Below are 222385 nucleotides of genomic sequence, written 5' to 3' on the forward strand. Positions count from 1 at the left end.
TTAACCGTGTCATATGTACTACACGGTTTAGTTATCATTTTAGCTGCCTAAATGCCATGCCTTGTATATGGTTTGATGTGGAGTCACCAGCTGTAGAGCTGCTTTATACATGCCTGCCATGCCTTGTACATCGTTTGATGTGGAATCACAGAACTCTGTGGGGTTTCGTGTGACGTATACGCTGTGTTTTGGTGACGTTGGATCGGAAGAGTGGACTGGTTTTCTCGATGCAAGGGACCGGGTCTTCGCGACCATCGGGTCTGTGATGTGAGGGATCCTTCAGCAGACTGAGAGGTGCGGACCATGCGTGGGTGCTTCTCTGGCCATTTACTAGAGCGCGTGGAACCGGAGTTAACATCTTGGTCGTCAAATGGGCGCCACGATAGTTAGTGTTCCATGTTATTTCCGCAATTGCATTTCATAATTTCATTCATTCCTATTGTTATATCGTTATGTGAACGATCGATAGGTTCGTAATTTCATTCATTCCTATTATGTCGTTATATGAACGATCGATAGGTTCATAATTTCATTCATTCATGTCGTTATATGAACGATCGATAGGTTCGTAATTTACATTGCTTTTCAGTATCGTTTTATGAACGATACGTTAAAATTTACCTGCTTTTCTAAATCGTTATTTGAACGATACACTCATAATTACATTCTTTTCTAAATCGTTATTTGAACGATACATTCAAGACTCTTTATACTGGTGTGTAGATCACTTTTATTTTGTTAAGAGTTTTTCTCTCGTTGATGATAGTTCCATGTTAGGAACTTTATAATTTTCCTTATCTTTTTGTTTATAATGGTGTCAGATTTGTTTATATTTAAATTGCGTTCATAAATATCTTGTAAACGCAGTTGCTTTTGGTGTCTTCCCTAATCCAGTCCCAACCCGGCTTCATCCTGTGACAACAGTGGAATTGCGCATCTTTTACGACCATCTTTCAGCATTAATCGATGTGCTGAGAATCCTAAGCTGAATTCTGGATTAAAGTTAAAAATCATATTTTCCACATTTTTCTTTGTCATCTTATATCGTACTGTCTGTTGTCAGGTTGATCAAAATTATCCTTGACAAACATCATTGACGGACCATCTGATCTTGAACAATCATCTGAATATCTTGCTATACCCAATATCGTCGTGGCAGCGTCGATGTCGTTCTCACATATTTCAATATTTCTTCCCTCAAGCATGTATAAGACAGGTTGAATAACGCTATAATGCCATTATAAACAAAACCAACTCTAACATTATCTCCATATTCAGTATCTATTTTCAGAATTTCACCTTCTACTTAAATAAACGCGTCAGCAGGTAAGAAATATCTACTTGTACCCTGAACTTGAAGTTCGATTCATCCACGCTGATTTGGCTCTCGTGCGTCATAAGAATATTATTGATAATCGCGCACAGATTAATCTTTGAGTACTGGCGCATCCATGTCAGATGATGGATCAGATATACGTTTAAACATTTTATTATCATTACTATCGTCTAACACGAAGATCACTTCCTGCTATCAAACCTGTATTTATATCTTTTTCTGATATTTGTACATCAGCCAACTCTGCTAGTTTTTGAAATGCAGCTCGATTTATTATTTTGCTAACATTTACAGGCATAACTTCAGTGCTGAGTAATTTTTACTGGCTGAGGTTTTCGTCGTATTAATCGTGCTAGTCTATCCTTGATTGCAGATATAACATTATTAGCAACATCACCAACACCTTCATCACGAACAACGTCAATAGCTTTCAATTGATCATTCTCTTGCAATCGGCATTGCTTTTGAGGCTATCCTTCTCAATAAACTCTGAACAACATCAGGGTCCGTCTCCGTAGGTAACTTTGTATGTTGGTAATCGTGAATTTTATCACCCTGACCAATACAGGTCCACGTTGAGCATTATATATATCTTTTCTTGTCACTGATCTAATTGTATACCCTCAATCACTGTGATATCGTCAACGATTTCATCAGTGAGAGAACGATAAACATTAATATCCATGATACCTCCTGTAAATCTTTGACAAATATCAGCTGATTCATTAACGATTTCTGGGGAAATATTACCGGCTCATTTTCAGCCAGTCAGAATTTCTAATTGTTCAACATCGGCAAGGATATTATTGGGACATGGAATAATAAGACCACTCCTTCTGGTACCTGAACCAATACCACTACCAGTGGCGCCAGGGGTAGAACTTGCATCCTGCCATTCTTCTTCTTCCTCACTTGTTGTTTGGACTGGTTGCTGTGGTTGGTTTTTGTTGTCGTTGTTTTATTTGTTGTTCTTGTCGTTGTTGCAATACTGGCTGTGGTTGTAATTGTTCTTGTAATTGTGCAAGATATTATCTCAATGATGAACTCAATATATTATGTATATTTGATTTAATTATATCTGATTTAATATATATTTATTTCAATTTAATTGTGGGACCCCGAGTGGTCTAAAGCGCTGTTACGAATCACTGCCATCTCATCTGTCTGCGCCGGTTCGAGTCTCGGATTCAGCCAATGTGGGTATGTGAGAAAGCTTGCCAGTAGCTTCTCGTGGGTCGGTGGTTCTTTCCAAGGTTTTCCCGGGTTCTTCCTCCACCATTAATACTGGCCGCCATGTATAGCCTATCTTGTGCTGAAAAATGGCGTTAAACCTCACAACAACAATTTAATTGTTTGTCAGCTTTTTTTTAAAAAAAAATATTTTTCATTACATGATATTGTAATGTAAATTTATTCGCTAGAGATACTTTTTCAGAAAATAGTTTGACCTTGACTGTTAGTTTATAAACACCAAGCGTTGATCTAAATCCTGACCTTGTTTCAAAATTTGTAGCAACCTTCGTAAACAAGTTCTATTTTATTTTAAAATTAGTTATTTCCAAGGTCATGATGGGACTTTGTCTTTAAGATGTAAACAATTTTTTTTAATTTAAAATGATTGATTTTTCGTCAGGTCACACTGGATAAACATGATCTTTAATACTTGCTAATATAACATTCCAGAAGACGATCATTTGACCCCTTGCTTACGTTTTAGAAAGACCATATAACCCATGTTTTAGAGAATTAATCTCAGTAAAAGCTTGGCTGTTAAACTGTTAGTTGTATGTTGTGCTGTTTGGAGTTAGTTTGAAATTGCTTGGTTTGGAGTTATTTCAAATTACTTGGATTCAAAAGGATTAATTCCGTTATTTTTCTGGAAAATACGTGTTCATGTAATATTGTGGAACAAGCAGTTTTTAAAAAAAAATTATTCAGCTATCAGAAACCGGAATGATAATTCTTGTTTCTACAAGGAACTGTAGACTAACACTACGGATTGAAGCATATGTCATCGTCTTCCATCTTGGATTCTTCGTCGGGATTCGAACGTGAAATCAGTAGAACATTTTGGTATTAGGACTACTAAAATTGTATTGGATTATTTTAGATTTGATTCTATAAAACCGTAAGTTCATATTTTTTCATTTTTACAGAATATTTCCAGAGAAATATTGTATTTTTTCCAAAGCTTGTTGTTTTCACTCTTTCTTGTGTTACTGTTTATTCGAGCCTAAATAAGTCACATAAGAATATCTTGTATCATCGTTTCGAGCCTGATTAACCCTGTAGTGTATGCGAGATATCCATTTGTACCAATCTTCACGATTTATTTTATCATTCTAGCATCATAACTTTTCACAGTACTCAGTTAAATATCTTATGATTTTGGCGTTCCTGATATCAGTATTACTATTTTAGGTAAATTTGTCGATCAGCGCGGTTCTTTCTCTTGCTTGTTCTGGTTCTGATTCTGGGTCTGGTATACGATCTTTTATATCACCTATTTCAGCACCAGCTTGGTAAATACCCTCAAGTATCTTCTTGCATTGGTTGAGCAGCAGCTATTTTACCTGGAAGTTCTCTTAAAATCATTTTTGTTTTCTTAGTTCTTTTTGCTAATTTTCCAGTTGCTTTAGCAGTTTGCTCTAACGTGGGAAGAAGACCTTTGGTGGCCTCTGTAACTCCTTCGCTAGTCTTCTTAACCGGTTTAAATAATTGTTCTGTACCTTCTGCAAATTCCACCCGAGACTCCTGACGTGCTTGAGGTTGCTGCTTGACAGCATCACGATCAGGGATAGATTTCGTAATTGCCTCCTAATAGCTCTCGAGCTAATCTAGTTGTATGAGATTCCATTATTGACATAATAATGATTTAATTACTCACACATTACAGCAGCAAAGAAGGTGCGACCAAAAATGAGTGTCCGACGGGTAAACAAAAACACATATTAAAATTTTTAAAAACACAAACGGCAAAGATTAAGTAACAAAAATGAGCTAACCCAATTAGAGAAACTCTCGGTTTGGGTTAGAGGGATTTTTTTTCTTCTTTTTTTTGTTTTTGGTATTACGCTTATATTTTTTCATATGAGGTTTTATTTTTCATAAATGGACTTCAAAACAAGTGGTCTGCTCACCCTCTCTGCTGCTAAATGGAATGATGAAATCTGTTTCCAAATGACATGGTATTAGATAAAATGATGTATCCTAAACTGAAATTATTTAATCCAGCAAATGAAATGATGAATTTAGATTCCAAATGATTTGGCACTGAATAAAATGGTCTGAAGAACCGAATGGAACAATGCATTCAGTTTCCAAACCACGTGGTATTATATGAAGTGTGTGGAAAGTAAACGGTCTGACTGGGAACAGCCCTACTTTGTAAGGTCAAACTGCAAATCATCTAGCACAAATCCAAACATACACGGGGGTGGGTGGGTGTGGCACTGTTATCCCTGATGTATGGTGTCAGCACGCCCAAATTTATAATTTTAGAGAAGTATGTTCAGCATTCGGTTGAGATTTTTGCAGACGAAACTTGGACAGCCAAGGTGTTTCCGTTCCTATGATATAAACAAGAACTATATTTTCCAATCAGCATCAAGTGATTTGGTCCACATTAACAAATGTGCGTGTGTTCTTGAACATTTCTCCGCCTTGCACTACACGAGCTAACAATTAAGACATCAACAAACATGAACGCGATTAATATATATATATATATATATATATATATATATATATATATATATATATATATATATATATATATATATATATTACTCATGTCTGCCATTTAGTTGCTTTAGTCTTAGCAAGACTGTGATAAATGGATGTATTATTCATACCTGCCATTTAGGTGGTTAAGTCTTAGCAACAAAGACAAAACAGTGTCAAAGACCCAGTATATGAATTTGTAAACCGCTTTAAACTTTACATCAGCATATGGAAACATGTAACTGGGATAAATATTAGGCACTAATAATATTTAGACAGAAATTTAAAACTCTTATCCAGACTAGTGGTGAATAATCATCAGCATTCATTTGTATACGGAAAGATTAATAATTAGTTTACATTTGGAATTCATCAAGTAGGTTGACACTGATCCTTTGTACTAAGTAAAGGATGTTTATAAAAAATTATTCAGTACATGTCCAAGTAGTATTCTTCAAATATTACATATAGAGAACTGAGAAATTTAATGGATCAAGAAGCTGAAATGATAGGCAAGTTACTATCATACAGAAATGGGTTGTGAAATAAAAGTAAGACTAAAGTGAAACAAGTTAGTGGAATCATGTCTACGCTGGCCTCTTATCGTGGTACTACTGTCACGATACAACAATTTCATACATAAAATTCCATGGCCGCATACTTGTTACTGCAATCTACAAGGGCATTATTGATTTTAATCACCGAGTTTTAAACTTAAAGTCAATACATTCTACATACGTTACTGATATTTATAATCACATCTGCTCTCTAAATAAGACTTGGAAATCTAATATAAAACATTCAACCACATTTAAAAGAAAGTAATTTACATCAGTTTGATTTCAATTTTATTTTTGAAAGTTACTTTATATAAAGATTTTTTAAAAACTCTGATTAATATAACTATCAAAAGAAAATACTAAATCCATTGTTTTAAATATCATAACATTGAAACATACCTCTACATGTTGTCTGGATCCTGCTGAAATTATCCCTAGTATCTTGTCTGTCATCAAAACAAAGGTGTTTTCAGAGACAAAAATATTGTCTTATTTTTCTGCTCCATTTCTCCCTTCACTATCGGTTTAATAAGGATGACGTTTCGCCCTTACACAGTCGGTTAAAAAAGAACAATTTTGTCCTATCTATGTATGCTTCCATTGACCAGAGTCCTCAGGTACTATGCACTACCAGACTGGAGGTGAATATTTATCGAAAGCTTGCATACGTTGTGCTGCGTATCTCTGACCTAACTCAAGTTCTTCTATATTGGAGTTTGTGATACCCGACCATAGTTCACATCCATATAGGACCAAGGGTAGAATAATTCTTTTCCAAATTTTCAGACTTGTTAATGGGTTCATTCCTCTGTCTCTGATACCAATAAAATAAAGAGAAGTGTTTGCCTTTATCACATGCTTCTTTTATCGTGTTGGTTGGTTCTGAGTTGTATTTTAGAGGTATACCAGCATACGTCTTACTTTTGACTACCAGAATTGGAGATTGTCGAACAGAAAAGAAGGGATACCAGTCATTCTTTTGTTAGTAAACAAGATGGCGCAACTTTTATCTGCGTTATATTTTAATCTCCACCTTTTCACATAGTTAGAAATTGTATCAAGCAGCTGTTGCATTGAATGATGCGAGTAAGACATTACAGTTGTGTCATCTGCTAATAAGACGCAAGGCAGGTGGAGATCGGCAAGTTTTAGACCTCGCAAAATGTGATCTAATTCCGTGATCAAATCATGTATCATTACAAGAAAGAACCAGGCAGACAAGATATGGCCCTGTCCTATGCCCTGCTTAATATCCAAGCGTTTGGACAGCTTGCCCAAATAGAACTCGTTACTCTCTCAAATGATTCTTACATGATGCGCCTGGTCTTTCCTTTGATGCCAAGTCTGTACAACTTGTAGAATAACCCGTTGTGCCAAACTGTGTTGAAAGCTTTAGCATTATCAAGGAATGTATCATAGACAGGAGTATCTTTATCCATATAGTAGCATATAGATTCTTTAATACAGAACAATGCAGTGATACTACAGCAATTATTTCTAAAACCCTGTTGCAATGGATTTGGAAAAGAAATCTGCTTAGAAAATATAAGTAGTTTATTATATATAATTTGTCCTAGGACTTTCTGAAGCACTGGAACTATAGTTTTATCACAGTAATTATTCATATCTAATTTTTTTCTTTCCCCATCCTATAAATATTAGTATACCAAACCTTGTTTAAAGTGGCACTGGTACTTCTCGGCCTCATACACTTTTGTGAATATAATTTCAAGTAACTGTACACTGCTTGGAGTGTCAGCAAACAGTAAATGCTCAGCTTCAATACCATCGTGACCACATGCCTTATCTTTATTGAGAGAACTAATTGCACTACTGATTTCTTCTCTGGTGGGATTTTTATCAATAACTTCATCAAAGTGGAAATAGATTTCGATACTTTGTTTTCTAACCTCTGCTAAGACCATCTGGTAATGATTCTCATCGTACAGATAAGTATAGTCAGGTAGTGACAAATTGGAAAAATGATTTGCCCTTAACTCTATAATAGAGTTGTGGTCACGTACAATTTTTCTGTTTGATTCACTTTTGTGAGTGTAATCACGTTTGTCTTTTATTCCGTATAAACTTATAGAAAGTGGAAATATCGAGCTCTGCAGCCTTTTCAAGCTCACTGAGCTCTTCTCTATCAGACATTTCTTTAGCTTTCAATAGTTCTTTTGCAAACAGTTTCTTCGCTTTCTTATAGTTCATGTATGACATATATTCCCAGCCTCTTGGCCTACCATTAGAAATCCATACCCTACGTTTCATTCGCATTTCCATGTGAGACTTTTTTACATTTAGTAGTTTCAAATAGGGATTAGCATATGGGCAAAACCTCTTTATGGGAAGAAACCTAGAAGCTACGTCATGTAAAATCTTTACCGTGTCTTGAATAATAATTTCAATATCGGCATTTGTCACTAGTTCTACCTTATGCAGTTGGGCTAAAAATTCACTGTTGCTTCCTTATACCTATTTATTTGTTCTGCCGAGGCTTTCTTCCAATTTATGGAATGAATTATATGCTCATCAGCCATTGTTGTATTATGTACAAAAGGTCTGAAAAACTCAGGATGATGATGTGAAATGTTCAAAGGATGATCATCTATTATTTCGGCCTTAACCACTAAGATGAATTTACCTTTTTGCAATAGTATATGGTCTGTCAGAGATTTAGATTGCCATCAGTTGAGAAAAAAGTAAAATCAGGCCCTTCACAAATGGATTGACTGTTAACAGATACTAAATGCCTATCGCTCAGAAACTTTTCTTTGAAAAGCGCCTCTAGCGTTTGATGTTAGACAGTTTGTTTTGGAACTAAACAGTGAACTTAACTGGCCACTGAAGTCTTCAGTGAGTATGGCAATGCTTTCTTTACAGAATATATCAAACTGATCCTTCAGTTCTTTGATTGTTTTGGAGTAACTTTCAATAGGAAAATTAGTTGATGGCAAAAGTGCCCTGAATATAAAATAGTTAAGTCTATTGCTACATTTTACCTCTACCTCTAAAACTCTATTGCTGCCAATGCTCAACATGGGATTAACGCAGAGTGACTTCCTATACAGCATTGCTATTCCCCCGAACCCTGTATGCCTTAGCCTTTCTTCAAAATTTGCTGTTAGCCTATTGTCACAGCATGAGAAAGATTTAAATCTGGATGTATATTTTTTAGGAAACTGAGCTGCTCCGAGAGAAGCCAGTGCTCAGTATTAGCACTGCAATATCTACCTCATTTAGCAAGAGTACAAGTAAGGTGACCCATACATGACTCCTTTTACGTTCCATGTCATCAGACGAAATGTACGACTAGACATTGGTTGACTTAAAAAAAAGATTTTCAACACAAGTATTGCAATGACTATAAAATAATTGACCATAATATATATATATGAGACTTACTGCTCCTTTATTTAGTTTAGCAAGTGCTGCTTGGTGTCCTTATCACCATAATCGTCATACCATTCTCTTGCCCATCCAAAATTTGGCCATAAACCTTTCTCTAACACCTTCTCAAAGTCTAACTCATGTACCATGACTAAAGCAGTAAATGTGTCCTTTCCTCCTCTTACCCGCCAATGCTTTAAGATCTGAGAGTGTATTACTTCTACCCTTTTTATTTTAGCGTGTTTTTTATGCAAATTCTCATCTCTTCTCTAGTTCTGCAACTGGTATCCTTGACATTAGAACCCGATGTTCATAAGAGTTCCTCACACATTTTTGTGGTATGCAGTTTCTGTTGGTTGTGATGACATCGACTGTTTTGTTTCCTTTATCCATGTACTTCGATGAGGTGCCTGAATTGTTTGCAGATGGTTACCTTCTCTCCCTGTCATTGTTTCTTGTATGTACTCGTTCTGATTGTGGTGATAACCACATACACCATTATCTTTAATTAATGTAGGTTCTTCATTTGCAGTATTGGGTATGGTGGACAGAGTCAGCGCCACTACTTCCCTTGAGCCAGTGGATTTCAAACGACCACCTTTGTTCTTGGCTGTATATTCCGTTTGGTCTGATAAATGACTCCACCATTTGGTACAATCAAGGTCAATAGCATTTATCGCATTCGCCATATTTGCCATTTGTGCTTCAACTGAAGGTCTGCCCATACGCACTATATTAGCTAGTAATGTTTGAGTCTGTGCTGTGCATTTTATTATTACATTTTCTTTATCTTTATTACATACTTTATCTCCGAGCAACTGGTGTAGAAACAGTTGGTGAGCCTTTATACCGTCCAGCCAGTTATTCTTCTACCTGATATTCTCAAGGCCAGGTTGTCTTTGGATAACTTCTTCTCTTCCTCTTTGCATCTTTCTAATTCCGATTAGTCTAGTCGAGTTAACATCTCTACTGTGCAGTTCTTTATATATCTTGTCAAGCTCGGTTTTCAAATCATTTCTAATGTCATCTTTCGTTTGTTGAATACTGCTTTGTATAAAATGTTTTAGGTCTATTATCTTGTATAAGTTCTCTGCTACTATTGAACTGTCATTTTTATCATTTGATAGAGATGGTACTAATTCTGTTCCAAGAACTTTGTCACCTGTTCTGTTTCTGTTTAAGATCATTGTGACTGTTTGTTAGATCCTTTTCGTTTAGATGCTTGGCTCACACATGTACTTCTATCAAGCATACCCGTGCTTGGCTTCTGTCTCGACGCAAGGCTTTTCACTTCAGATAAGTTGTTAACTCCAGCTAAGAAATGGTATAGAATAAATATATCCTCAGCTAATCTCTCCTCGAGGCGCACTATCACATCTTACAGCCCTCTCAACTATACGAGTCACAGGATAATTGGCATCTTCCAATTTAGCCAGGTCGTGCAGTGAAATTCTTATCTTTTACATTCAGCACATCCAATTCCAAACACACCTTCTTAAATTCATCTGTCCAAAGTTCTAAATTTCAGATCGATTTGAAGGTATATATTTTTCTCAGTCTGAGTTGCTATCAAGTCTAAGTTTCTTCTAAGTCAGACTTTTCATCACCACTGTAACGCTCATCTGTTTCTAGCTTGTCATCCATGTCAATGTTTTACAGTGATATCCGTTTAAAGCTGCTAAATGAGTTAAAGCCTGTTATGTATTGCTCGCAATTGCACTAACGAATGGAAGCCCTCTTCTGCTAGGACAGATATGTAACAGTTGTATGTTCTGCTACCTCTCATGCATCACTTAGCTGTAACTGTTCTCACTGTTTTAAGGATACATGATACCTGATGTAACTCAGGATGTAATTCAGAATTACTGCATTGTAACGGTACCAAGGCTAATGCAGGGGACAATTTATCCCAAATTATTTAACAATCAATGAGCTTCTTCGAGCCATAATCAAGCAAAATCAACCATGGGAATGGACTTAAAGACATGAGAAACTGTTTGTAAAACTCAAACAAGATTTAGCAAGTGATGCAATAATAGTGTACATGTATTTTGATTCTAATAAAGAAACATGATTAATTGTAGAAGCAAGTCCTCTTGGTCTAGGTGCACTATTAACTCAGAATGTAAAGGTTACTGCCTATGCCAGTAGAGCACTTTCACATGTGTAAAAGCAGTATTCACAGATGAAACATGAAGCAATAACAATAGTCTGGAGCTGTGAACACTGTCATCTGTACCAGCTGTTCTGTCATATATTTAACTAATCAGTGACCGCAAGCCCCTGGAAGTCATTTTCAACAATCCAAAATCACGACCCCCTGCAAGAAATCGAGAGATGGCGATTGAGATTACAAGCATACAGTTTCAAAGTAGTTCACAAGCCATTTAAAACAAATGCAAAAGATCACATTTCACGACATCACAAGGCTGAAACTGAATGCTGTAAACATTCTGAAGTTGCAGATAAATGCTTATGTTCAATTCATATCCATTAATGCTGTACCCAAAGCTATGACCACTGAAGAACTTCAAATGGCTACTTTAGTGGACCAGGACCTTCAACATTATCAAACTGATAAAATCTGGAAACTGGAAACATACATACAAAGAAAACAAAACCTTGGAAACATTTTCAAGACTCAGACATGAGCTCACGATCATTCTACTTGCATGTCTATTTAATACTTTATGTTAGATAATTAGTAACTGTGTTGCCTTTTGTTGGATGAAAGTCAATACACTATCTTATCTTAATCAAAGTTTGCAAGGTGAGTTAAGTGTTTGTTGCCATTTATGGTTTAAAATTTAACTTTTTGGATTTCAGTGTTGGTGAAGCTTGTAGCCACATTATGCAGCAGTATTATTCAAGATGGAGGTTGCTATAAAACTGGAACTGTATCATCCCTCCCAAAGAAGTGCTGCCTGTGTGTGGAATAGATATTATCATGAGAAGGTCACAGCTGAGCCAATGAGAAACATAACTTTTAACAGACCCAAGCCTGTTGCAATGCTCAAGAGATGAAAAAAATGCATCCATATGATGAATTTGATGAGGATGCAGCATTAATGCAGCTTAAGCAAGTGTGTCCCAATGCAGGTATCCTGACCAAGGACAATTCTGATACAGATACACCTAAGATGATGAAGAAATGCCAATGATGTTGACGATAGTGAATAAGGCTGGTAACTTGTCCCTGTCAAAATTGGAAGGTATTGCCAGGAATTAATAAAAAGATTTTGTGGTAACAACCAGACAGGCAAAATCTTTAGAAAAGATGACTCACTCTCAAACAGAATGTGCACCTTGGAGACAGCAATGAGTTGGTTGAATCACAGCTACGGCAGCTCATGATATAAAGAACATGAGGGTATCAAATGATCCAAATAAGACTGGGGTAAAAATTATAAAGTATGACAATACAGATCTATCATCTACTGAAAGTGTTTCATATCGCATAAGGTTTGAAATAAGTGCAAAAAACTTAAGTATTTTTTGGATGCATCAAAGAAGTATGAAAAATTTCAAATGCGAGATAGTGGACTGTTGTTGAAACTGTTTTCTGGTTTTTGCTGCCACACCTGCTGGAATTAGAATTTGGGAAATTTTATCAGACAGTTCATTGTGATCCAGAGTTTGCCAAGACATTGTAACAAAATGCATCAAATTTTGCATATGATCATGTTTTACCAGAAATTCTTGGCAAAAAAATTAATCCAAACAAGGAAAATAATTAACACAATTTGTAAGACATTTGTCAGACTTTCTCAGATTAAATTAAAATTCAATCTGAATGTAAAAAATCCCAATAAAGTGTTATATTATTTTCTTCCAAGTACAAATTCATAAATGGATGGAATTAAAATAATACTTGTTCGATACAAAAATCTTGTATTTGTTATAGGAATAAAAGCATATAAATGTGTGGAGATTTTTTTAAAAATTGTCTGCTGCTGAAAATGTTATTTCGGTTCACACGAACTCATCTGACCATCTGATTTTGGCATTAGGTTTGTCAGAGCCCCACATATTTCTAGTTTGTCATCTGCATGTTTTATCAGAGATTGGCATAGTGTGATTTAAAATTTAGAATCTTTTTATTCATCCAATGGCTCTTTGAGGCCATCCATTTAGTACTTACACAAAAATCTGACAAAGCTTGACCCCTCCCCCTCCCTGTACACATGCATACTTTTTTACACACACCCCTACCAGTGTACATATGCTTGATGCACCCCCCCCCCAATTCTATATAATGGCTTATATTTAATCCATGCAGAAACCATAAAGGATTAATAATATTAACATGTTTAATAAAACAGATAGTCCACCGACGTTGAATGTCTGGCTGCAGCAAAGAAATAAGATGTGTAAGTTTAAACAGTTTGTCTAGTGTCCACTAAAATTCTAATGCCGACTGAACCCAGTTGAACAGGTTACGTATTAGACAAATTATTATCGAAGTTTCACACCCCACACCCCCGTTTCCTATGCGTACATACATTATTAGTAGCCCCCCACCCCATACACGAGCATATGCATTTGGGTTACTCCCCCTCCATGCGTACATACTAAATGGATGGTGCCTTTCCGCATGATTTCTAGACCTGGATAGTTGCCTTGCAAACTCAACTTCTCTTTGTGAATACTACTTCTTCCCTTTTGCAAGTGAAGGATATTATGACTCTATGGTCTTTAACTTAGTAATAGAAAAGAGCCTAAACCAACAAGTTTTGTTGTTGTTGTTGTAGGGTTTAACGCCATTTTTCAGCACATGATAGGCTATACATGGCGGCCAGTATTAATGGTGGAGGAAGAACCCGGGAAAACCTCGGAAAGAACCACCGACCCATGAGAAGCTACTGACAAGCTTTCTCACATACCCACATTGGCCGAATCCTAGACTCGAACCTACGCAGATAGAGGTGAGATGGCAGTGATCCATAACGGAGAGCGCTCTAGACCACTTGTCCACTCCGGGCCCCCAACAAGTTTTGTAAAATTCAGCATTTAATTTATTTCTCTAAAATACAAAGTGAAAATTTAAAAAGAATTTACAGTATTGCAAACTGAATCCCAAACAATGCAACAAGTTCTATCGCCATAACAATAATACAAATAATATAAATGATTCTGCCTCAAGATCTTACAACATGAATGAATAATTTCTAGATAAACAAGATTATATAAAAAAAAAACAAAGAACCAAAGGAAAAGCCAGGATGTAGGCAGGGCCGTAGAGAGTGATCACAGGCCCTGGGGTAAGAAACACCCTAGCCTATCCTAGTCCTTGTTGACAAAAAAAAATATCTTTCATAAAATTAAAAAGCGTTGTTCAGCCCAGGCCCCCTAATGGGCCTGGGGATATATCACTGGTTGCCCACCCCACCCCACCCCTGTTGGCCCTGGATGTAGGACAAAAGTTAATTTCTAGAAGAATCTGTTACTAAAATTATAAGATAGAATGTGGTAAAACATAAGGTATGTTTGGTATTTTTATGGGGGAATTTCAATATTATAACCATGACCCAGACCCTAATAAAAATGTGTACCTATAATGATAATGATCTGAATTTTAAACCCAATCTTATAAAAATATTAGCTATGTTATTACTTGTTTAATAAAATAAAAACAACTTCAGTGCCTTTAATCAGGAACATGATGAACTTGATTTTGGACAAGGTCACCAAAATACAATGAAAAATAACATCTAATGTTGGAGAAAAAAACCTAACAGATAATACAAATTAAATATGAATAACAAGGAAGAACAAGATGCCCTGTGTATGTCTAATTCCTCTGATATTAAGAATTCCCTGACTGCCAGGACAAGATTGTCATATTAAAGTTTATCATAGAATCCTGATTTTCCTGTGATTTTCTTATCTGAAACCCTTCCACCCCAGCATTTAGACAAGAAACTTACTACACAATATGGTGTAACACCAAATAAAATTTTTTGAGTATTATGGTGCTTATAGTTGGACTAAGTTTTGGCACATGCGTTTAGGTTTGATGGTCTTTTATGAATATTTCACTGCAGTCAATAATCACCCTGTACTGTTTGTATATTCGCCTGAATGATTTAGGCATGTTCTTTTATCCTGTTCCTTTCGATGGCCATTTAATGAGGAAACACAATTTCCTTGCCATTAAAGGAACACAATGTGAAAGAATTTTTGATACCATAGTTGGACAAATACCAAATCATATTGCAAGGTCTTTGCAGGTCAAGTTAAGCCCAAGTTTCATCATTACTAAAGATAACTGGTCTCCTGGGCCCAGAATGATGGGAGCCCCATCAAAGAACACATTGTACAGTCACCAGAGTTTTTATTTGAATGTCTACTTTCTTTGTTCCTGTTTTAAGTTACTGTTTTGATTCAGAAGCCAATGACATAGATACTGTGACAGGTATAAGTGTAATTATTGCTATTATAAGTGGCAAAAAAGCATCATTGGGCATATAAAGTGTAATCTATATATTACATGCCAGAATTACAGCACATAAGAAAAAGATAAATTTACTTTTACTTAGCTGGTTCTGCAGCTGGTCCAAATTTTTGTCAGAAATTTGCAAAATCCATATGGATCAGAACCAAAATACAAACACAAAATATACTGAAAAATTGTTTATCTTCAACACTCACTTTGACTAGTCTACATTTCTAACTTGCACTAAATGATTGTGAACTAGAATTCTGCAATAAGCATGATCATATGCTCAAACTGCTGTATTACATTCCTCTCATATTCTTTCAAAGTTTCTAATGCGGTGTTGATTTTTCCTTTAACAGTTGATACTATTCTTGGAGATTTGCATGCTTCAGATTCTCCAACTTCTCTTCAACTGGATCTGGCAATGGATCTGTTCTTTAAAAATTAAAAGAAAAAAGTTATTTTGACATTGTCAGTAATTGATGTCAATGTATATATCCAATGTAATTTATTTAGTCATCAAACTGAATGTTAGTTTTCATCTTACAAAACAGCAACTGACTGACCATTTTCATAGTATAATCCAAAACAAAACACAACATGAAAATCAAGGTTTTCAGTATGTACATACCTATTTGTTGAAATTTAGGCAGGTAAGACCCTAGGTCAAAAAGGGCATTGGCAACTATATCTCTGTCATCACCTCAGGTTTTCATTCCCACTTGCAATGGGGGCTATGGCCAACCTACGTCTTGAAATCCTTTCATAACAACTCACTTGTTGTGGTTAGTCCTACAATTTAAGGAGCATCACCCAATATTTAAGCTTTTTTGAGGGTGGGGGTGGGTGATGGCGCCAAAACAAAATATCAAGTGATTGACGGACTATTGTTGTGTGATTCTATGCACCGATGTAAAATAAAAAATACTGGGCAAATAAAAGAGTCTGAGTGGTCAGGTTCAGCAGAAGGTTTGCCTATAAGAAAGGAATTTAATCAGCTATAAAAATGTTATTAGTGTATACATTTTTTATATTCTCTAATTTCTGAATGTATGGTAGGTTCCATGATATGGTGGGTTCTTTGGTATCTTGGTATTTGGATTTTCAGCATTTTTTTTTGCATACAGCCATCTATCGTTTACTTATATATACTCTGTCTCACCACTTTATTTTGGAAAATGTTGGGATTGCTGACGATTACATTATTTGAAACATACACCCATAATTATATAACTGTTTCCAAATAATGGTCGCACCTCCATGTTCTCGAACCGAATCTATAAAGAATATCTTCTTAAAATCACCATCATTGTAACAAGCAGTTAACCAGTTTGTCGTCTGATAATGTCCAATGATTTTATACAAGAATTAGATCACATGATTACCGTATTTGTCAGGAAATGAAAGATCGAACCTATGGTAGCAAATAAGAGTCAACAGGTGAAATATGGTCTGTTATTGTTTCCTGGTGGCATTCGCAAAACTTTGTTGTACACGAGTTATTACTTTTCACTGCAACACTGGGAGTTGTTTGAACAGTCTGAGGTCTACATGTACTTTCATGCTTATGTTGGCGGCCCATTCTCAACGGCGATCCCGGCGCTACTCTCCCCGTCCCATGTGGTTACAGATGCATTTTATTTTTCTTTCTCTCTGATACGTTCCTGTTGGACAGCACAGGTGGCAGAATGATTGCCATAGAAGTCGCATCCATTTTTTGCTTTACACTTTGTGCAACAAGTTCCCAACATTAGGACAAGTATATGCCATCGTATAAGTAATTTTGTTCTGGTTTTTCCTTTCTTTCTTTCGCTATTACCACGATATCAGCGTGACACCACTCGCTTTACCTGGGATCTACATGGCGTATGTTTATCAATCGTTTCCCGCAGTCATCTGAGATAAACTGGAAATAAAATGCATTTTAAAATAGAACTATATATATATATATATATATATATACTCAAAGAAGAACAATGCCACATTAAATAAAGATGACAAAAACAACTAAAAAAATATGGACAGATTAACGTTTACACACTGAAATGCATTACAACTTATAAAGAATTATCTTTATTCCCACTTCCAACGGTAAATAACTACACACAGACGATCGTGGTCTAAAACCTGTCACCATCTTTACCTTCGCTTGCAGTCCTTTGGAAATCTATAAAAGTTCACCCCAAATCCCTTCTCAAATCCTGTTTGTACACGCGGGTGCACTACAGCTATCAGGTATGGCGTTATTATATATTATTTACAATTACGATGACTATTAAAAAAAAAAAAAATTTTTTATTTTTTTTTTTGGCCAACCATCACAGGGCGAATGATCGTGCACCTCTGCTAGTGACGTCACTAGTAAGCCTCCGCAAACACCAACATTTGTCTTTCTTGCTGTGTCCTGGGCCCCAAACACTAGGTCACGAGTTTGAAACTCTCGGCAGCATTCAAGTTTTTCCCTCTTTTATATGTTGAAAATTTCCTTTAAACTCGCTCATCCCAATTTGTTTATTTTGTAATTTTTACTTTTTATTTTTAATTTTATGTCGAAACTTTCTTTATCACTCTTGTCCTAGGAGGGACGATTAGTTTACTTTTTATGATAATTAGCATCCCTGCAAAGATCACAGCAATAAATGTAGTGAAAGTTATGATAACGACAACACATTGTAATCGCAGCTCAAAATCAAAAAGTTGCCTAATGTTAATTTGGTTTTGGGTGGATTATTGCATTATGTAATCATATTTTTCCAGTTCAAATGAGCTGATCACTGTAAATGTTTGTAGGAATAAGTAGATTTTAATACTGCTAAATATTTTATATTACCCCTTAAAATCGCTAGCATTTCTTTTACAAAAAGTGATGCAGAAGAAAATTATCACTGACGGTTCAAACTGATCCGCTGCAGAGATCATTTGGTCAACACCTAATTGGCCAAATTATAATGATTAATTTTACGTCTGTGATAATACAATGTTCTTTTTCTTAATTTGGTAGTAAATTGCAAAGAATGTTATAATTTATGTTGTAATTAATTGCAGAAATCGGTTAAATTTTGGCAAGGTAACGTTTTGACTCACGAGGAGTACGTTTAGACACGGGTACGTTTCGGCGTTCATATGTACGTTTTGACTCGAGTACTAAACTGGGTTTAAAAAAAAAAAAAACGAGTGTCAGATCGATGACAAATAACAGGGAAGCACGAGTTTGTTTTGAATAGGCGCTGTTTTCGTTGTGACATATTGACAACGTCCTTCATTTGGACTTTGATAACACGTTTAGGTCGACCTCGTCCAAAACTGCCACGTAATTGAAGTACTTTTTTGGGCGTGTAAATAATGACATTCCAAAGAATGTGGATGTACGAGGATCCTAATAAAGTGAATAACTGCCATCTAAAGGCATGCGTAATCGTTCATCACTGAAATATTCGTTTTTGAAGGCCTTCATGACCAGTATCACATTTTCACTTCAACCTCCACCACAAAACTTCTTAGGTACGAACAGCTTCATCTATACAGGGCCGATAAAGGGGGGGGGGGGGGGCGTACGGGGACCCGGGCCGAACAACACTTTTTAATTTTATAAAAGAATTTTTTTGTTTCAACAAGAGCTAGGAGAGGCCACTGGGTCTCGTATAATTGCTTAGAATTTACCTGTCGTACTTGTACTATATAATAACTATATAGTAGTTATTATATAGTATATGTATGACAGATAAATTGTAAGCAACGATATGAGCCCCTGTGGGAGAGGCCCGGGTGTTTCCTACACCAAAGCCCATGTTCGCTCTCTACGACCCTGCAACTATTCGTATTTTAATGAAATGATACTGTCTTGAAACACATTTATTCCCAGACAATAGCTCCTTAGTTGAACAAACTTGATACGCTCAATGGACGCCGCAGTGTATTTTGTTCACTATTTATACATTCTTCACAGTTGTCGCGACGTGCACATCTCAGCTCCAGCGATTTACTATCCAATTTTTAATATTATTTCTACGCGGATAGCGTGGCGGACACGTATGCATGTTAAGAGTCTAAGAAAATAGTGCCAAACACTTTGGTCCTTTACCTTGCAGTGTTGCCTTGCTAAGGTCAATCTCATGCATGTCTTGATTGCAATTTCAATCAGTTCATTTTCTTTGTTAGAAACGTTCACGTGTGTTTTTGAAAAACGAATAATTTCCGTTGATCATTGGAGCAGTTCCGGTGTTAAATCTTAGTTTCGTTTTTGAAAATACACCGGAACTTGTCAAGTTAGATTATTTACAGCGTCGTGAAGGAGAGTTTCTAGGTTGGAGCTTACAACAAATAACACGGCGAGGTACACTGAGCATAACAACCAGAGTTCAACTGAGATGCCATTTTCTGGTAAAGAATTTATTTCCGAATACAAATAATTTCTTTAAAGTACCAAAGGATAAAGCTGATAGCATCTGATCCGAGAATTTTTTTAATTATTACTCAGAAAACTCTACAAGAAATAGTCTTCGCAATCGTCCGATCGTAGGAAAGATTTAGAAGGAGAAATTGTATCTGTCAGTGTTTATGGTTTCAGCACTCCTTTGTATGATATATTTGATGATAGGTTGCTGGCTGCTTGTTATAAATGACGTATATTAATTACCTCGTCATCAAAACTATGTACAAGAAAGATTGAGATTTTAAAAATACATACATAGGTACTAGCCAGTTGCCGAACGTGTTGTATACACCTGGCGATTGTGCCGTATTTGATACAGCCGACACAAAAGAATAATTGCTGTTGCTTATTGGAGCATTTCCTTTTTAAAATCTTCAAGTTTCGGTTTTGAAAACACACCGGAACCTATGAAGATCGATTATTTATAGTGTCGTGAAGGATAGTTTCTAAGTTGGAGCTAACAACAAATAACATGGCGAGGTACACTGAGCATAGCAACAGAATTCAACTGAGATGTAATTTGCTGGTGATTAATTTATTTTGAATAGGATAATTTCTTTAAAATACTAATGGATGAATATGTTAGCATCTGAGAAGTTTTGTAATTATCACTCAGGAAGCTTTCAATAAATTGTCTTCTCGGTCGCCAGAGATTATTAGGAGAATTGGTTTTTGCCACTATCTATGGTTTCAGCAATCCTATGTATATATTCGATGACAGGTTGCTGGGTGCTTGTTAAAAAGTGACGTATATTACATAATCAGTAAAACTGTTTGCCAAAAAAAAAAAGGTTGAGCGATTTTGGAAAGATGCATGTAGATACTATTCCCTAGAAACCAGTTACCGAAAGTTTTGTATATACCATGCGATTGTGCCGTACTTGACGCAACGAGACGCAAACTTTTTATGGTCTTTGTTCATCTGCGATGAACTCCGAATATTAAAAAGCACAAAAGACTCTAAAGGAAAACAAGCATTCAGCGTAAAATATGTTAAATAATATATTTCACTGGTTTACCACTGCGGATCATTCGACCAACATATCTAAATAAAGCTGATTTTGGAGCTACATGCTGCCGAGAATGTTACAAATGTGTTTGCTAAGAAATGTAGCAAGCTTTGTATTTTCTTTTGACATTGGCATTATCTATACTCTTCGCTCAACTATACGCAGGGTCTTTCTGTGTAATTGAAAATTTAGGGAAGACCCCGGTAGTGGTTGCTACTGGTGGTGTGGTATTATGAGGTTGTACCTTCTTACAAGGTGTCTGCTTTATTTGGCTATCGCTATCTAGAGGCGATCACCCTCGGTATTGTTGCCCAGATCGAGTAAATATTAAAATAAAGTGTGAAATTATAGATGGAATAAATAGGAATCTGAGCAGATATATAGAACAGAATGACACGAGCTCCCGTACATAGAAGAACAAATTTAATTAATTACATAAACAAAATAGCCGATCTGTTTAAATGATAGAATTGGTTCATCTTATAATCGAATGAACGATCGAAGTCATTGCCTTGTACAACTTCATAACCTGCTTATTCCGGTCCAATCCCCTAGGTCCTTTTGCTTTTTCCCTTTTCCAACCTCCCTACTGTCTCGCCTCTTTTCGGCCATCAAACTTTGTGTGGGTAGGTGGACACGTAAGTACGTAGATACTTGGATAAGTAGGTACGTGGATACGTCAGTAGATACTTCAAGAGATACCTCCGTGGATGCGTCAGTGGATACGTCCGTGAAGCTATCTCCCCGTGTGCTTTCAATCTTTGTTCGCGTCTACCGCCAAAATTGTGTCAGTTGACTTTCCAGACATCCGGTCCTTTTGACCAATGTTTTACGAGAGGATTTCTTCAAATTTACTCTCGGAGTCAATTGAATTTTCACTCTTGCAGGAAAATTGCAGACTGACTAGAATTTTTCGATGAGGGAAATTTAACTCCACCATATTTCGTGTGGGAACCACGCCCCTTATTTAGCGTAACCAATCAGGATTAAATATATTTACCGCTTTTTATAACTAGACGCCAAAATTGTGGTCAGCATAACTTATAGAATTCCAAACAACAGATCTGGAAAATTTCAAATCTGACAGTTCCGATATAAAATCGAAGGTAACTGTCCCTTTTCTAGTCGTCTAACGGTTAAGTAAACGAAGGTTTAATTAAGAATCACTTCCTCTCCCGACACTGATATAAAAAATCATTCAGTATAGCGATTTAACAAGCAGCTGTTTCCATAAATCTAATTATTTGTCCTCTGGCCCAAATTAATGTATTCTTCATAGATCGACAGAAATTTGCAGCCTTACATCCCCCTCCCCCATTTGAAAAAAAAAATTGGAGAATGTTCAGGGTATAGGAGGGATTTAGTAAATAAATACACGTTGGGCATGAACATATAATCCACTATTGCCTGATTAATGCACATTGAGTTTGTTTTCTGTCACAGTATTTGAGAAATTAGAAAGAATCCATAATTTAGCATCCATGAATAGACCCTGTATATATTTGATTTTGACCTCAAATCAATGTATGTTAACTTTAACAAAATGAATTACATTCTTTTAAATAATACTGAATTGTTTCAGCCGAAAAAAAAAAACCTTTTCTTACAACATTTCAGCTTTCAAAAATATGTATTAAATGTGCTATTAAATTTGCGTGAAAGCAATAAAGAGCACACCAACAAAATAAGATATTTTTATTTTGAAATGAAGATCGTCAGCTTATATATATATATATATATATATATATATATATATATATATATATATATATATATATATATATATATATATATATATATAATGTTTTGTACACAGAGTGATGAACGCGACATATGAATCGGGCATTGTACTATTTTTGTTCTTCATATTTCATTGGTGATCATAATTATCTCGCATTAGCTCTGCATACATGGTAATGTTCAGCTGCCCTATGTGGACGCTGACTTGGTAATGTATCAATGTTTAAATAGAGTGAGTCGTACCTATGTGATTCTTGGAAAGTTAAGTTAAGAAAGGGATTAACGACTTATAAAACCTCCAGTTAAGGAACTGAGATAATTATACTGTATTTTATTCAGTTAAGTTTAAAAAGTTGGTAACTGCTGATTTTAACAATTAACATATTTTCTATAACTGAGACACGGTGCTATGACATGAACTAATTACGAAAATTTAAGTTACTGTCTTTACTGACTGATGTAAAAAGTAAAGACTCCTCTCCGACAGTTTTCAACTTTGATCAAGAAGCCCGTGGACAGTTTTCAGCGTGTAACAACTGCTCCAAGGCCCCTCGATACTGTTCAGTACATATTAAGATGAAATGCATAGAGCCTAGTCAAATAAATCAACCCCACAAATCTGTGTTGATACTGATGGACGAAAATCAATATCATCACGGGTGAAGGGTAGTCCTACATGTAAGATATAGCACATGTTGATCTTGTTTAGGTGCTATGTCTAACTATCCAAATAACGGCCTTGTATAGCGTGTTCCGATGTCGTTGACATCGGAATGAGTAATCAAAGTTTCAGGAACATTTCACACGCTTGGCAGCCAATATCGACACTCTTGCACTAATTAATGTGTAATTAATATACTTATTGTGCTGTCTTTATCCTGGCGGAATGAAACTATGATACTAGCAAATGGACGCATTTTCACGTTCCGTTGACATACATTTGAATTTGTTGCAATGCGACAGTAGTCGAGGTATGCTGAAGTTCAAGTAGGTACATGTTGGGGATAAGTTTCTTGAACGAAACGAACCGTTACTTACAGTTCCATTAGGCATAATATAGTTTTATTCGTTTCGTTAAAGAATAATATTTCAACTTAACCCGATTTCGGCATTTCCGGCTTTCATCGCTTTCCAGCCAACTGAAATGTAGGCCAACGAAACTTGAAAATAGGTCCATTTCTTTTGTGAGAATTTGAATTTATTAGAGAAAAGACATCAGAGTAAGTAAAGTCTGACTAAAACATCGTGACTTTACTTTGTATAAAAGCGTCGTTATTTTAGTTGTCAGTTGTTTGAAATATTCCTGAAAATTTGACTTTCGAAGCGATGTTAGTCGACATCAAAACACGCTACACAGCGCCGTTAGTTAGGCTGTAAGACCTTGACGCCCACAACATAAATATCAGCGTCAGGTCTTACATTTAGGACTAGGGTGAAGGGCTGATTTATCGACCTACATAGGGCCGTACAACGACTTGAATGTGACGCTAAAGACAATTAGTTATCGATTGCAGGAACGCAACTATACTGCCACAAAAAATACATAATTCCATGCATATTGCCTAAATATGTGGAAATTGTGTAGTTGCCGAAAATCACGTTAGTTGTGAGCCCCCCTCCCCCGAGCAAAATGTGAACGACGGTTCATTCGTAGGAACAATCTCACAAGTACAAGGGACATAATTTCTTTTTGTTTTGGAGTGTGGGGTTTTTGGAGAGTGCTGAGATTTTCTTTTCAACCAGGATATATTTTGTATAAATTTTCTTATACATAGTATGATAGATATAAAAAAAATTTCATCAGATCAGAACAATAATATTTTTTAAGCTATTCAAGGTTCTGAAATTTAAAAAGGCAAATTAAAGGCTTTTTCTTACCCCAAGATTAAATTATCGGCCCCTAAAAGAAAAAGACACAAGTCAAATGCTGATGAACATCAACATTGTTAGGAAAATACTTACACCGCTATTGCACGTTTACATCATGAATTGGAGGGACACATTGCTTTGCGTTGAATGGAATGAAAAGTAGGTGAATAGATTGTTTTTTGATAGCAGTGGAAAGCATAAATACTATTCATATGGAGTAGTGATGAACTGGAGAAAACAATACTTTCAATCAAATCAAGAAGTTATTTGACTGGGTTGCACATAAATGTTGTCTGAAGCTCCCTGTTTTAGAGGAAAGTACAAGTAGCGAATTAGTCAATTGAAAATACACACACACACACACACATTGCCCTGAACCTGTCAGATGTTTGTACACTGCATCTAAACATATAGTGTTTTTTTATATTACATTATCCATTATATATCAGTAGTCGAAGAGAGCACAATTTAAAAAAAAAAAAAAAAAAACAACTGGCCCCATCCGAAGCTGTTCTGATGAACAGAATTACCTGCTCAGTACGTTACAGATTCATTATCTGTCTTGTATATGTTGTTTTGTGTATCAAGATGACTTAATAAGACATAAATAATTTCAACAGATTACCAGTGACTTGATTTGTTTTAGTCGAAAAGACAAAGTGCTGAAATACCAACACAAATAGACAGACACTTGCACAGCTTTCTGTTAGGTATCTTCCAGAGCATTCCAAATAGGACAACCTTATTTTTTTTAATAGAATAGATAGTATGAACAAGAGAAAATAAATAAATAAAAATGGATAAATATTTTGTAATACTTTCTTGAAGTTTTAATAAAAATGATGCCTTTAAAGCTTCATTATATTTATATGCATATGTTACTTGGATTGCCTGTTTTCACTTTTTCAAAAGATGCACGGTAGTGTATTTATAAATTACTAAATAAGTTTGAAGGCACTGTGGTCTTTAATTTCAAAACACGAGTAGACAACTTATATTGGGGAATACAAATTATATTTATACACTGTTTGATCTCCGTTCTCCGTCAGTCCGTCTCACTTCTTCGATATTTGTTTCGAGACTGAAGTCTGTACTCTCATCTTTCTGTCCCATTGTTTGAGCCCGGATCATTTGACTAGCATCAGTAATGTTAATGGAAGTGTTGGGAGACATAATTCCTTGTCCCAAACAGGGTTTGTTTCTGGAATATCCAGCACCAGAAGATTGTCTACTAGCTACTAGACCACCATCTTACAAGGTTTAAACTAGATTTCCTTAATCTAATAAATGAATAAAATTTACATCAATAACAGGAACTTTACTAACAGTATCTTAACATTATGTTCTGAGTGTTTATGTTTAATAAAGGTTAAAAGTGATGTGTCCGCTCCTTGCATTAAAAAAAAAACCCACAGAAAATGTCATTATACGATGTGACAGTTTGGTTCTCTTTATGGTGCTTCATGCAACTTTAAACGATAAAAGATTATCAGTATTAGAAATATCATAAAAAAATATATTAAAATTAAAATAAAGGTATTCGTCTTATGGAAAATAATGACGAAGGTAATGTTGAATTTATCATTTGTAATATGTGACTAAGTCTTAAATTTTATCCGTTTTACCAGAAAGGTTAGTAAGCATTAAAACTTAACACACTTATTAAAAATTAGGTAAAGGTCCCTGAAATGAAATAAATTGTTAATTACAAAATTAGCAATCTTGTTGCAAAAGAAGTTTACAGTTGTCACCCCTTGCAGAATAAAATGTCCCATAATTGCTGATATATTTGACAAAACAAATCATTGTGTATTTAAATAAATGTCCCATAATTGCTGATATATTCGACAAAAGAAATCATTGTGTATTTAAATAAATGTTCGCAACAAGGGATAATTTATATATAATTTGGTTTCCAACCAAGGAATAAAAATTCCCTTGCTCAGCTCAAAATGACAGATGAATTTGTCTGTTCGTCAAGTAGATTTTACATTATCTCCTCGATTTAGGGCGTGAAAGTTTTTCACTTTAATGAAATGAAGGTTTTTCAATCATAATATTTCTGACTTTGAACATTGAAAGTCCATACTTTCTAATGAAAATGTTTTTCGTTAGTTTTGATTAAGTTCAAACAATTCTCTCTCTCTCTCTCTCTTCTCCGGTACTAATACGCGGGGAATCATACTGGGCTCAGTTTGTAAATAAGTACAGCTGGTGTTAGAAGGGCCATGGAACAACTTCCAAGAAGGAACCTTTCACACAATCACATTTAAGTAAATAGCATTGTCAACTTTTATATCTCAAACACATCTGGTTGAATGGGAAGGGGGTCATGGCGGGGCAAGTGAATTTTAGACTTTTTCAACCCATTCCCTACAATGAATAAGATTTATCCCAAGAGAAAAGTTCAGTTTTGATATAATAAATAATTGCATTTTTATTTTTACAAATGTTCAATCTTGAGATAGTACAGCCATTATCTTTATTGTAAACCCATTAAATGCCTATTTCTTAATTTATGCAAGTCTAAGCATACATTTCGAAAGTTATTTCTTGTATAATAGTTATACCATTCTTTGTTTTTGCAGACCAATATTAAAACTGGTTTCTGAGGACCCTTTATGCAGCAAAATCACATTAGTTTCATTACAAATGTCAACCGTCACGGCATATCGGTTCCTTGAAGAGCTGTGCCTTAATGTTCCGTTTGAGTTGGATAGGTTCGCCATTGATGCCTCTTGGATAGCTGGAGCCTCTGTGGGGGGATTGTTTACTGGAGGAGTGATCACAGCAATAATTATAATTTGTTGTGTCAAACAAATAGTGAAGAAAAAGGTAAAGTTCAATAAATGAAGAACATCTACTGCCTTGCCACCCCCATAATTAATTTTTGCATTAGTTTATGGCGACTGAAATACAATATATTATTATTCTTAGTGCAAGTTTATCTGAAAATTGATTGTATTACTTCTATATGGATTTCAGTATGATGCAAAACACTTTCATACAAAGAACTTGAGAAGGAAAAATACATTTTGATCGCCTTTTTAAACGCTGCTTTACCTTGTTATTCTGTCCTGCTAATTGACCTTGAAAATAGGGATCCCGAGTGGCCGAGTGGTCTTAAGCGCTCACCGTTACGGATCATTGCCATCTCTGTCTGCGTGCGTTCGAGCCTCGGTTTTGGCCAATGTGGGTATGTGAGAAAACATGCCAGTAGCTTCTCGTGGGTCGGTGGTTCTTTCAGGGGTTTTCCCGGGTTCATCCTCCACCATGTATACTGTCCGCCATGTATAGCCTATCTTGTGCTGACAAATGGCGTTAAACCCTACAACAACAACAACAACAACCTTGAAAATACTACATTTTGAAATGCACTAACTGAAATGATATGAACTTTACAGTAGTAAAACAATTACATAAATCTATTATTTTAGCTCACCCCTAGGAAACAGAGAGCTCTTGTACTAGCTGCTACCTCAACGTCAGTATTCGCAGAGGTAAAGCAAATACAATTTAGCTCAAAATTACCGTTTTTCAGTTCGAGCAGCATTTAGGTTGTGATATTTCAGCTAGCAAAAATCAGGGTATTTTCAATGTTAACCAGTATATTTCATAATTTTATTACAAAATATCGCTAACGAGAATCTTCAAGTACTTTTTAAAGATTTGCAATTTAATGTCAGATCAGAATTGTAACAAACAAAATGATAGCTGATGGCTTGCTACTTTTTGCGTTAAGCTCATGAACACGTGGAGGGGGGTATGCATATCGAGTATAAACTATTTTATCAGGAATCGTAAAACTTGGTGATATGGTGCATTTTGATGCAATAGTATGTCATTGTATCCCATACTTTATGCTTCACAGGCGTAGTTTCAATGTTGTCTTTGATGTTCAATTCTCAGACGCTGTTAACGCTAGATCGTGACATCCACACCCTTACATCAAACGAGCTCAGTGTGACCTACATACAGTTCATCTTGTACGTGTTTTAGTGAAGTGTTCGTGCTTGGCTCATGACCACACTATATATATATATGCATACTATTCTAACTTGAATCGTGAAACATAATTAGTGTCTGCATGTTAGTAAGTTATACATCCACTCTGCAAAACGAAACATCGATGACCATTACTACACAATCATTGTTAAAATATTTTTCAATTAATTTATTGGGCAATGTTTTGTTCTAATCGTAATGTTTGATTGGGGTATCTCTGTTTTATCCATACAACCAAACAAGATACTGTGGCCTACATTTTATGGTTTACTAATAGGCATTAATTTTTCGTATTTATGACAATAAAGACGGTATTTTCTCAAGGACACGTGAACCCATCCCTAATTCTATACATTTCATTGTTCTAAGTTAAGCATTTTTCTACCAAAAATATCTAATTCCAGTGGTACAAGGCATATTGCCTTGGATGAACCTTTGAATCATTACAGAAACTATTTTGCAGAAAGCGGTTCCACCATGTCCTAAATGATTTGGCATTTTTATGTTAACCGAATATACGATGGGTTCATTTTCTGGTATTTTTAATAGTTAAGTTAACCCCCATACGTTTTTAGGACATTTTGTGGATTCATTTACCTGCATTTTCATGGATACAATTCTTGTGTTGGTGGTGATGGATTTAAAACCATTTTTCATCACACGATAGACTATAGTTGGTGGTGAGTGTAAATGGTGGAGGAAGAACCCGGGACAGGTGAGATAGCAGTGATCGGCAAGGGTGAGCGCTTTATACAAACTGGGTCACCCGGACCACTCATGGATAAAGTTAACATTCAAATGCTCTTTGTATATTCTGCCGATTCATTTACCATTATTTTCGTGGGTATCATTTGTTGTGTTAGTGCAAGATACAATATTCTCATCTGGACAGTGAATTATATAAAAGACAGTCGAGGGACAGTTAAAATGTGTTCTTGATAGACAGGTGTCCACTCTATGAAGGAAGTATTAGATACACTTGGATTTCATGCACATAATTTACCAAGGTTCTGTTGCTCTGACAAACTCCTTCAACTTCTATAACAAGATTTTATGATATAAATACATATTTAATATCATTTAAGTCCCAAATCTACATGTATGCAAATATGATGGATGCTTAATGAAATTATCTATAAAAATTGTAACAAATGCAAGTGTTATCTGTCCATATTAAACATGTGTCCTTTATATACAGGACTCACACAGATGATTTACATGAGGATTCCAGAGTGTTGTTGATACACATGACATATATAGCAAATTTTTTACTGTGGTTTATAGAGCACATATAATTAAAATTGTCCTGTGGATTCAAGAGTGTCCTTGATATCCAGGCCACATATAAAAGTACCCCATGAATTTAAAATGTCTCACAGTACTTCAACATTTCACAGGTGATCATCCTTAAAAGTATTGTTTGTCCCAGCCACAAAATCCACAAAAGTGATAAAATCTTATTACATGGGTCCCGTATGTCAAGGACACTCTGGAATCCTCATTAGAAAAAAAAAAAAAAACACAACTTAATCCTCAATACCTATTTTTTACTTAATGTGGTCTGCATCTTTTGCAGACCACATTATAGTACCAAATAGGTAGACCACTCTGGTGGCCTAGTGGTAAGAGCATCCGCCTCGGAAGTGGGAGGTTGTGGGTTCAAACCCTGGCTGAGTCATATCAAAGACTTACAAAAATGGTACTAACAGCTGCCTCGCTAGGTGCTCAGCATTAAGAAGTTAGTGTTAGGACTGGTTGGCCTGGTGTCAGGATAATGTCACTGGGTGGGACATCATGCTACATGTCTGTGGCATGATGCCCCAGTGCTAGACATCACTATAAACTGTCAGACTGCAGACATCATAGTGATATGATTGAAAAATTGTTAAAGCTACGTTAAAAATCATAATCACACACACACATACACACCAAATTGGTGATAAACTTTTGATATATAAATCTACCTAATGCATTGTGCATATTATCATAATATTTATGTTTCACAAACTACCTTGGAATTGTAACAATGATAAGTGTGGTAGCAGTAAATAGTTTGGTTTGTTCAGCTATGACCATGGTTGAGGATGTACCTTCTCATCAGCCACTGTCAGTATAAAGCTCCGTAACCATCAATATTTATACATTGTCAAACTTCGCAGAAAAATAAAAATGTAATCATTAGAAAGACTGGCATGGCATAGCTGATCCTAATTCTTTGATTACTTCCCCTTAGTCACACAACCACTTATGCTCTCATTACACACGAAAAACACAAAAACTCAAGATTTTCAACCATATTAGAACCTTTACTGAACAAAATTGGAGATGTTGTATACATAAGGTGGTTAATTTTGCATCACAGTTATTATTTTACTGAAGAATGGACCACTACTGATTTCCCACATTAGCACTTGATGTGAAAATTTCAGTAAACAATAACAAAGAGATTTAGTGTATGCACAGCCTCCTGTTCGTTTGCACCCTACCGATAATAAAAACTAAAGGCATCAAGAATATAAAAATACACTAAACTAAGTCATTTGATAGTTTAGAATTTTTAATACTATACATGAAGCCTTAGGTAGAATAAAAATATGAGCATATAATAAAAGGTTACAGCATTTGTATGGGAAAATATGAACTCGTTTTGTCGGAAGGATATACTGCACTCCCAAGGTCGTGCAGTATTCCATCCAGAAAACTAGTTCATATTTTCCCATACAAATGCAGTAACCTATAAATACTGCTTTGTTTCTACTGTCACACACACAAACACATTTGTGTGTATGTGTGTTATTTCCTAGATTAGAAGAATGAGAATTAACATCATACTCAAAGTCAACTTTCTTTTTATATAAGTGGTGACATAGTATCCTTATTTCCATCCTTCTGTCCAACATTCATTTCTGCCCTATAACTTCAAAGTTATTTCAGATTAAGGGATGAATTATAATTGTACAGTATTATAAGGTATACTAACCAACTCATTCGGGACGCTATTTTCGAGATCAAAGCTGCAGGTGAATATTGTCTGTTGCACTTTCCTTTGCACTTTAAATTTTCAAGTAACTAGGGAATGAAACTTAGTATTCCTATACATTATCTTTGATGAGGTGTAGCTTACCACATTTTTTTTAATAGTCAATCATCATGGTAAAGGTAATATTTTAATATCTTAAGTTTCACTCACTTTTATTTTTGCTCTATAGTGTTAAAGCCATTTGAGATTAATGGATGAAACCTGATACATTTCTGCATCATCATTAGTAGGAATATCACAAACCATACATTGGTTTCATCTTCAAGGTCAAGGTCACAGTTTATTTTCTTTCTAGTTTTTCCTTGCAGTTATCGTTTTGCTCTAAAATCTTCAAGCAATTTGTGATTAATGAACTGAACTTGGTATACCTCATCATTGCGAGCCAATGTTCCAATACCTATTAACACCATTGCAGATCGATAAGATAATTCAGTGCTTTGAGTCTGTGAATTTTCATTGGATGAAACAACAAGCTACCCAATCCAATCGAAATCAAGTTGTTCAAATTTGAACATTGTTCCTACATGATCAAGACAAGTATAGATAGGTTAAGATATCAGAACCATGTCTGGCAAAGATGGATATACCTATTCATCATCATTAGAAGATGCGCCCCATAATACTGTACATTAGGAGATGTGAGTCCTGGAGTCTTGAAGGCCATGGTCAAAGCTCAATATTTCACTTTTCCATAACACTATGCTTGTCACTATGTCAAGTCATTCAACATTAAGAGATGAAACAGGGTTTATTTACACATCATCATAAGAATGTCCTGTCTTCAAGATCAAGGTCATCAGTCAATTTTTAATCGCCTGCCAACATTTTTGGGATGTGGGTTGGGGGTAAGGGAGTAACAGATGAAACTTGTTTTATATATATATATATATATAATCGTTAGAAGGTATATCTTGAATCCTATTTACTAGGTTAGTCTTACATGTTAATATTACAATATTATGTTTTCTGTCACACTTTGAGTTCCACTGTGTAATCCTAGAACTTTCTGAGAATAAGTAATTGAACATGATATACTTTTATATCATATCATTTGAAGAAGGTGTGTGTACTGTATTGGAGTTCTTTTTTTCAAGGTCAAGATCACAGGTCAATATTTTAAGTTTTCCATCACTCTTTCCATATATACTGTCCTCATTGAATGGCCTATCACATGCTGAAATAAGGCATTAAACCCCACAAAAATCAATACCCTGAAAGACATCCCAGATAATATATTTACCCACTTTGTAATATTGAATACCCATTTAATTGTATGCACTCCATCAATCTTAGAATATCAGTACCATTTCTTCTACAGAAAGTACTCACAAGAATATTGCATTTTTTATTTTTAAAAGAAAGGTTGCAAATACTTAAACTAATCAAGTATTGATACATCTGGGTATAGGGTTAAAAACTTGTTCAGTTTGTAGTTTTCTTTCTTTGAATAGAACAAAAAGGTTTACAACTCATTTATACCAAATAATTTAGCATATTGATACATAAAAAAGTGATATCTTACTATTTGTGAATAATTTTGACAGACTTTTTGGGGATGTTTCAGCAACAAGATGAGGAGACTGGCACTGTGTTTTGCAGAGGAGTAATTACAGCAATATACCTAAAAGATGGTGATGTAAGTTTCTGTATTAACTACACAATAAATAATTAATATAGTGTCATTAGATTTGTACAAATTTACCATATATATTGCATATAAGTATGATCCAGTTGCAAATTTTATTGACCCAGATCTGATGGTGAATAATGCACCAGCAGAACTAATTCTATGCATCTTATTAGTAGCAATCACTGGAACACATAACAGCTTTTGTAGTGCATTATATGATGGCAGATCAGGGTCTAGGTTGCTTGCAGTTGAAGCAACTCATATGTATTAAAAATTTAGAAACCTTAAATTTGTATAACCCTTAAATTGTCCATTGTTGAGGTTAGAGTAGTTATGTCCTACTCAATTTTTGTCATGTTTGTAAGTTATAAATATGTTGTTTGCTGATATTTGTGCTTATAATGTTCTGGAAATGAACTTATTACCCAAATTCTGTTCATTTTATTGTGTATTAGCTTTTTACATAAGATTATGGTAAACAAAATTATTCATTCCTGTTTGAAGTTCAGTCTGTGAAACCAGTTTTAGCTGTGTTCAGATATAATTTGAAAGGAATCATTTATTTAAATTATTAATTGGAATTACAAAGTGCTCATTGACATTTTGGAATAAAACATTATTTGGGGATTATTATAACTTCATTTAAAGACATTCTAGATTATATCATTATGATGCATGAAGACTGTCAGTACATCAACCTATTCAAGTATATTGGTACATCAGCATATTCAGTATTTGAATTCATTTGAAATACTTTTGGACTTGTGTTAGAACTTTTAGGATTATTCAGGACTTAATTCACAATACTGTTAATTCCTCTTAAATTTTCACTTTGCTTCTTTCTGTTACTTTGATTATGACCATAGAGACATAACAATAAAGTTAATATCAGTTACTATAATTTCACTATTATTTGTGGCATACCAATTTTATAGACTTATTTAATTTAAACTCCCCAGGAAAGGTATTCCACCTTATTAGACAAGGAAACAAGAGGCATATCTTCAAATTTCAGTATCCATAAATGGGTTATTTTACACAAAACAGCAAATCCATGTAAAATCCATTCACAATATGAATCTAACATTGATTCTTAGCGATCATGATGAACAATAGTTACGTGTTTATTTACCAAATCCTGTACCACTGAATATTTACACAAAACAAGTTTTCAGTGACATTTGTTTTACATTGTAGAAACTCCAGAATATAGCCAACTTTCATAATGAAATTGAAATAACTTTTGTGAAATAAAATTTATTTATTTTTCAATTGTGCTAAGTAAATAAATTTTATCATTTATCATCAGTAACACATCCAAATTGTGCAATATATATATATAATATAGTCTTTTTCATGTTGCCAGTTTTAGCATATTTGGCAGCTTTTGAAATTTTCCAAGTTTTGATTCCATGTAATATTCTATGGCTAAATTTTCAAAGGCAACTCTCAAAATGGATGATTCTGTTAACAAAGTTCCAGATTTTCCTTTCTGATACTAGTCAAAGTGATATGATTCTAGAATAAAAAATGTAAAGAAAAATGTGTTACATGTGTCACAATTCAGAGTACATTTTCTTCATGTATAATTCTCATACATTTGGAGATTATTTTGTGAAAGAGGCTGAGATATCTGTAAAACCATTGACGAAATATGTGTAGCATTATTGATTCTAGCCATTTAATTCAGACTCAACAAGTGGAACTTAACTGAGTATGATTAATCTACTGAACTAAAGACCCCGTACCCAAATTATAGCTCTTAATATCACTTTTAGATGGTCATTGCCAGTTGTTTTTCACACAATTTAGATTTATTCAAATTTTTTTTGTATTGTTTTATGTTGCCTCGACAATATATACCATAATTTAAGTGTGAATGTTTCTCTTTTGTTGGTTAAAAATTCCTATATATAGTTTACTTATAAAAATGGTACTAAAAGCTGCTTCACTTGGCATTCACCATTATGAGGTTAGTGTTAGGTCTGGTCGACCTTGTGTCAGGATAATGTGACTGGGTGGGACGTCATGCTACATGTCTGTGGCATGATACCCCAGTGCTAGACATAATTATAAACTGCCACACTGCAGACATCAGTTCTAATACACATGATATAGTGTCAATGCATAATGCAGTTTACAGCCACTGTGCCAATAATTATATTGTCAATGTCATAATGCAGATCACTGACACTGCCAATAATTACAATGTCAATGTCATAATGCAGATCACTGACACTGCCAATAATTGCAATGTTAATGTCATAATGCAGATCACTGACACTACCAATAATTACATTATCAATGCCATAATGCAGATCACGGATAATGCCAATAATTATAGTATTAATATCATAATGAGAGATTACTGTCACACTGAAAATAATGATAACAACCAACTTTAAGTTTTATCTTTATTCATCAAAGCTTATTTATCACATACACACAGCCATTTGAAGATACTATTAGGAGTGTTCCTGGAGCTTAACAAAAACTGAGTATCGATCCGACAACAAAAGGGTGTAGAGAGGGTTAATTTATATTGTGTGTATCAACCACAGTGAACTTGTTGCATAGATTTTTCTATGATTTATGCATTCTAATCTACTCAGAAAACTCTTCCTGACTAGTTCTGTTGGAAATATGAACATGCTATGTATGTTTATTCAAGTTAAACGTACCATATTAATAATTACATATTGTGTATTGTAATAGGTTAATTTTAAGGCAGGTGTGAAGAAAAATGATTTGATTAATTACAATAATAATAATAAAAATAATAATACAAAAGGACATTAAATTCTGGTTTTATCAAATCGTTATATTAGAGAAGAAAGTTGTAATTTTATTGTTTTATACCTTTTATTCTTGTCATAGTAGATAATTTGGTAGATACATGTAGGTGTATTGATGGTTTACTGGTATGTCATCACAATACTGACTACATAGCAGTTACTAAAATAATAAAAAAATTACAATTATAGTGTAATGAGAAACAATCACCAAAAGAAATCAAATTAGAAAAAGATGTCAACATGTTGTCAAGATCATTTTAATCTGCATGATAATTAATGTTTACAGTGCCCACTGGAGATTGCTTCATTGAGGTATTTTATTGAGATGAACTATATAACCACTGATTATACTCTGGTAAAATTATGTATTAATATGTTAATTCCAATGAGAGAAAAAAAATGGTCCAAATGGTCAACATTAAAAAACCTAGAAAAATAATGTTATTATGATATGATTAACTTAAGAAAAATAACTGCAGACATGAATCTGAAATTTTATATCTTAATATTAATCATCATAAAACACTGATCTGCTAAGTTAGTTCTGCAAATTTCATTGTTCCAGTAATAAACATCTGATACATTTGGTACAAGGTATATTACCTTGGCTGTGCCTCTGATTCATTTCTAAAACTAACTCTATTATTTGCAGGAAACTTGTTTACCATCTTTGACATGTTTAGGTAAGGTAAGTTAACCTCTTATGTTCTTAGCACAATAGGTACAGGTAACAAGATGAGAGAAAGTGAGGGTAGCTGAGTGCATGATCCAAAGGGTACTACAGGTTAAATGAAATTATCATCTAACTTAAACATGTTAATTGTTATTGTTCATTTACCCTAAGGACCCCCACCCCCACAAGATGTTTAAAGTATATCATATGACAGAGGCATTGTAATGTAAAAACTCAATTCAATGTGCATGGTAAATCACAAGAATTTATTATGCAAACACATTCAACTGAATATGTTAATTGCATGTAATGAATTTAGTAGCAGTGGGTGGGTGCTTATTCACTGAATGTCAAGTCAGATATGATACATTTCTGATAATATTTCAGGAAGTAGAGTCTCTGCTCTAACCAGCTGTTTTTAATGTTGCAGCTACAGGTACCTTCTCTGAAAAAGAAGCACTAGTGAATGCCATTCTAATATTAGAGCAAAATATCAGCATCAATGTCAGCAGTTTGCATGGTGGATTTTAGCCATCTTGAAATAGTGTCCTTGTTCACTGCCTGAAAAGGGGCCTGGAAACTTAGAAATAGTTTGGTTTCATTATTTCTAATACTGTTTTTCCTATCTATATACATGTATCTACAAGAGTAGTCAGCGTACAAAGTCGTCTGTCTGGTATAGGATAAGTTGCTATATGAATTTCCTGCATGTGATTGCTTAAAAATATCACCTCAAAGTTTAAATTAAGGTAATGCTGTTCTTATTGACATCAAAATTTCTATGATCTAACAAATGAAGGTTTTCCCTCTTTGCCCAGAAAGCAATGCCTGAAGCATAACCCTGAATGTGAATAAGGGAAATTTCAACTTATCAGCCAGTGAAAGTGATTACATTTTTGGATCCATTAGATCTCTTTTTATACACTGGTCTTCAAAAAGCAATGGGTGTTATAATAAATGGAATCACCTGATCAAACTCAAACTATGCTACTAGTGTATTTGGCTGTACTACTGCATTTTATCCTAATCCAATATGAAAAAGCCTAGGCAAGAATTCCAAACCAAAATGTACAGGCGAGCAAAATGGATTGATCTGGTTTTGGCTATAAAAGCATATCCATTGCCGGAGATATGTTTGATATTGTGATTGTGTTTACCATCTCCAAGTGAAGCATAAAATGTTAAAAACTGAGTACATTAATTCTGTTTTCCATAGCCTTCGTGATTAATCAAAAACACTTCTAAGCACAACTTTTTTATTGCTGCATTATAGTGGGATTCTGTGTAAGAAACCGAATCTCAGATGTTCTGTGCTGCATGCACAACTTATCTGACACAAAAGACAGTTGCTTGGGGAACCATGGCTGCAGTAATAATGATTAGTGCTACATGCATATTTCCCCCCCTTCTCCAATTTTTCTGTAGAACTCGAAGAATTACATTAAGGGGGGGGGGGCATATGGTAAGATTGCAGTCAGTTCAAGATACAGAAAATGCATCAACAAGTGAAGTTTGAGTGTATTAAATATTTATTGGCAGGCAATAATATGGTCTTGATGCAGCAATTGAAGCTTGAGTTTTTGGTTTGTGTTCAAATTATACCTTGGCAGCCAACAATATGGTCTTGAGGGAAAATAGGTCAGTAATAACATTTATAAGGATAACAAGCTTCCAGGAAAATATTATATTCAGAATCATGGTTTAATTTGTGCAATTGAAAAAGCAGTTCAGTATTGTGCCTGCAGATGACAAGCACTGAGTGAAATATCTATTGTTCTACACCATTCCTGTATTTAAAAAATTTAGATCATTAAGTTCCTCAACCCAAGACACCCACCACCCATTTTATTAATGTATCAAAGGGTAACATTATTGTCCATAAGTAGCCTTACAAGTTGGTCTTTAGTTCCTGAGCAGATGCATGTGAAATGAAGAAACCTGTTTTTAGTTCATGGAAATTAATCTGCCACAGTCTGTAGAAAAATTCAAAATGGTCACCAACAATTATTCAATTATACTCACCAGTAGTCCTGTTTATGCTATGATGGACCCTCATTAATTATATTAAATAATTAATCCTTGACACTCCATACTACATTGTGCTCTAGACCTAATGACCAGGGACTATATTCATCTTTACTTAAATGGAAATGGCAGTGAAAAAACAAGCATTGTTCAAAGCCAGCTGGAGTATAAATGAAGAACAATTTGCCCTTTCCTTCACTGCAGTTTGAAAAATCAACCATTAATTTGGATAACTTACCCAATTCAAATTTCTCTTTAATCATCAACATTGAAGTATAAGAAACTGCTGCACAATGCATTAATCAACGCTCAATCAGTAGGACCACCAGAAAGGTGCACAGAAATATTTATCAACAGTCAGGATATCAACTTCTTTTTCCCTAACAAATTCATGGCTAAAGAAGATCAAGCGCTGAGCCAAAGTGCACAGATCTAACACCCTCCGGTTACCCATCAAGATATTCCCATGCCACCCCCAAGGAGGTCAAATTGCTGTCATCAATAAGAACTCCATAATCCAATGTATCAGCCAAACTACAACTCTAAATTTTGGCTACACAGTCAAACCTCATTCCATATTTTCTGCCTCTACCACCCTCCTCCTATAGTATTCACACACCTTCCCATTTGTTTATACCTCACTACTGATTTAAAAAACAAAAGGCATCAGGGATGTAAAATATGCACAAAACCTAGTCATTGCAATCAGTGATTTGTAAGTTCTAATCAATCTGACTGAGACCAGGAGGTCCCAAACACTGTCAGCTTGTTAGCATTTTGTATTAACTGTGGGTTTCTTAGTAATATGGTTGCAAGTCTATGTTAAAAAAAACAACAGATGTGATGTAGTTCACCATCTTTGACAATCTCAATAATTCTATAAATTTTATAGTGACATCTCTTTGGATATATATAGAGAGAGAGAGAGAGAGAGGGGGGGGGTTCTACATTTTATTTGCACAGTTTGTTTTAGAAATATTACAATTAAGCATTGCTAATATTGGATGCTGTGGATACAATTTTTTACTGAAATAGCTGTTCTAGAAACCAAAAATTGACAGTGAGCACTCTGTCTGCTTGCTTACAAAGAGAACTTGCTCAGTGAAACGCTAATGAGTTGACAGCATTAGTGATCCCATGACATTTAACAGTCAGGTTAGATAGCTTAAACTAATGAATTAAATGACTAAGTTTTGTGCATTTTTTATATCTTTAATGCTTTTTGTTTTTTAAATAGGTAGGTTGGTACAAACAAATGGGAATTCATTGTGTGAATACTAAAAAACAAGCTGACTAAATAATTGTTTTTGGAGCAGTTTCCTAACCTTCTGAGTATGGAAATTTGATTGGTGGCAATCTGATTATTCCTGGAGGTTTCAGCTTTCACAATGGCTGTCTTGGAAACCCATACACATAAAACCAGCTCCTATAGTTTATCCACATTTTCAACCTCAAACAATGAGTCAGCCATTTTAGACTAGATTTTCATAGACCTGATGATAATATTCTACAGTCTTCATTGGTGTCTCATGAGCTTGCATCAGATCATCTCTGCAGCATATGCCATCTCAAGATATCCATCCTTAAACCTCTGTTTACTACTAAGAGATATCTCTGTTTGATAGAACTCAAATAATGCATGACATTCAGTCAAACCTAAAAACTTTGTTACATATTACAGCAGTTCAACTTGATAAGTGCTTGTTAAATTTTATAGTTTGACAAATATGCCACAGCAACCAACTGCAGAGTATCAATTCAAAAGTGTTCTCCACGATAGTGTAGTGTTAGGGACCAGCTTCAGACTGCTAAAAGAGAACGTCGTAAGGCTGAGAGGTTTTTGGCTTTCCACGAGCCTTACTATTCATGAGCAGATCTTTGAAGCTACTTAAAGAAGAATGTCTCAAAGTATCATACAGCAAAATCAGTGTACTAGTACAGTTCTAAGAACACTAAAAATTCCAGCTGTAAAGAGTTCTTTGAGATTACAAACAACATAATGTCAAGGAATAAATGTACACCATGTCCAATGACCTTCTCTCCGGTTGATCTTCTGGACCTCTTTTGCAAAGTACAATTCATTAGAGATAAGCTTGACAGCACAATTTCAATTCAGTTTTGATACAGAATATCATTGGCAACCTCGTATTACAATATTTGAACTTGTCTCTATGGACAGGTGGTACACACATTATTCATTTCAATTCAATCCAGTTCCAACATCACTATTACCTGAGTGCTTAGATTCAATATATTTGCCTTCGCTAACTGATTCTATAAATACTTTTCTCTCATCAAGGGTATTCCCATCAATTTTCAGAACTGCAGTTGTAAAGCCTCTGTTGAAGAAACCAATGCTTGACCATAAATGATTTAAAGAACTTACTGCCCTGTTTCTATCCTTTCAATCTTAGAAAAGTTGTTCTACCCAACTTGTAGTCATCTGATTCAAGTAGCCTTTTTTGCAATATACAGTCCACATATCACCACAGTACTGAAACTGCCCTTCTGAGAGTAGTTAAGGACTTTTCTCTCTGCTTTGGATAGTGGAAACATTACAGTCTTCACTCATCTTGACTTGACCATGTCATATTACTTCACCATCTCCAGCATGTATTTGGTATATTCACAATACATCCTTAATATGGTTCAAGTCCTACTTAGTCAATGTAATACTATGCTGATGACACTCAAATGTGATATTAGAAGCTTGAGATTTTTGTTACTGATCTACGTCTAAGCCTTGAACTCTCCCCACCCCTATTATTATTATTATCATGATTATGTCCTCATATCACACGCACATGCATGTGAACTCATGCACGAACCGATCAAACAATTTTATCAAAGGCATTTATGCCAAAGGAAAGTCATGTGGTGTAAAAGACATTAACCTAGAACAATAGAAAACAAGCCCCCATTATTACAGTACTTGAATATGAAACCTTATGAGTGAGAATTATGGTTCCAAATGGCAAAACCATATGAGTGTTACTAAGCTCCATAAGTTGTACATCAGTATAGCTGTTGGTATATGCTGGTAGTCATGTAAACATGTTCTCAATTTTCATTGTCTGTATATCAGGGTTGTTAATACCCCAGGTCTGTATCTGTGCATGAAGTTGTCAGTGGTTTTCAATTTCCACCAACACAGGGTCAAGCTCAGTGTAACATTGTGGGGAAAATTTGCTGATGCTTCATGGTTCATGTATACACATGTCTTCTTAGTTAATTCATAGTAAAAGCACCTGTAATAATGTCAATATATATTATGTAAGATCATGACTATAGACCCAATTCTGGACACAAAGAAACTAGCTGTCTTTTGTTTAACCATTATTCAATGACCCGTTTGAGGTTAAATTCAAAGGGAATTCTGGGCCGGGCCACCAGGTAGAGACCCCTGTTTGGTTTCCAGATAGTTAGTGATGTCACAATCAGTTTGGCAGCAATCTCAGGCTCTTGGGAACCAGAAACCTGAGAGAAACAAGTGAGTGCTAATTCATCCCAGGGCACTAGTTTTCAAAGAGACCTGGCTGTATCCAATCAAAACTGAGAGATTCAAATCCAAGGTGTAGTCTCAGTAAGCAGTTTGTTTGGACTGCATCCATTTTCCCGTGAGTACATGTGAGAATGTCGCCATGCCTGAGAAATGGATTGTAGAGAAGTTGGGAGACATTAGACTGTATTCCGAGCAGCCAAAGCTGTGCACTCGTTAAATGGCTGGAAGGGATTAAATGGCCGGAAGGGGTTATAGTGAAGTTCTAAGTTTGGATTTGCGGAAAAAACTTCTTAAGGTAACATATCTTTGCCTGCATTTGTCTCACTGTCATAACTAGGTGTTGTAAGATTGATACATTGTTATGTACATTTTATTTATTGAACTGTAATCTTCCAATGTATAGCTGAATTATCAACATATCATAACATAGCATCATGTAGCAAATTATTAACATGCAAGATTAACGTATGTAGATTGTTGGATTGAGTAATTTACTATGTTGCATCATAATGCATGACTGAATTTATTAGTGAATTGTGTTAGAACTTGTACTTGCTTTATTAGGATATGAATATATAGATTGTGAATTATATGAGTTAGTCATAGTTGGACTTGTGCACATATAGTTAGGTATTTGTATATTTGTAGGTGTCTTTTATAATTTGTAGGGTAGGAAATGTGTATGATTGCTATTGATGATGATAGGTTACTATACTGAGAAGTTAACAATTAGGGATGTGTATGCATGTATTAGACATCGTTGATAAAATTGTTATTGTTATCAAGTGAGCTAACAAAATTGATTACACCATTGGGTCATTACAGATGGGCAAGGTTACCATTTGGACTAAAGGTCTCGAGTGAAATATGTTAAAGAAAACTCACTGAAGCACTTGGAGATTTGGATGGTGTTTTTACAATTGTGAATGATATAATTGTTGCTGGATGTGGAAGCTTTGAACAAGAAGCGAAACTAAACAAGAGAAAATTGCAAAACTTATACAAACAATGCAAATGGAATATCATGTTAATGTTGACAAAAATGAAGTAGGATTGACTGAAATCAATTTTCGTGGTCACAAAATCACTAGTGAAGGAGTCAAAGCAGACAATAGAAAGGTCAAGGCAATACACAAAATGTCCACACCAGCAAATGTTTCTGACATGAAGAGGCTATGTGGCATGGTGCAGCATAAGGCAAAATTTCTTCCAGACCTTGCAGATGAACTGGAACTGATTCTTCAACTCACATGTAAAGATTTACTCTGAAGTTGTCTGAAGAATATGAGGCTGTTTTCCAGGGAATTAAGAAAAGGCTGATTGAAGTACCAGTACCAGTACTGGCATATTTTGACATGAACAAAGAAGTTGTACTACAAGTAGATGGGTGCTATCTTCTAGATGGTAAACCAGTTGAGTTTTCATCGAGGGCAATAAAACTGTCCAAAAGAAAGTGGACGCAAATTGAAAAGGAAGCTCTTTAAATGCTTTATGGTTTAGAATGATTTGACCAATACACATATTGTAGAAAGGTCATAATACAAAATGATCACACACCATTAGCTGACAATGATACTAAATAGCCTTTGAGCAAAGCCTCAAAATGATTGCAAGATATCATGATGAAACTGTTTTGATATGACATCAAACTTCAATTTGTGAAAGGAATATACATTGTTATCGATGATGCCTTAAACCAAGCTTGTCCAGAAACTGCTGACATAGGAACTGAATGACCAAGGATCCTGCACATCATATTCAACAACTTCACAGATGCAAGGCTGCAAGAAATCAAGAAAGCAACTTTGGAAGATGCTAATATATTGCAGTTACTTATGGAACCCATTATTGATGGCTGGCTTGAAGCTAGAGCCAAAGTGCCATACTCAGCATAACCATATTTTGATATGCTTGATGTTCTTAGCATTCAGGATGGATTAATTATCAAAAGAAAGGCAATTATAATTCCCAAACCATTGAGAAGGCATATGAAAAATTGTCGTCACAGTACTCATTTAGGCTATGATAGCATGATGAGGCAAGCTAGAAGAAAGATATTTTGGCCAGGAATGGCAGGAGAAATTAAACAAAATGGTTGAATCTTGTAAAGCATGTGGGGAATGCAAACCTAGAAACCAATGAGAGCCACTTTTTTCAGTACAGTGATGGAGACATACCTTGGAATAAGGTGGCCGTGGATCTCAGTTTGAAACCAACAGTATCTTGTTGTGATCGACTATTTTTCAGATTTCATAGAAATGGACTATTTAAGTATGAGAAGTGGTAGTCTAGTTGTGACTGAACTTAGGAAAAACTTTTCAAGATTTGGAATAACCACCATGATTATATGTGATAATGGACCCCAGTTTGCAGGAAAGGAGTTCACAAAGCTTAAACAGTTCATTAGAAAATGGTCATTAACCACAGAACGTCAGCCCCAAATCATCAGCAAGCAAACAGAAAGGCTGAATCTGCTGTTAAAGTCATCAAGAACATGTTGAAGAGGACACTCATTGAGGGTAGAGATCAATATGAAGCCTTGTTGGAACTTAGAACACCGTGTATCAGGATACTGGACTCAGTCCAGCTCGAATATTTTGAGGAAGAAACACCAGATCAATGATTCTCTCGACAAGTGATATGAATAAGAAACCAAGTATAAACTACCAATCAGAGCAAAAATGCTTGATAAAGTGGTTATAATGATCAGAGATCTTAAACCTTACCACCATTGAGTATTGGAGAGTCAGTATTCTTTGAAAACAATGAGGGAAAAATAATATAAAGCTTGGTAGAATCAAGGAAAGACAGAGTGAACACTTGTACATCGTGGAAAGTCAGGATGAAGAAGCATATAGATGGAATCGTGTGCACATACGACCCACAACGATAAAAGTAGACATCCAGGAGACTTCACCTTCACTTGAATCTGAGAACACTGACCTACTGACACATAGCAATATATCAAACAACTGCAACACCAAGTGAGTCAACAGTTCCAGAAGTTTACTTTCAGAGAATGTTAAAGATGATGTAGTGCCTTGCAAATTCAAATATAACAACAATGACTGTACCAAGAGTCAGACCCAAGAGAAACATCATGGAGCCTGCATATCTGAAAGACTTTGTGAATTAGAAACTCTTATCATGTTGATCCTAGTCATTTAATTTTACACAGTGAAATAATGAACTAATAATTTGATAATTGATTCACTCAGAACCAAGATTTAAAGTTTACTTTCACTACATGCTATATGTCCAGCATATCCCAAGTATTTGTATTAATCATTTAATGAAGTAGAGATAACTAGTTCTTTCAAGAAAAGGGATGTTGAATAAAATTAATGTAGTAGATTTTGAAACAGAGCATAGTAATAATAATAATAATAATAATAATGACTTTATTTAAAGAGAGTAACACAATTAACTAAGAACTACTCTACCTTGAGGCCCTCATACAAAGGAATTTATTTATTTTAGCTGCATCTCTGAAGCAACTGGATATATTGGGTTTGGAAGAAGGAAATAGACTTGGCATTTCTAATCTCAGCTAGAATACTATTCCAGAGCAAAGTTCCAGAGTACTGGAAACTTTTTTAAAATAATTCTTTATTTGGTTTGGAAATTTTGTATTGTTTGGGAATTTTATACTGTTTGATAGACAAATTGGATTTGCAGGTGGGGTGTAATATGCCAGGTAGTTTATACTGGAATAGTGATTGTAAATATTCAGGGTCACTATTATTGGATATCCAGTACATTAATTTGGCTTTTCTCAAATGGATTAATTGGTCTTTAATAGGTAATATTTTTAACCTACCAGCTAAATTTTCCTTGCTTTCTTTCTGGATTGATATTAGCCCTAATGCTCTTTTTTGAAGATGTGCCAGCTTGGCTATGTTTTTATCATTTGAATTACCCTATACTGTATTACATTAGTCTAAATAGGGTTGTATGTAACTGTTATAAAATAGTTTTATGTGCCTTTCAGGAAGAAAATGTCTTATCCTGCTGAGAAACCATAAACCTGAATTGACTTTTTTTACTATGTTTGATATGTTCAGTCCATGATAGGTTATTATCTACCAAAACACAAATAAGTCTATCATGACAGACTGTTTGCAAATTGTTATCCTTTCATGTCAGACATTGTTCATCACTATCAAGATTTGTCCTTTTTTGCAGTGTTGAGATAAGTAATATTTTAGTTTTACCAGTATTTACCACCATTTCATTGCATGTGCACCAATTGTCCAGTTTGTTTAGGGCATTCTGTAAAGACATTTCGAGTTCATGCTTTGTGTTTTGGATGTCTGACAATTTTGTGTCATCTGCATAGAGATCTGTAGATGATACTGAGTCCCTTAGTAAAAGTGGTAGGTCATTAATAAATAAAATAAATAGTATGATGGATCTAGAATTGAGCCTTGTGGTACTGACCATATCTAATTGTTCCAGGTTCAGATAGAACATTATTTATATAAACAATGTATATGTTGTGTTCTCTCACTCAAGTATGAACTAAACCATCTGTTTTCATCATAGTGGTAGATTTTCAGTTTCTTCAATAGTATAGTCATTCAGCACCTGTGTTACAAGTCACATGACAGATGTCTGTTCTTGGACTACGATGGAATGTGTAGTAATGTCCAATTGATGACCTAACAAAGTTGTATTTCTCTGAGAACAGGTCTGATTTTATGTGCCTGTTGAGCTGACCATTATGTCCCCTACTAGTGGACACTTGTCACTCTTCTCTATTTTTGGATAACTTCTACGATCAAAGCATTTCCTTAATGAACTCTCAATTTTTAACTGTTCAAAGATTACGTTACAAATATCAAACATTGGGCCAGTGCCTTATTTAAACTATGTACTTCTGCATGAATCTGTCATGGGCTTCCACTTCTTTTGATGTTCTTCTGTCAGGCTGAACAAAAGACAAAATGTCATCATCCTCACTTCCCATGGAGTAAATAAAGGTATTCACTTGAATTTCTTCCTTTTTTTCACAAAGTCCAAATGCTGAAACCACTTTTCCCAGGTTTGAGGTGTTGAAAAGTCAATTTTGGGGGGTATTTGTAAATTGAATTGAAGCCAATATTCAACTGTAGTATGATAATTATTTGTCACAACAAAAATTGAACATGGCTTCTGTGGATTGCATATATCTATTTATGTAAAATTATTTTTAGGAGAAATGAAAATCAACAGACAAAATGTAATAATTGGAAGTTCTCTGCCAAAATCAGGAGATATGATGAAATTGGGAGGTAGGCATGAATGGACCCCTAAAATCAGGAGTTTGTTTGTCCTGGCATGAGAGCTGACAAGTTGAGGTTTCTTTCATACATTCCTTTCCATTTCAATTGAAAGTACAGAATGAAAGTACCTATATGTGTAATCTGCAATTGAAGTAGTTTTAATAAGATACAGTTTAATGATATGCTTACTGATTGAAAAATATCAATTTATTTAAAACAGTCACAATTTAAAAAACAAAAGTGTACTATTATTACAAACATTATTTACTAGTCCTGACTTGTGTCATATGATGCATCTTTTCATTTGTGGGAACAGACTAGCTCATTGAGTAAAGATGACAAGAGGGGTTCTGCAAAAAAGAAATTGACTTTGAAGACAGTCCAGAAAGATGAGAAACAGATGATAGCCAATAAAAATGTAACGGTGGAGACGCACACACGGAAAGTGGTGAATATTAAAGATAAAGAGACCTCCAGTTCCAGTGGGATGATCAACATTCTCATGAAAAAGAACTAGTATGCATAACATAAATCATGTTTAATGTGGTTTTCTTCCATGCTTCTTGTCCTGTTTAATTATGTTTTGGCTCATATTTCTGTCATGTTTGATGTGGTTAATGTTCATGCTTCTTCTGTATGATGTGTTTTCCATCCATGCTTCCTGTCTTATTAAATGTTGTTTTGGTCCATGCTTCTTGTTCTGTTTAATGTTGTTTTGGTCCATGCTTCTTGTTCTATAGCCAGTAACATAATATGCACAGCTCACATGGGTAAATAGTGTCAAATTTCCTTCAAACTATCCTTCTACATGAGACTACTCCCAAATGAGATTTTCCAGGGTAAGTTTGTATGCCTTTTACATATCTGTTGTGGGGACTATAGTGTTGCCTTTTCCATCCATCCAGTTCTTTCCCACCTAGTCAGATCACAAATTAGGTATGAGGCTTTACATTAAAATATCTAGGTCAAGATTAATTTTCACCATTTTGACAGAATTGACTGGAATTGTGGCATCTATTTAAACACAGAAATTTATATTGATGGAGGCATGCATTTTGTATTGACATATGCTTACCTTTGGAATAACAGCCAGCAGAACACAGAAATAAGACCACTCTGTAAGTAAGAACACTGACAAAACCATCTTTGCATAGTCCTCCCACCCCACCTAAGCTTTTGTCTGTTATGGGAGGTTTACTCAGGGCCAGTCTCAGGCTTAAAAAAATAAAACCCATACACACAAAATGTAGTCACTTATCACTTGAAATTTAACCATCATTTAATTCTAATGCACATTTATTAGATATTATGCATATTTTGAGTAAATAAACACAGACTTACGTTTTGGTGCCCTTTCAAGGAAAGTCAGGGGCCATTTTGAAATTTTTGACTCTCCTCCAACACCTGACCTGAACCAGCCCTTCTACTTACTTGAAAGGAGAGTTAAGAATGTTTTTCAATATAATATAATATAATATAATATAATGACATCAAGTTAATATGGACAAATGTTGTAGTTTGTAGTGTGCTTTACATACATGTTTCTTTATGTTATAATTTTGTGTATGTAACACTTGAAAGGTATTTTAATATTTTTTGATTTTTTCATGACTAATTAGATAATCCTGAGCTCCTGTTACCATTTTTTCTTGATATTATCTTATCGAATCATTATTATCAGTCAATGTTGTATTAACTATATAAGCCAGATCCAACAGCAAACTGCAAATCTTGAATCGCATAATGTGCCAGCAGATCTGGTTCAAAAAAGTTTGTTAGGATTAATCAGTGAAAAAGCAATGTAGATCCTGATCAGATGACATTATATGGTGGCAGACCAGGGTCTGTGGCTGATAGCTGCTGACAGATTACAATGTAAAGAAACTAAAAATTGTGTTAGTACACATTGTTTGTAGCAGACAGCAATTCCAGGTACCGGTAACACAAATTTGTGTAGTTACACATTTTAACAAAATGTGTACTCAGGTTAAAGTTTTTCTTAGTTTTAGTTATAACTGGTCAACTACTGCCAAATAGAAAGTCAAGACAGTTTGTGACTTGTATGCATTTTTTGCATCATTGGAAAGAAGGATTTTAATCTAGAAGCATATACTATATAAGCTTTTATGACTTTTTGTATCATAATAATCCATCCAATGACCATGTTATTTCTGTTATCTGTGTGGAAATGTTCAAGTTAATCCAGAAAAAAGACCCTGAAATAATCTATGGTTTTATATTATAGAAATTTTCTCATGAAAAATTTACTGAACCTTTTAATTGTTGTTCCATCAATAATCTGCCTGCAAAACTGGAGAACAAAAGCAGTGAACAGTTTATATTGGAGGCATAAAAAGTCACGACTTAGATGTTCCGATATAAGCAAAGATTCCAGTTGCTAGGAAACCTGCAACCTTTTTGACCACACAAAGAATGTAGAATATTGGATATTACAAAAGGTTGCAGAAGGTTATGAGTATTAAAGTAAAAAGATTGCATACAATATTGATCATTAATGACAAACTTGCAGTTACTTTACAGCATGTAAGCTAAATGGTACTGTTATCTAATTTTAAACACATATACTGCATGAATCAATTTCATAGCCAGTCGTATTAGCAAAATTCTGTGGTGTATATATAGTATATGAAAAGAGAGAGAGAGATGCATTCATGTTACTGTGCTGTAGGTGTCTTAATTGCTCCAGACCAACATACAAATAACATGAGAAGTTAACTCCTTATCTGAGAGCAGTACTGTTAATTCTAATTAATTATTGTCGATGGAATGCTAATTAGTTACTTTTGGCCATTGTAATATCTACATACCGATAACCTAATGACTAAATAAGAAAATGATGCAAAATGTGCATTGATACATGTGCGTTTCATTCAAATACATGTACAAGAATTTCTTTAATTAGAACCAAAGTTGTCAGCAAACTATAAATACTGGCTCATGCCAACATAAACAGTCATGTTTGAGGCCTGTTTTACTCACATGAGATGGGGCAACACTTCTAAGGGAGATAAATCTTCATGACTAATTTAATTATCTCAAACAATGTGCAAGTAATTTAGCACACCCTCCTGTTTGTATCCCCCTACCCATTTTAAAAATAAAAAGCATCAAGCATATAAAAAAATGCACAAAATGTAGTCATTTCATTCATTGTTTTATAAGTTTTTACTTGATTGTTGCCATGGGGGCACTAACACATTTGACATATCAGCATTTCAATGCAAACAGAAGATCCTGATGTAAGCAAGCAAACAAAACTGCTTGCTGTCCATTTCTGGTTTCTAGCATAATGTTTTTCAGTAAAACATATGTTGTCTGCATGTCTAGTTATAATAAATTGAATAAACAAATAGGAGGAACTATTCTATACATGTGTTCAAAGTGATATCACTTCAAAATTTACAGAATTATTGAAATTATCAAAGCAGTGAAATACTTGATATCTGCTGGGTAAATTCATCTGACGCTTGAAAACAGACTGGCCCAAGCAAATATGGTGACCGTGTTGCTAAAGAAATTCTCTTTTGATTCAAGTTGACAAAGTTTGGGACAGTCTGGTGACAATCAGATTAAAATTTATAAATCAGTGAATGAAATGATTAAGTGTTGTGCATTTTTTTATATCCTTGATGCCTTCAGTTTTTAGATGATTCACTAGTTGGTACAAACAAATGGGAGGGTGCGGGAATACTTGTTTTGTCTGAATTTGAATATAGGAAGAGACAGATATTGTCTGATATAGATATTCTTACTGTGAGTCCTATGTAATAACTAAATATATTAAATGTCTCAATGATATCTCACTTTCCAAATACCCATACCTCTGCATATGTAATGCCTCTATTATATAAGACTTTTCAAATCATCATATCTTAGCTATGAAGTCATAGCCTCACATCCACAAAGTCAGGGTACTAATATTAGTACATATACTACCCATACCTCTGAACATGAAGTATCAGCCCTTAAAATCCCTATATGTAACCTCTCTTCAATAAAGTAATGTTTGAATTATAAGAGTATTAGATATATGTATGGAGATGTTAGTAAACTCAACAATTTAGATTTTCATATAATAAAAACATATCTTCTCTGGCTTGTTAAAAAAGATTGGCTTTTGCTTTTGCAAAGGTGAGATATAAAAAAATACACATTTAATCTGCTGCATTTGATAGAGGCTTGTAAATAAAATTTTGACTTCTGCATCTGTGCAATGTCTGAACGCATACTACATGTACTTTTGATTCACAAAGTCCAGTTCACAAGTTAGTGTTTTTCAAAACCGATTATTTAGCAGCTATGTTGCAGAATGTCCCAAAGTCAACTTGTGGAGGTATTTGGATTCCTTAGACGCCATCAGGGGCTAAACAATCCAAATACAGCCAAGGAAAAAGAGAACTGTTCAAAAGGAATACAACACTTAGGGGAAAATGATAGTTGGGTTACACAATTTTCAGAAAACTGGATGCATTCTAGGACCAAGATAATCCTATTCTAATAGTTACTGCAGCACAGCATCACAAATTATAATAAGTTCTGATGTTTATATCCAGGGTTCATACAAAGTATGGGAAAAAGACTGCCTTTTCCAAACATGGAAATATATTTGGAAATTAAAGACTTTTTTCCCTAAAGGTTTGAAAAAGTATGGAATTATGGATTGCTGTTTTATGTAAATTATTGCATTGGCTGCTGCATATGGATTCAGTGTGTTTGGTGATACATGCATGACCTCGCTATCACCCACTACTATTTTAGATCATGTAAATACCATGTTCTTGTTTATAGTGACAACAGACTTCAAATCCATATGCTAGATGAGTCTGGAAAAGTTGCATACCATTTGGAAAAAGTCTGGAAAAGGTCTGTCTTTTTAAAATAAGGGCTGTATGAACTCATTATATCCAAATGCAGCTCAGTGAATTTAGATAAGACAAGAATTCTTTATTTCAAACTGCATAGTTCATGTAAAAGTTAAGTATTTTAAACATGAAAGATCATAGATATCTTATGTACAAATATAGAGACACATCTACAATAATGGACTGTGTCCGACATTGTTAAGTATGAAATTATGTAAGACATTTAAAGAGTAATTTGCTCCATCCCCATAATACAAAACTTTAAACAAATGTCATATTTCCACAGTGATTTCACTATATAATTCTTACTGTTAGATATTCTTGTCAGAGAACACATATTTTTCATTACTTCTTCAGAGCTGAATGTTACAATTTACAAGATGGTGGCACTGTTCCATACAGGAATGCTAAACAGAAATGAGGACAAATATTATTATAACGAAGGCCTAGTTTTCTTTTCGTATATTCCTAAAGTTTGTCCACGTAGGAGTGCAACACGTTGTGCAGCACTAAGATTTGAATGATCTAATTTTGATAGTTAGTGGACAATTCCTAAATTTATGTAGAAGCATGTTGTTTAAGTACACAAAAATCTGTAATGTCTCATCATATCTTCATCATCTGACTGATTGGATTTTAAAATGTGACCCAAATACGTATAACTGTTGACATACGTAAGAGCACTGCCGTTAAGATGTACAGGGGGAGGAGATGGTAACTTGAAAGAAGTTGAGTGAAAGACCATGCACACTGATATTTGTGTATTATAGATATCATTCTCAAATGCATATTGTTCACATATCCTTAATAATTTTCTTAAAACCTGTGATAGAATGACTTAACAATGATCAATAACATATCATCTACAAAACTAAAATTGTTAAGAAATGACACATTTGGTGTCAAACGTAACCCCACATGACAGTGACCCAGTTTGCAACTTAACTCATCTTTGTATATATTAAATAACAAAAGGGAAAGAATACCTCCCTGCCTCACCCCATTGGTTACATGGAAGGAGCTGGATATTACACTTCCAAAATGCACATAGTACAAGTGTTTGCCATACCAGTGAACTAAAGTATGAATTATGTAATTGGGTATTTGAATATCAATAAACTTTTTAAAGAGTGTCCAATGAATGACTGCATCACAGGCCATACTAGCATCTTAAAATCATGCAAAACACAGGGCTTCCATATTCTCAATAATAGTTAACAGTTTCCTTAAAAACATAGAGACATAGATCTGTTGAATGTTGCTTTTTAAAAACAAACTGATTATCAAATATTGTGACTTCACATCTTTGTAGTATAATGCATTTTACATGTGAGTCTATCTAAAAGTAAATAAAGTTACCAAATTGGTTTTGTGCAAAAATGATCTGAACGCCATTTGTATCAACATACAAATCAACAATACTTGTTTGATATATGATGATAAAGGTTGACCTGTGTACAACTGTAATATCCGTTTTGGCCATGGTGTTCTGGAAAAGTTCATTTTTGACACAGGACGAATTAGTTATGGGAGCTGATGTGTGCGCAGGTAAACCAACGTCTACAAATTTGATAAATTGTATCATAAACATACCTTAATCAAAACTAAATTAGTTTGAAGAAAATTATATGACATTTGAATTAAGTAAATTTATCAACATTCTTAACAATTATGTGAAAATTCGCTGAGCTACATACATGGAAATTATTCCCAATGCTGAGCTGAATGAATTATAACTGTTTAGCTGCTTTTCAATGATGTGGCTGCAGTTGATCCAGCTCTAGGTCCAGCAATTGGTGGAGCTCATCTTTCCGTAGACCTAATTTCATGAGCAGCTGCATGTTAGGTACCATGTTGGAAACTTGGTCTGGTTCTGGCATTGTCATTGATAACAAGTTGTGTCTGAGGATCCTGATTCTTATTCAGACTGTAGTTTAGACTGGTCATCAATGGTTAGAGTATGATGCTCAGCTTCTGGATGAGCTATTGGATCTGGATCAGATGGATAGTATGCATCATTGTCTTGGTCAATAAATAGTGACCATGTTTTGTTCAATTTAATAAATTTGACATGTGATATAAATATCTTATTTTGTGCTTTTCATTATGTTCCATGTTTCATTATATAAAGAACCTGCACTAAGGGCTACTATTCATATCTTCCTGAATTTAACATTAGTCTTCCTGAATTTAACATTAGTCATTGACTACACTTTGTCTTGTATGATGAACTGAAGGACCAGTTGTTTATGGACAGGACCAGTAGCATTTTCAAGTTACTGGTACTGTGGGATTGCAGGAAATTTTTGATGAGTTTCAGAAAGTGCTTTCAATGATGTAAGAACTCTACTTGGGGCCTAGCTTTCCTATTCAGCTAGCATTGGTCTTAATGTCATTGGGGGCCCTGGTGGTCCTATAGTGTAAGATGTCTACCCTGATATAAATGTTGTTTGGGTTAAACCAGAACAGAAAACATATGTAACCTTGAGTATTGACCTCAAATTTGAATTGCTGATGCATGTGTGGAAAGTTTTTGGATTTTTTTTTTACCATGGAGGAAAAAAATTGCTATGGATGGCAGTGAGAAACAGGGATGGTTGGCTGACCAGAAACACATTTTTTTTGCCTAATAAATTGGTAAGATGAACGATCAAGATATTATATTCTATTCCTGTCATATGTGTACGTAATACAAATGCAGAAATTTTGTATCTCAAAACCTTCTCAATACCTTAGTACATAAGGTACATGTAGTAATAATCAGAATGTTGGAAACCTTAAATTTCTATTAGCTAAATTTTGAAATAAATTTATTTCAAATTCATTTTGATTTTGATTAAAAAAACACCATGTTTTGCATATTATTTGGATTACCATTAGAAACACTGAGTAACAGTAGTTCGGGGCAGTGATATGGGATGGGGTGGGTGGGTGCTGTGGTGATCTAAAAGAATTAACATTAAATATGACCCAGTATGAATCTTTGGTTTAATATTATGCATGACCATATGGGCATAAATGGCAATTTAACATTAATTATGACCCTAGGGGAATCTATAGGAATTTAACATTAGATATGACCCTATGCCCTATGATTCTATGTAAGGTGCATCATTAAAAGCGTCTATTGGTAAATAAATAATGTGATCATATAGACCAAACAGACCTGTATGGGGGTGGGGGATAAATTAGGACATATACGTAGTCATGAAAAGTATCACTTGCTCAGACGATAATGTTAGTCCAAAGTGTTTGGCTTTTGACAGGAAGCAAATCCATATTGTCTAAAGAGAAATCTGGATAGGACAAGTCAGTTTGCCTGTTTGCAATTAATAAAATGTCTGATTTTGAAGTCTTAAATATAACAAGTATGTCATTTGACCATGCTTTAAGTTTTATCAAGATCATTGAATCCTTTGTACTTGTGCAGGCCTGTAAAAGAGGTCACAAGGGAAGTATCATCTGCAAATAGCATCACAGCAAGTCATCTACAATAACAAAAACTTAAAGTAATAGTATGTCTTTAATACCAGAATTGCTGAAAATGACATGCATGAATTATGCAACAAGTTTGACTTTAAAACACATTGAAAACCTCCCCATGCAATTTCTCAAGAAAAACTGCAATAATTTGCAGTTTCATACTTTTGTGTGCAATTTCTCAAGAAAAGGTTCATTCAAAGTTGTCATCCAACATAAACGCGAAATCTGAAATGGCCACAGTAAGTAGGGTTGTATTATTCTATATGCATTTACAACTTGTCAAAAATAGGATTTGATTTGGAAATATTCTGTACATATTGCCAAAAGTACCCTTCAACTGACTCTAACTCAAACCCCCCAAAATACTAGTGTAAAAAATGCACACCAACATGTGCATACAAAAGTGGTTCCTTGGACTTCCACATTTTAAATAATAGACAATATCAGCCCCCAAAACATCAATCAGTATCTTTACAGATTTGGGGCTGATTTATAGGACTTCACACCAGGCTACTCATTGACACATACAGGAACAGTACCCCAGCCCACAGCGTAGGTGTACTAATTATAGTACTGGTTTTGTGCCAGTAGTAACATTAAGTTGTATGGGAAATTGGTGATTAGTGATCTGATGCCTTTGCATATGTGGTCATTGACTAAAATGTATAGTAACATGGTCATTTTGGTTCATTTACTCAAATTAAATATTCAGTGTTCTAAAGTTTAATACTAATATAGTTTCTCCAAACCTAATTGCTGCTGAATGCTCTGTACCATAAATTTCATCCTCCACCCAAAGAACATATATCAGGAAATAAGTCTTATCATCAACCCGACATAGTTTGTGCCTTCAACATGAATTTTAGTGCTTATAATAATATAAGAAATTATTTGAATCACCATTGAAAACATTGAGCTATATTTACTTAATTTATTCCTCATTGAATAATGTTTATAAACTCTCCAGTTTCTTTGAAGTCAACTATTTTTCTGAGTGTGTAAAAATTTGTCTATTTTTTGGAAGTACATCCATTGTTGATTCCTCTGAAATAAAGTTCATGGGACAAAAGATTGGTACCAGGAATGTGATAATTAAGCCAAGGTATAGCAATCAATCATTTATGAAGTTTCAGCATTATTAATTATTGGATCTGTAATAATTTTAATTTCTTTTGAAACCTGTTGACTGCAATAAAACACTTATAAACAATGATGACAAAAAAAACAAAGAAACAAAAACAATGATGCATTTTTTTAAATTTCTTTTAAAGCTTTCCAATAAAATCACCATAATTAAAGATTTAGTGGCTGTTTAACTTATGTTTTTTCATGCTATTTGATAAGAAAGATCTCCTTGTATTAAAATATTTCAATGAAGATATTAAAGTAATACCACCAAATGTTTCTTACAATTTTAATGGAATAATGGTGGAAGAAGTGGAAAACAGAATATGAACGTGGTGAAATTTATCAATTTTGTTCTTAGTTAAACACAGGAGGTCAAAATTTTATATAAAATATCAAATAATTACTTTTGGAAATTAATCTGCAAACAGTGACAACCCCAATCTAAATCAAACTGATGGAGGATTCCACTATGATCTTCTCATCCTGCCTATGAAGACTTGACATCCTTCTACCATTTCACCAGCTGTAGTAGCTTGAAAGCAATTGTGTCAAGTCCTCCAAGATAAATAGAGATTTGTAAGTCTCAAGAGTTCTTCCGCACCCTCATTTTCTTATGAGATTATTTTGGGATCCCATTTGGACAATATGCACAATTATCTGGTATGTTTTTCCATTTTATTTTGCTTTCATGTGGTGTATGCAGCCAAAAGTGCTAGCATCAGAATTTATACCTTCGGCTAATGTTACTTCAAAAACCATTGATGTTAGATATTCATCCTTAGCTTCTGGAATGTTTGTGTTATGGAGATTCTTTCTTTTTGTGTATATATTTAGGGTATCATTTCTGTACTGAGCCAGTCTTTTGCCTTGAGTCTGTTGATCATGGTTTATAATCAACACATTAAAGGCAATTTTATGAGCATCTATCATCATGGTTTTTTAACTTTATGCTCATCAATGGTAATAATGATGTTGGCAGACTGCATGTGTGAATCTTTCAAGGAGGAGCATTTGTCAGGTAGGGAAACAAAATTCATTTGATGAGTTCAAGTAACTCACTTTTGTAGCCTTTGACTCTGAGGATACATTTGAATTAAATACCGCTGCTAAATGATAAGAGGATGGTTTTGTTAGTGTTAGAATACTTTTCGTTTCTATGCATAGGGATTATTGGGTAATACAAATAACTATCCTAGAATCATTATGGAGTGTTATAATATAACATGTAGCATTCTTGATGATATACACACTGATGATATGTCTCATTTACATGTATTCTTATTGAATCACTTTGTGTCAGTCACTTCACAAATGACCAGTGGAGTGGACACTAGCTCTCAACATAGACATAAGGGAGTTTGTTCTTCTATATGTGGCTAGGTTCCACTCAACAGTGACAAATTCTACAGCGGCTTGATGTTTTCAATAAAAATAAGTCCCAACAGTGGATTTATTTGATTACATGTTATTGAAAAAATAATCTAGAAATGCTTATATTAATGGCTTGAATTGATTTTATATAACCATTCAAACTATGATGCAGATGTCTTGCTCAGTATAATTACACAACGTTCAGAGTGGAAACTATCACTAAATTTTAGAATTTTGTAAGCCACAGTGAGGGTATTCCATTAAATGCAGTATGTATGTACTCAGCTAGAATTTTGTAAGCCACAGCGAGGGTATTCCATTAAATGCAGTATGTATGTAGTCAGCTAGAATTTTGTAAGTCACAGTGAGGGTATTCCATTAAATGCAGTATGTATGTACTCAGCTAGAATATTGTAAGCCACAGCGAGGGTATTCCATTAAATGCAGTATGTATGTACTCAGCTAGAATTTTGTAAGCCACAACGTGGGTATTCCATCAAATGCAGTATGTACTCAGCTAGAATTTTGTGAGCCACAGTGTGGGTGTTCCATTAAATGCAGTATGTATGTACTCAACTAGAATTTTGTAAGCCACAGTGTGGGTGTTCCATTAAATGCAGTATGTATGTACTCAGCTAGAATTTTGTAAGCCACAGAGTGGGTATTCCATTAAATGCAGTATGTATGTACTCAGCTAGAATTTTGTAAGCCACAGTGTGGGTATTCCATCAAATGCAGTACCATATGTACTTGCATATAAGTTAGATCCAACTGCAAACATCACAGATTGATCTGTCACTGCATAATGAGCCAGCATGTTAGAGTCTTTGTTTGACTAATTGCTGTCAACAAACTGCATAGACCCAGATCTACCAATGCATTATAATATAGTGGATCTGGGTCTATGCAGTTTGCAACAGGACTTTACTTATAAGTGAGTATATATAATACATGTACATAATTGTTCTGTTTGGAGACATTAAGATATTTTGAACCCTTAAATATTCTTTGTTATTAATCCAGAACTTTTATAAGTAAGGACTTTATGCATATTGTTGTAACATTTTCAGTTTTGAAATTGATGCAGAAATGAAAAAACAAGACCTTGATGCAGTCAAGAAAATGGAGCAGGACCAAGAGAAGCTGAGAGATAATGTAAGCACAGATTATTACTGTGAAATCTCTTGTTCAATGTTGCACCTCTGTTGTTTGCAGGATTGCTTGTTTCATAAATTTTTTGTCAGATGTCTCCCAAATCTCGACCCTTGGGTGTACTATTATATCTACAGGGTTCACATAGGCTATGAAAAGTCCAGGAATTTTAGAGGAAGGTTCTGGATAACTCCTGGGATTAGGTTGTTAGGGGTTTTGATTTTGAAAAGTGTCTGAATTTTTTACAGATTATTTTTTCCTAAAACATGCTTGAGCTATTATAACTTAAGATGTAATGTTTTTTTTAAATAGTTTATTTGAAAGAATATGTTATTTATGTTTTAAACAAAATGATCACATTGTAAGTGTATTAGCATTGCCTAATAGAGGAATTTGTCCTTGTTATGTTTCTGGTGCAAATACCTGTTAGACAAAAATAAATGGGAACCATTCAATGAATTTTTCATAGGAATCTATGAATTATTTCCTTTAGGATACCTGTTAGAAAAGTACATATTAATGAAGCAGGAAGAGTGGCAATGTGTAATCAATATCAGGTGGGAGTATGACCCACTTTAAAAAGACTGGGTGATGTTTTTCAAAGAAAATTGGACAAAAGTGGTGTGTATCCCTGAGCACTATTATTGTGATACTTAATGTTGTTATTGGCACTTACTAAACTATTTTGTTATTGCAGCATGGTTATAAATAATAATGTTTCAGTGACTTTCAGTCTGTGTTTTCATTTTTTTTTAAATATCTCAAATGAAGCATGCAAATGTAAATAAAACTTCAAATTGTGGCTGACCGGCAGATTACCATACCATGGGGGGACAAGTTTTTATTAATGGAGAATTTGCCTAACTTAGATATAATATAATGTAAGTATCATATAGAATCATGGGCAAAGAAATGATCCATGCCACCTTACAACTGATCTTTCACAATAAAATGAAAGGTGTGTTCATTGTTGGCAGTTGTCCCATGGTACCTATTTAAAAATCCCAAGATTAACATTACACATGCAGGTGTCTGATGCTTCTAACATAAACAGAAGTTTTAAGATTCTTTCTTAGACACAGGTAAGCAGTCAATGCCCTTAAAATTATTCTCATAAAATCCTCAACAAAATATGCAGACGTACCTGTGTGAGTAGAAGAATAATCAATTCTAATCCTAGGTGATTTCTTCAAAATGTCAGAAGATGTAGTGCAAGATTTCTTTGAAAAACTATGTTTTTCTGACACTTTCATTATCAGCAGTTAAAGACTTAACAGATGATGAAGAGTTTTTAACACTCTTAGAAGTTGCACATGCAGATTTTGGGGGTAAATTTTGTACATTTTTGTCACTTTTAAAAGCTGATGATATTGTTGCATGTGTTGATCATTCTTCTTCTTCAATGAACTTTACCAGTACAGAAAGGTTGATCAAACAATTTTTTTTTAACAATTTGGAAAACTTTTGTTATGGTAACTCTTCTTCACGAAAGCACTTATCACTACTTCTTTCTCTGATGTTTTGGCATTCCTGATCTAGGCAAACTTGTACTTAAACATTATGATCAGTTTTTGTTTTTTTTTGTTGCTTCAATATAATACTAAGACATGGCAATTATCAATGAGCTTTATGTTTTCAGTTTTTGACGTTTGATAATCAGTGGATCAGTTCTTGTATATAAAAATAGGGCTAAGCAGATGATAAACACAGTTCTAGTATATGTAAATGGGGTCAAGCATATCGTAAACTATTGTATAACCTGCATATATAGAGTGAAATATACATGCACGTACACGTTAAACACCACTGTTTCATACAAGCGGTCCAGTTCGGGATCGATTTATATATAAAAAAATCAGTGTGTAATCAGTGAATTGCTCAAATGAGTTGATATTAATATTTTCTATGATCATCTGTTTCATTTACTTCGTCGATTAATTGTTAGCTGGTAATAGTCTACATATTTTGAGTTAGCGAAAATAGGGAATATCAATGTCACCATCTGGCAACCTTGATTGATTAATAATGATATCTAGTTAACCGTTTAAGACTGTACAATACATACTCAATGTGTTTATAGCCCCTATTGTTTAGTTTGTATACAACATGGCATTAGTTAGATTTTCTCTTCATCATTTCTTTGGTACATACACATGTTGACTTCTTTGTTATGGGCTCTACCTCAGTAATATCGCAAGTGTGTATAACACAGTTTCCGAACCATTGCTATGAGCAACAGCATAAGTATGTACCGCGAAATACAAAACTGATTTTATTCTTGGGAAATACAGTCGCAATGTAGTAATGTGTAAAATATCGAGTTAGTATTTTCTATATATAATCGTTGTGAAAATTGACTAAATATACATATGCAATACTAGCTCATGCTTGTTTGAATATTCCAACAAAAATTGTGGGCTCTGTAGTGTTGGTTGTGGGTTTTGTGGGTTTTATTAGAACTCAGGAGTTTTGTGGGCTCTGTTGATCGTGGGTTTTGTCAAGAGTAAATAAGGAGTTGTGGGCTGCTTGTACGGGATCAGTCAGCTTAGCAGCAATCAAATGTGGCACATCACAGTTATTGTGAGTTATTTATTTAATTATTTTAAGTTTTATTTTTTACAGTTAATTTTTGTTTAAAGTTTATTTAAGCACAAAGCAATATTTATTTAAAGAATTTTTGTTTTTAATTCCTTTCTCTCTTCTAAATTATTTGAATTCTATTCATTTTTAATTTATTTGACAAGTACATATTCTTATATCATTTTGTTATAAGAATTCAGTTATATGCTCAAGTAAGTGTTGTTATCACAGATCAAAACTTTTATTTATTTATGCATTAATATTTTTATATTTAATTGGTTCTATGAAACTAAAGGCATACAGAGAAGTTTCTTGACACTACAAATATATAATTCCTTTTCTTGGGGAAATAGATGTCCAAGTCATTATGAGCATTTTTCTCACTGACTTGACATTCTAGATTCATTTCAACAATATTTGATTAATCTAGCCACCAATAAAATATAATTTATTTATGTATCTATTTTATAATTTACTAGTTGTCTAAGTCATTTTGAGTGCTTTTCCTCACTGACTTGACATCCTAAATTCAATTCAACAACACTTGATTAATCTAGCAATCTATATAACATAATTTATTTATGTTTATATTTTATAATTTACTAGTTGTCTACATCATTGTGAGTGTTGTCCTCACCAACTTGACAGCCAATTTAATTCCATTTATATAAATTCAATTAAATTCAAATAAATACGCTTTAGTTGAAGTGTGAAGTCAAGCAAGTGTTCTCTTTGCAGATTTTACATTTCACATATCACAATCAAGTTATATTTTCTCTTCTGTGGTTAACTTTATTGCAACAAAATCCAAATATGGTAAATCTTATATATTCTCATTCAATAAAAGAGGTATTAATACAAAAAATTAATATTATGGTGCTGATATATATATATATATATATATATATATATATATATATATATATATATATATACACACACACACACACACACCCTGACCTTGTGTGAGATTGTCATAATAAAGAATTGTACCTCAAGACAATATTCTGGCCTTGTATACAAACAACAAGACTGACATGGTTATGATATGTAGTTTTATTCAATGTTTCTTGCTAAATTAATCATCTTGTATTATGGTTGAAAAGAAATCAAGAGTTCAAATTTACTCCATAATCTCCTCTTCTTAGTCAGCTGATAAGAAACATACTCAGTGCCATACTCCAATGTAGTATCATCACGACCTAGCTCGGCCCTTACTCAGTACTATTTACTTACTTTGAGAGAGTAAGGTAACAATGGACACTTTTTTGTCATCAACAAATGATCCACCATCAGCCAGTAAAGTTTAGTGACAGGCTTTCAAGGTTTCCTTGTCACTGCTTCCAGTCAGCCCATTTGGCGTATAGTTTTAGTGAGCATTTGGATTAATGAATACTCCCCAAATTTACACTGATGATGAGTAATTTAAGGAGTTGTTTTGGTGACCTGTTTCTGTGAACATGGTTAACCTTTGGATGGATATTGTTTATCAATAAAAGATGTCATTCTTTTCTGACAAAATTGTTATCAGACATTTGCCTCTGTTTGAAATGTAACAAGATATGTACTTGTTCCTGGACATAATCACAAAACATTTTGAAAAACAAAAGTAATTTCATCATTATATAAATTAATCAAATTAATCCCATTGTTTTTTTAACGTAAAAAAATTTAGAATATAAAATCTATAGGAAGTTTATCAAAATATGTTTTGAGTCTGGTTGCAATATTTTTTTGGTTATGGAACTTTTCAGTTTGGTCAGGTTACCAAAATACATTCCTGGTTTTAAAATACAGATGGAGATCAAACTACTGAAGATGCAGCTTAAGAAGCTATGTGGAAAGGGTCGCGTGTCAGAGCCATATCTTGCTGACATAGTGCAGAAAGTCACAGACAAAAAGAAGAGATCTCAAGAACTGCTGGATTTGGAGAGAACTGAAAATGATGAGGCAAGTGTTTATTAAGAGAAGAAGAATGATTTTTTTATAGATTGGGAAAGCCATATTCATGGGCATATGCAAAAGATTAAGCAGCAATACTTTTTCTCCCTCTCTCTTTCTCTCATTTAATGAATCTGATCTATTGGAGTTAATCAAGTGCAGATGGTGTTTATGTGTAGCAGTTTGTATATGAGGCAATTTTGTAATGAACCTAGCTGGTCAGGACCTTTAAGTCTAGTTGAGATACATGAGCCAGGTAAGGTTTCTAACCATAATAGTTAGAATCAGCTTCCCCATCTGTTATATTTTGGGGCTTATTCAACTCTCAGTAGTTGGTGACCATGTTGAAAATGATTTTTGCCACTTAGAGGTTAATCTGTGTGATATTTGATGGGGTAGGTGAGGAGGAATGGAGTAGTCTAGGTATATGAGGCCACTTACAAACCAGCCTAGAAGGTCCAGAAGTTTTAATCTATAGGTATGAGCACACATCTGTCATATAGATTAACTGGGTTCTGTTCTCAACCACGAGAGTCTGATACTAAGCATGACATGTTGGATAAATTCTTTTCTTGCTCTACTGCTCATTGACCAAGAGAGCATATGGGATGACCTCTTCATCAGTATGTCATCCATGAATCCATTAGCATGAGATTGTTATCACAACTCCACCTAAACTAACATATTTATCTCAAGGTTTAGTTGGTCTTCAATGATAATACTGATGCTCAGATATCCAATATGGCTGTCGCAGCAGCCATCTTGAAAATCTTGTTGTCACTACATCTCTTGAATAGGTTGTCACATGAACATTGGGTTTTAACCATGAATAAGACTGCTTGATTTCTAGTTGGTTCTAAATGAAAATGGTGTTGATTAGATGTCTTATATTGCCACTACTGCAGCCATGTGGAATATCTTGCAATTGCTATTTGGGGTTTTCACCACAAGACTTCTAATGATATCTAGATGGTGATAGATAAAAATGGTTCATCTTGGACAGCCACAGTGGCCCTCTTTAAAATCTTGTAACTGCTACTCCTGAATAGATGATCATATCAGCATGGGGTTTCACTAAAAGACTTCTGATGGTATTTAGTTGTTTAGTTTAAACTAAATGAAAATTATATCATTTTTGTCCAGTATGGCCACCATTGCCACCATCTTAAAAAAACTTTTTGTTGGTACTCCACCTGAACATAAAGCCATACCATCATTGGAGTTTTCACCATAAGACGTTTTATTAGTGTCTTGTTGGTCTTAAATAAAATTGTGCCAACCTGATATCCAATATGGCCATTAAAGTGGCCAATGGAAAGTTTATATCAACTATACATTGGATTTTTGCCAGAATATTTCTTATGATCCAGTATGGACACAATAGCAGCCATCTTGAAAATCTTGTTATTGCTACTTCTTCTAAGTGATGAGGTTTGCACTAATTAAGATATGTAGTTGGTTCTGAATGAAAATGGTGCTGATCTGACCTTATATGTGGCTATGTGCGAATATATTGAAAATTTTGTCACTAATTCTCCTGAATGAAGGTCATTTGAAAATGAGGTTTCAACTATAGTCTTGTAATGGTTTTCAGTTGGTCCTAAATGAAATTGGGGCCAATCTTACATCCAATGTGGCTGCCAAAGTGGCAGATTGAAAATCTTTTCAACCAAAAGTTTTGGAATGGTTTCAGTACTGAGCAGTTTAAAAGAATAAATGGTCTTGTCTTGAACTCCTGGAAATTCTGTTCAACTAATGGAGAATCAATTCCTTTGAAGGACTCTTGTATTTCAGAATCATGGAATTGGCACTCAAGTAAGTAATCATGAAACTTGGTTAGGGGATGAATCTTAATATAGAAGACTGAAAAAATCTTTTGTTATAAATAATTTAAATATAAGATCAGTGAAACAAATTTTAGCTAGAAAAGGGGTCAAGATCACTTTAGTCTGATTTTATATTTGGCATGATATGTTTACAGTAACTGCTGAAGACTAGTAAACACAGAGATAAGCTATGTAAGCATTAATTACACCTTTGTTTCCTGCACAAAGGCATTAATTTTGCATCACTAACCTGGAATAAGCATTGTGAATGCTTTGCACTTGGGGTTACAAAGACTGCGTTGATATATCTGTAGGAAGAGCAAACGATGGTCTATACAGGGAAAATCAAATGATGGTATTTACAGGTAAAATCAGTAAAGCAGTTATATATATACAGTGAACACTATGATTAGATAATATAGAAAATTTACCTGTGTATATCTGAATGCAATTGAAATAATAAGGCAATATCACACACCTGACCTACAAAGATCAAATATGCTGATGTGAGAGAATGCCATCACAACCTTTGTAGGTACTGTACCAAGGTTGCCTAAGTATGTGAACTAAAGATAGCAAAGTGGCAACACTGAGAAGTCAGAAACTTTGTTGTCAAAGAAAGAAAGAACAGAAAAGTTGGAATTTTATTGATGGAGTTTTCTTACCTATGAAGATGAAACTCCTCGAACTTGCTCTAAAGTAGAAAACTTGTAACCAGTAACAAAATGCTAGTGTGGATTTTGTGAAGCCTCTTTGTACAGAGTGTGTTACTCAGCATGAGCAGAAGTAATAACAGAGGAATTCAAATGATGTGTTGCCAATCCTAGTATCAAGGGGAGATCACTCTACTGCCACAATGATGGACTGACAGGACATAGAACACAATTCATTTTACTATCTGTTCTCTACATTTGTTTCTCAATACTGACCTTTCCACTGTGCGACAATCAGTACGAATCATATGTAAATTTAAAATACCTTCAAAGATGACTTCACGGTGATGTTCTTGTCAAAGGTTGACCTGCATTTTTTTTTGAGAGGCTGGACTGTCAACAGAGCAGCATTGTAAACAGAACACAGATTTCACTTCCGGCTCATCACCAAGGCCTTATTACTCACTGTGTACTGTCGCCAAAACACACATGGAACACCACACCCTGAGCTCATATTCTCAAGAATAAACAATGACCTATACCTTTAAATCCCTACTAAACATGCATAAATATAGCTCTTCTTTCACCACCAAAATGAGAGAGGAAAAAATGTTCTAAAAATAGACTAGAACTACATTCGTGGGTACTGAACTGGAAGTACTAATTATGACCCGATTCCAGATAGCTTTTTAGCTAATATGTGTTAGTATGGGAGGGCTGGATTTTCAAGGTTGTAGTAGTTCTCTTCAGGTATAATCTTTTAAATATTATTGAAGAAAGTCATATTTTACTATAAAAAAAATGGTTTCAGAGAGCTCCTTCAAATATGTTCCACGATCACATTAATTTTAGGAATATAAGCCCCATGATCCACCCCACCCCCCCGAATACAACTCTCACAAAAGACAAAGAAAATTTGTCCTTCTTGTCTATATTATATAAGCAAAGGGCAATAGCTCTTGCCCATTACCAATCTTTGCCATCACAAGTGGTACTTGTTTTAAGCTTTCACTGTGAACTGACAATCAATCAGATCCAATATCCTTTTCTAAATTTGATCATAATTTCATCCATTTTTGAACATGTGATCTTTGACTGCATGGTCTACATGATGATGTAACAGATGTTGTAGTTCATGTTTGGCACACTATTGCCTTTTTTATCCCTTGTGTCAGTGTGAGGAGTTTCTTAAGTTTGTTAACACAGACAAATGTTAATTTATTTTTTCCTTTATTTTACTTTGTTTTCTTTTCATAATAAACATGATGACAGAAAGTGTTAACTGCAAGAAGTTTTAAGACCAGCAAGGACTCTCATGACTTGTGTCTTCCCTGTAAATAGTGCATGTGTACAAGTTGTTCAGTGGATACATGATCTATATATAGTACAGTCACTAAGAACAGGAAGAGATGTGAGACATCAAAGATCATGTAATATGGTGTCACTAGCTTGCCTGGTGGGGAATGCCACTACTCCCCTTTTACAAACATATGACGTATTTTACCTGCAGTAACATCTGGGGAAATGGTCAAAACTGACTTTTCCACAACTGTCCATGCTATCTTTGGAGTTACATGTGCATCACTTAATGGAACAAGTGACAACACAGTTGATTAGTTCAGGCCAAATTTTTCCAGTTCATCCATCTTCTTCTGTTTCAGTTGATAATTTTCTAGGCAGCCCAGTGGGCCTTGGAGCCTGTAAGTTCAGATGTGTGGGGTTTATACATGACTTACGTGTGTTGTGACATCTTGCCACACCACACTATGATGCTGCATTGGCTGTTGAACCTTACTAGAGCCATAGTGGTTCAGCAGTTAGGGTACAGGTTTGAATACTACAGCTGGATCAGACTGGGTCAACTTTTATGGTGTTTCCTTGGGCAAGGCACTTTACTAAATAACCTATATGTGCTGCTGTGCAATAAAATACCAAACCAAACCAAAGCCAACCTTTTCATCAAGCAATGTGGTATTACGAGTAGATTTATATTGTTCACTGACTTTGAAGCTTCTGTATGATATCGTTATATGCTTCAGCCAGTAGAGCTGTGGAATGTTAATTTCACAGTGGAGCTTAGTGACAGATAGATTAGAATGAGTACAGCTTTAAGGTTGCAATAGAGGAAATATATTAGGTGCTACCAGTCTCAGAATGCCCTCCACTGCCTCTTCTACACCAGTCTACAGAGTCAACACCTTGGTTAATCTCAATGATGAGGAAGCCAACCCTTCATTTTGTCATCTCCTGCAATCTGGGCAAATCAAGCAAGTTGTTGAGTGGTTATCTGCCAAGATCAGCAACCTAAGCAATTGTAGAGTCTTATTTTCTGAGAATCACTTACCAGCATATTTCCCATCCTGCTGGTATAAGACCCATTTCAATGCCTTTTCTACTGATCTCCCAGCACTAGACAAAAACTATGCTGCTGTCAGTTTGACTGCCTGTTTTTATAAGGCAGATAAAGGTGTTTTTCATGCTGCACAGCCACCATCACCTTATGAACCCTTGCCAACCCTTCCTCAAAGATGTGATGAGATGAAGGGATAAAGGATCATGTGCTGCACACATTCCCAAACAATCTGCATTCTTGACCCAATATACAGAGACAACCTGCTAATCAGTCTCAGAGGCAGGGTGGGTGCCAGACACTTACACTTCAAAAAGTATTGGATGAGCCTTCTTCTGCAAGGTGAGTGTCAAACCCAAAAATTTGTGAGGGGTTTCAAATCTTGTTTAACCAGCCTCTCCCTCTTTCCTGATGGACATACCATCACACTATGTTAAAGATGCACTCTTACTGCAAGAGATTATTATGCTCATCAAGAAGGAAGCAGTGGAGATTGTTTAGAATCCACAATCTCCTGGTTCTACACTAGGTTTTTCTTGTCAGGAAGGTCATTGGCAAACTCAGGCAACTCATAAACATGAGTTGACTAGATCAGTTTATACTTCCTCTGAAATTTAAAACTAAGACGGCAAATCAGTCCACATCTACATCCATCCAAATGAGTTTGCTTTTCATCCTGACCTGACCAATGCATATTTTCACATTAACATTTATCCATCCTGATGGACATTCTTCTCATTTGCATACCAAGGAAGTTTTCATCAGTTTCTTGCTCTCCCTTTCAGCTTTGGTCATCATAATGCTAATCAACTGTGTCATCTCCCTGTTCTTGGTGACTTCATCTTCATTGATATCGGTGCACCTGGATGATAGACTCTGGAAATGTATAGTAAGTTTGATTCTTGATAAAGAGGAAGGAAGAATAATCAATCTCTTTTAAATCATCTCTGTTTGTTTTATCAATTGGGAAAAGTATGATTTTTGTCCAGCTGAGTATGGAATTTCTCATCCACCATAATCTTGTAATCTTCCCCAACTTCTAGTGGTTAGAAACTTTAAACTTGCAGAGTCCATTTCTGACAAGAATGAAAATCAGAGCTATAGAGTTTCTGCATCTCCTTGGATTGTTCAATGCAGCAGCAGACATAATCCCACTGGGTTGCCTCAACATGCACCTTTGCAGTTGGTCTTGCTGCTCTATAACAAGATCAGCATAACAAACAAGATAGTATTATTCCAAGATCATTGGTGCAAGCAAGGTTGTCACATGACAAGAATACCTCTTGAACAACACTAACCAGACTTGACCATGTGTATAGCTGAAAGTACATGTGCTTGGGGAGCCAATCTATTGCCAGACTTTGACATTGTCAGTGGCCAATGTTATCGAGAGGACACAGTTCTTCAGATCAGTTTCTTAAAGATTAAAGGTTCATTGTGACCTTTCATTTCTGGAGAGACTGTCTTCATGGCAAGAATCTCTTCATAACGTTCAAGAACTCAGTAGTCTTGACAAACCTCCTTAAAAACAGGGAGGTACCAAATGATCTCAACTCTGCTTTCTGATCTGGGAGTTCCATATCACAACATCATGATCCAGATCAGTCATATTCATGGCAGACTAAATATCTTGGTTGATACTTTGTCCTGGAAGGGCCAAATACTCCATGCAGAATGGTGTATCTATCCACTCATCTTTCATCAATTTGCCTACAGTAGAGACATCTGACGATCAATCTTTTTGTGACCTGATGAAATCACAAACTGTCACATTCACCTCTCCAGCACTGAATCCTGAGACTTGGAACATCAAAGCCCTTTCTGTCAGTTGGGAGGGTTTGTGGGCTTTTGTATACACTCCCCCCTCATGTTCTGGTACCAAACCTTTATACAGAAATTTAGGTGCGAGAAGTACCTTTGGACAAACCGTGGATCAATTAATGATCTCCTCTATCTATTGATCTGCCACAGAATATCCTGGCCAAGCCGAATCTTCTCATACAAACATACAAACAAGTGTTATCCTTGTCTGGACCAACTTCTTCACACATGACTTTTGCCAGAAGAGCCTTGGAGCATAAAAATTTAACCCATCAATTATGGAAAGAATCACATGAGCAAGAAGGTCCTCCGTTTGAAAGGCTTATGAGGGAAAGTGACGTGTTCAGGGACTGGTGCAAAATCAATAACATTGTCTGTTTGAGTGCCTCAGTCCTGCTGACTGTTTTTTTTAAGCTGTTTGAGAAGAAAATGTTGTCCCCAATTACCGTTAAGGGTTACTGCTCCATAATATCCTACAGTTTCTGCCATCATGGAAGAGAGGAGTCATTCATGACAAAGACCTCTCAGACTTCTTGATCAGCATCAGGTTCAAATTACTCACACCATTTCTTAAGTGGAGCCTCCTGGGTTCCAACCAGACTGAATTTAAACAAATTTGAGCCATTTGCTATGATCTCACTGAAACTCCTTTAATAAATAATCTGTTTACTGATATTGTTGGCTTTGGCATGCATAGTCTGTAAATTACATGTCCTCTCTATTTGCCCAGTCTGTCTTGACCTGGTCAGATTGCTCAGACATTCTTATGATGCAACCTAGTTTGTCACCAAGAATCAGCTGCTGTCAGTGGTCAGTCAGAAGTTATGGTATGACATCTGCTTTACTGACACATCTTAAGAGACATTCAGACGGGATCCAGTGTATGCTCTGAAGTTTTATCTGGAGTGAAATGAGTTGATTCACAAGCATTTCCAGTCAAGGCTGGGAAAGTGGATATAACTTCTCAAACTGTCATCTTGGCTCATATGGGTAATACACATGACATACTTTGACATCTCACCAGAAAAGAGTTGCCTCAAATTCTCTGCTCATGAAAACAGCAGTGTCTGCAAGACTAACTTTTGACACCAATGTTTCTATACTAGATTATCATTGAGGCCATTTAGCTGGCATTCAGTGAGTCAACCTTCTCAAGTTGTTACCTACAAGAAGTTTCTTCGCAGCAACAAACTCTGGATCTGGTAGGTTTGGTCTCAGTCACATCATCAAGGCCATGGTGGAAATCAATGGATCAGATCGTAAATCTTCCATATTGCTAAATTTTGGTTAACATATACATACTTACCAATGGGCAAGAGCTCTGACAGCTAATGGCCTATTTGGGGAAGTAGTGCGATTGCACTAACAGTTAAATCCAGGAATATCTGTGTGTTTAATTCATCATCCATGAAATATCTTTGACCAAAAAGGCTACATAATGGTTCTTTTCATGGATCTTTGACATTATTTTTCTGTTTCAGTATAATGCAAGAACTATTTTGTGATGTTAAAATTTGCTCAGCCAGCAGCCAGATTCAACATGGCAGATAATTGGTCCTTTGTTCTATAGATATTCAAGAGATCAGGTTTATTCATCAATGGTGGTGTATTCATTCCAAATTTCAAGGAGTAAAGGAGTAATAATAACTTCCATGTCTCTAATACTTGGATTCATTATTTTTTTTTTGTTGTAATTAAATATCAGGCATAATATCTTTGACTATAATTACAGCTCAACATTCAAGGGATTTGGTGTAATAACTGGTGTAGAATAAGCTAATACCTATTGCCATAATTAATACAGTAGATTTAAGAAAATATGAAGTTAGTGTAAGTGAAATTTAATGTGCACATTATCAGTTATGCAAGAGAATTTTGGAAACCTGCTGAAAACAAAGGATTTTAGGTAATCCAAGATGGTTACCCAAGTGGACTAAGTTGAACTACAGTGGCAGCTCTAAACTTCAGATCATATTTTGCACTGGCACAGAATAGAAGAAATCCATCAATGATAACATCAGGATATGACCATCTGGATTCAGAATGGAAGATCTCTGTTCTTGTGTTTGATTACATTCAGCCCAACTCTGTTTGAAATATGATAACAGATCCTAAAGAAATAACACTTTGTTTATTATTTTTTACCATGGAAGACTCTATCAATCTGTTGTATTGTACTGTATTATATTTGATTCAAGATACCTCACTAGAAGGCAGCAGCAGTCTCAGGATTCTCTAAAAGTGAAATTTACATTACTCCCACATAACAACCGTCAAATATTGATAATGACAATTCTAGTCAAGTGAATGATTCAGAAGGCAATTAAAACATATTATTCCACTGAATATCAGATAGTATTACAAAAAGGAATCCTAGAAAACTTTGGAAAACCTTCAATGACTTGAGAGGCGAATCTGTCAGTAACCTGCCATTTATATGTATTAGTGATGCAAATGGTGATATTAAGCAAGAACCTCCTGAAATTGAAAATGCACTCAATGATTACTTTGTGAATATAAATGGAAACTTGTGGATTTCACAACTCTTAGAAGATTCTCCAGTGATGAATTAAATGAACATAATTTCTTCAAAACTTTGCAAAGAAGAGTGCTTCAAAATCCCTAAAATAAGCCTTGAATTCATTTTAATTGAATTAGACCAACTTGATGTCAAAACAGCAACAGGTCTAGATAATATAAGTGTTAAATTCCTAAAACTCTCATTTCAAGTGATTGCACCTTCACTTACTTATATCTTTAATCTAAGTATTTCCACAGGTATTTTTCCAAACAGGCAAAAACTTTCAAAAGTAAGTCCAATACATAAGAAGGGATATCTTTCTGGTATGAATATCTATATACCGATATCAGTTTTATCATCACGTTCAAAGATATTAGAAAGACATGTTGTTAATGAATTTAGAAACTACCTGGAATCATTTAATTTGCTACATTCATGACAATCAGGCTTCTGTGAAGGACATTCATGCCAGATAACACTAACTAGAATGGTAGATGATTGGTTAACAGCAATAGATCAAGGCAACCTTGTAGGCACAGTGTTTCTTGACCTTTCAAAGGCTTTTGACCTTGTAAATCACAAAATCTTGTTGGAAAAGCTCAGCATATATCAGGTTGACCATGAAAGTTTAACTTCGTTTCGATCCTATCTTGAAGGCAGGCAACAAGTTTCTATTTTAAATAAACTTCAGATAATAAACTGATTAAGTCAGATGTTCCACAAGGATCAGTTTTTGGACCATTACTCTTTCTGCTGTACATCAATGATTTACCATATCACATTGAGCTATCTACCACCAACATGTTTGCAGATGATACGACATTATATAACATTGGATCAACAGGCCATGAGATTAGCACTAAATTAAATAAAGATTTGGTAAAAACAACTGGTGTGAAAACAGTGGTATGAAGATAAATGCAGCCAGATCAAAGCCATGATCATAGGTAGTTGAGCAAGAGTAACAGCTGAGAAAAAAATTATTTCAAAGTAATGGTTAAAGGAATGGATATACAACAGTCTGAAAATGAAAAACTACTTGGCATTATGATAGACCAGATCTTGTGCTGGAAACTACAAGTTGATAAGGTCATTATAAAAGTTAATTCACTGCTTTATCTCTTGAACAGAATAAAATCTTATCTCCCTCAAGAACAGAGAAAGATATTCTACAATGCATATATATCAGCCACATCTTGAATATTGTTGTTCTATCTGGGGTAATAGTGGTATAGAAAATCAGGAAATATTACTGAAATTTTAAAAAAGAGCAGCTAGAGTTATTCTTGATGTTAATTTAGATACAGCATCAACTAACCCTAAAGTGGCTTCCATTTCAGCAGTGAACTCAGTATTTCAGAAGGGTTTACTAGTCTATTAATCCTTACATAGCTTGGCTTCTGATTATCTTAAATGTAATTTTAAATTTGTTAAAAGCGTATATATGTTGAACTTAGATCCATGTCAAACTACAATTATTTACCTAAACCAAATTCAGTTTTATAAGAAGAATTTTGCTTTTTCTAGAGCCAAGCTATGGAATTCTATACCATGTTATATAAAGTCAGCTGACACATGCCAAGCTTTTAAAAAGCTTCTTAGTCAACATCTACAGAAACAATCACCTATAATGTTTTACATATGTTCGCTACTACTGTTTGTATGAATCCTGTATGTACTCATCCTTAAAGCCTTGTACATACATTATTGCAGCAGTAGATCAATTGTGGAGTTTTTAACACCATTTTTTGTCTAAAGACACCTTATCTTGTAAAAACTGTGCATTACATGTATATGGTACAGATAGATATACAGAAAAGAGTATGGTACAGACAGAAACGCTAACAGACATATAAAAATGTCTACAATGTCTTTTGGTGTTTCTGTCTGTCCCATACTCTTTTCATTATGTCTATTAGTGTTTGTCTGTCCCATACTCTTTTCTGTATGTCTATTAGTGTTTCTGTCTGTGTCATACAATTTTCTGTATATCTATTTGGCTAATGGTGTATTTGTCCATACTATACTCTTATTTTTGTGTGCAGTAACAGTTACCTGACTCACATGCACATCAAGAAATAATCCAGGGTGCTTAAGTGTCTTTAACTCTTGTATTTTGCCACAATGATCACATAAATAAACATGTTTACATACAAAGTACTAACTCATTTTTAAATCTTATTAAATTAAAGTGTGTTTATTTTTACAGCCATTTTGAATTTTGTATCCTTATTTCAGGAGATTAAGAAGAAATATGCCAAAAATGAAAAAGAGCTTCAAGAGGCACTGGAGAGTTCAGAAACTGAATATAATCATAAATTGGTAATGCAATAATAGCAAAAAATTGAGAGACTGAAGTACAATATAATAGACATATGTCAAAACTATACATCTTTATTCACTCTGGAAAGGTTGACCCTGTGTTTAAGCCTACTTGGCCCTGCCATAAAGTGCCTCAATGTATTGCAGTCTCGTATAAAACAAGAGCTTGGTCATGGATCCCATTTTTGTATGAACATAGTTTTTATACCAAACATACCTCAGTATAAGCAAGCCCTAATGTAGGACACACCATTGAGAGATTTATGCTAACTTTTTTCTTAATAGTTGGTTTGAAAAGTCAATGAAATGCAGTAAAATCACACATTGTATTTTTGAGACAATTTTTCCTCTTTTCATAAAATGGAGGGAAATTTCCATTTTAAATTTTCAAATCAAAAAGAGACCCTTTATAAGGCATAATATATAAGATATAATATACTATACTTTTTAGGCTTCCCATTGCAACATTATAGCGAAGGACCACTGAGGGTAGTTTCATTTTAACATACATGATACTCAGGGAAGACAATTTTAAAAACATTATGTATGCCAGGATAATCTAAATACTCAAAGAGCTTTTATGAAAATGACAGAAGAATTCTAAATCATATCTATGGATGACTATTCTATGTTGAAAAGTGTCTTCCCTGGGTCAAAAATTTGTTTTACTGGATCAGCCCTAATTATGTTAGTACTCTTCACAATCTTTTGATGATATTTATGCAAACATTTAACTTTACAGAATATATGTTTTGGTTTACATTTTTATTTCTGGAATAAGTATGGTGAGAAGTTTTTAACTCTGGATAAATCTTTTAGGTTTAGACTGGTAACATGCTTGCATCCCCAGATAATATTTTTTTCATTTATGTTTGGTAACAATCTTTTATCCCAGATCAACATTTCTGGTGTAAGTTTGGTATCATGCTTTTATCCCCGAATCAGTCTTTATTAATCAAAACTTCATTAATGTGATCATTAGTTTTGAAAATTTTAAGATCAGATTACTTGTATATTTAAGTTTAAACAGAGAGTGCAATATCATACTAAGTAAATTGATAATTGTTTATCATTGATAGTGTAGATAAATAAGGTTTTCAATATCTTCTATGAATGTTTCATATTAATAAAGTTTTCTGTTATAATAAATTTAATATGATCAGATAAAATATCTTATACGGTGAATTCATCTATTTTGGTGGATATTACAAAGAAAATAGAACCTATTCATCAGTTTAAATTAAATGATTGGGAAAGGGGATCTTTTGATTACCAGATTCTTTTTCTTTTGGATCTATAAATTCATTGTTTTGAAGAAACTATGAAGTCCTTTGAAAATGGTTGCCCCACGAAAAGTAATAAGAATATGACAGAATTTGTTTTACTTTTAGATTACTTTGTTTGAATTAATGTATTTCACATATGTATAATTTGTAGCATTTCCAAGCTTTTAGAACAAATCAATAATGTACACCTCATTAATAGAAATAGGTCAATGGTTTAGAGTGAGAAAAAGTTTATGCTAAATAATAAGTAAATAAAACACTAACCAACAACAACCAGTTATGGAGAAAATATTCCATGATTTTACTGTAATTTAACTGAAAATAAAGTTTATTTATATTTTAAAGATCAATTTCTAGGATCTGACTTTTGTAAATGTATTTTTGTTTGTTATACATAAAATTTATTTATTTATTCAGACAATACCATGTATGATTTGAAAATAAAGTACATGTATATATGAGATCAACTGAATAATGTTTAAATATAACATCTGCTCATGCAGTGTCTTCATCAGGACATGTGATTGCAAATTCCGCTATATTTAAGACCCCATACCTTGTTAAAAGTGAGTGAGGGTGTGACAGTTCCATAGTCAATTTGCTTCAGGTTTATCAAAACCAAAACATTATTTTGTATTCTGGGCCTGAAAATTGTGATGGTCCAAGATCTTGGACTGAATTCTTTTAGCCACAGACCAGTGATATGTAAGAAACACTAGCCTGTTAATATTTCTTATTTGTTTCTATAAATTGAAGAAATTGTGCTTTATTATCTTTAAAACATCTGAAAAGAGTCATAAAAGTTCACTTACGCAAGCGGAAGTCGATCGATATTGACTGAGAGAGACTGGTGATGTAAAATTTGACATGAAATCTGCAAATTTAGCATGCAATATGCTAAACACCGGTCTAAGCTTGATCTTTGTCAATCAGACATTTGTCTGTTTTCAGCCATAGCAAAACTAAGCATCAGTAGTATCGGATTACCATATGTTGTAAATGCTGTGAGTTTAAATAGTATAGATTTACTGGCAGAAGGCAAGAACAACCACAGAGAATTCGTCTGCTACAAGATGAGTTGCAATGCAGGGTTTAAAACATCCCAGATCCAAAAAGGACATAAATTATCACAAAAATAAATGCATTTGGACTTTACAGTATCACTGGAAAAGGGTTGACTATGGTGGAGTATGATGACAAGAGGTCGCTAATGTTTTGTTCAGTATGTACGGCATACACACAGTCAGACAGTCATTCAAGTATCTTATTAATAGGTACATCCAATTTTATAACTGGTCCATTGATAGCACATGAAACAAACAAAAAGCATATTGCTTGCACCAGATGTGTTATTAATAGTAAATAAACATACCCCTATCAATCATCAAGACCCTGATTCTGAACCTTTGCAAAATTGAGTGCACAATGAGTTATGTTAGAAGGACCAGAATTAGTTAATTTCTATCTTGATGAGACCATTGCCCAATGAATCCTTTTTCAGAGAAAGCATGGCATTTGACACATCCACTCTGATGACTAAGGGAAAGTTAATCTGAGGTTGAGCGATCTGTCAACCTCAGAGTGACCTCATCTCTGCCATTTTAAATATATTGACAACAAAAATTTAAAAATATATCATGGGCGGGAAAGGTCAGAGGAAACTTGTACTCTCTGCCAAGTGAATTGTTACATTTAGGGTTACAAACTGCATATAGATTGACTGAATGAGCTTTGAACGGCAATTGTGTTCCTATTTTATTTGGCTATTTGTTATCTTTTATTTTGAGAACATTTAAACTTGCACTTTAGTTAACTAAAGCACTGAGATTCAAAGATGGTCCACCAATGGAAGGCATGATCAAATGATTTAAATTTTTAAAATGTTAGTAAAATATTTCATAAGCAATAAAATACTGGTAGCTGTCTGAATCTTGAGTTTGCATTAATTTTAGTATTTCTCCTGTCTTTCATTTATGGTAATGCACTATAGTAAATATTTACATGTCAGACTTTGCTGTTGGGTGGGTCTGTGGCTAATGTGGACCTGGGCAAGTTTGGGTCTTACTGGTCCTGGACTGCCGAGTCAAAAGCAAAATTGTCAAACCCTGCCATTAATAAAGTTCAATCTGACCATGTAAGCACTTCTAAATGAACTGCCACAATCAATTTTGTTCATTATCTAGTCATTAAAAGCATTTTAATAACTGCGCTTCTACAAAGGCAGATATGTAGTTTATGGTATTCACTGGTAATGTCTCAGCTTTTACATGTAGTTCAAACCCTGGCCAAGTCACACCAAAGACTATAAAAATGGTAGAATCAGCTGCCTCACTTGGCACTCAGCATTAACAGGTTAGTGTTTGGACTTATGGTCAGTTTGGTGCCAGGATAATATGATTGGGTGGGACATGATGCTACATGTCTGCATCATGATGCCCTATATTAGACATCACTTCAAACTGCCATACTGCAAACATTTTAGTGATATGACTGAAAAATTGTTTAAGCTACATTAAAAATCTAAAACACACACACACACATTTAGTTCTAATGTATTGGGATTGTCATAACACATGGTTGCTCCCACAGAGCAAGCATTGATAATAAAGATAAGTGTTCGTGTTTTGTGGTTTAGTGCCATTTTTTAGCACTTGATAGGCCATACATGGTAGCCAGTATAACTGGTGGAAGAAGAATTCCCTAAAACTCCCAGGAAGAACCACTTATCCATAGAAAGTTGCATATGGTCAGCTCTAGGCTTCACACTAAGCTGTAACCATATATGCCTTATGATAACATTAGTGTGAGAAACTAGTATGTATGTTTTCTGTTTTATTCAGTTGTAATCTAGCCATTAAAGTAGTTAGACCAAACCTTTGTTTTGTGTTATTTAGTAAAATGTAAGACATATTATAAGTGGAGTATTCATTATTCTCATACAAAATGCTGGAAACTACCTTCTTATGTAAATGAGTGAGGAGGAATTCTCCCTCTCAGTGAAAATCTTGAAGAAATTATGACACATACAGTGAGTGTGTACACTGTGCAGTATTAATGATGTAACCTATTTTTTCAGAGGCTGTTGCATAAAGATGAGCAGGAACACATCAGACAAATATTACTGAGTACTTCAGGACTTTCTGAGACTGAGGTCAGTAATCAATCTTTACTTTATTTTTATTGAAATGCTGTGAGACACTTATGTACTGTGTTCATGGAGACTACAGGGTAAGTGCATTTGTGACCAGGGGAATACACTTGTAGTGCATTGGGATGTGACAAAGTTGCAGAATGTCCTGAGTTCTGTTAATTTAAAAGTTATTTTGCAGACTCATTGCACTTTAATTCAGCGCACTGTAATTACATAAATAGGCTAGAAACCCTGGCAATCAACTAACCCTTTAGCTACCACTGTTGCAGCTATTCATCACCTGTAAATAACTCCTCTACCTCATTGCCGCTTATATACAGTGAAACTTCTTTAACTCATTCGGTCCCAATCCCGCCTGTAGGCATGATGAGGCTGTACCCTATTTCGAAGCTCTGCAGCATCAAGGTCATTTAAGATATACCAAAGTGGGTGGTATTACAAAAAAGCAGACATATATAGCTCTAAAATGATAGCAAATAATTTAGAAGTTCTAGTTGCACTACAAAATGCAGAGGGAAAAACCTAATTATTTGGATCTGTTATTTTTTCCACTCAAAATTCGCTCATGGTAAGAAGGCGATTTTGTGTCAGGATTTTAGACCTTTTGGCCTCAGATCTAAGGCAGACTGGTCTGAATTGCACATAGACAGGTGAACCTTTGCAAAAACTAGGATAAGGTGGGCATTTGGAATAAAGAGTGGTCTCCATACGAAATTGATGGGTCCATTAAGCCAAAAAAAAAAAATGAACTCCAACTTTTACCCTTCTACTCATGCGCAAGCAAAATAAACAATGGAAAACAATGTTTCTAACACAACTAGGCATTAGTCTCATGGAAAATCTGTTGAAAGCCAATGTATTATGATGTGTTCAGAAATAGCCCCCAAAATGTCTTTCCTACTCACATTTCAGTCGAAAATGAAAAAAAACTCCGGACCCGAATGAGTTAATCCTCACTGATGTATATATGAAATTAGTGCAGCACTACTTGAAATTTCAGTGCCACATATATACATACATTACCACCGTTAACTGAACATTGATTGGTTGAAGGTAGACTGTTTACTGGGCATTTTGAGTCAAGTTTAAAACAAGATAGGTTAAATTTAGACAAAAAGGAAGGGCTCTTCTCCTTTGAAAACATTCCCAGAGCACATTTACATCAGGGATATAAGCTTGCTACTTCCTGAATCCAGCCTTGCTAAGAAAAATTTGTCATTTCTATTACTTATAGACAAAGGACAATAGCTCTTGCACATTTCCTCCCCTTGCTGCCTCCAGGGTGTTGCTAATTTTTAAACTTTGCTGTTTTACAGTCAACATCGTATGAGAAACTTCCCATAAATCCATGCCAATATTGATGTACATTTTAGCCATTCATCCAGGAATTTGGATTGATATTGTGTATTATTTCTCTACAGGTTGTGTTCTGTTTTTTTTGTTACTTTTATTTCAATATTTTGTGCAGTCTTTGTTTAGACCACTTGGTACAACACTCTGTCATTGCTGCATGATGTGATTTACTTTTAGCATGGACAGCATGTTGCTTGCTCACTCATTAACAGGTGATGCATTAGCAAAGTATTAAAACGCATGTTATTTGACACATTTTTGTATTATTGTGTTGATTCAGTGAAATATGTCAACAAAGTGCAATAAATGCAACAAGCTGAAGTCCAGGGATAATACACATGAGTGGTACCTGACATGTACAAAATGTTCTTCATTCTTACCTTGCAATATTTGCACTATGTAGTTGGAGGACGTATGGGTTGTTATCTAGCAGAAATGGGCCAAAGACAAAGAAAACATATGAAAATCTAACAAGGACACATTAAATATTCATCCAAAGACAGAAACTCTTTTGAGCCCTTAGGGGACTTTGCTGAGGCTAGTTCTAAATCTTGTCACCACATCTTATTGCTAGATGTGGCCTCATTTGTGAATTTCTGTCTGGCTGAAAAATTGGGCTATGAGCTTGCCTTGGACACAATGGCCTAGATTGTTTATCATTAACTGGGCAGCTTATCTATCGTGAATATGCTGACTGCCTCTGTGAATCTTGACATGATACAACATGATATGTTTGCATTTCACATCACTCAAACCACATCATGCCTTGGCAACCTAATCAATTTAGGAGTCAGCTTTATTGGGCAGGGGGTGTTCAAGAAACCATATTTCTAATCCTCCTCAAATTCTCAACACGGACCTAGCACTCCTACCACCCTCAGACAGTCTACTAGCAGATGCCAGACTGCTGCATTTCCAGTCTCATTGGATCAACCTATTTCCTCAAAATGAATCCAGGTCATTTCAGGGAGGCTTCAGATTTCATTTATCCAGCTGTCTCCTCATTCTTCCTCTCTTGTTCTGACAAATTAGGAAAAGAACAATATTCTACAAGAGGACATCTGGTCACTCATTGACATAAAAGCAGTGGAAACTGTGCAAAAATCACAATTTATTCAAGGCTTTTTCTTATACATAAGCTCAATGGCATGTTGATGCTAATTATCAACCAGAGTACCCAGAATCACCAAAGTTAAAGATGGAGACAACAAGATCATTATTAGACTCCATCAGAAGAAACACCTGACATCATGAAAGTTTATTCATTTTGTCATTGTAGATTGACAACAACCTTCAGAAATATACGGTATGTTCTATTCTATTCTGAAGGATAGAAATGATCTCCCATCATTGTTTAATCATCTTGGTTGAACTCATCAAGTACATTTCCAATAAGACTTGGATTTCAGCACAAGAATTCTTGCATCTATTTGGATTTTTCAGTGTGGCAGTGGACTTCATGGTCCCACTGGGCTATCTTTTGATATACTCACTGCAGATGACCTTGCTGGCTCAGTTGCACCCATCTTCCAGTCTACTCCAACAAAAGGTCAGAATCACAAATAAGGTATGATCATTTCCATGTAAGTTATGCAACCATGGTTGGCTCATGACAGGAATTCCTTTGGTAAAGACCCAGTCAGAAGTGACACTGTGTACGCCTTGCAAAAGAAAGAATGTAGGTCTTTAGTTGTGGAGTGGATCTTGCCAACAAAAATGTCCTCCACTCTGAAAGCATATGACAAAAGTGGTGTGTTAACAAGGACTAGTGCTAAGTCAGTAAGATCATGTCTTTGAGTGTCTGTGTCCCTCAACTGGCCTACTTTTTTTTGGCTCAGTGAGGAGACAAGGTTGGTTGTAGTTATCATCAAATGCTACCACTGCATGATATCTGACACACTCACACATCATGGCAGAAAGAGATATCATTCATAATAAAGATCTAAGATAAGAATTCTTTATTTCAGACTGCATAGTCCATATGTCTAAATTTAAATATAAAATGAAAGTATTTTAAACATAAAAGATCATAGATATCTTATGTATAAATATAAAGACACATCTTCAACAATGGACTGTGTCTGACATTGTTAAGAATGAAATTATGTAAGACATTTAGAGAGTAATTTGTCTCATTGATCTAAAATATGAGAATTTAAATGAGTGTTATAGTTCTACAGAGATTTCAATATACAATTCTTACTATGCAATATTATTGTCATCATTGAGATCACATACTTTCTCATTACCTCTTCAACACTGAATATGTTATAGTTTACAAACATGTTGGAGGCAGTGTTTCATCTTGAAAATGAAGATTATTATTATGACCAACAACTAGTTTTCTTTTCATACATTCACTAAAGTTTGTCCATGGACAGACAATACAGGAATAAGATCTAATTTTGATATTCAAACAACAGTTCCTAAATTTACATAGAAGCATATTTGTTTAAGTACACAAAAATCTGTAATGTCTCATCATATCTTCATCATCTGACTGATTGGATTTTAAAATATGACCCAAATAGGTATGACTGTTGACATATATAAGAGCATGGTCATTAAGATGTACAGATGGAGTAGATGGCATTTTGAAAGAAGTTGACTGAAAGACCATGCATACTGATTTTTGTGTATTATAGACGATATTCTCAAATGCATATTGGTCACATATCCATAATAATTTCCTTAAACCAGCAACAGAAGGACTTATTACTATCATCAGCAAAACTAAATTGTTAAGAAATGACACATTTGGTGTCATATGTAACCCACTCACCCAGTTTACGATTTAGCTTTTCTATGTATATATTAAATAACAGAGGGGACAGAACACCTCCTTGCCTCACCCCATTGGTTACATGGAAGGGGCTGGATATTAAACCTCCACAATGCACGTAGTATAACTGCTTGCCATAGCAGTTAACTAAAGTATGAACTTTGTAGATGCGTATTTGAATATTACCCTGGTAGTGCTGTATTGTTTTGCTTGACCTAGAAAACCGGTGCTGATTTGTTTCTAACTTCCCCGTCTGTGTATGCTGAATTGTTTTAGAACAATACAGTCTTTTTGGGCCAAATCCATATAACAGCCTCAGAACTATTATTTATAATCAGATTGCTGTGAAATTGTATAAAGTGATGCATATATGCCTACAGATTTCTAACACTAAAAATGTGAGGGGAATTGATGTGTGTTCATGGTTATCATAGCAACCCAACAGAGAAAAAGGGTGGAAAGTAAATATTGACCCAAAAAATTGGATTTAATGTATGCTTTTCCATCAAACATAGTTATTCTGAATGTGTACATGGGCAGGTATTTTTTCTACATATCACATATCCTCATTTAATTACTTTTAGACCTATGCAGAATAATTAAAACTGTACTTTCAAACATATCTCAAAATTTCTGTAAGTTGCAATATTTAGATGATGGAATATTTATGCAGTGTTATTATTCTCAGAAGGTCTCCATATAAAATATAATTCTATTAATTTATTTACATTTCATTGATAAGGAACCAAGACTATACATATTGAAAATGATTAATAATTATAAATTTACTTTGGTCGCCACAGCAACCAAAAATAATGTTAGTTTTTGAAAGGTTTAAAAGACCTTTTAAATTTTTAAAATAATATCATTGGAAGAATCTTTTATCCAACTAAGTACAGCATTAATTTTTCAAAGAACCCAATGTTATCAAGCTGTTTTAATAATGAAGGTAAAATACTAATTATCATAATGTAGAACAATTTTATTTGTCATGTTTTAGTGTGAAAAGAATACTGTTTATGCATTGTAGTCATACTAATGGAAAACTAGTTTTAACATTTGAAAATTGTTGAAAGGCAGATGTCTTACAGATTTTTATGTATGTATTTGATTTCTTTAATAGCTTTTATAATTAATGTGTTTTTTAATATATGACAGCACATATTAGTTTTAAAATAACTTTCTTTACAACTCGTTTTAAAATCTTATCTTTAATATATCTTCTAATGTTAAGCTAGTTTGAGCACAACTGTCAATGTCCTACCAAATATATGTATTTAAAGAGTGTCCAATGAATGACCATATCACATGCCATACTAGCATCTTAAAATCATGCAAAACACAGGGCTTCCATGTTCTCCATAATAGTCAACAGTTTCCTTAAAGGCATAGAGACATAGATCTGTTGAATGTTGCTTTTTAAAAACAAACTGATTATCAGAGATTGTGACTTCACATTGTTGTAGTATAATAGTGTAATACCTAACTCAGCACACCAAAACGTTATTAAAAACTACATTCCTTCTTCCGTTCCTGAACGCATGCCACCCACCCACCATTGTTTAGACCGCCATCTGCATCTCTTATAAATGAGTACTCTGTGTTTTATACTAAATGTGAGTATAAAACCTTGCTATTGTCCTCGGAATGTCACGCTGTTGTCATGAGTATTAATGAATTCATCAAGAAATTCACTTAAAGACATCAACAGTTCTACAAGCCCTGTGATATCAACATTAAGTGGAAAGAAGTTTGCATAATAGTAGTCATTGTGCCATATTCATTTTCATGTTGGACCATGTGTGTGTCGTGCTGCAATTTCACATAAATGGTTTAGGAAATGAATTATCTTACCTTCCATGATTTTTGGAATATCAAAGCCAGAAATATGATGCTAGTCCATAAATTAGAGACTTAACCCTCTAGAGGAGTTTCATTGCCGGAACAGCAGACATGCAGGATAGTGATGGAATCAATGTGCCCAGCCAAAGAGTCACATTTGTCAGACTTTTGTTGAACAATAAGTTAGAACTAATGTTACTGTTCATTATTATAAGTTCTTGGTTATGTAGAATTTGTTATTTTACTTTAATGTGCGAAATAGTATGCATTTGATAGGGACTATTTCTTACCATATTACGACTCAATGCATCAGCAGTACGTTGTACTCTCGATCGATTCGCATCGAAATTCACTTGTCCGTTTCGTTCTGTTCTACTTAATCATAGGTATGAATATATAAATAAGAGTAAATGTAAAAACGCACACCACGGACATTGAGAGGACAACTTACTTCTGTCTAAATTTTGTGTGCAGAGGGATTTTTCCATGCAGTTTGAACAGTTGACTCGGTTACCGCCATGGCTAACATTGAGAAGGACAAACATCGATTGGCTAACTAAGGTCATGTGACCTAAATAGGAGTCTATAAATACGAGTGCAGACAGTACAGTGGCAGATAGCTGTCAGAGCGGCAAAGTATGAACATCTAAGTAGAAAAGAATTTCGGCAAACCATCACTTATATATATTTTTACACAACCGATATTAACTTTGGCACTTTGAAATCCCAGAACTGAATCAAATTGTTATGAGAAGTTTTAAATAGATTTATTACAGGATTGCCATTGAATTTAAATGCTAAAGAATTACTATATAATTCTTTATAAAGCCGCTGCTATCTCCCACCACACTGCTCAAGTACACTAGTACCTAAATTATAGTTTTTATTGAGATCACGCTACCATGTCAGAATGTAATCATAGTAAATCCAATATTTAGCTGTTAATATACACAGAAATTTAATAAAAGAATTAATTTTACCATAATATGGTGTATTATTTTCTTTTAGCATTTAGACAATTAAGTCTGATTTATATTATCAGAAGCCGATAGTGTTGTGACGAACACTGTGTTTATGTAAAGTTACTATGCCATATTGAGAAGCATGTTCTGTATCACCTTTATTATTTACTAAAAAGCATTTTTAGTCTTGAACTCTGGTCTTTTCGATATATAACACACGGGGTGTTACAGTACATTCAAATATTTTTAAATAATTGTCGTAAGAGCTATAGGTCTGTAATTATTGTTGTCCTTCAGATTACCAATTTTACGTTTCAGTAGCGTGATAATTGTAACATTTGGAAATCATCAGGAACAAACTTATATAGAGACATACAGTTTTATAAAATTATCAAAAGGACACACAGTCTAATATCTGAAAATTTAAAGTGTTCCACATATAAAAAAATCTGATCCTGAACATTTACCTTCTTTTTGTTTAGCTATGGCATATTGGATCTTGGATAATTTGAATAGTTCAATATGACTAGAAGGGGCCTTTAATGCTAAAAAATCATACTCCTTGCTCAAATTATTTGTGACACTAAAGAGTAGGTCTTCAAAATGATGTTGCTACATGTTGCATATGTTATTTTGTCCATGGTTCCCATCAGTTCAAATTGGTAGCCTGTTGGAAGTTGTCACTGCATTCTGTTTAACTTGCTTCCAGAATTCATGTTGGTTTGAACGTTTAAATTTGTTTGTATGTCTGCTCTATGCTTTGATTCTTCCTTCTTAAATAATCTAAGAGCATATTTAAATTGTGCTCTAATTTGCTGCATTTGGTTACTGAGAGGTCCATTATGAAATTTACCATTATCATGCCACTTAAGGTAAGCATTTCATGCAAAGTCATGCATTTCTTTGATACAGTCATTCCAGCCTAGTATAGCCCAGTGACCAAGTTTGGATTTACTAGCTAAGTGTTTACCAGTGTTGAACAAAGTTTTTACTATATCCGTGTATAATTCATTAATCAGTTTCATATGCACCTGATTACCTACAGTCATAATCATTACAGATGACAAGACAATGAGATCTCCATATTGTTCAATAAGAATGCAGATGTTTGAATATAATTCAGTTTTTTGTTGGCAGTGAGGTCGGACTAATTGATATTGAATTTCAAGAAATGCATAAAATATCCATCATGTATATTGCAAATGGTCAGTTATGATAGACTACTTGGTGTTTTGATGGATAATAACCTATCATGGACTGAACTTATCAAACATATCAGTAAAAAAGTCATTTCAAGTCTATGGCTTTTTAGTAGGATAAGACATTTTCTCCCTGAAGGGCACAGAAAACTATTTTATAACAGTTACATACAACCCTATTTAGACTACTGTAATACAGTATGGGGTAATTCAAATGACAAAAACATAGCAAAGCTGACACATCTTCAAAAAAGAGCATTTGGACTAAAATATCAACCCAGAAAGAACGCAAGGACAATTTAGCTGGTAAGTTAAAAATATTACCTAATAAAGACCCAATCCATTTAAGAAAAACCAAATTAATGTACAGGATATCCAATAATAGTGCTCCTGAATATTTACAATCACTATTCCAGTATAGGCTACCTGGCAATACTCCCGACCTGCGATCCATGTCTATCAAACAGTATAAAATTCCAAAACCAAATAAGGAATTATTTTAAAAAAGTTTCCAATACTCTGGAACTTTGGAATAGTATTCCAGTTGAGATTAGAAATGCCCACTCTATTTCCTTCTTCCAAACCCAATTATCCAGTGGCTTCAGAGATGCAGCTAAAATAAATAAATTCCTTTGTATGAGGGCCTCAAGGTAGATTAGTTCTTAGCTAATTGTGTTACCCTCTTTAAATAAAGTCAGTATTATTATTGTTATTATTTTTATATTTGAGTCCAAATTAATGCAATTTGGGAATATTAGAGCTTAATTCTGACTCTGATAGTAGTCTCTAACCAATGTATTCCTTGGCTGCACATCCACATTCTTTATCACGTTGTGAGTAAGGGTATCTCATGTGATTTTGAAGCTGGCATAGGTTTTATATTTTGTATGTAGTTTCTCCACCTGTGTTGGTTTAACTCCAGAGTAATGCTAAATATGCAAGGAAACTTTCCATTCTATCATTTTGGGGGCAAGTCTTGTTATGAATATGCATTGCTGTCACATTGGACACAAAGCACAAAAGTTAGAGGATGTTTCCTTTCCTATGATAACACTACCATGGAAACTGGTGTGTGGATTGGGCATTTGTAACTTGTTTGCCTGTTGCTGATATACATTTTTATGCAGTTTTACATACAAATGCAGCTCTACAGTGGTCATTGTTCCTAAGAGATCTTATGACTTTAGTGAGGGTTTTGTCATTTTCCAAATCCTTGTCGGGTGTGTTGGTGTCTTCTGAAGATGCAATAATTTTTAATGCAGTTGTCCTGAGATTCAATTCACCATCATCTGAACATTATTATTTTGGGATTCTGCTGTTGTACCTCATAAAACAGAGCAGGCTTGTTTACATTAATCCAAATATTATTGCTGTAGGAGTCCATGCATATTATTATGTACTTATTATGTACTTTCCTAGTAACAGTTCTTTCTGTTGAATGACTGGTGTCAGGGATTTTCTTTGATAACATACACAAAAGCTTGGTATGTCATTTGGGTCTGTGGGCAGAAATAGATTCAAAATATCATTCATATTATTTGCAGATTTATCCATAACCTTCCCCTCTTTATCATTATCTCATCTGTTTGAACCACTGAGAACAGTCTGTTTTGCTGCCTCAATATCCCTGTCACAATATGCATCCACACAATTTTTTACAATATGATCACATGGCAAAGAGTTCATTTTGTTTTGTACAAAACAAAGCAGTTCACTCACCATTACCGAGGGGCTATCAATGGACCACTATCATTGGTAGTCTGCTGCCATATTGATGGGCTCACCACCCTTGGTAATATTTTCAGCTCACATTTCTTACAAAAGAACAAATCTCACTGACACAAATGACTATTAGAGTTTCCAAAATCTTTGCATTCCATGTCTAACTTAAAATTTATATGGATAGGTTAAGATAACAACTAAAAATATATACAATATTGGGAGAAGTGTTCAACCACAGTGCTATAGGAATACCATCTTGAAAGCATTCTCAAGACCTATCAGACAATTTTGATTTGGACAGACCAAATCCCATTACCTAAAAAATAATTTGTCCTGGATTTTAACATGGCTTAATTCAGATAAATTTGAGCCTTTTTCCCCAGCCTCACTAAAGATCAGAAAGTTTGGTGGCCCTTACGATGCAGCCAGGTTTTGTAGTCTAAAATAGGTTGCCATCATTTCCATTATTGGGCAGTCGGAGGGTCATCATACAGTCCCTCTCTATGATGAACCTGCTGAGAGCAGGAGCCATGCAAGACCCTGTCTGTGCCCCCAAGCATGAAGTGCTCAGAGACAAGTCATGGTACATGCAGTCTGCTCTTTATCCTAATGAAGGCCAGGAAGCTAGCTCAAGCCCTCTCTTCATGGCTGAAGTGGATTACATGCTTGGTGAACTCTAAGGTCTCAAAAGACCAGAGTCAACTCATGGGGATTTCAGCTGATGAAATTAAGAGATGCATGTAGTTGAGATAGAGAAGGGTTCTGATTCAGATATTTGCACATACATACAATTTTAAGTAGCCATAACTGTCATTTGTGTGTGTGTGTGTGTGTGTGTGTGTGTGTGTGTGTGTGTGTGTGTGAGCCAAAATTGAGAGAACATCTTACAAGACAAAACTATTATCTTCATATATAGAGAATTGACATAAAAAAAAGTAATTTTTCATATAATATTGATGCTTGATTCAATTAGGCAATTTTATATCTAATAATATTCATAATATAATCTTCATCATCATAAGCCATGTGCAAGTATCTACTGTGTTCCTTTTTCACCTGTGGCTGCCTATGACAAGATTTCCTTATTTCTCATGAAATAAACAACCTATGTCATCAACAACAACAATAAAACAAGCTCTCGTGCATCAATGAAACTGACCTTTTATTGATAGACAGGTGACTGTGTTTGGAAGAGAAACTTTGATTGGCTCCTTGAAAAAGCATGAATCATTTTGAATCAAGTTTCTCAGAGAATTATACTTAGACTCACTATAATTGGTTAAGTAGATTTATGCTTATTGCAGGCAACTGTGAGTAAAAATGGAGCATAGTGGTTTATCATACATGCAGGTTTGTGATGATGTCATGATATTTGCATGAAACAAACTACATTATACTTAGGAAAGCTTGTTCATTTCACATAACTTGAAAGTGTTATATATCACTGGATCCAAGAAGACAATTAGTCAGTCTACACCAAACAAAATCAAGATAATAATTAACTGATAAAAAATTGCTTTTGGCAGGTTGATGATCTAATGGAGGAATTTAAACAAAACATGGCAGAGCTTGAGAGGAAGAGAGGGCTGGAACAGGCAAGGCAGGCAAGGGTAAGCATACTTGATAAAATTGGTTGTGGAAAATAAGTTCAATTAAAATTTACTTGTATTTCCTCAATTGTACCAGACTGAAATCTTTCTGTGGTTAACCATTGTAGTGCAGGAGCCATATATTTATGGATAATATCACCTAGCTTGTATGTGGAAATCATATTTATAGTCAAACTTCACTTTATGATCAAACATTACCTTGCTCTTTTTGCAGATACCATATTTTTATGGCGTATGACAGTGACATCTATGGATATCCAGTCTTGATCAATCATTCATCATGTGCTAATAATATAATGGAGGTAACATGCATTATAGGTCATTATAGAGTTTGCATCATTGTAACAGTACATCAGCGAAACAAACATTACAACAGATGTATTTGACTGGGAAAGTCTTTGTCAACAGTAGACATTGATGTAAACATCATATGGTGGCTGTTAGTAGTTACATCATCACACCTGTCTCATAGACTGATTACCATATATGTGTATAAGGTAGCTCTAATTAGAATAAAGTTCATTAGGGCATAGCATGCAAGTGCAGAGATATAAATAGCAATACACCACTCCCTCGATAACTCACTCCCTGATAACTCGGAAACCTGCTTATAATGCTGGGTCAGGCGTGGATCCCATTTTTTAAACCAGAAAATACCCCAAAATTGATCCTTATTTCTTGAACTTGAAGAAAATCAATCATAATTGGGAACTGAAATGTTATATATCACTCATTTTATGGTCAGAAACAGTAGATGGGACCTGGAAATTTAATCAACATTTTTGAAATTATCAGCATTTAGTAAGAAGTCATATAATTGGTTACATTTTCTTTCCTAACAACATTCTTAGTACACCGTAATTAAAGATATTCAGGGAAATTTTAATCAATGGAAATGTCACTTGCGCCTAGTGTAGGCAATACATTAATATTTAAATGCCAATTAAATACATTTTATTAAGAAAAATTTGTTTTTCAATTCTATCTTATAGTTCCTCTTAAGTGTAATTATCATAAATACTCTGTGTATCTTAAATGTAAAATGTGTCAGTCTACCATATCTGAGCTATGTCCGCAAGCGTTTCTCTGAGAACCTAACTAAGTGCTGACCGTGTTTGGATAATTGACTTGCGGAAGTGTTTGTTGTATTGCTGCACTGAAGTAAAAGCTGGCCTCCTTTGTATTATCACAATGCTTATATCTTTTGAATCAGATGAAGCAGGTGGAATAAAAGAAAAGTTAAAAGGCATGCAAATCCTCCATACTTAAATTCTAGTGATCCCGGTCGTATGTCAGGTGAATTCACTTCAGTTGATCAATCAAACACTGTTATAAATGTTATTGTTTATGTAACATAAACTACCTTCAATTAACCAACTCATTCATAACTGTGATCAAAGATAGCTAGGCAACCAGGCAAAATGAATATTTCATAAAAGAAAGAGCTTAGTTTCACAGAGGTGTACCATTGTGGGAAAGTGAATTTCAGAGAGTTCCTGAACTGGCACTTGGAGATATCCTCAAGGATGATAATAATTTTCACTATTACTCCCAATAAGATTATGATCTCAATATTGTACTAATTTAACAATGCAAAAATTGAATTTCAACGTAGATGATTTTCTCATGAAATAAATGTCACTAGTTTTTGAAAAAATGAAATCTTAGCATTATAGAATCAAATACCACTCTGCAAACCAGACTAATCAACAAAACAAAAAGCAGTGACGTAATAAACATGTTTTCACATACACATGATGGTTCTTGAAACCAGTTGGAACAATCTTCTACATGTTGGGCATTTTGAAAATAAATGTTATTTATACAGAAAAATGAACAACTTCATTAGAAAAGCGCATTATTAACAATTATTATCGACATGACTAAAACAAGGATTCAGTCATTAAACATCCCAGTTCCCCAACCTGCCCCCACCCACTCCTCACTGTTTTCTCAATTTCTAAATTGATTTTTAAAATTGTTTAGAGGTCCCACAGTAACTTGTGCCCTCGCTTATAGTGCAGTCTATGTTCGTGGACCCCATTGTGCGTGAGTTATTGAGTGAGAGGTGTATGTTGAATTTTCCAAATTTGAGCATTAATTTTCTGCAGGAGTTTACCAAGTGTTACAACATAGCCGTCCCATTAAAAAACAAATTCAAGTTACACAAAATCAAGCTTAAACTCGTGGCCAAGTTTGTTTATCAATTAGTCTGTCATGTACAGAGTCTTTTCTTATATTGGAGGATGCATTGTATCACCAAGAGTGAGAACTGTAACAAGCTTGAAAGGGACAAATCATTCACTTTTTGGGGATGTCAGATAATGACTCCAAGGTATTCCTTTCATTGCCATGATGAGAGAGAGAGAGAGAGAGAGAGACAGCACAATGCTTTTCTCATGCTATAAAATTCTTATTGCTCTGCTTATCTGCCTGTCTCTCTTTCTCTCAACAATCCATGTTAAAAGGATCAAGACATTCATTCATTAGCTGAATTTTTGACCCAATAGATTTTTCTTTCATCAGTTTCATAAGTTAATTTTTACCAAACTAGTTTCAGAAGTCAGTCAATGAACATACAAAGCTGAATATATTTTGTTCTTTTTTGATTTTCCTAAAATGTTTGACAACTTAGAAGTTAAATAAAATGAATAAATAAAGCCTACCCTAATAAAATTTTGTACGAAAAGATTTTGATCCACTATTGTCATAGAATACAACATGCACATGAATTTTAAGGGAGAATAACATTTAATCCAGAATGATATGAAGATTTCAAAAGCAAATTATGACCATATTATAAACAAAAAAGTCTTGCATGAAAATGTAATCCATTAACAGTTCTCAAGAGTTTCATTATTTTTTTAAAAAATTGCTATAACAAATGTCCTAGACTAATACTTAAGCACTTAGGTAATAAAAGATTGCTCTGCTTTCCTTTACATAATAAAATTTTCTGTGAGGAAAACTGCTTAGTCTTGGCACCATGTTAAGAATAATAAATTGACAGTTATTTAAATGTCAAACTCGTGCAATTTAAAAAATGTGCATGTAAATTCTTCAAATTCCATATAAGGATCTTAATAAAAGTGTTTTATAAAATATTTTACTTTAAATTTGATATGCACAATATATGAAAAATAACTACCTGCAATTCAGTAAGGTTGATATATAAACTTGGAATTTTGTGCAATTCTGTATGGTCCATGGATAAAGTTAGCCTTTTGTTGTTTTCACTCTTTATCACCTTGAAAACTTTAGATACATTTAAATAAAATACTGATCAATCCAAAAATTTCAATGCCCACCAGCAGAATTTCATCAACAATAATTATTTTGCATACTTGATCACATTCATAATCTGTTAAGATTGTTGCTGAGAGATTTATTTTATTTCAGATATTTTGTGCAGATTGCAAGTATGGATCATCAGTGAAAACCTCACAACTCTTGGTCTTTGATTCATAATTAATGAGAAATAATTATGTTAATGCCTGTACTTTCGGTAAAAGTGATTTTCTATTTCAGGCCTCTCATTATATCTACAGCTTCATTCAAAGAATACCTTACAACCAATGTCACTTACATAGATGTGTACTGGATGCAAAAGAGCTCCCATTCAGTGTTGTAAACTCACATTGCAATTCTGACATACTGTCATTTATTTCAGCCTAAATTTGCCGGCAAAGATCAAAGAGCTAACTTAGCTTTGTAACACACTGGCAGTTCTTAGCTGATGTTTAGTACCATATGTAACTGAAAAATATTACACCATTCTATTGTGTCAAGAGAAGACAAACTGATGGCTGTGATTATACTGCTGTATCTTATGTTATTACATTACAGACATTCAGATGCAGACACTATAGAATATTACGAAAATAAATATGTAAACTATTTCTAAAACTAGCTGTACATTAAAAGATTTGTTACAAATAAGATCTTAAAACAGCTTGAGTTGTAAAGAAAGTTATTCTAAATCTTTATTTTTGTTATATATTAAAGACTGCATTAATTGTAAAAAAATATTAAGGAAATCACAGAAATAATGTATCCAATGCTAGTGATATGGATTCACTTGGTATGCTAATCGATTATAAAGGAAAGGTATGACATAAATAAGATTCAGTAGTGGAGCTGGCAATGTTTATTTATTTAATATGAATCTAGAAATAACCCTAAAAGTCATTAAATCTTATGAATGAATTCCTAACCTTTTGAACATTTTTATAATTTTGAACATTTTTTATAATTTGAAAGAAAAATTTATTTTTGTTTCTTTTTGTATGATGTAAAAAATAATGGAGTCCACTACAGTTGCTGTTAAAACTGCAGATGGACTTTGTGTCATTTGTTAAATTTGTCATGTTTATAGAAATACTGTGTTAAATTTATTCTTGCTAGCAATATTAATTGCTTATAGATCTTTACATAAAAATCTTCAAGACATCTGCCTTTCAACAATTTTCAAATGAGTAAATTAGTTTTCCGTTATTCTAACTTATTTTGACTTCATTGCATAAACAGTATTTTCTTCACACTACTACAAGATAACCAATATAATTTTCTACATGTATAATAATTAGTATTAATTAATAAAAATGCTGTATTTAGTTGGATTAAAGATTCTGCCAACAATATTATTTTAAAATGTCTTTTAAACCTTTGAAATAGCAACTTAACTTTTGGTTGCTAAGGCAACCAAAGTAAATCTATATTTATTTTTCATTCTCAGTACGATTAGTATTGGTTCCTTATCAGTGAACCATAAGTAAGTTAATAAAATTATATTTTATATGAAGAGCATTTGTGAATAATAAATAACACTACAGAAATATTGCAAAATTTAAATGGACATGTGTGAAATCAAAGTTTTAACTATCTGCAGTGACCTAAAAGTAATGAATTGAGGATATAAGTGATATGTAAAAAAAATATTAACTGTCATGTACACATTCTGAATAACTATATTTGATGGTAAAACATATGTTACATTAGTTTTTTTGTTAACAAATACTTTTCCACCCTTTTTCTCTGTTTGGTTGATATGGTAACCATGAACACACATCAATTTCATTGGCATTTTTAGTGTTAGCAATCTGCATTCATATATGTATCACTTTGTATAATTTCACCTCAAACTGAATATATAGACTAGTTTTGAAGCTTTTATATGGATTTGGCTCAAAAGGTCAGCATTGTTCTGAAACGGTTTAGTTAATGCAAATGAAGTAGTTTGAAACAAATTAGCATTGGTAACAAGGTCATGCAAAAACAACACCCCACTTCCAGGGTTAAGAAAATATGTTGGTGATGTAAGTAGGCTAAGGGCTGTTTCATTTAAATCTACCTTGAATTGGGTGACACCATTTTTTAAAAGGTTTCACCAACAGAACAAAATCAGAAATACATAGAAACAAGGAATCAAAAAGGTTATAAGTCCACACCTAGAAAAAGAAAATGTGTTCCACTGGCATAGGTTGATTTAAATGGAATAGCCATAAATAAATAAATCACCCGTACCGGGATTTAAAAGAAATCCACACTGGTGTGGCATAAGATTTATTTGGGGACTGGACATCCCAATGGTAACTTGCCTGCTTTGCACCTCTGTCATTCTGGTTTGGAGCCTCTATTTTGGCATGTACAAATGTACATGTTGGTCAGTCAGAGGTTCTGTTTTGCCCTTGATTTTTGTGTCCTCTACCTTAATAATCATCTTATCTCCACAAGCAAGTCATCTAGAGTTCTTCATTAGTATTGTGAGAACGTTCAGCACAAGCAGCTCAAAGTAAATGCATGCAATGTTTCTTTAAAACTCTTTACCTCATAGAGTGTATGGCTTTTAAGCCCTTCGATACACATGTAGCAAAGTTACCCAGTGCAGTGCGACATGAATAGAACACCTGTTACCTATTCGACTCCTGTCTGTTAACTGTTAAGCAGTGTAGTGTATGTTACGTTTAACAGCAATTTTAACCATTTTACATTTTTGATACACATCTATTATGTATGGAAAAATTTAAGAGTAAAGCCCAGTCATTATAGCTGTGTAATTATTTTTCATGGAATAATTTTTTATGTGCTTTAAAATCTTGAGAGAACTTGTTCACTGTCAAGTCAGTGAAGCCGCGTGACCAACCGTGGCTGCCATTTCTCATACTTGAAATTTACAAGTTTTTGTCCACGTCTACATCACTAAGTCAACTGAATTTGATAATTTATAAAAACTAATTGCTGCCTACATCAATATCAGAGTCTTTACCCAAGTTATTGAAGCTTTCATAGTTGTGATTCTAATCGTGAAAAGTACTGAATGAAATCTGCGACCTCCATTTTAGAGTGTGGAGAATATGACCCAGTTACTTTAAATAGCAGATTTCAACCAGATCATAAACAGCATGATCTGACATAATGGTCATTCACAGCAATGAATGAGGTATCTAATAGGGGGTTTTCCCCAAAGGTGGCACTACAAAAACCTGCTAAAAATGACTGATGTTTACAGCAGGCATCAAAAGGCACTTGTATGTGAATCAGGTAGAGGTGTCCAAAAGTGCTTGTATGCAAATCAGGTAGAGGCGTCCAAAGACGCTTGTATGCGAATGGAGTAGAGGCATCCAAAGGTGCTTGCATGAGGTAAAGTGTTGATTGACATGTTTCTTTATGTGCTTTCAGGTATTAGCAGAGAGACTTGAGAAGCGCCGTAAGATTCTTGAGCTGCAAAGACTTCAGGAAGCTCAAAACCAAGAGGCATTGTCTGAAGAGGTAAAAGCCTTCCATGAGCCATTGGACAAGCTTCTTAGTGATGGGAAAATAATTGAGAGACAGAAGAATGAATTACTGGACCAGTATGAAAAGGATGTGATAGCCATTCAAAAAAGTCATGAAATGAGTATGGATTTTGATTGATATTATTTCTGTGAATTGTTTTAAACTCTTCTGGTGAAAGACCAGGAGAACTTATGCAGTGGTCTGTTGCGCTGTGTCTGTTCATTTGCAATTGTGAGTTATCATTTTTTTTTCTATACCCCAGCATGGATGATTATGAAGTACATACATATCATTGCTGTAGATGTTACCAATCTGGTTAATATTGAGATTTCTGACGTAATAGAGATCTTGCAGACACTAATACAAGGTCATGTTCTATTGATCTTTTTCTTTTTAAAATTCACCCGTCAAATTACATTGGTTTCAAACCTGTCTGGCAGATAACAACAAGTTTCAGTTTTAAATAAACTTTCAGATAATCTGATAGTCAGATGTTCCACAAAGATCAGTTTTTGGACCATTTTCTTTTTCTTGCACATCACTGATTTACCATATCGCATTGAGCTATCCACCAACACTGTGTTTGCAGATGACATGACATTATATCAACAGGCCATGAGAATAGCACTAAGTTAAATAAAGATTTGGTACAAATAAATAATTAGTATGAGCACAATGGTATGAAAATAAATGCAGCCAAATCAAAATCCATGATCATAGGTAGTCAAGCAAGAGTAAAAGCTGAGGAAAAATTACTTCAAAGTAATGCTGATAGGAATGGATATACAACAGCCTGAAAATGAAAACCTACTTGCATTATGATAGACAATATCTTGTGCTGGAAAATGCATTCATAAGATCACATTAAAAAGGTTAACTCACTGCTTTATCTCTTGAACAGAATAAAATCTTATTTCCCTCAAGAACAGAGAAAGATATTCTACAATGTATATATCATGCCACACCTTGAATGTTGTTGTTATGTCTGGGGTAATAGTGATACAGTAAATCAAGAAAGGTTACTGAAATTTTCAAAAAGAGTAGCTAGAGTTATTCTTGATGTTGATTTGGATACAGCATAAAGAAATCTTTTTAAAATCCAAAAGTTGCTTCCATTTCAGCAGTGAACTCAATTTCAAAAGCGTTTGCTTGTCAATAAAATCTTTACATGGTTTGGCTCATGATTATCTTCAATGAATGATGGGATGTGGAGGCATTCCGTCCCATCTGCTGGGGTGGTCTAGTCACCCCTGGTCCCTGACTGGTTTCATTATGTTTATAACTCAACAGAGGAAATTGATCTGGTTGAATCATTTGATCAACTAATCACTGTGTCTTTGTCACATTTTTTAACTACGGTAGTACATTGCTGCATTATTATGCACCATCTTATTTGCAGATCCAAGAATATTGACCTCAGCCAGAGAATATTTCTACAATCTCTATAATTGCCACAGATCAACATAAAATCACATTATGTCTTTGACATTTGGAATAAATATAACTTGGATACTTCCATGATTTATTTAAATTCAAAATCATATTACAACTTATTTACTTTCATATTTCATTTATATTAAATTTTTCACCTTTAAACATTTTATTTTGCTACCATAAGCTTACCCTGTCTAAACTTTTGTGGGAGACTTATGCTTAAACTATGAATATGTCCAGACTTAATGGTCATCATCAGCATCTCTGACAACATAATGTTTTTGGTTTAAAACAAGTGTTACAGAGAAAAAACTCTGTTGCTGTTGATCAAAAAAAGGGATTAATGAGGTGCAAAAGGAAGCATATTCAGCTGTATGATTTTTAATGCATTCCTTTTTTCCTCTTATCAGATGCTATGAGACAGCAACAAGATCTAGCAGAGAAGTTGAAAGAGCGTAGAGAACAGAGAATGAAAGAGCTGGCTGAGAAACATGAACAGGAGCAGTCTGAGCACTTAAACAAGATTGAGAAAGAAGTCAGTATGGAGGAATTTACTGAGGTACACCTAGACAGATAAACAGACATGAGTAGAGAGATGAATATTTGCTCTGTCATTGATGTTACCAGAAAAAGAAATAGACAGGTATCATTTTTCAGTGACATGATGTGGTGGTCAACATCAAGATTATTAATGTCAACTGTCTTAAGAATTTTGAGTTTTAAGTTTTTGAAAGTCCAGTGTAACATAATCTTAGCACTGTTGGCAAACAAGACATAGAAGAGGAACCCTGTATGAAATTTTCCAGGCAGACGTAAGGCAGATTTCAGATGGGTTTTTAAGCACTTTCTGCCTAAGCCATAATTTCTCATATTAAGGGAGCTTAGGCTAATTTCAAGTGGAATTCAGGTGGCTTCAGGAAGGAATTTTAGGTGAAATATGCAAATTAGTTGTTCTAATATTCCGCTTCAATAAAAAGAATCCATCTATGATTTCCACCTGAAATAAAAATCCACCTAAAATCCTGTACAAAATTTTCCAGTAGGAATTTTGGTGGATTTCAGATGGGTTTCTTAAACGTTTTCTGCCTAACCATAAACTTAAGCTTTGGCAAATTTCAAGGGGACTTTAGGTGGATTTCTGGTGGAATTTTAGGTGAAATATGCAGATTAGTTGTCCTAAGATTCCGCTTAAACAAAAAAATTCATCTAAGATTTCCACCTGAAATAAAATTCTACCTGAAAAAATTCCTGCCTGAAACTTCCACCTGAAATAAAAATCCAACTAAGGATTCTGTCTGAAAAAAAAGACTGCCTAAAATGTCTACATAAATATCATCCAATAAAAACTCTGCTTCAGATTTCTGTTAAACTACCTAATGATTCTTAGACATTATTGGAAATCAATGATAAATATTCACAATAATTTTTAAAATTGATCATAAATATTATTTTGACAGACTTTATCAAATAAGATTTAGTTTTTTCATGTCCTCATTTTTTTCTTGTGTATAAAACCTAATCCGTGATGCCATCATTTAAGTCTTTTTCATTTCACTGAAAGTTTGATGAGATTTCACACATATTTCAACCAAACTTTCATTGAAATTTTGGTGAGATTTCACTAAATTTTCACTGAAGTATTTGTGAGATTTCACAAAGAATCTTACCAAAACTTTCACCAAAATTCTGGTGAGGTTTCAAAAAAAAATTTGCCCAAAAGTTTTGGCGACATCTCTAACATTTTGTTGAAAGTTTTGTGAGAGTTTGTTAAAACTTCAGTGAGATTTCACTAAAATTTTGATCATTATATAGTATTTTACTGAAGTTTCAGTAGTTTTTCAGACATTTCAAAAGGTTTCAAATGAATAATGGATATGAATTAAACAGGACTTTATTAACCAAGGTGATATTTCAGTGTACATGAAACAAAATTGTACAGATGTTGTAATTATATGACATCCAAGGCAAGAACCGAGTGGTCTAAAGCGCTCTCCGTTACGGATCACTGCCATCTCACCTCTGTCTGTGCCGGTTCGAGTCTCGGATTCAGCCAATGTGGGTATGTGAGAAAGCTTGCCAGTAGCTTCTCGTCGGTCGGTGGTTCTTTCCCGGGTTTTCCTGGGTTCTTCCTCCACCATTAATACTGGCCGCCATGCATAGCCTATTGTGTGCTGAAAAATGGCGTTAAACCCCATAACAACAACAACAACCAAGGCAAGAGATATGGGAGTTAATAACAACAGCAACAACAATAATAATAATAATAATAATAATGATAATAATAATAATAATTAATAATAATCAAGATTTTATGAGAAGGTAACTCAGTTAGTTACAAAACTAATCTACCTTGAGGCCTTCTATCTGTTATGTACAATATATAAAGTACATACAACATGATGTGAACAATCTGGCTTGACACTAGTACTTAAGTGATTTTAAAACTCATAGTATCAAGCCTGGAACATATGCATAGGAATCTGTGGACACATAAATATATATAAAATATAAAATATTATCCTGCACTGAAAAATTCAACTGTGAAAATTATGCAGAATTACAGAGAAGAGTTCATTTGAGACATTATGAAAAGAAGAAATGCTAGGAGCCTGCCTTATGTCACTGTTGTACTGCAGACTAGATTGTGATTAACACATGGAGGTTTTTGTCATTTTCGCCTGAAAATCGAATAGGAAACACGTTTTGAAAGCTACTTCTGAATAGATCCAAAAACACCAAATCTCCGGTGATCTTTCAATAACATACTGCCTAGTTGTGTTAGAAACATCGTTTTTCATTGGCTATTTGCACACGAGCAGAAGGTAAAAAGCTGGATTTTTCAATTATTTTTTGCTAAACGGAGCCATTATTTTTTTATCAAGACCACTCTTTATTCCAAATGCCCATCTTATTCTACTTTTTGCAAAGGTTCATCTGTCTGTTTGCAGTTCATACCAGTTTGCCTTAAATCTGAGACCAAAAAGTCTCAAATCCGGACAAAAATTGGATTCTGACCACAGGCAAATTTTGGATAGAAATAAGTCAGGTCTAAAAATTGAGGGATTTTTATGTGTATTTTGTAGTGCAACTAGATATTCCAGATTATTTGGTATCATTGTAGAGCTACATCTGTCTACCTTTCTATAATACCACCCACTTTAGTGTATCATGCATGACCATGACGCTACAGAGCTCAGCAGTAGGCTACTACCTCCTGCCCCATTAAGTCGTCGCTAGGGGTTAATGTGTTAATGTACAAACTATGATGCTGTTGTGGTCTCTTGAATTAGTTGTTCCATAAGCAGACACGACAAACTTTTATCATGATATTATTACTCTTATTTTACACAACTGCTCTGGTGGCCTAGTGGTTAGAGTGCCTGCCTTGGATGTGGGAGGTCATGGTTTTGATCCCCAGCCAAGTCATACCAAAGACTTACAAAAATGGTACTAACAGCTGCCTTGCCAAGGGAAGGTAATGGGCAAGAGGTATTGCCCTTTGCCTATTGAAATAGACAACCAGAAAAACAATTTTCACCTTTTAATAATAATAATAATAATAATAATAATAAAGACTTTATTTAGAGAAGGTAGCTCAGTTAGTTACAGAAATAATCTACCTTGAGGCCTTGACTGCTCCATATGACTAGTATTTACAGCGTCTGCCTTGGAAGTGGGAAGTCGTGGGTTTGAACCCCAGCCAAGTCATATAAAAAACTTACAAAAATGGTACAAACAGCTGCCTCGCAAGGTGCTCAGCATTAAGAGGTTAGTGTTAGGACTGGTTGGCCTGGTGTCAGGATAATGTGGCTGAGTGGGACATCATGCTGCATACCTGTGGCATGATGCCCCAATGCTAGACATCACTATAAACTGCCAGGCTGCAGACATCGTAGCATTATGACTGAATAATTGTTAAAGCTGTGTTAAAATGTCCAGATCACACAAACACACACTCACACACTTATTTTACACTGAATTCTAACACAGCTAGAATATTTTGATAATATACACAATAATACCACGGATGATATTGAAGGATGATTCTACTTGTGGGGCCAAGAAAAATCCACAAAGATATGACTATCTTTGATAAACATGGGTATCTGGCAACAATATCAACAATTCCCACCAGTGATCTATACGTTTTCCCTCCTTAAGTTCTGGAAGTTAATTAGTATGCAGTTATATAACTTTGAAATCATCCTGGTTCAATTCTTGTCCTATTTAGCCTGTTAGCTGCTGCTGTAAAGCTCTTTTTGGCACAAAAAGCAAAATGCTTGTCCTGGCATTCAATTTTCATACAGACTGACCAATTACATTCCCGTCAACTTTGCATTCAAGCTATTCTCATTGCCACACATTTTTCAAATAGTTATTCAAACTCATATCCTGCACAAAAATTTGAATGGCCATGTTTAGCAAGCATGCTCATTCCCATCAGTTTCTGTTACATGACGATTCATTGGGCAAGTACAAGCTTTTGACCAATCAGAAAGCTCTTTACAGCGATCATCTGTTAAATAATATACGGAACAAATACTTATTAGAAAGCTTGTTGCAAAATGAGACTGTATAGAGCATTATAAAATAAAAAAACAGTTTCAGAGATGGTATTAAAAAATGGTCCATGTCGAGGAAAATCAGATTCAGGTCAGGTGAAAAGCAAAATTCTGCTTTGAAATGGAAAACAAGAAAACACTCTTGTATGAGGGCAGTTAAATCCAATTGAAGTTAAACAAAAATACAACAACAACAACAACAAAAATTTGAAAAAGAAATATAACAAGGAAAGATGTGGAAAGAAGTTATTGTTCCCAAAATGAAACATAAAATTACATCTATCACAAAAAGGAAATATAAATGTTGCTGAAAATCATTCAAATTGTACAAGAAAAAGAAAATAAATTTTATTATATCTTACTGATATTTTCTATTGAACTGTCAGTGATATTACAATCACAAAATATCACTATAGTTTCAGAATTTTTGGCAAACTCAGTGAATTTTCAATCACAAATTCTCACTGATATTTTCAGAAATGTTAGCAGAGTCAGTGAAATTTCAGTCACAAAATTTCACTGATATTTTCAGAAATTTTGGTAAAATCTACTAAAATAATATCATTAATAATTTTAGTGAAAAAAGGACATTTTGAGTGATTGTCAAAAACCTTTCACTATGATTTCGCTGAAATTTCAGTCACATTTTCACTGGGGTATGATTTTTCTAGAACATATTTTAACAGGAAGCAAAAAAAAATTTTCAGGGTAAACATCAAATCAAGTCCAACATCCACCTTGCACCAAAGTTTCTAAGTCCAAAGATTCATCTGTGCTTGTAGTTCTTTTGATAAAGTTCAAAATTATGCCTAACATTTCTGCTAAAATCAGTCCAAAATCCATCTTAAAGTAGGAAAATGAACTGGACAATCAGAACTTTTCTGTCTAACAGTTATCCTTTAGGAGGAATATAAGAAATAGTATGCTTAACTATTAGACAGATTCAGTCTGTCACCTTAACCATATTCTGAGTCTGGCTAAAGTTTGTCTGAAATTTGAGGTTTTAGGCAGAATACACCCTGATTCCATCTAAAATTCAGGCAGAATATGCCTAAAAATTTTGTATGGGACACCCACCCTCTGCATCAAAATGGATGTTAATTACTATTCCAATTATAGTGACAATCATACATTTATCATTGTGCATAGCATTCTTGGTCTCTCATACATGAATGACTGTTGAGGACAAAATGGTAGCCTAGATTAACTTCAGTAATGTTATTGCATGATCATTTCAATCAGATTTGGAACTACTTACATTTGACATATTTTTGAATTGCAAATGTTGTCTATTATTAAAGTTTGAAAAATATAAATATGTGTACATAATATTATATTTTAAGCATTCCTGGAAATAAAACAAAAAAGATCAGGTGCTTGCTCTCCAATTCTCATGCAAGTAAATCTATTAAAATTGTAACACCTTTTGACTGTTATTTTTATTATTTTTTCACAATCTTAAACTACATAAAATCCCCCCAAATTTCACACACTTACTTATAAGAGGTGAATTGAATATTTCAGGTGAAAATATTGCATTGAAAGTAAGTTTTTAGAGAAAATGTAAAAGTATATTGTTTACTTTACTTTACTTTGCACTGAAATTTTTACATCAGAAAATTGACAAATGAAAAAATGTTGACTTTGCTTTTTAAAATGTATATAATGTTTTAAAATTTATTTGAAAAACGTGTCCTGCATAGCTAGATGGACCAGTGTTACTGCATTCTCTCATGCTGATACACCAGTGGCCAAGAAAAAAATCTCCAGTTCTACAGCAATGCCTGATTGACTGGGCTTTAAAAATGGGTTAAAAATGATAAGAATACCACTGTATGGAAAAAAATGCAATCATGACATGTGCATGCTACACAAGAGTTTATATCAGCAGTGCACATTGCTCTCTTTTTATAATGTTAATAAATGTCTTCACATTATAATTGAGGGAGTCTTATATAGAGGGGTCTTCCAGCAACATTGTTTCATAATAGTGCTTAAAATACCAAAAGTAGGTATTTAATAATGTCAGATCTTATTTTAATTGGTAATGGGAATTTACTAAAATTAATTGAAAAATTTCAAGTGGTAATGATTAAACAAAATTAAAACAATTCAGTGGAATCTTAATGATCATACATACATTATAGGAAGCAGAGTGGTATACTGAGGGGCCATGTAAAAGTTGTTTGTTAAATGTTATTTCAGAATTATCCTGACCTGGTAAAGAAGCAGCAGCTAGAACTTGAAGAGCTCCAGACAAAACTTGACGAGACAGAGATACAACAGATGGAGAAAGTTAAAATGGTAAACTTTTTTCATTGTTACCTCCCCTTAAAAGTCCAAAATGTTTTTTCCCATAGCACATTGTTTAGATAATAAAGAAATTTTTAAAAGACATTTTTAAAAAGCAAAAGAAATTGCAGCTGTTATTTTACTTCTAATATATAATCTTTTTGTACTGACAGTTACAAAAAGGGAAGGTGGATTTCAGAAACGAATACTTCAAGGTGTTGCACCTTTTTATTTGTATATCAAAATTTAGGATCAGTTAACTTTGCCTTGGGTCAAATACATAGAAAATTGTACAGCCTTTCAGTTTCTTAGTGTAGAGAAAACTATCAGTCATTTGTTGAGTATGCTACTTTTGATACTGTAATACCTTCTTTTTTGTTTATAGAGTTTGAATTACATCTAATTGGATAGGTCTGCTTTTTGTCACAAACTAAATTTTTGTAATGAGAATATAGTCGAAATTACAGTACAATTTCGAAATGTGTAGTCATGCTTGAGAACTCATGACATGGCTAATGTAATTCGGATTTGCAGAACTAAGAAAGTACATTTTGAGGAAATTCAGGATGTAAAACTATATTTTTTGCCATTCTTATTACCAGCTAAAGGAGACAGCTTATGCCTTGTAACTTGCATGCTATTTTGTAGGGACCCAGCAATTTTATGAAATCTGGCGTGTATCACCAAAATCCAAGACATTGTATCAAAAAAGTTAACGCGGAATGTAGCAAAGCAGCTGGGATGTGGCCGTCCACGAAACATCTGCTTTAGTTCATCCAGAAACAAATTTAATCAACCAAAACATAAAGCCTCTGCTACATGAGTGTACATGATTTGTTTACAGAGTAGTTCCTAATACACTATTGAGCACACTTATCCTGAACGTGAGTGCAATATGAAGGTGTGCAATATTATAAAATACTGAACGATTCTGACAATGTAAAGTTAATGGCGAAAAAAATGAGCATATAATAATATGAGTTCTTCACCATGTACTGTTATTGTTTTGGGTAAAAAAGATGCTTTGAAATTGGAGATCGAAGGCCAGGTTCACTATAACTGAAAAAATATAAGTGGTTACCACAAGGTAACATTATTGGTAACATTTCTGCATCATATACCTGGACAGTACATTGATGATGACCATAAGATGGAACAAATTATGATATGATGTATGTCCATATTTCCACTGTACCCTATTTCATTTCTTCAAAATAAAGATTTCTCCATCTCCACCATCTACTGTTACCAAATGTTGTGAATAGCTTGCACTTGCAGTAAGAAAATAAGTCTGTTGGCTTTAGTGTCATAAGGTCAAAGGTCAGGGTCTCTGACTGTAGAAATATGGTTTCTGCAAAATAGCATTAGTTCTACACCACAAATCTGAATCAAACTTTGAAAATGGCTTCAATCTGAAGTGAAGAAGGGTGTAAATTTTGGTTTAAAAATAAAGGTTACTGTGACTGATTTTTTTGTTTGGTATTTTAAAACACAGCAACACAAGTAGGTTATGTAGTTCTGAGGCAAGTGCCATTCTGAAGGACATATTGTATTAGCTGAACAAGGCTGATCAGATTTGTAAGATTTGAACCCACAGTTGCAATTTCATCATGCTAAACACTGCACTGTCATGGCTTCTGTAACTGAAGGAGGAAATATAGCTTCCACACAATGACATTATTCTGCATTTACATTAAATGATCACATTACATTAAGATAACTTTCACTCTGAGCACCATATGCTAAATATCCTCCAGATAGTCCAATTAATTCTATCAAATTATATGCATTAAATTTCTTTTTTTCCAGTGGTACAGTAAGTAAAATGTTCTTTTATATGGTGTGTACAAAGTATTTAAAATTATTGTCCCAACCCATAAGAGTTGCTTTTCTTTGTCTTCTGTCAGTCACTTAAGTCATAATGGCACAGAGGTTAGCATGATCGAATTGCAACTTTTGGTTGACAGTAGTATCCAGAATGAGGTGGGACAGGTCAGAGAAAACTCAGACTACTTGACAAATTTCTCAACCTCAGATGAACTTTGCCTTGTCCCTCAGAGTGTACATGTGCATTATGTTGTTCCCACTTAGCAACATAATACAGCAAAATAAAGTTAGAATTTTTATTATGTACATTGAAATGACTTTACATGCTAATTTATAGGAATATAATCAATCTTATTTCATGTGATACATTTTATGGTTTTGTACATGATCATCTTTTCTGACTTTGATGTTTTTGGAGAGTCTTGGAAGAGAAACATCTTTAGATTTGGAAAATGCATCTTTTATGATCTAAAATGTTCTTTATGATCTAAAATGTTCGTTAATTCCATTCAGTAATGGTCATATGTGAACCTTGAAAAAAGTATATTCAAACTGGATAAACCCTGGAAATGACCTGGAAATTTATCTTTAGAAAAGCATGGGAACCATGAAAATGACACTTGAATGATTGGCTGGCTGTGTGTGCCGTGCATGCTGAACATTATAAACATTAAGTCACCTCTTGTTACCACATTCAAGCTTAAGCGAAGGCTTTTTTCCAGTGATCCTGGAAAGTCTGAATACATTTATATTTATCATAATTTCCATCCTTTTTGACCTGGGATATTTTAAGTTGTCCAGTGTAACTCATAGCAGATGAATTTTCTATGCTTAAACTTGTCTAGAACATATGGTAGTCCAATATGACTGATGATTAGATTTAACTGTGGCTCAGAACAGACAAATGTTTGATTGACAAAGATCAAGGTTAGACTAGTGATCAGTGTATTCATGCTAAGTTTGAATATTTCCTGTCAAGTTTTACACCACCAGTCTCACACAATCATTCAACTTCTACTTGCATCGGTGCATTTTATGAATTTTTTTCTATGTTATAAGTATTAGAAAGCACATTTTCTTCAATGTATTCAAACAAATAAGGAATATTAAAAGTCCTGGACCTCAGATTACCATCATTTTCAGGCCCTGCACTTGTTTATTTATTGTCTTTTGTTGCAGAAATGACAACATAGTGCAACAATAAATACAAAAGATTCAAAGTACATTAGACTCTCAATAAGTGGCAGCCCTCAGGATCGAATGTTCTGCCAATTAGCAAAGTCGGCAGATTATCTGGCAATCATTAAAATTTTAATAAAAGAACACTAATTCATGCATATTTATGAGTACAGTGCATAGGTGTAATGTAAATACCATATGAAAACAAGAAAAAAGACAAGGTTTGAAAGACTGCCAATTACCCAGTGCCACCAGTCATCAAGCGGAAATTAATAAGAGTCTGCTGTAGTAGAAGATATTCACAAAACATGCCTGATTTGTAGCAATTGTTCTTCATCACACACTCTTAAAGTGTCTGCAGTGTGGACAGTGAATAGATGACCTAATGTACTTTGAAACATCTCAAGGGCTTTGGCAGGTCTCATGGGGGATGCTGAGATGTTCCTGTCACCCCTGTGGTTGGAATTGAGCATGCTGTCTCTAATAAATAATACGTTATTGTTGAGATTGTCAATGACAGAACTGGAAATGTTTCAGAACCCCATTCAGGATAAGCCTTATTAGCTGTGCCCACATGGCATGACAATTCTCAGTCAAATCTTACCCTGATTATTGGGGACTGAATATGTAGAGTTTTACTTATCTCAGCCCATAATACACAATGTCCCATATCCCATCCATGCACAACAATGTTCTTGCTGGACATGAGGGTGTATTATTCAAGTCATTTGGATGGAAGGGGCCCAGACAGGCCATAATTTGACTTGTATGGAAGAATGGAGTGTCTTTCAACCAACAGCCATCAGGCTGTACCATCCAACCACAATGGCATTTATCATCTGCTGTTCTGACTGTCGACCAACCAGTCCAGCCATTCGAATGTGCAGTGTCTGACTACACTAGTCACAATCTGCTTATCTGAGAGTGTTGAACCGGCCAGTCAGTTGGCCACTTATTCCATATTAATATACTGCTTCAGAGTGATCCTGGTTTATTCACAGAACCATCTGGCCAAACCAAACTCATATGTCACCCCAGCATTCTAATATACAACTACTTTTAATGGCAAGTCTATTGAGACAATGACGTATGTCAGTGATACAGCATTGTCATTGCCATATGGAATGCTCTACCCATGAACCCAAGGTGTGGACAGTCCCCAGCTAGGCAAAGGGGATGAAATAGAAATGCCTGAATCATCTGATGATGGAATGGATGGAATTCAGCTTTAAGGCAGCTACATAAAAAATGTATCATATCCTGTCTTTGTCCAGTTATCTGCCTCCGCCTACCATCATTCCTGCCTACAAGGTCAAAACCGCAGTTGATGTAGATGATGATGATGAGAGACCATCATTTAGGACATTGCCTCAGTCAGCAATTATTGCAGAAATCATTGGAAATTTCTCAGAAAACTTAACAACTCTGGTAATGCAAAAGCCTTTTCTGTGAGTCACTTGTTAGCTAACTTCACGTCTCACTGGTTTAAGTAACACTCTGATGCATACTGTTCAGAAATACCAAATGTTGACAAGGATATTTCTGCTTTTGGCATGACTGCTCCAGTTTGTTATAAGATGGAGTGGCAAGTCTTCAATGCTATCTCCAAGCTAGTGAGAAATTTGTCTGTAAATTTCCTCACTACTTGACATCAATCAGTGCAAACTTCCTCATTCATATCCCCTACTCATAGATCATTCCAGAGAAGGAACCATAGTCAATATGGATACAGTAGAGGTAATTCCCAAAGATGACAAAATTGCCATGGCCAGGCAAACTATAGAAAGTCATATACCCCTACTTCTCACCATCAGGCAGGAAAAGGAGATAGAAAACAGTGTTTTTCTTTCTCCTGGATTCATCAGTGACCTATACTTTCCCCTGCCAACTGGTGACTAGACTCCTTTTTCATAAGGCTTGGATTGATCTCGTTCTGCAAAATTATTGAGTGATCTAAGTCATGTTGGAGGGTCTTAGAATATTGTTTTATCAGGCCTCTTCTACTTTTCAATGTCCTCTTCATGATGGAAACTCCAATCGATACCATAAAGGTGGATGTACTACAGAAGGAGATAAATCTTTAACTCATAAAGTTGGCACTGGAGGATATACAAAAGTCATACGTTCAATGTTTGTACTCAAGACTGTTATTGGTGATGAAGTCCAGTGGCAAACTGAGACCTCATTACGACCTCAGCATGGTCAATCAATTCATTTTGGCCCTGAAATTCAAGATGAAGATGGTGAAGTCCATCCTTTTTTCAGTGTGACATGATGACTACATGATCAGCTTAGACCTTTCCAACACATATTTTCACATTCCAATCCATATGATGTCAAGCAGATATTTTCACTTTTGCCTATTAGAGCACAGTATATCAATTCCATCTTCTTTTCATCTTCAACCTAAGCCCTTGGGCCTTCACAAAAACATTAGAATATAATCTCAAGTTCAGGATGACTCCCTCCAGAGTGATGGTGGCATACCTGGATGACAATCTCCAAAAACATTGGTAAGTTTGATCTTGGTCCAGATAAGAACAACCTTCTTACCCTTATGCACAATCTAGGCTGGATAATAAACATGGAGAACTTACACCTTATTCCTGCTCAATATTCTGTCTATCACAGTATGGAATTCCTGAAACACCTCAATCTAGTACATCTCCCTCCCAAACACATTGAAAATATCATTCATGCAGCAGAGATGATTTCAAACAAAATGTTTGTCTCAGTGAGAGAGTTTCTTAAACACCTCAGCCTGTTCAGTGTGATGGCAGATTTATTACACCTTGGCTGCCTTTACATGCACCTACTACAGATGACTCTTCTATCCCAATGGTGACCTTTCATAGGCCATCTAGATCAGAATACTACAATATCAACCCGTATTCAAACCTTCTTTCTAAAGTGGCAATATGGGAAGTGGTTCATAACAGGAATAGCACTCAAAAACCCAGAGCTGGAAATCACAATCTGTACAGATCCCAGTCAGTCTGGTTGGGAAGCACACTTGCTCCTGGACTTCATGATCCTCCTGGAAAGGAAAGCCATCCACAGTCCATCAAACAGTTGGGTAGAATGCTTGCATGGACATGGCAGTCCTAATACTGTCAGACAGTTTGGTAGTGGTCACATACCTTCTCAAACAGGAAGGGACAAAATCACAGGACCTTTGTGTCATGGTACCTTTGGTGGCATGCCCAATACCAGATAGATATTCAGGTCTGCCACATACCAGGATGGTTCAGTATTTTAGCTGACTAATTGTCGAGGAGGGGGATTCAGAATGGTCTCTCCATCCTTTCACATTGAATTGAGTCTATGTTCTGTTGGGCCACCTGATGATAGATTTTTTCATGACAAAGTTGAACAATTACCCACATTTGCATCCACTTTTAAAGATCCAGAACATTAAGCCTTCAGTGCTCTAGCAGTCAGCAGGGAGGGAATGTAGGCCTGCACCTTCCCTCCATTAGTCATGAAACCAAAAGTGGTTCAGAAAGCAAGGGACATGAACTTTGAGATAATCATCATCACTCTTCTATAATGGGAAGAATCCAGAATCAACTATCTGATCTCTCTGACAACAGATGTACACAATAAAGTCATGGCAACCCCTGCCCTGCTCAAGCAGACCAGATTGCCACTGTTCCATTCATGTCCAATGCTTTGTCACATCTGGCTCTTGTCAGGGATCCTTGTACAAAAAGGAGTTTGGATCTTCTATTGTGGAGAGGATTGCAACAGCTAGAAAGCCCTCCACTCTGAAGTATATGAGGGTTTTTATTGACTGGTCTCACATCACCAATGTCACACCATTGTTTTCATTCCTCAGCTGGACAACTTCTTTCTCTTTGAAGCCAAGAAGTTAGCCTGCATCACTATAAAGGGATAATGGTCCATAGCCTTGGACACATTCCTACATCATGGACCAGACAATATTGGGCACCTTTCAGACTTAATGTTCAATATTGATCTGTCCAGACCATGCTCACTCATGTTATTTCCAAAATGGAATCATGTTGACATGGTTTAACTCATCTGAGTTCAAGAACGTGTCATCTGCATCCATCAGTCAGCTATTATATAAGACTTCCTTTCAGATCATGCTTGCCTTAGCATTCAGAGTCAGTGAGCTACATGCCCTCTCCATGGACCTGAACTACTTGTTTTTTCTATTCTAACAGATCAGTTGTCCTAATGACACAACCTGGTTTTATTGCCAAAAGCATGTTGCAGTCACTAGACAACCAAAAAATAACTATTTCCCCCCTCCTTGATCAATATGTCAAGAGAGGCAAAGCTCCAAGATACCATTCATGATCTCAGATACTATCTGAAATGTACAGAGAATATCCACAACAGCTAGACCAGGCTTTTTCTGCTGCTCAAGTTTGGAAAGCAAGACATAATATCATCAGCACTAGCTGCTTTCTTAAAGGGAGTTATACAATCAATGTACACTAACTCTCTCAGGAACATGTATGCCTGATGAAAATTTTTGACTAAATAAATTATGCAGTTTCCTTGAGCCTGGTATTTGAACATAATGTCTCCATTTGGGACATAGTGGAGTCAGTTAGACCACTTTCTTCAGCTTTTATGTGTGACATGGCCTTGCAGAGAAGAGAACTGAACTTCATCAGGCCAGTGGTAGATGCACAGGCAGTAATGATATCCCACTTGTGACAGCACCATCTTGTAACCAGATAAAAGTTACCACTTTTGCTAGATTCACCTTGGAAAAACTTTAAAGGTGAGACCAATTAAGTCCAGAATGCCATAGGGATCTCCTAACTTGTTTAACTAAGGTCTTCCATTGTGCTCAACTAACATTAGGAGAATTTAATCAGGGTGACAAAGTAGAGGTAGGATGCTCAGCATAGCCTCCTCCTCTTACACATTCTTCTAATGTAATGTGATTGGGTAATGTATTTGGTGGAGAAAGCAAATTTTTGAGTAAGTTATGTTATGTTTCTCTTATAATATGCCTGATCATTTTACAAATAATCCATCCCACCATTCCCCGCAACACGAGAAACCTTTAAGGTCTCACTCAAGTAAAATGCCTGGTTTAAACTTGGATATATACCAGTAGCCACCTTGCAGGTAGAATGGGAGATAACCAGTAAGAGTTCCTTCCTTTTGTGTATATACCGGTTAATATATAGAAAGATGACCTTTTGTCTTTCCAGGATGGCCATATTCAAAGGTAGTTAAGAAAGTTATCCTAATGTAATGTTATCAGGCAAGTATTACAGGAGAAATATAATTTACTAAAAACATTTGCTTTGTACATCATAAACTTGGACCAGACTTTATGGATGCATTGCATGCCTGCCGTAAGGAGGAATGTATTATGATGTTGTCTCAGAAACCATCTGTTCCTTTTTTTGTTTCTGCATACAACTCCAGTTCTTCACCATCTGCCCATTATCAAACTTTGTGGATTGTTCGCAATAGGAATAAGGGACAAAGCTTATCAGTTTGGGGTGGGTGGGTGGGTCAAAATGTCAAAGGTCAAGATTTTGTTTTGGATGGTTTCCAGTAGGGATGAGGAAGAAGCCCATCAATTTGGAGAGTTAAAGGACAAGTTACTTTGAGAAAAAGAAGACACATGATTTTGGACAATAATTTTAGTTCTACATGATGGACCTTGACTTAAGTTTGATAGCTTGCACTTTGAGAGAGATAGAAGCTTGTTCATTTTTAGTTAATATGGTCAAAGATGAAGGTCACTTACTAATTGAAAATTGAAAAGTTGTTTCTGCACAAAAAATCTCAGTAGTCAGTTATGTTCCTTCGTCAGTATTTGTGGATGACTTGCACTTTGGGTAAGAAGGACACCTTTTGACTTTGGGGTTGAAAAGTTAAAGGCCATTGTGACTGAAAGAGGAAATATAGTTTTGGTATTAAAACTTATAGACAACACATCTTGACCAAAGTATGTGGATGCCATGCACTCAATGCATAGTAGAGGCCATTCAATTTTGGTGTCAAATGTCATGGTCATTGTGACTCAAGAATAATTGTTTTTTCATAAATATGTTTGTTTAGAGCAAATTTCTTGACTTACTTATGGTAATAAAGAAACCTTTAGATTTGGAGGCCTAATGATAAAAGGTCAAAGTGATGGTAAATCCCAAAATAAAATAATGTTTTCTACCCAATAAATTTAGTTCAAGACCACATAACTTGACCAAAGATATGCATCATTGAGACTCAGTGGTCAGCCAAGCCCTACTAGTGCCAACAAACAGGATTGTTGCATGCTCGTCATGGCACTAAAGATATAAACAGTATGTATTTTATTTAATCTCACAGGAACTGGATAAACAGAAAGAGATAGAAATAAAAGAAAGAAGAAAGAAGCTTGAACAGGCTGTGAAATCCTATGGCCAGCTGCCAGAATCTGATATAGATGGAATTTTAAAACTCCATGAGATCAGGATGAATGACTTAGAGCGTAATTTCTTTTTCATTGATATTTAAAATGCACACTTTAGCTATCAATACTGTCCAGTCTTCACTATATGAAAATTTCAAAGACTATTAGAATCTTTCTTTAGTATGTTAACGAAGTAGTTGAAATCTCAAACAAAGGAATTGGAATTCTATGTGAAAATTAGGAATTGCTTCAGTCTTGATCCTGGAAAGGTTTTCTTAACATTAGATCTGATAGCATCTGTAAAATTTCATACAGAGAATGCTGCCCTCAGTAAATTTGGTTGTGTAAACATACATATAATGTCAGTGAATTATGTTGTATAAATATAACGATAATGATGTTCTTAATGAGATCTTTAAAAATAAATGAAATATTTTAATATTACTTTTATTGTTTTTTTATATTTATTTATTTATTTATTTATTTATAAATTGTACTATAATACAGTAAGTTTAGTATACTCCATCTCTTATCACACTGAATTTCTTAGTGACTTTCTAGCTATTTTTCATGTGTAATTAATTTTTCTTGTTATAAATGACAATTTACAACAGTGAAATGTTTCACACTGGAGAGCTATCCACACACAAAAAGACCCAATAAAAATAATATTAAAATATTTCATTTATTTTTAAAGAATTCATTTAGATGTCTGTTTTCATCTCATTGTTCCCATCTGAAAACAGATAAAAAGAATTTATTATGCAAGTACATACATGTATGCAAGTTTTTCTTGTTCTTTTATCTGACAGACCGACAGAAGGATGAGAGAGACAGAATGATAGCCAGACTTAAAGACAAACTGGAGAAGAGAATGCTGGTAATTGTCCATTTGTTCTTGCAAAGGTTGTTTACTTATAGACATGTTTGAATTGAACCATCATTTACATCTCTAGTTATTGATATGCATTTAAGTGAACGGTTAATGCTGTTAGTCCATCAACATTTTTGAACTTTTAACAAATTGTTATAGTATCCCTTAATTCAGCTCAGAGTTCTAAATCATCTTCAACATGCACTCTCACAAAAGTAATTACATCTACTCACAGATCTGTAGTTCTTTTTAATGTTGCACTTAGAGAGAAAATCATTATCTTTATGAGTTTTTTGTTCAGGCAGAAGATTGACCTAGCAATTGGTATGGTGTGCATATCCATAAATACATTCCTTAATTACATACCAATTTAAGCAGATATGGCTTATCTGGCATTCAATACAGATGTAAAGTCTGTGATTCCATATCAAACACCTAAATTTCTGTATTGGTCACATTTAAGCCTGGAACTACTTTAACAACTTGAAATATTCAATAATAGTCCATTTATAAAAATAGTCCATTTATAAAAATATTCAATAATAGTCCATTTATAAAAATAGTCCATTTATAAAAATATTCAATAATAGTCCTATAAAAATAGTCCCTTTATCAAAATATTCAATAATAGTCCTACAAAAATAGTCCCTTTATCAAAATATTCAATAATAGTCCTATAAAAAATCAGGAATGATTTATTGCTATATAGTTTAAACTATTCATAAATGTCCACACAAGTTTGTAATTTTAAGATACGCAGTCACTTTGGATGAAACTGGCCCCTTTTGTCACTGGGATTAATGGGGGAGTGTCGTAAGTAGTGAAGAGCAACTTATGGGCATTTCATGGTATCTACCGCCAAGACATTAGAGTTAGTTGAAGTTGTCAATCATATTTTGGACATTGTTTGACAATGAGTTCTCAGACGATGCTGGGTTTTTTGAAGTGACAACAAATATGACAAAGTGGAATAGACCAAATACTTTGCCGCAGAAATCATAATAAAAGTTTTTAAAAATCCAGACACAGAAAAAAGAATCAGAAAGTCAAGTCAAGGTTCAGGACAAAGTTAGAAATACATGTACCACCATTTTGGAGAAAACTTTACTACGGTTTAATCAGACACTTAAATTGGTGCCTCCCTATTTTCTTTAATGAAACCTGATGGTTATAACCTGAGACTTTTAATTGTTATAACAAAGCTATAAACAGATAATTATGGAAAATAACTATGGCTATAGCATTTGATCTTCAAATGAGTTTGCTAGTTGCCACAAAGTGCTGAATTCTGAGTGCAACAAACTTTAACAAAAAGTCTAAGAAACTGTAGAACAAAAACTTCTGAACTGCACACCCATTGATCTCATTCCCTGCTGCAATACTGATGACATTGCACAATGTAAATCATCTTAGATACTAAAATCACCCCAATACCATTTAATTTCAGAGTTTCAGAAGTAAAAGTAAGTAGAGTGTGTGTATTCATTCAGTAGGATGTAAGAAAATGGGTCACTTACTGGTCCAAAACCCGTTTTATTAGATAAGTAAGGAAAAGACTTTACTGTGACTGCAATCCACCAATGTATTTTGTTCCATGCAGTTTCTTACTTTAAATTCAAGCAAGAGTTAATCACAATAATCATCAGTGTAGACACACTGATGACACAACTATACAGCATTTATATAAGCCTAGTTCTGGTCATGGATGTCACATGGGGATTTTTCAGAGGGTTGTAAATAAAATGTCAAAATTTCCTTAAAAGTATCCATTAAAAAAATTTCAAAAGAATATGTAAATAAAAAGGGAAATGTAATAAATACAAAACCACATATGTGCTTTTTTCCAAGGGGAGTGGAGAAAATTCATTTGATATGGCATAGAAACATATGATGGCCTCAACACATTCCTACACTATTTCAAACTCATTCTTTCTGCCCACTTAAAAGAAAACACACATGTAGTTTTTTATATATCCATGCATTGACTGAGATTCTCCAGATTAAGCTTGTTATTAAGAGTTTTAATTTTCTAGCTAAGAAAAAGGCACACTCTTACAAAAATGGAATCTCTTGTTTCTGCAAATAATTTAAGGTAATTACTATAATAATGCTTCATGTTAGGTTTTTTTGTTTCTTCAGCAATCAAAATGTTACCATGAAGACTTGGGTCTATTTGTTTGTTTTTACGTCCACAGATTTTAACCAGCTTTGTTCAGCAACAGTACACATAATGTACATCCTGGGATACTTCAATTTCTTCTAGACAGTCATATGGCTTTGTGTGGTGATGTGTCTTTTAAATAATGCAGTAACTTCACAAGTTTCTTGTTCATATACATTATCTGAGTATAATATTTTAGGAGTCATTGCATTGCCTGACAAATCCTGCTCTCAGAAGCAAAAACATTATTGTTGTTTCTTTCATCTAGTTTTAGTGTGAAAAGTGCTGAAATGTCATTTGCTTGTCATGGTGCTATTTATGTCTCCAAAATCCATACAACGGGATGACTTGCAGCAGGAAATAATCTCATCTCTCAATATCAGCATCCTAGATGAATGACTGAAGGCACTATATGCTGTTAGCATTCTGATTCTTTCCAATAATACATCATTTACCTCTAAAGTCAAAAGGGAATCAAACAGACCTCTGCCTTCCTTTGATGCTCTCATGTAGTATCATTATTGACAAATTCACATTCAGGTGTGCTGTATCTCAGTCAGGCTCAGTGTCCCTAGCAAACACAGTATCCACATCCAATCAACCAATTCATACAAAATATTCTTGACCGCTCTTGTGGCCTAGTGATTAGAGTGTCTGCCTCGGATGCAAGAGGTTATGGGTTCGATCCCTGGCCGAGTTATACCAAAGACTTACAAAAATGGTACTAACAGCTGCCTTGTCTGGCACTAAGCATTAAGAGGTTAGTGTTAGGACTGGTCGGCCTGGTATTAGGATAATGTGACTGGGTGGGACATCATGCTACATGTCTGCAGCATGATGCCCCAGTGCTAGACATTACTATAAACTGTCACACTGCAGACATCGTAGCAATATGGCTGAAAAATTGTTAAAGCTATGTAAAAAATACAAATCACACACACACACACACACAAAATATTACCCCCACCCCACATCTTTAGTCATATCTGTACCCGATGTGTTGAACCCTATTGGACTTTATTATAGCTAGACGGGAAACCAATCTTCCAACCTTCACTCAACACTTCCAGATTTGAAATCCTGGGCTGTCGATACCCTTTCACTGAGGATATCTGAGTGTAGACTAATCTGAATTGCTCTCATTAAGCAAGAAAAATAAGCTTCTGTAAATGTCATAGCAGAGAAACCCAGGAAAGTCCTGCCATCTTAATGCCCACTGAAACAACCACTACCTTTACCCAGGAATGCTGAACCTGCATGCTTGGCTCATATCAAACAGATTCTCAGAAGGAAACATTTCTTTGAGAAAGAAGTGGACAGAATCACTTGTTCCTGAAAGCCCATCATTTTGAAAGTCTATGACTTTTTGAGGAATATAACATAGCTAGCAGCAGCCATACCACTGTTTTGACATATTCAATTGTGGAAGGTAGAATATAGGCCATAACAAAGATCTGTCCAACTTCCATTTAAAGTTTGACTTGTATTGCATGGAAACATTGGCCCTTCATCTAAAATGGAACTTACCTTGGATTTTTGATGTGGTTAAACAAGTCATCATTTGAACAACTGTCCAAAGTCATGCTGATGACTTCATATTAGACCTGCTTCTGGGTCACCATAGCCATAAGAGGTAGAATCAATGAAATTCATGAGGTATTGCTTGACTCACATGTAGTTCCACCACAATGATTCAGTTGCTGTCATGATCTCCCCTGGTTTCTTTACCACCGAAAGGTTACCTTTAATGGGAAATCAGTCTTTTTTTGGAACCCTTTGTCTTCATTAGATCCTTCTGCACATGGATGTCATCAAGGCCCCATCAGAGTGTTGAACTGGTACCTGAGATATACTGAGCTGATTAAAACAGTGAGATCTCAGTGGATGTCATCAATTCCCCATCAGAGTGTTGAACTGGTACCTGAGATACACTGAGCTGATTAAAACAGTGAGATCTCAATGGATGTCATCAAGGCCCCATCAGAGTGTTGAACTGGTACCTGAGATACACTGAGCTGATTAAAACAGTGAGATCTCAATGGATATCATCAAGGCCCCATCAGTGTTGAACTGGTACCTGAGATATACTGAGCTGATTAAAACAGTGAGATCTCAGTGGATGTCATCAAGGCCCCATCAGAGTGTTGAATTGGTACCTGAGATATACTGAGCTGATTAAAACGGTGCAGTCTCACTTGTTCTTGTTACTGGAGGAAGAAGGCATGCTATTTCTATGCAGGCTCTTGCATCAAGGATTTGTTGGATTACCATATTTTCTCAAAGCATACGAAATTAACCTAAGACTATATGTATTTCTTGAGCATATCAGCTCACAAATTCAAGAGAAACTGCTCTCTGCCTATGTTTAAGCCATGAGATATATTCTCCTGCTTCAGCCTGAGAGCCCTTTCCTTTTAAAAGGCTGAATTTGACTTGGTAGTGCTTATATCAGCAGTTCAGCAGGCTACCTTCCCATGTCCATCAGCAGCCTTGTGATGATGTTGATTACTCTGCTTCTGATTGATTGGTGGGAATTAGCAGTTTTTCCTTTCTAAATTTGTCTGTTTCATCAGTCTGTGCTAACCTTTGCTCTTTTTGTATACTAGGCTAGAAGCTGCAATTCATGTGTTAGGAAAATGGAGGCAGGGGCTGGGGTAAGAGGATATAACTCCATGCATCTCATTCTTATTCTTATGACATGATTTGGTAATTTATTTAAAGATAAAACTAGTTTTGGGGGGCAAGACAATGACTATTCAATAATACTTATCTGTTCATAAAATGGGCTCTCCTTCTCAAATCCTCATCACAGTTAAATCTCTGAAAGAGTGTTCACTTCTGCAACAGCAGCAATTAATGAATGACATAATTTAGCTTCAATCCCACTAAAGGATTCTTATTCTTGTCCTGGTAAGCAGACACTATTTTAGTACAAGACAAATGAAAAATGCTGACATCTTTTTCATGTTTTGGAGGCTAAGATTTGTGAGGTAGGGAAGGACTAGTAACATTACAATTGGGTAAGTATTATTAAAGAAATATATTTTACTCCAAAAGTCCTTCTTCAATCCATGAACTTAAGAACCAGCAAAACCACAAAAATAGATACCTACCTGAGTTCAAAGTATTATAAATTAATTATCAATGTTCAATCACAAATTATTGATCATTCCATCAGTATCTAATTGTACTTCACAGGAAGTAGATCTGGAAGCCCAGGAGGACTCGACTAACAAGGACACAATCCAGAAAGAACAGGAAGATGTGATCAATGAATTACTCTCCGATATCGAAGACCTTACAGAGGAGTATGTACTACACAATCTGGTTTTACTCCCACCTTATCTATTTTACCCAAGTCTATCCATCATGTCATGTCATGTCTGTATTCTGTCATCTGTATTTCCAACTTTTCTTTCTATGATGAAAAAGTTCTGCATTTACAATTATCACTTTGCTGTCACTTAATTGTATTTACGTACTTGCATAGGTAGCCTATGCAACTTCACAATAGTTCTGGCTATAGTTTTAATTTATATTGCATGTAAGTCTGTAGTGAGCTATAGAAAACTCTCAACAGATGTATAATTTCTGCTATGACTGGATACATACAGGTAAGTTTTCCATACCCGTGCAATCTTAGCATCTGTGCATGAAGCTTTACTAAATTTACCTGTACGGGCCATTATTAAGCCTTCCTACAGGTATTATTGTGAATTGATATTATATATTGATGCTTCATTGCCTTTATTAGGCCATCGTCTAAAACTAATTCTTAGTTGTATACATGACACTTGATTGATTTTACCTATATGGAACCTTTTCCTATAGGTAAAATTGTCTCATAATGGATATTGTATCTCCTACTTCATAAGTATAAGTAATGGTGCTTCAGTTCCTATTTTATTTGCAGATTTTGTGTGTAATATAAAAAACATGCTTATATTACTGCATAGGTTCTGCTGTGATTGGATAAATACAGGTAAGTTTACTCAGTATCGTCCAACTCATGCATGTTACTAAAGTGATGCTCCAGTGATTCTACCTGTACAGGCAGTAAAATTCACATGCCTACAGGTTATTGTGACTAGAAATTGATTATTTAGAGTCCACTTTCTAAATATTAATGATGATGCTCTAATTCTTACCTGTACAGGTCACTTGCACCCCTTTACAGGTATTTATCATTGTGGGCATCTCTGCACAGATACTCACAAGTTAAATCAACTGCTCTGGTGGCCTACTGGTTAGAGTGTCCACCTCAGATGTGGGAGGTTGTGGGTTCAAGCCCTGGTCAAATCATACCAAAGACTTTTAAAAATGGTACTAACATCTGCTTTGCTAGGTGCTCAGAGTTAAGAGGTTAGTGTTAGGACTGGTCCTGGTGTCAGGATAATGTGACTGGGTGGAACAACACACTACATGTCTGCGGCATGATGCCCAGTGCTAGACATCACCATAAACTGTCACACTGCAGACATTGTAGTGATATGACTGAAAAATTGTTAAAGCTACATTAAAAACCCATCTCACACACACAGAAACACACACACACACACACACACACACACACGCACACACACACACAAACACACACACACAAGTTAAATCAAGATGCTCACTACACTACATGTTTATAGAGTTAGTTCTATTTTGTCTTGCAGATTTAGACCATGGGCAAGACCAGTCTGACAACCACTCAGTATGTGTTGTGGTTGTCGTCCAATGAATACATGTCAGACTTGCATATTATGGCACAGAAATCAATCATAGCTTGGGGGATGAAAACATTTGCTTTCCTCGCAAGAGTTTGAACTATATCTTTTCTGAGCAGCGAGATGGAGAGCAGCAACCAGCATCAGTTATAGTCTTGCATATCAGAATTATGGAGCAGGTACATGGATCAATATCCCATACCCTGTTCCAGCCTCAAGAACTGGACATTGTCATGCCAACCAAGATGGGGGCATGTTCCTTCATGACCGGACATAGCTATATAACTAGGATCCCAATGAGCCGTGACGACAATCAGTTAGCCACCAGAAAACAAACTTGTCCAGTTCCATGCCTCGCATAGTGCTGCCAAGCCCTTCCCGAGTATGATGCCCACTTGAGAGCCATAATACCCAAGAACCCACTTAATGAAACCAGTTATACATGGATCAGTCTAACTCACATAGTGCTGCTAAGCACTTCCTGCGGATGATGCCTAGCCTATACAGGCTTTCTTATCGATCAATCTAACCACATAGTATTGCTATGATCTTCCTATGAAAGATCTAGTTAATATAGACACCCTCATGGATTAAACTTACCTGCATAATACCTCAACACTTCCAGCATATGATGTCAATCTTGGAGTTTTCAAGATATGTCTCTTCATTTACCCTCAAGCCTCTGCCACCCAAGAGACTCTACTTTGCAACACATTAGAAGTAACGGGATTTGACTCAAGTGTAGTGCTGCAAGTGTAGTGGGCCACTGTGACGAAGTATATGGTAGGGGTGGGGTGCTCGCAGTATTTTTTAAAAACTAATATAGAAGTCCCACCCAGGTTCTGTTTTGTTGGAAGTTAAATTTAGTGAAAGATAGATGTAAAGCTCTGAGCCCCTTGTCAGAAATGCCAACGGTTAGATCGTTAAATATACAAGAAAAGGTTGAAATTCAATGAATAACAATTTAATAACAATTCAGTAATCAAATGACTCAAATTTCCAATTACACTTCTTCTGCTCGACCCTTTCTTTAATAAGTCTATTGCATCACTTGATTAGTAGTGTGAAATTGATTTCCACCTGTCCTTGTATTTCTACTCATCTGTTGTATCCTTTCTCTCTTTATTTCTCCCACTTCCTTCTCCTTTTCCTCCTCGACTTTCTCAAGACTCCTCCTCCTCCTTCCCCACTTTTTCCCCCATAACTACATTTCTGTCGACTTTGACTGTCTCGGCTACAGTCTCAATTCCGTCTCCAACTCTTGAAGACATGGGACCCAATGGAACCAGAAGTTCTCTGTCCCCTGAAAAGCTTCCTGTGAAAACACAAGGACAGTACAATCTTTTTCTTTAGCCCTCTCATCTCACACTACACACAGCCTATCGTCAGATAAAGGCTATTAAATTTCTTTGGTTACGCATTCTTTCATGTCAAGATACCCATATGTTCTCGTATAGTAAAACAAACATCATAATACAGCACAATATCAATTACTTATACATACATCAATAAATTCCATCACATCAGTACATATTTCTAATCCAGTTACACTAAACAATATCACAATAATCATACGCATTTCGTTACCTTACAACTCATACAAAGAACGCAAATATTCAAATATCCATGCTCTGATATATGCATACGTCCATAGTAACTAATCTTACATACTTCAACCATGTTTCCAAATTCACAATTCAAGCATGTGTAAATTCTAACATAACACATTAATGAATGCACTGATTTACTATGAAGTAATCTAATAGCCAATTATAAAACTAATTCTGACCACAAGTTAACAATCTACATAATTCCGCCTTGCATCTAATAGTTCTCTATGTAAGGCTCAAGCCCATTTCTCAAATACGCATGTAAATGAAACACTACAAAGGTAATTCTAATTCCTAGTAATTAAGTGTACATACTACAAATTATTACAATTAAGATGCCATAATATTCTGCAAAAATCGAGCAAATAACTTACTGAGCTTTTCGAAGCTTTGTCTTTCTTTTGAATCTACCTCTAAATTCTGCCGCCAGATTATGAGTGGCTTCTTTCTTGGAGTAAACCCTATTGATCAACAATCCTTCCAGGTGAATACTAAATTACTCTTTACAATTTTTGAAGGTATCATTCGGGTCTGAATTGTAATCACACCCTCTGTCTCAATTTTGATTGGATATCGCTGTGGACCAATCCACTCAAACTTAGCAGACAATGTTCCTCTCACTGTCTGTCAACATGGGGATAGATAAGAACATGCCCCGTTCACCCCGTGGACTTTCCTTTTTATCCTTGAATGAACCTTTAACATATAGGTGTGATAACGGCAAGCCTTTGTTAAGTGATGCGACCAGTTGCCTTTGCCAACTCAAGTTTCCGGTCTCTGTCTGGTCATGGTAACATTGCATAAGAGTTCAACACTAACCCTCTGGCAATCTTTAGAGATCAAACACAAGGCCACGGTAATAATTCCAAGACACATAGATTATAGCTTATACATGACTTTACAGCTGGGTGCTCAGCAAACGTGACACCCACCATCATCAACATTCTTCTCCAACTAATTTGTGGGTAGCACAGGAGATGTCATCTTCTCTGTTTTAATCTATAAATGTTATAACTGGCATTCAGGTTTCCTCATCATTATTAGATCTTACTTGGATGAGTAAAATTCCACCTTGCAGGCTTGAACTGAAATTTCCCATCCAATCCCATCGGACTTCAGTCCTCATTTCTCTATATCACCTGCTGGGACTACATTTCTGACATTAGCTGACAATTATCAATGGAAGATTCTACTTTCAGTTGCTTCCACAATCAGGAAGGTTACTGACACTTTATGACTGAGTGTATCATCGATTAAAAGTTTCAAGCATCTACAGATGTATCTTTTCACAAATGCCTTTCGTTTTCAATTTGGATACCCTTGAGTTGACTCACAGTGTCTTGACCTTGGGATCAACCTTGCATCTAACACTATGACGATCCTCAATAGGGAGAAAGCAGCTTACATTCTTCCCCCTCCCCAAATCTCACTGGAATAAGTGGTGGCATTTTCATAGGATGGTCTGCTTCATAACAGAGACACATCAATAGCCGTAATAGCAGCTATGAACTTACAACAGGTGGAAAAAAGATGCAGTGCTCTCTACCTCCACCTTACAGACCAAACATGGCCCAAGATATGCTTGCAACCTTCATCATCTATTCTTCTCATTAATGATCAGGCTGATGGAATTTGAAAACATGCCACCATCTCTCTCAGTCTCAGCTACAGCTGAGGGATTGCAATGCAACCAACAAAATTCGCAAGAATGTCCCTTGAGCGTATGCCACTGAGAAACTCTCCTACAACTCCTGAACTAAGTGGAAGAGTCAGAGTGAGGTTGATCATTTTCACCAGCATTCACCATCCCTATCTCAATGACATATATGCAGGCCCTCTCCCACTCCCACCACCCTTATCACAGATCCTGGTAGGGAGAAGGCTCCAATCTTTCATGGCTGACTGGGGAAGATTTACTGTAATGACATGGGGACCCAACCATAGTTTCCTGGAGTCTCTTTATCATGTACAGCACCCATACTAAGCCTTTGGCCAGAGTTCTTTCAGCTACAATGCAGCACTTATCAGTTGGTCCTCAACCTAACTGCATTCAGTCAACTCTGTTACACTCATGGGTTTAGTATGGAATCCAACAATGGGTCATAATGCCATTCATTGTGGAGACTACACAAGTAAGAGGTGTGATTTCACCCCCACCTACCCCCCACACACACACTCAAATGGTGTCCAGATGTTCTGTGATACACCTACAAATGGCTACAAACAGCAGACAAGTTATATTTTGGAGCAAGGCATGATTTCATGTGTTACAATCCTTTTTTTTCAGTCTCTTTGTCAACAAGAACATCTCCAAACTCATACTCTTTTCAAGATTTGGTAGACTAGGTCTGGAATCAATGTTCAAGTAAAATGAATGTGTCCCCCAGAAACAAGAATTGTTGTTGTTGTTGTTATAGACTTTAATGCCATTTTTCAGCACAAAATAGGCCATACATGGCAGCCAGTATTAATGTTGAAGGAAGAACCCGGGAAAACCCTGGAAAGAACCACCGACCCATGAGAAGCTACTGGCAAGCTTTCTCACATATCCACATTGGCCGAGCCTCAGACTTGAACCCATGCAGACATAGGTGAGATGGCAGTGATCCATGATGGAGAGCGCTTTAGACCACTTGGCCACTTGGGGCCCCGAAACAAGAATTGAATTCATGCAATGGTAGGTTCCATACCTATTAGGAGCATTCCATCTGCTAGAGAATTCCTTTGCTTGCCAAGTTTTGCTCAAAGCAGTAGCGGATGTCTTAGTCCCTGGTCACTTTAATGGGTTCCCTTAACAATGATTACAGTGTGACCTCGCTATAGGATGCTCTGTTATAACACAAATTCATATATAACACAGTTGTGGCATGGCTCCCAAAATTTCATATATATGTACTTTTCTCATACACAAAAAAAAATATTTCTTAAGAGTATTAAAAGTAACATATAAAAAATTTATTATAATTTATGGGGGAGAGATTGTGTATGAATTATAATATAAGATGATCATGGTGTGGCTCCTGCAATATCATATACATGTATTTTTCTCATACTTCAAAAACAAATTACTTCTTAAAAGTACCCCAAAAAAACATGTAAAAGTGTATTCAGTGATCATGCTGGGCTTCGCCATTGTCACAAATTGCAATTTATCTTCCTTACTGACGACAAAATATACCATCAGGTGAATTTTTTCCCAACATTATTGACTGTTTAAACTTGCCTATACAACCTTGGGTTTGGAGAGGAAATTCAGAGGCATCATGAAAGAAAGCCACAAAATGCACTGGAATTTATCTATTGTTTGATAAACATTCTTTGTTCATATTGGCAAACAATCTTAACAGTGCATTGTTATATCATAATCAGCTTATTCTGACATTGCTGTGAGATCTCTGCCTTTTTCTTCTTTCTAAACGTTTCCAGTAGCAGAGATCAACTGGATGAGGCACTATCTCATGATGGATCTTTCAGATGAAATAGTGTCGGATTATCTGCCGATTGCTAGTAATTAATATATTTATTTTGACTGACCTCTGTATGTGGATGGTAAGTAAAATTCCACTTCTTTTCACTCATAGAATTAAATCCTTCAGAACACTCATATTTTCTGTAGTAATCGCTGTCATAAAAGAACGGAACACAATGTGTATTCATCATCTGTTAGCCTTTTTTAACAAAATGTCTGACACATGCATAGAAAGCAATATCACTCTGCCACCAGAAATGTCACGAAAAAAACCCCAAACAAACAAAATAAACAACAAAAATAAAACATAGGTCTACTTGTTGGTCTATCTATGCTACCGGGACTAGCAACAATCAACCAACTTTTGAAGGCAGGGAAACTGCTACAATCAACCAAACAATGGCTTCTTCCTTTTGTTTATAAAATGAATTTAAAAAAAAAAATAGTTCTGCTGAAACTTCAAAGAAATCTGGTCACCTTTGAATCACTGATTGTTCTGTGTAAGTACTAAGCAAATGAAAAAAAAATCAGTCTCAATCAATGTTCTACAATTATTTGATGTTGCCACCACAATGAGAAATATACATCTGTTTGGTCCTCCAAAGCTGTTCTTTAGCAGTAACTTCAATAACACATGCACCCTTCATAAAAGAAAGCTGACTCAGTCTTCAATAAAAATAAATAACTTTTCATCAATGTAAGCCAGCACCAATCTTAAATAAAAGCAATGGAATCTGGTGGATTGTTGCATTATTCAAAGTGACTGGAACTTGTTTATTGTGCCATGAAAGTTTCATTTTGCAGGAAAAAAATTATGCTTACAGTTGCTACCAATGGTGGTGTAAAACACAAATTAAATTTCCAATCTTATAAAACATATAGATATATGGCTGTCAAGTTAATTGAAGATGGGTATCTTGAAAGATGTTTGTTAAACTTTTTAATTTGTTGTAGTTTTCCTTTCCCTATTAATAGACTCATCTTTTGCATAGCCTCAGCAAGATGATACTGTCTCCAGCTGACCAAAATCTGGGCCAATTTAAGTACATGCACATGTAGCATGTAAACAGCTATAGCCTTGTGCTACTTGTGACAATTGTAGTGAATTGTTAAGCGACAATCAGATACACATCAAAATGAGGAATACCACTACTAGATTGTCTTCATTTAATGAAAAGCATGTATTTTTGTGCCCGCTTTTATCACCCCACTCCACCTTCACCATATTTTAGGTAAATGCATCATTTCTTCAGCTAACTGACTTGGTTGGTTATAACATGGTTTGGTCTATAACACAGTCAGGTTCAAAGGACCCCAACTACCATGTTATAGCGGGGTCAAAATGTACATGGTCCAAGTGGAAACCAAACCTGTGACCATTGGGCCAACTCTCACCATCTGCATCAATACAAGGTATCATCTTGAAGGCAGAGAAACCACTCTGGACTCACTTTGATGATACCTCTGCAAGCACAACCCCCTGCAATCATGATCACTACAGATATGAACACAGAGGCTGGGGGAGCAAGTCTCCGTACATTTTGGGTTACCAAGATCATTATTTACATGTCAACATCATCGAGATGGAAACCGTTTTGAAAGCTTTTCATTTGAGGATGGAGAACTTATGCAGGAATGTGGTTCTCTTTCTGTCTGATAACTTCACTGTGGTAACTCATCTCAAACAGCAAAGTGTACAAGTACTCACACCTTTGTATTTTTTTGGGGGATTTTCCAAAGTGGTGTCCTCATTGACAATCCATGCTTAAGTTTGACATGTACTAACCTGGCTAATGTATCAGTAGACTCATGATTCTGCAAGAAGGATCTAATCCAAACAGAATGGTCTCTTCATCCCCCAGTTTTCACTCAATGACACTTGATGTGATCAACCTATGATAGACCTTTTGGTGACAAGGTGGAATGCCAAAATCTCAGCCTTTGTATCACCAGTCCTGGATACAAAGGCCTGAACAATCAATGCACTTTCTATAGATTGGATTGGCCGAATGTGTACACTGCACCAACATCTCAGTTCCAAAAGTTGATACAGGAATCAGCAAATCTGAGTGTTTCCTCATCCTGATTACTACACTCAGATGGGGAATATTGGACCAACCTCATGAATTGCAACAGAATCACCAGAATTGAAATACTCCTTCATCTGAATTAAAAATCCACAATGGTAAGCATTTCACTCCAACCCAGAGTTTTATAACCTGCATGTCGGGATCTTACAAAATACACCTTAAGAACCAACAGTTTTCACAACAAGTGGTGGAGTATCCTCAAGTGAGATGGTTATCTGCCATGAGACATACAAAGGCAATGGAATATAATATCAGTGGAGCACACAAAGCACTTTATACGAATAAAGGCACCCATGCCTCAATGGCTAATTTTCCAAGACTCTTTGATGAGAAACAATTAGCTCCAATCACAATTAAACTACCATTCCATGATCACTGGTATACTATGATATCATGGAGGTGAGGGTATAGAACAGACCAAAGACCTATCTGATCTTCTACTCATTTGGTTTCCACCTGGCCAATGTCATTGGAAGTTATCATGGGTATTAACCTGGTAGGACAAGACACCATTGACCTGCTCTGAAGAGCTTAACTAGTTCACCTATCTTACAAGTCCTGTCTCCTCACTACTTGGGCAGTCATCAGGTAAAATCAGCAATGCATTTCTTATTGGTGGTATTATGACTTTATGGTCTTCAAATAAGTAGTCGAAAAAAGTGAGAAGCAACAAGCTTTGTAAAATTCAGCAAATATTTTATTTCCTTTGGATGCAAAGTGAAAAATGTAAAAAGAACTTATGGTATTGCAAATTGAATCCCAAATAATCCTAGAATTTTGAACACAAGTCCTAATGATTGAAGTTCTGATTAAATTTTAATGATATCCCAAAATTAATCCGATGCTGAAAGTGTTGATGTGCCTGTGGTGGCCTGTGTTGTAGTGATATGCCAACAGTCTTTTTGTTGAATCACAATAATACAGTCCAAGAATATATCCTTATTTGAATATCACTATAAATGCAAGTCTCTGTTTCCAAGAATATTATTTTTGAACACTTTGTATTTCCAGAGAAGAACACAATGAATTAAATAAGTTCAATAAATAAATTCCAGCCCAAATGAATACTGGACACAACAATAATACAAGTGATTATGTTCAGATCGTAAAGCACAAATAAATAATTTTTCCATTAATAAGACTATGTAGTCTCCAAATTACCTTAGGTCACAATTAGCATTTCTAAAAAAAATATTACTTAATGGAAAATTTCATTCTGGAAAGTTCCAAACGTTTACAAGATAAAATCTTAGTTATAATTAGACAGTCTGTTACCAGAGTTATAATAAAGAACATAGAAAATACAATGTCCTTGTCTCAGACCAAGATAATTGTTTGCTTCTATAAATTGTGATTATAACAATAGACACATACTCATAGAGAAGATGTTAGCTATGTATTAGTTGGTTACAAAATTTAAAAAAATCAATGATTCAGGTTAGGTAGAAAATGAACTTGATTTTGGACAAAAAAAAATGAAGTCCAAAATACAATTATCCAAAGCATATAATGAATATTTTAAAACAATATAAAAACTAACTAACAAACAATGCAAATTAAATATACATAACAGTGGCCCCATTTACTTGCAGTTCCATCATGATGGATCATTCTCACTCATGAATCCCCCTGCTTTCATTAGCAAGAACAGGCTTCCATTCATAAGGTGGTGCTCTACAGTTTCGTATTTTGCATAGGGTTAGAATTTTAAAGGAAAAGAATTTCCCTGGCTTTCCTCACTGGTTATACTGGCTATTTAAAAAAGACCTTGTATATCTTAGGTTTTATTTAAAGAACCTTTAATTCCCTTTATTTTGATCTATGATTGATGGGTGTAATATGGGTTATAGTGTATACAGCTTGGCCTTACTCCAGATGTGCACCTTTAAAAAAAAAATGCTAGCTCTACTTGGTCATTTTCACTTTCTGAACTTCAGAGGTAAATTGTATAAAAAAGAGCTGATAACTTTTTTTACGTTTTATATATTTGGTAATTCATTCATTGCACTTTCAGAAGCTGGTATTGTCTTGTCTGGCAAAATTAATTTTCCCTATTTTAATAGCTGCTATGGATAGTGTACTTTAGACTAATTCAGGCTGATTTTTTAGCAGAAGGGAGCAGTCATTTTAGTTAGCAGTGTGCTTAAATCATGTACAGTTTCCAAAAGTACAATATCCAAAGAAATATCATCCACATTACGTTAATGTAGCATAGAGGTATGCCAACATTCTCTCCATTGTGCATGTTTTACAACATTTTTGGCAAACAACTTCACCTTACATATGTCACTCTCTCAAAAGTACATAATAACTGGTGAGCGCCCCCTAAGGAATTAGATATTGGTAATAATTCCCATCTATTCTGGACACTTCATCTCAAGGTCATCAACAGCACCCTGTGTGAACTCTGAAGCTATTCAGGAATCTTCAGCCATTGCATCATGGAGATCACACCTCATTTTACCTTCAAAGAGGGGAAGGATGATATATCAAGATAGACATTTTTCACCCTGAATAAAGTGGGCTATCTGTCCTGCATATCAGACTATACCCACACCAATGAATTTGCTCCACATATTGGCTCACAAAGTTAGGACAGCCATCACAATCATCGCATATAAGCGAAACTGTTCTCTGTCTTTATCCATGCCATGGGATGGAGATCTGAGTATACTTCTTCAGTTCTTATATGAGATCTCTCATCCTTAAAGGCTCAACTTGATCTGGAGGAACCTTTACACATGGCACATTAAGGTTACCCTTCCATGTCATTCAACAGTTTCATACAGATGCAGCTTCACAACTTCCACTGGATTTGCTGCAGGTAAAAATTTTCCCTTTCGAAGTTGCTCCCCGACAGATGGAGTCTTTTCCAGTTAGTTTATCTTGAAGCTCTCTTACAAAAATATACCTTGGGGGACCGGAGATGGTCTCTCAGGGGTAAGTGGATGTATCTCCCTCCACTTTTACCTATTCCCCTAAGGTATTTTATGATTGGGTAATTTATTTACAGAAGAAACCAATTTTTTGTAGTAAAATATGTTTCTTCAAGTGTACTTACCCAATCATAATACATATACACATTCCCAGCCTCCCCCCAGTCACATCCACATAGAGCATTCCTTATGCTTCAGTAATTGAGATATTCATGGGATTTGACACCAATCCCTATACCAAGTGGAGATCACTCTGCCTAACTGCCACCTAGGTGGGTAGATTAACTTGTAGCTTAATCTTTTTAGCTAAAAGTGTTATCTGGGAGAGGGCTGGATTTGTGAGGTAGTAGTAGTTCTCCTAAGGTATTATGACTAGGTATGTATTCTCAAAGAAACATGTTACTAGAAAAAGTTGCATTTCTTTGTTGCTTATTATTTGTAGATGTCATGGTTCATTCCCTTAATACCTACTAATTTAATGCCAATGAATATAGATTTTATGATAGGGATTTTCATTATCATACAGAAATCATGAATTATAATCTTTACTAAAGTGTCATTCCTTATGAATATGTATGTGTGCTTATTTCAGTACACACTGTTTTGCTGAATTTTCTTTGTTCTTTGGCATGCTTCTTTTGATCTGAATTATAATTAAATCTTGTATCGCTTTTAATTATAGGGTCATTTGCTGTGATTTTTTGATGTTCTTAGTTCAATAAATGTTTATGGAATGGGTATTAGATGATTTATCAGAAAAATCAAATAGTAGTGCCTCTGGAAGTGATGTTGCATTATTTCTGCCAACGTTTACTCTATATAATCTCTTATAAGAAAATTATGATCTCAGTGACTGGTATGTCTTATTTTTATGCCTGGCTGCATGACTAATATAAAAATTTTAAAAAATGTATCATGTCAAACATTGCTACATCATAAATTAGATTAAAAATTGGATGAAAATCTAGGAATAATTTTTTTCTCCCCAGTGTACTCATAAACTCAATGTCATTGCAGTGAACTGTCTATTGTCAACAGTAGCAGCAGCATCACTGATGGCATAGCCTTTGAATCCAGGTCTCACAGGTTCCATATCCCACTTCTAGTCTTTCATAGAAGACTTGTACTCAAGACTTATTAGGGGCCTCCATGGCAGAGTGGTGTTAAGATACTTGTCTTGTGATCATTTCCTTTGTGTCACACATGTTCAAATCCCACTCATACATGAGAATGTTTCCTGTTACTTGCAGATGGTCAGTGGTTCTACCCAGGTGGTCTTTGGTGTTAGAAAAGTACTTGGAGTTTTCTTCAACAGTATAACTGGTTGCCATATATAGATTTTCTTGAGCTGAAAATGGTGTTAAACTCAAAATGATATACCAACAACTTGAGGTCTCATCTCTAATTGAAGAGACCTAAACCAAAAAATCAGCAGAGGCTCCAGAGTGGTCTAAAGTGCTCACCTTTACAGATCACTCACACATTTCATCTCTCTCAATGTGAGTTTTATTCTTGGATCAACAAACTTGGGATGTGGGTTGGTGGTCTTTAAGGGTTCTTCCTCCGCCAAGCATACCGACCTCCATGTATAGCCTATCATGTGCTGAAAAATGGCATTTAACCTAGAAAACCAAAACAAACCAAATCAACCAACTAATCAACAGCAACATCAGCAGCAAAAGTACTTCATTTTTGCCACAGCTGTATGAGTTTATCAATTTTGACCATAACTGACTTTAAACCTGCAAATATCATCATTTATGTTTTCCTGAAAGTGATCTAATAAAAAGACAGTCTGTAAAAATGGATTTATTTGTCAGAAGCTTGTGTCAGTTTCAGGGAGAAGCCTTGGGTAAACCTGCATAAATTTTTTCTAACATGTGTATTGTTCTGACTAAACCTATCTATTACAACTTATTCAAGCTATATTTTGTGATATCTGGATATGTGTAACAAACAAAATCTGAAAATGCATCTATGTGTTTCAGTCATGCATTTGGATTGAGTAACTACTAGATTCAATAAACCAAGAAACCAATTATTCAAGTCTGCCAGGAAGAAGTATAATTATAGTCTGCACCAATAGATTTTCTGACCATAGAATTGACGAGGTTTTTTCCAGCTATGCTGTTTTATTGGACAGAACTACCAAATTGGATAGGAACAGACCAGAACATATAAACACCAAAACAGGGGTTAAAATTAATTTAATTCATCATTTAAGTAGGTCGATTCACTTTTGTTTAGTGAACTGCACCCCCTTTATTGCCTTCCCTTTGATATTTTTTCTTATTCAAGCTGAGACACACATTAAAAAGATTGTTATTATTATATACATGTCACTTCTCCTGTCCAATCTATTGTTTTGATTATATCCTATTCGCTTTGTTTTAGATATGTAATTGAATTCATTGCATGCTTATCCGACTACTGTGATAATTGTCTGTCAACTTGAGATTATGTGATTACTAATGTGTAATGTATACCTGTATTTTCAGAGCCAGGGATAAAATACTGTTGGAACATAAGAGAAACTTGGAGAAACTGAACAATGAATTGCAGAGAAGCAAAATGAAACAGGAGCTCAGGTACACATTACAAGTAACAGTTTGCGGGAAATTTTTGTTAACATTAATTTCATGACTTTTTCAAAACTATTCCTAGATGTAGAATAATTAGTGAGTGCTAAAAGTCCTTAATTAATTAATTATAGTAATAACAAATTACATATATATTCTAACCCAGATATAATAACAATTCATAGTTTGCTCTGCACAACATCATGAGTGATATCCATGTATGTAGCTCAGTGAATTTTGAAGTCAACATCTTCATATATAGCTAAAAGTACTCAATTCCATTCACACATGAATTATTTCAGTAACATTCAAACTGACATACAGCGTAACACATCTCATTGAATACATGCTGAAACAGGGTGGTCTGTTGAAATAAAATTCATAAAGCTCCCCCCAAAGTGGCCAACTGTTCTAAAACGCTCACCTTTACTGATCAGTGCCATCTCACCTTGTCTGCTTGTGTGGGTTCAAGTATCTGACTTGGTCAATGTGTGTATGTGAGAAAGCTTCCAGTTGCTTTTCATGGGTTGTGGTTCTTATCAGGGTTTTTGTTGTCTTCTTCCTCCACCAGTTATACTGGCGACCACTCCAATGGCCTAGTGGTTAAAGCATCCGCCTTGGATGTGGGAGGTCACGGGTTCGAACCCTAGCTGAGTCATACCAAAGACTTACAAAAATGGTATTAACAGCAGCCTCGCTTGGCGCTTAGCATTAAGAGGTTAGTGTCAGGACTAGTTGGCCTGGTGTCAGGATAATGTAACTAGGTAGGACATCATACTACATGTCTGCGGCATGATGCCCCTGTGCTAGACATCACTATAAACTGTCACACTGCAGACATCGTAGCGATATGACTGAAACATTGTTAAAGCTACGTTAAAAATCTAAATCACACACACACACAGAGTTATACTGGCCATCATATATAGCCTATCTTGTGCTGAGAAATGGTGTTAACCCCCAAAAACAACACTATAAAAGCTGCAATGATCTGTCGAAGAGTTGATTGGATTGTTAATGAGTAATCATCTTTCCTATCCAGCTATCTTCGGTCATAATTTAGTTGCCTCCCTTGTGATTTCTTTGCAGTTGCAATGCAATATCTGTATATAAATTATAATAAATGATATGTTTCTTGCATCAAGTTATTTTCTTTGTATCAAAATAAAGATTTTATTCTTCATCAGACAAATCACAGCATTTAGTAGAATTTATAAAATAGATTTATGTTTTTCAAAGTGACATATTTCATCTCAAATCAACATCCACAAGCAGTTACCTATGTTTGGAGCCATATATTTAGACAGCTTTATTTACAGAAGTATTTAGACTGTCAAGTAATATTGCATTACACAACATATTTCAGAATTTATTCTAATTTGTGGCATGATAATGAAAAAAATGCTTCCAAACAAATCAGTATAAAGCCATTGATCTAAGCTATACTTCACCTGCATGCCATAAGTTTTAATGTTTACTGTTTCTCCTTCGAATACGTTCCCCAATCACATTAATTTAGGAATATTAGCCTGCTACCTTGTGAATCTGGCCGTATCTTTTCTCAACTACTTAAACACTGATGAACTTATTCATGATAATCAGTCTGACTTTTGCCAGAATCACTCCTGTGAAACTGCACTTGTATCTTTGATTGATAAATGGCTGAAAGCATTAGATCAAGAAGAAATGGTAGGCACTATTATGGTTGATTTTCGTAAAGCTTTAGATCATGTAGACCATGAAATTTTTCTTGAAAAACTAAAAATCTATCAATGCAGTGAAAACTCCTGAAACTGGTTTACTTCTTACTTAACCGATAGAGTGCAAAAGGTATCTCTAAATGGTCAACTTTTTTTAAAGTAAAAATATTAATTGTGGAGTACCACAGGGCTCTGTCCTTGGACCTGTGTTATTCATTCTATTTATCAATGATTTACCTCTTAAGATTGGAACTTCAATTTCTTCCACTGACCTCCATGCAGATGATACTACAATGTCTGAGATGGGTAAAACTAAAACAGTACTTGAAAATAACTTACAAGATGCTCTCAACAGACTTCAAGTATGGTGCAAGGAAAACAGTATGATAATAAATACAGAAAAAATTAAAGCGCTACTAGTTACAACACAACAAAAACGAGCAAGCTAGATGGCAATAATCTTCAGGTTCTATTTGACAATGTGAGTCTTAATATGACCTCTCAAGAAAAATTCTTGGTGTATTCGTAAATAACAATCTTACTTGGTCTATTCATATTAAACATGTTTCACAAAAGGTTAATTCTTATGTTTGGTTACTGAGGAAAATCAAAACATACATTCATCTTCAGTATAGGGTCATCTTTTATAAAAGTTATATTCAGCCATATCTGGACTACTGTAATGTAATTTGGGGTAATACCTCTAATTCAAACATAACAGCACTTTTAAGACTCCAAAAGAGGGCTTGTCATTTAATTCTAGATCAAAATATAGACAGTTTTCAGGATGCAATGAATAATATAAAAGTTTTAACAATATGTGAAAGAATATTTCTAAGAAAGGCCAAATTGATGTATAAAATATCCAGAAAAGACATTCCTGTCTATCTAAGCAATATCTTTCACTAAAGAGATGCTGATGGCACTCCAAATTTAAGGTCCATAAGAAGTAAAAATTACATTATACCAAGGCCAAAAAAGGAATTGTTTAAAAAAAAGTTTTCAATATACTGGTCCACTGGTATGGAACAACATTCTAGGTGACATAAGGCAGGCTCCTAGCATTTCTTCTTTTCATAATCAATGTCTTAAATGGATGAAATCTTTAGAAAATTGAACAGTTCTTTAGTACAAAAAATACCACCTGCTTTTCTGTAATTTTGCATCATTTTCATAGTTGAATTTTTCAGTGCAGGATGATATTTTATTTTTTATGTATGTTTATGTTTTCACAGATGCCTGTGCATGTGTTCCAGGCTTGATACTTTGAATTTTAAAATTACTTAATTATTTAGTGTCAAGCCAGATTCTTCACATCATGTTGTATATACTGTATATATTGTACATAACAGATAGAAGGCCTCAAGGTGTGCGTGTGTGATTAGGATTTTTAACATAGCTTTAACAATTTTCAGTCATACTGCTATGATGTCTGCAGTGTGGCAGTTTATAGTGATGTCTAGCACTGGGGCATCATGCTGCAGACATGTAGCATGATGTCCCACCCAGTCACATTATCCTGACACGAGGCCGACCAGTCCTAACACTAACCTCTTAATGCCGAGTGCCTAGCGAGGCAGCTGTTAGTACCATTTTTGTAAGTCTTTGATATTATTTGGCCGGGGTTCAAACCCACGACCTCCCACTTCCAAGGCGAATGGTGTAACCACTAGTCCACTGGAGCGGTCAAGGCCTCAGGGTAGATTATTTCTGTAACTAATTGAGTTACCTTCTCTAAAAAGGTCTTTATTATTATTATTATTATTATTGTTATTATTAAAAGGTGAAAATTGTTTTTTTGTTGTTGTCTATTTTAATAGGCAAAGGGCAATACCTCTTGCCCATTACCTTCCCTTGGCACTGCCAGGTGTCACTAGTTTTTAGCTTCACTGCTGTACAGAGCATATGTCGTACAGTTCATCCTCCAACAATCCTGTTGTTTTTGTGTTCCTATAGGCCCATTCAATGCTCCTTTTGGATTTATTTTGCAGATTTATCCATCTACTGCATGTTGTATGCATTATTTTACAATTTCTGTCAATTTTGAGTGATTCTGTCACCTTTTGGGACTTTGTCTTTTAAGACCTCCACCCTACCACACTATCACTGATACTCAGTCCATCACAGAACTCTTATTAGTGAAAATTCTAAAGTGCTGCTTGATATTTATTTATAGTTTATTTGTTTTTATGCTGTTTTGATAGAAATTTGGTTTAATTATTAAGCAAGCATTGTGCGTAAGTTCTTGCCAATCAGTGCTATTAGCTAGTTAGTCGCAAACAGATTTGCCAATCTATGATATTAGTTAGACACATACTAATTTGCTAATGTATGCTTTGTTTTCTGTTCTTGTGTTGTTTGATGAGAAATATTTACTAAATGCATGAAATGCACATTCAAAGCAACAGTACACTCAGCATTGAAGGTAAGGAAAGATGGAATTAATCAAGGAAGACAGCCTACGGTCCATTGTTGGCAATACTGACTCATTGCGGAGTATTCCCCAAGTTTAGGCAGCCCAATGGGAGTAATGTCCCCCCACATATCTGAGTATGGCCTTCGGACCTGTAAGTCATGGCACATGGGGTTCATGTTGGATCCGTTGAATCCAGCTCTTAATACTGCTGTACTGTTACCGGCCATCCCAACTTGGATCCGTTGAATCCAGCTCTTAATACTGCTGTACTGTTACCAGCCATCCCAACTTCACCAGCCGACTTCAGCAGTCCAGCTGCCCCAGCTTGGGGACCTTTTCATTGAAATGGTCCAGCCAGATAGTATATATGGGGATCTTAGTGATTGATTCATTAATCTAGATATGCCATCAGAACCTTATCACTTCTATACTAGAGATTTCAATGAGAAATCTGTCCGTTCAGTCAGGCCTTCAGAATGGCTGGTACCATTGATTGCTGGACTGTCTTATATACCACCAGCACCCAGGCCAGCCACACAAAGTTCACACAAGCTGGCAGTGGTGGCTGTGTTGGACTTTTGATTACTCACTCCCTACCCTCAAGGAAGCGCTTGTGACATTTGCCAAATATGACTGGCCTGAGTCATTGATGCTACCCAGTACGACTTATGCATAGCTACAAGCCGACCCAGATGAAGACCCAGCGTGCCATGAGTGTAATGAGATGCTGGCTAACCCATCTTATTCAGATCAGATCAGCTTTCAAGCCGCCATCAAGGAAATCAGTCAGTTGTTGGCCATTTTTAATGCCCCCCACCCCCTACCACTACCCTGAATTTCAAAGTCAAGGCATTTGTTGACTTTGGGTAGGAAGAAGAGACACCGTCTTTCTGGCTCCTTTGACCAATTGGCAAGATTAAAGTTATTAACAACTGGCTTTGGGGTGGATTGGCCACTCAGGCAACTCTTAGCCATTCTTCTTGGAAAGCCAGGTTCCAGCGCTGTCACTGGTATCAGACGTATTCCAACGCCTTCAATATGGACCTTCCAGCTCTTGTCAGCAATTTTGCATCTGTCCACATGTTGGCTCCACTGTACTACAAAGTTGATAACATGTTCCATGCCATGTCTAAACTGGTTTGGAACATTGTGGCAACATCCTCTATGTTAGATTTGACCTCATTGGCAATCTTCTGGTTCACTGAACAATCCAAAAATAGCCATGCCTGGGACGCAACAGCCAGGATCACTTGGGTCCTTAACCAAGCAGCTCACCATACTGTGGCCATTGCCTTGATGGCTTCACCAATTTAGAACTAATCCGATGGGACACATGTCTGCAGTCATTGTCACTTAAACCTCACCATACTCTTGTCTAACAGTCCTGGGTCACTGATCTACTCATTCTAGCAATAGATATGCCCAGAAAGATTCTGGCCTACCCAAATTTTTTCCAGCAACCATGGTCATGGGTGGTCCTTCCATACCTAGACCACCCACTTCTTCTACATGCTTGGCCTTCAATTGATTATCACATGCATGTCACTGAATGGTTATAAACACAGTTTTTCATAGACTTAACTGTCAACAAAGGAATCATAAAAGTTATCACTAGCCTTGCATTGCATTGCAGGTGACTTCAGAGCCTTGCTGAGTTAGCTGGCTAGAGGATAAATGGCGACTTTACCTAATTGCACACTTTTGGTTTCTTACCACTGTTCTGTTGATATTAGTGAGAATATGATTTCTCTGTATGAAATAGATGCAGTACACACAACTCTGTTCTCTATACACTATGGGTAATGCTAGCAAAGTGGCCATGTTCTACTGGTTTCAAGAATGAATTGAACAGTCAACATAGACTAACAACATGGATGAATACAGTTATTTGTGAGCTGTGTATCACCCTTCCCCTGCTGCTGACGTATTGACAAAACAAGGATATTTGACAGCCATGCCGACAAAGGAAGCAATGTTTGTAGGTCAACTGTTCTGGAGTTAATGCTGTCCTATAATTGCATGCATCTGTGCTATGAATATCGGCCAGGCTTGGTGAACAGTTAATTTTAGTAACACACATGATTATGTGGATACATATCTAGATCTCGCCTTGCTGCTCCAACTATGGCTGAATGCAGCATAAACATTGAATCTCCTCTTGAAATTCATTCTTCCACACAATGGTTATAGTCCCATTGACCCTTAGTGACACACTACACTGTCCACAGTTGACCAAAGATTTACATCTACTGCCAACTTAAACTAATTTTCCTGTCAGCAAGGTAGACAAGTGAGCTTTTTCATGATTCATATGATTCATGTGCATTTTGTATGATCCATGCTTCTTACTCTTGCAAACCTAACCTATACTTAACAGTTGGGTAGTGAACAGGAAAAACAAATATTTACCAAAAATGGAACAGGGTCGTTGTCCCCTGTGATACTGCATGAACTGAAAGTTTAGTTTAAAAAATGTAGACTTGTAAGCAGGTCTATCAGATACTTGATTCATTTTGCAGGAATGAGTCAGAGGACAATTATTTTGATGATATCCATGGTATATTGTTGTTGTTGTTTTGAGTTTAATGCCATTTTTCAGTGCATGACAGGCAATACAAATTGGCAGCCAAAATAACTAGTTGAAGAATAACCAAGGAAAATCCTGGACAGAACCACTGATCCACAAGAAGCTACTTGCATACTTTTTCACATACCCACATTGGCCAAGCCCAACACTTGAACCAATGGAGAGACGTGAGATGCCAGTGATTAGAAAAGGCAAGTGCTATAGAGAAAGCTTTCACCTGGGTCTCATATTCACAGTAGACACTCAGTCTTTTTTTGTAAAACTGGATTATAGTACAAGTCAATCAGGTCGACATGTAATAATAATAATAATAATAATAATGACCTTATTTAAAGAGGGTAACACAATTAGCTAAAAACTAATCTACCTTGAGGCCCTCATACAAAGGAATTCATTTATTTAAGCTGCATCTCTGAAGCCACTGGATATATTGGGTTTGGAAGAAGGAAATAGAGTGGGCATTTCTAATCTCAGCTGGAATACTATTCCAGAGCAGAGTTCCAGAGTATTGGAAACTTTTTTTAAATAACTCCTTATTTGGTTTGGGAATTTTATACTGTTTGGTAGACATTGATCGCAGGTGGGGAGTATTACCAGGTAGCCTATACTGGAATAGTGATTGTAAATATTCAGGAGCACTATTCTGAGATATCCTGTACATTAATTTGGCTTTTCTCAAACAGATTTGATCTTTAATAGGTAATATTTTTAACCTACCAGCTAAACTTTCCTTGCTTTCTTTCTGGATTGATATTAGCCCAAATGCTCTTTTTTGAAGATGTGCCAGCTTTGCTATGTTTTTATTATTTGAATTACCCCATACTGTACTACAGTAGTCCAAATAGGGTTGTATGTAACTGTTATAAAATAGTTTCCTGTGCCTTTCAGGGAGAAAATGTCTTATCCTACTGAGAAGCCATAAACTTGAATTGACTTTTTTACTGGTATGTTTGATATGTTCAGTCCATGATAGGTTATTATCTACCAGAACACCAAGTAGCCTGTCATGACAGACTATTTGCAGATTTGTATCCTTCCATGTCAGACATAGTTCATCACTATCAAGATTTGTCCTTCTTTGCCGTGTTGAGATAAGTAATATTTTAGTTTTACCAGTATTTACCACCATGCCATTACATGTGCACCAGTTTTCCAGTTTGTTTAGTGCATTCTGTAAAGAAATTTCAACCTCATGCTTTGTGTTTTGGATGTCTGACAATGTTGTGTCATCTGCATAGAGATCTGTAGATGATATTGAGTCTCTTAGTAAAAGTGGTAGGTCATTAATAAATAAAATGAATAGTAGTGGACCTAGAATTGAGCCTTGTGGTACTCCATATCTAATTGTTTCAGGTTCAGACAGAACATTATTTATGTAAACATGTTGTGTTCTCTCATTTAAGTATGAAGTAAACCATCTAATTGTTCTTTCATCACACTGGTAGATTTTCAGTTTCTTCAAAAGGATTTCATGATCCACCATGTCAAAAGCTTTCCTGAAATCTACAAATACAGTTCCTATTATTCTACCTTGGTCAAGTGCTTGAAGCCACTTAGGTATTCAGTACTATTCCAGTAGTGGGTATAATTTATTAGAATTCAATTACACATATCTTTAAGTGGTGATTATTCACTTTATTTTGATCCTCGTAAATCCATGTTCCTAGGAAGATCATTATATACATGCTCCAAGAAATACAAATGGCAAAGTCAGTGTTAAAATATGTGGACATTTTTTAATGAGGTCAACCTAAAGATGTGATTCTGTATGAACTGAAATGAATGTCAAATGCTGCGATGTTACAATGAAAGCTGCACATCTTGAAAAAAAATTGTGATTTGTTCTACCCTGTTAATTGTTATAGTTACACCCATTATGCACTCTTTTCATTTTAGTACCTAGCCACCATTATAAAATCCACAGCAATCAATAATTTTCATCTGGAAGATTTCTGATGACATTTAAGGTGCAGAGCATTAATCAGCAGTCTGGATTGAATAGCCTTTTCTTAAACTATATCAGTCTTAAGTTTTAGAGCAACAAGTAATATTTAATTTCAGATGAGTTAATGAGCCTACATAACCATGTTAGCATACACTTTAGATGTCCAGTGAACTAGAAATTTTTGTCCTGCTAAGTGATTTACACTGACCAAGGAAAATACAAAAAGGATAATGGAACATTACAATGATTTTTTTAAAAATTTAATTTGCACTTAGCAGGATTTCATTAACTAATCTCATATTAAATGGTTTGTCTGTATTATGTATATATTTTCATATGAAAATTTTTAAGATTCAGTGACATTAATTCTTTTTGTAATTTTAGCCATCAAAAAGTTATGCAGATTTCATCCTTGTTTCATTTTTTGAATGTTTCTTTAAGTGCTGATCTTTTATCCTAAAAAATAAAATTTCTATGTAAATCTGATGTTAGTAAATGTTAATCAAGTACTATATTTCTCTGATAAGACTAGGGACCATTGCCTAGTGTGTTTGTTCTTTTCTTCAAAAGGTGGGAACTGTGCTTATTTTCAGATATACCATATTCACCATATATGTTGGGACACCGTATTTGTTGGGACACCATAAATTAATTTTAAAAGTATTTTTTTTGTGCACTGTATGTTTTTGCACACATTGTATTTTTCAGATACAGTCTTGTCATATTAAATAAAAATCAATAAAAATTGAGTATTCCATGCTTCACTATTCATTAAATCACATGTTGTGATAGTAAGTGACAGCCATCGCTTTAAACCTTTTAAAAGACACATGTTTGCATACAAAATATTAAGGGATCATGCTACTTTGTATGTTTTTAAAAATCTTGTAAAGTACCCAAGTAATGTCCAATATCTCTATTGTTGCTTTAAAGTAAAACCCACACTTGGCATACATAGTGGTCTTGAGGCTTGAAATGAATTTCACTAGATAATATTTGTGTCAAATGATGAAGCATTGAAAAATATATACTGTATACTGTACTTTCAGTTCATGTGCATCTTGTGTTATTTTGAACTGAACTGTATTAATCAGTTTTGTGATTTGTATGATGCATGTTTTGATACCAGACCAAATAAACTAGGATCAGTTCCTTTCTTCTGTTACAAAGACTTTGCCTTGACTTGACCACAGGGATGCCTGTTATCAATAACAGCACTGTGCTCATCAAGTCATGATACCTTTAGTGATTTGGTTATAAATTTGGTATTTCAGATTTGAAGAAGGGACATGTTTTTTTAACTATCTTTTAAGCAAGCTTTCATAATGTAATTGCACGGATTGATAAACGGTTTGATATAGTCCCCAAACACAAACTTTGATAATGTAATTACACGTATTGATAAACGGTTTGACATAGTCCCCAAACACAAACTTTAATAATGTAATTACACGGATTGATAAATGGTTTGACATAGTCCCCAGTCACAAAAAGAATCTGAAATGATCACTTTCATCAACATTACTATTCTGAACTTAACTGTGTGATAAGTATTTTATTTACAAAAATCCATGACATCTGGTAGGTTTTGAAATTGACTTTTATAAATTATGATTTTAACAGAGCAACCAGACATCATTTCTAGAGAAGACACTCAGAGATCAGAAAAGCTTAATGGATGTCCTGCTTTCCATCATCTATCATCTGTCTATTGACGGTCATGTGATGTCCAGTGTACCTCCATCTGTTAGCATAAGTTTGTTATCGCTACTCCAATTTCAAACTACTTGGAGGATTATCGTAAATTTACACACAGGTTCATCATAAGGTCTTGTTGGTTCTCAGTGAAAATTTTGCAATTCAAACATTTAGTATTGCCATCACTACATCCATTTTGAAAATCCTGTTATCACTACTTTTCCTGAATGGATGGTCATATTAACATGGGATTTTCACTAAAAACACTAAATACTTCTTATGATATTTTAATCGGTGCTAAGTTCAAATAGTGCTGATCTGATAGCCAACATAGCTACCTCAGTGGCCATCTTGAAACTCTTGTTATTGTTACTATTCTGAACAGAAAATCAAAGCAGCAGGATTTTTCACTGGAGGACATCTTTATTAAGTTCTTCAACAAAAATTGTGTAGAGTATGGTGTCCACAATGGCCATCTTTAAAATCTTTACACTGCTCCTCCTAAATGGAAAGTCATATCAATGATGGGTTTTCACCAGATGACTTTCTTATGGTGTCTAGTTGGTCCTAATTGATAATGATGCTGATTAATGGACATCCATAGCTGCCAACCCTCATGAATTTGGCATGAATTTCACTTTTTCAGCAATTCACTGATTCACGCCGCAAGCCAAAAATTCACGAATTCTCCAATTCTCAATTATTTTAAGTCTTTAATAAAATAACTGATTTCCTGTTAAGTGTTAGTCGTGATATTACAAGTTGCTGAAACGGTCCGGTACTGCTGGTAGCGATATTAGTAGAACTACAGCCGATTGGTACAGTGGCATTTTAGCCCGTTTTAATCTATATGTATAAGAGTAGTTTTACAAAAGCTTTTGAGAGAAACTGGGGCCTAACTGGAATTGTGCTCTGTGCATGCGTCACCAACACTGATTTGAGTTACCTTTCGCCATCACGTGTAAGAGCTTGAAAATGTCTTCACCACGAAGCAAAAAGAAATGTATTGCTCAAAAAGTGAAGTTTAATTTGGAATATGTCAAAAATTGGCCATGCATTCTGACATTAAACATTGATATACATCATGCTTTTTGCACACAGTGTGTCACAAATTTTAGTATTGGGCATAGTGGCAGAGACGATGTGAGGAAGCACATTGGTTGCAAAAAACACATAGAACTTTAAGAAAATTAAAGAATTCACAGATTTCAGCTCTGGAATATTTTAAGCCATCAGCGGAAGACCTGCAAGATACCAACGCTGAAGTATTATTTGTGAGTTTTCTTGTTGAGCACAATCTACCTTTATCAGCTGGAGACCATGATAAACATTTGTTCTGACAAATGCTCCCGGACTCGATGATCGCTTCCAAATTTTCCTGTGGAAGAACCAAAAGTGCTGCAGTTCCTGTGCATTCCTCACAGCAACAGTGACAGCGAGAGAGTATTTTCTCTAGTGAGGAAAAATAAGACAGACTTCAGGGCTCCTTAGCTGCAGTAAATTTCTCAGCAATTTTAGTCCCCAAGATCAACCAGCAGGCAAGAAGTCTGAACTGTTTAGAAAACAAATTTACAATCAAGCAGTTGAGGAAGTTCAAGTCTGCCACAGTATCATGTCTTGATAAATAACCACAAGAACAAGTGAAGTTTATAAATACCATAATAAATAGAAATGCAGATATATTTCTGCATGTATGTAGTGTTTTAGTTTTATATTGCGATCTTGATATAGTGTAGTATTGATGGTCAGAGTGGATGGAGTTATTGTCATGGTATTTTTCACTAACTGATGTCCAGATTCACTCATTTTTATCCCTGTTTTCACTAATTGCGAGCCTGGAAGGTTGGCAGCTATGGACATCCAGTATGGCCCACACAGTGGCTGTTTGGAAAATATTGTTATTGCTAATTAACTTATTGTTGTCTAGTTCTTCCTAAATGAAAACAGTGCTGATCTGATGTTCAATACAGCCACTTGCCAGCCATCTTTAGAATCTTGTTATCACTATTCCTCCAGAAAGGAAAGTCTTATCAGCATGGACTTTTTTGCTAGAAGTCTTCTTAAGATGTCTACTTATTCCTCAATGAAAATGGTTGTTCTGACATCCACTTTAGCCACCACAACAGCTGCTATGAATCATTAAATTCCATGGGTTCCAATTTTAATGGTTTCTTCTTCAAATACATTACCGAATTATTACAGCTTAGAAGAACTACTACTACCTTACAAATCTGGCCCTCCCAGGACAGAAAGCTAAACATTATCTGCCCACCTAGGTGGCAGTTAGAGTGATCTCCCCTTGACACAGCAATTAGTACCAAATCCCATCAATTCTTAAGTTGGTTCATGCCAAGCAATGTGCTCTCTACAGTCTTGCAATCCACACACAAGCATATAAAAAAAATTACAAAATAAACATCAAGCAGATAATTTCCACCTTCTTAAAGCCCATTTAAATTACATCTGACTTAAATGTGCTACTTAATGTCATTTGTCCAGATAAAGTACCACTTAGCATGAGTTGTCCTAAGGGTAGAGTGTTTTCAAGTCCACTGAAACCTGATCTACATGTACATCTGCACTGTCCATATTTTCTTGTTTATGTTTTGCATATTTTTTAATAATTCCTTCAGCACCAGCTGCCACAGTATTGCATTAACAGCACCAGCATTCATCAGAACTTTATATATCCAGTTTTAGACCACAAGGTTAAGGTTAAGGCAATTTTGGTAGGATTGTTTGGAACAAAGGTGGTGTATAAAGTTTCCCTGCCTAGTATATTAACAGTGTAGCTAGAAAATTGTAGGCTTCAGTATCAACAGTAGGATCTCTAATGTCAACTCAATGTCTTTCACAGTATCAGCTATATTTTAAGCTTAATCATCCCACTTTAGTTACAGCTTTAGATTACAGCTTATACAACAATCAGAATACACATAGCAAATTCATCTATTATAAGGTGTTGGTAATTTATTGGGGGGGGGTAATTTTTTTAAAAGCTGTGGATATAATATGGTGTTATTTTGCTATAAATCAAAACATTTTTTCCAGCTATTGACAGTTGGAAATTGAACATAAAACGTATCAGGCCCCTTCCCCAGAACACTGAATCATTCATATATATTTGCATTAACCATGGTATTTATCATGGTATGTTCAGAAATACTGTGGTAATGTTTTTATGGCACTCAGTTCTACTGGTAGGTCTTAAATGAAAATGGTTCCAATCTGGATCTAATATGGTCACTGCCAGAAGCAATCTTTTTATGGCTACTTCTGCTGAATGGAAAGTCATATCAACATCTGGTTCTGACCAGAAAACTAATTACAATATCTAGTTCTCCTGAAATGAAAATGGTGTCCATCTGATCTCAAATATGGCTGCCATAATGAACATATTGAAAATCATATCAAAAATTCTTCTGAATGGATAGTCATGTCTAGATTGGGTTTTGACAAAATGTCTGGTTTGCCCTAAAATAATACAATGCCAGTCATACAGCCAGTAAGGCTAATTTGAAAGTCTTCTTGATTAAGAACATCAGAGAATTTTGCTCTCAACACTTAGCAGTTAAACAGAAGAAATTGTCTTATTTTAAACTCCTTGAAATATTTTTTGAAGAGCAGTGTGTCAGACCCTTTGAGACTTTTGTTTATGTATGCAGAATGCTACATGTGTTTATATTTTGTTTAGTTTGGAGCACAAACTGAGTGAGCGACGCAGACAGCTAGCTGAATTGCAGCAGAAGAAAGAGCATGCAGAGCTAGAAAAAAAAGCTATGACAGATAAAGAAATCAAAGACCTTCAGAATAAGCTGGTTTGTATAGCTCAACAAGAACGGCTTGTTCATTTTTCCCTTTACCGTAATCTTTATGAGGGCATAGTCTACTCACTCAATAGAAACATTCCATAACATGATGTGTCACTCAAAAAATTATTTTTTCCTCCCAAACCTGTTTTAAAAAACTAGTTTCAGTAATCTTCACACACAAAAAACATGCAAACACTTTGGTATATGCCCATAACATGTATCATGTATAGACAGTAAATAGTCCTGCTTAGAGCTCATGTAAAACTATTCTTTTGCAGGAAATTTTCAAAGAGGCAATTAAAATGCAAAGAACTATAAACAAACACCATTTCATGTATTAATAAATATGGTATGAATAGCTAGGGTGATGTGTTAAGTCCTTTGAATACCAATGTGGGGCAGCCCATTGTGCTGAGTTGCATAGGTAAAGTTCACAAAATGGAACAACCCAATTCATGTTAACTTACAGCTAAATCAAAAAGATGCTAGATGCATGTTGAATAACAAACACATTATTGCCTTGAATTGGAATGTTTAAGCTGTCTGTATTAAAGATTATTGTCAAGTTTGTGATAAGCAGTGATATTTCTTTGAAGCTGTATTTTACTCCATACATAAATCACAAAGCTTGATGGCGTTTTACTTTGATGATTCAGCATCATGTAGCATTTAATTCTTTGCACATACTCAAAGACTATATCAACATAAACCATTATGGAGTGTATGATGTCCATCAAAAGAGCAGCACAGTATATATATATATATATATCTTATTTGACATGCTGAATTGAAATTCAGATCAGTTATCTTTATTATTGTTTGTTATCTTAATCTCATTAAAATACTTAATATTAACTGACCCACAGTTTTCAGGATCATTTTAGCCATGAGACAGATTGATTGAAAGACAATAATAAACACATATTTGTGTTTGCACAGTTGATTTGTGTTGGCAAAATTGTTAATACCCAAACTGATTGTTATTATAGGGTTTAAGGCCATTTTTCAGCACAAGATAGGCTATACATGGCAGCCAGTATAAATGGTGGAGGAAGAACCAGGGAAAACCCCAGAAAGAACCACCAACCCAATTGAGAAGCTAATGGCAAGCTTTCTCACATACCCACATTAGCCGAGCCTGAAACTTATGAACCCACGCAGACAGGTGAGATGGCAATGATCTGTAACGGTGGGCACTTTAGACCACTTGACCACTCAGGGCCCCCAACACCTGAACTGGACAGAGACATGTTATTGCTGTATTGAATGTAAAGCCCCATTAAACTTGAAAATATTATATCTCCTGCCACTCTTTCCCCCAGTTAAATGGTCAGTCCCAAAAGTTGTGTAAATTCATTTTCTCTAGAGACAGGCTTATCTCATTGTCAAACTGTATCAGATATAGTTCTCACAATGGTAACATTATGGTCATCAAGTTCTGATCAGGATTTTCTCAGAGAATCCAGCAGAGAAGTTTGATCAACAGTACTATCCAGTCTCTACTGAGTGTAAAGATGAACTAACGACATGTACATTAAGGATTCTAAAGACAGAAACTTTATATATGTTTTTGTTTAATGTGGGTGTGGTTGGGATTATGCGAGTGTTTGAAATGCTAAGTGTATTTTATGCTTTAAAGTAAACAGACATGTTATTTTCTTTTATTCAAGATTTGAATTTGGAATCATTTTATGTATGGTTATATGAAAAGATGGCTTATTCTTAAGTGGATGACATAGATTTTTATCGTCATGCAAACTGCTTCCCCACTTGGAACCTCAAAACACACATTTTGAATCTCAAAAGAAAACCCCAACGCTATCTAAGAATATGGCAAATATGCAAGTATTGATGTGCATGTGTCATGTGCTTGCTTGGTTAGAAAAAAAATCATATTTCCAGCTGGCTTGTGCACAAATCCATGAGTGTCCAGTCTACTTGTGCACTACGTATTGGTGTGAATTTGTCATGCATGGTTAGAAAATTTGTTACATTTAGGTTCTTAATAAACACAACAAGAAAAGAGTGAAGACAATAAACTTTGTAAAATTTAACAAATAAATTATTTCCCTAGAAAAAACAAGGTAAAAATGGAAAAACGAACTTACAGTTGTAAGAATCAAATCCAAAAATAATCCAAGAATAATCCATGAATTTAAAATTAGAAGTCCTATTAATAAAATGTTCTAATGAATTTAAGTTTGAGTCCCGACGAAAATCCAAAATGGAAGGCAATCATGTATACTGAAGCCTGTATAGCAATGAAGTGTCAACAGTTCTTTGTTGAACCACAGGAAATAATCTGGTGTTTGAATTCTGAACAAAATTTCAATAAATGTCTTTGTCCTAGAATTTTGTATGAGCACTTAATATTCCTAGGGAAAAGAATTAATCTCTTAGAATCCAAATAATTTGAAGAAAAATCCAAATTTAACTCTAACTGGTCGCAACAGAAAAATAACACCTTTTAGTGTCAAAGGTAAAATACCCAACTGGCTGGTTCATTTCAAGAAAATGATTATACAGTCTAAGTAAGACACAAAATAGATACCCATATGAGGATCATGTGATCACTGTCTAGAAGCTATTTACATGTCTATGGTCACATACTCCAGTACAGCCTCAATCTTACTAATATCGATCCCACATTAAGAATGAATATTGAAAAAAAAGTTATTTGCTTGATTCTCAATCAAGGCCAGGAACTAGGTCAGCTTTTAGATACAAAGTTCTATTTTTAGGTGTTTACATTACCAAAACAGTTAGGTCAAACTAATTTCTGGAAAATATCAAATTCCAGTAAACAAAATTACATTACTTTAACGTGTTAAGAAATAAAATTAAAAAAATTAAAACTTACAAACAGACAACTAAATTTAATCAAATATAAATTAAATCAAATATACATAACAAATTAGCATGTGCCAGCAAGCATGTACACAAATTCATGGATACCACTGCACCTTTTCTAGAGTATACTGGACCCTAGTATCTTTGCTAATGAAGTACTAGTTGACAAGTCATTCTTGTCTGGTTATATTTGAGTGGGTCCTGTCCTTGTATAAATGACATATGCCATAAGATACTTTTCCTTGAATCTCAAAAAATATAATTGTTTTTTTGTGTCAAGGATACCTGTCTTATTTGGACAAAAGACACAACTTTTCCCCCAAATGCTGATTTTCATTGCATGGATTGGCACTTGTACAGTTTACCCCAATAATGGTCACCACATTTCATAGAAAGGACACTTATGTACCCCAACCACCTTTAAATAGTAATTACATTTCCACAGCCACCTGGCATATTCAGCCAGTTTTTTTCTGTTCCCCTCCATTCATTTTTCCTTATTAGTCTATTTCCATTTACCTTTTGCCACTCACTCAAACATACCATTTTGCTCCATTCTTTGGCAAAACTCTAATGGTTGCATTATCTTTTGTAAAAAAATTATAAACTTTATAAGTATTATTCTATAATGTATATGTAATGGCATCTCAATAATCTTTTGCATTAAGAGGATACCTGTCTTTTCAAAGGTAAAAATGTGTTTTGTCTCAGAAGACATCCATTTTAATGTTTAAAAAACATAAAACTATTTTGTGCACTAAATTGGACACTCTTTTAGAGCCAATATCCAATGATTCCCCACTATGAGACTGGTACACTGCTCAGTTAATTTGTAGTAGACTGTTCTGTGCATAAATGAGGAAAAAAATCATGCTAATTATGTTGTCAGATTCTGAAAATATATTTGAACTGTTTTGCTTGTGTATTTTAATATTTGTTCAATCTATGTTTTAAAGAGAGCGGGCAGTATTTCATGAAAATCAGCCACTGTATATGCAGAGCAGAAATACTCTTCTTGGCATTCTTTAGGTTTAATTTAACAATTATATTTTGTGAAAGGAATCAGTACAGAAGCAGTTCAAATTGTGTTTACACAACCATTCATGGTGGGGGAGGTAGTGTATTAAACTCCTTTTAACTGCACAAAATCTCAAGATCACCTTCCAGGCAAGACATAACCAAGGCATAAATAAAATTTAATCATTGCTTGTTATCAAGAATATTCACAGCCTGGCATCAAAGGGGAGAAATGTTTTACTAGCATTTATATTGGTTCAGGTAAATGTATGTTACTTTTACTATTTGAATAAATATATCCGATACTTGTACAGTTTAAAAAAATGCATATATCATACTCAGGTACTATCTGTGTACATGTATATGATACTCGGGTACTGTCAGTGTATATGTATTTGATACTGGTACTATATATGTACATGTATATGATACTCAGGTACTGTCAGTGTATATGTATTTGATACTGGTACATGTACTATCTATGTACATGTATATGATACTCGTGTACTGTCAGTGTATATGTATTTGATACTGGTACTATCTGTGTACATGTTTATGATACTCGTGTACTGTCAATGTATATGTATTTGATACTTGAGTACTGTCAATGTATATGTATTTGATACTTGGGTACTGTCAGTGTATATGTATTTGATACTGGTACTATCTGTGTACATGTAAATGATACTAAGGTACTCTCTACGCACATGTACATGAAACTTGGGTACTGACAGTGTATATATATTTGATACTGGTACTATATATGTACATGTATATGATACTCAGGTACTATCTATGTACATGTATATGATACTCAGATACTATCTATGTACATGTATATGATACTTGGGTACTATCTATGTACATATATATTATACTCGGGTACTATCTGTTTACATGTATATGATACTCAGGTACTATCTATGTACATGCATATGAAACTTGGGTACTGTCAGTGTATATGTGTTTGATACTGGTACTATTTTTGAAGTGAATATTAAGTTTTTGGTCAGCTAGTGATAGGAAGTGTAATATTCAGTGTCTTGATTTGAAAGTAGACAGCATTTGCAAAGATGATGTCTGGGCACACAAGTGACTCATGCAAAATTTGTAACAGTTTACACACTTGGACACCAGTGATGTATGAGAACTCTCACAAATTAGTTTAAAGTCACACATATAAAAATGTACTCTGAGCATTATACAATTTTGATTCAGCTGTTCCCCCTTAAAGTGCTTATTGCGACATAAGTCATGCAGATAATGGTATCATAGCTGTTGTCATGACATGTCTTTTTTTTTAACTGTTCACAGATCTGGGTTCTTCAGCTTGACATGAATGGTTATTAAACTAAATTTGTTGGCATATTTGGCTCTGGAACAAGCATTCTCTTGTAGTTTGAACCTTGCATCAAGGAAGTTTCACAAATGCACATTTATACTATGGGCTAACTAGAAAACCTAAGTCTGATTTACATGCTGGATGGACAAAAACAGATGGCATGCTTTTACCACCATCACCCATTTCAGCATTACTTTGATATTAAATATCTAAAAGGCAGAATAACAAGCTGAATTAAAAATACAGACAATTTAAAAGTCCAGTGCAATTTTTATTTCTTTTTTCAAACAGTTTAGCCCTACAGGATCTTGTGCTACAAAACTATATAGCCCTATAAGGGTTAAGATAAATTGAATATATAAAAATTAAAAACTGAAATTAGGATGTAAAGATACAGTCGAACCTGTCCTAACAGCCACCTGGATTCAGCTGTCACCTAGTCACAATGGTCATTCTAATTTCCCCTGGCAAATTTCTGCTACAAATGTCATGTAATCTGTGGTCACCTGTCTTCCACAGTTACTGGAGCATATCAGCATGTAAATTAAGCTTCTTTTGTTTGATGAGCATGGCATGGGATATATGAAGGTATATTACATGAATCAATGTTTAAACTTTTCATATTCGATTGTACTTCATAATAAATTTAAACTCAAAGGTGTCAACTTGTCAGCTTTGAAAGAAAGGTAGTTGTAAACCTTACAGGCGGTACACTGCACTAGTGATATCCCTTACAGTTTAGTAGTCTAAGTCTCCTCTGACCTTTCCCACCCATTTTTTGGACAGTTATATTGTGATGTAGGGTCAGAGTCAATTGACTATCGAACATTTGGAATTCGTCACCCCCTGCATTAACAGTGTAGGGTAGCCACTTACTAGCAGGACTAGAAAACTTCACTGATGTTACATCAAGTCATACCTGCATGAAATCAATAAGAAAATGATTTATTTTCTGAGAAATTGCAAGTATTATAATCATTTTGTCTTTCATAGCCTTACAGACAAAACAAAACTACAGCATTGGTGAAATTTGACTTGCTATTTGCAATTTGCATTGCTAGTTGCATGACTACACAAATCTCACAACCGACATGTCCATGTAATCACGTGGTATCAACAATAAACCCTTTTCTAATGCAGTTGTACAAAAATTAGAAAATATTAAATGAATGTTACTGTTTGTAAAAGAATGAAAGGACACAATTCTCAACATATTTATTCACAGAACAACAATCAGAAACCTGTCAGAGTTGCAACGACTTAGAAAAAGTCAGATTCATCAAGAATAGACATGTGTCACTGATGGTTTTGTTGTCTCAAGCGACTGCTGCATTAACATGTTCTCTCTGTTTGATGAATCAGACTTTGTGGCAGGAAATTTCAACTTTTTCACAGGCAATTGGCTTTCAAACTACACCCCAATATAAAAGTCCAAATATAAAAAATAGGGTGAATAGGGTCAAATGAAACTAGGATTAGCATTTTAGGTGCTACTAACAATAGCCCCAGGAGGCTTCTTTTCATTCCCTTATTATCAAAGGTTGCAAACAGTAGCTGACTGTCTTTTGATCTCAGTGAGTTTAAGCAACAACTTAATCCATCAGTTTTTTAAAGTGTGAGCAAATGTTTTCATGCCTCAAACAAAGTCAGTCATGTGTTTCATAATTACAGGTAAGCTGCCAATTAGTAATTTTATTTAGGAGCCATTTATGCTGATAATTAGATTGAAATGTTTGTTTGTGTGTGTGTGTATGTATGTGAGAGAGAGAGAGAGAGAGAGAGAGAGAAAGTGAGATAAATGAGTGTATATACACAGTTGTAGTTTTCCTGATATTTGCTGAATAGATAGATACATGTGTCTTTGTAGCATACTACTACTTTTCCTGATTTTTGCTGAATATATAGATACATGTGTCTTTGTAGCATACTTCTACTGCTAATAATAATAATACACGTGAAAAAGTAATAACGATACTACTACTAATAATAATGCTAATGTTATTCAGTTCATAGCATATAAATTTGTCATGAACTAAGTTTGAGCACTGTACCTGCCTTCAGAGGTCACCTGTTCCCAAAGGCCACTTTTGTCTTTTCCCATGGCTGGCTGCTGTAGACAGGTTTGACTGTATTTGTTCAAAATACCATGTCTGAACAAGCAGCTGTGACTGTGGCATTGATGGACTTAAAATCCTAATATAGCATTATGGAACAGATAGTAAATCTAGCTTAGTAAATTACTGATTGAAGAAAGTGAAACTTTGGCAGAGCTTATGTTAGTGAAAAATTTTATTTTATATCTGAAGCATCCAAAAGACAATATTTTTGAGCAGTGAAAAATTGAACATAACAACTAAAAAGAAGAGTTTCCAAACTTGTTTCAGCTGACTAAGCTAGCTGTGTATATGCCCCTTCAGACAGCAGACTGTGAAAGGGGGTTCTCAGCACAGAACATAATTCATACACAGTTAAGGAACATATTAAGCTCAGAAAAAATCAACAGATTAAAGCTTATACAAGTAGAGGCAACATCCTTGAAAGATTTCGATTCAGTAAGGTTCTAACAGAATGAAGTGGGAAGAAATATATGTGGATATTGACTTGTTAGGTAAATATTGAACTATGGCCATTTCCTTCTGCCCCCTCTTTATTGTTCTACTTCCCCCATATTTTGGTGGAATGTGGGAAATTTTCCCCTTTAGATAAAATCATGGCAGCATCTCTTAGCATTTGTTCTTTATTTAAGTTTTGTTTTATATTTTATTTCACCAACAAGACAAAAATATGTTCTTTTAGGCAGCAGAGGAAAAGCGGTATGAGGAAGAAAGGCAGAGAGCCCTGAGTGATCTAAGGCAGAAGTTGGCAGAGGAAACTAAGGCTGCCCTGGAAGCACAGACAGATGGGCTAGCAGCTCTCATTGGACGTCTGAAAGTAATGATTACACTATACTTTCATGAAGCAGTTCTGCTGGAGTATCCATTCTTGACTTATAATAAATATCTTCTTTATTCATGCTCTTCTGTTAAAAGTCAGTGGACAGTGTAGGATAAAAGCCTAGCCTGGCCCGCTCTCATACTTAGGTGGCGCTATACAGTTTCGCATTTTGCATAGGGTTAGGATTTTAAAGAAAAAGAATGTCCCCGGCTTTCCTCACTGGTTATAATGGCTATTTAAAAAAGACCTTGTATATCTTAGGTCTAATGCAAAGAACCTTTAATTCCCTTTATTTTGGTGTATGATTGATGGGTGTACTATGGGTTATAGAGTATACAGCTTGGCCTTACTTCAAATGTGCACCTTTCAAAAAAGTGCTAGCTCTACTTGGTCATTTTCACTTCCTGAACTTCAGAGGTAAATTGTATAAAAAAGAGCCGATAACTTTTTTTACATTTTACATATTTGGTATTTCATTCATTGCACTTTCAGAAGCTGGTATTGTCTAGTCTGGCAAAATTCATTTTCCCTATTTTAATAGCTGCTATGTATAGTGTACTTTAGACTAATTCAGACTGATTTTTTAACACAAGGGAGCAGTCATTTTAGTTAGCAGTGTGCTTAAATCATGTAAAATTTCCAAAAGTGCAATATCCAAAAGAAATATCATCCACATTACATTAATGTAGCATAGAGGTATGCAAACATTCTCTCCACTGTGCATGTTTTAAATGCGAACTACTTCACCTTACATACGTCACCCTCTCAAAAGTACATATTATCTGGTGAGCGCCACCTTAGGACCAAATTTGCAAGAGCAGTTGTTGTTGTTGTTGTTGTTGTAGGGTTTAACGCCATTTTTCAGCACATGATAGGCTATACATGGTGGCCATTATTAATGGTGGAGGAAGAACCCGGGAAAACCCCCGGAGAGAACCACCAACCCACAAGAAGCTACTGGTAAGCTTTCTCACATACCCACATTGGCTGAATCCGAGACTTGAACGCACGCAGACAGAGGTGAGATGGCAGTGATCCGTAATGGAGAGCGCTTTAGACCACTTGGCCACTCGGGGCCCCTGCACGAGCAGTAAGGATAATTCTGTTCCCATTATATATAAATGGAACTTTGTTCTCTATCTTTTATCAATTTTCCTGACCTCAGATTTGTGTAGAACCCATTCTTTATGATAGTGACTGTGACAATTTAGAATATATACAGACTCAACCCAAGCGTTTTAACAAGCCAGAGCTACAAATTTAAATAATCATTTTAAAATGTATTTCATCATCATCCTAATAAAGTTAAGAATCCTAAGTCACATTTTTTTAAAATTTAAAAATGATATGACAACCTTTCATGATGATTCTTACTCACAAAAATTGTTTTCTCACATACATCTTTGTGTACAGTGATGTAATGGGATATAACTTGTAATATTCATGGTTAAGCATGTGCTTAATGAATACACTTGATTATTTATGTCATGATGAATAAACAAATTAAACACTTCAATTTCAAGTTTGACAACCTGTATAAAATGTTATTTTTAACATAAAGGGTCTTAAATCCTTTTTTCTTTTCCCCTGCAAGGATGATGAAAGGGGTGGGAAGTTGACAGGTTCAGCTTATTCACTTTTCTCACACAGACTTTGGAAAAAATCAACTAAAGGAACATTTATGAAATTCCAAACAGCTTGAAAAGCATTTTAGTACTTCTCCCATTTACCATTTTATGAATATTGTTTAAGTTCAAAAGAAGCAGATGAAAATCATACAGTATGAGTAAAAATTAATATTTCCATTTATCACATGAATCTTATTCAAAAGAAAACTGGCAGTCTTTGAAGGCATTTGGTTGTTCATAAGCTATCATGGGACAATCTGTGAAGGCATTTTGTTGTTCATAAGCTATCATGGGACAGTCTGTGAAGGCATTTTGTTGTTCATAAGCTATCATGGGACAGTCTGTGAAGGCATTTTGTTGTTCATAAGCTATCATGGGACAGTCTGTGAAGGCATTTGGTAATTCATTATCTATCATGGGACAGTCTGTGAAGGCATTTTGTTGTTCATAAGCTATCATGGGACAGTCTGTGAAGGGTTTCTGTATCAATGTCTTTTGTCTAATTTTGGTTTGTTACGTATAAATGCATTTGAGGATGTTCTTCAAATTTACATAAAGTATCAATGCTTGGTAATTTTTGAGAAAACAAATATTGTTTTTGTGTGTTATGATCACTAAGGTGTGAATGGAGAATTTTGATCCAAGACATTATATTTTTTATTTGATTGTTTTCTCATTACAAAAATGCAAAATTGATTGGAACCCAGTGGTAATCATTTGAATTAAATTTGGAACAGTTTAATTTTCCAACCTACTTGGAGGCAGTAAAAGGTCTTTTCTTAGCTAGTCGTATGAACTAAATTAAAATAAATAAAAGGGATTGATTTTAAAAAAACATATCATATAAGCATGCCTTTATTTCACTTTCTCCTTTATATGCATTCTACATTCCCTGATCTCATTAGCTTTAGGGAAATAAGTTTGCTATCTCCCAAATCTAATCTTCCTGAAAAAAGACAAAAGTGTCTTTTCTGTCCATGTACTACATAGACAAAGGAAGAAACTCTTAACAATTACCTCATCTAGACTACTGGATGGGGTCGCCAGTTTTAAACTTAAACTTTGCACTATCAGGTAGTGTTTTTCGGACCTCTGAAAATCCTTCAAAAAACCTTAAAGTTTTCTATCCATTTGTACAAGAATTCTTGAATTATAAGTGTAGTAAGGGTTCTTTCTACAGTGGTAGATATTTAAGATATTTTATCAATATTTATGTGGTAGATATTTTTGATATTTTATCAATATTTATGTGAATTCTCTATGTGGCATGGACTTTATTCAGACCTTGTGATTCAACATGGTATTGTCAATATCTGTAGTTGGTTGGAATTGACATATATTTTCACACTTGTTGTTTAATAATGAGTATGTTGTTTTGGCATTTAGTACTTTTTCTTTTTTTCATTGCTAATTTCTTTTCTTTCATTATTATTGTCATATCAGATGAACAAGAATGAGAAAATGTAGAAAGTGTAAGAAGACTGAAGCAAGCTAGGACACTCATGAGACATAACTAAATGCACTTTGACTTAAAGATGTATTGTATGCAGTCACTGGTCAGAAAATGTTAGGTCTGCATTGTTGAGAAAGATCATTAAGAAAAAGGAAAGCTGTGTAAAGTCTAGCACAGATGAATGTGATGTGTTGAGTTTTCACCCTAAAGTGACACCAGTAGCTAAAGTAAGACAAATGATGCTGACAGCTACTATGACATCTGCAGAGTTGGAGGAAGAAGAGGCAGATGGGGTGTCATCTCTGAGCTCATCTCAGATGCTGATGTAGTTGAAATTTGTGTAAGTTTGGTAGAAAAAGGGACAATGCATTTACTAAATTCAGGTATAGTTTATGCTCATATATTTGTCTCACAAGCCAGTAATAATTGGACCTTATGTGGAAGTGTCCCCTCATTTTTAGTTAACCCAGTGAGCACAAGTTTTCCTGCATGTCCAAGCATGGCCTTTGGAGCCTGTTAGTCAGGACACACTGTTTTTTTCTGGATTTTGTTGATACATGTTATTATCCCTGTTTTACCACCTGAAGCCACTCTGGCTGCTGACCATCCAGTTCAGTCATCCAGCCAGCCAATCCAGCCATACAGTTACAGTAGAGCTGTCACTTTGGTGAGCCATAATTCATAGTGGACCAAGCCATCCATTTTGCCACATATTCTACATGGGGTGACCAATCAGCACTGGCAAAATTTGCTAAACCTTTCAACCAATGAGCCATTTATTTATGTCTTATCCATTGAGATATTGTACTTCTTTTAAGGATAATGGCTATGCCTCATCTATGCTGCCAGGGATGTTTCACTGAACTTTGATGTATATCATGATTATGATAACTCGCACAGTAAGAGTGAGAATACCTTGATGCCTTCACTTTCTCAGATCTGAAATAGACTGAGTTTAATTTTAAGGCAGTTGTTGAGAAAACTGACTGAGTGCTGCAGACTTCTAAATGTCCACCACTGCCAACTTTTATCCATGCCTATAATGTGAAGGCATTGGTAGACTTGGAAGTTGAGGAGGGACCTCCATCATTCCATTTACTGCCACATTTGGTGAAAATAAAGCAAATTTCTAATTGTTAGTTGGAGAAAATCCATGACCCATGAAATGCAAAAGCATTTATTTTGGAGAGTCAATTTCGATGCCCTTTGCAGCATGATGTTACAGAAATCATTTGGATGCTGTTATGAGTGAGCTTCCTAAATTATATAAGAACATCATGGCAGTGAATATGTATACAGCACCAATCTACAATCTGGGTAAATGTGTTTTTCATGCCACCACAAAGCATTTTAAGAACATAGTGATAACATCATCAGTGTTGGATCAGCATCACTTGCCATTGAAGCTTACCAAACAAGCAGACAATGACCATGTTTGGGACTCGATGGCTATAATTTTGCCAAGATTATCAACAGAGCTGCACATCTTTCAATGGTGAACACTCTAACCACTTCTGTCAATTTAGATTTGGTGAAATGAGATGCTTGTCTTTGCTGTCATCACTCATATCATGCCATCCCTTGAGGCCGTGTGTGATACCATTTATGTTGCCCGTGTTATTCATCATTAGGATATTATTATTCAGTGATATAATGGAGGAAGTGAGGAGGCAAGCAGCATAAGAACTGCCCCACCAACTGACTATGCCAACTACCTGAATCAACCTCAACCTTAAAGGAGAGTTGATCATCAGCAAAGATCAATGAGGCTGAGTACTGTCCAGCAACAACAACAGTTTTGTCAGCAATCTAATTTCAGAAAACAGCAGGCTCCTCATTATAGGAGGTAGACTGATAAAGAGAAAAAGAAACAAGGTTTCTCATTGCCCTGGCCTCCAAAAAGTTGCAGCTGACTCACTAACCTGACCGCCTGCAGAAAGCCTACCAGTTGGTACGACTTCTTCATTTTCATCAGCAATGAATCAGTCTTTTGTTTTGAAAACAAATGGGCAACCCAAGCTGTTTTAGAGGGGATTCAAGTTTAATTTACCTGACCACCTCCACTTTCATCTTCTCTGTTCATATAGAAAGTTCTGTCAGATCTGGAGAAAGTTGAAATTAGACAAGAGGAGATGAGGTATTACTTGACATGTGGGTGGTGGAGATCATTTAAAAAATGAATTCTTTGGGGTTTTATTCTCAGCTCTTTCTTGGGTAAGAAGCAAATGAAAAGCTCAGTCGATTATTGACTTCGGCTGCCTCAACAAATACAGCAAATGCATTGTGGCACAGAAGTTCAAAATGTAAATGGCTCATTTACCTGTAATAGACTTTCCATAAAAAAGGGACAAATTTGTGATCAGTCTACATCTGACCACATATTTTTCCATTCTTATTCATCAAGCTTCATGCAAAATACTTTGGTTTGACTACCTAGTAATCATATACTAGTGTAGTGCACTCCCTTTTGGTCTTCACTCAGGCCCTTGGGCTTTTACAGCCTGAAACAGTGACTGTGGCATATATGGACAACATTCTCCAAAACTAAACATACAATAAGTTATATTTTGGTGAAGGGCAAGAATGATCTCTTGTCCCTTCTAGCCCAGTTGGTGTTGTAGTAAACAGGTAAAAGTCCGATCTTGAACCTTACCTGCAATTTCTCCATTTCAGGATGGAGTTTATTACCAATTTCAGCAGCATCAATCTCCCTCCCAAATGTTTGTTATAGATTATTGACCTCACAGCTTACTCAATGCAGCAGATTTATTTCTGCTTGGCTGACTTTACAAACACCCCTTGCATATGGCCCTGCTGACTCATTGGCATCCCTTAATGACCAAGTGTAGATCATGCCTGAAGTAGTAGTATTCTTGCATCAGTGTGATGAAATGAAAGTTGGCTCACAAGATCAAAAAGTTTGGTTTGTATGGATGCCAGTTTGTGAGGTTGGGGATCCCATCTCTTGCCATGCCTCAACATGGTTGGTGACAGGAATTAACCCTTAACTCCATCATTCTGACTGAAGGCAATAGTTAAATCCTTTCATGTCTGGAAGGACCACCTCAAAGGGAATGTAATTCTGATCATGTTGGACAATTTTGTGATGGTGGCCTACCTCACAAATCACATTGTCTCACCAGTTCCATACCTGGAAGCAGCCACTATAGTTGTACTACCAATCAGTTGGGACAGATTTTTGGCTTTTACCTATGCTTCTATAGTACTAGTACCAAAAACAATACAGAAGTTGATGAACCTGAACTGCACAGTGGTTCTCTTAGCCCCACTAAGGTGAGGCAAATTATGGTTCAGCAATCCTACTCAATGTAGCCAAGGAAAATCCAACCATGGTCACAGGTATATCATCCCTGACCAGACTGGATCTCGTTCACACTGGACTCTTGTCAAGAGAATTCTGCAAAACAAAGGAATTCCAGAATTCGATTGTAGAGAGAATCTCACAAACTAAAAGACCCTCCATGTTGAATGCATATAAGGAAAAGTAATGTATATTCAGGAAATGGTGCAAAGTCAACAAAACTGTCCCTCTGAGTGCCTGAGTCCCAGAGTTGGCTGATTTCTTTCAGTGGCTGTTCGGATAGCAAAATTTAGCCCTGATTATCACAGGCCACTGCTTCATGATTGCTGCCAATTTCAGGCATCATAGAAAAGGGGATATTGGTCTATCAGACCAGTATTAGCCAATTTAGATTTGGAAAGACCGAAAGTATTCACTCTGTTCCTAAATAGAATCTCACCTGGATTTCAACATGTCTGAATTCACATTAAGTAGATCCATTAGATAAAGCTTCTATCATGCAAGATATACCGTACATTCTGATGGCTTTACCATTAGCATGCTGGGTTTATGAATTACTTTCCTGTTCAGTGGACCCCAACTATCTCCATTTAAGATCGGATGCAATGCTAAAAAATCTGATAGTCCAATACCCATTGCCCCTTTAATTTCAGTTTGAGCCCTCCTGCTTTTATAAGTGAGGTGCCTGTCAAGTTTGTAAAAAAAATCTAATTTACCTGAGAAAACTTGGATTGCACTGATGAAATGTGAAATTTATTTTCAAAATCTTGACCTACCCTAACACATTGTCATGCTAAAAACAGAATTTTTACTCCCAAAACTCCTGACATGGTCATGTTTAGAAAAATATGATTTTCATTAATCTTCAAAAATAAAAAATAAATATGCTTCAGTATATGCCTGTTACATATAGCATGTATAAACGGTAACCAATCATGATTGGAGCTGATGTAAAACTATCCTTTGTGAAGTATAAATAGTGACAATTAAAAGGCAAAGCGGTTAGGTATAAACTACCATTTCATATATTAATTGACTGACAATAGTTTGTGTGATGTGTTTGAAGACTGCACTGGGTGAGCCCATTGTGCTAATTTGCTTAGGTAAAAGATCAGAAAGTGGAACAACCCAATATAGGTATATCAAACAGATGCTGGATGCATGTAGGCAAACAAATTGTTATATATCGTTGCCTTGAATGAAAATGTTTAAGCTATCTGTATTAAAAATTACTGACAAGTTTGTGAACAGCAGTAATGTTTCTTTGAAGTTGAATATATAGATTTTGGCCCATATAGAAAAAGGAAAACATGATTGTTTCAGTTGTTGGAATAGTGTTCAAGTGTGATTTATTTTTGAAGGTGATTTAGGAAGCAATGCAAATAAATATTAGAACTCTTGGATTATAGGGCTTTACTTTGTGAAGCATACCAGCAACAACAAAAAAAGGGGGGGAATTTAATTATGTGCACATATAGCAAACAACATAATCAACATTACTATGTGTACCATGTCTGTTGAAATAGGAGCACAACCTGTATGTAACATATTCAACACACTGAACTGAACATTCAGATTAGTTCTCTTTAGTATTATTCCTTATCTTAATCTTGTTAAAATGCTAACTATTAATTGACCCATGCTTTTCCAGATGATTTGTAACCATTTAACCATGAAATAGATTGATTGAAAGACAATAATAAACACATGCTTGTGTTTGCACAGTTGATTTGTCTTGATAAAGCATTACCATCCATACTGGAAAGAGGCGTTTAATTGTGGTTGTCGCTTGTGAAAATTGAGTCAGGGCTTGTGATACTTTTATAGTCACCAGCCTAGGCCTGTGTATATAAACTTTATCTTTGAGTGCTGGGATGGATCTAAGTTCTTAATGATGGAACCAGGTTTTGTAGCCAAGAATAGGCTGCCATCGATGGGCAATTAAAAAGGCATCATAAAACTGCTCCCTGGTCACTTCAATAGATGACTCAGGGGAATTGACCAATCAGGACCCTGTTGTGTGCTCAAGTATTATTTGAAATTCATGGAGAACATATGGAACCAAAATAATGTCTCCTTCCTACAGTGAAGAATGGGAAAGAGGATAGCACCACTTAAGCCCTTACATAATGGCTGAAATAGGTTATTCATTCAGTGTATTCTAAAGACTCAAAAGATAAGTATCGTCTTTTGAAAATTTCTGCTCATGAAATTAGAGTGATGTCTGTGTGCCTTGCTTCAACAAGACATTAGGTCTGAGACACATTAGAAGTCACAGTCTAGCATACTCAGTCAGCTTTGACAATATAATACAAGCCATTGTCTGATGAACACAGTCAACTTTCACAATATTTCATCTCTGGAATTTAGCTTCACAGAGACAAAGTTTTAATCTGGTGTATCCAGTGGCAGCACAGATGACCACCAGGCTCATTTATTGTCAGCATAATCTCCTAATGGGCAAAAGCTTAATTAATTTAACTAGATGCACCCACTATGTTATATCAGTATGAAGAGTTCACTAATTCATTTCATTGCTGGGTATAGTTTGTCAAATGAAGAATTCACTGATTCTCTTTTTAGCAAGGTATAGTTGTCATGCATTATGTGACCTTCGGTTGTGCTGTTCTAAAGTCAGGAGAAACATTCATCCTTTGAAAGGTGCCCATGGTAGAGTTAGGATGCTGAACATTCCCTCCTCCTATTATCTTTCTTCTAACATTAATGTGATCAGGGAACGTATTCAAAGGAGAAAGTAAATTTTTAGTAAATTATATATCTTCAAGAATACTTAACCAGTCATATATCAGTCAAACCCTCTTAGCCAGCCAGCAAAGGAAATCAGCCTACTCAGTGTACTGCAGCTTAACACATTAACCCCTGGAGCTTTTTGTCATTTTTGCCTGAAAATCGAGTAGGAAACACATTTTGAAAGCTATTTCTGAATAGACTCGAAAACACCAAATCCCTGGTCATCTTTCAATATTATTGTTTTTGTATGGAGACCACTCTTTATTCCAAATGCCCATCGTATCCTACTTTTTGCAAAGGCTCATCTGTCTGTTTGCAGTTCATACCAGTTTGCCTTAGATCTGAGACCAAAAAGTCTAAAATCTGGACACAAAATCAGATTCCGACCACAGGCGAATTTTGGGTAAAAAGAAGTCGGGTCAAAAAAATGAGGTTTTTCTATCTGTATTTTGTAGTGCAACTAGATATTCCAGATTATTTGGTATCATTGTAGAGCTACATCTGTCTACCTTTCTATAATACCATCCACTTTAGTGTATTATGCATGACCATGACGCAACAGAGCTCGGCAGTAGGCTACTACCTCCTGCCCCATAAAGTCGTCGCTAGGGGTTAATGTGTTAAAACTGGCAACACCTAGCAGTAGTCAATGGGAGATAAGAGTATATTACTTTGTAGACAATTGCATAGATGTAATACATAGAAAGAAAAAACAAAATTTTCAGCTTTTTTCAGGAAGGTTGGATTCAGGCAGGAGAATGTTTATTTTTTCCCCCACATTACTGTGAATTAACAAGTATTCTCTGAGAAACTTAAACTTAAATTAAGTTAATTAAAATCACAAATTTTCTAAAAATACGTTGACTTCATGTAATACTTTTTTGATCATATTATTATGGAATATCGATCATGAGTCCTAAAACTGATTTGATAGGATTGTACTGTCATAGTTCAATGGAAAAACAGGGCTTTACAAACCAAACTCAACTCCAAATGGGAAGTATATTTTTTTATACAGTCCATCCATATATCCATCTTTCATAATTACTTTGTAAGCATGTCTTAACTATTAATCCAAAGCAGTATGAGTCATCATACAGTCAGCATGAAAGATCATTATGTTCCCCTTCCTCCAGAAAGGAAGACTTTGGATTTGTGCTGTCCATAAATCTCTCACACTTACCTTGTGGCAGAAATTCACAAAAACTATTGAACCAAACCAGACTAAATCAGATCTTAAGATACCTTGAGTACTTTCCAAGGTCTGATTAGGTTCTCATTGCTTGTAACTTTATTTTCAACAGTCACATGGTAATACTGTTTTAAGTGAAGGACATCAACAATATGGGTTGATGAGACTGGTCAAATATGATATGCAGATGCAATGGGAGTAGGGATTCCATCAGCTTTTATGACCTTTTCACTAAGTTTATAAGTCAGAGTATAATATTCTATTTGCCTTTGATGGGGGTTGGAGGAATGGAGATAGTGCTCACACTGACCTTTTTTATTTCAGAAGCTTTTGAATCAAACCATTCCTTATTGAATATTTTGATAAATTAAGAAGGTTCCAAGACCTTTTTTGTTTATGATTATGACTTGTATAATTTTCAAGGTCTCAAGGGACTACTTTGTGTTACTAAAGGAATCTCAGCTTGTAAGCCAAATATCTGGTTAGCATTTGGTGACCATGACCAAATTTTTAAGATTGCTGGCTGGCATTCTGTATGCAGCATGGTTTACAAATCAAGGGCAGATGAGACAACACTCCTTAGGAAAATAAATAAGCAAGATTTATTGAGAACAATGGAACAAAAACTAGACCTAATGGGATAGTTAGCAGCCTTTAAAGGATCCCTTTACCCTTTATTAGCTTTGGTGACCTTTACCTAATTTTCAAGATTATAGGACAACTTCGATGATACAGATTTCATTTATACTATTTTCTTGGGAATGTTTGATTCTGTCATTATCAACTTCCAGGTAAACCACACCTGTCCAAAAGGACAATTGAAGTGTTACCCTTTTTTCTCTTTTGTAGGCAAGTTTCCCTGTAATGAGTATTGCTGAATCCTCTGACAATGTTATCAGAATCAAAATGACTGACATCATTTGTCATAACAAAAGGTTTTCAAGTGATCATTCACTCCTTTACAGGGAATAACATTTAGTGCCATTGGATATGGTACGGTAAAGTAGTACTTGAAATATCTTTGGGACATAATGACTTCCACTTCTAAGCTCAAATTGTAGACTACTAACACCAAAAGATTGGGAACTTTCTATAACAAAATTTCATTTCATTCACGTTCCTGGATTTGTATTTTCTTTTTGTCAGGTACCAGTGACACAAAATTACATTAATTGTTGTGGTGAGGGGTGGTTTCAGAAAGCATCTAGTTTAGTGATCATTTTTTGCTGATGCTCTTCTTCTTTGAAATAAATATGTTTAAGATGACAAATGTCAGGTCTGACATGTAAATAAAACTGGTATTGTCTCAGATTGTGTCATTTAAAAATGTGAAAAGTCAAATTACAATGGTACATTCTTGTGTTTTGTAAATCTCGTGCAAATGTAAGTAATTCATATTTAGCTGTTCTGGTCATGGATCAAAAGAGCTTATGTGATGGCTTGTTGTCATTGGATGCCATCTCCTGACATGCATTTATTATCACTACTCCTCCCGAATGATTTGGAAGATTGCCATTGAACTTTAAATGCACATTCATTCCAAGGTCTAGTTAGTCTTAAATGAAAAATAGTGTTGATCAGATCTGTTTTGGCCACCATGGCAACCATCTTGATAATCTTGCTATCATTCTTCTTTCTTAATGAATGGTTGTATTAACATGGGGTATTCACTAATAGACTTCTTAACATGTCTAGTTGATCCAACATGGGGTATTCACTAATAGACTTCTTAACATGTCTAGTTGATCCTACATGATAATAGTGCCAATCTTATGCTCAATTTTGCCACCTTGACAGCCATCTTGAAAATCTCATCCTTCTGCATGAATGCTCATATTGGCATGGAGTTTTCAGTAAGAGTCTTCTTATGATGTCTAGTTGATCCAAAATGATAATGGTGCTAGTCTGATGTTCAATATTGCCAACATCTTGAAAATTTTGTTATTGCTAAATGGAAAGATTAATTATAATATCTGCTTGTTTCTGATCTGACTTCAAACTATAACTGCCACAACAAGCATACTGAAAATCTTGTCACTAATTCTCCTGAATGGATGGTCATACTGTATCAACATACGGTTTTCACCAAAGGTCTTTTAAATTTATCTTGTTTGTCCCAAATGAAAACGGTGCCAATCCTACACCCAATATGCTACAACAATATGGCTACAACAGTGGCTGATTTGAAAATCTTTTCACACCTGAGTATCAGAAATAATTTCAACAATCAGCAGTTAAAAAGAAGAAGAAATGGCTCTTATCTTTAATTCCTTTAAACTTTTTTCAGACAGTGCAGCATCAGTCAATTCTACAGATTCTTGCTTTTGCCCTACTAATTTTTATTTATGGGACCCTTTTTTGTCAGGCTGGGTGTCCATATGTACGTCTTCATATCCTATTTTACATGCTTTGGATTGATTCAATGAAACATTTTTATAATTATAGGGGTAAGTTCCAGTACAAACTTTGCATATTTAGAAGATGCATGAGACAAACATACAATGTGCATCCAATCTTGGATGTTTTAAACTACAATGCTGTTGTTTGTTTTCTTTTTTTTCTTTTTTTTTTTCAGGCTGGTCATGCAAGACGCCAGGCTATCATAAAAAGGAACGATGAGATTCTTGAAAAATTGCAGGTAGAAAAACTGTCCAGACTTTTGTGTTTACCTTAATGGCAGTGTTAATTTAATTACACTGTCCATATCAATGGTGCCAGTTTAAGTATCTGACGATACAGCTTATCGCTAAAACTTATGCAAGATAAACTAAAATATTCCTTGTTAAACATGAGAACTGGCATATCCATTGCCCAACTAGAGACAAATGCTGATCTTTGCAGCATTCCCTGAGGTGTAAGCTAATACATGCTTTACTGGTCAACCTACAGAAAAGAATGCAAACATAAAGAAAAATGAGCAAATCTTTGTTTATTGTTTTCTAAGACCTCACCATATTGACCAATAATAGAATCATTTGAAGTTAGTCATTTGAAGATCATTATGGGCAGGTGGTTATTACATAGAGGTATAAATATTTATACTTGTACATAGGTTTATCCAACTTCAAAACAAATTGAGCTAGATCTGCCATCACATTTTGTTAGGATTAATTGATTGAACAAGCAACATCGACCCTGATGAGCTGGTGCAAGATGCACATGCATATCAGGGTCGGAGTTGTTTGCTGTTGGATCAAACTTAAACAGGAGTATATACAGTATATATTAATGGGATTTCTTGAAATATGTCTTTTTATACACAGATGGTCTTTTTATGCTGGTGTCTAGAAAAGGTTTTGATGTTTTGTCAAAGAGATTTCTATGTTTAATTAAGAGATAACCTTGATGGTGAGTTTCAGAATCTATAATCTTAAATCTGTAATGTCTGTATTTATCACAAATTTAGAAATATACACATTCTTGTATAGCAGATTATGGCTAAATCTTAAATAGCAACCAAAGTGAGGTGATGTTGTTGTTGTTGTAGCGCCCAGTATTAATGGTGGAGGAAGAACCCGGGAAAACTCCGGAAAGAACTACCGACCCACGAGAAGCTACTTGCAAGCTTTCTCACATACCCACATTGGCTGAATCCGAGACTTGAACCCACGCAGATGGCAGTGATCTGTGATGGAGAGCGCTTTAGACCACTCGGCCACTCGGGGCCCCAGTGAGGTGATGTAATGGTCATTTAACTCAGTGCCTGCAGTGTCTAATAAGGGGTTTACCACAAAGTGGCTCTATGAAAACCAGCCCAAAATGGCTGATGTTTATTGCAGACATCCAAACATGCTTCTGTGTTGAGGGTGTAAAAGGTGCCCAAACACACTTTTATATGCGAATCTGGTAGAAGCATCCGCTGGTGCTTCTGTTTAAGATCTAGTCATAATCTGCTAGTTAAAATAACTGGGTTGGGAAATGTCAGTTATGGTTGCTCAAACAGTTTTACTGACTTGATAGTGAACATGTTCTCGAAAGATTTTAAAGCATATGAAATTATTCTGTGAAAAAAAATTATACAACTATAAAGAAAAAATTTTACTCTTAAACCAATCTGTAGATAACATATGTATAAAAAAGGTAACTTAACAGACACTATGCTGCTATAAATTTAACAAGCAAAACTTTGCATATAGAGCCAGTCAGGTAACAGGTGTTATGTTACAGCACATTGCACTGTGGCATGGACACATGTCAACAGCCTATGAAGCAATTGACTCTATGAGATAAAGAGTTAAACATGTAGTATTTATTTGTTTGTACTCCCCTACCAATTTTAAAAACAAAATGCATGAAGGATATAAAAAATGCACAAAACTTAGTCATTTAATTCATTGATTTATAAGTTCTAAACTGATTGTCACCTATGGATCCCTAAAACTGTTGAATCATTCATGATTCAATGCAAATGGAAGCTCCCAATTTAATCAAGCAAACAGACTGATTGCTGTCCATTTCTGGTTTCTAGGATAGTCATTTCAATAAAAACTGTATCCAAGCCCAATATTTACAATGTCTAGTTTAACATTTCTAAAACAAATTGAACAAATAAATATGAGGAACTCTTGCATACATGTTTTCAAAGATGGTGAACTACATCTCATCTGTTGCTAGGAAACATAGACTGGCCCAAGTAAGTATGGCAACCATGTTGCTAAAGAAACTCCCTTTTGATTTGAAATGACAACAAGTTGATAGTGTTGGAACCCCTGGTGACAATCAGATTAGAACATATAAACCAATGAATGAAATGACTAAGTTTTGTGTATTTTTTATATCATCATGCCTTCTGTTTTTAAAATTGGTAGGGGGATACAAACAAATGGGATGGTGTGAGAATACTATAATATTTTATGTTTTTCATTACCCTTTCTCTCTTGTATTTGAATTTAAAACATGTTTATGATTAAGGTATAAAACTTGGTAAACACAGAATCAATAGGTGCGTTGCATAACACACTGGGGATACTATTTTGAAAGTAAAGGTCTCATTGCAGTATTTTAAGTTTCTCCATGACACTTTCCATTCTGTTCTCTAACATTAAATCTATCTGAGACTAAATGATGAACCTGGTTTACTTTTGTATCATCACCAAAACATGCATTGTGTACTGTATTGTGTATCCTTCCATGACACTTTCACTTCAGTGTGCTCAATAACTTTAAAGCTGTTTCAGATTAAGGGCGGTGCTACATGCAAGGTTAAATTTATTGCTCAGTATTTTAGATGTTCTATCTTACCCTTTATAGCTCTCAAATTTATTACCTTTTAAGATTAAAGGATGATTATCATCATAGACATGGAACAAAAATTCACTGAATTTCCTTTATTAATATTAATAGGTCACTGTCACCCAATAAGCAAATTATAATTATTATGAAATACTTAAAATTGATGGGATTTCTAACCAAGAAAATAACAGTTGAACCAATGGTATGGCAAATAGTCTAGTTTTTGGTCTTCTTTGGGGTTTAACTTTTATGTATATCATTGAGGAACCAGTCAAATAAGACTATTTCAGTTATGGTGATTCTCCCTTGACAGAACATACATTAGTGACTGCCTGTTCTGAATGAATTATGGTCATTGACAGAATATTGTGTAAGATAAACACATTTAATTAATCCATGGGGTGGGGTTTTCTTTCCGAGGTAATAATGACTAAATGTGTTTTGAAAAGCATGTATTTTTATTTTGTAAATCAGTAGGTAATATCTATCAGAAAATTTAGAAGTAAATGCCTTTGAATTTGTTGAAATAAGCATTATTGTATCTTTCTCAAAAATCAATGTTTGGCAGCATCCCCATGGCCTTGGATAACAAATCATTGTAAATTTGAATGGGACACAACAATCACTAGACATGTTCTAACAAATGTGTTAATTTAGGAATTTTGTGTTACATTTAAGGCAACAAATTTTTTTATTTAAAAAATCTTCCAGCTAAACATCATGCTTCTGAATCAGAGCAAATGATGGCTGTAATGTCTTCAGTCTGAATCAGCTATTTTGTATTTGCTCACTTATACATGCCAGCAGATCAACATAGACCCAGATCTGCCTGTGCATTATGTGATGGTGGATCTGAATCTATGCAGTTTGCAGTTGAATCTGAATAATACGTAATAATTATATTGTAATAATACATAATAATTATATTGTAGAAACGAAAGAATGAAGAACAAATTGAACAAATGATGAGAGAACCAACTTACGCAGATATGATAATTCAGCAGCATGTGGAGCAGATGCAAGATGTAGGAAAAAAAATAAAGCGCAAACGTGAAGAACAAGAACAGATGTTAATTGAGAAGAAAGAACGTAGGAAGAGGTATTGAAAGTTATTCTTTTTATGTGCTGATGATATATGTACTTTCTCTGCTGCTACTTGATAACGTTATATTTTAAAGACCTTACTGAGCTTTTCTTTTACTTTTTTGTACATTTTCCCTCATGTCTTTCATTTTTCATATGCTGCTATGAACATTAATCTGTTCATTTTTATTACTTTTTGTGCACGTTCAATTTATCACTGTAATTGTTAGGTTTTTAATGTTTTATGTCACTAAAATTAAAATGGGAAATCATCCATTTTGTTAATGGATCACTTAAGAGCAGAGTTTTCTGAATATAAGTACATGAAACAGAAAGAGAAATATATATTTCTTATTACCATATGACAATGTGTTTTCAGCTTTTCTGGTTATAAACTCCAATGAGATGACCTGTTGTCTATCATCTGGTGACTGTTGTCCAACCAGCCATTACCACATCTGATGACTGTTGTCCAACCATCCATTAACACAAGTTTGTTATTAATGCTACTTGGATGTAATGCCATGAAATTTTAAACAAATGTTCATTCCAGGATCTAGTTTGATCTCAGTAAAGATTTTGGTGCCCAGATAGTCAATATGGCCACCACAACAGCCATCTTGAAAATCTTGTCATTGCTTATTTGCTTCCTGATGGATAGTCACATTAGCATATGGTTTTCACAAAAGGACTTCTTATTAAGACTACTTAGTCCTAAATGAAAATGGTTCTGTTCAGACATCCAATATGGCCACCACAATGGTGATCTTGAAAATTTTGTCATCACTACTCCCCCTAAATGGATGCTTTTATGAAGATGGGGTTTTCACTAAAAAACTTCTAATGCCGTCTAGTTGTTCTAAATGAAATTATTGCCATGTTACCAACCTGACATCAGTAATGACCACCACCATTTCCATTTCGACAAACTTTGTCATCACTAAATCTCCTGAAGAGAAAGTCATATCAACATGAAATGAAAAAGAATCCACTCAAATGGCCTCTATCAATGACTCCTAAAGAAAATCAAGGCCTTTATTCCATTACATTACTGGGTTACTTTTTGCAAAAGTTATATTCAGCTGCATCTTGACTACTGTAATATAATTTGGGGAAACACAACTGCTACAAATATAAGAAAAATTTCCAGACTCCAGGAAAGGGTATGTGAAATAATTCTTGATCAGTAAACAGAAAATGTTTAAACTGCAATTCTTACATTAAAAGTATTATCAGTATATTAAAGAATATTTTTGAGAAAGGCCAAAATAATATACAAGGTTTTTACATAATCTGCCCTCACTTACCTAAACACTATTTTCCAGAAAGAGAATCTACTGGTACCCCAAATTGAAGATCATTAAAAGGGCAAAATTTCAAAGTACCAAAGCTAAAAAAGGAACTATTCAAAAATAGCTTCCAATTTTCAGGTGCACTTGTTTGGAATAACATTCCTCATGATATTAAATCAGCTGCAAGCATCTCTTCCATCTACAATGGGTGTACTAGATGGATGCAATCATAAAAAATGGTGTACTTATTAAATTACATGTTAAAAACCCTTCCTGTGCATCAGTTTAATTTCTTCAGCTTGTAGCATTTATGTGAATAGTTGTTTATGTACTCTGTGTGTGTGTGTGAACATATTAGCTTGTATTTTATGTGTACATAATAGAGGGCCTCAAGGTAGATTATTTCTCATTTGTAACTAACTGAGTCACCCTCTGAAAATAAAGTCATCTTTATTATTATTATTATTATTATTATTATTATTTTTTATTTAAAGTGCATTTAAAAATTGTTCAGACAAAACAAATTAAGGGTGTCTGAATGCTTTGGCCAAAGACATTACTGATTTTGTTTCAGTTAAGAATGCATGTCACATGGTTGTACATGTAGTGGATTTGCTGTTATTATTACATCTTTGAGCTTAAGGGATAAAGTAACAGAAATAATGCAATCAGTATGAGACTTAAATGAAAGAGGATGTTTCATAGGTATCTTCTATTTCTGTTAGGGAACTGGAAGATCAAAAGTTCAAGGAAAAGATGGAGAGACAAAATGCAGGAGTCAGGTAATGGTCATACTCTGTTGTTTACATAGAAAAAATTATATGCAGTCCAACCTGCCCTGATAGGGTGAAAACCTGCATCTTTATTGGATGGTGACCTGGTCTCAATGGCCATTCTCATTATCCCCTATGGAATTTCCCTTTACAATTCATATCCATTCTCATTATCCCCATAGGATTCTTCCCTATAAATGTCATGCATTCAATGGTCACCTGCTTTCTGCAATCAGTGGTGTTTCATAGCCAAAAATTGGTTTCTTACTGCTTTTATTCACCATACTCAAGTCATTCTGTCAGTGTAACTTAAAATTAGTTAACCCTTTACTTCATATAAGCACTTTTGGACACCTATGCACCATCAGCATTGAAGCATGTTTTGATGCCTGCACTGAACATAGCTATTTTGAGCAGGTTTAAAGCACCACCTTCTTGGAAAAGCCTCTAGTACAAATTACAGAATCTGACATTGAGATAAATGACTATTATGGCACATCATGTATTTTAGCCAACCGTGTTCTTTGAATTTTATAAATATTTATAAAAGTTGGGAAATAACCGGGAATTTTTAAGTCACCACTTGATGACAGAAAAAAAAAACCTAATTAAGTCATAATTGAACTGATTGTGAATTAATGTTTTCAAGTTCTTACAGGACTGGAAATTTCCAAGGTTGCAGTTTGGATCATTTAGTTGCTTGCCCTAATGTATTTGTTTGGTCAGTCCAAGCACTTGGTTGATTTATTTGTCTGTTAGACTAGTTGGTCAACAGACATCTCCATATCAGTACCTTTTTATACATAGAAGAAATGAAGACCAGATTAGCATCACAAGCCATCATCATTCTGTGATCTCGGTAAGTTTATTAGATAAACAACTCTGCAGTGTCCATTCTGATGTATAAAATTATCAAAAATGTCTTGTTAAAGCTTATTATTTGGTGCTTAGCAAAGGGAATGCAGCATTAACCATTATTGTCAGTAGTAACCTTGACAACAGCCATTGCGATGAATTTTACTTGTCAAACGTTGCTAAATATGTAGAAATCTGCCAAGTTATTGGTCAACCAAAGTAAAATACTGTATCAGCTAATAACCTCAAGTTTGCATCAGCATTGGATAATATATAGGTAGAGTAGTTAATCAAATTAATGTAGGTCTCCAATGTTGAATGTCTGATCTAAACATTGGCACTAAACTGTTATTCTGTTTGATGTGTAGGTTGAAATATCTGCATTAATTCTTAAATAGTTTGCAGTCCCTGTAAGTAATCAGTAGAGGTTTGGGGACTGGTTTATCGGATTACAAGCAGACAATAAGTAGATTTTTCAGACAATTCAATCTCTTAGAATGGTATATACTTTTGAAGGGCTTTTTGTCAAATTTAAATCAACCCTTTTACAATTAAGTCTTCTTCTTTTTTAATTGATGAATTTTAACTAAATCCACATAAGGTGCTTAGGATATTTGAACAATGTTTTTGGTTGTTTGTTTTTTTTATTAACACAGATTAATACAGGGTTAAAACTTTATTCTGTATGTTTTTTTTTTAAGAAAATAAAATTATTTAAAAATAATAATTTGGTAGTTTCACTCTGATTTGGGTATTCAGATGTATGTAAATTATGTTAATATCTCTGTTGCAAATGATACATGTTAAGGAATTCAATTGTTTTCAGATCATGCCAGGATGTAAATTTCAAGACCAGTGGCTGACTGATGATGGATTCAAGTCTTGGATTAGAAAGGATAAAAGTAACTCACATGCAGCATTATGCCAACTTTGTAACAAGTCCATTGATTTAACATCGATGAGTAAGACTGTTCTGACTTCTCATTCAAAAGGAAAGAAACATAAGGAGAAGGCAGACAGGTTATGTTCAGAAGGAAACATCCACGTCTTCATGGATTCCACTATGCCAGCCACCACATCTGCTGTGACAACAACCATACCTTCAGATACTACAATGTCAACACCACAGTCCACAGTATCACTTTTATATCACTAAATCTTAGAGTCTTAATGCAGAAGTGTGGTGGTGTTTAAAAACTGTTGCTTCTAATTATTCATTTTCATCAAATGAAGAAGCATCATACATGTTTCAGTGGATCTTTCCAGACTCTGTCAGTGCCAAGAGGATGAGTTGTGGAGAGAAAAAATCTATGTATATCACATGTTTTGGAATTGCACCATACTTAAGTGCTCTGTTGGAAACATAAGTAAAAGATGAAACATTTGTGATGCTTTTTGATGAGTCCCTGAATAGAAAATTATAGAAAAAAAATGATTGTATATTTTACTTCGATTCTTGGAAAGTGATTATATGCAAAGCAGGTACTACACATAAGATTTTCTAGGTCACACAGCAGCTATTGATCTTGCGCAGAATTTTGAGAAAAGTGTGGATGCTCATTTAGAAGCTCAAAAGACAGAGAAGGAAAGAGAAAAGAAATTATGAAGAGAAAGCTCATGGAAGAAGAGGTTGGAACAACGAGAAAAAAGATCAAAATGCTGGAGTTAGACATTAAGTTGTTGTTTACAAATGCTAACAGCACTTCAGATACAATCGAAGAATTATGTAGCTTTGTTCACATAACAAAAGCCAATACTCTGCATAGAAGAGCAAAAGACAAAGAGGAGGAACCTGAGATTGTTAAGGAAGATTTAAATGAAAAAGTGCATTTGCTTAATAACATGTAATATAACTGTTTGGTTATAATCCCCAGCAGAGTTCTAGCTTGATCCAGTCGAACATGAACTTGAGAGAATTGCTTTCCCTCATAAAAGATTCATGCATGTTATCAAACATCTTGTCTGTCAACATTTTACAGTGAATCTCAATGAGCCAAAATGAGTATATAACTGATATAGAATTTTGCACTGTTGTAATATCATACACAGAGATTTCAAATGTTACTACTTTAGAATTAAAAGTGTGAAAGGAAAACAAAACTAGTTTCAGTTCATTCTGTTACTGTTTTCCAATACCAACACAGTGCAGTACATTTTTAGTCTGTACATTGAAATGACTTAACATTAGAATCTTTATGATTTTCAGAAAAAATACCTGTTTCTTGCGAAAATTGTTCTGGTTTATTACATGATTATTTGTCTGATTTAGATGTTATGGAAGAGTCTTGAAATGAAAACAGCTTTTAATTTGAATAATACACATTTTCTAAGCTAAAATGTTCTTTTATTCCATCTAGTATTAGTCATAAATGATCCTTGAAAAACTGAATTTCATCTTGGAAAAAACCTGGAAAACCGCAGGAAATTTTTCTTTAAAAAATCGTGGGAACCGTGCAGTTCAGCTGGATATCCAACAAGTCTAGCCATCTCAGTCAGGGGGTAATACTGTAATACCTGTCAATCTTGCCAGGCCTATGGCTTCATCTTTCGACAGTTACAAAGATCTAACTAACAGGTTGCTACATCTTACCATGATATGACTATAACCATTGCAATTACAGGGATCTTAGTGATAGATCCATCTGTCTCACCAGGTTTACAGCTTCATCTCTCTACAATTATGGAGATCTTAATGATGATAGATCTGTCCATCCTAACATGCTTATGGCTACATAAAATTACAATTTCAAGAATCTTAGTGATAGAACCATTCATATGACCAAGCATAAGAGTACACAAACATATTAGGATTTTTCCTGTACCAACCAGACTGACTTCCAAACAGCCAATAACCATACCAGCCATATTCCTGGCAAACCAGCCATCCATACCATCAGCCAGCAGAGCCAGCTTGTCCTATTTGCACTGCTTACTACTGTGAGTTGTAAAGAGATGATGACATTGCATCATTGTTGTTGTTTTCCCCCACAAAAAAAAAAACAGACCATAAACAGGAGTGAGTGTGAAGATACATATGAGGAACAACCCTACTCTGATCCAACTATGGAAAGGATGGAGTTTAGTTTTAAGATTGTCATCAAGTAGATATACCAAGTGTTGCCACCTTTGGAATGCAATCCACATCCCGCCACCATACATGATATAAAGTATAAGCATTGGTTATTGGACAATTAAGAAGTCTATATCCCCAGTCAACAAACAGCAAGGGGGTATTAATGATATACTGTCAGGACATATCTATGACCTAGGTAATAATAAGGATTTCTTTTCTGTGAGCCAAGTACCAGTGACATTGTCCTATTAATGGTACAAGACACATTCCACCACCTACCACACTGAATGCCCAGCATTAGATTCAAAATTTAGCAGCAGTTTACATGTCTGTCCAAGTTTTTCATAAAGTGAATAAAATTGTTTTTCTTGCCACATCAAAATGGGTTTGAAATAATTTCACCATGTCATCCATGTTGGATTCAGCCTCCTTGGTAATTTTCTGACTGGCAAGAGACTTGGCCAGTCCAGATGCCTGTGACTGGATGGCTTGAATTTCCTTAGTTATTAACAGAGCAGCTCTCCATTCAAAGGCTTCTACCAGTCTTGAATGATACATCGTCTACATATTTGTGTTCCACATCACTTAAGCCTCGTTGTGCTTTGGCTTTAAAGATGACTCCATTTGGGGCCAAAATGAAATTTGTTTAGAGGCATGCAGCTCAAGAACTACTAGTCCAACTTGCCATTCCACTTATATCCTAATTTTGAAAACCAGCCATCCCTGCCATGACAGAGGAATGATAGGCAAGCCAAGAAAAAGGTATTTTTATATCCCAAATGCAGTTTGGATCTCAACCTTATGATGCAGACAATATCCAAAACAGTCAAGGAGGCACCCTTACATGGGAGGTAAGAAAGTTTCTCCACTGCTAAGTCCCCCCCTTCTCCCCCTGCTGACTGTCTGCCCCCACTGCCTGTAGATAGTCTAATGATGGATGCCAGACTCGTGTAGTTGCGATCAACCTATTTCTGCATAATGAATGGGTGATCCAGGTCATTTCAGAGGGGCTTAAGATTTAATTTATCCAACCAACTCCTCTTTATTCCTCTTTCCTTCTAATGGTCTGCCAACAGTATGGGAGAAGGATGATATTCTGCAGCAGGAGATACAGTTATTCATCAGTAAACAGCCAGAGTGGAGATTGTCTGAAAACCACAATCTCTGGGTTCCATTCATGACTGTTGTATCCCAAATAGGTCAATTACAAGTTGAGACTGACCATAGACTTGAGTCGCTGCAACATATTCATTTATCCACTGAGGTACAAGATTGAGACAATGAGATGTATACATCTCTTCATCCAAAGAGATGAGCACAACATCAGTCTCAGTTCCACTATTTACTTCATATCCCTATTCACCTGGCATCACAAAAGTTTATTTTGTTTGTTTACAAAGTTTGCCCATTTTGATTCTATCTATTTGGTCTAAATATCAACCTCCAAGTCTATACCAAGCTCTTGTCAGCTTCCTTTGTTGCAACTGCAACATATATCCGATCTCCTCCAAAAACATATGATAAGTTTTATTCTCCTCAAGGGTAGAAATGACCTCTCCTTTGTGAACCACCTCTTTTTTCTTGTGTATTGGGGAAAATCCAAACTTCACCAACCCATTGTTTTGCCCACCTGTGTATGGTGTTTATAACTGATCTCAGTCTTGTATATCTTCCTCATGTCCACATCATATGGATTGTGCTGGGCTGCCTTTATATGCACCTGTTACAAATGACTTTGCTGGTTCACTGTAACCTGTTCTCCAGTCAGCTCTGCATAAAGGACATTATCAAAAATGGGGCACAATCATTCCTTTGTCAGTGACACACAGTTCACTCACAACAGTACTAGTTCCTCTGGAAAAACCCCAATGGAAGTGACAGTATGTACAGACATCAGTATGTATGGTTGGGAAGCCCATTACTTTTTAGTCCAGACTTCAATACAGTAAGCAGCAAATGGGGACAAAGGAAACTGCTCCTTTGCATTAATCTCAAAATAAAACATGTCATCAATGCATTTCAGTGATATATTTCTATAGGTGTCATTTGAGGCATGTTTATCTGCATAAATTTTAAATCATATTTATTGAGCACTTAGTCACTCGCACTTGTAGCCTATGCGACTTCGCAGGTTAGGTTTGGGCTATGTTATTTATGTGTGCAAGTCTTTATGCTCTTAAGAAACTCCATATATATATGCATAATTCTGTCTTCATGTATACAGGTGAGTTTTATCTATCATGCTTTCTTTAGACTTGGAATGCCATGCTTCAGTGATTCTACCTGTACAAGCCATCCTAGACTTTCCTACAGGTAGCATTGTAATTGAGATCATCAGCTATTACTTTTCCAGGCAACCATTATTTTTATAGCTCTGCTCTCACAGGTTTATAACAGGTAGTGTTGTCATTATAATTTACATGTATGCTGCCATGCTTTATTAGACTGTCTGTTGTCAATTTCTGGGTCACCCATTTAGTAATTTAGCTCTGCACAGACATTGTGTTATAAAGACAAGTGCATTGTTAGAGTCTTGTACATTTTGCTCTATTTTGTCTTCCAGATTAGAACTATGGGCAAAGCACAAACAACACACAGCTAGGATGAAGTGTGCAATCTGACTTTTCCTCAGTGTGAACTTTATGGGGACAAGGGAGATAATTCAACTTAACCTTCAGCCATGAAGCGCTGGACATTGACACAATCTGAAACAGCTCTGGCACCCACATCACCACCACAAGCTTCAGCATTTGTGGAGCTCCCTCTGCCTTGCCTCCTCAGGGTCTGACTTGATTCCTTTTGTGGAGCATCAATGACAGAACTAACAGCCTAGTTCCCTCTCATTCAACAGACAGATGGACAGATTACATGGATTAAATATACCATAACCTGTCCAGACTGATGATACTAATGATGTCTTCCTCACATGGATGGTCCATTCCCCTTGCGACTGGCCAAAGCCATATACTCGGGATCACAAAGGTCAAACATGATTTTTATGAGCTCAATCAGTAACAGCCTGGTTTCCAATACGTGGAACCCGTCTTTTGCAGACATATACAGGTTCGAGTCTAACCCACATACCACCTCGAGACGGGGCCGCAAGTGGTCTAAAGTGCTCTCCGTTATGGATCACTGCCATCTCACCTCTGCCTGCGTGGGTTCAAGTCTCGGATTCGGCTAATGTTGGTATGTGAGAAAGCTTGCCAGTAGCTTCTTGTGGGTCGGTGGTTCTTTCCGGGTTTTTTCCGGGTTCTTCCTCCACCATTAATACTGGCCGCCATGTATAGCCTTTCGTGTGCTGAAAAATGGCGTTAAACCCTACAACAACAACAACAACAACCACCTCAAGACACTCATTCGGCATGATGCCATGAATAGTTGATCATGCCTCAACAGATGTCGCTTCATAATTTCTCTACACTCTGACACGAGAAGAGACTCTGTACTCAGCCACTGTCTTGAAGTCACAGTTTCTAATTCAGGGCATTCTATGAGTTCAGTGTTCAACAGATCTCGTCACTCTTTGTCATCTAAGTCTCAAGCACTACAGGGGACCTTAGCCTCACATCACACAACCAAGATGATGTTGCTTGTTCTTCAGTGCTCTCATCTGTTCTACACTATCTGATGGCAAGGGAAGATTCAGCCTTCCAAGCCTCCATTGAAGATGTTTTCCATCCCCGGAGTTTAGTCCTCCACCTCCCATTCCATCAACAACCTGGACCAGAGCTCCAACATATGTTGATCTTATGCCAAAAAGGAAGAGTTCGACTTCATTTACTTACAGTCTGGGAGAGTTGCAGAGCTTCTGACCTATCTTCATCATCAGTTTGTTGGTGGTTTTACCTTTGCCCCCACCAGCCTTGCATGTGGTAACCCCAGCAGTTAACAGTAATATCAACTCTTTGGGGATGAGACAACCACACTCCATATATATGGACTGGATGGCCTTTAAATGACACTTGGCAGTTAGTAAGCATATTCGTTGCCATGACTTTGGTGTTGGACTTTTGGCGCCATGGCTATCTTTCAACAGACGGAACATAGCTTATCTTCTCTCATGCTGAATACCTCTGGGCATGTATGGGAGTCATTCTCAAGAATGGCCCAATTACTGAACAGAGCCACTCAAGACACTTTGGCCAATGCCACAACCACAGCTGCAAGCACAATTGTTGGAACACAGTTCAGTGCCCTCTGCTGGCACTTTCCTGAAGGACCACTATATGGCCCAGCTAAAACCACAGTCTTTGTCCTCCAAACTTCTGTTTAACATCCAGATGGATAAAGTCTGCAGACAAGCCATCAAGGAGATATATTCCCTCCTTCCTCCCACAATGACAGCGTTAACACAGGGATAGTATGGGAAATATACAAAAGAACACAAGGGCCATTCATAGGACATAAAACTCTGAAAGCTATTTTAGCGAAGCTCCTCCCAGCAAAAGACAATTTTTCACATACCGAAATGGATCTAGCACCGAGGGGGTCCTAATGTTCATTCCACACTTTTTTTGTTGTCCCAATAGCAACAGACACTCTATGTCTGTTCATCGGTCTAAGCACCCTCAACCCATTCATCCACGCTCTTTGGTTCTCACTGGAAACACCATAGTGCATTTTGAAAGCTATCAGTGGGGGAGATGTTGCCATTATTGTGGACTTAGATGGCACATGCCTTCATGTCTCTATTCCCAATGCTCACAGGATTCACCTACTACATTGCACTCCCACTGTTGCTCAACATCTGCCCCTGGGTCTTCACTCGTCTAACAAATTGAGTAATGGTGCATGTGTGAACCATTTCTATGGTGGCAACATCAAGTTACCTAGACGACATCCTGAAGCAACATCATTGAGTTCAGTCTCACAAGACATAATAACCCTTGTTACCAAACAGGACTTCTCAACAAGAAAAAATCTGACTTAGTACCATCTCAACAATTGTTCACCTAGGTATGGTGTTCAATACACAGGCAGCATATTTTATCTCCCTTAGGATTGGCCATTGAAATACTACACATGGTAGTACCTTTCTTTTGAGGAAATTCTATCAGCATGGGAATTCCTTCACCTACTAGGCTTGCTCAATGCAGCAGCAGACCTCAAGGTCCTAGGTCACTATCTTATGCACCCATTGTTTCTGTTTCCTCTGCACAAATGGTCCTCCTAAAGTTTGCCCACTGGAGCATTCTCTGGCCATCTGTACTCAGTTGATGCACTATTTGTAGGATTGGGAGAAACATAACTTGGCTCATGGCGGGTATACATCTACAAGTCTATTCACTCGAGATTACAGTCTTTGCTGATGCAAGTATGGAAGGCTGGGGAGCCCACCTAAAGTCTTTGCTGATGCAAGTATGGAAGGCTGGGGAGCCCACCTACAGTCTTTGCTGATGCAAGTATGGAAGGCTGGGGAGCCCACCTACCACTTAACCTTTTGTGAAGCCAGCAAGTGCACACTGTCCCCTGGAATGACATCTTCATAACAATGATTCTGGAGCAGACGGCCATTGTGAAAGGCCCTTAACCGGTGGCAGGAATATTTGCATGGCAAGGGAGTTCTTATTATGTCCAAAAACTCTACAGTGGTGACTTATTTCAAATGACAAGGAGGAACCCAACACCACAATGGGGACTTATCTCCAATGACAAGGAGGACCCCAGACCCAGACCTTTGTGTCAGACAACCATGATGGCAGTTGTTTCATCTCCCGTCTGGAGCTCCTGAACCTGCATGTCTGGATCATATCAAACAGGCCCTCAAATTTAAACAATCCTCACAACCAGTCATGGATAGAATTGCTCAGGCACAATGACCCACCACTCTGAAAGCATATTAAGGCAAATGGCACATTTTCATCCAGTGGAGAGCAAACAAACATATCCTGCCTCTTCAGGCATCTATTCCACAGATAGCTAATGTTCTTCTCTGGCTCTTCGAAGAGAGAACGTAAACACCGAGTATGATCAAAGGTTACTGCTTCATGATCACTGCCACTTCTCATTATAATGGGAGAGAGGATATGAGACAAACCCAGGTTTTATCACTAACTTCAGGTGTACTCAGCCAAAATGTTAACCCTATGCACAAAGTGGTACATATCTTGGGTATTAACCTGACTGTACAAGACACCTTTTGAACCAATTTCAAAGGCATCTTTGGTGCGCCTTTTCCTACAAGACCTGCTTCCTCAAGGCATTAGCAACAGCAGGCAGATTTCACGCATACATGCCACATCAGCAGACCCGAATTGCATGCAAGTTCTGACAAGACAGGTCAGTCAAACATGACGGCATCCTCATTCATCTCCAAGAACGGTCTCCTTTCCACGGGTAAACCAGCTTTTGTAATGAGCCCTCTGTCTCATATGGTCACATCAAATGAAGGCCACCACAAGACCCAGTCCGGGCTTTCAGGTGGTACCCTAATAGAACAGAGTCATTGCCTGGAGGGAGTTCATGCTTCTTGCTACTTCTTATCAAAGGACAGGAGATTATATAAAAACAGACCATCTTTTCCTGGAGTGATGGGGTTATTCACTCAGCATATAGAGAAATAACGCAAGCTCAGATGAACTTATTATGCATTTCAGCTCACGAAGTTTGAGCAGTTGCCACCAACCTAGTATCAAACTGGAACTGATCGCTAACCGACATCATTTAGTCTGTGGGATGGAGATCAGAGTCCACATTCCCTAGCTTTCATCTCCAAGATCTGTCATCCCAGAGGCCCCAGTTCAATCTGGTAGGACCTATCCTCACAGTTCAACAGGTCCCTCTTCCAGGTCAAGTGACAGCTTCATAAAACGCAGCTTCAGGACTTCCGCTGGATTTGCGGGGGGGGGGTGGTGTGTCCCCTTTTGAAGCCACATCCCGACAGATTGAGTCCCCTCCAGTCAGCATACTTAGAGGCTGTCTCACATACCTTAGGGACTGGAGATGATATCTTCAAGGTAAGGGAATGTACCTCCCTCCACCTCTTACCTATCCTCCTAAGGTATTATGATTGAGTAACATATTTGAAGAAGAAACCAATTTTTCCTTATAAAATATAATTCTTTGAGAATACTTACCCAATCATAATACACATACACCATCCCAGCCTACCTGCAGTTGCATCCATAGAGGGCATGCCTTCCACTCGAGTAGTAACTGACATGTATTTAGACTGTGCCGCCAAGTCTTATACCTAAGGGGAGATCACTCTGCCCCACAGCCACATAGGTCAGCAGACAATGTTTAGCTCCCTTTAACTAAAAGTAGCATCTGGGAGGGCTGGATTTGCAAGGTAGTGGTAGTACTCCTAAAGTATTATGATTGGATAAGTATTCTTGAAAAAGTTTATTTTTCTAAGAAAAATTGTTTTTTCCCCACAAAGAATACCCAAGTTATAGGTAGGATGATCAACATTCCCTTCCCCTTACCAATTCTCCTAAAATTAATGTGATCGAGGAAAGTAGTCAAAGGAGAAAGCAAATTTTTCTTCTTAATTATATCTCCAATCACTTTACTTAAAGATCCTCCCATCCACCCTGCTATGCATGTGTCCTCATTGGTGGTTCACTCGTCTTTAATACTGACAACACCTTGTTGTACCAAGGGGAGGTAATGTGTAAGCATTACTGCCCTTTTTCTATGTGATTTAGACAGTAACAACAAAATTTTGTCTTATAGTAGGGGCTTATATCCCTATTGTTAGCATCATCAGGTAAGTATTTTGAGGGGAAATGTAATTTATTAAAAAGTTTGTAAATTTTACAGCAGGCCTATTTCCATAAAGTCATTTTGGTAACAGGTGTTCTATTAACACCTCTCCCTTGAAAACTCATGCACAACGGGTCCAAAACATAGACCACACTATAAGTGAGGGTGCAAGTTACAGAGGAACCTCCAACAAAAAAAGAAGTGGTGGCAGTTCTGGCTAGACATCAAGAAAACCACTGGAGGGGGGGTGTACTGGGCAGTTTAATGACCAAATACTGTGTTATAATCACTTTGAGAGTAATTGTCAATAAAGCACTTTTCCTAATGAAGTTGTTCATTATTCTCTAGAAATTATATTTATTTTTCAAGATGCCCAACATCTGAAAGATTGTTAACATTATTCCAACTGGTTTCAACAACCTTCACTGCTTTTCGTTGTTGTTGATTGGTCGGGTTCCTTGCTTCATGTGGGATAACTGAATGCAAAGCAGGGAGTCACCAAGCAGGAAACCACATAAACTATTGATACATCACCAAACAAGATTCCTTTTTTCATAAACCAGTGACATTTATTTCTTGAAATGTCTACATTGAAACTCAGTTTTTGTATTTTTGTATTATTCAGTTAGTAAAATATTCATGCTGTCATTCCGTTGCAAGTAATAGTGAAACTTCTCATCCTTGAGGATATCTCTAAGTGGCAATTCAAGAGTTCTCTAAAATTTGTTTCTCCACAATGATCCAAATCTGTGAAACAGAGTTTTTTATTTACAAAGTAGTCATTTCACTTGGTTGCATTGCTATCTTTGATCAGATTTATGATCGGGTAGGTTAATTTAAGGTAGTTAATTATATTATGTGTACAATAATATTGATAACAGTATTCAATTGATCAATTGAGATCTTACACATGTTGAATTTGCATGCCTTTTAACTTTTCCTTTATTCCACCCCCCTTCATTTGATACCAAAGACACAGTTAACATGATAATACAAAGGATGTCAGCTTTTAATTCAGTGCATCAATAGAAAAAATACTTCCTCAAGTCAGATATCAAAACAAGGTAAAATATATGACTTCTTATTAAAAGTTGATAATTTCATAATGTTAATTAAAATTCCAGGTCCTATCTACCATTTTCAGTTGAAAAACAAGCAATATATCAGAGTTTCAATTACAAATTTTTATAGCAATTTTCTTAAAGTTCAACAAATAGGGATCAACTTTTTTGGTATTTTATGGTTTTAAAAAAATGGTATTCATGCATTACCCAGCGTTTTAAGCAGGTTCACAAGTTGTCATGGCTTGAGTTATCGAGGGAGTGGTTGATATTACACTGCACTGTGTGGCTTTGGCACATACATATCAACAGCCTTCACAGTTACAGATGCAATGAGGTAAAGGGTTAATTGTTCCATTGTTATTTTAAGAATTTGAATTAAGCCAAATATTGCTTAAAAAATTAATTGTAGAGGAAAATAGCCAAGTAAAATCATCATTCTTATTGTCTCTTTTCCTCCCCCAAAAGACACCTATTAGGATGCACTGATACCATACTAAAAGTTTAAGAGGAAGCTAACTTACTCTGAATTTGGTTTAGTTTATATCTCAGCGTTTAGTGGTATGCTCTTCTGACCAATTGTTTATCAGGTGAAAAATTAAATTCAGCTTTCAAACATGGTTCTTTTCTGTGGATAATTGTGATATAACTACTGTAAGTAACAGAAAAAGAAAAAAATCACTAAAGAATGTTTAAATCTGTATGCATCTGTTTTAGATAACACTGGTTTATTTTTTTATTTTTTTTTGTTATTTTGTGTTTTTGGAATTTCTAATTGCTTGCTGCACATGATGTGATATCACTCAGTTGCTAATTGGTGTAGAAGTGGTAAATATGGGAATGTAAGCTCTTAATTAAAATGAATTAAACTTTTAATATCAGGATGCATTGCCTGAAGTGCAACCTAAATTTAATCATTTTCTGTTTAGCCATTGATATTTGTCATCATTTTAAATCACTTAAAGGTTGATGCAGCTGTAACTGGCACATATATTTATCAAACTGTGGGATTTGCATCACTGTTTAAATGATACTCATGATTTGATCTATCATGTATTACAATACGGGTTGAAATTTTGGTATTATATTTTGTATTTATTTTTAAAACATTATTATTGGACTTAATTAGAAGTATAAATACTGTACCATGCAGTGAAATAAAACATACCTAATTTACATAAACTAACAGTATTTCAATATATTTGACTGGCATTTTGTTTACCCCACCCATCTTTCCAACACCCAAGTAGAGGTATAATTTTTGATCATTTTTGCTATACTGCTGTCCGATACATAACATGGTCACCAGTTATGGACCCCAACTACTGCATTTTAAAAGGGGATAGTTGTATAATACTCTACAATAGACAATATACATGCAGCTTAGCTAGAGGCCTCTTTACTGCATATATAAACAAAAACATGTGAAAAATCAAAAGAAAAAATTATATGAATTTCTTGGCACCTAATGTATCATGAGGCTGTGTCCAAAAACATTTCTGTTATTGAAGTAAACACATCATTAACTGTGCATTATGAAAGCAAAATAGGTACTCACATGCTCTGCATTGCCATTGAAAATAAGATCATGGAATGGAACTAACATTGTACTTGACCATTTTGCCGAGTCCCAATTTATTTACTACATGTAAGGAAAATGTGCATTGTCATCTAAGTTTGCCTAAATTTTTTATTCCCAGCCAAATCCATACACAATTCTGTTTATTCATTGGTCTGTTAGCAAACTTTGTGGATGGTTTACACTTAGAGCAAGAAAGAAACTTATTGATTTTGAGGTCACTTGGTCAAAGTTCAGGGGCACAGTGATTTTAAGAAAAACATTGCTGATGAACAATAACTGGAGTTTTACACCATATGTTTTAACTAAACTTCAAATATTGCTTGCATGTACCAAGTTTATCAGCAGGCAAATTTGTATCTGTTCATTACATGTACCAAGTTTATCAGCAGGCAAATTTGTATCTGTTCATTACATGTACCAAGTTTATCAAGAGGTAGATGGACTTCCATCCAATACAGAAGTCATCACAGGAGTAGGTAGAAAGGTTTCATCATCCGCCATAGGTTCTGCATCCAGTACAGATTCTAAAAATGTCATCACAGGAGTAGGTAGAAAGGTTTCATCATCAGCTATAGGTTCTGCATCCAGTACAGAATCTAAAAAATTAGTCATCACAGGAGCAGGTAGAAAGGTTTCATCATCAGCCATAGGAATGCAGATGTCTTTACAGAGCTATAAGAAGTCATTGAGTTTCTTCAAGCATACATCATTTATGCTGTTTAATAAGAGAAAATCATCAAAGATACGAAATCATATGATTTGTGCCTAATTTGTTGGTGGCTGTCCAGTACAATTTGCTACTAAAAGTTTCAAAAAGGATACAGTTGGAACCGCAGTCCATCGCTAAACATTTGTCAAAATAGTATTTGTTGTTTCATTGAAAACCAAATAAGTGATTTTGGAAAGGCTTTATTGGTATGATTAAAATAGCTATATCAGTTTTCAGCCATATAATACCCTTTCCCAAGTGCTTAATTGAAGATATAACATCTTTAAAGCATACCAAACTGATGACTTAAATTATGGCAGGTGGAATATGATCATTGACAGAGTGATGTCTGTCCATGAGGATATGACAAGTGGCGAATAGGACAGTAAGTGCCAGGAATCTTTTTCTTAATCAAGCCTAGTGGAGAGAGATGCATAATTAAGTGTTGAAGCTTAAATCATTAAGATCTTGAAAGAGTTTGATAATGAATAAGATTCATGCATACTACTTAGGTGAGCTTGCGCCTGATTGGCTGGACTTGTTTTGATACTGAAAGTTGTATTTCTGATGTGATTTTCATCAAACCTGGAATATTGTAAAACACTCTAAATTCATTGGGTTCAAATTTTCATGGTTTTCATTAGAGAGCTAGACAACAGATTTAAAGTCGCTATGAAATATTAACCAATTTACTGACATTTAAGGCATCACATGTTTCTTTGTTTTAATACCATGGCTATCTGTAGTACTGTGAACGTGAAATATGCATTAGGATAAGTACATGAATGATGATGACACTGGAAGTATAACTGATCAAAATTTAATTCAAATGCAAAATTTCATGAGCACAACATTTATGGTACTATGTTAATGACTCTACCTGATGTATAGCTACTGCATATTTATTGACTGTGTCCTTTATTTCCCAAAGCATATATTATTCCACTTTATATTACTAACTGCTAAATAAACAATCAACAGATTAGTCCTCATGCTTTTTCAAAGCCCATTTCAATCAGGTCTGTCCAAAGTGCTGCTTTTTATCTATAGATAAGCCACTTAGCTGATGAATAGGCTTAAGGGTAGATATTTTCAGGTCAATGGAGACCTAATCTCAAAGTACATCTCCACTGTTGGTATCTTTGCAGTTTATGTCTAGCATAACAGTACATTCCCCACCTGACATCACTATACACACAGCATTAACACCGCCATTCATTTGAACTGTACAGATCCACTTCAGGACCACAAGTTCAAGGTCATCCAGCAACAACATGTATCCAACAGGGCAATTCGGTGATCTTAATCTCAGTGGCTGAACTTGTTATCCCTCTGTATGCCACATTTCTGATCAGATTTTGATCAAAGTTTAAATGTGGGCTTATATTGGATGGGTTCAATAATTAATTAGATCCATGCATATTAGTAAGTGCATGTGTGTGATTTAGATTTTCAATGTAGCTTTAACAACTTTCCAGTCACATCACTACGATGTCTGCAGTGTGGCAGTTTCTAGTGATGTCTAGCACTGGTGCATCATGCTGCAGACATGTAGCGTGATGTCCCACCCAGTCACATTATCCTGACACCAGGCTGACCCGAGTCCTAACACTTAAACCTCTTAATGCTGAGCGCATAGCGAGGCAGCTGTTAGTACCACTTTTTTAGAAGTCTTTGGCATGACTTGGCCGGGGTTCGAACCCACAGCCTCCCACATCCGGGGCAGACACTCTAACCATTAGGCCACTGGAGTGGTCCATATTAGTGAGGTAATCCTGTATCTGACTGGATGAGCTTGTGACCACTCATTTATGATCTGATTTTGATCCAAGTCTGAATAAATGTATGCATAATGAAGCTTTTGGACAATTTTAATAATGAGCAAGATCCATGCATATTAATGGAGTGGTCTTGTATCTGATTGGTGCAGCTTATCACCACTCTAGAATAATTCTGATATGAGCTTGATCAAAACTGGAATAAGGTCTTATATCTTCAAGATCTTGGGCAATATCAAAAGATCACATTCTTGATTCTTACATATTAATGAATTGATCTTGCATCTGATTGGCTGACTTTGTTGCCACTCTATAAACCATATTATTTTCTGTTTTTGATACAAATACAGATGTAGGCTATAATAATGAGATACCTTGCATCTGATTGGCTGAGCTTGTTACCTCTCTATATCTAGAGACTTGATCTGTTGTCCAGTTTCCTTAAAGCTTGGTAAATGTGTTTATATCAAGTTTTTTATGTCAATATCATTTATGTGTAGGAGACTGCATATTAGTTAAGCCATTTTCTTCAGAAATTTTTTTTATTAGGATATATATTAAAATTGTTAAAATCAATATGGTATAAAGTTTGAGAGATAATTTACATTGGTTGTGTTCTCCACTTATGGCATGGGTCACTTTATGGCTGCTATAAACAGTTATAAAGAGTGCGTACTTTATAGATTAAAGTGGAGATTCACCCATGCAATCATGTGAGTTAGACAGTGGGTTCCAATTTGACTTGATCATAAGTATATTCTGTTTGACTGATTGCCCAAGAATCCATTTCTCCATTTGGAATCTTTTACTTCTATGCCATAGTCACTATTATAAAAGCATATGATGTCAATATGAAATTTCTTAATAAGAAATACAACACATTAAAATATGAAAGAATTACACATCTTGGGAATTCACAAAAGATGTCAGGATACTCCACAGCATAAAAGCTGTTTTTTAAAGCTTTGCTGATGAACAGAAATAATGGTAAAGTTTACTTTAGCTGTTCCATAATATTGCTACGTAGATTTCATCTAAATGGGGTAGGTGAACTGCAAGTGCAGATTAGCATGAGTGAGTTACTTTAAGAAATCACTTGCACAAATTGGTTTGTGAGAAATAAATCTAGTTTTATTCCCTGTGATCAATTAGTGAATCTTAAGTTTTCCACACTTTGTTTGATAGTTAATTAAGGCCAGAGGTTTTCCACATCATGTCTGATAGTTAATTAAGAACACTGGGTTTTCCTACACCTTGTTTGATAGTTAATTAGGGTAATGGACACATTTAACTGAGCATACTTTCATGCATCAATCTGCATTACATTGGATGAAATTTTATTTTAATTTTGATAGATCAAGAAATTTAAATAGAAATATGTATATCTGAGTCCTCATAATAATTCATACATACATGAGAAATGTAAATTTGATGAAAGCAAAGAAAAATTTTAAAATAATATATTTGATGACGATATAGAATTTGTAATAATATATGTAAAATGATTCAGATATTGTCAGTACCTGTATAAAATAATAATTTATAGTTTTAGATTTTTACATGATTGATGTAATCAGAATATAAGCAATACAGATTTCTTTTGTCTATGTCTAAAGCAAGGCCAGTCAGATATTGCATCAAATCTTGCTGGAACAGAAATATAAAAAGGCCAAGGATGAGCTGGAGCAGGAGATGAAATTGGAATTTGAGCGCCACAGTGATCAACTTAACTGTGAGCTTGAGGAGCAAAAGAGAAAGATTCTGAGTCATCTGGCTGCAGCTATAAAAACTGCATGACAGGTAATAATTAATAATAATAATGATTTTATTTATAGAGGGTGACACAATTAGCTAAGAACTAATCTACCTTGAGGCCCTCATACAAAGGAATTTATTTATTTTAGCTGCATCTCTGAAGCCACTGGATATATTAGGTTTGGAAGAAGGAAATAGAGTGGGCATTTCTAATCTCAACTGGAATACTATTGCAGAGCAAAGTTCCAGAGTATTGGAAACTTTTTTTTAAAAAGAATTCCTTATTTGGTTTGGGATTTGTGTACTGCTTGGTAGACATGGATTGCATTAATTTGGCTTTTCTCAAACTGATTGGTCTTTAATAGGTAATATTTTTAACTTACTAGCTAAATTTTCCTTTCTTTCTCTCTGGATTGATATTAGCCCAAAATGCTCTTTTTCGAAGATGTGCCAGCTTGGCTATGTTTGAATTACCCCATACTGTATTATAGTAGTCTAAATAGGGTTTTATGTAACTGTTATAAAATAGTTTTTTATGTGCCTTTCAGGGAGCAAATGTCTTATCCTACTGAGAAGCCATAAACTTGAATTGACTTTTTTACTGATATGTTTGATATGTTCAGTCCATGATAGGTTATTATCTACCAAAACACCAAGTAGTCTATCATAACAGACCATTTGCAAATTTGTATCATTCCATGTCAGACATAGTTCATCACCATCAAGATTTGTCCTATTTTGCCATGTTGAGATAAGTAATATTTTAGTTCTACCAGTATTTACCACCATGCCATTGCATGTGCACCAGTTGTCCAGTTTGTTTAGGGCATTCTGTAGGGTTTGACTTCCATAAAACAATGTATCATGTGCAACAAAAGAATTTTTTATTCCCAAACCCTCTGAAGTGGTTGTTTCAAAGAAAGAAAAAAAAAAGAGATAGAGAGATAACTTTCTTAACCACCACAATACATGCCTGTTACTTTAAGCCCTTAATGAACAGCCCTGCTCACTGCTCATGTAAAACTATTCTTGGGGCAGTTTATACATTTAATTGTTATAAAGTGAAATGAAAACATTAGGCAGTCAGCGATAAACAACCAGCATTTAAATGATTATTTATTTGTCCCTTGAGTACTGCTGTGGGATAGTTCATTAGGCTAATTTGCAAAAGTAAAGTTCTGTTTTTTTTTTTTGTTTTGTGGGGTTTAATGCCATTTTTCAGAACAGGCATATGGCAGCCAGCATTTTTGGTGGAGGAATAATCTGGAAAGAACCTTTGACCCACAGGTAGCTGCTTGTAAATTTTCTTACATACCAATATTGGTTGGGCTAAGACTCAAACTCTTGTTGAGATATGTCAGTGATCTGTAAAGGCAATCACCATAGACTACTCAGCCATACAGGTCCCTGCATAAATAAAGTACACTAAGTGGAATAACCTAATACATTTGAAGTTGCAGGCAAATCAAAGAGATGTGTGCTGAAGAACAAAAATTATTACACATTGTTGCCATGAGTGAGAGTTTTTAAGCCATCTGTATTAAAAATGATTGGCAAGTCCATGATCAGTGGCATTGTTTCTCTGGTCAGATTTTATTCGATCTAAAAAGACAAAACAGTGATTGTTTTGGTTACTGGAGTAGAGTATAAATGTGATTTATTTTTTAAGGCAAATTGTCAAAATTCAGATGTGGTTCAGAGAAAGATGGGCAATCTGCAAAGAGGGCACAGTCCAGCAAAACTAAATTTCAAGTTGATGGAATTTAACTTTATGAAGCACATCAGCAAGGGGGAGAATGTTATTTTTTTGGCACATTTTGCAAACACCATATTGACATTGTCATTCTGGAGCATATGACATCTATTAACAAAGCAACATCCAATGCATCAGGACAATGCAGAAATACAAGCAACATGTTTAAACATTGAGCTGAAGTATTTTTCTGCACTTTCAGTGCAGAACTCATTCTATAATTTATAGTTGTAGATCATGTTTCATACCGGCATGTTTGACACTCCCTTATGGCAGTGTAGGTGCAGCTGAAAGATAATTTTCTATGCTTTGAAAAATTCAACAAAACCAGGGAAGTTTGAACATGACCATCTAGTCTCTATGGAGTTCAAGAGTGAACACAAGTGACAGTTGCATAATTTTTAGACTCCCTAATTTTTCTTGACAGCAGCAAAAACTGCATCCAGTTAAGACTATATTCCACTTTATAATGGATTTTAACAACAGGGACTTGGTGTACCTTATCAGTTTATTGTCTGTGTGGTTTTGTTTATGTGAGCATGGGACCATGTGCATGTGGCAATGATAATTGAAAATACCAAGTGTGCAAATTATTTGCTGTTTGTAAGTTTATTAAATGCATCAAAGAACACAGGTATCTGAGCAGATTTCTTAATCCCAATTGTTTCTTTGGGGTCATGTCCACTGCCCCCCCCCCCCCACTTTGGGACCTCAACACAATTTTTAGTCTCAAACCCACCCCCTTCAACAAGTATGGAAGGTGGGTACAAGTGTCATGGTGGGATGGGGTCTTACAAGACAGATTCTGCTGTGTTTATAAGTCATAGCTTTCCTTATGCAGCTTATAAATTTTAATTTGTAAACCTATTGTCTTTGTCACATGGGTACCAGATCCCATAATACAGTGCCAATATATTTATTTTTAAAATTGTTTAAAATTGATGTCAGCTATTTTTAGACTTCAAGAACATATATAGGATAATATAAACTAGTCAACACATAAATTTATTAATGTTGTCAAATTGACATTTACACAAGGTGTGGTATACAACCATTAATTGTTGGCTTATTTAGGATCAATATACAGAAACATTAATCTTTATGAGTTAAGAATAATTTAAACTGTAATACCTATAGTGATAAGTTAGACTTGTATATAATTTAAACTGTAATACCTATAGTGATAAGTTAGACTTGTATATAATTTAAACTGTAATACCTATAGTGATAAGTTAGACTTGTATATAATTTAAACTGTAATACCTATAGTGATAAGTTAGACTTGTATATAATTTAAACTGTAATACCTATAGTGATAAGTTAGACTTGTATATAATTTAAACTATAATACCTATAGTGATAAGTTAGACTTGTATATTTAGCTTTAATATTTGTCTGAGAAATACATTAGCTGATCACATTACTCAGCTGCCTCCAAAGATGATAAATGTCTTTTTGTCTGTAGATGATATAAATCAAGGGAAGTAGCTCTTACACATTAACTTCTCATTTTCCCCACTAGGTTGCCACCCATATCCTGTATGTTGACCAGTTGAAACTTTCCCTTGAAACATGAACAGTACCTCCAAAAATCTCATTGCAATTTATGACCAGTTTTGACCATCCACCATTTATTTTCAGTGGTATAGTTGAGTCAAAAGGTTTATATACATGGAGAATACAACAGTTGCATTTATCCCAGGGAATTAATTGTATATATGTATATTTGTACATTAGTTGTTATTGTCCTTGCAATATGGATCAGTTACAACACTGAAATTTTCACCAGTGTAATTGCAGTGCATTGTTAAATTTCAGTTTATATCATCTCCATAGCATGAGTTTGAATATTTGTTGTTTGTTATGTTTTTTCCTTCACTTTCATTAAAAAGGTGTCAGTCAAGTGCAAGAAGTGCACTTTATGGTCATGGAGGATACGGTAACCTTAATGGCTGTAAATCTCGCGATAATTTGTTCCATGTCCTAAGACTTATATGCACATAAAATATACAACACTTACTAAACTGTTATAAACTATTATGATTACTTTTGTAATTATTTTGCATGTGCATATTTCCTGATTTCTCCAGCATGAAATTACATAAAGGTAAATAAAGACTTAATAATTGATGGGCCAGTTGAGTTTACTCGGGATACCAGGCTGTACTATAATGTACAGTACATGTACTTACAAAGTGCAAATTATGCTTAATGTCACTTAAATCCTTGTTTATTCCCAAACGTATCAGATTTTGCTAAATTCATTGTCTTGATCAAATCGCATTCTTCCATTAGTAACATTTCAGCTAGTTGTTAATGGTGGTCCACTCACTCACAAGTTACTCTTTTTTTCAATGATACAGGATAAGCGATACTACAGACTGAGGTAATCGTTATGAAAAGGTGCACATGTTTGATTATGCATGGCACATAACCAGTAAAATTGTTACATGCTCATGAAAGAATGGTAACAATAAAGGCTAAAATTCTGAATTTAGATTGACTAAGATCATCATCAATCTATTTTAGTTTAGTGTTTTGGCTGAATCAAATCATAATTTTCCACACATTGGAAAGCTAGATGTTTATAATTGGTGGATTTGTCTTTTCTTTTCTGAATGCAGTTAATCATTAAAACCCTGAAACTGGCTTGGGTTAAGAGAGAATTTTGACTGGCAACCATACCAATACTTTGATGTGTAATTGCCTTTCAGTCCACAATATTACCATGATTGCTGTAATGTAGTACAATGGGATGTAAGGTCGTTCCATGAAAGCAAAGTACAACTCAATTTTTATGGTATGAGCATTATTTCTGAAACTTCGTTATTGTATTTTGGGGATACCATTTAAGTTTAGTGCAGTGATGCCCATGATTCGAATCCAAGGGATGTACTTCATTCAGTGCATGTTCAAACCTACATAATGTACATGCAGTGGCACCATTATGTAAATACGCTCACTAGCCTAAATGTGAGCATTGAATCAATCCCTATTGTTGTTCATTGTTGTCATAATGGGACCACATTTTATTGAGTTAGGTATTTACAATTTCAAGGCAAAATACAAACGTAATTACTGGTGCATTGATATAAAAAGTTAATGCAGTAACTTATAAACAAAGATAATAACTTGAATCAGAAGGGAAATCTAGTGTTATAGCAACCTGCAAATATTCAGTTCTTGTCATCGTCCGATCAAGTTATACACAAATATGAATTAGGCAGAAATAATAAGAAAATAGAAAATTTAATAAATTTCTTGACTTTTCAAACAAATTTATGAACTTATACCATTTCTCATACATGCCAACCCCAAGAGAGGTATATGCATAAGTTTTGTTAATACAAATTTGCCTAAATAAATCCACCTAGAACTTAACACGTGCATCTTGTGATTTCATCTCAGACTTGGGGGTCGGCTTATACATTGATCATGCACTCTTAAGTGTTTATACCTATTCAGTTGGAGGGGGGCATTGGCTTATATGTGAACAAGCTTATATGTGAGTATATACGGTACCGAGCATACATGCAATGTGGGCAAGTAATGTTTGGCCCAACATCTTGAAAAGGCAATTGAGGGGCTGACGGTGAATAAAATGGCATGCACTAAACTTTTCAGACAAGAATTATTAAGCTTGCATCCAAACTTTAGAATGGGAGACAATGAGATGCAGACCCAACCCATGCGAAAGAGACCTAAAACAGCACCTACAGCAATGATCACTGATCTAAGTAGATCCAATAGATTCTAAGCCAAGGCAAGTAATTCCAGTCAAGCTGTATTGGAATCTCATATAATAAGCATACTACAGAAAGCCCTGTTGTCTACATTGTTGTTGATTCACAGAGATGGATGAAACTAGGACCAATTTTAGCTCAGTTTGGCAGCCTACTTGGTACTAGTTCCTATTCATGCCCATGGATGGGCCTAGGAACACTGAAGCTGGGTGTGAGGGCTTACCATCCAACTTGGCAAACTGGACCAATTCAAAAAGTTGTATATCACTAACTGTAATCCATTCTGGTCACCAACAACCAGTCCAGCCATCTAGACAGTTCTATATATGGACTTGGTGGTCATGAACTGGTCATCTTAGACTGGTGAAAGAACAGTTTCAATAATGATGGTGTCCTAAGCCCAGCAGACTACCCTAGCCATTCAGCCAGCTGTACTGACCGTATCCATGATACCGGTACATGGTATACCTTCATCACTGCTAGACCTGAGTGTTCCCAGAATTCACCCTGTGATGGACATGACTTGGCTTCCTTTACTAATATATATAACATGTACAACCTTTTTCACACATAGTGATGAATTGGCATCCTCACTGTCATATTGCTTCACCACTGGATATAGGAGGACAAGCCCATTTGATTAGGGGGAGTGACACAGACGTGTATGAACATTCTGGTACAACCATGGAAAGGACAGATTTATGTTCTTGGATGACAAAAAGATATACAGAACTGGAATACACTCATCCATTGGCAGTCAGTACATGTATTTCTTTGAAGGTAAAGGTCTTGGTGGACACTGATGAAGATGATGAAATCTGACTCCATCATAACATTACCACAGTAAATCTCACAGTACTAAAACAGATTATATACTGATGTATATAATTTGGATGAACCTAGCTTAAACAAGGATGATATTAGCATGTCAGGTCAACTCTGTTTAAAGTTGACAAGTGTTTAATCCCACATCCAAATTGGTCAGGAATATCACGTTGACTTCCTCCCTACTCAACCTGGCATCTCTGCTCAACTCATTAGGGGACATAATGTACCATCAAATGGATGATCATCAACAGACAGACGGCAGAGGTAATTCTCAGCAACAACAGCAAGGTATCCAGGGGCAATGTTCTTTATTTGTACCCCTACCAAGGCTACTGGGAACAATGTTCTAGTTTTTATTTCAGTTGCCCACCTCCCTCTGCCTCTATACCCCTCCCCATCCACCTCACTTATACACCTTAATTGCTGAAGCAGTTATGATACAAAAGTTGCTTCCTGACTAGCTTCAATTTAATGCAAGTTGAGTAAGCTGCATGGACTGTCAGTGGATCTGAACTGCATGCAGTGTTGTTCCAATGACTCATTTGTACTAATGACACATTTCTAAACACAGATTACCATGAATAGGCAACCAATCACAACTATCCACTCTCCTCCATCTAACCATCAAGAGAGGCAAAGTTGCAGTACCTATGTGCCCTCGGGTGCAGGATCACACAGGAATTGCTCTTACACATGTATAAATGCGTAATCTTTGGTTGTGCTGACTTTATGTCAGGAAAAGATCATTCTTTCAATAGAGCAGTCTTAGTAATGTGGGTAAATTTTAAATGCTCAAGCATTTCCTCTTTCTCTTTCCCATTTTCCCCCTGATAATGTGATTGGGTAATGTATTTGACAGAGAATGGAAATTGTATAGTAAAAATTTTGTTTCTCCAGAAATACTTACCTGATTACATTACTATCAATCCCTCCCAACCCTTTTACCACAAATGCAAGCATCCTGTTCCAGGTTTCACTCAGCCTTAAACTGGTAAATATCCAGGATTGAGTGGCCACCTAGTGGGAACAAGACAATAAGATGTAAATATTGAAAGATGGTTTTTGTCTTTTAGGGAGAGCTGTATTCAGAAGTAGCAGAGAGTAAGTTCCTCATGTTAATGTCAAAGAAACATAATTTACTATTTTAAAAAGTTCCGACATTAGAAAGTAAACAAATTTTATGGAGTATAGTTTAAGGAAACTAATTATTGTTTACAGCCATGTACTTTTTTAAATGTAAAATGTATAATGTTTACATGTATTGAAAATTTTATTTCCCAGATACCAGACCCAAGTGTACAGCCTCATGACTGACCCAAACATTGAGGAAAAACAGAAATCAAAACTAGTGATAAAGAATATGTTTTTTTTGGTGAAATTTAATGCCATTTTAAAGTATATTTTATAATTTTGTGGGAGTTGCATATTTTGAAGCTTAGTAACTTTCTTTTCTTTGCAGTTTTAAATTTGTGTGCATAATATATACATATATATATATATATATATATATATATATATATATATATATATATATATATATATATATATATATATATATATATATATATATATATATATATATAATTCTTTTATTGGCCTTCAATATTGGACCCATTTCTTTATTTAAGTCCTGAACCACAAAATGCATCTTTTTCATAAATATTTCAAACTGTTCATCAAACTGTGATGCGACAAAGTTCATACTTCTTTTTTTTAAAATGAATAATCTCAGTCATAAATCATTTGAATTTGTTAGATGAACAGCTAGAGATATTAGTGATACATTGCAAAGGGCTCAGTTTACTTTCATTTGCATGGCAGAGGATTAAACAGAAGAATTTGTATGGAGAAATAGTAGAATGGACATTCAGTGGCCATAATGCTTCTATTAATAATGTACCATTTATAGTACAACTCACACAGGTCATGTATGCGTTCTGAGAAACTTTTTGCAAGTGTCATTTTGGAGAATTTTATTACACATAAATTAAATGGCACTTATTCTCTTTTTTGAATTCCTTGTCCATCAAAATTCCATTGAGATTATTATACAAAATCCTCAAGAAATGCTTAGCAGCAAATTCAACCACATACTTCAACATTTTTCAACACAGTAACCCAAGCAGGATATCCCATATAAATTGGTTTCTGTGGCACATTATGATGTAATAGGGAAAGCACCTGCTGTTAAGTTGTACAATAAACATAATCAGAGATGTGACAATGTCATCATTTATAAACAAAGCCTTGGAAAACACTGGCAGGGGAAGAAAAAAACAGCAACAGCACACAAGTCCAATAAATTGGAGGTAATTATGTAACTTTGAATATATCCTATATATGGTATGTCGTGTTTTATATTTCAATTTGTACATAATACCTATTTTTTATTCAAATATCCTCCTTCATAGATGTAAAAGACAGTAAAAAGAAATTAAAAATGCAGATTTATTTTAGTTTAATCTTACACTTTGCTGAATTATAATTTTGAAGAAATGTCATATGTACAAGTTAAAATAAAATGTACTTACAAAAAGTGAATGTTACTCCTCTATCCCATTCATAGCTGAACATCCATACAAGAGATGAATGAAAATGCATGCAACTTCTTGTTCACATGATTTTACCTTGATTCCCCCAGCACTAATAATAGTTCAATCCAATATCAACTTTCTTGACCCAGTCAAATGCCGAACTGCCATTGTAAAAGTCCATAGCGATTGATAATTTTATTCTGGAAATTTTTTTATAATAATTATTGTACAGATTACTAAAAAATCATGATTGAATAAACTTTGTTAGAACAATACTATGATTAAATTTTAAAACTAAAATAACTTTTTAAATTTATATCAGTAAATGCACATATATGACCCATGTAACTTTGACTATAAAAGTCTCTTCAATTTAAAGCCAGATGCTAAATTTGGTTGAAATCAAACAATCCTTAGTAAAGTAATGCTGTGGAAACCAGAGTCAGGAGGACAAACATGATGTTATAGAAATCAAACTAATTTAAGGGCTACTTGTATAATATTTGCATGCTAAATTTGGTTGAAATGCAAAAATACATTGTAAATGTTCAGTATAAACCAGTGTTAGCAAGATGGAAATGATGTTTAAGGACACACAGTACTAATGATATGGAAAAATGGGAACCAGCCTGGAAATGGATGAATAAAATAGAGTATATATGGGTTTGGCTGACCAGGATTGGTTAATAATGTAAGTTATGTTTTAGGAAAAAGAATCTTTTGAGAGCTTATCCTAGTTGTAAGTGAAAAAAATAGAGACATTGTTTTATTTATGGAATTTCAGTCCTTTAACAGTCTTAGGTTTGGAATAGTCATTACTAAAATTAGCACCTGAATTTTTGGTGCAGAATTGAAAGCACATGTTTCAAACACATGCAATTCCAGAAAATGCCATGGCTCATATCCTTTTTTCAATACAGAAGCTGACATCCAGCTTTCATCTATACTGATAAATATAGGCTTGATCATGAGCACTCAAAAATATTTAGTTATTGAATTTTAATATCATGGTGTTTGCAAGAGTTTACTATGGGAACTGAATTAGTACTGTGAGTCCTTAATGATGGAATGCTATTTCATTCAGTGTCTTGTTGAAATTCAACAATCCATGTTTATGTTAAGATGCAAAAATGCATTTTAGGATAATGGGCAATCAGGGACCATAACTTACCCAAATGATGACAGCAAAAACTGACACCAGAACTCTTTTGCCACCTATTCTGTATAAAGCTGTACACTGATTTGATTAAAACTTTTGCAGAAACTAAACTTGTTAACAGACAGACAGACAGATGGATGCAAGTACTACGGGGCTCTGCCAATTTCATCAAGAGAGACCCAAATAAAGAGTTTCAAGTCTTTGATATGTGTCAGTATTTTTTGGCACTGTATTATAAACATTATTCAGTCACAGCTAAATTTAATTTACTCATTGTCAACACAAATAATATTACAGTATATGCCTTTACTGTTTCTTTTTGTATAATTTTGAAACTAATGTCAGTTTTAGATTTTTTTCAACACGTACAATGTTGTATTACAGCTATCACTCTTGAACTCCAACATTGCTTATGCTGCAGAAATAATAAAAATCAGCAGGACAGGCAGTTTTGTACCTCCTATCAGTGATGTCACAGAATCCTAAAATTAACCACATTAAGACTGGAAATATTTATAATATGATTTCACTTATGAGTATGCATGATTATTTTGATGCAGCCATTGTAATGATGTAATACATTATTATTGAGTACACATTTTTTAATGCATGTACATGTCATTTTTTTAAATCTTATTTCTTTTTTTGTTTGATTTTCATCTGTTTTGAAGTAAATTCTTTAATTTTATCATTATAGTAATTAAAATTGTTTTATATGCATCAATTTATAATTTTCCACTCAGTCCCTTTGACAATATATTCCAATACACGTAATAACATTTTTGGTTAATTGATAAATCAACATATTTTGTCAGCATTGAAAATGGATATGTTTTAATGAACCTTTGAAATAAAATTATAGTGAATTTAGTATGTGAACTAATTTTCATAAGATTATGTCAAAGATCATAATGTATATGATATAAGTGTTATTGATGGCACAAACGGCTGGTTATGGAAGTTTGTAGCCAGTTATATATTAGAAGTCACTGTTTCAGAAGCAACATGTTAAACTATGGCTGTTAAGCTGTCTTATGTGCAAGAAGACCTGTAAATGTTGCAATAAAAAAATAATGTGACATTTCTAGCTTTTTTTTTGAATATCCCCCACTGTTGAATATCCCTCACTGTCTGGGGTGACAAATTTCTTTTTCCATTTGAAGTTGAAAGAAGAAAAGTGGTTTCTACGCACAAAGTAAAAGATCCTAAAGTAACAGGTATTAAGTGGCTACACCTTTTAAGAAATAGATGGAATTGTTCTAAATTAGGTTGATATAAATTGTTTTAGAAATAAATAACTATATTAGCATGGGTGAAAGTTTGCCATCACATGATGGAAATTCTGTCTTCAGACTGTTCCCCCAGACTGATCTTCCAAATTGTGCAAAAATCTGTTGGTTTTTGGGGGGAGGCAGGGGATAGGGGGCAACTATGATTGGAAGGCATTTAGTACGAAAAAAAAATGTTTAGGGATACTAAATTTTAAACTTATGATTCAATGTTAAGCAAGTAAACAGGTTTTCATGCAGTATTTAATTCACTCGAGGCTCCTCGGATGTCTTCTGATGATTTACAAAGTTCATGTCACTCCATAATTCAGTGACCTCTGCAGAAACTCAAATAATTCAGTTGTTATATTCTGAATAAGTCAGTCATTATATTTCACTGCTATTTGAGTCCTACATTTGTCACATAGGAATGATAGCAGATAGAGGGCAGTGAATTATTTGAGTGAGACACTGTGGCCAATTCTTTACCTCCATGTATATCATTCTACCATTGTTTTCTTTATTCCCCTTCCCCATGCTTCATAGAAAGATTTGTTTGTCAATAATTTGTTGCATTATCATGGCTTGGTTGTCATCGGTCAGGAAATTGGAATTTTGCCCATGTTAAATTCACAGACAAGAACTGTATTTAGTTTTTTGTTTTCACCAATTCAGTACAGTTGCAAATGTATAAATGGCTAAATGAACAACTTACTCCTATTTCCTGATTTGAATCTTAAAAGTGTAACCCTCTACTTTTCCTGACTGCTGTATGGAGGAAAATGCATTGTCTATTTCAGTAGTTTTATACAACATATATATGCTGAGTGACTTTTATGATGAGAACCACTTTCAGACATAAAAGACAGTCAACATAAAAAAGCAGTGCAGACTAAAAGTTAAGACTGAGAAAATAATATTTTTTGGCTAAGTGAATAAAAATGAAATTGTTTAATATCAGCCTTTTAGAATAAGCAATTGTGGTTATTTGTTAATTGAAAGAGACTTGATTTATGCAAGAAACAAAATGTTTCACAGAATTATTGTCAGGTTTGTTGTTGATGTAAATCCTGAATTATAATGTATCAAACATTTTTATTTGAATTTTATGTTCAGCTCCTGAATTTTCATATTTACAGAATATTAATGGATAAATTGTATTGACATAAAGCAAGCATATTATTTCCAAACTTTACAATGAGAAATTTATGTATTAATGATTCAATGGATTTATGCATGATATTTTAGAATCAGAATTTTGGATTGTTCAATTAGAATTTTCATGCAAAAATATTGTATCAAAATTTTTTTAGCTACCAGGAGTATTTGCCTTTTGAGACCCCTCTTTTCAGTATTGTGGTTTTTCTCAACTTTCACCCATGTATTAAATTTGTATTTGTTTTCTTTTCATTTCTGTGTAATTTTCTTGAACAAGGACAAGAATTTAGCACCTTCACAGAAAAATATTTGTTTTTCAGCGTGTCATAGAATACAGAGTGATCACAGTGTTTACTTGACTTGTTTTTATACCCTCTATAGCAGCAGAGGTATAGCAATCCTTGTGTCCCTCTGTCCATCTCATAAGTGGAATTACATCCACAGTTTTTTTATAGACTGCCATGAAACTTGGTAAATTTTATGATTGACACCTGAAGATGCGCTTATCACTTTGCTCCTGCAGTTTTCAGTAGGAGTTACTGTAACTTTGTCTCGTTGCAGTATATGTTGCATGCTTGCAGATTTTTGTGGATTACTGTGGAACTGAGTACATATAATATTCATCATCAGAAGATAAGTATGTTGATCAGTCATTTTAGCTGCACTATTTTCAGAAGAGTGATGCACTTTTTTTAGCTATATACTAATCTCCATTATGGTGAGGATATATTTGATCACCATTCCTCTACTACAAGTATCTTAGTATGTTACATGTATTTGCATCACAATATTTTGCTCTTTAAATAGAGTTTGAATATTGCTGTAACATAAAGAAAAGGGATACATAAATGTCATCTAATAAAGGGTGGTTAGCTGATGTAAAATTGATGCTTATTGTGCAACTCAAAATGACATGATCGTTATATTATGACATCGATATAATGTCACTTTTACAAATGTTTATCATATTGCTTTGAACATGGTTGTGACTTATTTTCCTCTTATTTAATGATAAACATGAAATTCTTAATTCATAATAGGAAAGAAAATCATAAAATCAATGAATAGCATATGCAACTTTTTGAAATCTTTAGCAGCTTATTATCAGTGCTTTAAATTGGTCTCATATGCTGTTTGTTGCAGAAAATGACATGATCTCAGTAACTTTTCATACTGGGAAAAATTTGATAAGAGGAGCCTTAGAGTTTCAACCTGTGCAAAATATTCATTACTTATTCTGCTATTATTTTATGGGCAATTAGTGACAGGTACTGTTTCACACATTTGTTTTTCTAACAACCCTTACCTAGGAAAAGGTATTCAGCTAAGAATAGTCCAAAGAAATGCACACCAACCAATCCATTTTGTAAGTGACTTGGGATTGATTGGACCTTTGATGATGTAAATATACAAGTTTCTCCATTAAATACAAAACTGATCACATTTAAGTTAGATTTGTTAAAAAATTGGCAACTCCAGAAATCCAGTATAGAAAAAAAATTCCATTTGTACCATCTGTACAAGATCTAAACAAAGGGAGAAGAAAACTCTTACAGATTACCTCCCCTTGCTACTACTGTGTGGCTATCCATGAACCAGATGTTGAACAGTTTGAGCATTCACTCAGTACAATCTAAACTGTACCACTTGACTCCCTGAGATCCAAGAACGTCTTTGTGATTTTTCAACCATCTGTCAACAAAGTTATATAGTATCAGGTAAAATGGTATTTGCTGCATATTAAATTTTTGAATTTTGTAATGGTTTTGGACTTAAGTATTCTGATCTTGTGCTCCAATACAGTACATCATCGGTGCTCATTATTGGTTGTTATCCATGCACACTGCCAGCATTTTTTAAAACTTGATTAATTAACAAGTTTTGATTATTTGTATATGTCAATATTTTCAGTTGGTTAATTTCTGAATTTTGTTTTTGTACTTGTCATTCAGAGTTGAACATTGGTGAAAAGTGTACCAATTTTAGTATAAGACATTTAAGGCTAGTGAGGACATGCATGAGATGTGTCTGGTATGCATTAATTGTACACCCAGTTAGATACACAGTGTTTGTGCTTCTTGGTCAGATGGAGTTTGGTTAATGGTACTATGAAAAAAAGTTTGAAAAGCAAAGAAAGATGAAGGAAGCACTTTACAGAGTGTAAAGTACAGAGCCTTCATCCCAAGACATCATTGCCTGCAAGTCTTTTGGGATCATAAAGTCAATGACAGCCTAACAGCAGGGCTGGTAGAAATGGATGAGCATCTTTCCCAAATTTTACTGGAAGCACAGATATCTCAAATGGTTTAGGCAGTGATAACACTGTTGTTTGCCACAGATAATTTGTTTTGTCCCTCCAACTGTCACATGGCTCCAATGTGATGGATGAAGATATTGAAAGAGTCTCCTCCCTTTTATAGGCAGCCTAGTGGTCATAAGTCCTCTGTATCTCCAAGCATGGCTTTTAGGCTGGTAAAGATGTGCATGTGGGGTATGTTGGATTGTTATAATCCATATGGCCGTCCAAACACGCTGTACATTCTGTTTCTGTAGACCAGCCTGTCCAGCCATACTGGTGATAAGTGACCATCTATATGTCTCTTTGGTGATCACATATGCAGAGTTTTTTATAGATCCATTAAGGCACTCCATCTTTTTCTCAGCACATTCTGCCCATCTGGTGCCTGAACTGATGGTCCGGACAGACACTGAGTCAACCATTCATCTTGCTTAACCACAACAAAAAATTATTTTCAGAAGTCTTGATTATTTGGTTCATGTATATTTAGTAATAGTTGATTGACATCTTTTGCAGTAATTTTACTCTTTTTGTTTATTCAAAGAAATCTGAACAAACTTACACACTGACTTGATGAGAGGCATGCCATGTTGAACTTCTGTTGAACAGCAGGAATTTATCCTATTGTTCCAAAGGAAAAGTATTCCTCCAAGATAATGGACAATTAAATTCCAAACTGACATCTGCTTCCATTAAAGAAAACCAACTATACAAACAGAACATAATGAATTTACAGTGAAATGCAAACCATGTTCCCAGTCCTTAAAACAGTAATTGCACAATCACAAGGTTGAATATACACAGGTAGTGTTATAATAGGGGTTTTGTATTTTTGCCACTGACCTAGGTCACAGCATTCTGCCCCACATGACTTTGTCTTCAAATCATGTGAACCCACAGATTGTAATCTGCAAAAGTTACCAACATGCACCCTTTCAAGAGTATAGTCATTTGGGGTAGAATGCTTGATTTGATCTAGATCAGTAACTAAGAAAACTGCTTTTATAACACTACTTGTACACATCTTTGAGATTGAGACATGACAAATACAAAGACATAAACACAATCACCATTGCAAACACAATTACAGTCACAAACACAAGTGCATGCATTAGTTCACTTGGTTGCAATATCAATACTCGCAAGTGTGTTGAATGCCCAAGCAACAAATATTCAGAAGCATTATAAATGCTTGCACGAGTCAAAAAGATATAAGTGCAGTATAAATGTAAGTGCAAATTTTAATAATATGTGGGCAACCAAGGACATTGCGTAGGAGATGCCGAGGTCATCTGCATGGTTGGTTCTTGGGCTTGTCAAAATTACAAAAACAACCAAGGTCATCCTGAGTTTCCACACAGGTTTGGTTCTCTCTATTCCATCAAATAACAATTGTTATCAACAACAATTTTGACAAAATGATATTACACAGACACTTCTTGTTTCTGGCATTTATATCCAAATAATGTTTAAGTTTTATAAAGCAATCACGTGATCATATTTTTTTGTTATCATTAGCTTGGAACTTCACAAGTTCATTATTTGTTATTAGCCAGCAATAACTTTCATTTGTGGTTGAATGTTTGTTGAACAAAAACTGCTATTACTGCATGGAAAAACAAAAACCAATGGAACACTTGACTGAAATGTTGTTAGCATCCCAACAGGAAGTTATCAAATTGAACAGATCAATGATGAACTTCAACACAGAATCAAATCAATAACAAGAAAAGTATCAAAGATCACGATAACGGTACACGAACCAACACTCAGTGCCGCTATTGCAATATCGACATCAGATTACATCGTTGATATATATCAATCATAGATCAGAACTGTATTAGGATGGCCAATACCACCAACACCAACACTACCACCAGAACCTCAGAAATCCAACTTTATCACAGCCGATAAAGCGTTTATAACAGTTTCAGAGTATAGAAACTGTCATAGTTGGACAAGAAAGGATAATTGTATCACATTATAATGGTATAAAATATCCCACTCGGATATTTACTGATATTGTTTTCACAGGAAAAGAACTCAGAGAGGCACAACAGCGAGGGAAATCCTCGATACAAATCAATGAAGATATAATACTAGAGTTCTTGCGTACACGTGATGAATTACAATGGTTATTTAAATGTCACATACACAATTATCCAAACGATGACCTTAATTGAAAAATTATTAGCACAATTCAGCACCTAAATCAGGTAAAATCTGATGCTAATTGCTTTCACAAATCTGTGATACAAACAGTAATTCATTACGGTGGCGACATGAGTATTGGATCTACGTTTTGGACTGACCCCTTCTTTGACAGAATTTTAAAATAGATCAACATATAAAGAAAATTTTCTTGCATATTTCAAAATCAGAGGCAGATTTACCGACTTTTAAGTTAAGATGGCTTGATATTGCCACAATGTAGATTGATCCAATCATTGATGAATATGTACCCCGGATCACCATGGTATGGGAAAAAAGACAAAGATACGATATCAACAACGATTCTCAAACATAAAAATTACCCAGATGGTGATGGTTGTCATATACCACTGGGTATAGTCAACATCACATCGACAGTGTGATGGTGGTTGTCATATACCACTGGGTATAGTCAACATCACATCAACAGTGTGTGTGAATTTGTTTGTGATTATGTAGAAGGTAGCTATCAAGTAGATCTAAAAAAGTCCAAACAGGCGCAACCTCAGATTGCATTCCAAGGTTATATTCTTTATAGCTTTACTCCTGAAGTTATTCCTAGTCATTTGATTGTGTCGGTGCCTGTTAATCCTGTTTATTTACGATGTCATAATCCATCATTATCATGGATACATTTCAGCCTTACTGATTAAAATGGGCATTTGCTTGATATTCGTAGGGAACAATTAAGCACAAGTTTGTATGTGCCTGACAGACCCTAAGTGCTAGAGCTCTGAACAGTTCGACCAACAACAAAAAAGAGCTTAAATAAGCAAAACACAAGATACTTTATTTTCTTTTTTCTTGTTGTATTATTGCTAAGATCGCAGAACACTAGCATTCCAGCGATCAGACTTTGTGTTCCATCAACTCTAAATCAGAACGAGTGAGGATCGCCGGATTGTTAGTGATCTGTGTTCTCCACCATGAAGGTCTTTATCTGTCTTACACGCGCACCTACAACTTCTTTTGCTTCATATTATTGAGATTATGCTGATATAATTTTCTCTATTGCTGCTGCAAGTGGAACAAATTCAGCATTTTTTTATATCATCACTGGTCATAGCAAGAGGCATTATTATTGATTGCTGAAGTAATTTGATGAATCAATATTCTGCTGCAAAGTGTATATCTGCCTTCCTCGTGTCATTGTTGCAATACCTCAAAATCACCCATGTTTTTTTTTTTTTGCATTCACTAGCAAATCAATGAGCTGTATACCATCTTTACGTAATTTTTCAATAGAAAAAGTAAATGCATTAATATTTTCTTGATTAAGTATATAGTAAAAATATTTCTTTAAATAAGCGATTGATGTGCTAACACAAAAGGAGATAAACAGTCTCAAGTGAATCCCATTGGTGGTATTTCCTGGGATATATTTTATATTCTATATGCAGACGTGCTGACACAGTAAGCTAACGGTGTCCATATATTATTTTGCGTCCAACAGGCTTCTGTACTAATTAATGTTAGACAATCTCCCCAGTGAAACCCTATATTTCCAAATGACATTCTAGTAGGTCCAGAGGGCGAACTAGGCGACTCGACCATCCCAGGAATTATGCATGTCTAGGTAATATTATTAATATTTGATCATACATTACCAAATTAGATTTCAAATTATATTCCAACCATCTCAGCCAAGCCTGGCTGTCTCCTACCATATAGATAAATGTTTTCGCCCGTGGTGAGATTCAAACATGTAATAATTTTGACTACGTGAATTCCAGTCAGATGCACTATCCATGACACCACATGGCTTGTTTTCTTATCAGTATAGTGGAACTCATATTTAAAATTGCTCACTACTGGGGAAATTCTGACTTAAATCCCCCTTCCTTTATGGGTATAATATACATGCCATGTTAACTGCAGCACGTCCACTGATCAATAACTTGACGTGTGTATTATACCTGAATGTGGGACCTTTCAGGCCCCAGTAACTATGACTTGTACATGTTGGGCTTTGATAATTATGAAACCGGTCAGTCTGCCAGAGACTGATTTCATGTTATTAAAACCCAACTATATACAGGTATAGTTATGCACGCAGGGACTAAAGTTTCCAGTCATGCTAAAGAATGAAAAACAGTTGTTTTACGACCAGTGCTAATTTCCTCCATGGGAATATGTGAAAACTGTCATACAGACACGCGGAAATCAGGAAATCAGACACTTACAAATACAATGTGCAAGCACATCGTCATAAAACAACTCACCGTTTTGACTTCCTCCCTATAAATATATGAAACTGTCACATATAGACATATGGATATCAAAACGTCTTATCCCCGTTCGTTTCATTAATTGAATGTGAATTATTGATCTGTACTGGATTGGATTACGGTTAAACCAGGTGGACAGAGCTTAAGGTGTATTCATAAATAAATGGGGCCCCGAGTGGCCGAGTGGTCTAAAGCGCTTTTCGTTACGGATCACTGCCATCTCACCTCTGTCTGCGGCGGTTCGAGTCTAAGATTCAGCCAATGTGGGCATGTGAGAAAGCCTGCCAGTAGCTTCTCGTGGGTCGGTGGTTCTTTCCGGGGTTTTCCGGGTTCTTCCTCCACCATTAATACTGGCCGCCATGTATAGCCTATCGTGCTGAAAAATGGCGTTAAACCCCACAACAACAACAACATAAATAAATAGTTGTAGTTCCTCTTACACTCTTTAGTCTCAGCAGCATTATCTCTCTTAAATGAATAGACATATAATGTGATACTAGGCTGGTCTGGGACTTTTTTGGTCCTTGTATAGATTTGAAAAAATCCGGTAATGTGACGTGAATCTAAGAACCAAGGTGGTTTAATCTTTTATGTACTGATTTTTATATATTTATTATACCACTTCAATAACGCTGAAATGGTTATACCATCTATGACGAGCTGTACTGAATATGAATGATTATCAAAATATTTTCAAGCTGTGGTAATTGATGGAAATTCTATTCCTTCACCAGATTCTGAATTTATCGAATAATCTGACTGTGCATTTTTTGTTGTATTTACCAGTACAACTCCTACTGCTATTCTTGCTTTGTGTAATAGCTTAAAGATTTTCTAAAGAATTATCAACTTTATTACCGTTACCATGCTCGACAAAAAGACCGCCATTGATCAAGCCGTCAAAACACTCATAAACAAATATATGGGAGAGATATCTTTCCTGCACAGATCATGAGGTAATCGGTATTAATAACAAAGCCGAGAGGTCTTTGCAGTTGACAGTGTCTAATCACACCAGCGCGATTTGCCACATAATTTGCAAAAATGGGGTGTCTTCTGAATTCTTCGACGTTACAATGCAAAGCATTCCCTTTCTCAGTCGATCTGTGATTTTTATTGAGATAAACTTTATCATCTTTTATTGGGCTACTAGAAGCCTAGCCATATTTTTTTTTCATAGTACTGTTTCAAAGCTTGGTATTTTTTTGCCACCGCAAGTAATACAAAGTTCAGTTCTACCTCTGGCACTAATACCGCATTGTATGCATGGTTTTGGTCTTAAACTGCTTCATCTAACACTCGCTTGATGATAATGGCAATAATCATAAAAGCACGATTTTGCACATGGGCTTGTTGATCCAATCATCAACCATTTGCAAGTATTTTTTGCTCGTGACATTATTACAGAGGTGGGCAAACTTTCCAGTGCAAGTGCCGCATACACAAATTTACACCTTGTCGCGGACCGCATAGTTCATTAAGTAAAATAAATAATATTTGAAATAGCAAAAACAAAAGGTTTTTCTAAATAACATCTAATTAATTTTCAGTTGTTAATATGTTGTTAATATTTGAAAACTTAAACTTCAAAAGAAGCACATTTATTTGATAAACAGAGTAACATAAACAGTCAGTGCGAATGATGACTTGTTCCTAGGTTGCATGAAAACCCTTGGCAGGTCGCATGAAAGCCCTTGGCTGGCCGCATGCGACCCGCGGGCCGTAGTTTGCCCACCCCTGCATTATTATATATTAATCTAGGGTGATCTTTGATTAGAATATATATTTGCCTTAATTATATGATGAAAGAAGGGAGCACCTTATCTAGTGAGGAGTTTGCAAGATTATCTATGATCAAGCCTTCCCAGGCTAGGTTCAATTTTGACAGATTAACCGATAATGAAAAATGCCCCATAATACCAAATTTGCAATTACGCAATCGTATCAGTGAGACGAAGGAGGAGTTTAGGGCTGATGAAGCAGCGCACGTTTGGTCAACGTTTCGGATTGATCAAGTCAGTATTTTCGTCGATGCTACAATGAACGACCAACGAGGAAGGATGATTATTGATTATCTTGACGAACGGAGATACCTTTTGCAATATCAAATTTAATGTTGCCGTTGTCACCGACGATGACGTCACGGTACTGGACATTGGCAACAATGTCTGTCAGACGTTATATAAGTTATATGTCCCACTCTGCCAGGCGTTATATAAAGTTATATGTCCGGCTCCGCCAGGCGTTATATAAAGTTATATGTGCCGCCCCGCCAGGCGTTTTAGCTTTTCACGGCAATTCACGGACAATAGAAATCCCAGTCATAAAGGTCGTGGGCAACTTTGGGAGCAATGGGAATTTAACATGGGAAATTTTATATCCATTCTAGAGATAAGAAGGGAATTTGACATAGGTTGGGTTTGTATAAGGACATTAGGAATGGAACAGATGGGATGACGTAACGGTACTGGACATTGGCAACAATGTTGCAAGTGGCTGACCTCATTCGAGCAAAACAGTGACACCGGAAAAAAAATCTATAACGCCTGGCGGGGCGGGACAAATAACTTTATAGACATAGAATTACCTACCAAACAACCTATAGTGATGAGAGTGCTAATCAAACATAAATTTTTATACAAAACAGCACACTCATACTAAATAATTCCACGTTATTTACTATAAATACATTGTGGAGAAGGAAATTTTTATCTCCAAAGCACACCATTACCTACAATCATCTCAGCAAAAGAATAAGTGGTTATAGTCACAGTACTCCACATTCACACAAAACAAACACATTGAGCAGGGACAATGATTTAATTTGTCAAGGGAAAAAACACATACAAACGTATGTGCGCACACACACAAAATACAAACACACACACACAAATGAATGCATGCATACAAAAACACATTGTTTTGTTAAGGAATAATATTTCTTGTTAATTGAGATAACAAACACATTGATCAGGGACAAGGGTTTTGTTGTTAAGAGAAGAAAAAAAATTGAGCAGGGACAATGGTTTTGTTTGTTAAGGGAAAAACACAAACACATATAAATGTATGTGCACACACAAACAAAATATATCCAAAATACACACCAACGAACATGTGCATAAAAATACATACATACACACTTTTTTGTTAAGGGATAAGGGAAAGAAATAAACACACAAGCACATATGTACGTGTGCACACAAACAAAATACACAAATGAATGCATGCATACAAAAACATACACTATTTTTTAGGGACAAGTGTTTTTGTTAAGGAAAAAACAAACATACACACAAACTTACGCATGCACACATTCACACACAAACAAACACTTTCTGTGTTTAGGTTAAAGTGTTTTTAGTTAAGGAAAAACAAACACACATACACACACAAACGTACGCACTCACATACACACAAAAACAAGTACACGCACAAACACACAAATACTCCGAGCTTCAGCTGTAGTTAATTATAAATAAGTTAATAATAGATTTGAGAAGTCAGCTGAGCTAGTCTATGTGATCCGTTATGCTTTAGAATATTTGTATATTTATGGACATGTGATTGGGTACGCTACAGCCATGCGGATTAAAATTGTTGCGTAGCTTTAATGGCTATACAATGTCCCTAAATGTGTCTTTATAATGTCCCTTTTCTATGTCCCTATTTTTTTGTTTGTATAGTATCGCTAAGGTGTAGGTAAGATGAAGAGATCTTTGCGAGAGGCTCTGAGATTTAGCTGCACCGAGCATGAGAGCTCATTGCTATTTATAGACGGATTATTTATAAATTTGATTAGTTAGTTACATTTTATACACATTGGATTTGTATGTCTATTTTTTGTCTCTATAGTGTCCCTAAGTATGCTAATTTTATGTCCCCATTTCTATGTCCCTATTTTTGTATTTCATGGTCAATTTGTACAAGAGACCAAGTGGCTGATCTGAGTACGCACTACAGTAGGTAGGTAAAATGAATTTGATAGGGACAAAGGGAGTTTTATAGGGACAAACAAAATCAACACACACACACACACTCCAAACGTTATGTGTTAGATTCGAATGTAAACAAAGAAGATGAAATTTCACAAAATAGGCTATCCTGTGCACCACAAAAATTACTATCCATCACATTAATTATACCATTTAATACCCCCTTAGCACTCTAACCCAAATTTTTTTCTCTTTATCTCAGAATGTAAACGAAGAAGACGAAATCTTACAAAAAGGGATATCTCTTACACCAAGTTGTAGCTATAAATAAATACGTTTCTTTTTAAAGGATCGTCACACAAGTTGATGCTATAAATATACACTGGGTTTTTCCATAGGAATTTCCTATGAGTTGTGACTATAAATAGACACTAGCTTTTTCCACATAGTATTTTTGATAGTGTAAGAGATAGTCTATTTTGTGAGATTTTATCTACGCTTATATTTTAAGCTAACACAGGGCATTTGGATAGTGAGTATGATTTAATGGATGGTATAGTGGGTGTAATGGATAGTATTTTGTGGTGTAAGGGATAGAAATTTTGTGAGATTTCATCTCCTTCTCTTACATTCTAAGCGAACACAAGGCATTTTGGATAGTGAGTATGATATGTTGGATAGTATAGCGGTGTGATGGATAATGTTTTTGTGGTGTAAGGATGGTCTTTTTTGTAAGAATTTGTCTTCTTCGTTTACATTCCGAGATGAAAAATAAAAAAATTTTGGGAAAGGGTGTTAAGGGAGGTGTTAAATGATATAACTAATGTGATGGATAGTATTTCTTGTGGTGTATGGGATAGTCTGTTTTGTGAAATCTCATTTTCGTTTACATTCGAATCTAACATAATGTTTGGAGTGTGTGTACATGTGTGTGTGTGTTGGTCTTTGTTTGTCCCTACAAAACTCCCTTTGTCCCTATCAAATTCATTTTACCTACCTAATTACAGTAGCGCGTATTCTGGTCAGCCACTTAGTCTCTAGCAAAAATTGACCATGAAATACAAAAATAGGGACTTAAAATTAGCATACTTAGCGATACTTTAGGGACACTATAGAGATAAAAAAATAGACATAGAAATCCAATGGGTATAAAATGTAACTAACTAATCAAATTTGTAAATAACCCATCTATAAATAACTACGAGATCTCATGCTCGGTGCAGCCAAATCTCGGAGCCTCTTGCAAAGATCTCTTTTTCTTACTAACTTACCTGCACCTTAACAACACTATACAAACAAAAAATAGGGACATAGAAAAGGGACATTATAGAGACACATTTAGGGACATTAAAGCTATGCAATAGTTTTAATCTGCATAGCTATAGTGTGCCTATCATATGTCACTAAATACAGTTTTTCTAAAGCATAACGGATCACATAGACTAGCTCAGCTGATAACTCAAAATCTATAAATAACTTGTGTATTTTTAACTATGAGATCTAGTGCTCGATTCAGCTGAAGCATGGAATGTTTGTTTGTGTGTATTGTTTTGTGTGCGTACATACACTTGTGTTTGTTTTTTCCTTAACAAACACTTTCCCCTTAAAACAAAAAATAGTTTGTGTTTGTTTTGTGTGCATGCATATGCTTGTGTGTTTTTTCCTTAACAATAAACACTTGTCCCTAAACACAAAAAATTGTGTATATGTTTTTGTATGCATGCATTCGTTTGTGTATTGTGTGTGCACATATGTTTGTGTTTGTGTGGTTGTTTCTTTCCCTTAATAAAAAGCTTATCCTTTAGTAAAAAAAGTGTATATGTATGTTTTTGCATGCACGTGTTCATTTGTGTGTGTGTTTGTGTGCACACGTATGTTTGTATCTTTGTTTCTTTTCCTTAAAAATACCATTGTCCCTGCTCAGTGTGTTTGATATTTCTCTTAACAAAAAGAAAACCTTGTCTCTGCTCAGTGTTCGTTTTTCTCTTAACAAACACCTTATCCCTTAACAAAAGTGTGTGTGTGTGTGTGTATGCACACATTCATTTGCATGTGTATTTTGTTTGTGTGCACACGTATGTTTGTATGTATGTTTTTTCCCTTAACAAAAAAAACCCTTGTCCCTGCTCAGTGTTTGTTTTGTGTCAGTGTGGAGTAGTGCGACTACAACCACTAACTCTTGCTGAGGTGATTGTAGGTAATGGTGTGTTTTGAAGATAAATGTCCTTCTCCACAATGTATTGATAGTAAATACCGTGGATTTTGTTAGTATGAGTGTGCTGTTTTGTATTAAAATTAATTTAAATTAGCACTCTCATCACTATGGGTTGTTTGGTGTGTGTGTGTGTGCGTGTGATTAGGATTTTTAATGTAGCTTTAACAATGTTTCAGTCTGGCAGTGTGGCAGTTTTTACTGATGTCTAGCACTGGGGCATCATGCCGCAGACATGTAGCATGATGTCCCATCCAGTCACATTATCCTGACACCAGGCCAACCAGTCCTAACACTAACCTCTTAATTCTGAGCACCAAGTGAGGCAGTTGATAGTACCATTTTTATAAGTCTTTGATATGACACGGCTGGGGATCTAACCACGACCTCCCGCATCCGAGCTGGACGCTCTAACCACTAGGCCACCAGAGCGGTCAGACATTATAAGAAATCTTTTAATGAAAACCCAATGTTAATATGACCATCCATTCAGGAGAAGTAGCAATAACATATAAGTTTCAAGATGGCCAATGTGGTGGCCATAATGGTTGTGCTTGACCCATGTTGATATGAACTTCTTGCACATGGAGTGCATGAGCCACCATTTTTATTTAGGTCTAACTAAACATTGTAAGAAGTGTTTTGGTGACTTTCCATTCTGGAGTAGCAGTAAGAGATTTTCAAGCCTTTATGGGTATCAGATCGGCACCATTTTCATTCAGGATGAACCAGACATATTAAGTCTTTTAGTAAAAACTGCATGTTTATCTGACCATCCACTGAAGGGTAGCAATATAATTTTCATGATGACCACTGTGGCACCCATATTGACTATATGAGGAGCACCATTAACCCATTTTCATTTAGGATCAATGAGACCATGAGTTGAATGTATGTGCAAGGTTTCATGGCAATGTTCCAGTTAGTTTAGGAGTAATGATAAAACATTTGTGTTAATGGATGGATGGGCAACTAGCCATCACTTGATCTCTCCTGGTCTAAGAAAAGTAGAGCTAAAACTACTAAATGGTGATTTACTGTCCAAATTAAATTCATGATCTACTGTCCTATTATTGTATTTGCCATTATATCCATTTCCAATACTTACTGTGGATCCGTTTCAATATAAACCTGTTTTTTTGCAACAATTTTTCAACTGGCAATTTTCGTCAGTTTTTCTTTTTTCAGAAGATGTTTTAGGTATTTCATTTCAGGTAGAAATCAAAGTAAGATTTTTTAAAAAATT

General features: G+C 35.2%; 1 protein-coding gene, 1 long non-coding RNA gene and 1 pseudogene across 4 annotated transcripts; 2 read left to right on the forward strand and 1 right to left on the reverse strand.

The window, feature by feature from the left end:
* Positions 1 to 6025: 6025 nt before the first annotated feature.
* On the forward strand, positions 6026 to 13003 carry LOC149795342 (uncharacterized; annotated as a pseudogene). The gene is made up of 2 exons (XR_016422312.1): positions 6026 to 9671; positions 11836 to 13003. The product of XR_016422312.1 is annotated as an uncharacterized LOC149795342 (transcript).
* Positions 13004 to 16414: 3411 nt separating this feature from the next.
* On the reverse strand, positions 16415 to 19654 carry LOC149795343 (uncharacterized). The gene is made up of 2 exons (XR_016422314.1): positions 19530 to 19654; positions 16415 to 17354 (listed from the first exon to the last, which is right to left on the reverse strand). It is a non-coding gene; the product is annotated as an uncharacterized LOC149795343 (long non-coding RNA).
* Positions 19655 to 19680: 26 nt separating this feature from the next.
* On the forward strand, positions 19681 to 208605 carry LOC149795344 (uncharacterized). 2 transcript variants are annotated; one of them, XM_089965113.1, is made up of 24 exons: positions 19681 to 19828; positions 27088 to 27334; positions 33109 to 33180; positions 36622 to 36657; positions 47750 to 47949; positions 59369 to 59453; positions 63828 to 63980; positions 75381 to 75464; positions 79827 to 79901; positions 91288 to 91371; positions 98050 to 98266; positions 99990 to 100138; positions 106347 to 106445; positions 115767 to 115908; positions 116643 to 116710; positions 122064 to 122173; positions 136184 to 136273; positions 150305 to 150428; positions 158428 to 158562; positions 171487 to 171549; positions 175076 to 175242; positions 177244 to 177300; positions 195676 to 195859; positions 203420 to 208605. In XM_089965113.1, exons 2-23 carry the CDS (start codon positions 27152 to 27154, stop codon positions 195854 to 195856), a joined length of 2574 nt encoding a protein of 857 aa, XP_089821239.1. In that variant the 5' UTR covers positions 19681 to 19828; positions 27088 to 27151; the 3' UTR covers positions 195857 to 195859; positions 203420 to 208605. The 2 variants fall into 2 exon arrangements, with proteins under 2 accessions (XP_089821239.1, XP_089821241.1); XM_089965115.1 differs by lacking the exons at positions 19681 to 19828; positions 27088 to 27334; positions 47750 to 47949.
* Positions 208606 to 222385: the final 13780 nt, after the last annotated feature.

This window comes from Sinohyriopsis cumingii, chromosome 7 (genome assembly GCF_028554795.1).
Source record: "Sinohyriopsis cumingii isolate HCF-2022 chromosome 7, ASM2855479v2, whole genome shotgun sequence".
NCBI lineage: Eukaryota > Metazoa > Mollusca > Bivalvia > Unionida > Unionidae > Sinohyriopsis > Sinohyriopsis cumingii.

Bases quoted from the DNA above. Each gene is read 5' to 3' on its own strand.
- LOC149795344 (XM_089965113.1), top strand. From the start codon at position 27,152: ATGTCAACCGTCACGGCATATCGGTTCCTTGAAGAGCTGTGCCTTAAT. The intron at 122,174-136,183 runs GTATGTACTACA...CTGTATTTTCAG, and splicing joins ATCGAAGACCTTACAGAGGA to AGCCAGGGATAAAATACTGT. The intron at 150,429-158,427 runs GTTTGTATAGCT...ATGTTCTTTTAG, and splicing joins AAGACCTTCAGAATAAGCTG to GCAGCAGAGGAAAAGCGGTA.